The following is a 288,358-nucleotide window of genomic DNA, read 5'->3' as shown; positions in this document are numbered from 1 at the left end:
CCAATTCAACTCTACAAGATGAAGAAGTCATATAGAAAAAGCACCATTTGATGTTGAAGCAATATCAAGATGAAGTCATGAAGGGTTACTAAATCAAAGTATGGGAATAAGCAAGTATAATTAAGAATCCATGTGATAAGTATTCTGAATCATAGAAAAGTTGAAAAAGGAGTAGACAAATGACAAAAGGACTTGATATATATCAAGAAGGCCACATTCCACGAAGGGAGAAATGACATGAAAAATCAGGAAGGAAAGTGATCGATGTTCGATGCCCTACCATGAAGAAGTTTAAACAACGACTTCATGAAATCGAAGGAAAGAAGGAGATCAAGAAACTGAAGGACCCATAAAGAAGAAGTTGTTGATGAATGGACAAGTCCCTATCTAAGAGGGAGTTCTAACAAGTTCCCAACTACAAAGGAGCTTGGGCAAGTTCCTTGTTAGAGTAAGCTTGGGCATGTCTTCCTCAATAAAGAGGAAGAGATAGACACAACATTCTTGTCTTCACTTGGGAAGAAAGAATGTGAGGATTGGGTAATCATCTAGCATCTTATGCTCTTTGAGGATGTGTAGGGCATCCAAGACAAGATTAGGCAAGAGGACTGATATTCTTTGAGGGATGGGAACCCAAGACAAGAATAGTCCTAGAAGGTCATACTCAGTGAACACAGGGTGGGTATGTAGCTTGAGAGACAATGAATAAGGTGTCTATAAGCCATTGGTCTCACCAACATTGTGCTATGATCTTATGAGAGATAGAGTTGTTAGTCAAGGCCTTGCTATGAATAATGTTGGTTAGTATGATGGTATAATAGATGGATTTCCAATTCGGTTTCTCTTATGTGAATTCTTCAAGATTGAAAATAGCCACACACCTTGTAATAATTTATGAATACCTCCCTAGATAAGAGGGAGCGTAACTAGGTTCGGTCGTCATAAATGTGCTTTTTATATTTGTATTTATTCAAGAAAATAAATATTATTTTTGTTATATTTATCAATTAGTTTCTTTCTCATTGAAATATGTATAACACATGTTGAAGTGCTATAGGTAAGTCAAAGAGTCAAAACAAAGTTTGAAGACCCTTAAGGGCATGTTACACCATGTACATATTTGTATAAGAGTCAAAGAATATCCCTCCAAGAAAAGACAAGTCCTCTCCATGCAACGACATCATCAAAGAAGCAAAAATGATGAAGGAAACTCAAGTTGGTCTACATTCATCATGTCAGCCTCAAGTTGGCCTAAAGGAGGGAAAATCCTCTATATATATAGGTTTTCCACTCCCTCAAACGACAAGCAATCCACCTCTAAAATTAGCGAGCAAGGAAGACCAAGAAAAGGGTGAAAAAGGATGAGTATAAGGAGCCTCTAGTGCATCGAAGAAGGAGAAGCCATCACCGAAGGTTGGAGGACTATTTCTAGGGTAGAATACATTCACATGTGAGAGAAAATAGAGGCATCTATGCGGTCATAACAACAACAACGAAACATTTTCATACTTCTCATTGTTTGGGCTTAAAACTTAGGCCTATAAGGCCTCCCACTAGAGAGAATAAGAGACTCTCTCAATCGAAGAAGAAAGGAACCAAATACTTAATGAAACCTCCCACACGTGCAAGAATTTAGGGTTGCAGGACAGTCATATCAAGTTTGCAACTACATCTTGAAGAAGGAGCTCGGTTGGTCAAGAGGAAGGAAGGGATCATCACAAGTAAAGGGTCTTAGTAAATATCACGGATAAGTGTCTCTTCTAGAGAAAGTGCAACAAGGACTATCAAAAATTATAAGAAGAACAAAGTGCCGAAAGAAGGAGGACGAAGTGTTGGGGAACGAAGTGTAGAAAGGAGGAAGGACTTGACTTGTGCTTGGAGGATATTCTTATCAAGGGTCTAGGGTTTGGCATTGATTAATAGAAGCTTTAATAAGAGAAATTTATGAAAGGGTTTCCTCCTCTAAGAGAGAGAGGTTTTTCCCTGGAAAAGAGCCAATATATTGTGTTCTTGTTTCTTGTGTTTTGATAGCAATTTGATGAAGTAAACACACGTACACTAATAAGAAGAGAAGAAGATTAAGTTAACAAGATAAATTGTAAAAGTGATTCACAATTTTTTATCAAGTTTGGAAGAATCCTACTATACCCCATTTCCCTAGATTCTTCAATAGGAAGAACCCATCTTTTCAAATGAAGAAGCTTGAAGGCATGTCAATATTTTGAAACCTACAACCAATTATGAAGAATTTGATGGACCAAGTGAAGTCGTGCAACAATTCGTCATCCCAGAAACTCAAAAAATGCCATCTTGGTTAAGGAAAACTCTGTAGATAGCCAAAGGAAATGTAGCAACTAACGAAACATTCAAAGAAAGCAAGAATCGTAAGAGGTATTCAGGTTATGCAACTTACATGACTAATCTTATTGAAGCAGAACCTACCACTTATGAGAAGGAAGTCAAACATAAAGAATATAAGAATGAAATGCAGGAAGAATACCAACCTATAATGAATAATGATGTTTATGAAATTTTTCCTATACCTAAAGGAAAATATGTTGTAACCTCCAAATGGGTGTACAAGATAAAACATGCAGTTGATGGAAGCATTGACAAGTATAAGGCAAGGTTTGTGACAAGAGTATTTTCTTAGCAAGAAGGAACTGATTATGAAAAAACTTTTCTTCAACAACAAGATATACAACGATTAGATCACTCATTTCTCTCACTACTACTATGGGATGTAACATCCATCAAATGGACGTAAAGACATCGTTTTTGAATAGGAAAATCGATGAAGAAGTTTAGATTGAGAAACCTCGACGATTCAAAGTTCATGATAAGGAAACACATGTTTGTAAGTTGAAGAAGGCTCTATATGGCTTGAAGTAAGAACCTAGAGTTTGGTATGTCAGGATGGATGCATATCTTTTAATACTTGGTTTTATCAAAATTTCTGCAAATCCTGATCTCTACCCAGAAAATGTTTTAGGAGAAAACACCTAGAGATGGCTCAATTAAGTTAATAATCAATAGTTAAATATTTCTTAAGTATAACTTAGGAAGAGTGATTAATTAATAGGAACTAGTTGAGAAAGGTGAGATTGTCTAGAAACTCACATTGATCGACTTAGACTTGATCTTATTCATTGGTGAGGATTTAATCACGGTCGTTGGTGATCCAATGAGAGATTATAAGAGGAGGTCGATGGGGTTGGAGCTATAAACACTTGAGATCAATTTCCTTGGCAGATCGGGTTATCCAGCAACAAAAACTAAGAAATGAAGAGGAATTCAAGACAGAGGGGAAGCAGAGATAGAGAGGCAAAAAAGATAGTGATTCTTGAGGAATATTTCCAATTTTGGAGAGGCAGCAAAAAGTGACAGAAGTATTCCTCAGAGAAGCTGCACAGGTGCTTCAGTCTAGTAGTTCGAATTAGCTAAGAGGGACGTTGATTCAACTTCCATAGGTCAGGAAAGTATTCTAGAGGTCTAAAGAGTTACTTCCAATAATAGAGATAGGTCAGACAACTTGATCAAAGAGGGATTATAGCGAAACGTGTGAGGGGAAGGGCAATGCCTATGCAAAGATCCTACGCAAGGGTTTGGACAACCATATTTTCTGAGGAAAGCAATGTCGGGATTGCTTGAGGAGAGATAATTTTTCTCTCTAATATTTTTATCAGATATTTTTTTATTGGATAACTAGATGGCCATCCATAGATTGTACTCAGATTATTCATTGTTTCATAGTAATAAAATCCTCATTTGCTGCACCAATTTTACCGCATTAGGTTTTTCTGGGGATAATTGTCCAAAAATAAATGTGTCAAATTTTATTTTTTGTGCTAGCATTTTCTTAGTTTCAAGAATTTTATTTTCCACAACGTTTTTATTTGTGAAGAATTACATTGTGATTTATCAATTGTTTGTCCTAGAAAATAAATTACACTTAATATTAATCAATTAGAATAATAATTTCCAGTTGTTGTAATTTAAGGGAATTTCACATGGTATTAGAGAAATTTAGATAGATCAGATGCTTGGAGACAGAGATGGAGAAATTTCGAAGTTTAAAGGGAGTCTGAATGAATTTCTTTTGGGTCTACGTAAAGGTTGGCCAAATAGTGTGAATTGCTAGACAGGGGTTTGATTTTCTAGTTGTAGGTGGTAGGAAGAGATTGATTTGTCCAGTAGAATTTCTAGAAGGAAGTGATGAAGTCGGGAAGCATTTCTGGTGAGAAAATAAACATTTTCATAGAGCAGAATCTTTATATTGGAAAAGTTGTTTTTGTAGAAGTTTTGCAGTAATAGAATCAGCGTCGGGTGAAAGGGAAATATCACACATTAAGGAATTTTTCCTAGAAGGCTTCAATATTAAAGATTTTGAAGGAAGTTCTTGATTTCTAGTTACAAAAGGTCGTGCGAGTTTTCCATACTAGCCACTTCGAGTTGTTGATTTTGAAACTTGTGTGCTAGTTTCTAAAAAAGGACATTTGGAAGGAGCAAGTAGTCTCAGACAACAACCGAAGGGAGAGAAAGGTAATAGTAGTAGTTTTATGCATTCTAGGAGGGAGTGCGAGTAGCATAACAAGTAGTCGAGCAGGAGAGGAGGATATTCCTGTTTATTTCCTAGTTGTGGATTTTGCAGAAAATGGCCTCAACAAGACTTTGAGATCAAGATAGGCTAGATGGAGCCTCAAATTATTGTATGTGGAAATACATGATGTCTTTCTTGCTAGATGAGTACGGTATGAAGATGTACACAGAGACGGTTGTATCCATACCAACAAACCCGCAACATCTAGAGAACTATAATAAGGAAATGGCTAAGGTGAAGCAGTTGATTCTTGATGGAGTTTGATATCATGTAGTCTCACATATTGTGGTCAAGAATATGACCAAAGAGATATGGGATGCTCTCGCACCACTCTACCAGAATTATTCCAAGAATCAGAAGATGTCCATGAAGGAGAAGTTGAGAACCACTAGGATGCAAAAGGGAGGAGTTACCCCCTACCTCACCAAGATTTAGGATGTCTGGAATGAGCTTGTTGTAGTTGGAGAGACAACTAAATATGTTGAGTTGGTGTGTGTAGATATCAAAGGTTTCACCGAGGAGTTGACCACTTTTATCAAAGGTATCACTATACGAGATCAACTACCAAGTTAGGATCGATTGTGGGCATATTTCATGCAGGAGGAGATGTGACTTTCTCTAGTCAAGAGTAGTCTTAGTGGAAGTAGCAAAGGATCGAAGAGTGTGAAAGAGGTGGGTAATATAGCCCTTTCATCAAAGGGAAAGGAAAATAAAGGTCTGAGTCAGGGACAAGGCTCATAGGGAGGAGAAAAGAAGAAGAAGGATCTATCGAAGATCAAGTGCTTTAAGTGTGTTGATTTTAGTCACTATAGTACCCAATGTCCTTAAAGGAAGAAGGACAAGAAGGAGAAGTAGTAGCAGGTAGTGTGAATTTTTCTTCCATATATTGGAGGACGGATTTACATTGTATGCAGTTATACCTCCAAGAGAGAGGTGGGGAGACATTGATCTTTAGATCCTAGGGTTATAGAGTTTTGGGCATGGTCCAAGGAGGACAACATCTAACATATGTTTCTTCTTGGATCAAGACCCTTAGTACAGGGGCCCACAATTTTTAGTAACAAATGGATCAGTGTTAGCATGGCACAGTCAGACCTTGAGGGATAGTTGCAGTGCTAGTTGCAATGAGATGTTGAGGAACACATAGCAGTTGTAGCACATACATTCTTAGTGGAAAATTTAGAGACTAATAGCAGTCATATTCTTAGGATATAGTTGTAGTTCATAGGAAAAAGTTGATTCGGAGTCTTGTTCTCAGTTGTAGTAGTTGCAGTAGCAACAATAACATGATATCAATTGAAACACAGTGCGGAGTTAGCAGTAGTACAAGGTGTACAGTGCAGTGTTAGCAACAATGTAGATATAGAGTGGTTCAACTTAAAGTAGAAAATGAAATAGAGTTGCACAGTGGCTTGGTGGGCAGTAGTAGGTTGCCACAGTCGTCAGACATCAACAACATGTATGGGAGGATGTTATGAGATCGTCTAGAACACCTTCCTCGGTAAGAGGGAGTGTTAGTTTTTTATGGTTGGGTAGCATCAAACATGTGCTCTAGTCTTTACTTTGATTAGAGGGGCTTAGAAACATAAGAAATCCAAAACCCAGAAAAGTTTCAAGAGAAAAAACTTAGAGATGGTTCAATTAATGTAGAATAACCTGTAGATTCACAAGCTAATGTAATTTGCTAAGGAAAGAGACATGAATCTACTTCTACTCTTTACATCAGAAGCCCATAAACATCAAGCAAACAATAATCAATAGAGGAAGAGAATCAAAGGAACATAACACAATAAATATTTGGGGAAAGCCACAATGCAAAACCCCACTATTTGTTTTGTATTAATTTGGAAAATCAAGATGAAATTACAATGCTTGTTCCGTCTAGAACAATCCCAACACTCAGCAAATTCAATATCCAACTCATAAGCAAGCTCAAGGCCAAAGCTTAGCCAATTAAAAATCTCTCCAAGTCTCTATTCCAATGTGTAATTCCTATGAAGGATAACTTGTATTTAAAGGGAAACAAAACCTCTAAAAATAGCGCAATCCCTCAAGGATTAGTTCCTGAATGCATGAATTATCAGTGCAATTCAGAAAAATCTAAAACAAATAGTACATTGACCCTGCACTGTAGTCTCAACTGGGTCTTTCTCAGAATCAACATGCACGAGTTTCTGATGGTGGAACCTTCAGTTAAATAGAGTAGCACTAATTAGGTCAATAGTGTCCTAACTGACTATTTACTCACTATTAGTTCCTGAAACAGTTTGGAACTAATTTAACTAGACTAACTTAATAAACTAAGTTAACTAATTACAACTCATTCATAACTCATCCTTAACTCCTATAAGTTAGGGAGAAAATATACATGTCTTCTAAAAGACTTCCAATTCGATTTTCCTAAATTAATTAAGTTAATTAAACCAAATTAATTATTTTCAAATTGCTATGAAAAAAGAGTTATATTTTAATTCACAGTTTAATTCAAGGACAAATTAAACTGGGATTTCTTGTTGCCATTTATCAACACTCCCTATCAACAAGAAAGGGATTATCCACTACTTCGATCCTATCTCTGTGAAACTCAAATTTACATCTTGGTAATGCATTTGTCAAGATGTCAGCATCTTGCTCCTCCATGGGAATGTAATCTAACAACATGATCTACCTCAATACACAATCTCTGAGATGATGATACCAGATATCTATATGCTTGGATAGATCATGAAAAACCAGATTTTCATAGAGTTTGATACAAGTCTAATTATCACAATAAATAATTCTTAGATCCATCTATTGACCAAACAAACCAACCAGGATCTTCCTTGTCCAAATAGCCTCACATGTTGCTTGACTTGCATCCATGTACTCTGCCTCTGCTGAACTGAGTGGAACTGATCTCTGTTTCCTATTGTACCAAGAAAATGCAGCTGACCCAATACTAAAGATCCCTCCTGATGTGCTCTTCCTATCAGATGGACTCCCCACCCAATTTGCATCGGTGAAGCCTTGAAGCTTCACTCCCTCCATCCATCTGTACCACAACCGAAATTGAGTAGTGCCTCTAAGGTATCTCAATACATGATTTGTCTCCTTCAAATACAACTTGGTAGGCCTAACCATTGCTTGACTAATTTGGTTAACTGCATAGCACATATCCGTTCGTGTGTTCACCAAGTACATGAGTGAACCCACAAGATGCTTGTAAACAATATCTTCCACTACTTCTCTTAAAGTAGCATCCTACTTCCTCCAGTTACCAACTAGAGGAGTCTCCATGGGTTTAATGCTCTCCATGCAGAATCTCCTGAGTATCTCATTGGCATTCTTTCCTTGAGAAACAAACAACTCCCCATATCCTTGCCATACCTCCATGCCAACAAATTAATGCATGAGCCCCATGTCCTTCATCTCAAACTCTCTTGCAAGGTCCTCCTTGCAAGATTTGATGAGCTTCTTATCACCTGTTAGTATGAGATCATCTACATAAAGTACAATGATCAAAATCTTACCTTCTACCACTATGTGATACAGGTTCGTATCTGCTTCACTCTTCAAGAAGCCCAACCCAATGAAGTAGCTATCTATCCTAGTGTACCAAGCATGGGGTGCTTGCTTCAGCCCATACAACACTCTCTTGAGTCGGCACACCTATGACTCACGGTCCAAGGTTTCAAAAACTTCGGGCTACTCTATGTACACCTCTTCTTTAATCATGCCATTAAGGAAGGCAGTCTTCACATCCATCTGATGGATACTCCAACCCATATGTGCAGATAGTGCCAAAATATATCTGATATATGAGTACCTTGCAACAGGAGAAAATGTATCATCATAGTCTATCGCCTTTACCTGTGAAAAGTCACAGACCACAAATCTGGCCTTATACTTCTTGACACTACCATCTGTAGCTTTATTTACCTTGTAAAGACAATGGAAGCTCACAATTGACTTGTCCTCTGGTCTTGAGACCACATCCCAAACACTGTTTCAAACTATGGAGTCATACTCCTCCACCATCGCATCAACCCAAACTGACTGTTGCACTGCTTCCTGAAAGGAAGATGGCTCTGTCACAACACATGTACCCATAAATTCTATGTATCTAGTGTACCTCTCTGGTGACCTCCTATGTCTATGCTGAGAAGCGGGTGCTCCCACATTCTCCCATGCATGATCCAACAATTTGTCAGCCTCTCTAATGCGCTTTCTTCCCTCTTTGGAAGACTCTGCCTGAGTGGATGTATCCACTCCTGGAACCTCTACATGTGGCTGCTCTACATCAATATGAGGCTCCTCAACCTTAGGAAATAAAAGTTCCTCCTCTGCATGTAGCTCAAGCTCCCTCTCAAGGGATACTCGCATGGCCTTCTCCTCATCAAACTTGACATCCCTGCGAACCACTATCATCCGACTAGTTTGCATGTACACCCGATAGTTGTGGGGAGTATCAATGTACCCCACAAAGATCCCCAACTCTATTGTTGGCTCAAGCTTCTTCTGTGCATCTTTGGTCACATGGAAATAAACCGATGACCCAAAAATCTTGAAGTGACCAACATCTGGCCTCTTACCGGAATAAGCTTCCTCTAGTGTTTTACTCTCAAGTATTCGATGTGGACTACAGTTCTGAACATAAACTGTTGTGTTGCATGCCTCAGCCCACAAGTGTAGTGGTAGGCCCTGATCATGCAACATCGCCCTTGCTGCCCCTACTATGCTCTTATTCTTCCTCTCGTCAACCCCATTCCATTGAGGGTTATGAGGTGCCATAAACTCTCATTTAATTCCTTTCGCTGCATAGAAGTTCTTAAACTCAATGTAGAAATATTCTCCATCATTATCACTTTGTATAGATTTAACCTTCTTTCCTGACTCTTTCTTGACCAATGCTTTGAATTCACAAAACTTTGTGAATGTCTGATCCTTTCTCTGCATGAAAAATATCTAGCATTTACGAGAATAATCATCTACAAATATAACATAATACCTATGTTTGGCAGTGGATACAGTTGAGAATGGCCCACACACATCCGAATGGACTCTCTCTAGAATAGACTCTGCTTGACTATCTCTATCTCCAAAGGAAGACTTGGTGTACTTTACCAAAGTACAACCCTTTCATGTATCAATTTTCTTAAGCGTACCTTGGGGAAGACTAGTAGAGATTTTATGCAATATCTTGAAAGCCCCATGATGCAAGTGGCCCAATCGCCTATGCCACAACTTGCTAACATCTTGGTTCAACATCCTTTTTTCTTTTGAACTCAAAGCAACACAATCCTCTACCTCTATCTTATATAGATTCTGAACTCGAATCCCTATCTTCTTTACTTGACCCGTGGCTATATGTCAAAGGAACGCCTTTCCTTTTGAAAATATCACATCATAGCCTCTATCCTCAAGCATGGCAACAGATACCAAGTTCTTCATTAGTCTGGGTACATACATAACATTATTCAAGGTGAGTGGAGCCACATGCTCTCTCTGAAAAGTAGTAGTGCCCACACCAGTAACACTATACTTACCGTCATCACCCATCTCGATATGCATCTTGAGATTTCTCTTCTCTAGTTCATTGAATAACTCTTTGTCGCTAGTCATGTGGAAAGAAGCTCCACTGTCTAAGTTCCAGACACTGCCCATCATTGACGACAACATGGATGCAATGAGGGAAAAGTCCAATTTTAATTGGGAGGCCAAAGCCTCACCCACCGCTCCTCCTGAGGACTTCTCCTTGGACTTCTTCAATAGAAAATTTGTAGCAAAGTGACCCATCTTGTGACAATGAAAGCATTTAAATTTCATCATGTCCTTATTCTTACCTCCATGATAAGAATTTGATTTTGAATGAGAAATTTTACCTTTCCCCTTCCTTTCCTTAATTTCTAAGGCACAGTTCTGTTCATCATCAATATTTAATGAAGAGCCATCCCTGGTGTTCCTCTTGATCTCATCCTACATCAAATCCGAACATAGTCGTTCCCAATCTGACAGCTTCTCCCGACCATTAACAGAGTCCGAATAAATATGCCAACTCTTTGGGAGTCCAAGAAGAGCAAGGCTCACCATATCCTCCTTGGAAACTGTGATTCCAACAATTCCAAGTTCATCCCAACATTGATTGAACTTGGTCAAGTACTTTGGAATCATCTTGCCTTTCTCCATCCTGATTTTACGAAGTTTATCCTTCAGTGCCAACTTCCTTTGATCACTGCTATTCTGATACAAGTCCGTTAATGTTCCACATAGCATGTGGAGTTTCCTTTCCATGGAGACTCGAGACAATGTGGTCTTGAACTCCCTCAAGGATTATCCACCTTACCTTCGCGACACACTTTGATCCAGGTGGATATTGGTGGCCACCTGCCAGGTCCACCTGGACCCCCACCATTGTCTTTCTCAGCATTTTCAGTTTCCTTAATTGTAGCACAGTTTACTATTTTTAGCAGTTTTTCGGGTCCTGAACTTCCGGAGCCGTTTTGAGGCCCTAAACGACGTTTTTTTTTTGGAATTCTGGGGCGACCGAGCCCTATTGTTGCCTCCCAAAGTGGTAGTACTCGGATAGATCTTTCTAACGAGCTATCGTACGCGTCAAACGGAGATCGTATGCCAAAGTTACGACCCCGGGAAATTGATGTACCAATTTACCCAAACGGGGCCCACAATTTGGCGTTTCATCTTCTAGGGTTAGGTTTCGGTATGTGAAGGGTTTTCCATTGTTTCTCAACAATAAATAGGCCTTCGAGCCTCATTGTAATACAATTCAGAACAGTTCAGAGGCATGTAGCCATCACATCTCTTCTCAGAGATAAGCTACCATCGCCCTAGCTAGTTTATTGCCATTTCTGTTTGTAAGCATATGTCAGTATTTTCCATTAATGAAATGAAGTATTATTTCCGCTGCATCTTTGTGTATATGGTTATCTCTGTAATTTGTTGCGTTCCTGCTTAAATCCGGATCAGTGGTATCAGAGCGGTCTGCTTTTTCTCTGTTTTTCTTTGCATGTCCCCAACAAGGTCGGGATATAAGGAGTTAGGGCTTGAACTGGTTGAACCTTTGCAAGACCAGCCTCGCAAATCCCGACGGCCTCCCATGGTGGACGAGAAGAAAGACGAGGGGGCAGGAGATCCCATCAAAATCTTGCTCGAAGAAGCGCTCGAGCGACAACGGAACGCGATGATGGACAGCTTTGCGCAGATCCTTCAGCGGCTACCCAGAAGCGGCGCATCGGCTTCCAGCAGCTCCTCTGGAAACGCCACACCCTTTAAGGTACAAGTTAATTTTGAAATCCCCATATTCGAGGGTCAGATAGACGCCGATGCCGTAGATAAATGGTTAAATCTGCTAGAGGGTTATTTTTCTGTTCATGAATTTTCGAGTCGGGAAAAGATTGTTTTTGCTCTTCTCAAAGCAGCCCCCCACGTCAAGGACTGGTGGGAAACCTACTGCGAGCAGAAGGATGAAAGTACTGGCTCACTATTTTCAGCCGCACCCACCTGGGATTCGTTCCGGGATGCCATCAAGGAGCAGTACTACCCTGTCGGAAGCTATGAGGATGAATACATAAAGTGGACCACGCTGCGGCAGGGAAGGGACCAAGATGTGCCGGAGTTCACCAATCTTTTCCATACCCTTCGCACAAAGTTGGGTATCAAGGATTCGGAGCAACATTTGATACTCAAATACCGTGGCTGCCTGCACAAGTACATCCAGGAAGAAATACAGTTCCTAAACATCCCCTCGCTCGGCGCAGCATACCGGTATGCCGTCAAAGTCGAGCAGAAGTTTAAACAAAAGAAGCGAGACTTTGGATCTGCGAATCCAAAGCAGGGGAAAGGTGCCCCTAAACCACATAACAAAGGACAAAGCCAAGGCGGGACAGCCCAAGACAACCAGCTGAAGCTACAAGCAAAGAGCAACGCCGCGAAGCCGAGAAAGGACACTGGAAAATGGTGCGAGTTCCATAAGAGCTCCACTCACAACACAAGTGAGTGTCGGGCCAAACAGTCACTGGTGGCTGAGCTAAAGGTTTCAGAATCAGATGCATGTTCCGACTCTGAGTCAGAACCCGATAAGGGGTATGAAAAAGGGAAGCAGATCATTGATGCGGATCCCAGCGCCACTGTTGCTACCGCAAAGATCTAGAAAAATGAACCCGAAGATCCAGAGGAGGAGGAGCGTCTCTTCCACTCCCAGATGTGGGTCAAGGGCTCCCCGATACAGTTCATTGTTGATAGCGGGAGTCAAAAGAACCTCATTTCGGCAGAGGTCGTGAAGCGGTTGGGCTTACCGACCACAGCACATCCACAACCATACACCATTGGGTGGCTTTACCAAGGGCGAGATCTTCGCGTGAGCCAGCAGTGTCGCCTTCCATACAACATCAAGCCCTTCACGGATGAGGTATTGTGTGACATTGCTCCCCTTGAAGTTTGTGATGTATTACTAGGACAACCATACTTGTGGAAGCGACATGCTGTGTATGAATCAAGGCCCCGTGCTGTTATTATTACATTGGGAAATAAGTTGTTCAGGATACCAGAGGTACCACCACCTGCCGCCATCTCTTTGATTACTGCAAAACAATGCAGTAAGATCATTTCCAAAACCAGGAAATTTTTTTTCCTGATGATACGCCCTCAAGGGAAGAAGAAGACAATGGCCGCGGCCTCCAAACGAGGTCCCTCTGCACGGCAGCTACAAATGGACAAGATTGTGGAGGAGTACAAAGACATCTTCACCTCCCCGGCAGGGGTTCCTCTGCACTGTCAAGTCAAGCACTCCATTGATCTGACCCCAGGTGCGCCGCTACCCAATGGACCAATTTATCGGCGCTCCGTTCTGGAGAACAATGAAATCAAGAGGCAGATTCAGGAGCTCCTACAGAAAGGTCACATCCGTCCGAGTTCTTCGCCCTGTGGGAGCCCGATAGTGTTGGTACAGAAGAAGGATGGGACGTGGAGACTCTGTATTGACTATCGCGCGCTGAACAAGATCACTGTCCGTAATAGGTACCCGATCCCGCGGATTGATGACCTCCTAGACCAACTAAAGGGGGCAAAATATTTCAGCAAGATCGATCTGAAGTCAGGATATCACCAGGTACCAATTGAACCCTCAGATGTGTGGAAGACTGCCTTCAAATCCAAGGAGGGCCTCTTCGAATGGTTGGTCATGCCTTTCGGATTGACGAATGCTCCTGCAACCTTTATGAGGCTAATGGATGACATCTTGCGGCCATTCACCAACTCCTTTGTAGTAGTATACTTGGATGACATTCTGATCTTCAGCCAAAGTTGGGAAGAGCACCTCCACCACATCCGACAGGTTCTCCAAACACTGCGGCAACACAAGCTATGTGCCAATTTGGAGAAATGCACTTTTGGCATGACCGAGGTCCAGTATCTGGGGTACATCATTGATGAACAGGGGGTGCATGTCGATCCAGCCAAGGTCCAAGTCATTCGGGATTGGCCCTCTCCAACCACTCTAACAGAGCTCCGCAGCTTTCTAGGTCTTGCCAACTTCTACCGCAGGTTTGTGTTGGGATTTTCTCATATTTCTTGGCCCTTGAGTCAAGTCACCAAGGGCGGGGCGAAAGCAAAATTCTTTTGGTCTGAATCTCAACAGAAGGCATTCAGGGAGTTGAAGGATCGCCTCTGCACGGCACCAGTGCTCGCGTTACCAGATTTACAACAACCATTTGAGGTCGAGACAGATGCCTCTGACTATGCTATTGGGGCAGTCCTTACTCAACATGGACATCCAGTGGCATATCACAGTGAAACACTTTCAGACACAGTCCGGAAGTACCCCACTTATGATAAAGAGATGTATTCCATTGTACAGGCCTACCGACAATGGAAGCATTACATTTTGGGGAAGGAAACGGTCATCCACACAGACCACCGACCTCTGCAATTCATACAGACCCAAGGGAAATTGCAGAATGATCGCCATCAGAAGTGGTCTACATACCTGCAACAGTTTCACTTGAATATCAAGTATAAAAAGGGCAGCACCAATAATGTTGCAGATTGCCTCAGTCGACCACCGATCATGGCGCTAACCACCGTGCTCAACTCTTGCGGGCACGAGACTTCTGATTGGCCACTTCTCTACAAAAGCGACCCAGAATTCAGCCACACATACCAGACACTCTTGGAGGGTCGGCAGGTTGCAGATTTTCACCTCCAGGATGCCCTATTATGCCACCTCGGTCACCTTTGTGTTCCTTCAAGCGAGCGTGCCAAGATGATTTGGGAAGCACACTACAGTCGGGCTGCTGGGCATTTCGGGGTCGAGAAAACAGTGGCAGTACTGCAAAACTATTTCTATTGGCCGAATCTTCGACAGGATGTTGGGAAGTACATCCGATCATGTACTGCCTGTGCCATTGCCAAACCGACCATTAAGAAGCAAGGCCTCTATACCCCGTTGCCTACCCCTAGTCGACCTTGGGAATCCATCTCCATGGATTACATGTCAGGCCTTCCTTCCACTAAGCATGGAAATGACTGTGTTTTTGTGGTCGTCGACAGGTTCTCAAAGATGGCCATTATGATGGCCTGCAAGAAGAATATCACAGCAGAAGCCACTGCTAAACTCTTCTTTGAACGAGTGTGGGTGCACTTTGGGATCCCACAGTCTATCATCTCAGATCGGGACAGTCGGTTTCTCAGCACATTTTGGTCCAGTCTCTGGTCAATGCTGGACACCAAACTCACGAAGTCCACAGCCTTCCATCCTCAAACTGATGGCCAGACAGAGGTTGTCAACAGGATGATTGTGCACATTCTGCGCATGTATAACTCAAAGCATCCACGCACATGGGACGAGAGCCTCCCCTATGTTCAGCACAGCTACAACCGAGCTCTTCACAGCTCCACTGGCCATAGCCCCTTTCAGGTGGGTTTAGGATTCCAGCCACTATGCCCCATTGATGTGGCCATGCCACTTGCAGCTACTCACATGAATTCAGCTCATGTCCAGTCCGAAACAGATAAGGCCACCAGCTTCATTGAGCGCATCCAACATATTCGCCAGCAGGTCCATGACATTCTTGAGAAATCAAATGCCAAGTACAAGCAGCGACATGATCAACACCGGGTGCCACACAAGTTTCAGGTGGGCGACAAAGTCTGGTTGCATTTGCAAAAGGAACGCCTTACTGGAGCCTATCGAAAATTGAGACCACTTCGATATGGTCCTTACACCATTACTAAGGCTATGGGAGACAATGCATTTGAGCTCAGCATTCCCCCATTCCTTGGCCTGCACCCAGTGTTCAATGTGGACCGCCTTCGGCCATACTTTCCACCATTGCTAGACACATCCGACATTGCAGAACAACTCAAACCCACAGAATTAAATCCAGATTGCATGGAACAAGCTGCAACTGATCGGATCATGGACACACAGATCAAGAACACTTGCCAACAGCATATCCAACTGTATCGAGTTGTCAAAGCAGGCCAACTCCTTCAGCAGGGCAAGTGGCTCACCAGGGAACAAGTTCAGCAGAGGTTTCCTCATCTCATGGAGGAGCTCAACGCAATGGGGACCATTGCTTCCTAAGGGGGGAGGAATGATCCAGGTGGATATTGGTGGCCACCTGCCAGGTCCACCTGGACCCCCGCCATTGTCTTTCTCAGCATTTTCAGTTTCCTTAATTGTAGCACAGTTTACTATTTTTAGCAGTTTTTCGGGTCCTGAACTTCCGGAGCCGTTTTGAGGCCCTAAACGACGTTTTTTTTTGGAATTCTGGGGCGACCGAGCCCTATTGTTGCCTCCCAAAGTGGTAGTACTCGGATAGATCTTTCTAACGAGCTATCGTACGCGTCAAACGGAGATCGTATGCCAAAGTTACGACCCCGGGAAATTGATGTACCAATTTACCCAAACGGGGCCCACAATTTGGCGTTTCATCTTCTAGGGTTAGGTTTCGGTATGTGAAGGGTTTTCCATTGTTTCTCAACAATAAATAGGCCTTCGAGCCTCATTGTAATACAGTTCAGAGGCATGTAGCCATCACATCTCTTCTCAGAGATAAGCTACCATCGCCCTAGCTAGTTTATTGCCATTTCTGTTTGTAAGCATATGTCAGTATTTTCCATTAATGAAATGAAGTATTATTTCCGCTGCATCTTTGTGTATATGGTTATCTCTGTAATTTGTTGCGTTCCTGCTTAAATCCGGATCACACTTCTTCCACTCGGCCAAGTTCTGTGCATCCGAAGCTGCTGGCTTAGGGAATTATTAATCAATGAATTCCTTCAAGCCATTATATTCTAGCATAGCATCCATCCTGTCCCTCCAGGCTATAAAATTTGAGATTCCTTCTAAGGCATACTCAAGCCTCAACCCATGGAATTCCATATGCTGATCCTAAAGTTTGTATGCAAATTTGACTTTCACCTGTAACCTAGAAACTCAAAACTTCGAAATCTCTTCTAGAGAGCTGATTTTAAGTCAACGATATCTCCCTCATCTGAACTCTGATTCGGCCAATTTTGTTTTGAATTTGGGTGTCTTTTCCCAAGGAATCCAAATAAGCAAATTATTTATTTATTTATTTATTTTATTTATTTTTTATCTTTTTGAAAATATTTCACATAAATTCTCAAAACGTCTCTGCAAAATCTCGGCCCAAAAAATAATCTTTCTCTGATACCATGTAGAATAACCCGTAGATTCACAAGCTAATGCAATTTGCTAAAGAAAGAGACAAGAATCTACTTCTACTCTTTATAGAGGAAGCCCATAAACATCAAGCAAACAATAATCGAAAGAGGAATAAAATCAAAGGCACATAACACAATAAATATCCTGGGAAAGCCACAAATCAAAATACCACTATCTGTTTTGTATTAATCAAAAAAATCAAGATGAAATTACAATGCATGTTCTATTTAGAACAATCCCAGCACTCAACAAATTCAATCTCCAACTCATAAGAAAGCTTAAGGCCAAAGCTTAGCCAATTCACAAGCTCTCCACGTCTCTATTCCAATGTTTAATTCCTATGAAGGATAACTTGTATTTAAAGGGAAAGAAAACCTCTAAAAATAACGCAATCCCTCAAGGACCAGTTCCCGAATGCATGCACTATCAGTGCAAATCAGAAAAATATGAAACAAATAGTATATTGTCCCTATAGTCTAGTCTCAACTCGGTATTTCTCATAGTCAACATGCATGAGTTTCTGACGGTGGAATCTTCAGTTAACTAGAGTAGCACTAATTAGGTCACTAGTGTCCCAACTGACTGTTTACTCACTATTAGTTCCTGAAACTGATTGGAACTAATTTAAGTGGACTTAACTCAATAAACTGAGTTAAATAATTACAACTCATTCATAACTCATCCTTAACTCCTATAAGTTAGGGAGAACATATACATGTCTTATGAAAGACTTGCAACTCGAATTTCCTAAATTAATTAAGTTAATTAAACTTAATTAATTATTTTCAAATTGCTATGAGAAAAGAATTCTATTTTAATTCACAATTTACTTCAAGGACAAATTAAACTGGAATTTCTTGTTGCCATTTCTCAACAATTAAGTTAATTAATCAATATTTAAATATTTCCTAAGTCTAACTTAGGAAAACTGATTAATTAATAGGAATCGATTGAGGAAGGTGAGATTTCTCTAGAAACTCACATGGATCAAATTAGAGATGATCTTAGTTGTTGATGAGGATTTAATCTTGGTTTTTGGCGAGCTGACAAGAAATTATAATACGAGTTTGATCGGATTGGAGCCAGACACACTTGAGATCGATTTCCTTGGCAGTTCGAGTTATCCAACAGTAGTAGTTGAGAAAGGAAGAGGAGTTTGAGCCAGAGGGGAAGCAAAGATAGAAAGGGAGTAGAGAAAATGAGTCTGAAAGAATATTTCTAGTTTCGAGAAGCAACAACAAGTGTTAGAAGTATTCCAAAGAGAATTTTCACGTGTGCTTTAATCTGGCAGTTTGGTTTAGCTGAGAAGGAGGTCAATTCAGATTCCAAAGGCCGAGAAAGTCTTATATAGGTCGGGAGAGTCACTTCTAGAAGCAAAAACAGAAAGGGCAGCTTGATCATAGAGGGATGCTAGCCACACATGCGAGGGGAAGCATAGGGGTTGCACAGAGGGCCTGCTCAAGGGCTTGGATGGATTGATTTTATGAGGAAAACAGTGTCGTGATTGCTTATGGAGAGAGAGAATTTTTCTCTATAATATTTTTGTTATATATTTGCTAATTGGATAGATAGATGGGCATCCATATATTGTACTCAGATTATTCTCTGTTGCATAATAATAAAACCCTCATCTATTGCACCGTTTTTCCCGCATTGGGTTTTTCCAGGGACAATTGTCCAAAAATAGTTATGTCAAATTTTATTGTCTGTGTTAGCATTTTCTCAATTTCCAAAATTTTATTTTCCGCAACATTTTTATGTGTGAAGAATTTTAGTGTGATTTATTCATTGTTTGTCGTAGAAAATAAACAACATTTAATATTAATCAATTAGAAGAATAATATCTCGTTGTTGTAATTTAAGGGAAATTTCACAATGATAAGGGACATTATATTCTCCATGTGTCATGCACTAGGTCAGTCCTAACATCCATAAGTCTAGTGAAAGAATTGGTATGTTGAATGGAGGATTGGATAAGCATATGTGGTTGATACTTCTTGAGAACTAGGAATTCAAGATAGGAGTAATCTTGGGGACCTATACTCTTTGAGGATGAGGTCGGGCATCCAAGATAAGAGTAGTCGAAGAGGACCAATATTCTTTTAGGATTGGGAATCCAAGATAAGAATAGTCTTGTAAGGACATACCTAGTGAACATCCATATGGGGTATGTGCCTTAAGAGGTGATGGTGGTGGTGTCCAAATGTAGGTCTCCCAACATTATGCTCTAATATAGTGGAGAGTCATATCTTGTTAGTCAAGGCCTTACTATGTTGCAAATTAACAATGTTGGTTATGATGATGATGCTTGAAGATGCTTATGAATCTGAACTCTTCTTATGAAAATATTTCAATTTGAGTATCCCTGTATCCCATTATGTAATTATGAATACCTCCTTAGTTAAGATGGAGTGTTGAAAAATGTAGCTAGGTTCAATCTTCATAATTATCTTTGTACTTGTATCAACATGTATTTCATCTAAAAATCAAAAAGAAGAAAAACAAATTGAATTATTATTATTATTTTTTAATCAAAGCATGTTATTCATGCTTCTAGGGTGTATTGAGTAGAGAAGAAAAAATTTCATGTGTCAAATTCCCATTTGGACAATTTGTAACAAAAAGAAAAAAAATTGAGTAAAAAAGAGTTGTTTTGTCCCATAAGACCAAGTCGTCCCTACATTGTCAAGCTGGCATTAAAGGGACCCTATTCGACCTCCTGGACGGTTATAAAAGGAAGAGACTTCAACCTCATTTGCTCACTCATAGACTTAAATTTATCTGCAAGAGAGAAGAAGAAGAAGACGAAGGCCCAAGAGAAAGAGAAGAATCCAAGGAAAGAAGAAAGATTGATTTTTTTCTCTTTTTTTTTCCACACATGCGAAGTTGTTGGGGTTACTGTGAATTATAAGGCTAAATTTATGATTCTACGAAGTTGTTGGGGAAACTCTATTTCTGCGAAGGTACTGGTGCAACTCCCGTAAAGGTGTTGGAGAAACACCTACAAAGGTTCTGGGGAAACTTTGCGAAGTTGCAGGTCCAAATTTTCTATCTTGAAAAGGTTTGACCAACTTTGATTCTTCTTGACATGATTTGGTTGGAGGATATATGAAGGAGGGATGACTTGGTTTGTTGTGGAGGTATTATTCTTTGGTCTTGGATGTCTCACTTTGATTTGATTCTATAATAAGAGAATTTGTTCAGGTTTTCCCCCTTGTGGGGATTTTCCTTGGTTTGGAGCCTATATCTTGTGTGCTCCCTCTCTTGTGATCTTCATGCACTTTATGGTTTTGGTAATTTCTTGATGAAGAATATATAATAAAATAATAAAATGAAAAAAACACTCACAAGTAATTATCAAGTAAGAGGAATACATCCATATCTACAAGCATATTGATGTATCAACACCTTCCTCCTTATAGAGTTGGAGTTCTGGTTGGCCCGCATAAATATGCATGAATGATTTCTATAGGTTTGGATGATGAACATTCCTTTGTCTTGAAGCTAGTCCCTTTTTACTTTCCATGTTGGCATGGTGCACAAACAACCTTTTTAGGTTTTGAAATTATGGGGATATCTCTCACTTCTTGAGTTTTTCAAATCTTCACCAAATTATTGAAGTTTAGATTTTCAAATCGCTTGTGCCATAACCAAATTTCATCTACTTTCCTCATGTAACATTTTTATTCTTAAATTTCATTGAGAATGGTGAGCACCAGTATTGTAGGAATAATGCTGCAACTCCTGGGCAGCCTACTTTACTCTTATCAACCTGGTAGTTCGTAATAAACTTGGAAGAGTCGGTGCTGTATGCACAGGTACTAGTTCTCACTGCAGGTTGTCACTTGGTCAGCCGGCACAAGATCACTAGGAGCTCAAGCCAACTTCTATGGATTCTAGAATAAGCTCTATATGTGATGGAAGGAAAGAAAGATTACTCTACAGATGCTATTCTAATTGCAGGAAGGAGAAAGGCTGAAATGTAAAGCAAACCTAATAAATCCTAAGTAACCAACTAATTCTACTTTTGCAAAAAGCACTATGAAAACCATGAAAGGAATGCCATTACCTATTCAAGGAAGTAAACAACATCTAACTATGTTATTTCTATAAGTAAATAAGCAAAAAACATATTTTTGGATTTTTATGTATTTTTACGTGAAATTGACATGCATGTAATTTATTGTGTGTGAGTGTGGCAGCGAATAGGTGGCATTGGAGGGTGGTTTTGGCACTTGAGAAGATGAAGGATGGTGTGGATGGGTCCTAGGAGGTCTCAGGTGGCCTTTTGGAGTCTTTTACCACACTCGGCCTTCAAAAGAAAGCCTACAAGAAAATCTATAGGAGGAAAAACAATGTTCTACAGGAGGCCTACAGGAGGAGTCCAAGAGAAGTTTTCACTATTTTGAGCTTGTGAGAAGGGTTGAAAATGAAGGTTGGAATGAGGTGTTAGGGCTCCTATGGTCTACCATGAACCACCTAGAGAGAGAAAGATGATTGGATTTGCTCAAGGGGAGAGGAAGAAGTCCTAGGAAAAATGTAGGAAACTAAGGCAGAATTGAGGTGATATTTGGGAGACCAATAGGGCATGGATTAGATGGAGGGTGTGATTTCTGATAAACTAGGATACTACTGGAAGAGATCTGCTGCATAGAAACTGACAGTCAACCAAGGAAATCAATCAATAAGTGAAATGAATGTATTGAGGAAAAACAGAGTTTTGCATAAAAAGTGTCTAAATTATGATCTATGAATGGAAATGCTGATAAATACTATAGGAAAGGAAAGAATGAAAGAAGACTATTGAAAATTAGGAAGTAAGCATGATGAAGAATATCTAAAGCGAAGAGATACTGAACTATTAACCTTCTAAAAACTGCAAACACTAGAAGTCCTATGAAGGAGGAAAATCTGTGTTTTTGGAGCAGCAAGAGGGTCTCTGCCTCAAATCATGGTCCCAAAGAGAGGAAGAGAGGCCAAGGCACTGTTGCTAGCCTTTTGAATCTTTGTTGATCACTATTTAACCTGCTATAGAAAGCACAAATGGAAGCAAACTACTAAATCATCAAAAGCAACCTATTCTTAACCATAAAGGAAATACATCTAACAACAACCTAATCTACAACTGAAACAAAACATAAAAATACAAGTAAAGAGGAGCTTGGTTGCTTGGATTGGGCCCTAACCCAAGAGCTTCAGCCCTCTGAGGTAACTCAGTGCTAGCTCAAAAATAATTCCATCTTTATTTTCAAAACAATAGCAAGATTACATGAAACTGTCACAAGAAGTAAGCTCAAAGTTTGAGCAGAGTTTATATAAGCAAAAATCCAACAAAAATCAGACGAATATCTAACCCTAGTGAGGCCCTAGGCCTCTCTACTTATATAAATGAAGCTACCAATAGCTTCCTTAAAATCAGGGAGTCTTGGCTTTCAAAACTCGAGATAATCATTAGTCATCCTCCACTTGCTCGGTTGCCTTCTAGTGCATGATTCGGTTGCTTGTACTCCGAGCTAAATGAAGGGGAATTCGAAGTGAGGAGTAATAAATGAGGGGGTTTCATTCTATAAGTCCTCTCCTCTGTCCACTTCGAGTTATTTCTTCCATTTTTCCACTGGATCCTTGACTTTGACTTCGAAAATCATCAATAATCTGCATTAAATACACATTAGACCACATGGCACAATAACTATCTCAACTTACTCTATAAGCATAAATATAATCAGAAAATCATGTAATAAGCTAAGAGAATGGTTGATTTGATTAGGTTAGGAGGTAAAATGAGCCCATATAATTACCCATTTACGAGGCTCATCATCACCCCCCTACTAAAGGTGTTGCTCATCCTCTGAGCAACTTAGTCCATCTCCTCATCTTTTATGGCCCTGGTGGCCTCCCTAGCATCCCAAGCTTCTGATGTGGTCTACTATTCCTTGTCATAGAATCCTGCCTTCCTATCTAACTCTTCCCACTACTCCTCTTCTTCTTCTCTTCTTCCTTCCACCATACCTAACAGCAGTGGGGGACTCAGTTTGAGACCAATCTAGTTGACCTTCAGCCTCTGCATGCAGCGCTTGTACACTGGAACTCTTCTTAATGCCTCCTTCATCCTCATGGGGGAATGATATTCCCTAATTTGTAGATTGTGATGTAAGGTGTTCCATCTCCTCATGCATGCATGCACACACTCATCCCCAAATAGACTTTGCATATCCTAAAAGTGTACAATGGCTTGTGCCTGATCACTTATATATATAGGGGAAATCTGAGGATTATTGGCAAGCAGCTTGTGTGTGCTGATGAGTGCCATGGGATCTGATGGCTCAACTCTTATTATTAATGGCTCATTCTTCTCTTTTATCATCAATCTTCTTATTTCTGATGTGCTCAACTCTTCATGGTTCATCCATGAGGCCATGGCCATTAGTTGCATGTCCCCTAGCCTAGCATTGGGATCCCACACATTCATGTCTGTGAGGGCCATGTTATGTAGGTAGAATTCTGCCATTTTTTCCTTATCCTCTGATGTGCTTTGGTCACACAGATCCATAAACTTCTTGTAATCTTGGAAGGGCATTGTGCCTCTTTGTGCCAATGTCTTTATCCTGAATTGTAACCATTGGTCCTTGAGATATAGGCCATAGGATTTTGCTGGTGTTCTACATTGCAATGCCTCCATGGATAAGCTAGCCATGCATGCCAGTTGAGTCTTCTTCTCTTGCAGTTGCCTCCTTAACAATTCATTTTTAATTTCAAGGTGGCTTCTTGTAATTGCTTCCCTATTTCTAATATCACTCAACTCTCTGTCCATTTCTCTGAGTTTGTTTTCCATATGGCCAACATCCTCAACTCCCTTGGATTTAGCTATCTGCATCCACCTATGTGTTCTTATTCTCTCTTTCTCTAATTCAAAGAATAGTGGAATTGCAAATTTTTGTGGGATTATCCTTCCTCCCTCAAGTAGATTGTAATAGGAAGCCAGACTAGGTTGGGGATCAGGTTCTTATATCTTTGGTTCTTCCTTCTTCACCTATGGCTATTCTTCTATCCTTTTCTCAAGCTGTTGGGTCTCCTGTAGTTTTGACAGTGTCTCATGTAGAACTGTCTGAGCCTCTTGTAGGTCTGTTTTTGGGTCCTGTAGTACTACCTTTTCCTTCCATGTGGAAGATCTAGGAGTCCCCCTTTCATATGTGATAGGTGCCTTGGAAGGATATTCTTTCCCTCTGGTAGAGGGTGAATCTTCAATTGTAATTGGAACTTTTGAAGAGGGTTGAGGTTTACCTGTTTTGATTCTTGTGCTCTTCCTAGCCCTGAAATACATGGAGGCCTACCTTTTCCTCTTTTTCTTTGGATTGATTGGTGTACTAAGGGTAGTGAGGGCAGCAGCTACCTCCCTTTCTAGAGTCTCAGGGGACCCTTCTAGTTATTCTACCTTTTCTGGCTCTTTTTCTCCTCCTCCTGTCTCTTTTTCTGTCTCTGTTTACTCTGTATCTTCCTGCTCTGTTTCTTTAGCTTTCTCCTCCTCTATCTTAGTTTCTTCCTCCTTCCTTTCTTGTTATGTTGAGTCACTAGTGGCTTCACCTTCTCCCCCTTGCTGCTCTTCCTCCTCATTGCCAGTAGGACTGACATCATAGGTTAGGGCCTTTATGTCATCCTCAGTTGTCATATTTCGGAAGACTCCCCATGCTATAGGGAGTGTAAATGTATGGAGGGCTTATTCCACTAAGATTTTGATTAACCCATGGTGAACTAGCTACTCTGAATTCCCTGCTTGAACCTTAGTGCTGGATTCAATGAGGGACTGCAGGAGGAAGTAGGGGATGCTGAGCTTTTGAGGTGCTGGAGTGTCCATGCCATACATTAATTCATGAAGGATCCTAAAGTGATAACCATAGAAAATGCTGTACCTCCCCTCACAGGAAATGTATTTGATTATTTGGTAGCTAACCTCATCCCAAGGATATGGTATGCTAGCCCTTCTAATGTCATTTTTATCCTCTATAGGGGTTTCATTGTTTTGGAAAAAGTTTTCTTAGCAACCTGGCCAATTGGTTTCTCATCCTTACTCCAAGGCAGCCCAAGAGGAAGGGTAGTGACCCTACTGATAAATTCAAGGGTTATCTCCATGGAAATACCTCTAAAGGTGACAGTGGCATGTGTTCTTGTGTGAGGGACCAAAGAGTGGGCAAATTCTTGGGCAATCTCCTTATCAAACCCTCAGAATTTCTCAAAAAATTTCATCCAATTTGCTCTTGTGAATATGTTCACTACTCGGGGACATGCATGGAGCCTAGTGGAGTTAGTGGGCTCCTTTCTCATAAACCATCCTGTAGTTTTATTTATACTCTTTTGGGAAACCAAATATGGAGATGGAGACAACAATTTTTGAGAAAAACAGAGAAACATAGGAGACTGTGTTCTTTTTTAAATAAGCAAAAAAAATTCTTATGTATTTTCTCCTCTCCTAAAGAATTTATTTCCTCCTCAATTTGAAATCACTTCTTGCATATATTGATATTCAATGGGGTAATGCATGGAATCTACCTCCTCAGACCGAAAATCATGCTAAAACTCGTGTTTTCTCCCTTCAAAACATCTCACTGCCCCTCCTGTAGAAGCCTGTTGTCCCTCTTGTAGAATTCCTGTAAGTACTCCTGTAGAACCTGTAAGTGCTCCTGTAGAAAACACCGAGAGCCAGAATATGGGAGAGATCGGTGGAGGAAAATGGTTACGAGGCTATGGGGGCACAAGGAGACTGTTGTAGATGAGTGATGAGGAGAGAATGAAGGAAAAGGTGGTGAGAGTGCTCAGGGAGGAGTACTTATTACCCTTTATGGATATTTCTGGTGATGGGGGGTGAGCTGGAAAAGTATTCATTGGCCATATTCAGACCGTTGGTCCCCACCTACCTTGTCATCATGGCCCCTCCTCGTAATCATCCCTCATGATTGCATCAGAGTTCACACTTCCTCCACTACCTGTCCTTGACATCTTTCTTGAGTTGACTGTGCGCACGTGTGGGTGACATCTCGGATGAGTGGAGTCAACTAGATGAAGATGGTCAAGTTAACTACCCACCTTTCCCTCATTCAACCTCAACCATCTAATTGCTTTTGCATGACCTCTAATTACAAAAATTCAAACAGAGGAGCGAGTTAGTTACTTACCTGTGATCCGAATTTATTTCCTGTGAGGTGTTGTGGCTCCCTCTCTACTGCATGCCTTTATTTCTTTTGATGCATGCTGTCTTCTTATTGATGTGTGGTTATGTCTTATGCAAGTTCTCCTCTAGCTAGGTCTAAACTTCAGGTGCCTTCTTCAACCTTCATGTGTGCATTCTTTTGCTACTGGTGCTGGGTTTTGATGGTATCCGCTGCTACAGGAATTCCTACAGGAGCTCCTGTAGCTGTTTCTCCCCTTGAAACTTCAACTTCTTTCTGTGCTTGGAGCTTTGAGGATGATGCCAGAAGTGTAGATAGAGATGGAGAGGTAGTAGGTAGGATTTAGGTGAGGTGGATGGTGTTGCTTCCTTTTTTATTTTTGTTTTTTCTTTTCCTGAAAAATTGTTCTTTTTTGTGTTTTTCTTGGACAAGGAGAAGAATGATGCTTGGGGTGTGATGCAAGCTTGGAAATTATGGCAAGGAGGTTTGAAGGATGTAGGAGGGTTTATAGGTTCTTCATGAATCTTCCTTGCCCCTCAAACTTCCTTTTATATTCATTTCTAGCTCTCTGTAATTTCTACAGGAGCCTCCTGTAGAAAACACAATTTTTGAAAAAGAAGCACAGTGGGGTGAAAGAAATGTCGGAAATGATGGAGGAAAGTGTGGAGAAGGTAGGATAGGTGCTGGTTTGGATGTCAGGGTTCCCTTGGCACCTTATTCTACTTCCTATAGTCCTCCTGCAAACCTTTAATGCAAATGAAAATTCATTTTTCTTTTCCCTTTTTTCCCTTTTTTTTTGAAAACAACTAGGGTGCCTCAGGGAGGTTTTCACCCTAATTACCTACCCTGGACACCTCCAAGGGAGGTTTTCACCCAGGGATCTTATTCTTTTTCTCTCTCTTTTTTTTTACATCACTGGGCCGCCTCAAAAGAGGTTTTCAACCCAATGATGCGACTCAAGCACCTCATGGAGGTTTTCACTTGAGTCCTTATTTTTTATTTCTCTTTTTTATTTTTCTTTAGTGAGTGGGTGAAGTGGAAGCTAAGACATGCTCCACTACCATCACTGTTTTATTCAGACCTTCAATAAAATCTTGCTTGGAGAGGGGTTTCTTTTGGACCTTCAACCGATGTCCATTTACAAGCATGGGGATGGCTTCATCATCAATGGTTCTGATTAGAACCGAACCATTATCATTACATTTCTCCACAGTGTAGGGTCCCAGCCATCTTGTCCTCAGCTTGCCTTTGAAATCTTTGTATCTTGAATCATAGAATAGTGCCCAATCTCCCTCCTAGAATTACTTCTCCTTGATATTTTTGTCATGCCATATCTTTATCTGAAGCTGAACTACCTCTGTATGGAGAAGGGCCTACAATTTGTGTTCATCCAATCCATTGAGCTGAAGTAATCTTTCTTTCTGTGCATGGTTGAGGTCTAGGTCCATCTGAGCTGCCATCCTTAGGGTATTGAATTAAAATTCTATTGACACAAAAGCCTTCTTCCCATAGACCAGTTCATAGGGTGTGAACCCTGTGGTGGTCTTCCATGTTGTGTTGTAGGCCCAAGTGGCCTCAACTAATCTGTCAGCCCAGTCTTTTCTGCTGCTGCTCACTACTTTGGTCAGGATCCCTTCTAATGCTCTATTAGTGACCTCCACTTGCCCATTGGCTTGTGGATGGTAAGGGGTGGAAGTCCTGTGCTTGATCTTATGATGTGTGAGCAGGTCTTCAATCAAATTGGAAGTGAACTGACTGCCTTGATCTGTGACCAACTCTCTTGGATACCCGAACTTGTAGAATATGTTTTCTCTCAAAAACTCAACTACTTTTTCCTCTGTTGCTGCTTTGATTGCTTTTTTCTCTACCCATTTTGTTAGGTAATGGGTGCACACAATGATGTATTGTTTCTTCTTTGAAGGAGGGTTGATAGGACCCACAAAGTGCATGCCCCACTTCTCAAATGGCTCAAAGGTCACTTGAGGTTTCATGGGCATCTCATCCTTTGGAGTAGGTTTCCCCATCCTCTGACACCAATCACACTAGCTGATATATCTCCTCACATCTTGATGAAGAGTGGGCCAGTAGTAGCCTGCTTGCAATATCTTGAAGGTAGTTCTTCTTGCTGCAAAGTGACCTCCACAAGGCCTGTCATGACAAGTTAGGAGGATGTCAAAGACTTCCTCCTCCCTGAAACATCTTCTAAAGATCTCATCTGGGCCAAGTTTGAAGAGATTGCCCCTAATCCAGGTGAAAGGGGTGCTTTTCCTTACTATCTTGCTCTTCTCTTTTGAGGACAGGTGTGGTGGGAATTGTGCTGAAACCAAGTAGTTTGCTATATTAGAAAACCATGGGGAGAGGACTGAAATAGAAAATAGATGTTCATCTGGAATTTGGTCATCCACCATTCCTTCTTCACCTGAAGGCAAATTTAATCTAGACAAAAAGTCAGCAACAACATTTTCCTTACCAGGCTTATCAATAATGGTCAAATCAAACTACTACAGTAAAAGTAACCATCTAGTAATGAGAGCATTTATATTTGGTTTGTTTATTAAATATCTAATTGCAGCATGATCAGTGTGCACAAAGGTTTGATAGCCTGTGATATAATGTCTGAATTTCTTTAAGGAATGCACGACAACTAGGAGTTCCTTCTCAGTCACTGTATAGTTTAACTCTGCCTTTGACAAGTTTTTGCTTATAAAGTATATGGCATAAGGTAAATTTTCATCAATTTGTCCTAAGGTTGCTCCTATTGCTTTGTTTGAGGCATCTGTGTGAATGTGGAAAGGTAGGGCCCAGTTTGGGCCTCTCAGAATTGGGGCAGTCACTAGCTTGCTCTTCAAGGTATCTAAGGCTTCTTGACAGTTTTCCGACCATATGAACTCAACATCTTTGCCTAAGAGGCCAAACAAAGGAGAGGCTAGCTTGGTGAAATCTTTAATGAATCTTCTATAATATCCGGCTAAGCCTAGGAAATTTCTGACATCTCTCACCTTCTAAGGAGGTGGGACCCTTTAGATGATGGTAATTTTGTTGGGGTCCACCTGTAGTCCTTGTTGAGATATTTCATGACCTAACATGGTCCCTTCATTCATAAAAAATTCACATTTTCCTGGACTGAGGGATAGGTTCATCTCAATACACTTGTTTAGAACTTTTCCTACGTTAGATAAAGCTTCCTGAAAGTCAAAGCCATAAGGAGTAAATTCATCCATGTTTATCTCTACTGCATCATGAACTAATTCAGAAAATATACTCAATACCGCTCTTTGGAAAGTGGCTGGAGCATTGCACAAACCAAAAGGAAGGACCTAATATGCAAAGGTACCCCAAGGACAAGTGAAAGTGGTCTTATCTTGGTCTTTCGGGCTAATTTGAATCTGATTGTACCCGCTAAACCCATCTAGGAAAGAGAAAAACCTTTTCCCTACTAGACCGTCTAACACTTGATCTATGAAAGGTAAAGGAAAATGGTCCTTTTTAGTGGCTTTTTTCAATTCCCGATAGTCGACGCAGATTCTCCACTTACCATTTTTCTTTGGCACTAGCTCCAAAGGAGAGACCCATTCACTGTTAGAGATGGGATAGATGAGTCCTGCATCAAACAATTTCTGTATTTCTTCCTTAACAATATCTTTAAGTGCTGGATTCATCCTCCTTTGAGGCTGCCTGACTGGTTTGCACTTTTCCTTGATGTATATATGATGAGTACATACTGAAGGGTGCACTCCCTTCATTTCCTTATAACTCCAGGTGAAGGCATCTAGATGTTTTCTCAACAGGCTGCATAGCTCCTTCTCCTGGGAAGTAGATAGGGATGGATTGATTTTCAATGTTCTTTCTGGGCTGAACTCTATATTTTTGACATGGGGAGGAGTAGGATCGGCCACATAGAGATTAGTTGAGGGGTTGTTTTGGGTTTCTCTTACTATTTCTTCTAATGGTGATATGCTGGGAGGTGGATTCTGAATCAAATTTTCGATCATATCATCCTCATCTTGTGGTTTCCCCCCCATGGTGGTTTCTAATGTACAAAGTGGTGCGGAATAAACTTCATCCTCATCTTCCTCCTCCAACCAAAGAGGTAGATCATGTTCTAGCAAGGGTTGGGCAGGAGGGTATAGGATTAACTGCTTGGACATGTGCCCATTCTTTATGGTCATGTTCCCAACTCGACAGTTGATGTAGGCATCGGCTGTAGCCAACCAGGGTCTTCCCAGAATGAGAGGATACCCAGTGAGCTTTGCCTTTGGTTAGAGAACTAACAAATCAGCAGGGTACTCCCAAGAATCAATGGAGACCATCACATCTTCCAAAATCCCCTCAGGGGTCACTGTGGAGCGGTTTTCTAGCTATAGTACTATCATGGTCCTCCTCAAGGAGCCTTGGAGGTTGAGTTTGAGCATTGTGTCCTTTGTCATCACATTAATGATAGCTCCTAGATCAATCAAGGTATGCGGGATCATTGTGCCATTGATGTGGACATCAACTACTGGGCTTCCAGGGTCCAAATATTTTGGACAGATTACCTACCCCAACATCAGGTCGGACAGTTTTCCTATGACATTGATGGTTGGGGCATCTCTCTTACGCCTTCCTAGATGCCTAAAGAACTTCTCTTTGATCAACCTATTGTAGATAGGTACATCTTTTATGGCTTGGAGAAGTGGTATCTTTACACATAAATGTTTCAATTCTCCCAAGAGTTTAGTTTCTTTTGGGGTAGGTTGGACTGTCACGGATAGTCTCTCAAGAAAGGGTGGATTTGATTTAGGTTTGCTTTCCTCTTTATCTTCCTCAACCTCCCTGGTTGGAGACTGGCTATTTGGGAGAACTTTCCTAGATCTCAAGTTAATTTCCTAAATCTCCACAGCATAAGTTGGGCATGAAGGTTCTCCACTATACACTTGCTCAGCCTGTCTGTTGTTCGGGTTTGGCTGGGCAGGAATTTGGGGTTGCTTTGGTGGAGCAGGAGGTAATGGTTGTGGTTGGGCAGGTGGTGGAGGCAAAAGAGTGGGAAGAGAGTTGTATTGGGGCCTCCACCCCTAATGAGATGCATTTCACTGAGGCTATGGTTGAGCATAGGATTGAAATGAATGGGTGGCTGGTTGGGCATGATATTGAGATGTGAAGGACCAAGGAGGTGGTGTGGACCTGGAAGGATGAGCAAGGGGACCCCAAGAAGGTATGGAGGGCACTTGGTTGGGGTTGTAGTATGCCTGAGATGTCCCTTGCATCCCCTACTAGTGTGGTCTAGGTCCAGACAGTCTTCTTTGGTTTATGTAGTAGAGCTATTCAATGACTCCTTCACCCCTTGATATACAACTTGAAGTCCGGGCAAGGAAGGGAACTTATCTGCAGAATGATTTTCTTCACAGAATGAACAAACATCTATAGAGTTCAATGGGCATTCATTCTTAGGATGCCTCCTAGTGCATCTAGGGCAAAAAATGGCCAAAGTCCTCTCTGCTTCCTCTTGTTTTCTTTTGATATGTAAGGTGTCCATTTTCATGGCAAGAGTCTACAACATCTCACTCTTGAAGTCTTCCAGCATGTTCCCAATTTCTCCTTTAATGGATGAGTTGGAGGAAGAGGTACTGGCTATGGGGTGACTCCCCCTACCTTTCTTTCTGGTTGCCCTAGAATGATTTCTAAAAACAGTCTTTATGTCCTCATAGGGTAGTTGGTAGATGTCTCCCCCAACCAGTAGATGGAGGGTGTCTAGAAGATCTTCCTGGATTCCCCTGAGCAGGACCAACTTTAGAGACTCAGGGTAAAGTGTACACCCGACCCTTTTGTAACTGAGCTAGAACCTCTCTTCATAGTCTTCCAGGGACTCATCACTTCCTATGGTCATTCGGAAGATTTCTTCTTTAGTATCTTTTGACCTACAATAGTCTCGATACTTGTTATTAAAGGCTTACTGCATCTGAGCCCAAGTTGTGATATTATTGCTAGGTAGTCCCATGGACCAGCATATTACTGCATCCTTGAGAGTAGAAGGGAACAATTTCAATTTTTTCTCATCCTCAGCATAGTCATAAGTTCTACAGATGACAACAAACTCGAACAAGAAGGTGTCAGGATCTTATGTAGTCAGACCATGGAAATGAGGTAGGGTGGAAGGGCTTATATTCTTCATTTTGGTGTCCCCATTGGTCTCTCGAATAGGAAAGGTACCCTCTATTCTCTCTCCATTCCCCCTAGCATTTCTGTTTTCAACCATTGGCTCCAAAGGAATGTTTTCTTCTTCTTCTTCCCCTATAGGTTCTTCAAATATTTCTTGTTTTTCACCTAAGGGTTCTTCTTGATCGCAGCCGCCGAAGAAGAGGGGAGGCTGGTTGTGTGAAGCAGTAGGGGTATTGGGCAAAAATTTTCCTGAGTTATCTCTATTCCTATGAGGCATGAAAGGAAATCTTTTTGGTTGGTTTTTGTTTCTTTTTTCCCCACACTAATAGTACCTACAAAACTGAAATTGATTGAACAAAACAAATTGCAACTAACTGAAATGAACTTGCTAAAATGAAATTTGCAGAATTGAAAAGGAAAGCAAGGAAATGCAGAACTTGAAAGAAAAGAAATGACTAGTCTACTTTTTCCGAAATGATATTTGCAGAATTGGAAAGGAAAGCAAAGAAATGCAGAACTTGAAAGAAAAGAAATGACTAGTCTACTTTTGCTGAAATAAACTATTAGCATAATGCTGTAATAGGAAATAGAAGAAAGCAATAATAAATACCTATCCCTTAATGGCAAACCTATCGCTAAAATCATCAAAATAAAATTAGTTTGTCAAAAAGTTCATTTTAACCCAAAATTGACCTAATCAAGAGCTAAATAAAAACCAGAAACCTTTCAATTAGTAATAAATAAAAAACCTAATTGCTTAAATTATAATAATTAAAAGTTTTAATTAATCTTGAAACAATAAAAACATTAATGTTAATACAAAATAAAAAATTAACATTAATATTTCAACGAACTAATCAATACTAAAAATTTTGGTTAATAGATTTATAACGTTATAGCATGTAAAACATTAGAACATTATAGAACATCATAATAATATTAATTAATTTCTAAATGTTAATTAATAAAAGAAATATAACAAACATGAAATTAGTTAATATATAGTATACCTAATTAGGTTATATTATAAAATTATTTGTTTTAATTATCTTGTAACAATGAAAACATTAATGATAAAACAAAATAAATTTAACATTAATAAATCTAGTATTAAATAATAGACTTAATACTAGATTTATAACATTATAGCATGTAAAACATTAGAGCATTATGGAACATCATAATAATATTAATTAATTTCTAAATATTAATTAATAAAAAGAAATATAACAAACATGCAATTAATTAATATAGAAAATACCTTATTAGGTTATTTGTAACAATGAAAACATTAATGTTAAAACAAATAAATTTAACATTAATAAATCTAGTATTAAATAATAAACTAATAATCAACATAAAAATATAAACTAATAATCAATTAATCATCAACATAAAAATATAAAATAGACAAATAACAAATAAAGCAATAATCATCAATAAAAATATAAACATTTAATAATAACATTTAATCAATTAAACCAAATTTATTTTTTGGACATTATCAAACATGTCGACTCCATTCATCTCCATCCCATATTTATTACCCCATTATAATCTGAATTTTTTCACACATCTGATCTTTCTGATCCTGATGATGAACCACAAAGGTTGGTTCGAAATGTTGATACAACAAAATCATGGATGCGATAAATCCAGAAGACAAAACTACACAAAATGAAGATCGTAGAAGCCTCAAATCTATAAATAACAGAATACTTTGACGCTTCCCCAGAAACGATGCAAAAAAGTGGTGAGCACCAGTATTGCAATAATAATGCTGCAACTCCTCGGCTACCTACTTTACTCTTATCAATCTGGTAGTTCGTAACAAACTTGGAAGCGTTGGCGTTGTATGCACAAGTACTAGTTCTTACTGCAGGTTGTCACTTGGTCAGTCGGCGTGAGATCACTAGGAGCTCAAGCCAACTTTTATGGATTCCAGAAGAAGCTCTATATGTGATGGAAGGAAAGAAAGATTACTCTACAGATGTTATTCTAATTGCAAAAAGGAGAAAGGCTGAAATGTAAAGCAAACTTAGTAAATCCTAAGTAACCAACTAATTCTACTTTTATAGAAAGCACTATGAAAACCATGAAAGGAATGCCATTACCTACTCAAGGAAGTAAACAACATCTAACTATTATATTTATATAAGTAAATAAGTAAAAAACATATTTTTGGATTTTATGTATTTTTATGTGAAATTGACATGCATGTAATTTATTGTGTGTGAGTGTGGCAACGAATAGGTGGCCTTGGAGTGCATTTTTGGCACTTGAGAGGATGTAGGATGCTGTGTATGGGTCCTAAGAGGTCTCATGTGGCATTCTAGAGGATTTTCCCACACTCATCCTTCAAAAGAAAGCCTACAGGAAAATCTATAGGAGGACACGGGAAATCTACAGGAGGAAAAACAATGTTCTATAGGGGGCCTAGAGGAGGAGGCCGAGAGCAGTTTTCATTGTTTTTACGGTGTGAGAGGGGTTGAGAAAGGTGGATGAAGGTTGGAATGAGGTGTTAGGGCGCATATGGTCTACCATGAACCACCAGGAGAGGGAAAGATGATTGGATTTGCTCAAGGAGAGAGGAAGAATTCCTAGGAAAAATGCAGGAAACTAAGGTAGAATTGAGGTGAGATTTAGGAGACCAATAGGGCATGGATTAGATGGAGGGTGTGATTGCTGATAAGCTAGGCTACTGTTGGAAGAGATCTGCTACATAGAAACTGATAGTCAACCAAGGAAATCAAGCGACAAGTGAAATAAATGTATTGAGGAAAAACAGAGTTTTGCATAAAAAGTGTCTAAACTATGATCTATGAAAGGAAATGCTGAGAAATACTATAGGAAAGGAAAGCATGAAAGAATACTATTGCAAATCAGGAAGTAAGCACGATGAATAAGATATAAAGTAAAGCAATACTGGACTATTAACCTTCTAAAAATTGCAAACACTAGAAGTCCTATGAAGGAGGAAAATCTGTGTTTTTGGGGTAGCAAGAGGGTCTCTGCCTCAAATCATGGTCCCAAAGGGAGGAAGACAAGCCAAGGCACTATTGATAGCCTTTTGAATCTTTGTTGATCACTATTTAACCTACTACAGAAAGCAAAAATGGAAGCAAACTACTAAATCATCAAAAGCGACCTATTCTTAACCATAAAGGAAATACATCTAACAACAACCTAATCTACAAATGAAATAAAACATACAAATACAAGTAAAGAGTAGCTTGACTACTTGGATTGGGCCCTAACACAATAGCTTCAACCCTCTGAGGTAACTCAGTGCTAGCTCAAAAAGGATTCCATCTTTATTTCAAAACAATAGCAAGATTACATGAAACTCTCAGAAGAAGTAAGCTCAAAGTTTGAGCAGAGTTTACATAAGCAAAAATCCAAAAAAAATCCAAAAAAAATCTAACTCTAGTGAGGCCCTAGGCCTCTCTACTTATACAAATGAAGCTACCAACAACTTCCTTAAAATCAGGGAGGCTTGGATCCCAAAACTCGAGATAATCATCAGTCATCCTCTACTTGCTCGGCTGCCTCCTAGTGCATGATTCAGCTGCTTGTACTCCGAGCTGAATGAAGGGGAATTCGAAGTGAGGAGTAATAAATGAGGGGGATTCCCTCCTATAAATTCTCTCCTCTGTCCACTTCGAGTTATTGCTGCCATTTTTCCACTGGATCCTTGACTTTGACTTCGAAAATCATCAATAATCTGCATTAAATACACATTAGACCACATGGCACAATAACTATCTCAACTCACTCTATAAGCATAAATATAATCATAAAACCATGTAATAAGCTAAGAGAATGGTTGATTTGACTAGGTTAGGAGGTAAAATAAGCCCATATAATTACCCATTTATGAGGCTCATCGGAGAATGTATACATTATTTGTTGATCTTACTCCTCTTCTAACTAATTTTCCTAAAGATGATCTCCTTACCTCATAGTAATTAGAATAGAAGATGATATCTTGACCTTAATCACATATTTGGCTGACATATAGAATATTATGCTTGAGTCCTTCTACATATAGTGCATTTTGTGCTTTTCCCTTTCCATTGACGAGGCTCATTGTGCCTTTACTAGAAATTTTAGCAGATCCACTACCAAAAGTCACATTTCCATCCTTCTTGTTTAGTGAGATGAACTTATTTTGATCACCAGTCATGTGCCTAGAACATCCATTATCTACAAACCATTTGTTTTCCTCATTTTGTGCACACAAATCTAGGCCACACTTTTCAAGGGTGGATTCTCTAGTCTTCCTTCTCCATACCCTTTCTCTTGGTTCTAGTGGACAATTTTGTGCTTCATGACTTGGATTATTGCATTTGGATCATTCTATACTATATTTGAAAGAAGAGTGAATCAATTGTAAGTCTTGACCTGTTTTTTTCTCCTTGAATCAATAGTCTTATTTTGTTAATTGGTCCCATACTTTCTTGAGTCAAAATTATTACCTTCATAAGCCTTGAGATGCTTAGCTTGATGACCAAAAGTTTTACAAAGAAAACAATGACGAAGGAAAATAGTTTGAAACATTTTAGTATAAGATTTACTTGATGTGACATTCCTTTTTGGATAAGACAAATTCTCATTCGTTCGATTATTGCGACAAGGTCCCTTTGGTGTGTCGAATTTCTTCTCACTTCTTGGATCATTGCAAAGAGCATCAACATAGATTCTTGGTTATTCTTCATAGTGGATAATAGTGTTCTCTTTTGAATTAGAGGATTCACATGTATATCCAAGTCCCTATTTGTCATGTTGTGGTCTTTGAGTGTTGAGGATGACATCTAGTGTTTGAGAAATTTTCAAGCTTTTGTTGAACTTATCCAATCCCCTTTTTAGAGAGACAATTTCAACTTCTAATCTCTTACAGGTATCTTCCTTTCCATTAGCTTATTGTTCAATACTTTTTCTATCCTTTTTGCTTCTTCTTTTTCAGTTTTGAGAAAGATGATTTCTTGTGATAACTATCCATTATTTTTCCTTAGTTTTTCATTCTCTTTAATGGCACTAATAAAAAATTCATCCACATTTCCTTGTTCTTCTTCAAGTTTATTTGTGTCATCTATGAAGGCCATGAATAATACTTCTCTTCTTCCTGCATAATCATCATCTTCATCAAAATCATCATTATCTTTCTTGGAGAAGAAATTTCTTTTGTTTGAGACTTTCTTCTTGAATGTTCTTTTCTTAGGTTCATATTTATCATAATCGTCATTATCTTGTTTAGAGAAGTTCTTTTTGTTTGAACCTTTTTTTTGAAAGACATTTTAGGTTCATCTTCATCATCATTATCATCCTTGAAAGGAAACTTTGCAACATAATGTCCTATTTTTCCACATTTAAAACAAATGAGAGGGTACTTACCTTTGATTTTGGATCCTTTCTTCAACTTCTTGACAAATTGCGCCAATTTTGTTTCAGTATTAAAATCATCACTGTTGCAGTCACAACTCTTCCCCTTCCTTGATGTTTTTGATTCTTTCAAAGAAAATTATTTGTGAGTTGAGTTTCATGTTCTCATTTCATATGCAATAAGAATTCCATGAAGCTCATCCATTTTCAAGTCGTCCAAGTCTTTCAATTCTTCTATGGCACTAACTTTGGCATCAAAGTGGTTTGGAAGTGATCTTAGAATTTTTTGGACAATTGTCTTCTCTTTGATGTCTTCACCTAGTCCTTTGAGAGAGTTGACAACTTCATCTATTGAGAGAAAGTAAGCGACAATGTATTTTTCTTCATTCATTTTGAGACTTTCAAACTACCTTCTAAATGTTTGGAGCTTTTCCTTCTTGACTTTATCATCTCCTTCATAGATGCTAATGAGCTTGTCCCACATCTCTTTAGTTGTTTTAATATTCATCACTTTAGTGAATTCTAAATCTGCCAGACCACTTGCTATAGAATTAAAAGCCTTTTCATTTACCACATATGATTTCTTCCCATCGAGACCTATTGGGAGAGGAGACGGGATCTTGTATCCATCTATGACATATTTCCAAAATTTGACTCCAAAATACATTAAGTAGAAATCCATTCTAACTTTCCAAAAGGTAATTTTGTTTCCATCAAATTAGGGGACCATAGAATCCTTATTGGCCATTGTGATTCAAATATTCCTTCTTCCAAATATTACATTGTTCTTTGAAGAATATAACCCTTATTCCAGTTGATTGAAATATCGAGAGGGTGGTTGAATCATTATTTCTTTCAACTGTTATTTTATTCTAGTTAATATGTTTATCAAAAAATAAACCATAACACAAGAGATAGTACAAAAATAATTTTATTGATAAAAACAGAGAACACTCCAATCCCTTTTAGAACATATCAGGCTCCAACCTATATAAAAAATATATATGACATTTTCAAGGCTCCACCCTTGAACAAATCCAAGCTCCTACCTAGCCAAAATGAGGAATCCAATCCTCTCAATAATTCCAAGCTCCAACTTGGTCAAAAATGAGAACACCAATCCTCTCAACAATTCTAAGCTCCAACTTGGTCAAAACAAAACTTTACAAGAGATACTTAAAAAATTCTCAAAAATGTCTCCAATAATGCTCCAATATCGCCCTCAATAATGCTTCAACAAGGCTGCTCCAAAGGATGTGTTCAATAGGATTTAACAATGCTTCAACAAGGTTGCTCCAAATATCTCTTCAATAATCTTCGATAATGCTTCAACACGTGTTCAAGGGTTCTTCAACAAATCTAAAAAAGTGCTTTAGTTATTCTTTAAAAATGCTCCATCAAATACTCAAAGATGTCTTTAGGTCAAAAAAGGGTCCAAAGTCAGTTTCATCAAGGCTGTGAAGATCTCTTTTAAAGAAGGAAAGAGTTTTCTCATCGAAATGCTTTAAGTTTTCCTCAAATATGTTGTGTTTGTGACTCCATGTCTACTCTGAAATATGCTTTGTCAAAGAAGGTCAAAGTCTTAGCTTAACAGTCCAATACCTAACCCAATGGAGGTCTAAACTATGATCTCCAAGTGGCCAAGAAATAGCCCTAATATTCCTCCAAGATCTTAGTTATGTGCTCTGCAAATCCCAAGATATGATCCTGAAAAGAGCTAAGGTTTGACCCTGTAAGGGTCGAATTCTAAGGCCAAAGTTTTACGTTGAAAATAGATAGATTTTGAGACACAAAGGGTTGAAATTTCAGGCCAAAATTTTAGGTCTAAAATAGCCGAAGTTTGAGGCAAAGAGGGGCCGAAAGCATAGATTTTCTTTCATCCTTAGGACCAAAAAAATCGATCCAAACTAAGGGTCGAATTTTGTTTCCAAGAAGGGCCAAAGTGTAGTGTTTGAGGAGGCTTCAAAGAAATGCAACATGAAGAAACTTCAAAAAGACAACTAGAATTCTCAGGGAAAAAACTAATCTAACAAATAAAGTGTTAGGTCCCTATAATACTAGTGATTCCCCCATTACTATTGTCATTGTATCCCTTATTGTTATCGCTGTGCCCCTATTGTCCCCATATTGTTATTTTTGTGCCCCATAGAATCCGTCTATTGTTATTTTTGTTCCTTTATATTATTATTGTAAGGTCGGCTTGGTTATATTGTGACCCCTTAGACTCCTATATATATAAAGGAGGTTTTGTCATTTGAATTGTTGGGCACCAAATTGGCCTATCTTTTCTGTGCATTTCCACTCCTCTTTTCATCCTTTTTGCATTCATTCACATATATTTACTATGTAACATTATGAGGTAATTCCCCTTTATCGTCTCTTGGGATATTTAATTAATGAAGTAGAGTCATGAAGGTTTATACCTACACAAACCACTAAAACTTGTGATGATTGCAGATTATGGAGCACGGGTGTTAACTGAGCAACATATCGCAGCAGTTCCATGATTCACAATAGCTGATCAACCACGACGAAGCAGCAAAACTGATTGCAGCTACTCAAACCATTTTTGACCATTCTTGTTCTTTCTCTCTCAGCGCTAGTGCTGCGATACAACTGATGTATATATTTGGGCATTTACTTGCTAGGTTTTGGGGAGAATTATTCTCCTTTGTATTGTATAAAAGATGGGTCATTCTTGTATCAAGGGGAGACCCCGGTATGGTATTGTAACAACATTATTTAGATTAATAAGATACAAACCCTTTTGCTAATCTATAGCTCATTGTGAATAATGCAACCTTGATCAGAGAGCTGGGCCCGCTCTTCTGATTAGGTGTTGTGTGTTTCCTTGTGTTGTGTGTATTTTCTATTGCTGTGTTTATTTCTTGTTGTTGTTATAGATCTCTTAGATAACTGTGAATACCTTTTTACATTCTGTAGTTAAGTTTTACTTCTGTTTCAACAATGTTTTGATTGCCAATCACGAACCCTTGGTTGAGGGCAGATCATAACCTTGCCCCATCATATGCCTTGTGTGTTGCCTTGAAAAGAATACGCACCCAGATTGATACATTAATGTAGGAAAGGGAGTGGATAATTTGTTCATACCTGGACACTAACATTTTGGCGTCGTTGCCAGAGAGGCTAATGAGGTGCAAGACACAATCTGTGTTAACTAGAGGATCAATCTCTCATCTTGGGGAGGGAACGAGATTTCTCACTCTACTCCAGGTCCTGAGTAGGTATTTCATTTATTTTGATCATTTATTGTTTTTTTTTTTTTAGTAGGGCCGATCTCTTGCCCGGGGGAGGGAGGAGCCTTTTAACACCCTGCTCGAGGCTCTGAGCTTAGATTTTTCCCTAGCATTTTTGTTTTGATTTCAAGAAACCCAATATCTCACCTTGGGGAGGGAAGGGTCCTCTGACGCCCTACTTCATGTCTTGAAGTATTAAGGTTTTCTTGTGTGTGTGTGTTATTTCTTGATTGGGATCTTGTTCCAGGGAGGGAGGAGTGTTTTGACGCCCTGCTCTAGGTCCTGAACCCTAGGTTCTTGTGTTCCTTTTTTTATTTTCTTTTTTTCTTTCATCAACTGCCCTCTCTTCAACGTGATCTCTTGTCCTGGAGAGGGAATGGTATTTTGACACCCTACTCCAAGCCTTGAGCATTGTGGTTTGATTTCTGTCACCACACCAACTTGTATGAACAGAGAGCCAAATAAAGGAGCAGAGTGTTATAGCTCCAAATCTCACTCTTGATATTTGTGATGCTACATTTATGGCCTAGGGCAACCCCTCCTTCCAGACTTGGTCCAAATACTTAAAAAATAGTATTTTACTCCCTGTACATGATATTTCCCTAAGCTAAATGCATGTGTACGTGGGTCTATGTATGCCCAACCCGCGTATATGTCTTAAAACACTTAAAAAAATGAAATCTCCTTAATTTCGGGCGGAGATCACGGGTTTTACCTATTGATTACCTATTAGTGCCCATGGCCCAACTATTCCCAATGAATTCCCAACTAAAAAACTACTTTGGGAGAAGTATAAAAAGACTTCAATGGGAAGGCCTAAGGGAGGAGAGAAGAGAGAGAATTACTCTGTTGAGATTATCCCTGATCAAGTCTGAAGATCCTTGTGCTTCTAGCACTTCCCCCGCTACAGGAAACCCTTGTTTCCTTGAGTTATGATGTCATTTCACTAGTTGAGATATCATTGTGTGAGTCATGGAAGGAGCCTTTTGAAGACTTGGGATTGGACAGACCCGGAGGATGGTTTTGCTTGGAGCCAGCAAGAGCAAGATTCAGGTGATATCATTCCTTGCTTTGTTTTAGTTATTTGCAATAAAGAAACATTTGTCTTGTTCCTGAAATCAATATTCTTTATGCATATGATGTTATTGTTATGGTTTACATATGAATAATTGTTTCAATGTATAATTAACCATCTTTCAATAAGTTATGGAGTTGATTTCTATGTGATACTTTGTCCATATATTGCTATGCTTCTTTGAATTGGCTGTTTTGTAGGGTCAAGGATCGAGAGAAACTCTAAGAGGGTTTGGACCCTGGCAGGATCTACCCGAAAGAAGGAGATTTAAATTTTTTAAGTGTTTTAAGACATATACATGGGTTGGGTATACACAGACCCACATACACACATGTTTAGCTCAGGGAAATGTCACGTACAGGGAGTAAAACACTGTTTTTAAGTATTTGGACCAAGTCTAGAAGGAGGGGTTTCCCTAGGCCATAAATGCAACATCACAAATATCAAGAGTGAAATTTGGAGCTATAACACTCTACCCATTTGATTTGGCTCTCTGTTCATACAAGTTGGTGTGGTGACAGAAATCAAACCACAGTGCTCAAGGCCTAGAGGAGGGTGTCAAAATACCATTCCCTTCGTTCGGGTAGATCCAGCCAGGGTCCAAACCCTCTTGGAGTTCCTCTCGATCCTTGAACCTACAAAATAGCCAATTCAAAGAAGCATAGCAATATATGGACAAAGTATCACATAGAAATCAACTTCATAACTTATTGAAAGATGGTTAATTATACATTGAAACAATTATTCATATGTAAACCATAACAATAACATCATATGCATAAAGAAGATTGATTTCAGGAACAAGACAAATTTTTCTTTATTGCAGATAACTAAAACAAAGAAAGGGATGATATCACTTGAATCTTCCTCTTGTTGGCTCCAAGCGGAACCATCCTCCGGGTCTGTCCAATCCCAAGCCTTCAAAAGGCTCCTTCCATGACTCACACAAGGATATCTCAACTAGTGAAATGATATCATAACTTAAGGAAACAATGGTTTCCTATAGTGGGGGAAGTTCTGGAAGCACAGGGATCTTCAGACTTGATCAGGGATAATCTCAGCAGAGTAATTCTCTCTCTTCTCTCCTCCCTTAGGCCTTCCCATTGAAGCCTTTTTATACTTCTCCCAAAGTAGTTTTTAGTTGGGAATTCGTTGGGAATAGTTGGGCCACAGGCACTAATAGGTAATCAACAGGTAAAACCCATTATCTCCACCCAAAATTAAGGAGATTTAAATTTTTTAAGTGTTTTAAGACATATACGCGGGTTGGGTATACATAGACCCATGTACACACACATTTAGCTCAGGGCAAAGTTGCGTACAGGGAGTAAAACACTGTTTTTTAAGTATTTGGACCAAGTCTGGAAGGAGGAGTTGCCCTAGGCCATAAATGCAGCTTCACAAATATCAAGAGTGAGATTTGGAGCTATAACACAGAGGGAGAGCCCCAAAGAAGGGAAGACAGGATTTGGGAAGGAACACCTACATCCAACAAATCATTGCAAAAGATGAGTTGGAGGCTTCTTCTTGTGCAACCTTCAGGCCAAGTGCATGAAAAAAATCAAAAGGATAATCTGTAGATCAACTAGTGTTGTTCATAGCACCCCCTGCTAGTTCAATACAATAGACCCTTCCAACAGCCAGAGAGACAAGTAACAATACGCCTGCTAAAGGAATCATGTTGCTTGCAACAAAAGAAGAAGAAGTTACAAGTAAAGCATTCGGGGGAACTATCCATCCTAGTAGGGAAGAAGAAATTGCAGAGAGGAGATCTGAAGGGTCCAGCCACGGTGACAGGGAGGAAGAGATTATAGAAACATTTCTATCACCAAAGGATAGAGGAAGCGCTATTAAGGCAACTCGAACCCCTGTGATAAAAGCCCTTCTTGCGGAGCCAACTGAAATCCCTATTGAGTATTGGAGGATATTCATGGCACCTAAAACCTCTACTATTGACTTCCTAATTGGGGAGTTGGGGACTAGTGCACCAACAAAGCCCATCCCTTTAACAGATTTACCCAGTTTCCATGGGCTTACTTCAGAAGACCCTGACATGTTTTTTTTTGAATTTGACATTGTGTGTCGAGGGTATGATTACATAATAGATGCTCAGAAATTGAAAATCTTCCCTGATATGCTAAAAGGGATAACCCTGTGGTGGTTTATGGGTCTTGGGGAAAGGTCTATCACCACATGGGAAGTAATGAGAACTGCTTTCTTGGAGAAATACCAAGACTACTATAAATCCTGGGATATTAAAGAAGAGCTTTTTAAATTTATACAGAAAGAGGATGAAAATATGGAAGACTGTGTGGAATGCTTTAAATACACATTGCAGAGGTCAAGTCACTCTGACCTAGATGAAGACATGAAAATTATCCTTCTCAGGGCCTTCCGAGAAGACTCTTTGGAATTGTTGAATATAGTCATAAAGGGGGATATATCAGAGGAGGACTTTGATACCATCTATGAGTTGTGTATTCAGTTCTCAAGAGGAGTTGCAAGAAATAAACAAGGGATTCGATCAACAAAGGTATTTGGTAGAGGTGTTACAAAAGCAAAAATTGGGAACCTGCTTAACAGCTTGAGGACTGATATCCTGAGTACCTTTTCTAAACAGATAGACACACTGCAGGTAAAACAGAAATAGCTAGAATTGGAAAGAACTATGGCCATATTTTGCCCCACTTGCAGAAAGAAACATCCACAGAGGGAATGTCCATTGAACTCTGTAGAGGAGTGTGCAATTTGTGAACTGAAGCATGCGACGAGTTCGTGCCCATCTTTACCAGGGCTAAAAGCGGTTTTTCAAGGGACAGGAGAAGACATGGAGTAGGTGTAATTTATGGGACCTAAAAAGCCATGGTAACCTCGGCTGTCAAAGGGAAATCAAGGTATGTTTCTAGATCCATCTAAATATTTTAGCAATTTCAATATGGGTCCCTAGACTATGCCTTATTCGCCTGTATGGCCCCAATACTAGTTTCCACCTTGGCAGTAGTGGGCTCCACAAGCTACATCAAGCTCCTCATGGGCTTCGAACTAGCAGGGACCTTCCCCTCCTAGTCAGTTTTCCCAGTCAATGCCACAGCAACAACTTTAGTTTCCCTCTAATGTGCCCCTTGGTAATCAGCCTATTCGTCCTGAACTCCCTATCCAACCCAATCTGATCCTAACAATAAAGGGGCTCAACAAGATAACACCCTCAACCTGCCTTCATACAACATCTCCACTGCAGAATTCTATGAGATGAATTTACGATATGGGTGGCTCGTAGGCGCTCAGGCCTCACCAATTATCATTGAGCAAATTGACAGTGAGGAGAAGGAACCAGAAATGGTCGGAGAGGAACCAAACCGAGTTAACAAAAATCATACACCTCCTCAAACGTTAGCTACTCAGAAACACCAAGCTGAACCGCCCTATCCAAAAAAGTTGGCTGTGAGTAAACCAACCCCTCAACCTGAGTTTGACTTGTTAGGGGAGCTAAAATTTTTTTTTTTGTGAAGATTCCCTTGATGCAAGCCATGAAGGACATACCTATATATGCGAAGAATCTTATGGAATATTGTGCTAAGAAGCCTAAAAAGAAATCAAGAGATCCGATCACCATTCACATAATGGGGAAACTATTAGATTTCATGATGGGAAGGTCCATGCCTGTAAAGTATGGGGATCCCGGGAACCCAATTTTGACCGTGCACATTAATGGGGTAGAAATTCCAAATGTACTGGTAGATTTGGCCACTGCCATAAATGTCATCACTGCTAAAAACATGCATGCATTAGGACTTCGTAACTTGAAACATACACCTACAGTGTTAGAACTGGTAGATCGATCTAAAATAAAACCAGTAGGGAAATCAGAAGATATTGCAATTTCAGTGGATTCATGGCACTGCCATGTGGACTTCCTAGTACTCCGAATGCAATCTCCAGTTGGAGGCCATCCCTTGATTTTGGGAAGACCATGGTTGGCAACTACAGATGCTTATATTGGGTGTTGGTCTGGGCATATGATCATCTCAAATGGACAAAACACTAAGAATCTAGTGTTATATCCTCCCACAGAACCTAACCCATCAGCAAAATCAGAAGGCCAAAAGAAATATATACACAAGAAAGAGTCTGAATCAGAAAATGAGGAGTTAAGACCAGTTCTCACTATTGGGCAGGCCCTCCAGTTGAAAGACGAAACAAAAGATGACACAATTACTACCTTTATCAGTGATCCTTGTTCTATTTCAGATTTGAATCAGCAAATCCTGGAGTCTGTCTTGAGTTGTGAGACTTAGGAAAGTATTGGAGTAGTAGATTGTTATAGACATTTTTGGGCACTGCAACCCCGAGCATAAATGTCCATAAACCACGGGCTCCTAAGTCCCTAAAGGTGTTGTTCCAACCCCTAGAAGAACAAGGTCAACTAATTACAGCATCTCCCAGAAGTTCTCCATGAAAAACTACTCAGAACTGGTCAAAACTAGACCATTTCACCTGCTCCATAGGCAAAGTGCATTGCATCCCACCTAAATACACACAGTAGGTGCGATGCATGTCAAAAAGCCCTTCTATGGGGTGTGATGGGTGAGAAGGGACAAATGGCAGGGTCAATCCGCAAGGTGGAGAAGCATGGAATCTTCCAGAAACTTCTCCTGTGACACTTGCCTCTCTGAATTCGACGAGGGATGAGTAAGAGATCATCAATCTCCAAGTGGAATCAAGAACTATCAAAGGGAAGACACTAATCAAATCTCAAAAGCTGACTCACCTCCCTTGCAGACATCTATATATGGATCCCTCATCCCAGAGATCCTGAGGCTGGAATTTTGTATCTTGTAAGGAAGTGCTGTTGGTTTCTTGGTGCAATATCATAGTGTTGGGTGATCTAAGCTTTTCATGAGGTGAAGAAGGACTTACTTGCTGAGAGGATGATGCTGGGTTAGAACAATCGGTTGTAATTCTCTTTGCTCTTTCTTGATTATCAATAAAGCTATTCAATTTTTCCTCCATATTCTTGTATGATTGATGATTTATGCATTTGTATGGTCAATGTACATCTGATCCTATATTGTTTATGATAGTAGATCTATGTTCTTGGATAGTGTTATGCTGCTTTGATTCTACAGGTACTCTTTGAAGCTGGGTAGACAAGGAAGCGAGTGGCAAAGACCTACCAGAAGAGAGAGGAATTGAGCAAGGAACCAAGCGCAAGACAGAGGTTGGTCTCCTTACTCTTCTCTTATCTATTTCTCATAAAGGAAAACGAAAGTAGTTTTTAGTTTGTTTGTTTCTAAGGTATCTACCAGCCTTAGTGGGATTAGCAGCTCTGCATAGACACTATTCCCGATAACAAAATGGCGACTCTGCTGGGGAGTGAGTAGATTGTTTGTTCATCCACATTTGTTTACCTTATAAACTTACAGACAGAGCCTGAAGTCAAGCCAGCTAGCCTTCGAACTGCATTTGCTATGCAAGTGCAAAGTAGATCAACGTTGCTTCAGTCAATCTCGGTTTTGTTTATGAATTAAACGATTGATTTACAAGCTTTCTAATTTCCCTCGTGGTGGCTCTAGTAACCTCCTCAGATCTACCCCTGTGATTGATTCACTAATTACCACTTGCTTGGCATAAATCCTTGAACTGAACTGCAAACTGTGACCCGGAATCCAATCAAAGTCTCGTCCCTGGTCCAGCGCACTGTCTGTTCTGTGAACTTCAAATGCAGCACACTTCCCGAGTGTAGTAGGTGCGTTGCATTTCAGTTTCACTGTGTTACAGGTGTGCTGATCAGACAAGGCCTTGTTCCTAAATTTTGGTTTCTATGTTCACTCTTTTCAGCTCTATTCAGGAGTTTTGCTGCCTGTAGTCAGTACACCTCTGTTTGAAACCCCTTTCCTTGCTGTTATTCCGCCTCCATTGTGCAAAGAACTGTAAATGTTTTTATGTATTTTTGAGTCATTTTCAGTTCTCCTTTACAAAGAAGTAGCGTAATTGTACTGTCGTTTCTTGATTTGAAAGTGTCGCAAGTGTCATTTTCAGTCATAGAAGAGAATCTGATTGTTCTTGATAGTCGATTACACTGTTACTCTTGTATTTGATCTGAATTAGTAGTTTTTCCTAGTGTCGAAAGCAAGTTTTCAATTCCAAATCGCAAAGTGTTGTCATTGTCCTCATTTTGTTTTGAAAAGAAACTTGTTAGTAATTGTCGCTTTGGAAAATAATTCAGATTTGCGCTTAGCTTTCTTTTTATCATTCACACATTAAGAAGGCTGAAAACAAATACATGCATGTGCATTTGCATTTAGACTGTTTGTTGGTTTGATTTAGGACAGTGCATATAGTGTGTGCTCTTTGCTCTTTGTTGAAAGAACGTTATCTCTCTTTCCTTAGTAGCTAGGATTTTCATTGCGAAAAGAAGATTAAATGACTGTTTATCATCTTAGATTGCATTTTAGGAATTGTACATCTACATCACACGGTGAACCTGAAAGGAAAATTTCTTAAGCAAGATCAAATATAAAATAAATTTAATGAATCTAAAAACGTTTTGGAACCTAACGCACAACATCTAGAAGTCTAGGCTAGAGACGTATTCCGGTGTCGTAAAGCCTGGTAACTGTTGTTTTCACTGTTGGTTGGGTGATTCCTCCACTTTGAGACGATAAGTGCCAGTACGAACTTGTGCTCCCACGTACCGTCGATAATATTTTTGGAGACCACAATAGGCTTTATCCTTTATCCATAGGAAGCCGTGTCTGCTGCCCTATCGATCGCAATGCAGTGAACACAGCATTCGGGAAGATTGATTGCCGTACCATAAAACGTATTCTGCAGTTTTGCGATTGGTTTGGTAATCCCTCTGTCTAGATTTCTAGAGCAGTCCCTTTTGTTCCTTTTCAGACTCCTTAACGGAAAAGGTCCATCTGAGCACTTGTCACTTCAAGCTCATTAAAAATCGAAGGCGACTAGGGTCATCTTTTATTTTTTCTCGACTCTTAAAAATTGAAAAAACAAGTTGTGTCAAAGCGTCTAAAATTTATTTTAAACAGAATAATCATCACCTTTCCTACGTTGATCTTAAGTCTAGAAAAATGGAGTCCACCAGCCAAGGAGTTCCCCTTGGAGGAAATCCTAGTCCCTTCTCCTCTTGGGGAGATGTTGGTGCACCCCATATGGCCACATTATCTCTTCCAAGATTGACAATCGGGTTGCCCGTATGGCTCTTCTCGACTTCTGTCATTCAGAACACCATAATTCCTGAACAATCAAGTCAGCAACTAAACGATATTAGAGTTACCCCCCAACCCTCTACTTCGTCCAATGCTTCCTCTCCTCCTTCCTCTTCGCTTGATGAAGCTGGTAAAGCCCAAAATCAAGTAACTGAGAAGAAGAAAGAGAAGAAGAAGAAGGAGCCAAAGGCGAAAAGGGGCAACCAAGCATTGTCTAGCGAAAATCCACACACTGCACCGACCAGGCCTAAATTGCCATGTGTCATTTGCAAAGGAGACCACTATCATCGAGATTGTCCTTGCATCCCTCAAATCTTAAGGGACTTGTCTCCTCGTTTGCACAATCCGTTGTCATCAACCTCTGACGATCATTTTGAGCATACACCGTCAACTAGTGAAAGTGAAGCCCCTGGACAAAAAGGAAAGTATAAATTTCCTTGTAAATTGTGTGAAGGCGATCACGTCGTCCACCGTTGTCCCTTCTTAGATGAAGCTAAAAGAGTCTTGGACGACTGTCTTGTTTCACCGTTACGGCTTCCTCCTGGATACAACAAACTCTTGTCGAGTCCGTCACTAGTTGAAAATCCAGCTGACATGCCCTTGTGGTCGGCCTAAGCGTCTATCATTGAAGATAAACCATCTGAATCCATACCAGATGAAAGTCAAAAGGTCGAGGCGGCAGTTGACCTGGTCATGCCTTCAGAGGATCAATCTTCAGATGATACAGTCACCGAAGAGAACAAGAACGACACCGTTCAAATTCTCTTCGTAAACACAGACTCCGATGAACATGGGGGCAGTCTACCCATTCCTTTACCGTAGGAAGGAAGTTCGTCAAAGTCATACCCGGCCGTCTATTCGGTCCCACCTCCAAGCAACCTGGTTGTTTCCTTTGACTGGAATCTACTAGGCAGACCCCGTTTACCGACTAGTGTACCATTCCGAATCATCGCTCAAGTATATAGAATGGTTATGGCCGGTACCATCATAGATGAGGGGGCTTCTGTGAGTATCCTTTCCTCAACTGCTTGGAAAGCGCTTGGTTCGCCATCGCTTTTGCCTGAGATGAGAAATCTAACAGGCTTTGACAAAGGAACCAGTCGACTATTAGGGATCCTTCCCGATGTGCCGATAACATTGAGAAGGAAAACTGTTCACATGAACGTAATGGTAGTCCAAGGACCCCTGGATTATAATCTACTCCTTGGACGAGACTATATTTATTGCATGGGAGCCATTGTCTCCTCACTCTTTAGAGTAATGTGTTTTCCGCACGAAGGAAGAGTGGTCAAGCTCATAGACCAACTTTCATTCCCCGGTTCACACATAGCAAATAGTCATATACCAACCCTGAATGGTCTTTTCACGCAAGGAATGTCTCATCAATCCCCAGTCCGTCCTCCTGATGAGCGCAAGTGATTCGGAGGGCATGACTAAAACCCAGGGGGCATGCACCCTAGTCTGTTTCGACAGCAAAACTTCAGGTATAGGGTAGGTTTCCATGAAGGATATCTGACTAGTCTGACACACCCGTCCGTTTAGGAAAAAGGGGATTAGACTAGAACAAGATTCCCTCGTCAAAGTTATGTGAGTGGAGGCGTTTGCGCCACTCACCTTTGTCTATTTTGATAGACATCGCCGAAGAAGTGTTTTGCTTGTGGCACAAATAGAACAATCTTTGGTAACCTGAAAAAGGTAGGCCTTTCCCGATAAAACAAATGTTTTGTCTGCAAATTGAGGGGTAACCTGAAAAGGTAGGCCTTTCCCGATAAAACAAATGTTTTGTCTGCAAATTGAGGGGTAACCTTGAAACTATATTTCACTATACCTGGGGGCATGCAAGCGAAGAGCGACCATTTATTTTTTAAATTTATAGGCCCTCTAACCCTTTAAACTCGTAGGATTGGTCGTTTCCTAACTTGCATAAAGAAAGGATGTGGGGAAAATCTTTGAAATAATGTCGTTTTTATATATGAGACATCCTTATTATGCGACTAGATTAATCGAGCAGTTTTAACGCGGAATTCAAACTCGTTAAAAAATAAACATAAGCAATGAGCAAGTGTTTCCCCCTGCGTTTAAGCTCATTAAAAAATGAACCAATTTCCGGTAAATAACCATCGTGAATGTATTACTTAAGCCTTTGAAGCCTTGGTCGTGTTCTCATCATCACCTCCACTCTATATTGGCCGATCATTCACCTCCACTTGATTGTTTACCCCTTTGGAGGAACAGCTGCGAAGAGTCATCTTGTTAGCCATCCTTGTGACACTGCCATGATTGGAAAATTCCAAAAAACGAGTCTCCTTTAAGCTCTTTTCAAATGACTCGTAAAATATGAAAAGATTGTCAAGCCATTGGCCTCTCCAGCTTGTTAAAGTGACCGGAAGTGCTATCCCTCCTTTAGATTTTAATCTTTTTGGACCTGAGGGATTATTACACAAAAAGATCGAGCGCTTGTCTTGTTCGGCTCGTTAAAATTACCGAAAATTCATCCCTTTCGTATTATTTTATACTTTTTTAGAATTAAGGGATTAGATAACGAAAAAGGATTTTTGAGTTTCCTTTACGTTCCTTTTCAGACTCTCTAAAATTTAAAAGGACCGAGTTATCTTTGTCGTTAAACTCGTTAAAACCTAATAGCGACAAACTTGTCCATAACAGACAAGAACAAGTTTCACTATCGCTAGGCTCGTTAAAACATAGCGATGGGTTTTCCCGAAGGGCAAATTATAGAACAAGCATATGTTATCCTCCTCAAGCTTGACAAAAATAAAGAGGTACTAGTCAGCAATGACTGGGGAAAAAATTGGGAAGAAAACTTGAAGAAACTTTGTTGGTAGCAAGTCACTCTTGAACATGACACTTTCACTCTGCATCCGAGTCGGGTTGGGTTGTTCCATTCACTAGTCACATCACCATGGTTACATCACACCATACACATTCAGGGTTAATGCTACCAATCCATCATGTCAATGTCGCTAATATGTTCAAGAGAAGTCGCTCAGAGAATTCACCTGTGTCTCACCCACTATAATACATTTTCGCTCCATTCTTTCATGACCGCCACCCTGAACCGTATATCACCAGATTGTTTTCACCTCCATTAAAATCATTTGCTCCATTCTGTGTCATTAATGTGGGATTCCCTAAGGCCCTCCTATGACAGATCGCTTCTTGTCGACATCAGCTCATTATCCAAGAAGTCGATCTTGGAACAACCCTTTCAGTACTTTGAAGCTTGCATGCCTCAATGGCAAGTTTCTCACTTCCAGCGACAGGTTTATATCAATGACCTTCGACCGAAAGATTTTGCGTGGTGTTCAACGCCAAGTCCCTTATTCACACCATGTGAATTGTACTGCAGTACCTTGAGGATCATTATCATTATCGGTGATTCCTCTCACGCCTGTTAACAGCTTACATCATTGGCTGGTAATCAGGCGATGTCTTTCCATGTTTGACTCCAGAACATCTCTCACATGGATCTACTTGTACTTTGAGTGAAGATCGAACGAGATTGAAGACCCCGGATCTAGTTTCATCCATCCGGGCTGTGATATATATTCAGGAAAATAAAGACATCAAATGTGCATCATTGCTGCACAGATAATCATCCAATCTAAGGGATGATGGCTCTACCAGAATCATCAGTCTACACTCAGACGATTGTCTGTCCTATGTACGTGAAAATGAATTTATAAAGCTGAGCATGCGAATGCCTGCCTCAGCTAGATCATGAAAATAAAATGAAGATAATGTATTGTATTGTATCTTATTACAGGTCGCCTCCCAGCTCGAAAAAACTTCGGATCCTCATGATAAAGCATTTCACCCGACATCAAAAGATTAACGACCTCATGCTTTAGGGGGCAACTGTTATAGAAATTTTTGGGCACTGCAACCCCGAGCATAAATGTCCATAAACCAAGGGCTCCTAAGTCCCTAAAGGTGTTGTTCCAACCCCTATAAGAACAAGGTCAACTAATTACATCATCTCCCAGAAGTTCTCCATGAAAAACTACTCAGAACTGGTCAAAACTAGACCATTTCACCTGCTCCATAGGAAAAGTGCATTGCATCCCACCTAAATACACACAATAGGTGTGATGCATGTCAAAAAGCCCTTCTATGGGGTGCGATGGGCAAGAAGGGACAAATGGCAGGGTCAATCCGCAAGGTGGAGAAGCATGGAATCTTCCAGAAACTTCTCCTGTGACACTTGCCTCTCTGAATTCGACCAGGGATGAGTAAGAGATCATCAATCTCCAAGTGGAATCAAGAACTATCAGAGGGAAGACACTAATCAAATCTCAAAAGCTGACTCACCTCCCTTGCAGACATCTATATATGGATCCCTCATCCCAGAGATCCTGGGGCTAGAATTTTGTATCTTGTAAGGAAGTGTTGTTGGTTTCTTGGTGCAATATCATAGTGTTGGGTGATCTAAGCTTTTCATGAGGTGAAGAAGGGCTTACTTGCTGAGAGGATGATGTTGGGTCAGAACAATCGGTTGTAATTCTCTTTTCTCTTTCTTGATTATCAATAAAGCTATTCAAGTTTTCCTCCATATTCTTGTATGATTGATTATTTATGCATTTGTATGGTCAATGTACATCTGATCCTATATTATTTATGATAATAGATCAATGTTCTTGGATAGTGTTATGCTGCTTTGATTCTACAGGTACTCTTTGAAGCTGGGTAGACAAGGAAGCGAGTGGCAAAGACCTACCAGAAGAGAGAGGAATCGAGCAAGGAACCAAGTGCAAGACAGAGGTTGGTCTCCTTATTCTTCTCTTATCTATTTTTCATAAAGGAAAACGAAAGTAGTTTTTAGTGTGTTTGTTTCTAAGGTAGCTACCAGCCTTAGTGGGATTAACAGCTCTGCATAGACACTATTCCCGATAACATAGATGGATTCAAGGAGCTACCTATAGCTACACCCCATGACAACGTTTCCATGGAAATAGAACCAGGAAAAACCCTTAATATCAATCCAGAGTTGTTAGATTCCCAGAAAAAACAACTCTGCATGTTCTTCAGAAACACAAAGAAGCCTTCGCCTGGGACCACTCAGATATGAAGGGAATTCTTGCTAATCTATGCACTCATCACAAATGCATTAAGGAGGACTGTCATCTTGTAAGGCAACCCCAGAGAAGAATGAACCCTACCCTGAAAAACATTGTTAAGGAAGAACTCAAAAAGTTGCTAGACTTGGGATTTATCTACCCCATTTTAGACAGCCAATGGGTTTCCCCATTGGTAACGATCCCTAAGAAAAATGGTAAATGGAAAATATGCATGGACTACAGAGAATTAAACAAGGCAACTCAGAAAGGCCATATTCTATTACCATTCATTGACCAAGTATTGGATACATTAGTAGGGAAGAAGTTTTTTTCCTTCCTTGACGGATTTAGTGGGTACAACCAGACCTAAATAGTTCCTAAAGATCATGATAAGACCACATTTACATGCCCCTGGGGAACATTTGCATACAGAGTCCTCCCATTTGGTCTTTGTAATGCACCTGCAATGTTTCAGAGGGAAATTTTGGGGATTTCTCTAATCTGATGGATGATAGTGTTGAAATCTACATGGACGATTTCATTGCATATGGAGATTCATTCAAAGAAGCATTGGGGAAGCTAGAAAAAGTTCTTGAAAGATGTAAGCAGGCACATGTCTCCTTAAGTACAAAAAAATGCCATATGATGATGAATGAAGGAATAGTCTTGCGGAACTTGCTTTCAGCTATTGGAATCCAGATGGATCCAACCAAGATAAAGGTAATACAACATTTTCCAATACCCATAACACCCACTTAGGTACGTAGCTTTATCGGTTGTGCTAGTTATTACAGGCGCTTTATAGAAAATTTTGCTAAAACAACACATCCGCTTTTTCAATTACTGACAAAAGATGCAGACTTTGTGTGGACAGATGACTGTGATGCAGCCTTTGTGAAGATCAAGGAACTGGTCTGTAGTGCTCTAATCCTTAGAGGACCAGACTGGGCATTACCATTCCATATTCATGCTAATGCTTCCCAAATAGTAGTTGGGGCAATTTTAGGGCAGCAGGTGGATAAGGTACCATATGCAGTTTACTATGTTAGCAAGAACTTGGCCTTTGCCGAGTTAAACTACACAGTGACTGAAAAATAATTCCTCACTGTCATCTACGCCATCAACAAGTTCTGGAACTATATCACTGGTTACCCCACCTTTATACACACAGATCATGTAGCCATCAGGTATCTGATGAACAAACCCGTTACTCTTGGTCGTATTACAATATGGATTTTACTACTTCAAGAATTTTATGTTACCATAGTAGATAAACTAGGAAAGGACAACGTAGTTGCGGATTTTCTGTCTAGATTAGAAAACAATATCGAAGGTACACCTATCGAAGATAGCTTTCCAGATGAATTTCTTTTTGCAATTTCCACTAACACTCCGTGGTATGCAGATATTGCTAACTATCTTGTTACAGGAAAGGTACCTCGTCATTTGTCATACAAGGACCAATGGAAAATTATTCATCATAGTAACCGATATTCATGGATGGCAGGATACCTCTTTCATACGGGGGTGGATCAATAAATTTGGAGCTGTGTATCAGAGGATGATATCTATGAGATATCGAAGGCCACCCATAGTGGGCCTTGTGGAGGACATTTTGCAGATAAAAGAACAGGCCACAAGGTGCTGCAAATGGGATACTACTGGCCTTCTATCTTTCGAGATGCTAGAGATTATGTCCGAAGATGTGACAGCTGTCAACGTATGGGACAACCTAGGAAATCAGATGAAATACCATGACAACCCTAGATAGTCTTGGAACCTTTTGAGAAATGGGCCATCGATTTTGTTGGACCCATCAACCCACCTTCCCATCAGAAGGTTCACATCCTGATTTGTACTGATTATGTGACGAAGTGGGTGGAAGCTAGAGCGGTTGCAAAAGCAACATAACAGGTGGTGGCAAACTTCCTTTTTGAAGAAATTTTTTCCTGATATGGTACCTTGAGAGAAATTGTTTCAGATGGAGGAGCACAGTTCACATCCCACATGATAGAGAGGCTTATGCAGAAATATGGGGTCAAACACAGAGTGACAACTCCTTACCATCCCCAAGCGAATGGACAGGTAGAAAGTACAAACAAGGTGTTGGAGAATATCTTGACAAAAACTGTAGCAAGTCATCGCCAGGATTGGTCACAAAAACTCCCAAAAGCTCTTTGGGCGTATAGGACGACATGGCAAAATACAACCGGGTTTTCACCATTTGAGCTAGTCTACAGGAAATCTCCCTTGTTTCCAGTTGAATTCGAGATCAGTACTCTCAGAATAGCTTTGGAAGTGGTATTGAACTTATCAGAGGCCCCGAAACACCGACTGAAACAACTCAATGAGTTAGACAAGATTCGTTCAGAAGCTATCCACAGAACTACTATTGTCCAACAGCAGAGAACGAAATGGCATGATAAATTTATCAAGAATAAAGTGTTTCATAGAGGGGATTGGGCATTGTTATATGATTCCCAGTTCAAAGATTTTAAATGAAAGCTTCACACTCGTTGGATGGGACCCTATGAAGTGGACGCTATATTCACCAATGGCACAGTTAGATTGGTTACAGTAGATGAAAATCGTACTTCCTTCCTAGTGAACGGACACCATCTGAAGTTATACCACCATCCAGCGTCTAAAGATGCCTTCATAAAACATCTTTATGATACATCTGGTTTGATGGTTGTTGGTGTAGAGAATTCTTCCTCTGCCCTTTAATATATATATATATAATATGTTGTTACTACTTACTTGTTTGTCTTTTTGCAGGAATAAGAACTGAATTATGACAAGGAGAAATGGAGAAAATTTTCAAGTAACAGTCGGTGATGTTACTCCACTATTGTTGTTAGTCCGCTGGTGCTGTTACTCCACTATTGTTGTTACTCCGTTACTCTGCCAGTGCTGTTACTCCACTGTTGCTGTTACTCCACTGTTGCTGTTACTCCACTGGTTGCTGTTACTTCATTGGTGTTGTTACTCCACTGGTTGCTGTTACTCCGTCCGTGCTGTTACTCCACCAGTGCTATTACTCCGCCAGTGCTATTACTCCGCTGGTGCTGTTACTCCACTATTGTTGTTACTTCGCTAGTGTTGTTACTCCGCCGTTGTTGTTACTCTGTCGTGTTGTTATTTCGTCGATGTTGTTACTATGCTATTGCCATTACTCTGCCGGTTATCTTTACTGCTACTCCACTGCTAGGTATATTTCCAAGTATGTCTTCATTGACTCTTACAGATTTAATTAAAATATTCCAAAAAGAGACTAGTATGTGCCGCGGACAGCCGCATTTAAGTTGGGGGGGTCCCATCATAAAGAAACGACGACGTACCTAAAATTGTAATCATATCACATCATTACCAAATCCAATGAAAACAGAAACCAAAAAAAAATTGTGCGATTTTGTAATCATGATTCCCACACATTGGAATTTGAAATCATATGCCTAGAACTTTACCAGTCATTTCCCCAATATGTTGCATTCAATTGCCACAATCATTCACTTGTATTGCCACACTCTGCCATTAATTGATATGTTTTTTGAGGCGTACCAGTCATTATTATCATCCTTTCACCCCATGGACACCATGCTAATAATATTTTCATCGTCAATTAGGTTACTGTTACTCTCCCCCTACCAACCAACTGTACCCATCGTGTTGATCCAGTTCTTACAGCGATGGGTGGGTTGGCTATGTGCCATGAGCGAAGGGCACGAAAATGGTCAGAAACAATCTAAAGGTATGGCAGGTCTTCGAAAATGTAGGGTGGAATGTTTATTTTAATAGGTTGCAAGGATTTAACGAGGCAATTGCGATTGAATTCGCACGCAATCTAGAAGAAGAGAGCTCTCGGGTCCGGGGGATAGAAATCCCTATTACAGAAGAAACCATTGCAGAGGTTAGCGGGCTACCCCAGTAGGGGCAGAAATGGTTTTCACGAATAACGCCCTTCTGGAGTTCCCTAAAGCATTCTTACAGGCTGGAGAAAATGTTGTTTAGAAGGGCCAGGGGTATGACCGAAACACATTACCACACCCATGGGGTGAGGTAGCAAGTTTTGTAATGAGATACATAACCTGCGAGGGGAGGTATACCACCATGTTTAAATACCATTTTAGAATATTGGCTCACCTCCGGTTCCCACAAGCAGAAGCCTTCTCATTGAATATGCCTTTCTTCCTATTAAGAAGTCTCCAGCTGATGGCGATCTTTGCTCGACATTCGCGACAAGTGGTAGTAGTCATTACCAACCATGGTCTGGTCTGGCTGCTAGACATGCATGCAATTGGTAAATTTCAAATCCCGTGGGAAACATTCCTAGATTCTACAAAGGAAGAAATAACGGTTGCTAGAGTTGCTAGAGAGGAAGAGCCGGAAGCAATGGAGGAAGGAATCGGAGTAGAGGATGAATACATAGATCAAGAAGAACTAGAGGAAATGGAGATGGAACTTGAAGAGTGGGAACAGAATTAAGAGAATGAACTAGGGAGGATATTTGAGGCAGCTCCATAGGAACTAGCCTCGACCTCAGAACCAATGGAAGAAGAAGTGCTACAGCAAGGGGCCAATATAGAAAGGGCAACTAGCACCACGACCCAGGTTGTCCTTCAAGAATTAACCTCGATTATAGAGCTAATAAAGAAAATTAGCAACACTATAATAAACGAAGAGGGACCACATCAAGCTGAGGTGAAGGAATTCATTAATATTGCGGCCAGGGGTGTCCCACAAGAACCACCCTCGACCGTAGAACCAATGGAGGAAGAACCAGAACGAGAAGGGCCCAAAGCTGAAAGAATTGTGGGGCCAAAAGAAGAAGAGGATAGGGGTTTAATGGATGGGGTCAATGTGATTATGCAAGAATCCATCTGGATCAATGTCGTGCTAGAAGAAATAGTGCCAACATCATCTATTCAAGAAATGTTGGACATGGAAGGTGGTGTCCCACAAGAACCACCATCAACCTGTCCGACTTTGGAGACCATAGAGGAATTAAATGTTGGGATTGACGTTGTTCCACAAGAATCAATGTCAACCTTAGAACAAGGGACTATATAGACAGGGATTTTAACCTGGAGCAAAGATGTTGTAGATATAGGGAAATATCCCGAGACCACAACTAGGGGTAAGATAGATCAGGTAGGAGAATTCTTTCGATTTTCCTCCTACTTCTCCATTACGAAAGGGGCAAGGGTGTCTCGCTCCACCCAACATACAGAAGAGGAGGTGGTCATTCCACTGATTTTGAAATATGATGGGTCGAAGAAGGGACTAGTTACCACAGGCTTGTTGGCCACATATCCCCACAGAGACCTTTCTCAAGAACCCAGAACAAAGGAAGAGGCAGATGTTTTTGAAATGAGGGAACCTGGAAGGGAAAATTTGGCTGAACCACCGATGGAAATTCACCCAGTGAGCCTGCCACCTGTCAAGATAGCTTCACAACAGGGCAAGGTAGGAGACAGTAAGGAAATGGCTGCTCCCCAGGAAGGGAAACCAAGCAAAGAAGCCCCATTGAGTAACCCTATGGATACTCCCTCGGGTAAATCACCACCTATCGAACTAGCTGCAGTACCAAATGAGGTGGTGGTTAAACAAGAATGGGTGGAGTTGTGTGAACAACGAAGGCTGCCTATGAAGCAGAAATATCAGCATTAGTTTAAAGAAACAATGCGACTCAAAACAGAGGTTAAGAGGCTAAGGAAATAGATGTATTGGTTGAAGAACCAAGTGAAGAAATATAAGTGGCTGGCTAAGAAGCCCAAAACCATGATGACCAAAACAAGGATGCAGGTAGATGAAATTGCAACAATTTCTGCTGCCACTCAGACAAACCCGATAGAATATTTGTTTGAAGGTCGTGAGTTTTCTTTGTTGGCTAAGGTACATACCTGGAAATCCACCGTGGCACGATATCGAAATGAAGCTAGGAAATCCCAAGAGCGAGCATCCACGACTATCTTTGGATATGTAGAGTGCATTGATATAATGAGATTGAGGCATGCAAAGCAGCAATTCAAGGTGGAGTAGCTAGAAAGGCAAGTAACAGAGTTAAAAACCAATAAAGAGCAGATGCTCCATTTAGCACAGGAAGTGATGGCATGTCGCCCTCCTGCTTCCTATTACTCTTTATTTTTGCATGAGTGCTTTCCTTTCTTTTGTTTGTAAAGCATCCAAAATAAATTATTCACGAGATTGAGGACGGTGTATAGTTCCTCCGGATATTAAGAGCCCATGATGTGCCAACTCAACACTTGATGTGCGAGCTTTATATGCATGGGTATCTCTTGCGTGTTGAGAAATAATTTAATCTAGTTCCATATGTGGCAGAAATTCATTTAAGAGCCCTCACCTCTTACACTTTTAATCAGATAAGTTGGCAGAAGGATTTTGACACATTCAAGTCAAATCAAGCCATGAAGCCTTTTATGGTAAGAGGAGAACCTGAGAGATCAGTGACTATGTATAATAAGCACACTATATTTTTGGAAATTATGGGAAACAAGGAATGGATGTTGAGGACACAAAAGTGGTGCATCAATCTCTGCGTCAAACAATTGGTCACGTTTCAGGTTGAGGCCCTGGATAGTTGTCAGAAGAGGTGGATGATGTCACCCACATCTGTTCGGAATAGAGAACTGTTTGGAGCACAAAATTTTGCACAGGCACTCAGTAGGGTGCCAAGATATGTGGCGTGCATCCAAACATGTGGGGTCTGATGGATGGGAATTTGATTCCAGTACCCTGTTCTATGGCTGCCAGCAGAACACTACACCCCAACCTATAATGTACCAAATGATTGGTGGAAGGAAGTTCTCCTCTTAGAAGGGTTCAAGGTTCTAGGAATAGAAATGGCTGAGGAATATGATCTTACCCAACTTCAGGAAGCACACAGCCTATCCAACCCAGACCTGTGGAGACAACGAGCTACACGAGGGCGTGGAGAAGGCTAGTTGGGGGGAGATGTTGGGCACCAAATTGGCCTATCTTTTCCCTGCATTTCCACTCCTATTTTCATCCCTTTTTCATTCATTCACATATATTTACTGTGTTAACATTATGAGGTAATTCCCCTTTATCATCTCTTGGGATATTTAATTAATGAAGTAGAGTCGTGAAGGTTTCTACCTACACAAACCACTAAAACTTGTGATGACCGCAGATTATGGAGCACAAGTGTTGACCGTGTTGCATATTGCAGCAATTCCGCAATTCACAATAGCTGATTGACCATGACGAAGCAACATAACTGATTGTTGCTGCTTGACCCGTTTTTTACCATTCTTGTTCTTGCTCTCTCAGCGCTAGTGATGCGATACAACTGATGTATATCTTTGGGCATTTAGTTTCCAGGTTTTGGGGAGAATTATTATCCTTTGTATTGTATAAAAGATGGGTCATTCCTATATCAAGGGGAGACCCCAGTATGGTATTGTAACATCATTATTTAGATTATAAGATATAAACCCTTTTACTGATCTATCGCTTGCTGTGAGTAATGTAGCCCTGATCAGAGAGTTGGGCCCATTTTTCTAATCAGGTGCTGCGTGTTTCCTTGTATTGTGTGTATTTTCTATTGCTGTGTTTATTTCTTGTTGTTGTTACAGATCTCTTAGATAACTATGAATACCTTGTTACGTTCTGTAGTTGAGTTTTACTTCTGTTTCAGCAATGTTTTGATTGCCAATCATGAACCCTTGGTTGAGGGTACACTGTAACCTTGCCCTTACATATGCCTTACATGTTGTCTTGAAAAGAATATGCACCCGGATTGATACATTAATGTAGGAAAGGGAGTGGATAATTTGTTCATACCTGGACACCAACATGAATCACCCAAGAATTGTTCATTTGTGTAATGTAAAGGAGACTGCCCCCTTGAAGAGGCTAAATTCTAAGGCATTGATCTATCTTTTCTATCTTTTTGTGAGTTGCTTTCATAACATTTTGTTTCAGAGCTTTGGATTCTAGGGTTTTGCTGCTCCGAACAGGTCATCGTGGAATTTTCGCTATAGCTCTTTCGCTACAATGTTTCAGAAATTAAAAAAAACCCATTTGAGAAGAAATTGGTCTGAACCTTGGCTTCGAATTTTGGATCTTGTCTCGCTATATTTTCAGATATATAATCTGAGGAAGTTAGGGTTTTTGCAGACTCCCGAATTACATTCCAAACAGGTCACCTTTGGAAAATCGTCATAACTTTCGCTCTGAGCATCAAATTGAATTTTCATAAGAAGTTACAGAAAGAGGACAGACTGTAGTTTTTTTGGGTATCATTTTCAGAACCTAAGGTTGAAACAATGACCTGCGTAACATCGTAAAAGTTCACTCTACTGAACCAATCTATACTCAGGTCATCGTGGGAGATTTGGCATAACTCTTCATTGGAGAATCCAATCTTGATCAGACTTGTGGGGTTAGAAAGATTACTCAGAGGGTTACAACAGGAAGAAATGTTAGACCTGGGAGATCCAAAATTACAGAGATACATCAGATTCAATATAGAGCTCCTACAAAGTGAAAAAAGGTGTATTTTTTTTTAAATTTTTGCATAATCTTGGTTTGAAAAATTAGTTTGAAGGAATTCAAAGGGCATAGTGAAGCATTATTATCGGTAGTTGATGCCTCGAAGAAAGAAAATGGAAACACCTAGTAAGAAACCTAAAAGCTATAGCACGACTCATGAAGAAGAGGAAGAAATGCAACATGATATATCAAAATTACGAGGCCAAGTGCAACAAATTTCACTCACACAAAAATAATAGAAAATAAGATGGATGGTTTAAAGAAAGACGTAGAAGCTAGGATGGATGGTTTAAAGAAAGGCGTGGAAGCTAATATGGATGGTTTAAAGAAAGGCGTAGACGCTAAGATGAATGAAGTGGAAGCTAAGATGGACGGCGTGGAAGCTAAGATGAATGGCGTGGAAGCTATGATGGATGATTTAAAGAAAGGCATGGAAGATTTGAAGACAAATTTGACAAATTTTCTACAAGAGATGCTTACTAATGTTGAAAGGGTAGTAAAGGAAACTCATGATGAGAACAAAATAAATTTTAATCCTGATTTCATAGACTCTAATGTTGGATCGAAGAACCACCATGTTCCAAAGACCGATATGAGGAAGTTTGATGGCAAGGATCCTGGAACATGGATACTACAGATGGAGCAATTTTTCGATCTCCATAATGTGCAAAACACACAAAAGGTATGCATTGCAACTTTATATTTGGAACCAAATCAGTTTGTATGGTATTGATGGCTTTGCTCTCATAAACAAATTGTCACTTGGGCTATTTTTACGGATGAAATGATAGCACATTACGAGGATACAAAAAGCAACACTTTTTTAGCCAATTGATAAATCTCAAACAAAAGGGTTCAATGATGGATCACATTGAGGACTTCCAAAAATTGAATATAAGGGTAAAAGATATTCCAGAGGAGCGTAGGATTGATGTGTTCATAGGGACTTTAAAAGATAACATCCAACATGATGTTTGCCTTTGGGAACCAAATTCATTGGAGAAGGCATTCAGGTTGGTAAGAAAAATGGAAAGCAAAATTATGGCAACAAGGAAGCCTACCACTCACAATCATAAAGATGGAGGTGTTGCTGCCCCTAGCCATCCACAACCTATAAGGTTGACACCATAACAATTGGAAGAAAAAAGAACAAAAGAGCTTTGTTACATTTGTGATAGCAAATACACTAAAGGTCATAAGTGTGCCGAGAAGAAATTATTTTACATAGATTGTGAAGAGGAAGAAAAGGAACAAGAAACGTTAAAAGAAGAGGATATACACTAGGAAAAAACCCTAGAAAAAGAAGAAATGAATCGGACCATATCTTGTAATGCATTGGTTGGAATTACCACTCCTCAAACTATCAATATAGAAGGGCATATCAAGAAGAAAAAGGTAATAGTGTTGATTGATTCAGGAAGTACCCATAATTTTATTCATTGTAAGATAGCCAAGGAATTGAATTGCTTCCTATATCCAGCACCAGAGTGTCAACTGATGGTTTCAAGTGGAGGAACCATAAATTGCTCAGGAAAGTGCCATAATATCAAGTTGTCCATCGGAGAATATGTATTGAATAGCCCAATGCTTTCCATTCCAATGGGTGGTGTTGATGTTGTACTAGGAGTCTAATGGCTACAATCCTTGGGTACAATAGCTTTTAATTTTCAATAACTTTTCATGAAATTCTCTTCAGAAGGAAAGGAAGTTGAATTAAGGGGTATTGCAGGGAAACCAGGAAAGATAATAAACTCTAATGGAACAACAAAGCTTCTAAAGAAAGAATAATGAGGCATAATTGCACAATCATGTTCACTAGAGGTTCCCACATCAAAATCATCCATTTCTCCAGATCTTCAAAAAGTCTTGGACAATCATTCCAAGGTATTTGAGACTCCCAAAGGCCTCCCACCTATTCATGATCATGATCATGCTATTAATTTGATTCCAGGAAGTGTTCCTCGAAACATCATGCCTCACAGATATCCCTATGTCCAAAAGAGTGAAATTGAACGTATGGTTACAGAAATGGTAGAGGCTGGTATAGCTCAACCTAGTAAAAGTTCTTTCTCTATTCTAGTAGTATTGGTTCACAAGAAGGACGGATCATGGTGCATGTGTCCAGATTATAGGGAGCTCAAAAAGCTCACTATTAAAGATAAATTTCCCATTCCTGTCATTGATGAATTATTCGATGAATTGCATGGATCAATTTACTTCACCAAGTTGGATCTTTGTTCAGGATATCATCAAATCAGAATGAAGACTAGAGACATTCCAAAAACAACATTTAGAACTCATGAGGGTCATTATGAATTTTTGGTCATGCCTTTTGGACTTACTAATGCACCTTCTACATTTCAAGGTTTGATGAATTCCATTTTCAAACCCTTCCATAGAGAATTTGTGTTGGTATTTTTTGATGATATACTAATCTATAGCAAGTCTTGGAAGGATCATGTCCAACATGTTGACATGGTTCTCAAACTATTGGAGGAGAAACAATTATATGCAAAAGTATCCAAATGTTTCTTTGGAGTACAAGAGGTGGAATATCTGGGTTATATTGTATCTCATGAAGGTATTAAGGTATACCCTAGAAAAATTGAAAGCATTAAGGAATGGAAAATCCCCACATCCATAAAGCATCTACGAGGATTTCTCTGGTTGACAGGGTATTATCCCAAGTTTGTTAAGAATTATGGTAGAACATCAGCACCCCTAAGAACATTATTGAAGAAAGATACATTTTCATGGACTCCAGAAGAAACAAAGGCCTTTGAACATCTTAAAGAGGCAATGTGCCAAGCACCAGTCTTAGCTACACCAGACTTCACAAAATCCTTTATTATGGAATGTGATGCCTCAGGAAATGGAATTGGTGTTGTTTTAATGCAAGAAGAAAGATCCATTTCTTTCGAAAGTCATCTAATCAAAGGAAAGTATTTACACAAAGCTATTTATGAGAAGGAAATGTTGGCAATACTACATGCACTTAAGAAATGGCGACCCTACCTAATTGGAAGACACTTAAGGGTAAAAACAAATCATGATAGTCTTAAATACATTTTAGAACTGATCTGAAAATGGGGCACTTAGGCTTCTTGTCCAACTTATAAGAACCTCTCCCACTCCCAAAGCTTTAAATATTCCCAAGTCTTATTGATTAACCAATGCGGAATTAATAAGTACTTGATATGAAGGCGTATTCTGGTATTTGTTTAAACTATTCAGGTGTTGTAAATTAATGTGCTGAAACTAATCTATAATTACATACAATAAATACTAATGCAACAGTAAAACAAGCACATAAGACAATAATTTAATCTAGAGTTCACCCAAAACTCTTGGGCTACGTCTCCTTGAGCTCTAGTCAACTTGACTAGGTTCTATGGGATTATGGCAGGCCCTTTTACAAGCTATTGGCTCAAATTCTATTGTTTTAAACCGAAACAGTGGGTTCAGTCACCATGTCATTCCCTGGCTCTTTAAGCTCTGGATCTTGGCTCTGGCTCTTGGCTCTTGGTTCTAGCTCTTGGCTCTGGCTCTTAGCTCTTGGTTCTGGCTCTTGGCTCTAACTCTAGCTCTTTGGCTCTGGCTCTAGCTCTGGCTCTTCGTCTCTAGCTTCTTTGGCCCTCTATCAGTTTACAACTCTCTTGGCTTTTCACTTGACTTCCAAGTGACTCCCTTGGTTGCTCTCTTTGTTTCTGCGCTGCCCCTTTTGCCTTAGCTTCCTGCTTTGGCTTATTCTTATTCTCTGTTTCATGCAACAAAAACCTAACAACCTCCATAGCCAACAACAACTCATGTCTCTGTTGTTATGTGGCTTTTAAGACAAATCAACACTATTGGTTCATTTTCCCTCTCTGGCTCTCTATCTTCCTATTTTTGTCTGCTCAAATCCCCTCTATGAGTGTTAGCAATCATTGCTAAATGCCCTCAGGGATGGATGCCACCTATTTTGTAACGGGAGAGTGCATCGACACGTGAAGTCCCCCAATATAGCCATTCTCGGCTTACACAAGAAAATATACCAAACACGGGAAAAATTCGTAGAAAACACTATTCACAGGACTTCAAATTTTCATAAATGTGCTTTATAACATTATCGGGTCCGCCCTTAGTCGTTGTCGCAAGTCACAATTGCCCGTTCCATGGCTTTCCCTTTGTATTTATAAAATACATTAAAAACATTGAAAATCCCGCTTATCGGACTTGAAATCATATGTAACAGTATTAATAAATCCTTTCGGCTTCATAATATCACATCAATGCATTTTCTTTGTAATTCGTTTAATAAACGAAATACACAAAATACATAGAAATCCATCGTTTGACAGATCTCAAATCATATCAAATAGCGTTTGTATTTGTTATCGGATCTGGCTGATCACATCGCATACATATGTGTGTGTATGACCGCTCCTCTGTGTAACTTCGATTGCGATATCACGATGCAATTGATCCCAATCAGATATCGCTCATGCCCCGGGCCGGTGTAGCGCTCTATTGTGGTCGCCGATTGCGATATTGCTCCGTTGCAATCACCGATTGTGATGTCGCGATCGCAATAATCATATATTATGCTTCGATATCCTCTGATAGCCACCACCGATTGCGATTGTCGATCATATCTAGACCGTTGATCAGCCAAATCCAATGACTCCTGTTCACTGTCCCTTTGACCTCCGATGGGCTTGCTTTTCGTTGTTTTCTCATGTTTTTAAGGCCCGATAGTGTTATCCACCTTTTTGAAAACTTCTCCTTTTGTGATGGTTTTGACCTTTTAGGAGATTGTGAAGACTTAGAGGGTTTTTAGGACCCATTTTCAAGGGATTTTGCCCCTTTTTCCAAAGGATATAGGAAACTTCATTTTATGATAACTTCAACATCCTAAGTTAGTTTTTTCCCATTCAAGTTGCGTTGGATTCAAAATGAAGAGATTGCGTTGGATTCAAAATGAAGAGATCTCTGCAATGAGACTATTTCTGAGAGCAGCCTGCGACTTTCATTTTCCTTTGATTTACAAAGAATTTGTGCCATTTGGCACCTTTTACCTCTTATATGAAGTCTTTTAGACTTAGAGATTTATCAAGGATCCATTTTTGGATCACGACTTCCCACTAAAGAACTTTTTGTCTCCAAAAGACTGATATACTGATCTGAGTAGTAAATGAGAGTGACTCACCCTCTTCTTTCAGCCTCCCTACACTTGCTTTGCATAGTGCCTCTGAACCAAAGTTTCTAATCACTTCCCTTCTTGGATGGGTCGGTCTTCTTGGGAAGAACTGTCTTCCTCCTTGCCTTCCTGTAGAACTTCTGCTGAGATGGTCATAGAAGATAGTTTGAACTTATTTGCCTTGAGCATTGATCCAAGGTGGCTTAAACAAATGTGAATTTCATTTGCTCCACAAAACTTTCATTTGTATCTGTTTGACAAGCTGTCAACAACAACTGCTAACAACAATAGAAATACAGACAACAACTAGAATGGCCTAAACACTTGCTTCAACAAAAGAAATAGATTTTCACATCTTGTGAACACCTCCATGTCTTACATCTGCATACAAATGATGGACTAGATAACAAGCCCACAAAACATGCCTTTAAACAAATGACTCTTCAGGTCAAGCATGTAGAAAAGACCATTAGGACTCTTTTTCAAAAGATGAAACACTTCATCATTATCCCCATCTAGGAGACCAAGTTAACTTCTCTCAAGTCAACATTGCATCACATGCTTGTCAAAGCAATCAACCCTACAAGCTAATCACACATACATGTTCAAATACAAGGAAATCATCAGTATCCCTGTGTTCATGCACATCAAGCTCATGAATGCATTTCATCCTTCAACTTTTTCTTAAGCACACTGTACTTTCGAAGCTGAAATGAAATATAATGTAGATGCATCAATAGAAATGCAATCTTAATCAGATAAGAAATCTACCCATTTCTTACCAATCCCTCTGAGACACATCAGTAATGGAATCTTCCTTTCCATTTCAGCCATCTTCTCTTTCCACTTTCTTCAGCTTTGGTGGAAGCATTGTTGGATTCAAAGTCCAACATTTTGCAGCAACATGCCCTTGCTTATGGCAGTAAGTGCACTGCATGTGCATCCTCTTAACAACATGATTTTCCTTCTCCAATGGACCTTTGGCTTCTTGCTTCCTTTCCTTCAAAAGTTTCCTATGTGTGGCCATTCTCTTCCAACATTTAGAAACATTATGGTTATCCAAACCACAAAAGGAACATGCAATTCTTTTCCCATACATATGTGGAAATTTATCATGCTTTGCAAAATCAAAAGGAAAATGTTTAGAACCAGATTTATACCTGCCTCTTTCACCTTTATTTCCTTCATGAGGAGGTGAAGCAAATGAAGAAGTGGCTCCCTTTGGAACACCATCAATCGCTTCTAGGCTGTTAGAGTCTCCCCAAATCTCTGTTTCAAGTGTGTGCCTCTGAACACCTACATCCTGCAATTCATGTTTCAAGCTATTGCATTCCTCTTGAATACAATCTTCACACTCTGTAATGCAACCCCTCCTTGGAGTTGTTTCAATAGCCTTCATGGCAGCCTTGGAACTTTCTCCATAAGACTTTCCATAGCCAAGACTCAAATACTTAGGCCTTTCTTCAACCATTATTGGCTCAACAATACCTTGTGCATTTCTACCCAAGCATTTTCCTTCATAGCCCATCTTGGACATTAGCTTGGAACCTATGCCTTGGGTATGTTTTTCAAAAGAACCAATATAAGCATTCTCAAAGGAATTTGAAGAAAAACTGGAATGGTTTACCTCTTCTTCAAGTTGATACTTGACTAAGGCTTCTTTGGCAACAAAGAGTTGTGTCTCCAACTCATGCATCCTTTTTAGGTTCATATTTGCAATATGAAGTTTCCTCTCCATGTCGTGCAATTTGCCAGAAAGCAACTACTTCTCTTCCTTCATGGAATTCAACTACTCTCTAAGCATGCTTCTCTTCCTTCCATCCTCATACATTTCTTACACCATATCCATCATGGTGGACAATGCTTGCTTCATGTCTTCATCAAAGAATCTTGTGAAGAACTTAGAATTTGAGGACCCACTTGTAGAAGTTGTCATTATGCCAATGAACAAAAAAACTTGAACAAGATAAATAAAGAGCTTATTCAACAACCTTTTGCAACAAACCTCTTGTGCTTTAAGGACTGCCTTGAGGTCCTTGGGATAGAAGAATGCCTTCAGCCCTTCTTCCTATTTGTCCTTCTCGGATTGAGCCATATATAGATTTATCTTCACCTCTGCAAACTCAGAAAATAGTCAGTCTGCAAAACAAGCAAAGAATCAACATCTTGCTGTTTAAACACCTTTTAGACCAACAGTATTTGCTTTGTCAATCAAGCATTATGATATAACCTTCTTAAAGGTGTGGTTAACCAAACTTAGGCTTCGATACCACCTGATCTGAAAATGGGGCACTTAGGCTTCTTGTCCAACTTACAAGAACCTCTCCCACTCCCAAAGCTTTAAATATTCACAAGTCTTATTGATTAACCAATGTGGAATTAATAAGTGCTTGATATTAAGGTGTATGCTGGTATTTGTTTAAACTATTCAGGTGCTGTAAATTAATGTGCTGAAATTGATCTATAATTACATACAATAAATACTAATGCAGCAGTAAAACAAGCACATAAGACGACAATTTAATCTGGAGTTCATCCAAAACTCTTGGGCTACATCTCCTTGAGCTCTTGTCAACTTGACTAGGCTCTATGGGATTATGGCAAGTCCTTTTACAAGCTCTTGGCTCAACTCCTATTGTTTTACACTGAAACAGTGGGTTCAGTCACCATGTCATTCCCTAGCTCTTGAAGCTCTGGCTCTTGGCTCTGGCTCTTAGCTTTTGCTCTTGGCTCTGGCTCTTAGCTTTTGCTCTTAGCTCTTGGTTATGGCTCTTGGCTCTTACTCTGGCTCTTCGACTTTGGCTCTGGCTCTGGCTCTTTGTCTCTGGCTTCTTTGGCCTTTTATTAGTTTATAGATCTCTTGGCTTTTCACTTGACTTCTAATTGACTCCCTTGGCTACTCTCTTTGTTTATGTGCTGCCCCTTTTGCCTTAGCTTCCTAATTTGGCTTATTCTTATTCTCTATTTCATGCAACAAAACCCCAAAAGCCTTAGCATTGAACAACAACTCCTGTCTCTATCGTTCTGTGGCTTTTAAGCCAAATCAACATTGTTGGTTCATTTTCCCTCTCTGGCTCTCTATCTTCCTATTTTGGTCCACTCAAATCCCCTCCCTGAGCATTAGCAATCATTGCTAAATGCCCTCAGGGATGGATTCAACCTATTCTGTAACGGGAGAGTGCATCGGCGCTTGAAATCTCCCAATATAGCCATTCTCAGCTTACACAAGAAAATATACCAAACACGGGAAAAATCCGTAGAAAACATTGTTCACCAGACTTCAAGTTTTCATAAATTCACTTTATAACATTATCGGGTCTACCCTTAGTTGCTGTCGCAAGTCGCAATTGCTCGTTCCATGGCTTTCCCTTTGTATTTATAAAATACATTTAAAACATTGAAAATCCCGCTTATTGGACTTGAAATCATATGTAACAGTATTAATAAACCCTTTCGGGTCCGTAATATCGCATCAATGCATTTTCTTTGTAATTCATTTAATAAACGAAATACATGAAATACACAGAAATCCGCCATTTGACGGATCTCAAATCATATAAAATAGCGTTTATATTTGTTATCGTGTCCAGCTGATCGCATCGCATATATATATGTGTGTATGATTGCTCCTCTGTATAACTCCAATTGTGATATCACAATGCAATTGATCGCAATCGCATATCGTTCATGCCCCGGGCCGGTGTAGTGATCTATTGTGGTCGCCAATTGTGATATCGCTCCATTGCAATTGCCGATTATGATGTCACGATTGCAATTATCATATATTGCTTTGATATCCTCCAATAGCCACCACCAATTGCGATTTCCAATCGGATCTGGACCGTTGATTGGCCAGATCCGACAACTCCTGTTCACTGTCCCTTTGACCTCTGATGGGCTCAATTTTCATTGTTTTCTCATGTTTTTAAGTCCCGATAGTGTTATCTGCCTTTTCCAAAACTTCTCCTTTTGCGATGGTTTTGACCTTTTAGGAGATTGTGAAGACTTAGAGGTTTTTTAGGACCCATTTTCAAGGGATTTTGCCCCTTTTTCCAAAGGATATAGGTAGCTTCATTTTATGATAACTTCTACATCCTAAGTCAGTTTTTGCCCATTCAAGTTGTGTTGGATTTAGAATGAAGAGATCTCTACAATGAGACTATTTCTCAGAGTATCTTGCGACTTTCTTTTTCTTTTGATTTACAAAGGATTTGTGCCATTTGGCACCTTTTACCTCTTATATGAAATCTTTTAGACTTAGAGGTTTATCCAGGATCCATTTTTGGATCAAGAACAAAGATTACCTTCAGAAGAGCAACAAAAATGGGTCACAAAGATGTTGGGTTATGACTTTGAAATCATCTACAAAAAAGGGAAGCAAAATGTTGTGGCAGATGCACTCTCAAGAAAGGATGAGGATGTGGAAGCATTTATTTGCGCCATTTCTCTTATCCAACCAGATTGGATAAACGAAGCAAGGGTTGAATGGAAGAATGGTGAGGAAGAGTGGGCACTCATTCAAAAGATACAATAATATCCCAGTACATCTGATACATTTAGCTAGAAAAATGATTCATTATAGTACAAGGATCGATTATACCTATGTAAGAATTCCCAACTGAAACAAAAGATTCTTAGGGAATTGCACACCTCTCCCTTAGGAGGGCACTCAGGATTTCTAAAAACCTACCACAGGGTTAAGAAGGATTTTTTTTGGGATCACCTTAAATCGGATATTCAAAAGTTTGTGGCAGAATGTTTCGTTTGCCAACAAAATAAATTTGAAACAATTAAGACCCCAAGACTATTACAACCTTTATCCGTTCCAAGCCAACGTTGGGAGGAGGTTTCAATGGATTTTATCACAGGTTTACCCAAGTCCGAAGGAAAGAGTGTTATCATGGTGGTAGTCGACAGAATTACCAGGTATGCACACTTTTGTGCATTATATCACCCATTTAAAGCGAGTACAATTTCTCCTGCATTTATGGAAACAATTGAAAATCTACATGGAAACCCAAAGATTATTGTAAGTGACAAAGATCCCATTTTCACTGGAAATTTTTGGACATAATTATTTTCTTGTCTTGGTACTTAGTTAGCTCATAGCTCATCTTATCATCCTCAATCTAATGGGAAAACTGAGATAGTAAACAAATGTTTGGAAGGATATCTTCGTTTATTTGTCTCTGATAAATAGACACAATGGGTCAAATGGTTGCCTCTGGCTGAATGGTGGTATAACACTTCCTTCCATACTGCAACAAAAATGACTCCATTTATCACACTTTATGGATATCATCCACCATCCATCACATCATATTTAAGAGAAAATTTCTCTGGTTCAAGCAGTGGAAGATCACATCGAGCATCAATAACAAGTGTTCCAACTCTTAAAGGATAAACTCACCTTGATGCAGAATAGAATGACACAGCAGGTAGATCAACATCGAATCGAAATAAGTTTTGATGTAGGTGATTGGGTATTCCTACGGATACAACCATATAAACAAATTTCCCTCAAGCAAGCTAAGAAGGATAATAAATTACCACCAACGTATTATGGTCCGTACTAGGTGTTGCAAAAGATAGGCATTATGGCATTCAAATTGGAGCTTCCTGCAGCTTCCCGAGTGCACCCAATTTTCCATGTTTCATGCTTAAAGAAGGTTAGAGGTGACAAGCTTCCAATTCAAACAATATTGCCAGAACTTGATGAGGAAGGAAAAATCATATTGTAATTTGAAGTAGTCAAAGAAACAAGAACTCAACAACTACAAAATCGATCAATTTCAGAGTATCTCATCAAGTGGAAGAACTTACTCGTTGAAGATTCCACATGGGAGGATGAGAATTTTATACACAAGCATCGAGAACTACTCAAGCATTGAGGACAACACTTTTTTGAAGGAGAGGGGCATGTTAGGTCCCTATAATACTAGTGATTCCCCCATTACTATTATCGTTGTATCCCTTATTGTTATTGTTGTGCCCTTATTGTCCCCATATTGTTATTATTGTGCCCCATAGAATCCCTCTATTGTTGTTTTTTGCCTTTATATTAGAAAGGAGGTTTTTTCATTTGAATCATCCAAGAATTGTTCATTTGTGTAATGTTAAGAAGGTTGTCCCCTCAAAGAGGTTGAATTCTAAGGCATTGATCTATCTTTTCTATCTTTTTGTGAGATAGTTTCATAACATAAAGTCCAAAAATAAATTCCTCTTTTAGATTGCCACCAATTTCATGAGTTATGAACTTCTTCTCTTCACTTCAAATCGAACTCTTTGTCTTCCTTTCCTTGGCTAAGTTGGATAGATGAAATGGAGGAGCATGGATTCTATTTATACTTTTTTTGATCCTGTTTTGAATGGACACATCTCTTTGAGAGGGTCGACTCGTGTTCAAGTAAGCTCATGTAGGCCGATTTCAAAACCATGATTCTCTAACATGTAAATTCAGTATTTCTTTAATGGGTAGGATTCAGAGGGCAAATAAATACTCATTGGAAAGGAATTGAATTCCTCTACAAGCCTATGCCACAATTTTCGAGATGGTCTCTCCCTTGATATCAATAACAAGAATTATTCCAACATTAACAACCCTCATAAGGAAACTCATACCTCCATATACTCACTACACAAGGAACGCTTCTTCTATTGATTAGATTAGCCTTATTTGTGTCTTCAATTAGATTAAAACACATGAATACAAGACTTTAGTGAAGTCATGTAAAATCCTCATGCAAGGATTGAAACTACTATGGAGGTACACCAGATAAGAGATGAAATAGGTCGGACACAGGCCTACGATTTTCCACAGAAATTGGGTCTGTCTTTGCCTAAAAAAGCCACAGATTTAGGTATTGTTTTGTCCCAAGAAAGCCACAGATTGGGTTTGTCTCTACCTCAATAAAGCCATAGTTTAGGTCTATCTTTGCAAAATAGAGGCTGAAATTTATCTCATAAGTGGTGCCTCAGAGCAAGCCAAAAATGATTCAAGATAGGGTCAAGAGAGGCATATGGAATTGCTCTTAAACCTACCTCAGGGAGGCTAAATTGTGACACATATAAGCCCAATACAAAACAAATTAAAAAATAGTTTTGTTAAAAACATCATGCAGAGAAATACTCCTTAGATTTTTGGCCTTCTTTAACATATCTTCAATGTGCTCAAAGCCTCAATCAATTTCAATGAATTCCTTGATCATACCATTCCACGAATTGATTTTATTTATGCTCCACAACTGGGAAATATATAATGTTTGGAGGGAGCCCTATATTGGGGTCAACTTGAACAAATTATAATATTTTCCCTTTTCAAAAGGCACATCTAAATCAAACCCGACTTGAAGGAGGAAATCCAACCTAAACAAGAAGACTTAGTCAATTTAAAAATTAATTTTTTGCCTTCCATTATCTTATACCAAGGCTGATTTGGAAACATAGATTCAGGTTAATTTAAATTATGGTTTTGACCATCTTCTAGGGAAAACAACAAGTGTTTAAAGGCCATGAATTTTTGGGGCAAGATGTTGCTGCTAAACCCATCCATTAGGACACAAAATTTAAATCAAGATATCTTTGGAATCATGAAGACCCACATGGCATGCCACTTATCAAATGAAACAACATGAGGAGGGCTACCAATATAGAGTGGTCTTATATCCAAATTAAATGTTTTTCACATGCATATCATTCAAAAAATGTGTTGGCATTATGACTAATGTGTTGGCCTTGATGTCAACTTGGTTCATGATCTGGTCACATTATGTCATCATGATCTTGTCACACTATGACACTATTGTTAGGTGTGCAAAATTGATGTTCCTATCTAGGTCATGGATGTATGATGATTCTTAATGATTGAAAATGAGTCGCGGGATTCTTGATGATTTCATATGAGTAACAAAATCTTGCACAAGATCTAGATTAGTTGTAGGAGATTTGTAGTTTCTTGAAAGTGAAGAAAATTGAGATAACATAGGTGACTAATAGAGGATTACTTACTCATGATTAACAGAGGTTGATTATGTTGCTAAGGTGTTATTGAATCCTTTTCAAGGCTTGATAGGACCCACAAGTTTTTAAAAAGGCATGCTAGAATATGGAAGAAGTTTGAGTGCAGTTTGATTGAGGATTGACTGAGTTTTTGGAATGTTGTAAAGGAGGTGAGTTATAGCCAAGGGCACCGTAGGTTCTATGTTCAAAACAAGTGTTACTAACTCTATTCCCAAAAGAACAGACAATGTTGCTTCCTCTAAGTGTTGAAAAATAAAAATCCTTCAGCTAAATCATGGATTTTCCCAAGGTATTTATGTGCAGAAGGTCAAGTAACATCTATTTGATTCCGTCAATGATTATAATCAACAAATCCCTTGGATTTTCCTATGGTATTGGCAAGGAAAATAGGCTATAAAATGAGAAAGATATGGATCAACCATGTATGATTTTTTTATGATTTATTCGTTGTGATTCACTCTAAAATAGGAATGCACTAAGATGCAAGGAGGAGGTCTAGCATTGAGAGATATGAGGGAAAGTAGATCTACTTATCTGATTTGTCTATTGCATGTGTAATGGAGGGAAAATGAGTAGTCTTGTGTTATTTCTAACAAATGTAGGATAAAGGGCATAAGTTCTTGTTTACTTATAAATGCATATTGCTTACTAAATAGTGGTTGAATATGTAGGGCATAAACTTATATGATAGAATGGGAATATGTTTATAGATCAGTTTCTTCCATTGCATTGTTATTTGTCTTGAGAATATATGTTCTTAATGCTTGTGGAAAAGAGTTATTCAGAGACTATTATGAGGGTGTTTGAATAAAAATTCTCTTGCTTCATTGATGCTAGGATCTATAACCTGTATTTGTGACAGGGAATTGTTCATATATGTTGTTTCTTGTTCTCTAATGGTTGATTGCTGACAAAGAGATCCATAATCTAGGGTAGAGATCTATATGTCGAGAATGTAATGAATTTTTTTTTTGCAATGACAATGAGACTTTCATGTTTGATTAATGACATTGTATAATGAATGTAGAGGTTGTATGTCCTGTTGACTAGTATGCTTGATGCAGGAGCATTAGAGCTTCCAAGTCATCAAGCTTTTTGGAGACAAAGCTCCAAAACCGGGTTTCAATATGGAAAAGGAATTTTACTTCCTTATTGTAAATGATTTTAATTTCTTTATTTCTAAAACAACTATTGATAGAGATAAGATATAATAGATAAGAATTTAGTGTGAGAATCTACCTTAAAAAGCATGAGAGATTCAAGGGATAGATTGAGTGATTTTATAATTTAGAAAAATGAATTATGAAGTTAATTATGGATGATTTATGGACTAATTTATGGAGTTATTTTAGAATTTATGAAAATTTGATTTATGGAGTGATTTATGGGTGATTTATGTGTTGATAAATCTAGGGCAACTAGATTATATGATTCCTCTTGCTTTGATAAATGCTTGCGATGTATTTTTTCTTATATTGATTAGATATTTTTCACCTTAATTATTATTGTGTTATTTTCATCAAACAAATACCAAACCATAAAGAACAGAGAGACAAAAGGACACAAGATATAGGTAATCATTCAAGGCCAAAACCTCTCCACTTGAGAGAAAAACCCACAAGAATTCTTCTCTTCTTATACAATCTTTAATTGAAAAATTCCAAGACCTATGACACTTCACCAAGATCCTCCAAGGCGAAGTCCCTTGACGCAATTTCCTTCTAGCAGTTCCTTAGAAACTACTACAGTTTCTACCTCCAGCAAATTCTTTTGCCCAACAAATTTTTCTGCAACTTCAACGAGCAAATTCTATTACAACTTTAACCTCTCCAGCAGATTCATAGTTTCAACCTTTCATAGCTTCAACCTAGCTGCAACTTCACAACTTCGATGCAGCTTCATAACTTCGATGAAACTTCATAGCTTTGATGTAGCTTCACAACTTTGATACAACTTCATAGCATTGATGCATCTTCATAACTTCGATGCAGCTTCACAACTATGATGTAACTTCATAGCTTCGATGCAACTTCAGAATTTCTTCTTGCTCAGTAACTGTAAAAACCCTAACAAGAGAGAGAGAGAGAGAGAGAGCGAGAGCAAAAACTTCGATCTTGTTCTTCTCCTTATTCGTTGTCCTTTGGCAGCTTTTATCTTGAGGAGATCAAACTTGCTTGATAGTGTCTCCAAATGAGGTCAAGTTCCTTCTTATATATAGGCTTTTGAGGGGTATGCATTGTTATCTTTAGGTTGACTTGTCCCTTTATGTAGGTTGACTTGATCTTTGCACCATGACGAGGTCTTGGAGGGTCTTTTGACTATATTTTGACTCAAATAAATTTTCTTTACAATATGTAACATGCCCAAAAAGGCCTTTCATACATGATAATGACTTAATTGACTTGCAGAGTCAATGACAATCCCTGAAAGCACTCAATGGGTGATTGAACTAAAAATAAATCTCCCTTGAGAATGAAACCCATGTTCTTCTTGACAATCCCTCAAGAAGAACAATAATAAATTTAGTTTTCTCTTTTTGTTAAATACATAAAAACATGATTACATATGTCATTATGAAGATCGATCCTAGTTACATATTTCAACGTTATGGAGTGCTTTTAGGATTTATAAAAACTATATTTGCATTTCTTAAATCTAATTATTTTAAGCTTGTAGGCAATGAGAACAAATGGCCAAATGAATGTGCAATTAGGCTCATAGAGAGAAGCAAATGGTTTAAGTATTTTGTATGTACAGGTTTTGTTAAAGAAATGAAGTTTCATATTTTTTGTGTATGAAGAGTGTTTATGTGCACAATCATTGAAGAATTCTCAAAATTTGGAATTGGTAGAATTAAGTGTCTATGTGTGTGAATTGGGCAGATGAAGATGATTATGGGAAGTCATTTGAAGAATTCAAAGGGAAGCCATAGAGATGCAAAAGAAGTTGGCAGAATGAAAATGAGTGATGAGGAATGTGAGATGGAACTCGTTGAGATAAAAGCACAGTTGAATGCTCTTACAAAGTTGCTACAACAAAATGAGGAGAACCAAAGGTATGGGTGGAACCTGAGGAAAACGGTTGTGTCATGTTGAAATAATTTGGGCCAAGAAGTAGAGACAGAAGCTAAGAAATAGGTTGAAGGAAGAACTCAAAGGTATTGAGTATGAGGAGGCAGTTCATACAGGTGAACCTGTGAAGGATACATCCATGGAGAAGATAGAAATGTTGGTGGATATTCGATGTTTGAGACTGAAAATGAGACTGAAAATCCTTATGTTTTTCCTGATGGTTTATTTATGGTTGTAGGTATTATTGACGAACAACCCTTTGAAATCGTCATGAAGAAAAAGGAAGATAGAGGAGAACAAAGTTCAAATTTTGTTCTCAGTAGAGATGAGAAGCAATACTTGAATGGGATACTCATAGGGAATGATGAGTCAAATGCAGAGACAACTTTCAGTGTTCACATTGATTGTGTGCATGCAGGTGCAACAAAAGTGATTATCATTTTTCAAACTGATGCAAGTGAAACAGAAACTGAGTGTTAACAACTTACAAAAGTTATTATGAACGAGGATGTAGCAAAGTCAAAGGAGAAAAAGTTTGATGGCAGCATGGAGACAGAGCACGATTAGCAGGTTGAAGTGAGACAAAGAGTTCAGATAGGAACTTACAAAGCATGGAATGAGGCTAAAATTATGCTTAGATGGTTGTATATTTCGTTTGTTTTCATGGCTAGAAAATTTTCACTTGAAATAGTGAGTAGCAGCATGGTGAAAACAACTAGTTTACAACAAGGAAGGCAAAAGTAGAATTATATTGGAATTCAAGATGTTGCAACAGAAGCAGTACAAAAACATGACAAAGCCAATGACAAGACACAAAACTATGTATGGGATACAGGAGGATGTCAACAACAACAAATCATGGTCAGGGGACCATGAAATTTTTATACCTTGGCAGTCTAATGTAAGAGAAATAGAGCTTCCAAGTCATCAAGCTTTTTGTAGACAAAGCTCCAAAATTGGGTTTCAATATGGAAAAGTAATTTTATTACGTTACTTTAAATAATTTTAATTTAAAATAAAATTAAGTATGGATCACAGAAGTCTAAACTCTCTAAACTAATGATAATCAACCACTAAGTGTAATATATGAATTGGCAACAAGTTGTGGAATTATGGTATGAAATGCGTTAAAAATATAGGAATTTAGGTTATGAATAGTGGTATTGTACGGTCAAAAAATGGGCATATTTGAGGCCCAATAAATCCTCTAATTCTTCCTTGAAGTCCTCTTCAAAAGTATCCTTGATTTTTTTCCATCAACTGTGTGCCTATCTCAATGAACAGCCGAGTGTCTGCATAAACTGGTAAGTTAACTTACATCTGCTCAATTGTTTCCCCAGTACTACTCTAGATAGGTTCCTTTGATGACACTTTCTTGGAGGCCATGTTAATTGAACTGCTAGAGATATGCTCAACAATTTTTTTACCTGGAGATAGAGAGGACACTCATTGCATGCAAATGTTAGCTTAAAACCAAAAGCACTTCAAGACAAGATCCGGCAACAAACTAGGCTCATGATGGGGTAGACTACACAATTCTAGTTCACAAAGGTGACTGGTTACCTTCTAGAACTGCACATTACACAGTCCCAGTAGTCATTGGGGGGGGCTTGCTAACTGAAACTGTGCAATGTGCAATTTAGTCTGGGTACAGGCCAGGAGATACTGTGCATTGCACAGTCTCAGTGGCCAAGACTAGGAGTCTTGCTCCTGGAACTACGTAGTATGCAATTGGATCCAAGCCAAGGCAGCCTCTACGTAGTTCCAGAAGCCAAGGTAGAGGCCTTGAGCTACCAAAATGTGCACTGCATGTAAGAGAAAGAGAGATATGAGCAAGGGGAGCCCAGATCTGTCCAAGGGGAGTGTGAAATCGAGTAGATCTAAAGGATGTTGTGATGTTGAGTGTGGATCTTACTAAGTGATGATACATGCAAGTAAAACAAGTGCAATAATCAATCAAAATGAAGTAAAATGAAGCATGTCTAGAGAATCACCGCAACGACAATTGTTAGTGCAAAACGGGGTAATGCATGCGACACTTAGGTAAGGAAATGAAAAACTTGAAACAACACTTATACAAGCTAAAACAAGTTAAAAAGTGAGCAGTCGTTCAACAAAACAAGTGAAACAACACTCTCAAAAGCTAAACAAGCAAAAGAGACAGAAAAAATGGCAAAATACTAGAAAAGAAAAACTTACTCAGAAAAGCGACGATGATCTAGGTTCCTTGATCTCCTCTGAAATGCTAGAGCTCAAAGATCGAATGTGAAAATGATCTATGGCAGCGTCTATTAAATAGATTTGGTCAATTTAGGGTTTATGACGTGAAGGCAAAAAATCAAGGAAAGAGAGACACTTGGTGGAAGTTTCCAAAATAACTCAAGTGCCTCCTTCAGACTGCTAAAACTAGATCCCTATTTTTTAGGGATGCTTTTTCACTTTTTCTTTTTTATTTTTCAGGAAAAGTTGCAATGCATTGCCCAAAGAGATTCCATAGTTCTGGGAAGGACTGGACAACTCACTGGCTCATGCACTGAGCATATTCTAAGCAAGAGGCTTCTGCACAATTTCTAGGCTAAGTGGCTCTGGGTTGCCTCTCATGCTCTACACAATTTCCTAGCTGGAGGTTGGATTTCAACTAGCGATGCACCATTTTGGAGTTGAAGGCTCATTGTCAACTTAGATTGCGCAATTCTCGAGAGAAAGGTTGGTTTCCCTCAAGGATTGTGAATTATCTAAGGCAAGCCCGAAACTAGGTGGAAACCAAGTCAAGAGATTGGCTTACATGTTAGACAATAAATCAAGTAAGCAAACACAAGCCATGATGCAAACAATGAGGCTCAATCAAAGCACAAGTAGCTGGATCAGTGCCAGATGAGTTGTTGATATTTAGAAGGAAAGCTCCAAAAGGTAGCATAGGTGAAATTTTGGAGGGTGGTTGTAGTCACTACAAAATTAGCGACACACTAGTAGAACTCCAGCTCTCTATATGGACCTTGTCTCCTGTAAAGCAAGTCTAACTCTTCCAGAAGTATTGTTCTATTCTTCGATTGTCATAGCTTCTTCACTAGCTTGAGTTAAAGACGTAATCCCTACCATTCTCTTTATCGGTAGCACACATACTGAGCCAAGGAAAACCAAGTTTTTTCGATTGGGGATGAGGGGCATATAAATGCACAATTAATGTATATTTTCATATTTTTAGTTTCATCTCTAGTGTTGCTCCCCTGCCAGCATGCCTCGATAGTACCCCAACGGAGTCACTTTAGGAACACAAGAATTTCTCTGATGCCAACGAGCTTAGATAGTACCCCGGCAGAGTTACTTTCTTCACCTCTCTGTGAAAGAATCCTTTCTTTTCTTTTGCCCTTATTTTGTTTTTTTCATTTTTCAAAGAATGGTGCATACGCACTTATTTATTTCATAAGGCAGAAGAGGGATCCTGAATTATTGAGAGCAGAAGAGGTTGTCCCTTAAGAGAATGATATTTATATGTACCTTTGACATACTTGTTAAGGTTTTCCCCCTCTCCTTACTCTACTTGACTGAGTTGACAAAGGTTAACCGAATATAGAAAATCGCTTAGAGTAGGCAGTACTAGTTAAGAGTGCGATCATGATGACTTCACCATGACTCTCTCTTAAAGGAATGTATTTTCCATCAGGATATCTCAACTAGAAGAAACGCAATATTCTCATGAAGAGAGGGAATAGACAGATAACCAAGCGTTGATATTTGTACAATTACTCTTGGATTTCACCCTGCTTGTCCAAGAAGCCAAATGCAGTTTCATGCGGAAACTAACCTATGGGTGCAAAAGCAAACAATAAAAGGAGAGAAGAAAGAAAAAGTAAGAAAATCTAGAAACAAAGCAAGAAATAAAACACTACTCCTACTCCTAACCTAAGCAAAGAATGGGCCAACTCACGTGAAGTGATATTTCCAATGCATTCATTGGCGCATTGATTGGCCCATGTATGTGACAGCATCATTGACAAGAAAGATATGCAAGAAAACCAACCAACAAGAGAGATAAAGCAATGCAAACCAATACGTTCGAAGCTTGAATGCATCCACAGAAAATTAAAGACATAAATCACATGAAAGGAACGATGTGGATGTATCATGGTGTCATGTTGCATTGCGTGTGAAAGACAAGCATGTACACACCTTCAAACTTGAAAAATGAACAAACATAAAGAAAGAAGAAAACTTCCATTTCGCAACAGTGCTTGCTAAATATGACTCCTCCAATGCATGAGTAATAAGATCATGTGATATTTCCAATGCATCCACCGGCGCATTGGTTGGCCCATGTAGGCGACAGCATCATTGACAGGAAATATATGAAAGAAAACCAACCAACAAGAGAGATAAAGCAATTTAAACCAATACGTTCGAAGCTTGAATGCATCCATAGAAAAGTAAAGACAGAAATCACATTAAAGGAACTATGCGGACATATCATGGTGTCATGTTGCATTGCACGTGAAAGACAAGCATGAACACACCTTTGAACTTGAAAAATGAGCAAACATAAAGAAACAAGAAAAGTTCCATTTCGAAACAACTCTTGTTACATATGACTCCTCCAATGCATGAGCAATAAGATCGTGTGATTCTGGAGGAGGATGCGAAAACTGCAGAATATATTGATCTTCAATGTGAACAACAGAGTGATGAGGAGCCTAGATAGATTCAATTGATTTCTTATCAGAAGTGCAACTAACCTCAAGGCTATGAGAACCTGACATAACCATCAGCTCAAGTTGAAGTGCCTTGACAGCTTCAGGACTTTCCACTTCATCAGAAGATGGATCATCAAACACCGGTGGCTTAGAAAGATCAACAACAGGCGAATCAGAATCATGATCAGATAAATGAATGAAGATATCATGACATCCACGATCAGAAAATTCAAGATGAATAACGACATCCTCACGATCTAACGAATCATAAAGAGGGGAGGATGAAAAATGTGAAATTTCACCCTCTATGTTTCCATAAAGGTAAGATGAGAGATTGGGAGGATCTGAGAAGATATATTTGTCCTCTCCACAATCAAATGAACAACTGGAATACCACGTGTTATGTGAATGATCAGAAGTGGAAAAATCCAGAAATATATTTTCACAATATGGAATAGAAATGGCAGAACCGTGGAAGATGTTAGGATGAAGTGACTGAGGTGTGGACAGGAGGAGGTTATCCTTCACTACAAATTCTTGTTCAGATGCCCATACATACTTATCAAAAATAATAGCGCAGGTTGGATGTTCAACACCAACTCCATCCAAAACTTGATCCTCGTGAACATCACATGTGAGATCCAAGACAGATGAACACAACACACCAAAATCCGGAGGATCAACGGAACCAGCGGACGAAGGATGATGGGATGAGACCACGTGAAAACCATCATGCTTACAGTCCAAATCCACACAAAAACCCTAAGCAGGTGGGGTAAGAGGATATGGGGATTGTTCAATAGGTGGATTCACAACTTCCCCCGCCTTGTCCTATGGAGCTAGAAATATTTGATGAGAAGGGGACAGAGGGTCACTTGGGACAGCAACCTCATCCCTCTCATATTTTGAATCTCTAACACCGAGGTATGTTGGGAGAGAGTCGGAAGACTCTAACTCGTGTCGATTCTTAGAGATGTAAACAAGATATTGAAATCTTCCTTCTAAAAATTAGCATTCAACTTCATCTTCGAGAAATTCATAACAATAATTGTGAAAATGCTCAAGAGATTCGTCAGGTGCTTTTCACAATTTTAAATTTTTTGATGAAGTTCTTTATGGTCATAAATAATGAAAGCATGGAATAATTCTCTAAACATGTGATTGAAAGAGTGTATAGAGGTTGCGGGCAATATGTGACACCATTGCTTTGTGCGCCCTTCAAACTTGAAAACAAATAACCCACAGGAAATGTCATATGAGGGGAAATCATGCCTGTCACAGAAGCCATCAAAGGAAATTGTGTCCCTGAACAAGGGTGTTCCATTATCACCATTGAACTTATATTTGGACAAGTCATCCATAACATCAGTCGTCACATTGAAATCAGTAGTGTGAGAGAAACATGTCAAGGTTGTGATTAGGACATAAGTCATGGAAGATGTGTAGAAATTCAAAATAGAATTCAAGGGTTCAGTGTTGGCATTATGATACAGGTGTTGTCCTTGATGGCAACTCACACAGATGACAGTTCACAGTGCAACAGGTTAACAACAAAGGATTACAGATCAAACTCCAGAGATTGAAGAAAGAGAGGTATATGTTGGTTCACTTTGTCAAAGTAGCGTATACACGCGAGAACACAAATCAAAAAGAGCATATACGTATACACGCACTTTCACAGAAGGAAAAGCGCGTATGGGATGGAAAATCAAGGTTTTGGTCCAAGGTATTTGGTCCGTGGTATTGACCCTAGGTATTTGGTCCAAGGTATTGGTCCTAAGTGGTTTTGGTCCAAGGTATTGACAAAGGGCCTAAAGCTATATAAAGAGGAGAAGATCATAAGGCCAGGAGTGCAAGCAATAGGATTCTAAGGAATACTTATATCTGAAGTATATTTTATGTTGCAAGGTTATGTTTGGGACTAGATCTAAAATATTCATGTGCACCTTGAGTTCAATATTGGATCAGGATCATGAGACCTGAAATGACTTATTCTTGAATGATCTGATATTGGTTGAGACTAGATATGATGTTTTGTGCCTGTCTTATTCATTATCTATCATGATTTGGGTTTGTATGAAATCTGGAATTATAGCAAAGTTCTGAGTCAATATTTGTAGATCTATACGCAAGTTCGTCTCAGCCAAAGAGTGTATACACGTAGATTCTATTCTTTCAAGTAGCGTATACAAAAAAAAAAAAAGCTTCTTTTTCAGATCTAACTGATCTATCTAATCAAATTATGTTGTTTTACTGTTGTCTTTCAGTGAAGTCTTCTTAGATATAAATGTAAAACTGAATGCATAAGGAGGCTGGCATTTGATTGATTGATTGTATAAGTGAGAAGAAGTGATCTTTGCCCCTGCCTATGTAAAGCTCTGTAAGTTGACAGTAGATATTCAATATATTGCTGGTTGGTACAAACTTGATTCAAAAGTTTATGTTTGCAATAGTTTTGAAGGTATACGCAGGTTTGATTAACGGAAGTATCGTATACTCGCAGTTTGGGTTCAGCCAAGTAGCGTATACACTTTAATGCATGATTTTTGAGGTTACAGCTGGTTCTGAATGATGATGCAGGGTTCTGGGTTCAGCACATTTTTCTAGTGTTAGTGATCTGATTATTAAGATCAACTGAATGTTGGTTGATGCAGTTTAAGTTTAAAAAGTTTTTGATGGGTCCAGTATGAAAATTGGATGAAATGTGGCCTTCAGATTTTGGTGTTGTGATCCAGGAGTATCCAGTCTAAAAATTCATGAAATGTGGTCCCTGGAAGAAGAAAGAAGTTCGTAGCCTTCTGTAGGTCAGCACCTACGTACTAGTAAACATATTGGCTAGTACAAGAGCTAGGGGTTGCATCTCCCTTCTAGTAGAAGCTGGAAAATGAGAGAAGGTTGTAGCCTTCTGCAGGTGGGTGCCTATGTACTGGTATGAGTCTGCACCAATACATGATTGTAAACAGATTTTCTTATTATTAAAAGAAGACAAAGACGACAACAGAAGGTGGTTTTCACCCACATTAGGTTTCCACCTTAAATCTTGGTATTCATGTGTGATGCTTTATTCTGCTTTTACTGCATTGTCTAATAAGTTACTGATGTACTGGTTTAAGATCAACACATGATAAATTTTCTAAATCAAAATTTCTCTGGATATATGCTGGTTTCTTTAATCACAGTTGCGTGCACACGCTAGTTCATTTCATTGAAGTAGCATATATAAATATGTTTGGGAAATAAAATTATTGATCTGATAATACTGATTCACCCCCCTCTCAGTATTATTTCCAACAATTGGTATCAGAGTAGGTCCTTCAAAATAAGCTTGATCGCTTGAAGGGATATCCATCAAGATGAATAATCACGAAAGCATGGGATCCATCAGACTGCCAATCTTCGATGGGAGCAAATTTGTTTATTGGAAAATAAGAACCACAGCCTATCTACAATCCCTTGGAACAGATGTCTGGGAAATTGTGGAAGGAGGATCTACATTTCCAATAGCAATTCCTACAGACACGATAGGTAAAAAGAAATATGAAACCAATGCCAAAGCTATCAATACTTTATTGGGAAGTTTTTCACAATTAGAGTTTGTCAAAGTCATGCAGCTCAAACTAGCCAAAGAGATATGGGACAAAATCGTTTAGAGCTACGAAGGTGACTCTCAGGTAAAACGTGCCAAGATTCGAACTCTCATAATTCAGTATGAAACACTTAAGATGCATAGTGATGAGAGTATAGCTAGTTACTTCTTACATATAGATGAGTTTGTTAATTGTATGAAGAATTTGGGTGAAGAAACAAAGGAAGTTACCTTAGTTGAGAAAATTCTGAGATCCTTGTCTGCTAAATTTGAATCAAAAGTGTTTGCCATAGAAGAAAAACAGGATCTGCAAAATATCACTATGACCCAGCTTCATGGAATCCTAACTGATTTTGACATGAGAAAAGGAGGTCCATCAGATATGAGAGAAGCCGCATTTAAAGCTTCAGCAAAAGGAAAATAAAAGGAAGAACACAATGAATCAGGACACATTTCAGAAGAAGAAGATGAGGTAAATTTTGTCAAGAAGCTTCAATGAGGTTCTGGAAGGTTCAGAGGTAAGCTACCTTTCAAATGCTTTTCTTGTGGCAGAGTCGGTCATTATGCTGCCAGATGTCTTCATAAAGATAAATATGAAAAAGGAAAGGAATATGCAAAAGGGAATAGGAAACAAGTTGTGAATAGAAGGAGTTACTATACTCATGAAGATAGCGATGGTTTATCTAATAGTGATGAAGATGAAACTGGACAAGATTACAGACTTCTCATGGCTTATGATAACGATGATTTTTGGGATAGTTTAGAAGAGGATAGTGATGGTTTATATAATAGTGATGATTATAGACTTCTCATGGCTTATGACGATGATGATTTTTGGGATGCTTTAGAAGAGGAAAACTTTCATGAAGACATCACTTAACTCAAAATCTATTTAGAATAAAATAATATGATCATAGATACCTTGACATACCAACTTGTTGAAAAATAAAAACACAATGAAAAACTAGAATGTGAAATTGTGGGTCTACGAAAACAAAATCTCTCAATCTTATATTTGCTAAAGGATCATAAAATGTAAATGAAATTACCAAATTTTAGCATTCTCCTCTGATAAAGACAGGTCTTGGATATACTAAAGAAGCATTTCAATCACAGAAGTCGTCAACCTCCACCAAAAGCTATCTTCATGCAGCAAAGACAAGTGAACAGTATGACAATCTTCAATAAAGGCATAAAGCTATCACCGGGTAAATCATACTCAATTTTCTCCAAGGATGAATATCAATAGAAGCCACAACCAACCTTAGGAAAATCATACTCAATTTGCTCCAAAGATGAATATCAATAGAAACTACAATCAACAGGTAAATAGATTCGATAGTCGCAGAAACTTATTTAATGGGTAATGTTTTTCATGTCATAATTTTGGGCACAAAGCTGATCAATGCATTGCTTACAAAACCTTCATGACTATAGAAGCACGAAATCAAATGAATATAACAAGGATCAAGATAAGTTCCTATAATAACTTTTCTCCTCTTGAAAATGAAATAGAATGCTCAATCTGTAACAACTTTGGTCATGAAGAATTTAAATGCAAGAGAAAATTTCGGTAAACACCTCAAAAGGAGCAAATGCCATTAAATCCCAAGATATGGAGAAGGAAAGAATATCAAACAGAAATATGTGGTATAGCCTTGTATGCAGAAGGACAAGAAAATTAGCGGTACATCGACAGTGGATGCTCCAAACACATCACTGGTGACAAAGAGAAACTTCACTCATATAGTGCCTTAGAAAAGGAAAAGAATGTCTCATTTGGAAATGACACTCCTGCTACCATAAAAGGTAAAGGTTCTGTTTTCTTGAAAGAAAAGGTTAAAGCTAGAAATGTTATGTATGTAGATGGTTTAAAGCATAACCTGTTGAGTGTCAGTCAAATGTGTGATCAAGGAAATGAAGTGGTGTTTTGATCAAACGGATGTGTTCTTCGTGAGCTTGATACAGGAGAGACCATGATCAAAGGTACAAGAACTCCAAACAACTTATAAATACTCAAAGGAGGACAACAACAGTGCTATCTAAGCAAAAATGATGAAAACTAGCTGTGGCATAGAAGATTGGGACATCTAAGCTTTTTTCAAATAAGAAAAGCATGCAGACTCAAGGTTGTTCGTGATCTTCCAGATATCAACATCCCGGAAAATACAATATGAAAACCATGTCAAATCGGTAAGCAAACCATAGTTCACTTCATGGAAAAATAAGGGTCAGCTAGTGAGCCTCTTGAACTTGTCCATACTAATTTATGTAGACCAACAAGGAAAAAGTCACCTTGTGGAGAAGAATACTTTATTTTGTTCATTGATGATTTTTCCAGAATGTGTTGGATAGGTCTTCTAAAGCTTAAAGATGAAGCCTTTGAAAATTCCAAGCCTTCAAAGCTTTGGTTGAAAATGAATCAAATCGAAAAATCAAATGCCTCAAATCTGATTGAGGAGGGGAATTTATATTAGATGAATTCTTTGACTTTTGTGAACAACATGGAATAAAAAGGCATTTCTCCACCGCAAGAACTCCTCAGCAAAATGGTGTGGTAGAAAGGATGAACAGAACAGTTCAACAAATTTCTCGAGCTATGCTAGATGAATCTGGAACTCCTGCAACCTTCTGGGGTGAAGCTGCATTTGCTGCCATGACTATTCTCAACAAAGCAAATGTTCAGGTAAATAGTACTCAAACTCCACATGAACTTTGGTATGGTAAGAATCCTACTGTAAAATACTTTAAAGTTTTTGGAATAAAATGTTTTATCAAAAGGACTGATGAAAAACTTGGTAAGTTTGAACTCAGAGTAGATGAACGTATTCTTCTTGGTTATTCTTCCAGAAGTAAAGGATATAAATACTATAATAAAAGAATTGGGAAAATTGTTGAGAGCATTGATGTTGTAGTGGATGAAGCATGCAGAAATCCAAAACATATAAAATCAACAGAAGATTATGACAATGAGGAAGATGGGGATTACTTTCCCACATCAAATCAAAATTATATTGAAGAAGAAACAAATGAAGCACCATAAGAAGATATAATGGTAGAAGAAAAGACTTCATCCAGGTATGTTTAGAAAAATCATCCAGAAACTCAAATTTTAGGAGAAAAGGAGGCAGGTGTACAGACAAGAAGAACTATTACAGGGACCTCAAGCTATCTAGCTCTACTATCCTCCACTGAACCTCAAAATGTAAATGAAGCATGCAAATATGAATGTTGGTTCAAGGCCATGGATGAAGAACTTGAGCAAATTGAAAAGAATGATACTTGGGAATTAGTTCCTAGACCTCATGATAAAAATATTATAGGAACTAAATGGATATTCAAGAACAAGCTGAATGAAAATGGAGAAGTCATTAGAAACAAGGCCAGACTTGTTTGTAAAGGGTATGCTCAACAAGAAGGTATAGATTTTGAAGAAACTTTTGCACCTGTTGCCAGACTTGAAGCCATAAGAATGTTTCTTGCTCTTTCCAACTTTCAGAAATTCAAAGTATACCAAATGGATGTAAAATCAGCCTTCCTTAATGGAGATTTAGAAGAAGAAGTTTATATTGAACAACCAGAAGGATTCATTCTTGGAAATTATGAAAGACTTGTATGCAGGCTCAAAAAGGCTCTCTATGGTCTGAAACAGGCTCCAAGGGACTGGTATTACCACCTTGACAAATATCTACACCAACAAGGTTTTACAAAAGTTTCTACAGATAGCAATCTATATACAAATATTGAAACTAATAAATTGCTAATTATTATTGTTTATGTTGATGATATCATTTTTGGTAGCAATGAAGAATCCATGAGTCAGAATTTTTCTTCAATAATGCAGCAAGAATTTGAAATTTCCTTGCTTGGTTAACTTACCTATTTTCTTGGTATACAAGTTCAACAAACTAAAGATGGTATTTTTCTTTCACAAACCAAATATCTCAAACAGATCTTGAAAAGGTACGGAATGGAAGATTCTAAACCTATATGTACCCCAATGGTAACAGGATGCAGTCTCAGCTCAAATGATGAATCAGTAGCAGTACATCAACCAACTTACAGATCCATGATTGGTAATCTGCTTTATCTAACAGGTACCCAATGTTATGAAACCAACTCACAAAAAGATAGAAAAGATAGATCAATGCCTTAGAATTCAGCCTCTTCGAGGGGGAAACCTCCTTTACATTACACAAATGAACAATTCTTCGATGATTCAGATGACAAAACCTCCTTTCTATATATAAGCGATCTTTGTACCATAACGAATCACTTTTCCATCGAAATGTATCAGATGTACTGGAATCTTGTTGTAACTTTCGAATAAGTGCCCCCACTTCTTCGTCATTCTTCCATTCCTCCCTTGCTTCGTTTATCCAATCTGGTTGGATAATAGAAATGGCGCACAACAATGCTTCCACATCCTCATCCTTTCTTGAGAGTGCATCTGCCACAACATTTTTCTTCCCTTTTTTGTAGATGATTTCAAAGTCATAACCCAACATCTTTGTGACCCATTTTTGTTTCTCTTCAGAGGATAATCTTTGTTCTAAAAATTATTTAAGGCTATCATGATCCATTTTTACCTTGAAGTGTCTTTCCATTAAGTAGGGTCGCCATTTCTTAAGTGCATGTAGTATTGCCAACATTTCCTTCTCATAAATAGCTTTTTGTAAATACTTTCCCTTGATTGGACGACTTTGGAAAGCAATGGGTCTTTCATCTTGCATTAAAACAACACCAATTCCATTTCCTGAAGCATCACATTCGATAATAAAGGTTTTTGTGAAGTCCGGTGTAGCTAAGACCGGTGCTTGGCACATTGGCTCTTTAAGATGTTCGAAGGCCTTTGTTGCTTCTGGAGTCCATGAAAATGCATCTTTCTTCAATAATGTTGTTAGAGGTGCTGCTATTCTCCCATAATTCTCAACAAAATTGCGATAATACCCTGTCAACCTGAGAAATCCTCACAGATGCTTTATGGATGTGGGGATTTTCCATTCCTTAATGGCTTTAATTTTGCTAGGGTCTACCTTAACACCTTCATGAGATACAATATGACCCAGATATTCCACCTCTTGTACTCCAAAGAAACATTTGGAGCTTTTTGCTTGGGTACTTTTGCCCTCCCACCACTGTGGCCACTTCCACCAGATTACTTGGTGGCGGGAGGGAAAAAGTACCCATTAAGGAAGGGTCTTTTAGGAGACCCACTCCGACATGTTGAAGCGGTTGAGAATTTCCATGGATCAATGGAATGCTTCCAGCAGCTTGTGAAATGTTAGGGAAAAAGGTTAGTTGGTCGACGATTGTAATTCCACCTTGGAAGGGAAATGCAATCTTTCTAAAATATGTTGACACAACGGTGGCCATAGCATAAATCTAGGGCCTTCCTAGCAAGATATTGTAGTCAAGGTTTCCATCAATGACCTCAACTTCAATTTCTATTGTCTTGCCCCCCAGTTCGACTTGAAAGTTACTTAATATCCCATATGGCGTGTATGTTCTTCCATTGAACGCTTTTAATGTCGTTGATGATCGTGACAAGGGTGGCGAGCCTAAAGTTTTCCAGCAACTCATTGACATAATACAGGTAAATTCCCCCTCATCAATGATTGTTTAATGAACATTTTTGTTGAGGGTTTTTACCTGTACGAGGAAAGTGAGTTGGGCTAGTAACTGAGGTTCGTATCCTTTATGATTAAAGGCCACTAGATTGGAATCCGCTAGATCAATCCCACCTATTGCTGATAACAAAGCTTGCTTTTGGGAGGGGCAATTTTGCAGTACTTCAAGTGTCGACATGGTAGATGGCAATTGGGCCAGATCCTCCAAAACATTATAATTATGTGATGCTCGGGCATGAGGATTAAATGTCGATTTATGTACTACTCCCTTGGGCAGATTTATAGTTAATTCAGGAATGATGGGTGGAACAACTTCTGGTGAAGCTGTTGTCGAACTATTGGTTGACCTGTAGCCTTGTTGTTCGACGACTGTGGATTCCCATAATCTTTATTCCTTGTCGATATCAAAGCATCATTTTGCTGTTTCGAGATGGATAGCATAAGCACTTGGGATTTGGAAGCATAATCTATAGCAACCAAGTTAGTTTCTGGGTTTGGAAATGGATTAGTCAACACCGCTGAGGTAGTTGAAGTTTTTAAAAATTTCTCAACCTCAGCTCGATGTGGACAATCTCTCGTGAAATTTTCATTGTTACATATTAAACATGGATAACGAGGTTTTGTTTCCTAGCAGGGTTTCCAGAAGATTTCTCAGGATTTGAATCTTCCTATTTCTTCTTTTTGTTTTTCCCTTTCTTCTTTTCCCCTAGTTGCTTTGGTTCTTTGCCCTTGTTAGATGACACGGCATTAACCTCCGAGGCAAGAGGTTTATCATTTGCTTTTTGACTAGAACCTACAAGGGCTTTACCAAATGGAGCCTTTGTGGTTTGCGTACTTGAGTTACCAATCACGCCATCACCAGCATGAGAGTCCCTGTTTGATTTAGGAGGGGGAGGAACAGAAAATTCTGGTCTAGGAGCATCAGGAATTTTGTCGTAGAGCGTGCCAGACTAAGTATAGATCAAGTCTAAATATTGTACATGAGCAATGACTTGCTCTTCAGTGACAACTCCTCCCTTAGCCACATCTTCTGTAATAGAAGGTAACAATGACTTAATAAACCATTCAGCTAGAAGCTGCTCAGGAACATATGTCTTTACCATTCGACGATGATGTCGCCTCTCATGAATATGATCAGATATGTGAGTGGTTTTTGTCTGTTTAAAATTGGTAAGGAGTTGTGTTCCTATTTCGTACCTTATGGGTAACTAAAAATGGGTTAAAAAGGTGGTGGTAAGGGCATTGAAGTTATCAAATGAAGCTCTAGGAAATTCGATGTACCATTTCGATGCCGGACCAGTTAGCGTTCGCTGAAAAATGTGAAGCCTAATCGAATCATCATTAAGGGTGTTGGAAAAACACCACAGATGAAATGTCATCACATGATTTGATGGATATTCACCCGGATTTCCATTTAATTTAGGAATATCTGACGGAAGTTTATGAGGAATCGCTGGCCACCAAGGGGCGTAAGCAATTGGATCATTTGTTAGCTGATTCAGATCTCGTAATTCTAAAGTTGCTACGAAGGGAAACTGTTGATTCAGGTTTGGCGAAGCATACCCAGGATAAGATGGGATCGCCTGAGTAGTGGGTCTTTGCATACCAGCATAATGCATTTGATGTTGATAACTTTGATAAGGTTGATGGGCATAACCATTATAATATGATTGTTGGTAACTGTTTTGAATATGCAACTGCCTATTACCTGCAAAGCTTTGTTGCTCAAGTCCTCGGTAAGCTTGCTAGAATTGCGGTTGTTGATATTGCACCAGCCATGGCTATGAGACCATTTGTTGTTGTCCAATACTGGATGTTTGACCAAGATGAGGGGTTATAGTACTTGTTTGAGCCTAATTCGCTTCAGTTAAGGAGCCACTAATCGGCGGTTGTGATTGAGTCGTGGGGACAAGAGGCTATTGTATTACGACCTAAGAGACTTGAGGTTTACATACAACAGGCAGCGCTTGTACTTGCAACACCGTCACAATAGTCGGTGTAGTGGGAATGTTCGACATAGGTTGATTTTGTTGCATTGAATATACAATTCTTGGCTGTTGAGGCAGTATTGGCACCCAACCACTGGATGTAATTCCAGCTTGACCCAAACTTTGTTGTAAACTCTCATATGGTTGCTCCCCCAGAGGGAACAATGAAAAGGCATACTGCCCCCCATATGGCGGCAATCTAGTGTGCAAAGGGTAAATTGGTCTTTGGAGACTGGACTGCCCAAATTGATATTGATGTGAAGGATCAATTTGTTGAGTCTCAACATAAGAAACTCCATATAAGATTCTGGATGAACAAATAGGAACAGACCATGTTGTCGAAACAGTCCCTGGGTGGACTCCATCTAGTGGTTGAGAACTAGTTGGGACAGATGGTATACCAGTGAACATTGTCGGAGTAGCGGTAGGAAGTTCTACTGCTGCTGTATTAGAGGACACAGTCCTAGATGTCGATGGTTGTTCAAACATATTGATTTTTTCCAAAAGATTTCCTTGCGATTCGACAGGAACTTGCGATGAAGGGTGATCAAAAGAACTAACTTCTATGGTAGAAGGATATAGGTGGATCCCAGTTCCAAAATGAAATGGGGTACTGGATGGAAGATCCTCCACGATTTCTTCTATGGAAATTAGTCCGGGTGGAAGAGGTAGACCGTCAGGTCCGTAAAATATTTCTGGTGCTGAAGAAGGTATAGACTCTGCAGCGACAGATGTTGGAGGGGTGACACCTTCCAAATCAGCCCTAGATGGAGCTGGTTCAGGAATAGAAGTGTTTACCATTACACTAGGATCAGTTCTAATGTCCTCTTGTAACTGCAAAACTTCTTCTATAGAGGCAGGGGTACCAGAAATAATTAGAGTAACTGGAGTCTCTGAGGATGTTGAAACACAAGTTTCAAATAAACTAGGAGACTTCGATCCAGTTAAATGAGATCGCTTGGCCCGGAATGGTTTCGTTTTCAGACTCAAAGATGGTTGATTCATTAGTCTCCACGAACGACGGGGTTTTGATTGACTTTCTTCCACGATTACGGATTACTCAATCAACTCAAAATAAAAAGGGGACAATGTTATTCCGAATTAAATGAATTTTATGATGCTTTGACACAACTTGATTTTTCAATTTTTAAGAGTCAAGAAAAAGCTAAAGATGACTCTAGTCACCTTCGATTTTTAATGAGCCTGAAGTGATAAGTGCTCAGATGGACCTTTTCTTTTAAGGAGTCTGAAAAGGAACAAAAGTGACTACTCTAGAAATCTAGACAAAGGGATTACCAAACCAATCACAAAACTGCAATATACACCTCGGTGGTAAATTATAGAGAAATTACCGAGGACTTTACGCATGGCAGTCAATATTCTGAATGTTGTGTTCAGTGCATTGCGATCGATAGGGCGGAAAACATGGCTTCCTAAGGATAAAGGATATCAGCCTATTGTGGTCTCCCAATATATACTCGACGGTACGTGGGAGCACAAGTCCGTACTGGCACTTCTCGTATCAAAGAGGAGGAATCACCCAACCTACGATGAAAACGATAGTTACCAGGCTTTACAACGCCAGAATACGTCTCTGGCCTAGACTTCTAGATGTTGTGTGTTAGGTTCCAAAGCGTTTTTATGTTCATTGAGGTTTATTTTATATTTGATCTTTCTTAAGAAGTTTTCCTTTTAAGGTTCACCTCGTGATGTAGATGTAAAACTCCTAAATATGCAATCTGAAATGATAAATAGTCATTTATTTTCTTTTAGCAATGAAAATCCTAGCTACTAAGGAAAGAAAAATACGATTCTTTCAACATAGAGCAGAGAGCACACACTAAATGCACTTTTCCTAAATCAATTTCTGCATGCAGTCTAAATGCAAATGCACATGCATGTATTTTCTTTTCAGTTCAATTAATGTGAGAATGACAAAAAGAAAACTAAGAACAAATCTGAACTATTTTTCCCCAAAGCGACACTTTAACACTTTAACGAATGGAAAACTATTTTCGACACTTCAAAGAATTCATAATTCAAATCAAATACAATGGCAAAAGTGTAATCAACTATCTAAAAGAGGAAGACTTTACGACACTCTTTTTCTTGACTGAAAACGATAGTTGCGACACTTTCGAATCAAAAGACGACAGTTCGATTAAGCTACTGTTTGCAAAGGAGGACTGTAAATGATGAAAAATACATAAAAAAACATTCACAATTCCTTATCAATGGAGGCTGAATAATGTGAAGGAAGAAGGTTTCAACAGTGATATACTGATCATAGACAGCAAAACCACTGAATAGAGCTGAAAACAATGAAGAAAAAACCAAAATCTGGAGGCAGAAACAGTCTCATTCAATCATCGCACCTGTCCTTAAGGAAAACAGGGATGCATCTCACCTACAGCACATGGGAGGTGCGATGCATCCAGACTGCCAATGAGAGACAGTGCAATGGTCCAGGGACGAGACTGAGCTTGGTTTTCACCCACAGTTTGCAGCTAAGTTCAGGGATTTAGGCTGAGCTTATGATAGACAGTAAACACAAAGTATAGGGGCTGATCTAATGAGGTTATTGAGCTACCACCAGGGCACTTAGGATGTTTGCAAGTCAGATGTTTAGTTCATAAACCAACCCGGAGATTGACTGAAGCAGCATTGATCTACTTTGTAGTTGCATAGAAAAAGCAGTTCGAAGGCTAGATGGCTTAACTTCAGGCTCCGTCTGTATTTTATAAAGCAAACAACAGCAAGAAACAAACAAATTATTCGTTCCCCAGTGGAGTCACCATTTTGTTTCTGGGAAAACTAGTGTCTATTCAGAGCTGCTAGTCCCACTAAGACTGGTAGCTATCTTAGAAACAAACAATTTAAAGTAACTTTTGTTTTCCTTTATGAGAGATAGATGAGAGAGAAGCAGAGAGTACCAACCTCAGTCTTTCGCTTGGCTCCTTGCTTGTTTCCTCTCTCCTTTGATAGAGTTTCGCCACTCCTTTCTCACTTGTCCCGCTTCAAATAACACCTGTAGAGTCAAAGCAGCAAAATACCATCAAAGCATAGAGATCTATAATCATAAACAATGTAGAATCAGATGTACATTAACCATACAAATGCATACACAAATACAAGATTCAAAAATATACAAGTATATGGAGGAAAACTCAAATAGCTTTATTGATAGAAGTAGTAGAAGAGAGGATTACAACCCAGCTGTCTAATCCAGCGCCATCCTCCCAGCATGAAAGCCCTCTTCACCTCATGAAAAGCTAGATCACCCAACAATACAATGTCTCAAAGAGAAACCAACAGCACTTCCTTACAAATTACAAAATTCCAGCCTTTGGATCTCTAGGATGAGGGATCCATATATAGATATTTGCAAGGGGGTGAGTCAACTTCTGGGATTTTGATTAGTGTTATTTCACTGATAGTTCTTGGTTCCACTTGGAGATTTCATGATCTCTTACTCATCCTGAGCGAATTCAGAGAGGCAAGTGTCATATGAGTAGCTTCTAGAAGATTCTCTGAGTTTCCACCTAGCAAACTGCCTCTGCCATTTGTCTGCTCTCACTCATCGCACCCTACAGAAGGGATTTTCAGTATGCATCACACCCTTTGTGTGTAGCAGGTGAGATGCATCGCACCCTCAGCATGGAGCAGTCTGTATGGTCCAGTTTTGACCAATTCTGAGCAGTTTTTCAGGGAGAACTTCTGGGAAATGATGTAATCAGTTGACCTTGATCCTTTAGGGTATGAAACAACACTTTTAGGGAGTTTGAGAGCCCTTGGTTTATCGAATATGTGATTGGGGTTGCAGTGCCCAAATATGTCTATAACACATGGGGATCATACAGATTAAATTCCTTGGTGCCGAAATCGAACTTCAATATATCCTTAGCTTCGGCATCTACATGTTTCAAGCTCTTAATCTCATATAACCCGATCTGCAAAGGAAGATTAGGACATGGTACCTTATTCTTCCTATGCAATCCTAATGATAACCATGTGGAGAGGTCATATGAGACCTCTTGCATGACCAACTCATCTGTGGCATACCTTGGTAGGACATGCAGAGGCTTCTCTTCGCCAAACACTTTTATGAATGTGCCACCAGATGAGACATACCAATGTACAATGTTAAGTATCACCACCATTTCTTCTTGGTACATGCAAGGTGGATCCTACTCATGATCAACTTGTACAACGGGATGATGAAATGATCATTCAGCCTTTCCATTACTCATCGGTAGCTGCAATTGGAAAGAAACTTGCAATAAATGTTTACGGAAGTATCTTTCGATGTCCATGTCCATCTCATGACAGGAAACTGTTGTTGGGCGCAAATTGCATCCAGTAAGTATGTGAACATGTAGAATCTCACTTTCTCGTCCTTGGGTGGATTCTGGGCATTAGTCACATGGACTTTTGACTGATGAGCCAACATTTCCGACCAGTTGAATGGCCTTCCATCACTCACCAACTAGTCCAATACAACTACCCAACCTTCAGGAAAGGTCTTTGTGCTTTCTTGACTGTATATTCGACATGCAAATATGATCAAGAACAGGTAGGCCTTCCTGATAGACTTTGTCTTGTAAAAATGATTGGGTGTTTGTCTGAACATTGACAACTTTTCACCCAACACTTGACTATATATCTTGTGTTCACCTAGTTGTGGGTGGCATAGAAGAGTGTGTCCATGCGCCTCGCTGGCTGAGGTAGATGATACATATTATGAAAATTCTTCAACCTAAAGGTGGCAAGCTCTATCCTGCTAGCACTGCTCAATTTCATAGTATCTGACTCTGTATGTGAGACAATCCAGCTGATAATGCCCACACATGGGAAGGTGGGGTACCTGCATGCAACCTTGTATAAGCCTGACCGTTGGATACTGATATAAACTTGTGGATCATCTAAGTCCTCCTTGAAGTCCTCTACAAAATTATCCTTGATTTTCTGCCATGTCAACTTTTTGCCCTGCTCAATGAACAACTGAGTGTCTGCATAAAATGGTATGTTAACTAGCATCTGCTCAACTGCTTCCCTAGTACTACTCTCGATATTTTCCTTTGATGGATCTCTCTTGGAGGCGATGTTAACTATCACTTCTAGAGAGATGTTCAACAACTGTTGTACTTGGAGACAAAGAGAACACTCATGGCATGCAAATGTTAGCTTAAACCAAAAGAATTTCAAGACAAGATCAAGCAACAAAACAGGCTCATGATGGGGCAGACTACACAATTTTGGTTCACAGAGGTGATTGGATACCTGTTGGAACTGTGCATTGCTAGCAGTCAGTGGGGGAGGCTTGCTGATTGGAACTGCGCAATGTGAAATTTAGTTTGGGTACAGGTCAGGAGAGACTGTGCATTGCACAGTCTCAGTGGCCAAGACTGGGAGGCTGGCTCCTGGAACTATGCAGTGCACAGTTGGATCCAGGCCAGGGCAGCCTCTGCACAATTCCAGAAGCCAAGGTAGAGGCCTTGAGCTCCCAGAATGTGCAGTGCATGCAAGGGAAAGTGAGATCTGGGCAAGGGAAGCCCATATCTACCCAAGGGGAGTGTGAAATCACGCAGATATGAAGGATGGTGTGATTCTTAGTGTAGATATGACTGAGTGATGATACATGTAAGTAAAACAAGTGCAAGAATCAATCAAACTAAAGGAAAATGAATCATGTGGAGAGAGTCGTCGCAACAACGACCGTTAGTGCAAAAATGGGGTAATGCATGCGACACTTAGGAAAGGCAATGAAAAACTGAAACAAGGCTTATACAATATAAAACAAGTTAAAAAAACAATATTTATTCAACAAAATAAGTGAAACAACACTCTCACATCTAAATAAGAAAAAGCAACAGAAAAAGTGACAAAAGACTAGAAAAGCAAAACTTACCCGGAAAAGCGACGACGATCGCACCGAAGGTTCCTTGACCTCATCGGGAATGTCAGAGCTCCAAGATTGAATGTGAAAATGAGCTCTAGCAATTTCAATTAAATAGATTTTGTCAATTTAGGGTTTATGACGCGAAGGCCAAAAATCAAGGAAAAAGCGACACTTGGCGACAGTTTCCAAAATAACTCAAGTGCCTCCTTTAGGCTGCTAAAAATAGATCCCTATTTTATAAGGATGCTTTTTCACATTTTTATTTTTAATTTTTTGGGAAAAGCTTACATGCATTCCCCGAAGAGATTGTGTAATTCTAGGGAGGACTGGGCAACTCACTAGCTCATGCACTGAGCATCTTTTGAACAAGAGGCTTTTGCGCAAATTCTGGGTTGAGTGGCTCTGAGGTGCCTCTCATGATCTATGAAATTTCCCAGCTAGAGGTTGGTTTTCAAATAGCTCTGCGTAATTTTGGAGTTGAAGGCTCACTATCAGCTTGGACTGCGCAATTACCGAGAGAAAGGTTGGTTTCTCTCAAGGATTGCGTAGTTCTCTAAGGCAAGCCCGAAACTGGGTGGAAACTAAGTCAAGAGATCAGCTTGCGGGTTAGAAAATAAATCAAGTAATAAAACACAAGCCATGATGCAAAGGATGAGGCTCAATTAAAGCACAAATACCTGGATCAATACAAGATGAATTATTGTGGTTTAAAAGGGAGGCTCCAAAAGGAAGCACAGGTGAAATTTTAGAGGGTGGTTGTAGCCACTACAACACATGTATAAGAATATATCCAACCATCCAAAATTTTCCATTCAAGAAGCTCCAAGACATGAGAAAATCATTCAAACATAAAAATTCATTCCATGCTCCAAAAATTCGTCCTCCAAGAAGGATAGCGAAAATCTCTAAAGAGATACAAGTTCCAAATCCAAGTGATGATGCTAAAATGAATCTTCATCACTTCTATTTATACACCTCTAATGAGTTTGATTTAGCTAATTAGGCCTAATTAGCCCCTAGAATAAAATAATGTGCAAAATAACTAACTTTTGGTGACAAACCCACTAACAAACCTCTCAAGAGATCGAATGATTAATAATACATGTCGTTGGGCCTTCTAAGAGGCCTGATGAAGTCCATAGGTTCCATAATGAGAAATAGGACTCCCAAAAGTAGTGGAAAATGGATTGGCCCCTTGTTCTCCAAATAATAAACATGTGTTTCTCCCAATGGGTGTGGGGGCACACAATTGTCCTCGTGGGTCTCCAAATAGATCGAAGATTCCTCTAGACCATTTTCAAAGGCTCGAATGATGGTGTAAGTGATGCCAAATTATCATACAGGTCTTGGGTCATATTCCAAGTGCATGATACAATTGTGGGGTCGGATGGGCATGGTGAGCCAGGTGCATCTTCATCATTCAATAGATGAAACTCGAAAAATCTCTAAACATCTCTGGGGATACATGGAATGGTTTCTACTGTTGTGGAGGCTCGTGACTCTCTACACACACCCTACATCTACCAATGTGTCCCTCTGGAGGGTTAGGACCCCGTAAAGGAAGACCAAACCCAAAATGGAGACCATCTGAAATCCTGCATAAGATCCAATGAGTCCCCTCGCCTTCCAGTACAACAAGTCATTTAAATAAATCGAGTTAAAGAGCTTACAAATTATGGACAATAGGTAGGCACTTCATAATGGAATTCCCTTCCATAGTGGGCTTTGGCATGTTCTAATGTCTCGAAGCTCCAAGGGGGTTACCAAGTGCCCTATTAGGTGGTTTCTACTTTTAAAGGGGATGATATGTCCAAGGTACATCCTTCAAAGGGTGGTGTCATGTGATAAAGTGATGGAATGGAGTAAGGGATGGAAGGGGAAATCTTGGGTCACATGCCAAGGTACAAGGGTAGCTAATAAAGGGGAAGACCACACTTGGGTATATAATGTATAGGAGGGAGCAGTTGTGGTACATGAGTCACCCTGGCCTTGACTTTCCCACCCTTCTTCATTTTCATTTTTCCTTTGATGATTTTTCTTTGGTTAACTGCTCGGGGCTCAAGGAGTAAGAAAATGATATGTAAAGTATAACAATGGATATCCCCTTTGAAGTGGGGTGTTCATTTCCCACCAGGGGTTGGGACAATCACGGGTTCCTGAATGATGAAAGAGTCAGGCCTATAGGAACCAGGGTATAGCTCATGCATTGGCTTTCGCCCACATGCTAAATTTATTTGTCCCTGCCATCTTTTGCATTTCGTGGTACATTTTCCTATTGAATGTGACCAATTATGCTTTTACTTTTATTTTCAACTACATCAACCTCCAGGGAATCATTCCAGACCCAACCCAAGGTATGGGACAAGAGCATAGACCTAGCCCACTCTTTCCGCTGAATCCCCCCATTAATTCATGCCCAAAAGCCTCCATGATAAGTAAACTAAAATACTCAATTACCAAATGACAAGGCATACCTTTAGCTTTGGGAGCCCCACCTTCAAACATACGATCACGACATATGGGTGAGGGGCCACGTGGTTGGCTCAGGAGACAGAGAAGTGGCACAACGAGCTAGTTGGTAGTTGCAAGGGGCTACGGTTGCCAGCTGGGGACCATTTTGGAGAAAAAAATTCTCCTAGGGATATCACCCACAAAATGTGGGTAACAAAGGTAACATGGCCAACATCATAACCACCTATGCAAGGTTGTATCACAATTTGGACTCCTTCGTCAAAGCGCACAAGATTCCTTCTATTGGACCATTTGTAGAGACAAAGGGAAAAAATGTTATCAGGAAAGAAATCCATGAATACTTGAACAATTTGAAGCATGTCATTATTAAAGAGGATTTGGAGATCACAAGGCAAAATATGCAGCTATATGTTGCCGAACCTACCAAGGTAAATATGAAGTCTTTCTTATCATGCAATGAAGCTCAATCTGGTTCCAAAACTATCTACCCTGATGCTATGGAGGAAAGGGTCCACTATAAGCCAAATATTCCATCCAAGTTTGAGGACATAGAAGCACAATATAAAGCTTGGTACCAATATGTTACAATAGAGTTACAAGTGGAAGTTGTCGAGCTAGAGTTTCCTCAAACTCAAGCATAATGTATAAAGTTTTGTCTTATTAGGCTCTAGCCACATTTTTTGCCTATGTGGAGAGTTTTGTCTTATTGTATTTAGAAAATAATAAAAGTGTAAATGTAAGTGGAATTCCAAGAGTCAAATGTGGCATATGAAGTCATTAGTTATAATAAATACAAAACAAGTCCAAGAGTCATGATGGAAACTCAAAAGTCACAAGGGGAGATGGAAGGTCATCCCATTTGTTATAAATAAGCCCTCATAACTCAAACAAAGGGCTTGGAACTTGAGATTAGTAGCCTTGCCTTCTCTAGTCTAGTATATGAGTAAGTATCATTCTTTGGAGAAGAAAGTAGTAACTTTATGTTCCATTATTGGGGCTAGTGTCATATCATTGTATTTAATACTTGGAACTTTCACTTAATGATCAAAATCTCTCAAAGCCAACACACCTTCATGCATTCATTGTGGATGATTGTTGACGGTGCTAGACCGGCCAACATGTCAAGGGGATCTCCCCGGTAAGAAGTCCCAATAAGACCTCAGACCATTTGGTGTAGGAGTCCCAGCAGTGGGTCGTAAGGTAATGCCTTGACCGCGATGTTGCATAAAGGAAAGTAAGATAACTCTGTCAGTAGCAAGGGTGTGACTGATGCAGTGAGTCAAGGAAGATGTATGAGAGGTTCCAACACTTCGAAGGGAGAAGAACATGAAGGTGAGTTCCAGGTTGAAAGGGATCAGTCCCAACTCGTCTAGGAACACACAACACAAATGACATGCACAGCTTCCGGCGGAGCAGTCCACTCAAATGCAACAGTCACATCATACAAGGTAAGATAACACGAACAGCACTCACGGATCAGTCTGAGACTAGTGTGACAGTTTTTATAGCAAGGTTCATGTGAAAGGTATGTCTGGTGTCTGGAAAATCAGTCGACACAGACGGTGACAGCATTAACAACATATGCAACACATTAACAACAAAATTCATATAATTGCATACAAATCATTTCATACACAAGTATGTAAGTTAAACAACATATATCATTAAGGCAACCAGAGCAGTCCAACTACAATAACAACATATGCATGAAAATGTGTTGGCTCTTATTATATAAATAAGTGTAAGTCACAATCATACAATACACCATGTAAACCTGCTAGCCCCAACAGTGGAACGTTATAGCCACATTTTCTTGCTCCTCCAAAGAGATGTACTAGCTCCATGCAATGGAGAATCCAAGGCGCGTTACAATATTGTCCAAGCCTTCTTCAAGATAGTATTAGTAGAAGCTTGGCTGACCAAAAGCCTATAAAATGAGTTATGAGGGACTATTTATAGCAAAGGGTGGGGTGACCCTTGACATTCCCCTTTGTGACCATTCAACTACCCTCATGACTCTTCACCTACTCTATGACTGTTACATCCACTATTGACACTTGACCTACACTTGACATGAATCAACATTACTAAGCACATGTACTCATGTGAGACAACATGGCTTGAGCAAGCCTTGCAAGACATCACTAACACTCGGTTCACAGTGGTGAGACCAACTCTTTGACATGCTTGTAATGGTGAAGGTGGTGAGTTGATGCCAAGCTTGGTCATCCATGATGGTGTTAATCCATATTTAAACAGGAATGCAACAAATTATAGAGATAAGCATAAACATAGAGATGCATTGGAAATAATACTTCATTTCATTAATGTAAAATACGGAAATATGCTTACAAACAGAAACGGAAATAAACCAGCTAGGGCGATGGTAGCTTATCTCTGAGAAGAGATGTGGCAGCTACATGCCTCTGAACTGCGTTACAATGAGGCTCAAAGGCCTATTTATTTTTGAGAAATAATGGAAAACCCTAAACATCCAAAAACCTATCCCTAGAAGATGAAACGCCAAACTGTGGGCCCCATTTGGGTAAATTGGTACATCAACTTCCCGAGGTCGTAACTTTGGCATACGATCTTCGTTTGACGCGCAAAATATCTCATTAGAAAGATCTATCCGAGAACTACAACTTTGAAAAGAGCAACATAGGTCCAAGGACCGATGTTTCTCCCAGTTTCCCAAAAAATGTCGTTTAGGGTCTCAAAACGGTTCCGAAAGTTTAGCACCCGAAAAACTGCTAAAAATAGTAAATTGTGCTACAATTAAGGAAACTGAAAAAATGAAAGAAATAATGGTGGGGGTCCAAGTGGACTTGGAGGGTGGCCACCAATACCCACCTGGATCATTCCTCCCCCCTTAGGAAGCAATGATCCCCATTGCGTTGAGTTCCTCCATGGGATGAGGAAACTTCTGCTGAACTTGGTCCCTAGTGAGCTACTTGCCTTGGTTTAGGAGTTGGCCTACTTTGACAAATCAATACAGTTGGATGCTTGATCTGTGTGTCCATGATCCGATCAGTTGCAGCTTGTTCCATGCAATCTGGATTTAACTCTATGGGTTTGAGATGTTCTGCATCGTCGGATGTGTCTAGTAATGGTGGAAAGTATGGCCGAAGGCGGTCCACATTGAACACTCGGTGCAGGCCAAGGAATGGGGGAATGATGAGCTCAAATGCATTATCTCCCATGGCCTTGGTAATAGTGTAAGTACCATATCGGAGTGGTCTGAGTTTCTGATAGGCTCTGGTAAGGCGTTCCTTTTGCAAATGCAACCAAACTTTGTGGCCCACCTGAAACCTGTGTGGCACCCGATGTTGATCATGTCGCTGCTTGTACTTGGCATTTGACTTCTCCATAATGTCATGGACTTGCTGGCAAATATGTTGGATGTGCTCAATGAAGTTGTTTGCCTTATTTGTTTCAGACTGAACATGAGCCGAATCTGCGTGATTAGCTGCAAATGGCATGGACACATCAATGGGACATAGTGGCTGGAATCCCAAGCCCACCTGAAAAGGGTTGTGGCCAGTCGAGCTGTGGAGAGCTCGGTCGTAGCGATGCTGAACATAGGGGAGGCTCTCGTCCCATGTGTGTGGATGATTTGAGTTGTACATGCCCAGAATGTGTACGATCATCATGTTGACAACCTCTGTCTGGCCATCTGTTTGAGGATGGAAGGTTGTGGACTTAGTGAGTTTGGTGTCTAGCATCAACCAGAGACTGGACCAAAATGTACTGAGGAGCTTGATGTTCCAATCTGAGATGATAGATTGTGGGATCCCAAAGTGTACCCACACTCGTTCAAAGAAGAGTTTAGCAGTGGCTTCTCCTGTGATATTCTTCTTGTAGGCCACCATAATGGCCATCTTCGAGAACCTGTCGACGACCACAAAAACACAATCGTTTCCATGCTTAGTGGAAGGAATGCATGACATGTAATCCATGGAGATGGATTCCCAAGGTCAACTAGGGGTAGGCAGCGGAGTATAGAGGCCTTGCTTCTTGATGGTCGGTTTGGCAATGGCGCAGGCAATGCATGATCTAAAGTACTTCTCGACATCCTGTCGAAGATTCGGCCAATAGAAATACTTTTGCAGTATTGCAACTGTTTTCTCGATGCCGAAATGCCCAGCAGCCTGATTGTAGTGTGCTTCCCAAATCATCTTGGCACGCTCTCTTGAAGGAACACAAAGGTGACCCAGGTGGCATAACAGGGCATCCTGGAGGTGAAAATCTGGAACATTCTGACCCTCCAAGAGTGTCTGGTATGTGTGGCCAAATTCTGGGTCGCTTTTGTAGAGAAGTGGCCAATCAGAAGTCTCATGCCCATTAGAGTTGAGCACGATGGTTAATGCCATGATGGTGGTCGAATGAGGCAATCTGAAACATTATTGGTGATGCCCTTCTTATACTCGATATTCAAATGCCACTGTTGCAGGTATATGGACCACTTCTGATGGCAATCATTCTGCAATTTCCCTTGGGTCTGTATGAACTACAGGGGTCAGTGGTCTATGTGGATGATCGTTTCCTTCACCAAAATGTAATGCTTCCATTGTCGGCAGGCCTGCACAATGGAATACATCTCTTTGTCATAAGTGGGATACTTCCAAACTGTGTCTGAAAGTGTCTCACTGTGATATGCCACTGGATGCCCGTGTTGAGTAAGGACTGCCCTAATAGCATAGTCAGAGTCATATGTCTCGACCTCAAATGATTGTTGCAAGTCTGGTAATGCGAGCACTAGTTTCGAGTAGAGGCGATCTTTCGCTCCTCCCTTGGTGACTTGACTCAAGGGCCAAGTGATATCAGAAAATCCCAACATGAACCTGCGTTAGAAGTTGGTAAGACCTAAAAAGCTGCAGAGATTTTTCAAAGTGGTTGGAGATGGCCAATCTCGAATGACTTGGATCTTGGTTGGATCGACATGCACGCCCCAGATACTGAACCTAGGTCATTCCAAAAGTGCATTTCTCCAAATTGGCATATAACTTGTGTTGTTGCAGTGTTTGGAGAACCTGTCGGATGTGGTGGAGGTGCTCTTCCCAAATTTGGCTGAAGATCAGGAATTCATCCAAGTATACCACTACAAATGAGTTGGTGAATGGCCGTAAGATGTCATCCATTAACCTCATGAAGGTTGCAGGAGCATTCGTCAATCCGAAAGGCATAACCAACCATTCGAAAAGACCCTCCTTAGCTTTGAAGGCAGTCTTCCACACATCAGAGGGTTCGATTGGTACCTGGTGATACCCTGACTTCAAATCGATCTTGCTGAAATATTTTGCCCCCTTCATTTGGTTCAGGAGGTCATCAATCCGTGGGATCGAGTACCTATTACGGACAATGATCTTGTTCAGCACCCGATAGTCAATACGGAGTCTCCAAGTCCCATCCTTCTTTTGTACCAACATGATCGGGCTCCCACAGGGTGATGAACTCGGACGAATGTGGCCTTTCTGTAGCAGCTCCTAAATCTGCCTCTTGATTTTATTGTTCTCCATAATAAAGCGTCAATATATTGTTCCATTGGGTAGCGGCGCACCTAGGATCAGATCGATGGAGTGCTTGACTTGAAAGTTCATAGGAACCACCATAGGGGAGGTGAAGATGTCCTCGTACTCCTCCATGACCTTGTTCATCTATAGTTGTCATGCGGAGGGGCCCTGTCTGGAGGTGGTGGCCACCGTCTTCTTCTTTTCTTGTGGGTGTATCATCAGGAAAACAAATTTCCCGGTTTTGGAAATGAGCTTACTGCATTGTTTTGCAGTGACCAAAGAGATGGTGGTAGGCAATGATACCTCCGGTATCCTGTACAACTTATTTCCCAAAGTAACAATAACAACACAGGGCCTTGATTCATACACAGCATGTCGCTTCCACAAGTATGGTTGTCCTAATAATACATCACAAACTTCAAGGGGAGCAATGTCACATAATACCTCATACGTGAAGGGCTTCATGTTATATGGAAGGTGACATTGTTGGCTCACGCGAAGATCCCATCCTTGGTGAATCCACCTGATAATGTATGGTTGTGGATGTGTTGTGGTCGGTAAGCCCATCCGCTTCATGACCTCTGCCGAAATAAGGTTCTTTTGGCTCCCACTGTCAATAGTGAACTGTAACGGGGAGCCCTTTACCCACATCTGGGAGTGGAAGAGACACTCCTCCTCCTCCGGATCTTCGAGTTCCTCCTTCTGGATCTTCATGGTGGTAATAGTGGCGTTGGGTTCCGCATCAATAATCTGCTTCCCTTTGTCATTCCCCTTGTCGGGTTCTAACTCGGAGTCTAAACATGTATTTGATTCTGAAACCTTTAGCTTAGCCACCAGTGACTGCTTGGCCCGACACTCACTTGTGTTGTGAGTGGAGCTCTTATGGAACTCACACCACTTTCCCGTGTCCTTTTTCAGCTTTGTGATGTTGTTCTTTGCTTGCAGCTTTGACGGGTTGTCTTGGATTGCCTCGCCTTGGCTTTGTCCTTTGTTCTACGATTTGGGGGCACCTTTCCCTTGCCTTGGATTCGCAGATCCAAAATCTCGTTTCTTCTGTTTAAACTTTTGCTCAACCTTGATAGCATATCGGTATGTCGTGCTAAGAGAGGAGATGTTCAGGAATTCTATTTCTTCCTGGATGTACTTGTGCAAGCAGTCGTAGTATTTGAGTACCAAATGCTACTCTGAATCCTTGATACCCAACTTTGTGCAAAGGGTATCGAAATTATTGGTAAACTCTGGTACGTCTTGGTCCCTTCCCTGCCACAGCGTGGTCCACTTTATGTATTGATCCTCATAGCTTTCGACAGGGTAGTACTACTCCTTGATGGCATCCCGGAATGAATTCCAAGTGGGTGCGATTGAAAATAGTGAGCCTGTACTTTCATCCTTCTGCTCACAGTAGGTTTCCCACCAGTCTTTGACGTTAGGGGCTGCTTTAAGAAGAGCGAAAATAATCTTTTCCCGACTGGAAAAATCATGAACAGAAAAATAACCCTCTAGCAGATTTAACCATTTATCGACAGAATTTGCATCTATCTGACCCTCAAATATGGGTATTTCAAAATTAACTTCTACCTTAAACAGTGTGGTGTTTCCAGAGTAGCTATTGGAAGTCGATGTGTTGCCCCTGGGTAGCTGCTGAATGATCTAGGCAAAGTTGTCCATCATTGCGTTCCTTTGTCACTTGAGGGCTTCTTCGAGCAAGAATTTGATAGGATCTCCTGCCCCCTCGTCTTTCTTTTCATCCGCCATGGGAGGCCGTCGGGACTTGCGAGGCTGGTCTTGCAAAGGTTCGACCAGTTCAAGCCCTAACTCCTTATATCCCGACCTCGTTGGGGACATGCAAAGAAAAACAGAGAAAAAGTATATTGCTCTGCTACCACTAATCTGGATTTAAACAAGAACGTAACAAATTACATAGATAACCATAAACACAGAGATGCAGCGGAAATAATACTTCATTTCACTAATGTAAAATACGGAAATATACTTACAAACAGAGATGGAAATAAACCAGCTAGGGTGATGGTAGCTTTTCTCTGAGAAGAGATGTGGTAGCTACATGCCTCTGAACTGCGTTACAATGAGGCTCGAAGGCCTATTTATTGTTGAGAAACAATGGAAAACCCTAAACATCCAAAAACCTAACCCTAGAAGATGAAACGCCAAACTATGGGCCCCATTTGGGTAAATTGGTACATCAACTTCATGGGGTCGTAACGTTGGAATACGATCTCCATTTGACGCGCACAATATCTCGTTAAAAATATCTATCCGATAACTACAACTTTAGGAAGAGCAACATTAGTCAATGGAGCCATGTTGCTCCCAATTTTCCCAAAAAAACATCGTTTAGGGCCTCAAAACGGCTCCGGAAGTTCAGGACCCGAAAAACTGCTAAAAATAGTAAATTGTGCTACAATTAAGGAAACTGAAAAGCGGAAAGAAACAATGGTGGGGGTCCAAGTGGACTTGGTGGGTGGCCACCAATATCCACCTAGATCAGGTGTGCAGGCACCTCATGGTGACATCTTGAAGTGAACTCTTGCCTCTGTTGCAACCGGTGCATTGGTTCGACCCCTTCATCCAACTTGTCTGCTAACATGTGCATGGTCTTCTTGGGTATGGCTAAATCGGAAACACACTGATGCATAGTTTCCGTACTGATCTCACTTGCTTCTTGTCTTCGCTTTGGTGAGTGTGCTGAATGGGTTGGGTTGCATGCATGTGCACAATGACATGCATGATGTTGAATCCCTTGCATGTGATCAACAACACTTCTCACCATGTCTGCTCTGTGTTAGCTATTGGGATGGATCTTTCACTTGTACGGGCACAGTTTCATCCTTGAGTGCATGTTGCACCCACTATTGTTCATGATCCTGTTGCAACTCATTCGTCTATCTATGCAGCTTCATGGTCTTCCTTGAGTTGCTTCTTCGACAAATGCAACTCCTCCTTCATTCCATTCTCTGTATTCGTGCAACCTTCATGTCGCGTTGTCACCTCATAGCCTGAGTCTCCAAATTTTCCTTCATTATCAGTGGATCTACTTGATCTTGCAACTTTTTCTGCCTCTGTGTTGTCAGCAACCTTCCTCTTGCATTCACTGCGTTCAGTATTCTTCCTTCAGCTTTTGTTCATGATGTTGCTTGATGTGACGCTGCGGTTTGATGTCCTTGTCTATGAACAACTTGATGTCTTCATGAGTAGGCAAGCTTATACACACTTTATCGATTGCATCCCCAAGCGTGCTCTGAACGGTGCCTTCGTCTCTGCTCTCCTAGAAACCATTTTACCTGTAATGCTGAGAGGCAGATGAACACCTATGATACCTAGAAACATGACAACACTCATAGCAAGAAATTTGTTAGTCGTAAACAAAAATGAACATGAGAACTGACTTGCAACATACCTGGGCAATTGATCATGAAGGCTACACAATTTCGGTCGGGAGGTCGGGAGACCGACTACCAAGACTGATCAAGGCACAGTTTGGGCTGCTTGGAGACTGGCTTACTGCTGGAACTACGCAATGCATAGTCCAGTCTGGCTGTTGACTGTTGGGATTGCGTAGTGTGCAATTCCAACTGGGAAGCACTGCTCGCCCAAGGACAGATTTGCGCAATTTCTTGGGCCAAGCAGCCACTGTCCTCCAGAAATGTGCAAAACAGTCCTAGAGGCCAGTGTTGGGCAAGAATGCGCAAATCTAGAGAGGAAGGTGAGCCTTCCTTCCCCAGATTGCGTAATGTAGCCTTGGTGAAGGCAGAGTCTGGGCCAAGGTTGGCCTGACTCGCCGACGGGCCACTGAAAGCAACTAAGACAGTAAGCAGAAGTGATTGACATTGCATGCAAAATATGAATGAAAGATTCAGCAAATAGATCAACATGCATGTGGGTGAGGCAGTTCGCCGATTGGGCGAACGTTTGTGCAAAACAGTTTCATGCATGTGACAGCAGTGAGATAGCAATGAAAACTAAAACAGAGCTAGGACAAGCTAGTATATATGTAAATGACAGCAAGCATTCAAAGAAATCAAGCAAATAGTACTCCCACAAGTGAAAACACAAAAAGCGACAGAAATGCAGCACAAGGCATGGGAAGCAGGCTTACCCCAAAACAGCTAACCTGAATGTGCCGACTACTCCTAGATGTGATGTGCGATGTCAGAGCTGCAAGGTTGATGTGAGGAATGAGCCCTGCAGCATCCGGTTGCTAAGTTTTGATAACATTGACGTCATGACGCACATGCCACGAATCTAAGGGAAGCGACACTTGGTGAGAGGTTTCAGAATTTCTCCTTGCATGCAACCTACAACTGCTAAACATTGATCCCTGAAACAAGGGATGCCTTTGCATGTTGCCTTGGGAGAAGCAACCCATGCATGCAAGTTTGTTTTGCTCAGTCCCTGAGGGAACCGATCAACTTAGCTGCACATGCAAGAGACTACTCGACTGCTGGAGAAAAATGTGTATTTCTAGCTGGGAGCTAGGTTGGATGCCCAGGAGATTTGCACAATTTCTGGGCAGAGCAGCTCACTACTACCCAGATTTGTGCAAATCCTGGGCTGAACAGCATGCTACTGGGAAAATTTGCGCAAATCCTACTGGGAGGGTTGGCTGGCAAGATTGCGCAATCCTGGAGCCCAACAGGCTGTCAGAGAGGATTACACAATTCCTGGAGGGAAGGTTGGTTCCCTCCAGAAATGCGCAATTTTCAAGGGGAAGTTGCTCAGCCTGTAGCTGGACCAAGTCTGAGTGAGCAGCCTATGAGGGGAATGGATCAACTGTGATCGACAGGTTGCCTTTATGCGAGGAAAACACATGAAGCTTGAGTACTTTATGAAGCAAAACAAAGTGTTGTGTAAGGTTGGTAGGGAGGCTCCAAAATAGCTAAGAAAAAATTTTGGAGGGTGTTGTAGTCGCTCCAACACTTGGCGACACACTGGTAGAACTCCAGCTCTTTGAATGGACCTTGTTCGTGAAAAACAAGTCTAACACCTCCAGAAGTATTGATCAGCCCTCAACTCATCTTGGCTTCACACTAGCTTGATGTAAGATGTAGCATCTGCCAGACTCTTAGTCGATTGACACACATTCCAATCCAAGGCAACATAGTTGCTTTGATTTGGGTTGAGAGGTATATAGGTGCACAAGCAGTATAGTCGTCAGAGTCTTAGTTTCATCTCTAGTGTTTCTCCACTGCTAGCAGGCCTGGACAGTACCCCGATTGAGTCACATAAGAACACAAGCATGGATCCGCTGCTAGCGAGCCTGGTTAGTACCCCGGCGGAGTTACTTGCATCACCTCCCTGCACAGGATGCCTTTCTCTTCTTTCGCCTTATTCATTTTTCTTTTTTCTTTTTTCTTTTTTTAATTTTTTTTCATGTTCACTGTGCATATCACTTATTCATTTCAGAGGCGGAAGAGGGATCCCAACTTATTGAGAGCAGAAGAGGTTTTTCTAGCAGAGAAGTAGTTTATTGTATCTCTGACGTGCTTGTTAAGGTTTTCCCCCTCACCTTACTCTACTTAACTGAGTTGACAAGGGTTAACCCAAAAACAATCGACTAGAGAAGGTGACACTAGTTAGTGCACAAGAAATGTGTTTACACCAAGGTTCACTTCAAACAGTACATATTTTCCTTCGACGTATCATGGAATAAAAGTAACAAGCTCATCGTACAGAGGCAAGATGACAGATAACCAAGTAGTGATAGTTGTATAAGCCCTCTTGTACTTTACCCAGCTCGCTTCAAGAGTCATACATGGTTTCATGCAAAACTAACCTATGAACGAAACAAGTGAACGAACTAGCAATCAACAAAGCAAAGCAAGAGATGAAGCAAAAATGAAATTGAAGCAAGTAAACAAATAAGCAAACAAACAAACAAGCAAACAAAGCTCATAAGAAAACAAGCATGCAAGCAAACAACTGAAATAAAACACTACTCCTACTCCTACACTAACGGTACATGGGTCTAATCACGTGAAGTGATACTTCCAATGTAGCGACCGGTGCATTAGCAGACCCATGTTGGTGAAGGCTTGGTCTGCGAGCAACCCAGTTGTGCGGACCAGCAACCAAGAAAGATATAACAATTAAGAGAACCACACTTCATGTTTCAAAGTGTCCACGAGACATAAGTGAGTGCATGTGCATGACAAGCAGGCCACGGATTTATCGTGGTGTTGTGTGACACTACATGCAACTGTGAAGCATAAGCACACTCTTGATTGAGACATGCAAGCAAACTAAAGAAACAAAGATAACTTGCATCATGCACGAGTGCTCGCAATGTAAGAATTCTCCAATGCATGAGCAATGGGATTGTGCAGCTCGAGTGGAGGAAGTGTGATCTATGTGTGAGATGGTTCTTCAATGCATACAGATGAGTGATGAGGAGCCTTGGGTGATTGAAAAATTTCCTGATCAGGAGTGAAACCAACCTCAGGACAGTGAGGGCCTGACATAACCATCAACTCAGGTTGAAGTGCTTCGATGGTCTATGGGGTTTCGACTTCGTTGACAAATAGATATTCATAAATCAATGGCTTAGACGGATTAACAACGAGTGAATCAACATCGTGATTAGGTGATGAGGTGAAGAGATCATGACAACCAAGATCAGAAAATTCAGGATGTTGGTTGGCATCCTCATGATTTGATGAATCACACAGAGGGGTAGATGATAAGGAAGGATGTTCACCCTCTGTGTTTCGGAAAGAGCAGATAAAGGATCAAGTGGATTTTCAATGAATGATTGGTCCTCTCCCTTGTTGTATGATAGGCTAACATACAGTGTGTCCTAGGAAAGATCAACAATGGTTGCATCCGTAGATGAAGACACACATGCAAAATCATGGATGGCAGGTTCACCAACGAAGTTAGGAAAGAACGGAGGGGGCTCGGACGGAAAGGAGTCATCCTTCGCCGAGTGTTGATGCTCAAGCTCCCACTCATACTCTTCATGAATGACAGCACATGTTGTTTGTGCAACACCAACTCCATCAGTGGGTTGTTCCTCGTTCACAACAAGTGAAGAGTCCGGAATGGAACACAAGACAACATCATTCAGAGGAACACCTTAGTGCGAAGACTAAGGTCGAAGAAAAAAATGCATATGAGAACTCGAAGGACTCACAACAAAATCTATGCTAAAATTGAGTGGAGTGATGTTGGGAGAGTGTGAAGGATGAAAAAGTGTGTGAGCATGATCCTCAACATCATTGGGCAGTGGTGGAGTTGTTGAATGAGAGGGAGGCAGACATTCAGTTGAGACAATGTCCGCTCCCACATGAGATTGCGCAGTTCCATCAATGAAGAATGTTGAGAGAGGCTTGATATCAATCTTCCTCTTAGGATGAGTTGATTTCTTAAGGTAATACTCGAATCAGTCCCAAAGATAAGCAAATTTCATCTGGCTCTTCGGAGCTTGAAACTGCAAGTGACGGAAGCGCTACCAAAAATCAATAACAGATTCATGCGGAGCCCTCCGTTGTTGTAACAGTTTTTGGTCAAGATATTCTGAATCAAAATGATAGAATGTGACTTCAATAGATCACAGAAGTGCTCAAATGAGTGCACGGTGTCAGTTAGTAGGCTGAGCACCCAACGAAATGGAGATTCGTGAAGTGTGTACGCCAGCAACAAACCGGCCTGTTCATCAGAAAACTCATATTCCTCATAAATCATGAAAAGAAATTTATATAAGTGTTCAGGCCATGCCACTTCACCTTCACCATCATACGTGTGAGTGGACAAGAGATCGAACAGCTTCCCCGAGATGGAGACATCTTCATGATTCGAAAAACACCTTGGGGGAAGAAGAGTACAAGACTCCATGAAAGATATGCAAAGGTTCAAAGTTGGATGAGAGGACATGGCTTGTCATCAGGCCCTCCTTCTAGCACCAGAAATGTTGACGGTGTTGGACCCGCCAACATGTCAAGGGGATCTCCCCAGTAAGAATTCCCAATTAGACCTCAGACCATTTGGTGTAGGAGTCCCAGTAGTGGGTCATAAGGTAATGCCTTGACCACAATGTCGCACAGAGGAAAGTAAGATAACTCTGTTAGTAGCAAGGGTGTGACTGATGCAATGAGTCAAGGAAGATGTATGAGAGGTTCAAACACTTCGAAGGGAGAAGAAGGTGAAGATGAATTCCAGGTTGAAAGGGATCGGTCCCAACTCGGCTAGGAACACACAACACAAAGGGAATGCACAGCTTCCAGTGGAGCAGTCCACTCGAATGCGGCAGTCACATCATACAACGTAAGATAACATGAATAACACTCACGAATCAGTTTAAGATGAGTGTGACGGTTTTTATAGAAAGGTTCATGTGAAAGGTTTGTCTGGTGTCCGGTAGAGCAGTCGACAGGTACGGTGATAGCAGTAACAACATATGCAACACATTAACAACAAGATTCATATAAATGCATGCAAATTGGTTCATACACAAGTACGTAAGTTAAACAACATATATCATTAAGGCAACCAAAGTAGTCCAACTACAATAACAACATATGCATGAAGATGTGTGGCTCTTATGATATAAAGAAGTGTAAGTCACAATCCTACAATATAACATGTAAACCAGCTAGCCCCAATAGTGGAACGTTATAGCCACATCTGGCTGCTCCTCCAAAGAGATGTACTAGCTCTCTGCAGTGGAGAAGTCAAGGCACGTTACAATACTGTCCGAGCCTTCTTCAAGATAATCTTAGTAGAAGCTTGGCTGACCAAAAGCCTATACAATGAGTTATGAGGGATTATCTATAGCAAAGGGTGGAGTGACCCTTGACATTCCCCTTTGTGACCATTCAACTACCCTCATGACTCTTCACCTACTCTATGACTGTTACATCCACTATTGACACTTGAACTACACTTGACATGACTCAACATTACAATGCACATGTACTCATGTGAGACAACATGGCTTGAGTAAGCCTTGCAAGACATCATTGACACTCGGTCCACTGTGGTGATATCAACTCTTTGACATGCTTGTGATGGTGAAGGTGGTGAGCTGATGCTAAGCTTGGTCATCCATGATGGTGTGCAGGCACCTCATGGTGACATCTTGCTGAAGCGAACTCTTCCCTCCGTTGCAACCGGTGTATTGGTTCGGCCCCTTAATCCAACTCGTCTGCTAACATGTGCATGGTCTTCTTGGGTACAGCTAAATCGGCAACACACTGATGCATAGTGTTTATGCTGATCTTCAAGGGTGTGTTGGTGGTCATGTGCATCAACTTGCCGAAGAACATGTTCAGCTCCAGTTGGACTTTCTTCTTGTCTTCGCCTTGCTGATTGTGCTAAATGGGTTGGGTTACATGTGTGCACACAATGACATGCATGCCATTGAATCCCTTGCATGCGATCAACAACACTGCTCACCATGTCTGCTTCGTGTTAGCTACTGGGATGGATCTTTAACTTGTATAGGTGCAGTTTCATCTATGAGTGCATGTTGTACCCACTGTTGTTCCTAATCCTGCTGCAACTCATTCCTCTGTTTGTGCAGCTTCATGTTCTTCCTTGAGTTGCTGCTTTAGCACATGCAACTCCTTCTTCGTTCCATTGTCTGTATTCGCGCGACCTTCATGTCGCGCCATCACCTCATAGTCTGAGTCACCACATTTTCCTTCATTGTCATTGGATCTGCTTGATCTTGCAACTTTGTTCCGCCTCTGTGTTGTCAACAACCTTCCTCTTGCATTCATTGCGTTCGGTATGTTCCCTTCAGCTGATGTTCATGATGTTGTTTGCTGAGATGTTTTTGCTTGATGTCCTTGTCTATGAACAACTTGATGTCTTCGTGAGTAGGAAAACTCATAGACACTTGATCGACTGCGTCCCCAAGCATTCTTTGAATGGTGCCTTTGTCTCTACTCTCCTGGAAACCATTGTACCTACACTGTTGAGAGGCAGATGAACACCTGCGATACCTGGAGACAAGACAGAACTCATAGCAAGCAATCTATCGGTTGAAAACCAAAATGAACATGACAACTAACTTGCAACATACCTGGGTAAATGATCATGAAGGCTGCACAATTTCGGCTAGGAGGTTTGGAGACAGACTGCCAAGACTGCTCAAGGCACAATCTGGGCTGCTGGGAGACTGGCTGACTGCTGGAACTACGCAATGCACAGTCCAGTTTGGCTGCTGACTGTTGGGATTACGCAATGCGCAATTCCAGCTGGGAAGGAATGTTGGCCCAGGGACATATTTACGCAATTTCTTGGGCCAAGCAGCCATTGTCCTCCAGAAATGCACAAAACAGTCCTAGAGGCTAGTGCTAGGCAGGAATGCGCAAATCTAGAGAGGAATGTGAGCCTCCCTTCCCCAGATTGCACAATGCAGCCTTGGTGAAGGTAGAGTCTGGGCCAAGGTTGGCTCGACTCGCTGACGGGCCATTGAAAGCAACTAAGACAGTAAATGCATGGAGACACTAAGCGATAGCAGAAGTGATTGACAGTGCATGAAAAATATGAATGAAAGATTCAACAAACAGATCAACATGCATGTGGGTGAGGTAGTTCGTTGGTTGGGCGAACGTCCATGCAAAACATTTTCATGCATCCGACAGCAGTGAGATAGCAATGAAAATTGAAACAAATCTAGAACAAGTTAGTATATACGTAAAAATGACAGCAAGCGTTCCAATAAATCAAGAAAACAGTACTTCCACAAGCGAAAACACAAAAAGCGACAAAAATGCAGCACAAGGCATGGGAAGCGGGATTACACCAAAACAGTTGAGTTGAATGTGTCGGTTACTCCTAGATGTGATGTGGGATTTCAGAGCTGCAAGGTTGATGTGAGGAATTAGCTTTGCAACGTCTGATTGATGAGTTTTGATAACATCGAGGTCATGGCGCATGCCACGAGTCTAGGGGAAGCGACACTTTGTGAGAGGTTTCGGAATTTCTCCTTGCATGCAACCTCGAACTGCTAAACATAGATCCCTGAAACAAGGGATGCCTTTTCATGCTGCCTTGGGAGAAGCAACCCATGCATGGAGGGAACTGGTCAACTCAGCTGCACATGCAAGAGACTGCTCGACTGCTGGAGAAAAATTCGCATTTCTGGCTGGGAGCTATGTTGGTTGCCCAGGAGATTTGCACAATTTCTGGGCAGAGCAGCTCACTATTGCCCAGATTTGCACAAATCCTGGGTTGAGCAGCCTACTGCGGGGAAAATTTGCGCAAATCCTTCTAGGAGGGTTGGTTGGCAAAATTGTGCAATCCTGGAGCCCAGCAAGCTGACAAAGAGGATTGCGCAATTTCTGGAGGGAAGGCTAGTTTCCCTCCAAAAATGTGCAATTTTCAAGGGGAAGCTACTCAGCCTGCAGTTGGACCAAGTCCGGGTGAGCAGCCTATGAAAGGAATGGATCAACTATGATCGACAGGCTGCCTTTTGTGGGAGGAAAACACTTGAAGTTTGAGTACTTGACGAAGCAAGACAAAGCATTTTGTAAGGTTGGTAGGGAGGCTCCAAAACAGCTAAGGAAAAATTTTGGAGGGTGGTTGTAACTGCTACAACAATGGTGTAAGGCTATTCTTTTAATGTTTACAGTATATGTTATTTCATTCATGTTATGTAAATGAACTGTTTTGTTAACTTCATATGTTTCTTTTTCAATGTGAATTGTAGTTCCTTTCATGATCGTTGTTATCTTGTGAATTGTTTTGAATGCTAACTAACCATATTTTATATGTCTATACGTCTCTTTTAATATAGTATTATTACTTTTCTTCTAGAGGCTCACGCTTTTTCCTTTGCATCAAAGAACCTCATTTGCATTACAATTGATATTCCACAAAGTTTGCTTACTTGTTGCCACCAAAGATACATGTATGTCTTCTCATGTGTTTATTGCATCCAAGGCACATCTTTGAGATCACATTTATGGCAACCAACAGTATTTCTAGTTGGGGCTCCTACTCCAAACAGTGTGAGGTCTAATTGGGACTTCATATCAGGGAGATCCCCCCGGTTGAGGAATTTCTAGCACTATCAACATACTCACAAGGTATTTATCCTCTACATTCTCACCCACTCCAGCTAGCTCATTCCAAACCTAGGTGAACTTGAAAAGATACATGAAGATGGGCTCTTCTTTACTCATCCAGATATTTCTTAGCCTGTCCTTGAAAGAAAGCTTCCTAACATCACTATAACCTTGATACAAATCTAATATGGCTTTAAACATCTCATATGTTGTCTTCTTCCTATGGATATGAGGAATAATTTGATCTTTGACCCCCTCAGGAATGATCCTCCTCATTTTGGTGTCATTCTCGTTATGTTGGATCAATTGTTGGGAATCTTGAGGTGGCATTATTTGCTTCTTCACAAACTTGAGCACTGTATTATCCTCGAACACTACTAATATTCGCTCCTTCCATGAGATAAATTTGAGACTTCCTCTAAACTGTGATCTTCCCTTATTCCTAGGAATGCCATACTATTATCCAAAGAACTACTCTTGAAACTCTAGTGCAAGCCTTCTTCTTGATTTGTGTTGTTCACTAACTAGTCAATCTAATTGTTAGCATCGGGTTTTCACCTTTCCCTAAAGGTCCAAAGGCTATTTTTATCAAGTCATTATGTAAATTCATGGTTATGTAAAGGGCCTATAACAAAAATTGTCTAAGTTGCTACATAAACCTAAGGGCATGTCTAAACAAGTATTTTCACCTAACCCTAAGCTTATCCTAAGTTTTTCACAGTACAATTAGCTTATCACAAGCTTACAGTTGGCGCTCTGAAATATTTTAGAGGTGCTCACCAAAAATTTAAAAGTTAGATTTTTGAACTGCCAACCCCATCATTTCAAGTGCCTAAGAATTTTTTAACAAATACCTACCCCTTTTCATCCATGATGTGACAGCTAGTTGTATTGTAAAGCCTAAGAAGGAAGTTTAAAATCAAACCATAAATTTCCTAATTTACCTTAAAACGGTAATTTCCTACAAACCCAGAAATTTGTTTAGAGTGTGCAGGAAAGCTCGAGAACTGTTTTCAACGACTGAACAGGAGAATTCAAAATTGTAGAAGGATTTCCAATGTTAGAGCCTTTACAATATGGGTCGATCAGATCATGTGAAGTGGTTTGACCTCGATTGGATCTATTTTGAGTGTATCCAAAGATGTTGGCTTTGTTCATAAATGCAAGATGGGAAACAGTGTTCCAATGCTTCAATGGGCACAACCTGAGTTGGCGCCATGATTTCATCTATTCTTTTGATGGAAACACAACAAGAATTAGAACCCTACAGTTTCCAGTCACTAAAGAATCCATTGCAGAGGCCATGGGTTTTCCAACTGAGGATGAGAGATGGTTTAAGAAATAGAGATTGCAGAATGTGGACTTGAATTTTTTCTTGAAGGAGGAATGTCAAAACCAAGACTGGAATGTAGTAATCCTCTAGAATATGTTGAAGCCTGAGACTGTGCATCTTTTCTTCACCTATGAAGGTAGGTATTCTAAATTCTATTTGTATCACGTGATGTTTTTATGTCATTTAGCAGGTTTTAATAAGATGAATTTGCCTTATTTTCTTCACCAAAGTTTGCTAAAGATGTCCACCAAAGCAAGAACTAGAACTAAGTTGCAACCTCATGACATTTTTCATCACAACCTAATAAAAATATTGTATACTCATGAGTTAAACAAGAAGGTGGATAAATTGAGACAGAAACATAAGACAACCTGCAACCAAAAGACCAAGGAGAGGCCAAACTAAATCTTTTGTAAAAAACCTAGCTCAAGTAACAAAGGGAGATCCTAGCCACCCTCTTGAAAAACATGTTGAAAACCCTGTAAAGGAAATAGAGGTTAGGGTCTATGGAATGAGGACAAGAAGACAATAGACGCAAATGTTAGAAGAAGAGGCAAAACATAGAACAACACAAAGTGAAAAAGGCAAACAGAAAATGGAAACAAGGGATGAAGAAGTTGAAACAAAGCCTAGGGTTTACTCCAGAAAACCTCATACTCGCCCTACAAACAAATTGAGATTGGGTTTAAAGGAAAAAATAAACCCTAAGTTGAAGGAGACAGTGATTATTGATGAAGAGGAAGAGACTGTGCAAGTTTCAAAGAGCAGAAAGAAGGCCACCAAACAGAGAAAAACAGAGCATGCTAACAGAAAGGGGAAAGAAACCCTAAAGGTTGATAAAATCATACAAAAAGCTACCAGAAGGGTGACAAGAAGCCATGATAAGTTAAACTTCCTTGCTCAGGCTGAAAAAGCTATGGAGAAATGATCAGTTTACTTCATGGGGCAAAGAAATATACAAAACCCTAATTTTGTTGAACAAACCCTAATTAGACCTCAGCATTTTGACCTACTCCATTTTAAAAAAAAAATACAGTAAGTTATTTTCGATATGTTATGGTAATATGTCAAAGGGTTTTTGTGGTTGAGGAAGTGTAGAGAATACAAGTCAACATAAGGAAGAAGGGCCTTAAAGGGAGCAAGCAGTTACAAGGGAAGTTGCATAGTTTTAGCATAATTTACAAGTTCATACACCAATTTTGATACCAAGAGGGAAGACAAGTTGCAATTCCAAATATTAAGCCTATGAAAGAGTGAACAAATCTAGATCCTACAATGCAGCTATGACTCGTCCTTGTTCCAGAAGAATAGTAGGAGATACACACAAAAGTTTCACAAGATACTCTCACCAAATAGAGATCTGAATAGCTGAAAAGATAGGATTTTAATTATTTTTTGTTAATTAAACTTTCCAATATTGTAAATATTATGCAATTATTGCTACTAGACTTTTTGGATCTTATATTTATTGTATTTTTCCTATATATTACATGAGAAATGAGGAAAAAAAGTTGTTTTTTGATGAAAAGATAGTTATTGTCTATGCATTGAAGCATTTATTAATCTACAGTTTTCCAATATCAGTAGATTTTTATCAGTGACATAAAGATTCATGTGATGGTATCTCTTCGTCTATAATTTCTACATGTTTCTGTGTTTCCTTCTTTGTAATATCATTTGAATGTAATGTCTTCTGATATTTGAATGAGAATAAATGTTACAAAATTCATCATTGCTTTTGATGTTCTGTCTCATAGATTCAAATATTTTAACTCCTATCTTCTAAAGCTACTTTAGGATTCATTTCATATGTTGTATTGTAGTGGGTTCTTCTATTTTCCTCTTTCAGCTACAACGATGACAAATGTCTAGGATGTGCCATCTATCTTGCCTTTGTCAATCTTGATCAGACAACAAGTATCTTGGTAAGTTGTCATAAACCCTAGCTTGTTAACTCCATTTCCCAATGGACTATCTCCCTCATGCCCAACCAAACCCCACATCAACACAACTCAATTGGACATCTAGCCACTGTGTGAATGTACAGTCAATTGCTAAATTTAGTGATTACGCTATCAGAGAGAGCCCTCTCTAGATTGAAGGGGCTAGCCTTCAATCTTTAAGATTGGATTGCAAAGGTTACCTTAGGAATTTCTCTCCCACAGCGAAGAGGATATTTTTGAATGATAACACTAATGTTGGTCTTTATACTGATTTTTTCTTTGATACCATGTTAAATTTCCACGAAACTCTCCAACTACTTAATGAATTACTAAAAACTAGGCAACTGAAAACTCAAACCAATTTTACTTTCACCAAGATACAAAGCTCTTAACAAATTAGGAGCGGAATAAAACACCAAAGATAAAAACACATGCACGCAAATTGACACACTTATTTTCTCAAGAAATCCAACAGGGAAAACCTGCTTCCTTGATGTGGTATTTTATTGAGTGTTTTTGAGCAATTGGATCTATTACAATGAAATTTGTCTCTCTGAGAAAATGTTATGCTTCTTCTCACAAATATCATCTAATACAATTGATCTCATCTTACCTTGATCACTACTTGATCTCGAGCCTCTAGAACGTAATTGTTCCCCTATTTCCTCCTTGGCTTGCTCTGCCTCTTGCTTGATCCTACTCCTCCTTCCTTACGCTCTTTGCATCCCTATTTCCTTGTGAAAATCCCTTATTTCCTAGCTCAAATTTGGCTCCTATTTCTTAGCGCAAGTCCTCCTATTTCCTTGTGCACTCCCTACCTCCTATTTCTTAGGACAACAGCACCTGAAAAATGCACATAATCAATCTCCTAAATTCTAGCACACTTGTTATCTCCTATTTCTTAAGACACAAGATTTGCGCTCTCCACAATCAAAGATATTGTCACAAACTCGTGAACTATCTTGTCTCACAAACCTTGTGCACAAAACTTACGCTTTCTTGTGTCTTTGTCCTCCTCTTTATAGACCCAATTTGAACATGCAAGGAGGCCTAGTTCTATTTTGGAAAAACAATCTCAAACTCAAGTGAAAGCAAACATTCATTAGAGACCATAACTATAGATGCATCTAAGTGGACCATAGTTAAGGGCATATTAATACTTTAAATTTGGATCACCTTCAAATATCTAACTAAACCAAGTCTCGTAAAAGTGTTCCCTACCTTTGTAGGGGTGGCTAAGTAGTCAACCTTATTAAGTGCTTCTGAACCCCAGGGGAATGTGACATTTCCAAGGTTAACCCTCCAATCCATAGGTGTTAGTGATAATAAGTGGCAATGGAGGGGAAGGACTTCAAGCCAAGTGTCATGGTTAGGGGACCGGCTAATGGGAGTCCACATCTTGAGCGTATAGATGTAATAGAGGAAGCAATTGTTAAGGCATGAGTTACCCCTCTCTGTTGTTTTTTCCGCCCGTCTAGTGCGCCTTTTACTTCTTTTTTAAAATGCTTTTTTAATGATGCATAGCTTAAGAATCAAATCTTTCTCTTTATGATGTAACATTTTTTTTAATCCTTAATATGAGACAAATTCTCGCTCGATTGGGACATGCAATAGTTCCTTATGATGAGATTGAGCATCAAGTGCTCAGGAATGAGTGATAGCTAATGAGGTGGGTAGAGATCATGCTAAGCTTTTTTCCATGCACTAACTTTTGTCCCAACCATGTTTTGCATTTCTTTTCTTTCATTATGTCCATCTTATGTTTTTTTTTTTTGCATCAACCTCCAAGACAAAGTTTTATGTCCTAAATCAAGGATGTGGATACATGCGTGCTAAATCCAAGTTAACCAATGACAATTAACTCTAAGGATGGAGACGATATCCAAGGAAATGATGTGATATGGAAAATGTTTGAAGTATGGAAAGGATAATGGATGCACTACTTAAATCCAAATTTCCCAATTAATTCCCCTCCAATGACCCTAAGGCCTTAGGGAGGTCCCACTAAACTAGGGCTAATAATTGACCTCCTTGGTAAGGTGAGAGAGAAAGTTTACAATCTAAGATCAATCGATCATCCAAATCACCCCTTTATCCATGTTAAAATGCCCAAAACAAAGTAAAAGCACTTGATTGCAAATTTGTCAAAGTACATGTTGAGTGGTAGCCCAACTTCATCCAAGAGGAATGTCAGATGGTGAGAGGCGCATGACTGGTGGAGATGGAAAATAAAACTAGTATACGATCATCAATGAGCAATGTGTAGGGCTGATGGTTGGCTAGTTGTCCAAGATAGGAGAAAAATCTTTCTCCTATAAGGTTACAGGCACTTCTTTCAATCCCATAATAACATCTCCATGCAAAAAAAGAATCCACGAGAAAGGCACACCACAAAAGATTACATCTTTTCCATAGCAGCAAAAAAGACTAGCTCGCACTCTCTTGGAGAGGAAAAGAATGGAATGTGTGATGAAAAATGAAATTATGGGAGCCTCTATTTATATGAGACTTACCTCCCTCATTTTTGCAGTAATACAAGTAAAGACCCCTAATTACAAGTTTACTTGTGTTCCACAAGAATAGGTTACAATCCCACCTCATGTCTCAAAAACATAACATAAAATTACATAAATGCCCACGCCTATCACAGAAAAGACATCCTCCACTACGACATCATCCTCCAAATCAGCTCTAAATGCCACAAGTTAGTATCAAGTGGGATAATTAATGCATCTAAAGATCATGGGCATGCCTCTAAAGTGCCTCCATACCTAGATGTCATCTCCACGGTGCCCAATGTCACCCTCTAAAGGGCAAGAGGGGTGACGCGGCACTTTCCTATTCAAGCATTGGGGCTAAAAGGTGATTTGCATGCTGTACCCTATCATCTCAAGGAAGACCATCATAATTCAAGCTCTAAAACAAGTAACATCCATCAAACAATATCAAGGCCACCCTGGGGGTGTCCTAGGTCCACTAGGTGCATCATCAATGTCACCAACACCAAGCTTCATGGACCCAGTCTTCCAACATCTAGGGGTACCTCGAATTGTCAAGTACCATGTGTCAAGTAACCAAACACTCTACTATAGATAGGCAACAGTGCATCCACAAGGTCGCATTATTTCTCTGGAATGGGTAAAACAACCTCTACAATGCCACTAACAAGGAGGATAATCATCTCTCAAGAGGCCTATGTTACTGCGATAATACCACCTGACAAAACCCACTCAAGATCAAGAGAAAATCACCAATCATTACGAACAATAACCATAAATGCATCATAGTGGACAATACCTAAAGTTGGACACAATAATATTTCACATAAATCTCACCTTCAAATGTCTAACTAGATCAGGTCCCATAGGCAGATTACCTCATTACGTTAGGGATGGTTAAATGGATAACCCTATTATGTGTTTCCAGTGAAGGGAAAGTGACATGTTCCAGGTGAGCTCATCAATGGTGTGTATGAAAATGATGGAAATGGAATGGGAATGACTTCAAGGCACAGTGTCATAGCCAAGTGACCAACTAATGGAGGTCCAACATCCCGAGTGTATAGATGTAAGAAGGGTGCAACCATGGAGGCATGAGTTATTATTTTCCTCCGCATGCTTTTCCCACCCCTCTAGTGTGCATAGCTCACGAGCCCAAACTTTATATTTGAGATTTTGCATTTCATACCCCTTAGAGTCAGTTTATCGCTCATTAGGTTTGGGACAATACAATAGTTCTTTTTAATAGGTGAAGCATCATGTTCTTAAGGAACTGGATGATGGCTAATGAGGGTAGATCTCATGCTAGGCTTTTGTCCACATGCTAATCAAATTTCCTAACCATATTTTGCATTTTATCTTTTTCTTTCATTGTGGCTTTCTTGTGCTTTTACCTTTCTTTTAGTTGCATCAACCTCTATGGCAAAGCTTTCCATCCCAAACTCAAGGATCAGGATGAAAGGGTGCCAATTCCAATGACCAACAACCACCCGCCTGAAGAATGGAAATGAATGCAGGGAATTTGTAATTATAGAATATCATGGACACACTACTTCATTCAAAGCTCCCCCAGCAGTGCCATTGCTAAAACCCTAAGGCCTCAAAAGAGGTCCCAGTGGAGTAGAGCCAATGACTAACCTTCCAGGTGAAGGGAACAAGAATATAGTCAATATTGGTCAATCAACCAGCTTTCCCCTCGATCCATATTCGTATGCTCATAACATTAAGTGAAAGTGCATGATTACCAAAATGGTTAAAGTATTTGTCGATGGATGACCCACCTTCCAATGTCGAATGGGAGAGAAATTTTTGACTTGAAAAAGAAGTGGACCTTGGCATCATGTTATGTACTGATCATTTAGGGCTATTCACTGGCCAAATAGGAGAAAAATTTCTCTTATGGGTTGCCAACATTTTGGTGGGTAACAATACTGCCAAGTTGAATGAGTTTGGTACTAAACTAGGTGGTTCATTGAAATGAAAAAAGTTCGTATACGCAGCAAACTACTTCAGAATATCTGAAATATATAAGCATCCATGATAGGACAATAATATATTCTTGAAAAATATTTGAATACAAGTGAAATGATTGAGTTACAAATGAGGGTATGCTTTATATACCTAGGCAGGTACCCTTTCATGAATGGTCATGTCCTTAGGGACATGCCTCTTGATTAACTAATTACTATTTAATTAACTATTCTTTATTATTATTATACTTATATTTTATTCATAACATTGTCTTCCTCTTCAAAAAGCTTTGTCCAAAGCTTATTGTTGACAAGGCATATCATTTGTTTATTTTTCTTTTAATTTTTTTGCATCTTTCAGAACTCTTTGAATTTTTGAAGTTGTCATCTTCGTTGATATAGGATGATAGGATCTTTTAAGAGATAAACAAAATTGTCGCACTAATAAGGTATCTAACCATCCTAAATCAATCTACTGTGGAGTCTTGTGGTTACTAAAGAGTTGAGATGGATTTTTATCACAAGATTGAATTATGTTGACCTCGACGTTCTTGGGAACATAAGTCACTTGTTTCTAGGTGAGATATCTGCTTTTATAATTTGGATGGCGATAAGGAGTTCTTGTGATGTGATCTCTCAATTTGTTTGTGGTAATTTCATGGTTTATTGAAGGAATCTTATTTCTTTCAAGTACAAAAGTCGCTTGATTAATTGTGAAATCTTCACTTGAAATTTCCATTGCTTGAACTGCAACTTCTGAGTACATCTTCGCTTCAACTAGTTTATCATCTTCTTGAATTGTGATATTGACTGGATCAATATGTGTTCCCTTATCTTCAACTTGAACTATTACGACTACAGATTTCGATACTTCTTGAGTAAGTTGTTCTAATTTGTCTTTTAGCAACTTTTTGTCACTTTTAAGCTTCTTTATTTGCGTAAGAAGGTTTTGATTATGATTCTTTAGACGTGAAAGTTCTTTTTCTGAATTGTTGACTTTAGCCTTAATATCCTTCTCTTCATCTTTTAAACTTTTGATTTGTTCTAATAAATTTTTATTAAGGTTCTTTAAACGTAAATTTTCCTCTTCTTGTTTGGATAGGTGCTTCTTGAGTTCCTTCTTTGTGACTGTGGTCTTCTTGACTTGTGCAATTAATTTTTCATCGTGGCCCTTGGGGCAAGAAATTTCTTTGTCATTTCCCATTACTTCTTTGTAATGCATATCCGCAAGATCTTCGTATTCTTGTTGTAACAGTTTCTTGTTTTGCCGAAGTTTGGTTATTTTATCTCTCTTGATCTTCCAGCTGCACTTTCTCGTTAAACTAGATTACATTGTTTTGTAGCAGTGATTATAGGCGTTCCACTTGCAATTTGGATTTCATTTTCTTTGTTTCCTTATTAAAATTTGTGTTGTCGCTTAAATATTTCCATTAATTGTTCTATATCTTTTGCGATTGATTGTTTTTGTGCATCACTTAAAGATTCGACTAAGTAAAAGTTTTCTAACATTTTTTGCAAACCACATTTCGATTTCGGAATGACTCTTGACAATTAGAATATCCCTCTAAAGAAAACAAATATTTTGAAAAAAAACTACTTCTTGTGAATGTCATCTTTTTGTTTTTTCTTCACTCTTGACTTATTGTAGACTTTTGAAATAACTTGTAATTTATAAAAACAAATATATATATATAGAATTAATATAAGTTACCATATATATAAAACCTTTATATAATTTAATATTAACCCAACTTAATATGTAACATTTTTTTAATGTTTAACGCGAATCGATATGGTGGGAAAATCGGTACGTCAATAGTGAACCCATATAGTGTTTGACCGAAGATAGAATAGCAGTGATAGTCATCATGGTTTGGGGGACAAAGAACGACATTGGTTTGACAACGAACAGGGAAATAAGACGGCAAGACGATGCAGGGGACAATAAGGACGGTGCATTGGTCAAGAAGTCGAGAGATTAATATATTTGACTGCGGACAGGTGGGGTTGATTTGGAATTTAACAAATGGTACCAATGGTTGGTTCTTAATATAGATATGTCGCGGGCAGTACTAACACAACAACTAAATGACAAGATTGGATGGCAATAGTGGTGGTAAGAGGGTTTTGGAGCAAGAATTGTTGATGGTGATAGGAAGCAAAAGATAGAGTGCAGAAGGTGTGACCAGCAAAGAAGGGGAATGGTGATTGGAGGCGACATAAGCTCTGTTGCTGGAGTGGTCAACAGTGAAAAGAAGCGATGTATGACATGAAATCAGTGGCAGTTGATGGTTGTGCATTTATATTGTGGTTATAGTACAAGTGCAGAGTCGGTTAGTGGCAATCGGGATTGTGTCAGGAGCATGCCAGCGTTGTCTTTAGTTGTGGAACCCTGTAGCATGTATGCGGCGGTAGTAGAATCGAGCAAGAACGACCGTCGGTTTATTGGAGTCGCAGGTTTGTTTCACCACTTCTTGCTCTCTTTTTATATATATATATATATATATATATATATATTTTAACTTTTTCTTCTTTTCTTTTTTAATATATTTGATTTTTTTTCTAATAATTTTTTTTTTATTTCTCCTTTTCTTTATGTAATGTTTTTAATATATATATATATATATATATATTTAACTTTTTTCTTCTTTTCTTTTTTTAGTATATTTGATTTTTTTTTCTAATAATTTTTTTTAATTTCTCCTTTTCTTTATGTAATGTTTTTAATTTTATTTTATTTTTAATAATATTTTTTTTACTAACTCTTTGCAATATATATATTTTGACTTTTTTTTATTTTTATTGTTTTGGTTATATAATTTTTTCTTCTTTTAATTTTAATAGCCAAAGGCCTAGCGAAACGGAGAAGAGGAGAAACTCCAAATTATGAGCGAAACAGTTCAATTATATGGCAACAAGGTTGACGGAATATTGATGGTCAACGGCTTGGATCGGAGAACAGGGCTCTACGCAACGGTTGAGCAGCCAGAGGATCAAACTACTCTGGTACCAAATGAAACGAACAAAAGTTTGTATACACAGCAAACTACTTCAAAAGATCTCAAATATATAAACATCCATGATAGGACAATAATATATTATAAAAGAATATTACTACTTCAAAAGATCTCAAATATATAAACATCCATGATAGGACAATAATATATTATAAAAGAATATTTTAATACAACTGAGATGATTGAGTTACAAATGAGGGTTTGCTTTATATACCTAAGAAAGTGCCCTTTCATGAATAATCTGTCCCTTAAGAACATGCCTCTTGATTAACTGATTACTATTTAATTAACTATTCTTTATTATTATTGTATTTATATTTTATTCACAACATTCATACACCAAACCAGCATATTCAACAACAAACCAATCCCACAGCTTAGTTTGATGGCCAAGACAATGCCCTCAACGGTCAACTCGGCCAAGTACAAGTCCAAGTTGACCAAGTTTTAAAAATATCGAACTACATTTAAATTATCTCATAATGAAAAAGCATGGACCATTGTGACCATAATTTGCAAATGTTTTAATTAACCACTTCAAGTACAAAAATAATAGGAAAAGAGAAAAGAATCCATCAGAGAAAAAGCATGTCATTCCCAATACAGAATATAAAAGCATCTATAATTAACTTAACTTTGCATATAAACCAACCTATTTTAAGGGTTCTGTCACAAGTAGATTTGACTGCAATGTACCTTCTCAAAAAGGCATCACCAGGAATTTAAAACGAATATGTTACTTATGATTGCAACTTCCAAATATACCCAATGTAGACCAGGCATGATAATAGTTCAAACCCAATATAGTTACAAAGGCTGATTTCCCAGCATAATAGCAATTTCAACCTGTGAATACAAAGCCATAACAACAACCCAAAAATATCATATATGCATGGAGGACGAGTGCCAATTAAAATTCATATGAAGATTTACAATGATACACAAAAGATGCCATTACAGGCATGGGGAAAAATAAGCTAGCTATTATAATTAAATGTTTATATACATTTATTTAAATTTACCTTGATATCATCAATGATATCTTAAAAATTTGTGGTGTATGTGCCTGCACTTCAAAACAGATCAACCTTATAGAGGTCTGCAAAAGAATTTCGGAATACAATACACCATCAATCTTTTGATCCTATTATTATTGTCCACTTGGGTATCAGACAGAGCTATAAGTCATAAGTTTACTTGTACAATAACAGGGGAATGCAGCTCCAAATGCTGACATGTATGTATCTACATATTTAAAAATATCAGCACGTGGAGATATATACTAAAAAGTGGCTTGAGGTGAGACGAACAGACAATTAGGGACGAATTGCCTTAAAATGTTAACTTAGTGTCACACCCTCTCAAATTTCATCTTCTCAAACAAATACCATGCAGAAGATAATACTGGGAGCTGGAACATTTGTTTCACTGTGCTCAAAGCAGGAAAATATTAATCTAGAGAAGATATATACTTATGACCAACCCAGTTCTCAGTTACATGAACATCAAATCATGATAGGTTTCATCAATAATGCTTATAATCGACCTGTGGGGGTCATGTCCATAGGGTAGCTGCCAAGAACACGCATAAATGTTGCAAATTCCTGTAAACAAAAAAAAAAAAAATCATGATTACCAATTACTGATAAAAATTTCTATTGATTTGCTGGAAATTTGACAATAATCCAATTCACTCATGTCAAACTAATTCACAAACTTCAAACCATTTTTATTGAAAATAATTGCTCTGCTGAACTCTAGTAACTCCTTGGTTCACAAACATTACAGTAGAAAAAATATATCAGAAAGTATGCATCAATATATACATAAAATATCTGCATGTGTCCGTCTAATATCAATGAAGCTCACAAATATAGGTTTACACAACATGAGAATCAAAAATACAAAGCACATGAAGACAAGTCAAGAACGCCTTGTTAAAATCATAAGCACACATCTATGAGAGAATAATGCTATATCACCTGAAAGCATGATAATCTTCACTATCAAATCATGTTATTTGAAATACACGAACCACTAAAACTCGCGAGCTCTGGTGCAACCAGAAAGGGTGACAATGAAGTTGTGTCTTCTTCTCAAGTTTGAACTCTTAATATGGATCACATACAAAAGTCACAGCCAATTTGAATGAATCTTTACATTAAACTGAAAGAAACGCTGGCACAAACTAAATTAATTCTGTCTAAAGCCTACATAAATCAGTAGTAAAAAAGGGACCAACAATAACATATGGAAAGTACTCTACCTTCTTGATACTATGCTTTCCTCCTAGATGTATAGTATCACTACTGTTGCCTCAAAATCTAGCAGGTCTTGTGAGAGGCCTCACAAGGAAAGAACTAGACTAAGATACAACAATGAGGTGGTTGCCACTGTCACCCTAGCACTCAACCTCCTGCTCTTTAGTGGAATTTCATCACATGGGAGGCTTCTATGTCAACTGGTTCAAGGTGATATATGTGGATGGGTTAAGCAAGGTACTTCTAAGTTGTATTAGGGCATAATTCTTTAATTCAAGGAGCGATGTACCATAACCTAAGCCTTGAAAATATTAATTGAGGCCTAGTGTTTCAAGATATGGTTCAACAAGAGTGTATCTAGGCATACAAGAAAAAGGTTTACTTAAAGGTATGATCAACAATAGGAGATGGTAAACCTTCAACAAGCCCTAAGTTGAAGCCTTGTATAGAACTAGTGTTTACTAGGGCACTAAATTGCCTAGGGTTGATGACGTCAACCCTAATAAGACAATTTTCACCATGGACAAAGCTAGATTTTGAGTTTGTGAGGTTAAGCAAGGTGAAAGAATGTCAAATCAGCTCCAACGTTTCAATGGCTCAAGCCCTAGTCGAATTCAACCCTTGCCCTAGCGGCTTGCCTTGAAGGACTGAAAAAGTAAGAAAGGAGGAAAAGGTAAGAATTTCAAAAGCTTTGATCATCAATAAGATCCGAGTGCCTTTCCCTACTTGTGTGATGGAGTCATACGAATTTAAACTACAGAGATATCAAATTCATGCCCTAGTTTTCACTTCCAAACTCTAGCTATCTTTTTCTGAGGGGAGAAATTAACTAGAAGAATGCCCTCTAGGAGATCTTCTTATAAGGATTTCAACGAAAATAAAATAAACATGCTATAATTCACCAAGACTTTCCAATAAAAATTTGCATTTAGATAAGTAACAAATAGAAAACCGTAGCAATATTTGATTATTTGTAAAACCATAAAAGATATGCAGTAAATACTAAAAAAAAAATCCAAGAAAATGCCTTCTTTCAATACCAAAAAGATGTCTCCAATAGCAAAACTCCACATAAGATCACATCTCCACAAGTAGCGAAGTACAAGAGGCTAAGTTGAGCTCTTTTAAAGAGGTTGAAATCCCCAAGAGTGATGATGAAAAATGAATGGAGTGATCCTCCTTTTATAGTAGTTCTATCAGTTCCATTAATCAACCTAAAAGCCCCTAAAACAAGTTTAATTCTAAGTAGACACAAAGTAAATGGGTTACAAGCCAACCCAATAGCTCAACAAATAAAATATGCCAATAATTACCCACATGTGCGAGCCATAAGCACTCAATAAGCATGACGCCATGCCCTTTTAGGGCTCAGAATGCTCCCAAAGTGTAATGGAAGGGTTGAATGAGTCTCTAAGCACCATGATCAACCTCAATTTGAGAAAGGTTCATCAAATCAAGCCTCAAATCATCTCCATGTGTCCAAAAGCGATCTTTGGGTGCCCTGCATCATCTCCATGGGTGTCATCTAGAAAATGTGGTGTACTCTCTCCCCAACGATGTGGATCCATCAAGCACAACAAGCCCTCCTCAATCATCCTATGGGATAATCCTCCTCATTTGGACTCTAGATCAAAGCAAGATCCTAGGGGATAATCCTCCTCATCTTGGCTATGGATCAAAGCAAGCCCATCAAGTAGTGTTAAGGCTAGCCTAGGGGCATGCTTGTTCCATTATACATCATCAAGAATCCTCAATGCTAAGCAAGATGAGATCAGCATCTAAGGGTGCTCTGGGGTGTCCATACATTGCCAAGATCATCTAAGTGCCCAATGCTTTGTTGTAGAATGGAAACACTACATTTTGCAAGGTCATCATGCTCTCTGGAAGTGTAGCATGGCCTAGAAATCATGTGGAGTAGAAGTGGAATAATGTGCCCTCCAAGCCTCATCTACTTTGTGCAAAACCACCCGGAAAAACCATCTTAAACTCAAGTGAAAGCAACCATTCATTAGAGACAATAATCATAATTGAACTAAAGTGGACCATACTTAATAGTTAAGTGCATAATAATACTTCAAATTGGGATCACCTTCAAATATTTAACTAGATCAAGCCCCGTAAAAGTGTTCCCTACCTTTGTAGGGGTAGCTAGGTAATCAACCCTAATAGGTGCTTCCAAACCCTAAGGGTAGGTGGCATTTCCAAGGTTAACCCTTTAATTCATAAGTGTTAATGAAAATAAGTGGCAAAGGATAGGAATGACTTCATGGCTAAGTGTTATGGTCAAGGGACCAGTTGATGGAGGTCCACATCCCGAGTATAAAGATGTAATGGAGGGATCAATCATAGAGGCATGAGTTACCTCTTTCCTTTGCCTACTTTTTCCACCCCTTTGGTGTGCCTTTTACTTATTTTTGATAATGCTTTTATAATGGTGCATAGATCAAGGATCCAAGCTTTCTCTTTACAATATAGCAGTGTTGCGAACATCTCAATACATCCCTATTTTATCTCGAAATCACGATTTTTTGGCCTAAGCAATGTTTGCCGACTTTTAAAGATATTTTTATGGTATCTTAATTTTGCCGATGTTTGCCGATTTTTACCTATATTTTCCCGATTTTTATGATTTTTTGGTTTTCTGGACCCTTGACAATTTTATCCGAATCCCAATGTTCATAACATTGCAATATAGCATTTATTTTACCCCTTAAGATGAGTCAGTTTCTTGCTCATTAGGGTTGGGACATGCAAGGGTTCCTTATGATGAGATAGGGCATCAAGTGCTCAAGAACCAAGTGATGGCTAATGAGGGGGGTAGAGCTCATGCCAAGCTTTTGCCCATGCGCTAATTATGTCCCGGACATTTTTTGCATTTTAACTTCTCTTGTTCTTTTGTTGTGGCCTGTTACTGCTCAATCTAATAGGGGCCCTAGGAGGAGTACCTAACGGGCAACTACTAGACCAAATGGAAATCTAACAGGGACCCCAGGAGGAGTACCTAACGGACAACTACTAGACCAAATGGAAACAATGGGACAAGGACCCATTGTCACCTCAGTCAATGCCCCTTCTCTTTACGGACTTTCACCGATGGGAGAAGTCTCTGGATAGAGGAAATCACTTGAATGATAGGATCAATGGCAAGGTATAACGTGATTTCCAAGGCCCATTCAAAGGAGAGGCTCAATTAATGGTTCAAATGCTTAAAGAAAAGTTGAAAGGCTCCCCAAGAAAGACCTATGAAGGATGACCTCGGGCTAAGGAATATCCAATATTGATGAATGCCTAAGATCAAAACTTCCAAGATCCCTAACTTGTGATTGATGTGTTTATACTAGGGTTCAAATTGAGACAAGGATGGTTCAGTAAATGGAAAGATTCAATTAAAGCGTGAGCTTTGGGAGAAGCTAAGGTGACTTTCCATGAAAATCCCCTTGAGAGAAATACTATAAGAGACCAAGGGTTGAGAGATATACTGTGGTAAAGGCTCATCCAATGATCACCTATAGTTAAGAGAAAAGGTTTTCAATGTTGAACTACAAAATGCAAACCTTCAAGAAATCCCCAAGCCAAAGCAGCTTCAAGGGTTCCCTCTTGGTGTGATAGCTAGGGCATCAATTCATTTAAAATTCCACCATCGAAATTCGTTCAAAACTAGAGGATGCTTAGAGGAGACATAAATGAAGAAACATGTCCAGACATAATCCTAAAATTTCTCCTCCAAAACATTTTGCATCAAGCCCTAGAAAATCTCCTTATCCTTAGGGGACGAAAAAGAGAGGAAGAAAAGAGGTGAAAGAATCATATTTCGTTAAGTTAATGTGATCACCAAGGATCTTGTACCAATGCCTGGCTATTGGGAAGATTGGAGTCAAAATGATCAAGATTTAGGAACTTTGCTCTTCAAGGAGGCCTAAAGACACAACTATGCTCTCTGTGGAAGCAACTTCACAACAACTTTAAACTTTTATACTTAGATATGCAATATTTGATGGAGCTTCAAGTTAAAAGGTGCACAACCTACCCTTAGGAAAACTCATTCTTTTTGCCAAGATGAATAACATATGCAACGAGCCAAGATTACAAGTGTTTCATAAATTCACATTAATTTTTAGGGCACAAGTAAAATCATGACATAGCATTCCATACATTAGACATGAAACATTATGAAATTCGCATGAAAAGAGCACTTACATGACAAAAAGAGTATATCCATCCATAAACTTGCCAAATAGAAGCTCCAAGAGAGATAGCAAAAATATTCCACACATCAAAATGCATTTAATCATCCAAATCATTCCACAAATTGCAGGTCTGAAATCTTTAGAAAGATATATCCCAAATCCAAGTGATGATGAATGAGAGAGAACACCTTTCTTTTATTTATACAATCCTCTAAGGGATTCGATGGCCTAATTATGCCTAATAATGCCCCTACAATAAAAATAATGTGCAAAATAACATCATTTTGGTGGCAAGCACACCAAATAGCTCCATAATATGAAAGATAAGCTTCTCAAGGGGGGCAAAATGATAATACAATAGTTAGGAGGGTCGTTGGAAGGCCTAGTGAAGTCCCTCATGTGCCAAAAGGAATAGAAGGGCTCCAAAAATAGTGATGAAAGGGGTGGCCCCTTAATCTCCAAGCAAATTACCTGTGGCACCCCCAAGTGACCGTGGGGGCACAAAATCATCCTCATGGGTCTCCAACTGAATCGAACAAGCATGTATCCCATCTGCAAAGGGCTAGAGCAATGATGCAAACCCTCCCTTGTCTCCCATGTTGAGACAAACCCCATCTAGGCCCTAGATCAACTACCAAGTGAGTGGTGCAAATATGTAGTTGGTTGGGCAAGATGACCCAGGTGCAACATCATCATCAAATAAATGGAACACAAGTGAGCAATGAATGGTGCTGAAGGATCCCATGGGCAATCTGCTCTCTGCTATAGTGGAGGCCCATGGCTCTCAACATTCACCCTATAAATGCCATTAAGGCCCTCTAGAGGGCTCGGACCCCGTATAGGGAGACCAAACCCCAAGATGAAGACCCACCTGCAATATTGTATAAGATCCAATGTGTTTCCTCACCTTCCAATACAACAGTTCATTAGTGCAATTGAGTAAATGAGCTTACAAATCATGGAACCAAGTGGGCACTTCATAGTGGCATGCCCTTCCATAATGGGCTTTAGAGTGTATAGGTGTCTCCAAATTCAAGGAGGAGGTAAATCCAGGATCCTATTAGGTGGTTTCAACCTCTAAGGGAGTGGCAAGTCTTTGGTACATCCATCATATGGCTGGTGTCATGTGATATAATGATGGAACGAAGTGGGGCATTAGGGGAAGGCTCCAAGCCACATGCCATGGTACAAGGGTAGTTATAGCAAGGGAAACCCACACATGGGTGTATATATGTAGGAGGGTGCAACCGTGGTACATGAGTTACGTCGGCCTTTGCTTTTCCACCCTTCTTCATATGCCTTTTGCCTTTTATTTATTTTTTCTTTTATAATTGCTCGGGGCTCCAGGGAATGAGAGCATGATGTGAATGATATAGCAGTGAATACCCCCTTAAGGTTGGGTAGTTCATCGCCCACTAGGGGTTGGGACAATCATGGGTTCCTTAATGATGCAAGGGGCTCATATAGGGGCCCTAGGAACCAAGGTGATGGCCATGATAAGGGGTAGAGCTCATGTTTGGATTTTGCCCACGTGCTAAATTTTTATGTCTCGGCCATCTTTTGCATTTTATGGTACATTTCCTGTTGTAAGTGGCCAAATTATGCTTTTAACTTTCTTTTTAGCTGCATCAACCTTCAGGGCAACATTCTAGGCTTGACCCAAAGTGTGGACAAGGGGAGGGGGAGGCTAACTCTTTGTGGACCCTGTTGTCGCACAGATTGTCACGACAACGCTCAGACCGGGGGCTGTCACCCTGTTCCCCAATCTCTCCGTTTAAGCCTGTCTCCTGCGGCTAAGGGGGGTAAACCCTACGAGATGATGAAAACCAACTGTGAACCAGTTGGGTTGGGAGACACGAAAGAGCAAGCACTAAAAAGATTTTATTAAGTTAAAAGACCAGTGCCTTGTGGAGTTAATGTTTAATCGTTTAATTATCAGACGCTGCAGAAATATAAACCATGTAGAGCAATCATTTATCATCAAAGCTTAACTTTAGCAATTAAAATTTTAAAAGGTAAATGCTTTAAACAACCACCAAAATGCTAACCAGAGATCACATTTATGCAGTTAATCTTCAAATGAACATTTAAGCACAATAAACATTAATTCCCACGTCAAAATTTTAGCCTTAGCATAAAAGATGATATCTAAGAAATTCTCTAGCCAAGACTGAAATTGGCAAAAAAGCTCCCCAAAAATATCTTTTTTTATATTCTTTTTAAATGAAAAAGAAACTTAAAAAAAAAAAAAAAAAAAAAAAAAAAAAAAAAAAAAAAAAAACTTTTATCGAAATTTTTTATTTTTTTTTTATGATTTTTTAATTAATGAAATCTAAAAAAAAAATTGAAACTATTTAAAATAAAACTAAAAAAAAAAAAAAAAATTAAATTATTAAGCCAAGCTAAATTAGAAAATTTAATCCCTAAACTAAAGTAAAACTATTGAAATCAAAAATTAAAAATCTATTAAACTTAAACTAAAAGCTAAACTACAAAAAATTACATCTAAACTAAAGAAAAAAGGAGTGAAATTTAAATGAAAACAAACGATTTTAATGACTTATGAATAACACTATGAAAAAAAAAAAAATGGAAATCTACGCTAAACCCTAAACTTACCATACCGCATACCTGAAGTTTCGAAACTAAAACGCAGTCGTGTAAAACCGAGAACGATTCTTCGTGCGCAGGCAGAGGAAGGTTTCACGCGTAACACTTCAGAAACTCACCCAATCTGCAAGTGAAAGATGCGATCACAGGATTTAACCAGCATAGTGCTTCTTCGATGGTGGATGAATGTCTTTTGTCGGTTCGCGGCCTCCAGCAATTATATATAACCACGCTGATCAGACCCACAATGCCTGACTTCACAACGAATTTACCTGGCTCGTGAATGAAGACAGACAGCGGACAGCTTACTGTTGCGGGTTGAAGTGAGCTTGACGGCGATGATGAATACGTTTTCGTGCAGGCAAACGGGTCAAACGTAATACCAAAGCTGCTCTCCCTAGCTTGTACGCAGATGTGCTTGATGAGCAGAGGGAATCGATTTCAACGTGTTTTGCTTTAGATGGATGGATTCGGATTCGTTTTGAAGGGAGCTGCGATAAGATGGGGTAGAAATGGTACGTAGGGGCAGTGATGAGTGTGGAGAGAGATGCGTGAGGACTGTTGCGGATATGATGCAGCCTCAGACCAAGATTGTGGGGAGAAAATGACAGCAGTGAAACTGCAGATGAGGAAATTGTGGATGCAGAAATTTTGGAAAATGATGACGTTTGGAAGGAACTGAAAGAGCAGCAGATATGGAGAGATGGCAGCAGGAGGATGAAGAGGGAACAACCCTGAAAGCTTAAAAAAATTGCACCTGTAACCTGCAAACAAAAAACCTGCAAAATTTGAAACCCCAGATCTGAAAACACTTGATGTTTGGAACCCTTGGATAGCTGAGACAGAGATCCTGCAAGAAAATAAATTTTTCACCAGATTTTATCTCAGACCTGTACCCTGCAAATGGAAAAAAAAAAAAAAAAAACGACAGATATATGCAAAGATTAAAGTAAAACCCTTCAAAACTTGATCTAAAATCGCAAAATTTACAGCTCTAGAACAGCCATATTTATCAATAATCACAGTAATATTATCAAAATTTAATTTAAATGTAAAACGCTTCAGAAAACCCTGCATGCATTCATAAAAAAAAATATTTCGAATGATAAGCCCGGGATCAAGAACTGGCTGGCTCTTTCAGAAAACACAACCCGGGAGTTGGTTGGTTCAGCCGAGAACTTCCCCTAACGCCCGGTAAACTCAAAACTAAGATTTCCTGCACAGCTTACAATCAACCATTAACATAGAGGGAAAAAACAATAGTAAAACACCGATCAAATGGAGATATCTGCCACTATATTTCAGAATCTAAACTATTATTCAAACCCCAAATATCAGACAAGATACCTGTGCCTAGATCAATCTTCATTAAGCTATCATCAATGGCTGAAAATAAAATTATGCAGAAAAAATAGAACAATCTTACAGCATTTTCAGAAGAGTAACACTAGCAAGATTTTTAACCCCAAAGTCTTCTTTATTGCACAAAAAAAAATGAACTACAAGAGAGCTTTCTTTAGCACTAGACTCTCAGATCCAATGATCTCAAATGACCCCTAGCACCCTATTTAAAGGAAAAGATCCCAACGGCTAGTTCGAGTGATCCATGTTGAAATGATCTCGACCGTCGATGAGAATCAAGATATCTCTTAATCTCATCCGTCGAATTAGTTAATTCATTAAAAAATGAAAATTTGCATTTATTTACTCAAAAATATTATTATTTTATTATTTTTAGGGTTTTTGTTTTATTTTATTATTTTATTATTTTTATTTTTTATTTTTATTTTTATTTTTATTTATTTATTTATTTATTTTATTTTATTTTTTTATTTTTTTAATTTTTAATTTATTTTTAAATGGATCCTCGAACTTAGCCTTTGGAAAAATCACCTAGGACCTAGGACTTAAGACTTAAAACTTATGAGGGGACTAAAACATTTTCTATCCCTCAAGACACTTTACATCATGACTTTTACAACTTTACATCTTAAGGGGGAAAACCCATTTAACATAGACCCTCATAAACCACCCAATTCTGCGACACAACTATAATCCAGCAGATTAACACACTAGGATTCTCCTAAAATTCTAATGACAAAATCCATCCCGGCTTTGGGGTTAGGCTGAAGGAAAACTCTGCCGATCATGGATCGGTGAGACGAAAAACCTTCCGGAACGCAGATTATCACTTAGAAAATTAGGTCCACCTAGGCAATTTACAGACATGACTCATATCTGCTAAGATTATTTACAATTTATACATGCAAACTGGGTTTACAACATAAATTGATCAAGCTGTTGATGACTGCAGAATGGCACAGACATGTCGATCAAGCACTACCCTTTTTGCAAAGAAAAGGGGGTGTACTGCTATGGGTAGTTGACCGGTAGTGGTCAACAGACCCAATGGACAAATGTGGACCCGGATGGGAAATGTGTAAAAAGGGGTTATAATGAGCGGAGGGGAGTGATGTATGTGATGTCGGGAAGCAAGACCACGCAACCAAAATCGGGGTTTCCCATGTAGTGCTCCTCCTAAAGCTAGTAGTCAATAGAGGAGATCCCATAGGACTAAGATGCAAGGTTAACCACCAAGTTGGACAAGGGGACAAGAGTACAGACCAAGCCCATTCTTTCCGCCGAATCCCCCTACTAATCCATCCCCAGAAGTGTTTATGATAAGTAAGCAAAAATACCCAATAACGTAATGAAAGCCATAACTTCGGGGTTGGAAGGCCCACTTTCAAACATATGATCATGACAAATGGGCAAGGATGCATAATGGTTGTCTCAAGTGGCATAGATGATGGCACATCGACCTATTTGGTGGCTACAAGGGGTTGCTAGCTGTTGACTGAAGATAATGTAGGATAAAAAATTCTCCTATGGGTGTCACCCACAGGTAGTGGGTAACATGGCCATCATATGCTTTTTCATTCTTGTAGTTGCATCAACATCCAGGGCAAAGTTTTTCAACCCTAATCAAGAATGTGGATGTGTGTGTCAAATCCCAGTGAACCAATCACAGTTAACCTGAAGGATGGATGTGATATCAAGGGAATGATGAAAGATGTCATGTGTGGAATGGTTATGGACAAGCTAATTCAATCCAAGTTTCCCAAGTAGTGCCCCTACTATAACCCTAAGGCCTTAGAGGAGGTGTTGAAATGTGTAACTAGGTTCGGTCTTAATAATGTCTATTGTAATCATGATTTCCTATATTTGATATTAAAGAGAAAATATTTTTCTATTGTCACTCTTAATGCATGGGTTTCATGCTCAAGATAAATTTATTTATAGGTCAAGCACCCATTGAGTGCTTCTAAGTTTGTCATAGAATTATGAAGTCAAAAGAGTCATTGTCATACATGTAAGACCCCTTTGGGCATGTTGTATCTTGTAAAGAAAAATTTTGTAAAGTCAAAAGTGTCATAAAGACCCTCCAAGACCTTGTCAAACAAGTCAGCCTACAAGAAGGATCAAGTCGGCCTCAAGGACAGCAATTCAACCTCCTAAGAAGCCTATATATAGGGAAACCTCGACTTCATTTGGAAGTATAATTTGATCAAGCAAGAAGCAGTTCGATCTCCTCAAGAAAGAAGCTGGAAAAGGACGACAATCAAGGAAAAGAAGAAGAAAAGCAAGATCGAAGTTTTTGGACCTCTTTCTCTCTCTTGTTAGGGTTTCTAAAGTAGCTGCTAGATCGAAATTGCAGAAATTTCTAGGGAAGTCAAAGTTGCAGAAGAAATTGTTGGGAAATCGAAGTTGCAGAAGAAACTACTGGGGAAATCGAAGTTGCAGAAGAAACTGTTGGGGAAGTCGAAGTTGCACAAGAAGTTGTTGGAAGCTGCTAGGTCGAAGTTGCCGAAGAAGTTGTTGGGATCGAAGTTGCTAGAAAAGTTGCTAGAAGCTGTGAAGGTTGACTTGGTCTTGGAGGGGTCTTTGACAAGGATCTTAGGTTTTGGAATTTGTCATTTGGAGTTCTATAAGAAGAGAAGAATTCTTGTGGGTTTTCCTCTTAAGAGAAGAGGCTTTGGCCCTGGCTTACATCCCACATTTTGTGTCCTCTTGTCTCACTGATCTTCATTGTTTGGTAGTTGTTTGATGATAGAGAACACTAATAATAATCAAGTGAAAGAAGAAGCTAATCAAGTTAAGTAAAAAATCATCACAAGCGTTTATCAAAGAAAGAGAAATCACCTAATCTAGTTGCCCTAGATTTCTCAACAGAGGTCCCACCGAACTAGGGCTAAAGACTAACCCCTCTATTAAGGTGAAAGAACAAGTTTAGCATTAAGATTGGTCAATCATCCAAATCACCCCTTTATCCATATTGAAATGCCTAAAATATTAAGCATAAGAACTTGATTGCAAAATGGTTAGTGTTTGTTGAGTGGTAGCCCACCCTCATTCAAGAGGGGAATGTCGGATGGTGAGAGGTGCATGACCGGTGCAAATGGCAGAGGAATGTGGCATATCAATCATCACTAAGCAATGTGTGGGGTTACTGGCTGGCTGGCTATCCAAGATAGGAGAAAAAGTTTTCTCCTATAGGGTTACCCATTTTGATGAGTAACAACAAGGATGAAACATATTTAAATAGTTTCTATATTACATTCTTTTAAAAGCATGATATGTACAAGAAAATCAATTGCTAATATCAAAGCCAAAAATATTGTCATAATTTTTTTTGGAAAAAAACAAATTATCTTGTCCCTATTGAAAGTTAAATGTTGAAACCAGAGGTTCAGTTAATGGCAAGAGATCACATGGTTGGTAATTACTTCTATGGATGCTAAGGTGTAATGTATCTAATTTGTAATCAAATAAAATATGATCTGAGCATCCAGGAGTGGCTTGAGGGACACCCAAGAATCCTCAGACAAATCCATCGTTATGCTTTACGAGACTCAGTCAACAACATAGGTTGTTTCGACTTAATGCAAAACATCCAACACACTCGTGTAGGAAACAACAGAACTTCCAGAAGCACAAAATATTCCTAGCTAACTGTACAGTTTCTCATCATTGATAATTACATAAAATACATCAGCTACATGAGACAATACAGAAACTGTGGCAGCAAAAAGGCACAAAGTCCTATCAAGTCTCTTACAAATAAGCTCAAAGTAAACAAGCTAAGAGAGTTACAACAATTTCAATGCACATTTTTATACAAGGAGAACCAATTATAATGGTTTTCACAAATATGTTACAAGAAAATCATACAGTTCTTTGTTCATATATTTGGTCAAGCAGTTCAACTTCTACTTGACATCGAAACTAGACCGAATCAGGATGTCAAGGCTTGACCTACCAAATGTCAAAAGTCTAGTCAAGATCAATCGTTGATCATTGTGTGCCACACTCAAGCAGCATGGTTGTAGAGGTCAAGTGGAATGGTCAGATTTAGAGCCATCTTCAGCTCTTTCAACATCGCATACATGTATCTTTGTCATCCACCTTGCCCCCTAGAGAGCAATGGTTCTGCAAACCTCAGAATTTTCCCCTTACAAATTTGGACGGTGAAGGACCAGCACATTTCATTCAACTGGAAGTTCACAAATTTATACAGATACACGCTAAGGGAAGGTTCCCATGATGACTAGTCACAAGATTGATTCAGTGATGATTGAGACACATTTTTTGTGAAGTTTTGAGTTTCTATCTTCAACAGGTTCCCTACTTTCTAGGAGAGAGAATTCTAAGGGTAGTACAACAGTATGGATCGCATATTCGGAGTCCTTATGAACTCAAGATTTCAGTGAGACCTTTCCGGGTGACATGCATGCCATTTACTATTTTTAGCAGGTTACGTCCAGAGGCTCACATTCAAAGATAATGATATATTTAGGATCCTTGCAAGATTATGAGTCCCATGTGGCATGAACTACTTATGAGCAACTTGAAAGCACTTTCTATTTGTTGGACACCTAATCCTAATGGGTTAGTGTGGAAGTCGAATGGACAAAAGCAGTCCAAGAGACCTTGGGATCTGAAACCCAATAGTCACAACATTGTATTATAAATGTACATCTCCTGTTAATAAAAAATGTACTCAATGATTTATCTTTCCTATTGTTTTACTGTCCATGTGTGTTTAACATGGTATCAGAGGCAGGTTCGTTCATAATCTGCTCAATCTTTTGTGAGCCACTTGTTTTTGTGTGGCCTGTGTAAACCTACGAATCTATTATACGCTGGTTGTATATGTAAGATGGTGATGGCACATATATTTTGACTGATAACCTATGGTGTAGTGACAACATGTGTGTATGTATTTTTGCGTTGAATGAGTTTTAAAGACCGTAAACTATGCTTTGTCAATGATGTGTTGAATTATTTCGAAGGCCGTAAATGCATTGTGAATTCCATAAATAAATAATAAAAAAATGCGCATCCCTGTGTCTCCAGTTATTTGCATTCATTCGAATTAGGATTGGACGGTGGATACTTATTTTCGGATTTTGAGATTGACAGTTTGGAAGGATATTTTAATTGTAACGTTGTAGAATCTGGTTGCTTTCTGCATTTGGGCAGCGACTAAGGCGGTGTGGTTAATGTTCTGTCCAACCTTCAATAAACGCTCTGTCTTCAGTGTCAGTGTTTCATAAACAGAGCAGAGAGATATATGGTGGTTCCGAATCCCGATTTACAGTGGAGACTTTTGAATTGCATCCGCCGGGCTTCGTCTCTTCTTCCTTTTGTTTTATTCCCGAAAAAAAAAAATACAATTTGGTCTCTGTGCGCTTTGAACTTTGGATTCCTGACAGGTTCGAGCTATGATGGGAGCGGAAGCTACAGTGGCGCTGCATGTTTTGCTGCTGTTATGACAGGCAAGGGAGAAAGTTGGTCGAATGGTGTCAGGAAATAGAAACGCCCCTCTGCCCATCATATCCGCATTATGTCTCTGCCATTCTGCACTGTTCTTCTAAGAAAAACGCCTATGTCCATCATATTCGCATCATAGCAGCGTTTTCTCCATCGAAGCATTCTCCAACGGACGGCAGCTTTCCTTATTCCTCGCATTTCACATGATAAAAAGATATTTCTATTGGCACATATTCCTGTCTCAATAAATGAACACAACACCTCTAAGATTTCATCTTGAAACGCATTTGCATGCTCATGGGCAGTAGATATAATGATACCTAATTGATCTCCATAATCCCCATTCTGCTTTTTCAGGTTCCATTTTCACAACTTCCGCAAAGCCAGCAAGAGCTTCCCAGGTCGTCCTTAATTGTGCCGATGCAGAAAATTTCTGTTGCATCAACACAAGTACCAACAATTTTCAGTCGCACTTCAGTGTCTCTGTATTCTCACAGATCCATCAGAAGTGGTATAACTAGGAGTGTCTCCAGCTTGGAACTCCATATCATCTGGTATCATATGATTAGAAACAAAGATTTGAACAGGTCCCGCTTCAGCAAAGAATCCCATCTTATTCACCATTGTGACCACAGCGTCCAAATCTCCCCTTTAAAAGGTCTGAAAATCACACACTGGTATTTGACTGGGAATGTAACAAATCCAGTCCCCTCTCGAATAAGTCCCTTTCCAATGTTCTCGACACCAGTTATTGCAACTACGAATCCATAGCGGCCACTACAAGTTCCTTCGACATCCTGCATGAGCTTAGAGACGAGCTTGTCGCGCAAGTGAGGCCCGAAGTGGCGGGGATGCAGCTGCATATTCCGCTCTAGCACTACGTGGAAAAACATTTTCTACTTTCCGGGGTTTAAACACCGTTATCTCCTAAAATTGTACCGAATGGAAGTTATTAGCGTGAGGGACGACGGGCTGGAGTTTTGGCTTTAGTAGGCACGCGTAGCTCAGTCCCTGCCTCGAGTCTGGTGAATGAAGGGGTACGCTGCCGCCCTTTTCTGTGCTATGAGATGCGTTGCTAGGGGCACCAGTCTTCCCGTGATATACCTTCTTCACGTTTTTTGAAAGGCATGACAGAGGAGCTGCAAAATTCAGAGTTCTGCGAAGCGGCCATCTGAATTTTTCCGTTTGTTTCTTTGATATTGAAATCCTTGTAGTATTAATCCTTACCTATGCTAACGTTTTGCTATCGGATGTGGATGCCTCTTCCAGCCTTCTCTTCTTTTCTGGTTTCAACATGGAAAATTCTTTTATGTTTCGAGTGACTGTTGGATGATCCTTCTTACATGTGTTACATATATAACAAACGATTACTGCCTGCTGCAAAATATCAAGGTCCTCTTTTTGGCGCCATCTGTGGGAAGCGAACCCACGACCACGCTATCTGGTGTTCATGTCCTCGGATGAGGCTCCTCAACAAAAAAAACCTGCAGGTGAAGAGAGAGACAGTGGATTTAGCTGAAAGAGGCATATTGTGGAAGGTTTCCGCTGCCTCTCGAAGCCTGTTGGTGTTACACAATTTTTTAATGCGCTTCTCTGCATTGCTATTGGCATTGAATGTGTGGGATGAGTTTGGGATTCTTTTAAGAAGGCAATTGATATGCGCAGTAAGCTCATTCATGTTGTTTGGCAGAACATAAAATGAAATGTTTGATATAGAAAGCATGGTGAACGAATTGAGATAGAGATTCAGAACAGTTTGAGTGAATGAATGCCCACACTTTTAAAACTTCAATCCTGCTGTTGTATTATTTTCTTTTCAGATCCATCTCTATTTCCACTCCACTCATTGCTGCGCGATCTTATCTTTATCTCTAGTGACCCATTCGTGTATTGTTCGGTAGAGTGGTCTGGGTTAAACTTTGGCTGCCATGAGAAGAGTTTTGCTGTTGACAGAGAAAACCTATTGATTTTGTAAATTTGAAGGGAAGGAAGAAGCTTTTGTTCTGCTTGGACTAATTTTCAGAGAGAGATTTGCTGAACTTTTTGCATCTAGATATATTTTTTTTCTGTAAAGAAATGACTAAAATTGGTGAAATATTGGAGTTCCTAAAAACTCTGATACATTCCTCTGATCATGGTACAGTAAGAATAAGCAAAGCTTCTCTTGTTGACATTAGAACCTGTTTGCATAATGTACAAGAAGATATTGAGTTTTTGCAGCTTGAGACAAAGCTACAGCAGGAAGAATTACAGCAGTGGAGTCATCATTCTGAACCTGTTTCTGTTCAGAAGATTGAAACAGATTCCCATCAACAGCAAAACAATAATGTTACAGTTCATTCAGATTTAATACCCCATAAAGCAGCAACTGTACATGCAGATGCAGAAACTCAGTCTGCACTTCCCAAGCCCATCATCAGACCTTGGGAACAGCTTGTCCACAACAAGCACAAAACTGGTCTTGGATATGACAAGGACTTGTCCTTTCATATTCCAGACTATGCCAAGCCCATTCAGTTTCAGAGTGCTGGATTCATTCATGACAGTTCACCTGCTCCTTATGACAGTTCAGTTTCAGCTGTTCCAGATTCTACTCCTCTTCTACAGCAACAACAACAACAGATCGTGAAATGCCAACACTGTGACCGAGTTGGCCATCTGAAAGATCACTGTTTTGATCTTCATCCATGTGAGCACTGTCATAAAACTAGCCATTCTTCAAACAGATGCTTCAGAAACAAACACCCTGCAAGAACAAAGATTCATCTTGGATGGATCGCTTCTTGACAATGGGCATCAACAGCCAAGAAGATATTCAAAACACATGTCAGAACTTGTTCCAGAGTATTGAACAGTCTTGCAGTTGAGTTTTCTCCATCTTCTCACCTTGTACCTGACAGGGGGGGAAATGATAGTCATCTACAAGCTTCAAAGTCACATCAAGCGAGCCTGAGCCACAACCTGCCACACCAGTTTCAGAGTTGTAGCCAGAGACAAAGATGCCTGAACATGCCTTCAGTTGGCAATTTGGGACACTTCCTCTAGCAGAAGACTCCAGCTTCTTGCCAGTTTTGGAAGAGTTCCAGGAATTACAGAGTTGTTGGTCATCCTTAAACCATCACAGATTGAGAACACTTCCTCTAGCAGAAGACACCAGCTTCTTGCCAGTTTTGGAAGAGTTCAGGAATTGCATTAAGCATTCCAGAGTTGGTGGTTATCCTTAAACCATCACAGGTTGAGACTTCCCTTTTCAGGTTGAAGTTTTACCTTTTATGCGGGGTGAGACCTCCCTTTTATGGTTGAAGGTTTCCCTCTTTGAAACAATAGGATCACTTCCTCTAGCAGAAAACTTCAGTTTCTTGCCAGTTTTGGAAGAGTTCCGGGAACTGCATTAAGTGTTCCAGTGTTGGTGGTCATCCTTAAACCACCGCCCTTTTTTACCAACATTTCATAGAGCACATTCAGCCTAGTGCTGCCATGCATCTTTTGCACATTTTGTATTACAGCTCTCTTCTTGGACTCATACATAACCCTTCGGATTAAGGGGGGGAATGTTGGACACCTAATCCTAATGGGTTAGTGTGGAAGTCGAATGGACAAAAGCAGTCCAAGAGACCTTGGGATCTGAAACCCAAGAGTCACAACATTGTATTATAAATGTACATCTCCTGTTAATAAAAAATGTACTCAATGATTTATCTTTCCTATTGTTTTACTGTCCATGTGTGTTTAACACTATTTTTAGCAACACTTGCATGTTGATTTTGATCGCGGATTTGAATTTCTTACTGAAAGACAAATCGAATGAGTATACTTACATGTGATTCTGTGCACTTTTTAATTTAGCAGTGGTTGCATGTCAGGTCTAATTACACATCTAGGTTGCCCATTGTTTTCTGAGTCCAATGATGTTGTTCTCATCCAAATCTAAGACTTTTTTCTAATTTTAGCGGTCAGAGCCAGGCACCAGTGATTACATATTTGGACTCCCCACTGAGTTCTGAGTCAGATGGTGGTGGGTTTGTCCAATTATGAAAAAATGGTATTTTTAGCAATCTCGGCATTGCAGTGCTGATAGCATATCCAGGTTCCCCATCAGAATCTGAGACTAATGAGTATAATATTGTGGACATGCAGACATACTACTATTTTTAGCACTACCTACTTTTAGGCATGTCTATTTTTAACAATATGAAGTGGCTGTCTGAGGGTTGGACACATGGAAACAGTTGAAGATGCACATGTGGCTTACTATTGGATGAGTCATGAGTGACATTGCACTTGAGAAAAAATATTTTTCCTCCAAATATTTTCTCTCTCCTCATGTGTTTTCCCTTCCCTAAAAACTCTCCTAATTTCCCTCCACTCATTCCCCTAATTTTTCTCCTCCATTATCTTACATTTTCCTAAAAATTTTCCTTATTTTTCCTCCACAAGTTTGACCTCTTAACTCAAGTTGCCACGCAAGAGAGAAACTAGGCCACTCGAATTTCTTAGCCAAAAAAAGGAGTCGAACTAATAAGGTGGCTCCAATTGCTAACGAGGATGAATTGACTAAAAAAGGAAAAACCACTCAACTTTAAGTGCCAAGTTTATCAAGAGCTAATGTTTATCTCACGTTAACTCTGAGGGAGAGTCAGTTAACTAATTTTTCTCCACTCAAGTGAACTAAGACTCAATAATAGTTGTTCAACCTCTCCTAATCTTAAGGTCAAATTAGTCAAGGAATTATTATTTAAGCAAGTGCAAGGCCATCCTGCCCAGTTGAATTGTCTTCAGCAAGAACAAGCGCCTCACTTGCTTCTCTCCATTATTTCTTCTCTCTCTCTCTAGCTCTTGCTCTTGCCCTTGATACTTTGTTCCTGGTATCATTGTCTCAAGTTCTGTAATAGTCATCTCGGTGCGGATAACTATTGGCCATTGCAGAATAAAACTCCATTTTGATCCACTCTAGTATGTTTTGAGTCAATGTTATCTTGCATAAATTATTAAAAGTTCTTAGTTATTTATTTGGGCAATTTGCCCCTTAGACGCACTTTCTTTCTTACTTTATCTTTCCATAATAGAGGTTCATTTGTGGAGGACTGTTGCACATATTTAATTTACAAATTTTACACATAATTGACCACTAACATGCTGGTCAAGTAGCCTTAACCTTGCTGCTTTTTGAGTTTTTTATTGCAGATTTACACGATAGAACAGCAGGTACAATCATTAATGACACCCCCCTGAGGTTGGCAAGCACCAATCCAAACGAAGAAGAGGATTTGCCAATGACACATAGGCATATTCCCTTATATGTTCGCTGATTTCTGCGGCTGTATTTTAAAGATCATATCAGCTATTAAGGTGTAAAAAATAGTGCTAACAGGTCCCCATTGTTTGATCATATAGTAGCAGAAGCTACTCATTGATCTGTTCCAAGGTAAACCACCTAGCTTGATGCAAGTACTGGCCAATCTTCACAAGTTTTAATAAGGGATCAGAATGTCAGCTTTCCATGTATGTTTGATCTCTCAGTCAATGATGGAGTCCAATGCCACTAGAGTTAAATGTTTCACATCCAAAAAAGTCAGTTGGAAGGCTATCAGACGTTTGAGAACTGTGGAACATATGGCTTTAAAATTTCAACATTAAACACTGTAGGCATTCCAAGATAGGAGGGAAATCAAGAAAAAATGCTTTTGTCCAAGCTGCAGAACGTTAATGGTCCATACCAGTGGGGTTTAAGTTTCCAATATAGTCCGCTGAATCAGTCTTTCTGCATTTGAAAACAAACTCTCTCCAATCTTATATTGACGTACAATGCAACATGTATCAGGTCAGTCTTTTTAACATTTTGTTGTTGAGCAAGCATGTCCTAAACTTGTCAGTGGATCTCTTGGATCAATTAAATGAATGTTCTGCCTCATCCTGTTCTTTGGCCTACTGAGGGGTTGTCGATATCAAAGGAGAATCAAAAGCAATGTCTAGTGTTGCCAAGGGCTAAAATCATAGGCACATTAGAAAAGCACAGTGGCCTTTGGAGGTATGTATAGCCCTGTTATAAGCATATGCCAAATACCTAGGCATGTTTGAAAGGACTGTACCCTTTGGAGCTATGTATAGCCTTGTTATAGGCATGCTGAATAAATTGCATATTCTCCTCCCATTTGCAAAGGAATATAGGGTTATACATGTGCAACAAATGAACAAGAGTTTAATTGACAACTTCAATATGACATATAACTAAAGAGTTTAATTGACAACATCAGTATGAATTAAACTTCAGTAATTTGTTGAATTGGTTGGTGCGCATAGACAAAAGAGTTCCAAAAATGAATATTGAATTTAGGATCTCAGTTGCATAGTCACATATTCCATATTCAACCAGTAGATGTATGTCAGCAGAGCTGCAAGTCTTACTAATGGAAATTTTTCATGCAAGTTTGGAGAAATGTGCCTCCCATGAATCGTCAATATGGTTCTTCCTGGGGAGCAAATACATGCCCAAGTCAACACACCAGCTTGACAGATAGGTAATAATTGATTGTCTGTTGGCCTTATTTTAGGCCTATGTAGATTTACTTTAAATCTGGGTCTATCAAAAACATGTTGATCTGTACATCATATTCATGTCCCCTAGCATCGAGCACTATCATAAGTGTCGCTCAAGATTGGCTGAAACAATTTGAAACCATGTCTTTGCATTGTTTATATCAGATGGTGATGTAGAATTTGCTACAATTAAGTCATCCATTTCATATCTCTATTATTCCCCAAATTCCTTTGTGTGTGTAGAGACTTCAATGTTTTATGGTCATGTGAACAACAGTTTCACTACCAAGGAGATAGCTTCACAATTGTAAGACTATTTGAACAATGGCATAGATCTACTGATCCTAAATTGGCCCAACAACATACGGCAAATGTCCAGCGACGCCATGGGACCGTATCATAAGTGACTTAATAAGTTTATCCCTTATTAGTTTGATACAATGTTGAAAAGTGTAAGTGAATTTACCATTGAATAGTCTCTTTAAAGTCCTTAACCTATAAGGGGCAGCCCAGAGAGTATAGATGTGGATGGGTTCTGGCAAGGTTGAGTCTTTCCATTGTGTCAAAGACTAATTTTTTTTGTCCCCCACTATTAATGATGATGAGGAAAGGTTGTTTATTCAGCCCACATTGCATGTGGAAAAGTCTTTCTTGTTCTTTTGTAGTGTCAATTGATGTCTCAGTTGGTCAGATGTTTGCATCCAAACATGTTGAAGGTTTTGGCTCCACTAGTGTTGATTCCAATAATTTGTTCTAAACAGTTTGAGCAAGAAGAGACTGGACTACCTAATATTAATGAGCATAATGATTTGTAAACCCTATGCTCACACAACTAGTTTATCTAAGGCTTCTAACCTCTAGCCCGAAATAAAAACTCACAAACCACAATTGACAAAGATATAACTTCGAAGGCCCATGGCAAAGGTGAACCAGGTGCATCTTCCTCATCCAATGGGAGTATCTCGAGCATCTCTGACCATCCTCGGGGATCCATGGAGTGTTGTCTACTGTTGTGGAGGCCCATGGCTCTCAACACACACCCTACATGTGCCAATGTAGCCCTCTGGAGGATTAGGACCCCATATAGGGAGACCAAACCCAAGATGGAGACCATCTGCAATCTTGCATAAGATCCAATGCGTCCCCTAGCCTTCCAGTACAACAAGTCATTAGGGAAATCGAGTAAATGAGCTTACCAACCATGGACCACAGGTGAGGACTTCATAATGGCCTACCCTTCCATAATAGGCTTCGGTATGTGCCAATGTCTCCTAAACTCCAAATGGGGTTAACCAAGCACCCTATTAAGTGGTTTCTAATTCTAAAGGGGATAATATGTTCAAGGTACATCCTTCAAAAGGTGGTGGCATGTGACAAATACGTGAATGAAGTAAGGGATGACAAGGGGCGGCCCTGGGCCACATGCTAGGGTACAAGGGTAGCTAATAAAAGGGAAGCCCACACTCGGGTTTATAATTTATAGGAGGGAGCAATTGTGGTACATGAGGTGCCTCGGCCTTGATTTTTCCACCCTTATTTATATGCCTTTTGCCGTGAAATACCATCCCTAAATCCAAATGGTCAGTAAAAGAGATCCCACGGGACTAGAATGCAAGGTTAATATCCAAAAGGGGTCTAGGGGACAAGGGCACAGACCTAACCCATTCTTTCTGCCGAATCCCCCCATTAATCCATGCCCAGAAGTGTCCATGATAAGCAAACTACAATACTCAATTACCAAATGACAAGGCATACCTTTAGGTTTGGGAGGCCCACCTTCAAACATACGATCATGGCAGATGGGCGAGGGACCACATGGTTGGCTGAAGTGGCAAAGAAGTGGCACAATGAGCTAGCTAGTGGTTGCAAGGGGCTGTTGGATGCCGGTTGAGGACCATCTTGTAGAAAAGCTCCTATGGATATCACCCACAAAATGGTGGGTAACATCTGGCTCCAACTGGGATGTGATCTCTCGAACAAGTGGGCGAAGCTACTCGAACGGGAGGTCACGAGAACTCCAACAGTCTTTTGGTTACCATAGACCTGTCACCTACACATATAATATATAGAAAAACACGGGGCAACATGCTTTCGTGGCGTCTCATGATTGCACATGCTATATGTTAAGCCATAAAATTAACAAAAAATAAAGCATGCAGATATGCATCTTGTGAAAATTTCTGAATAAAAATCCAACTGCAGTGACTGATATTATTTCTTCTACTTATTAATTCATAAATAAGTTATTCACAATGTCTCTACAACAAATATTGAAATAAATTCTACTAGAGCCCTCACAATTAAAATACTACGGAAAGTAAATGCAAAAAAAAAAAAATATTAGCACAAATACAATCACAATGACCATTATTTTTGGACAACTGTCCCCGAAAAAACCTAGTGTGGGAAAACCAGTGCAGCAGATGAGGGTTTCTTTACTGATCTTCAGCAAAATCTCATGTACAAGATACAACCAGCAGAAAAGAAGATGAATTTTTGTGAGAAATTTTACAGACAATTTTCTCACGCTTCATAGTGAAATTTTGACTCTGGAGAGGACCTGCTTCCCTCACTGCGTCACCTTTTGCGCAGTCCCAGTGTCATTGCCTCCGTGTTGTCCCTCCTCAGCTCTGCTTCTTCTCTCTGCTTCCTGCACTCCCAACTATTGCTGATGCCCTCTCTCTCCAACCTGCAACTCTCCCTCTGATTCGATTTTCTCTTGCCAAACTTCAGCCAGTGAGAAAATAGATCTGATTGGGCAACTGAGTATCTGCCTAGTTTGTCTTCCAAATGCCCATCAAAGTCCTCCTTATAATCGTCCAGTTGAGTAATCAACGACCCAGATTAGATTCTAATCAATGTCTTAGATCATATTAACTCGATCTTTGTCTTCTTTTAGAATATTTACACCTAGTTTCATTAATACCCTTTAATTATTTTAATTTCCTAAGTTTAGACTTAGGCACTCTTTAAAAATAATTAATTATTTTAATAAAACTATCTCCGAGTGGAATTTCCCAAAACGATTTCTGGGTATTCAAGAATACATGTGTCCTAGCCACCCTGCAAATTTTGAGGCTTAGAGCACATCCAATGCTACCAGAAATCAACACTACCTCTTAGCGAGGAATGTGCTTTAGTAATGCAACCTATTGAAGCATCACCCTAACTCTGTAACATCTCCCTTTGCGTTGCTAATGTCTAACATCACTGCCCACCAACTACTGCGCAAATGTTGCATCTGTACTATTGCTGACCCTGCATACTGCTACCAACTGCATCTATACTGCAACTCCCTCTCATCTGCTGCTACTGCAACTGAGAAACCATTTGTTTTTGCTACTGAAACGGGTTCTCTACCATACCCATCTGCTCCCTGAACTGGATGAACTTAGCTCTTCCTAGAGCTTTTGTGAGTACGTCTGCTACCTGATTTCCTGTGGGGACATACTACAGTTGTACTGCCCCACGTTGAACACAGTCTCTGATAAAGTGACATCTGATATCAATGTGTTTCGATCGATCATGAAATATTGGATTCTCAGAGAGTTTGATACAACTCTGATTATTGCAGTAAACACTGGTCGCTTCCATCCTCTTTCTAAATAGACTCACAAGCAGTTTTCTAAGCCATATGGCTTCGCACGTAGCTGTGTTGGCTGCCATATATTCTGCTTCTGCTGAGCTTAGAGCTACTGACTTCTACTTCCTGTTGCACCAAGAGATCATTCCTGATCCAATGCTGAAGCAATACCCAGAGGTACTTTTTTGGTCTACTGAACTACCTACCCAATCTGCATCTGTGAATCCGCTCAATTTGACGTCATCTCCTTGAGTATATTTCAACCCATATTTGATTGTTCCACGCACATATCTAAGAATGTGCCTAGCTGCTGCCCAATGTACCATTTTCGGTTCCACCATGAACTGACTAAGGGTGTTGACAGCAAAACAAATGTCTGGCCTGGTGTTGACCAAATACATGAGCGACCCAATGAGTTGTCTGTACAAGGTGGGGTCCACTTCCTTGTCTCCTGATGCATCTATTTTCTTCCAGTTGATGATCATAGGCGTCACCATGGGTCGGCAATCCTGCATTCTGAATCTCTTCAAAATCTCTGTAGCATATCGTCCTTTCCTGAGGAAGATCTCACAATTCTTCTACCAAACTTCCAACCCTAAAAAATAATGCATCAACCCCATATTCTTCATGTCGAATTCTACTTCAAGATTCTTCTTGCAGTCTTTTATGAGCCTAGATGACCCTGTTAGAAATAAGTCATCTACATATAATACCAGAATAAGTGGCTCATTCTCCACCATTAGATAGTAGAGATTGGGATCAGCATCACTCTTAATGAATCCCAACTACTGCAAGTAACTATCAATCTGACCATACCAAGCTCTAGGTGCCTGCTTGAGCCCATATAGGGCTTTCTTTAACCTACATACATGACTTCTCTTCTCATGAGTCTCAAAGCCTTCGGGTTGTTCAATATACACCTCCTCTTCGATCTCCCCTTTCAAGAATGTTGTCTTGACATCCATCTAGTGAATCTCCCATCCCATCTGAGTCGCTAGGATATAACAGATCTGATAGAGGTATATTTAGCTACAAGGGCGAAGGTCTCCTCATAGTCTATTCCTTCCTTTTGTAAGTACCCCTTTGCTACGAACTTAGCCTTAGACTTCTCTACATTGCCATCTGCAACGTACTTGATCTTGTAGATCCACCTTGATCCTACAACGGATATATCCACTAGTCTAGGTACCACTTCCCAGGCATCATTCGTCATGATAGAACTATATTCTTCTACCATGGCATCCACCCATATTTGGTGTTGTACGGCTTCCTGAAAACTGGATCGTTCTTCAACCTATGCTACCAAGCCTTGGTATCTGTCAAGCTGTCTACGCTGCCTTTTGTTGGTTCTGGGAGCTGCAACAAACTCCTCTGTGTTCCTCAATATCTGTCGTACTTCCCTACTAGTTCTACCACTGGTGGTAGGAGGCTCAATCAATTCTTCCTCCTATTGTTCCATCTGTTGAGAACTGCCAAGATCTCCTACTCCTGAGGAAATACTAGTACTGGTCACTGTGCTCGATCCTGGTGTCTGTCCTCCTGCTTGTCCTCCTTGTTGCCCCTGCTGTTGTTGGACTAATGGAACATCCGCTGACAAATCTTTTGTTGGCATCTCTCGACATTTCTTGAAAACTCTATCCTCCATGAACTTTGCATCCCATCTTACTACAATCTTCCTGTTGCTAGGAATGTAGATTTTGTATGCCTTCGAGGTCTCACTATATCCTACGAGGTACCCCTTTTCTGTAGTCTGATCCAGTTTACTATGCTTCTCGTCTGGAATGTGACAATATGCCACACTTCCGAATATCCAGAGATGACTCACTTTTGGCTTTCTCCCTGAGAAAACTCCTTCAGGCGTTTTCTTCCCCAATGCTCTGTGAGGAGTTCTATTATGAATATACACCGTTGTGTTGCATGCCTTTGCCCATAAGAATCTAGGCAAGTCTTGGTCATACAACATAGCCTTTGTCGCCCCAACAATAGTTCTATTCTTTCGCTTTGCTACTCCATTCTGCTTTGGATTATATGGAGTTGTCCATTCTCTTTTGATGCCCTCCTTTGCGCAGAAATATATGAAGTCTTTGTCCGTATACTCTCCACCATTATTTGAACACAATACCTTTATCTTTTTCCCTATCATGTTCTCTACGAGAGCCTTAAACTCTCTAAACCGATCAAAGACCTCATCCTTGGTCTTTAAGAAATAGATCCAGGTTTTTCTAGAGTGATCATCAATAAAGGTGACAAAGTATTCGCCACCACTAAGAGCTCTCGTGGACATTGGGCCACAAATATCTGAGTGTATCAATCCCAATATGCCTTTCGCTCTATTGTTACTTCTGGAAAAAGTTGCCTTAGCGTACTTCCCTAGTACGCATCCTCTGCATACATCATCATGCTCAGTACTGAGGACTGGAACTCCTGTAACAGTCTCTCTGAGCATCCTCAGTGCTCCATGGTGTAAGTGTCCCATTCGCCTGTGCCACAGTTCATTCAGTTCCTTTTCACCATTATGATTGTTGCCTATCAGTGCCATTGGAGACTCGAGCTGCAATCTATATAGTTTGTTGCTTCGAGCTCCAATTTGTCTCATCTTCCAGCTTGGATGTTTGATGTATACTTTCCTTCCAATGAAGTATACATCGTATCCTTTATCCTATAATTGGGACATTGAAATCAAATTCATTCCTAACCCGGGCACATGCAGAACATTAGTGGCTCGGATGTTAGTTCCTGCTTCCGTCTGAAATGTTATGGTACCTCTCCCTACAGGAGTACACTTCGTTATGTTTCCCATAGTGATCTGGAAGTCCATTTGCTCTTCTTGATAGCTCAAGAAGTATTCTCGTACTCTAGTCATGTGAGTTGAAGCCCCGCTATCAATACGCCAAAACATCTGTTGACGCTGAACTTGACAAGCATGTGAATTCTCCTTCCAATCTGGAAGATAATTCAAAGACATCTTGATTTTCCATCCTTATTTGTGTTATTTTTCCTATTGATTTTTGACACTTTTCTGCTCAGCAAAATTGCGTCCCACCTGAAGACTGCTCTGCACTGAGACTGTTGCGTTGCTCCCTCTATCACTGGCAAACTTCGATCTGGAAATCTCTCTCTTTGTCGACTCACTCAAAGAGAGATTTTCCCACGAAAATTTTGCCCTCTTGGACTGTGCAATCCCTCTGGGGATTTGATCTACTGCCTATGGAGCTCCCACTTCTGTTCAACACTGGCTCTTCTGGCTCTGTTCTCTTGCTTCTCCTTAGCTCTGATACCATGTGAAAATTTCTAAATAGAAATCCAACTACAGTGACTGATATTATTTCTTCTACTTATTAATTCATAAATAAGTTATTCACAATGTTTCTACAACAAATATCGAAATAAATTCTATTGCAACCCTCACAATTAACATACTGCGGAAAGTAAATGCAAAAAAAAATACTAGTACAAGTACAATCACAATGACAGTTATTTTTGGACAATTGTCCCCGGAAAAACCCAATGTGGGAAAACCGGTGCAACAGATGAGGGTTTCTTTATTGATCTTCAGCAAAATCTCATGTACAAGATACAACCAGCAGAATAGAAGAGGAATTTCTGTGAGAAATTTTACAAACAATTTTCTCATGCTTCACATTGAAATTCTGCCTCTGGGGAGGCCATGCTGCCCTCACTGCATCACCTTTCGCGCAATCCCTGCATCACTGCCTCTGCGTTGTCCCTCTCTGCTCTACTTATTCTCTCTACTTCCTGCATTCTCGACTATTGCTGATGCCCTCTCTCTCCAACCTGCAACTCTCCCTCTGATTCAATTTTCTCTTGTCGAACTTCATCTAGTGAGAAAAACGATTTGCTTGGGCAACTGAGTATCTACCTGGCTTGTGTTCCAAATGCCCATTGAAGTCCTTATAATCTTCCAGTTGAGTAATCAACGGCCCAGATTAGATTATAATCAATGGCTTAGATCATATTGACTCGATCTTTGTCTTCTTCTAGAAGATTCACACCTAGTTTCATTAATACCTTTTAATTATTTTAATTTCCTAAGTTTAGACTTAGGCACTCGTTAAAAATAATTAATTATTTTAATAAAATTGTCTCCAGGTGGAATTTCCCAAAACGATTTATGGGTATTCTGGAATACATGTGTCCTAGCCTCCCTGCAAATTTTGAGGCTTAGAGCACATCTGATGCTACCAGAAATCAACACATCTATCTACCATGAGAAATATTATATGAGGTTAATTCTAATGCGCAAATGAGCATGCAATGCATCCTACCCTAACATGCATAGGACAAAGCTATTATTAAGTGTAATCACTAAGCCAGTGCAACCAGCATATCATCAAGTCAATATAAATATGTCTGCCTATATGATTACTCATGCAGCAAATCCTAAAACGAATGCAAACCCAAACATATGGAGGATGTTGTGGGTGGGAGGTGGGAAAATATGATGCCCACACATGGATGATTATGTGAGAAGAGGTAAGAAAAGGATGTAATCTAGTCCATGAGATCTTCTCTTGCAACCAAAATATAGAGATGTCAACAACCAAGCTCATAAACTTTTGATGGATGGCAACCTCTGGCATATCACTTCCACCATTGTCCTTATTATTTACGTCATGGCTTATGGCCTTCATCGAGTTATGATTAGTAGGAAAGGGAGGCCGACAAGATGGAGAAACACAAGTAGGTTGCACATGATGATTACACTGGAGAGGGGAGACTATGGAGTGATCAAAACCTTGAGGGTGCATCCAAGGAGGAAAAGTATAATCAATGAAGTGTTTTTCCTTGACACTATACTCGGGAGGGGGGAAGGGCTCACGGTTACTCAAAATCATATGACCAAGGGTGAGGGAATCACTTGATGAAGACTCAAGATGATGACCAATAGGAAAAAAGCGAGAAAGAAGTATTGTATTCAACTGGTTTTTCTTTCCCAAAATAATAATCTAAAGGCTCAAGTGACTTGAACATAGAATCATACTCGAGAAAAGTGGGAGCCTTATCAATTTCCTTCGTATCAAATACTGGGTCTCTCCTAAAAGGAAAATTGATCACTTCCAACTGCCCCTCTTTATGCAAAGGAAAATGAAGATTCTCCTTCCCAAGGGTATCAATGGGTATGTCATCATAAATAGTGCCTAAGGGGAAGGGAAGACCAATCTCATCCTCATCCTCCTTGTCGAAGTCGTAAATGAGAGCAAAATCAAATTGAGGGCTAGCAATTTCCCATTTCTCCTTTTCAATGCGGAAATAATCTTCAATGTCATCTTCCAAGGGGCTAATGGGATCATCTCTCTCAAGGTTTTCAAAAGAGGATTCATCGGGAGTAATATCCTTGAGAAAGGTAGGGTTGGTCTCAATTTCACTTTCCATAAATTCATCCTTCCTAGCACATGTGTCCTCAAAATCATCATTTTCATCATGTGGACCCAAGGAGGACTCATCTTCTTGCTCATTACCTAGATTCTTAATGTCTTGATGATGCTCAATGAAGGCTTTCCCTTGGATGCTTAATGCAGGGTGTACTTGAAAATGTCTAAGAAAGCCATCAACAAACTCTTCAATAGATGAGATGCTCTAGGTTTATGAATGTAGCCATGAGTTATGACCACCGAGAGATCCCATTAACAATAACATAAGGACATCTTGGTGGACAACCTTCTCTCTTGAAGCATGTGCATTAAATATTTCTACGTGGTCAATTGCGGAGAGTGGATCACCATCAAACACAAGCACCCACATACCATCCTTCCCACGACATGATTAGGATGCCCAGGGATGCTAGCAATGTCCAAAGCAGGAAATTTATCAAAGAAAGACAACCTATTAGAGGTATACATGAAAAATATGTAGGAGTCGCCAAGGTGAAATTAAAAAAGCCAAGAAAAAAGCTTGCTTCACCCTACAAACATCGACCTTAAAGTTCAACAAAGAACTAGGGCTTCGTTCTTCCAATGGAGTCACCAATAATGATTATGTCAATATGTTGTATGGGGAACAAAACACATGTTTTGCGTCCCTGGCAACGGCGCCAAAATGTTACCGCTCAAACTAGCAAGAGACCTAAAGGGGATCCCTAAAGGGCAAATACTAGACCAAGGGCAACAAATGAAGACTTAGCCCATTGCCACCTCAGCTAGGGATCCCTACTATTTACGAACTTGCACCGATGGGAGGAGACTCGGTATATTATGGAGTCACCGATGAAGGATAAATCAATAAGTGGATATGGTGTGACCCAAATAATCCCTTAAAAGAAGAGTTTGAAGAATAGAGCTTGCTTTTTTTCTAAGCAAGGTACAATGTTTTCTAGGAGAAGGATGGGAGGCTTTGAGGGTTAAGTTTTGGGAATATGACTTGTAAAAGAGTTTCTCAATCCCTAAAATCCTTATTGAAATTGGTATCCTGGATGGTTCTTAAAGAATTGTCTTATCAAAGGAACAGAACCACACGGGACTAAGTGGACCCAGCCTAGGTTAGGAAGAAAAAGTCTAGCAATCAATGATGTTCTTAACCTAGACAAGGTAGGGGAAAGGATCAAGGAAGAATATTCACTTAAAGATGTTGAATTGATCCTATGAGGCACTAGCCCTGGGGATACTAGGGAAAAGTTTGATCTCGGAGCTAAGGCTTGGCTTTTCTCACAACTCCACCGTCGGAATGGCTTCAAAATTGGAGGAGGCCTTGAGGAGAAACCAGCGCAAGAGACGCTAGGAGATCGAACTTTTTGGAGGGGTACTTTGTCGAGAAAATGATGCCCTAGGTGACCCAACTTGGCTAGACCTAGGAAAAGCTAAAAAAGATTTTATTTTAGCTGACCACCTCTTGGTAAATTAGTGCCTTAGTCTTGGGAGAATGGAGTCTATGGTAAATATGAATGAGGACCTTTGGTTCCTAGCCAAGGAGGCCTCAAGACTACTTCACTAGCCTTCTAAGTCAAAGAGAAGCAATCTTGCAGCGTTTATACTTCGATGTGCAAAAGGTGATGGCTTATCAAGATGAATTCGTTGATAGAATTATCCCTAGGAGATTTCATTCAAATTACATGACCCATACATTGAGAGATGCTATATAGAGACAAAATTCCACAATTTAAGCAGTAAATGCATGCACAATTAGCCTTAAAAATAGCGAAAATCCCAATCCGATGTATATGACAAAGTGAAACAAGAATAGCATTAAAAGCATGTACTTACATGTAATAGAACATATCCAACCATCCACAATTTGACAATAGAGAAGCTCCAAGATAAGATAAACCAAATCCACACATCAAAATTCATCCATAAAGCTCCAATTCATCCTCCAAGAAAAAGTGTTAAACTCTCAAGAGAGAGAATAGATCCAATCCAAAGTGATGATGAGCAAATGAACTCATCTCACTTTTATTTATAGATTAATGAGGAATTCGAATTAGCCTCCTTGGCCTACATAAGCCGCAAAAATAAAATAATGTTCTAATAATCTAACTTTTTGTGACAAACCCACCAAACTAGCTCACAAATGAAAGAATAAGCCTCTCAAAAGGTCAAATAATAATCTATGCATGTCGTAGGGCCCTCTAAGAGGCCTAATGATTTCCACGGGTGCCATAATGAGGAGTGGGACCCTCAAAAGTGACGGACAAGGGGTTGGCCCCTTGTTCTCCAAACAATAAACCTGTGGTGCTCCTAATGGGTGTGGGGGCACAATAATAACCTCATGGGTCTCCAAATGAGTCGAAGATGCCTGTAGATCATCTGCAAGGGCTCTGATGATAGTGTAGGGGATGCCACATCGTCCTACAAGTCCTAGGTCAGTTGCCAAGTGCATGGTACATTTGTGGGGGTTCGCTGGGCAAAGGTGAACCAGGTGCATCTTCCTCATCCAATGGGAGTATCTCGAGCATCTCTAACCATCCTCGAGGATCCATGGAGTGTTGTCTACTGCTGTGGAGGCCCATGGCTCTCAACACACATCCTACATTTGCCAATGTAGCCCTCTGGAGGATTAGGACCCCATCTAGGGAGACCAAACCCAAGATGGAGACCATCTCCAATCTTGCATAAGATCCAATGTGTTCCCTAGCCTTCCAGTACAACAAGTCATTAGGGAAATCGAGTAAATGAGCTTACCAACCATGGACCACAAGTGGGGACTTCATAATGGCCTACCCTTCCATAATGGGCTTCGGGATGTACCAATGTCTCCTAAACTCCAAATGAGGTTAACCAAGCACCCTATTAGGTGGTTTCTAATTCTAGAGGGGATAATATGTTCAAGTTACATCCTTCAAAAGGTGGTGGCATGTGACAGATACGTGAATGAATTAGGGGATGAGAAGGGGCAGCCCTGGACCACATGCTAGGGGGGTAGCTAATAATAGGAAGCCCACACTCGGGTTTATAATGTATAGGAGGGAGCAATCGTGGTACATGAAGTGCCTTGGCCTTGATTTTTCCACCCTTATTTATATGTCTTTTTCCCTTTTATGATTTTCTTTGATTAACTGCTTGGGCCTCAAGGGGTAAGAGCATGATGCATAAGATGTAGCAGTGAATACCCCCTTTTAAGGTACGGCGGTTCATTTCCCACTAGGGGTTGGGGCAATCATGGGTTCCTATATGATAAAGGAGGCTCATAGAACCTGTAGGAACCAGGGTGATGGCCACGATGATGGGGTAGAGCTCATTATTGTCTTTTTCCCACATGCTAAATGTGTTTGTCGTGGTAATCTTTTGCATTTTGTGGTACATTTTCTTGTTGAATGTGGCCAAATATGCTTTTGTCCTTTTTTTTAGTTGCATCAACCTTCGAGGCATCAATCCAGGCCTGACCCAAGGTGTGGGCAAGGGGAAGGGGCGAGCTAACCCTATGTGGACCCACTAGAGAAATGTGGACCCAGGTGGGAGAAATGATGAATGGGGTAGTAATGAGTCGAAAGAGGGTAATATAAGTAGATAAGGGAGTGGGACCACACAACCAAAAATAGGGGTTTCCCATGAAATACCATCCCTAAAGCTAAATGGTCAATAAAAGAGATCCCATGGGACTAGAATGAAAGGTTAATATCCAAAAAGGGTCTAGGGAACAAGGGCACAAACCTAACCCATTCTTTCTGCAAAATACCCCCATTAATCCTTGCCCATAAGTGTCCATGATAAGCAAACTACAATACTCAATTACCAAATGACAAGGCATACCTTTAGGTTCAGGAGGCCCACCTTCGAACATACGATCATGGCAGATGGGAGAGGGGCCACATGGCTGGCTCAGGGGGTGGAGAAATGGCACAATGAGCTAGCTAGTGGCTGCAAGGGGCTCTTGACTGCTGGCTGAGGACAATCTTGGAGAAAAAAAATTATCCTAGGGATATCACCCACAAAATGGTAGGTGACACCCCCCACACCCATTAGGAGCACCACAGGTTTATTATTTGGAGAATAAGGGGCAAATCCCTTGTCCACTACTTTTGGGAGTCCTATTTCTCATTATGGCACCTATGGACTTCATCAGGCCTCTTAGAAGGCCCAACGACATATACTATTGATCATTCAACCTTTTGAGAGGGTTATTCTTTTGTTTATGAGCTAGTTTGGTGGGCTTGTCACCAAAAGTTAGTTCTTTTGGACATTATTTTATTTTAGGGGGTCATGTAGGCGTAATTAGCTAAATTGAACTCATTAGAAGTGTATAAATACAAGTGATGTGAATTCATTTTAGTATCATCACTTGGATTTGGAAATAGTATCTCTTTAGAGATATTCGCTATCCTTCTTGGAGGACGAATTTTTGGAGCATGGAATGAATTTTGATGTTTAGATAATTTTCATATGTCTTGGAGCTTCTTGATGGCATGTTTTTGGATGGTTGGATATATTCTTATACATGTAAGTACATTTTAATGCTATTCTTTCTTTCTAATTTTGTCACATACATTTTTGCTAGGATTTCACTGTACTAGAACTTATTTGTTGCATCTCTTATGTGATGTTGTGAAAATTTTGTTTCTGGATAGTGAATGCTTCATGTGTGGGCCATGTATAATGAATGAATGTTCCTAGGGATGTTTCATTACTGAAATTCATCTTGACAAGCCATTTATCTTGCAAAACGAAGTATAAAGTCTTTGATGTTGCTTTTCTTGTTGCCCTAGTGTCGAGCGAAGTTGTCTTTGAGGCCTCCTTGACTAAGAAAAATTAATGGTCCACAATCATAATTCTACCTGACTCGAATCTCCCCAAAGGATTAGCCACTGGTCCATCCAAAGGTGATCACCTTAAACCTATTTTCCTTTCCCCTATCCTCTTCTTTAGGTCTAGTCCTCTAGGTCACCTAGGGCATCAATTATCTCATGATCTAGTCATCCAAATACTTCGATTTTTGGTCCACAACTGCATTGCTGTGTCCTCAAGAAGCCTTCCAAATTTCATGAGATTCCAATGGTGGGATCTTGAGATATCGCAAGCCCTAGCTCGAAGACCAATTCTTGTCTATGGTTTCCCTTAGGCTAGAAACATCATTGGGATCCTTGCATTGTCTTTCATTGAAAATTCATTCCTTGATCCATTTCCCCTCCCTAATTAGGTCAAGCATATCATTGGTTGCTAAATCCTATCCCTTGACCGAACCTCGAGTCCACTTGGTCCCGTGTGGTCCCATGCAATATCAAGGTTAATTCTTCAACGATCACCTGGAACCAAAGTTTCCACAAGAATTCTAGGGCTTAGGAATCTCCTTTATAAGACACATACTCAAAACCTAACCCTAGGAATTTTCGCCAAGCCCTTCCTAGAAAGCCTTCCTTCTTGTCTTCCAAGACAAGCAAGCCACATATTTGAGCCTCTCTTGTGAATAGGCTTCCAGGATCACCCCTCGCCCTATCATTGGTCCATCCATTTTGTGATCCTTATCATAACGGATCTCCTCACATCAGTGAAAGTCCGTAAAGAGTAGGGAGCCTTAGCCGAGGTGACAATGGGCTATCGCTCCATTGTTGTCCTTAGCCTACCTAGTAGTAACCCTTCAAGGATCCCCTTTTAGGATCCCTGCTAGTTTGAGCGGTAACATGTACAAAGGAGTTAAGCCTGTGGCCTGTGGGCTACTACAATGCACAAACACTCCCTATGTGCTCTTTGCCTATCTCTGTCAGCTACTATGCTCATCTATGGAACAAATGCACTCGAAAAGAATGAAACCCCTTTTTCTCCTAGTGGCCCGGTTATAACACAGTCCGATAAAGTATTTGTGGTTAGGTTTGACTCCTTCAAATCTTAACTAGAGTTATAATATGGACTCTTCTAGAGTCTTCATCATCATTATTACGTGGCTAACCCCTTTTTCATGAGTAATAGGTGCTAACGTGGCATTCTCTCAAATTATGGTGGCCAAAACAGGAAGGTCAAATTTCGAGTGGCATAACTTTTACATGCAAAATCTAATTGATGCAATTCTTGCATCGTTGGAAAGGTCTCTGCATGTAGAATAGAAAATATAAGTGCATCGCTAAAGCAGCAAAGTTTTACCCCCAAAAATGTATTTGATGCCTAAAAATGCTCCCAGAAGGTTTCAAACCTTAATTTGCCAAACTAGGTCCCACCGGAAAAAATGGTCATGTGAGTTGATTCCTCCACTTTTTCCACTCTAAAAGCATCGAGATAAATGACAAACAATGTAATGATCCAATTCAGATCACACCTCCCTATTTTGGGAGGTTTTTGGTCCCCAAAATCTTTCGCTAAATGAGGTGAGGAAAATTCCCCTCCACCTTCTCTCGGGTGTGCCATTTAGCCTTGCTTGGAATCCATCCTTTCAACCCAAAAAGACAGAGGTCATGTTGCCCCTGTCTTGTAGTTCTAAACCTCTTCTACAAAAATTGTATCCTCTATCAACTCTACCTGAGCATATAGTGCCAAATCCTTTACAAAAAGTAGGACTTGTTCCTCTTCATGGAAGGCTCATAGAGTTTCAAATTCTCTGCATTCACAACTGAGTAAATATAAATGTAAGGCGGTAGACTGAATCTATAGGCATTATCTCCCACCTTTTCCAATATCTCAAAGGGACCATACCACAAAAGCCCTGATTTTCTTAACATGACCCTAGAGCCTCCCCTTGTTCAATTGTAACCATACGATGTCTCCCACCTTGAACGACTTCTCTATGTTGTGTTGATCACGCCTGACCTTGTATTTTTCATGTGACTTTTGTAGTGTCTCTTGTATCTATATATGGATTTTCCTAATCTTCCCCACAAATGTTTCAGCCCTCAAGGCATCCACTATAAGATCCTCCCTCGCTCTTCCTTGTTGCCCATATGCAATATCCAACGGTGAAGGTGGCAAATATCCAAAACAAGTTTGAAATGGGGATTTACCAATAAAGGTGTGGATTGCTCTATTATAAGAGCGTTGTATATATACCATATTTTCATCCCAGGTCTTCGAATGCCTCTAATTGTAACCCTCAAAAGCTGCACCAAAGTCTCGTTGACTAATTTTGTCTACCCAATTGTCTGTGGATGGAACGTTGTAGACCTCTTTAACTCTGTGCCCATCTTCTCCCACAATGTAGTCCGAAATGCACTGACAAATCCCGCGTCCCTGTCTGAAGCGATGCTCCTTGGTATCCCAAAGTGCACCCAAACCTATCCAAAGAAAAAGTTTGTTGTTTCTTTCCAACTGATGGTGTTTTTATAGGGCATCAAAACACACATCTTGTTGAACCTGTCAACGCCCATGAACAAGTAGGCATGTTCCTTCCTGGTTGTTGGTAAACCTCCCACAGATTCCATGGAAATGCTTTCCCAAGGATGAGTAGGTACAGGTAAGGGATGATATAGACCCTGTTTCCTGTTGCTAGGCTTGTTGGTACAACAGCATGCATCCTCTTATGAACCTAGCTACATGTTCTTGCATCTTGGGCCAATACACATACCTTTGCAACTTGGCCACTGTCTTCCCTACATCAAAATGCCTTGCAACCTTGGAGGTGCGAGCCTCTCTAATAAGTTGTGACCACTCACCATTAGGAACACATAACTTATCCATCTTGTAAAGTAAATCATCATGGAGATGGTAGTCAACGATGTTATCACCATCGTGCAGATGACACCTCAAGAATAAATCAACAAGGGTCCGAAAATTGAAAAGTCATTTTGAAAAAATCGGCAAAAACTCTGCAAAATTTAAAAGTACCAAAATATTGATTTTTTTTTAGCATCTAAAGTATCCGCAACATTAGATAAATGTATTGCCACATAAATATGAAAAGAAAGCTAATATATAATATGTATAAGAAATCTAGTGCTACATCACATATCAATAGTGAATCAAGTCCTGAATCTTGAGTCTTGACTCAGTCTCAAGAGTCAAAATATCAACAAAAAATATAATAAATGTATATCATGATTCATCATCATGAGTCATCTACATGTCATAAACTAATCAATCATTGAGTTCCTCTATCCCTTTTATGGGAATAAGGAATGGCTTTACCTTTTCTTCTAGAGGAAGAAGGCCTTACCTTTGTAGCTACAAATGTACTATGTGGTCCTCTAGAAGCAAAAATAGGAGGTCGCCTCTCTCCTCTGTTGTTGCCCATCCTATATGGTGTCACCTCTTGTTCCTTCTCCTCCTCCTCTTGCTCTACCTTGTGTTCTTAATCCTCCTCCTCTTGCTCCACCTCCTATTCCTGCTCTTCCTCTACCTCTCCCTCCCCTGCAACTGCTACCTTCCTCCAGCTCCAGTTCCTCTGGATCCACCTCTAACCAATTAGGGATTGAATCCATGATAGGCCTCTCAATCTCAACCCTCCATGCAACAATAGGTAAATATGGTCCAATGAGATGGCTTCCATGTCAAGGGTTTTTTGAAGTTGTCTCACCCACAATCAAGTAAATCTACTCCTTTTCGGTGGTGACAAACACCTCCTCTCTCCATAGGAACGAATGACAAGGTTAGAGTGCAAAATGAGTGAAAAAATCGGCCTTTTCCTAACTTATACGCAGCCTGACACCTCACTCACAATTTTTTGGATAACCTCCCAATTTTATCCTGAGTTTTATGATTAAATCCTGATTTTTATCATTTTCAAAAAAATTGTGAAAAACTTGGCCGATAAAATTAGCGAGTTTAAAAAAACGCAAGTTCCCAATGTTATCAGGATTTTATCGGGACTTTTTCCACAAAAGAGACTGAAACACCTCGTTGAAGTCCTCGTCCTCTTTAGCTCTTCAAAGGCCCTCTCTTGACCCTTTTCCCACTGCAAACTCTTGCAACTTGTTATGGCGTGGAATGGTGCTGCTATCATGAAAATGAGGTTATGAATTTCATCAAGTACTGTGTCACCCCAACGAAACTCCTAACCTCAGAAACATTAGTAATTTAGTAGGCATCGTCCATTTCATGATGGCCTCCATCTTGTGCAAACTCACACTTCTTGATATTTGCTAGCAATTGGTGCTTCTTTAATGTCTCCAACACATGCGTTCGATGTGAGGTGCGCTCCTCCCAATTAGGCACTGTACAGTGTATACTAGTATATCATCCAAATAGACAATAATAAGTGAATCTATAAAAGGGCGTAGTATATCATTCATTAACCTCATAAATGTAGTCGGTGCATTACATAGGCCAAATGGCATGATTAAGCACTCATACAAACCTTGCCTAGTTTTGAAGACAGTTTTCCAGGTATCTTCTTCTCTAACTTGAACTTGGTGATATCTAGACTTCAAGTCCAATTTGGTGAAGATATTTTGTTTGCTGCAATTGATCCAACAAAACATCTATCTTAGGCAGGGGGTACTTGTTCTTAAGCATAATTTTATTCAACACCCTATAATCTATACACATTCGCCAAGTCCCATCCTTCTTTGGCACAATGATGATTCGTGACCCACGTGGTGACTTATTCAGTGGAATGTCACCCTGCTCCAATAGTTGCTACAATTGTTTCTTCACCTCACTTGATTCTATGACAGACTTCCTATATAGCCCAATGTTTTGCAATGGGGAGTCTGGCAATAGCTAGATCTTATGCTCCACTTCCCTCTAGGGTGGTAGCCCTTTAGGCTCAACACATCCCTATATGCCTATAGCAACTCTTCCAGTTGTTGTTTTTGTTTCTTAATACACCCCTCCAGGGATGCCTTTGCTCTTATTGACTCTTCTATAGACTGATTTTCTCTTAAAAACAATAAAACATATTTCTTTCTTGAAGTGATCAATTTCTTGGCTTGGTTGGCACTTACTAGCAAAATTCTCCACATGCCTTTATGTGCATTGATGATGAATGATTTCCCATCCTTAACGAGCCGATACTGGTTGGCTCTTCGCATGAAGATTGCATCCCACATGTACATGTAGGGACTTCCAAACACCATTCCACACACACCAAGGGGAACTACATCTAGTACTACTTCATCAATAAAATCAACACTAATAACAGATCTAATTTTGCACTATCTTGTTATCTTTATCTTTGCATCCTTATTTACCCATCCCAATGGATATGGGATTGGATGATTACGAACTTTCAATCACAATTCGTTGACCAGCTCTACTACAATGAGATTCGTCTGTGATACCGAGTCAAACAGAGCATCAATCTTAGTATATTTAACCTGTACCTTTATATGGATGAGCTTGGTCTTTTCGTTCTCTTCATATTGTTGAAGGCTACTCAGATTCACCTCCCTCTGCACTAATGTACAAACCATTTTCTCATCCACATCTGAGTTGCTTTTAACTTGGTTGCTCGAACAAGTGGCCATGAGATTCTTCTTCTTTGCATCTTTCTTTTTGTTCTTCAGGTTAAGTTATGGATGCAACTTCCAACACTTTTCCTCTGTATGTCCGTCAATGTTATTGTTGTTGGGATCTTTGCACTGGTGTAATGTGGCTACCATGTTTTTACCTTTCCCCCTTTCCACTTCTTCTTCCCCTCTTTAGAAGTGTCCTGGTTCCCCTTCTACTTCGATCCACTTCATTGCCCTTTCTTTTGGCCTATGTTTTCCAGGTATTGTGCGTGTACACAAGCCTCGTCCACTAATCTAGACTTGAACAACATCACTTGCTTCCGCATATGGTTGTATAGACCCCCTAGATACCGGAGGAGTACATCCGGGTTCTTTAGGGAGATGCCCAGCATTATGCCCATCTTTTTAAATTTTGTGGTGTACTCTTGTACACTTTGCCCCTGCTCCTTCCTTAAGTAGTGCCACCAGATCCACTGGTCCTCTACATACCTAATAGGGTAAAATTGTGACTTTATGAAGGTTTTAAAGTCCTCCCACATGGTCACTAAAGGATCTCCCTCCAACCTTAAGGTCTCCATGTGGCTTTCCCACCAAGTCAAGGCATGGCCCTCTAATTTCAGCTGCACAAATGAAATTTGTTGTTATTCCTCTAGAGTCTATATGATGAACACTAAAATAGATTTCTAATTGCTACAACCAACGATTTAGCTTCAGAGCGTCGATCTCACCTTAATATGGCTTCATATCGACCTTCGCTTCCATTTTGAACAGGGACTGCGAATGGGCAACACTCAAACTAGGTTGATCCTTTTTGAGGTTCTTTCTTTGACTCCTCTTCCCAGTCTTCTAATCTCCCCTCTTATCAGATCTTTGTGTTAGAACCCCCATATTCTCTAAATAGCCGGAGCTTATTAGTCAAGGCCACCATGAGGAGATTCACGTTACAATTTATATTTGCAAGTTATGCTTCCACTCACGAAAACCTCTCCTCTACAAATCACGAGGGTTATTCACATATTTATCGACCATGATTGGGGTTTTGTTACTTTTGGCTTAGTCAATCTAGATCCCCTGCAAATCTCCACAATATACCCAAAGAAACCTACTTTGATACCAATATGATCAATAAATTTCCATGGATATTCCACTAGACAGTTCATCATAATAGATCTGATGAAATTATACTTAAAAATCCGAAAATCTACACTATGAGGGTTTATTTCTCTTTAGATTTCTAGATCTATAATTTACAGCTTATTACGTATGCATGCAAACTATCATTATGCATAAAATAGAAAACAACGAAATGAAAACTCACAAACCACGATTGACACGTGATATAACCTAGGAAATCCTTTCAGGAGAAAACACAACTAGAAGGTGAGGTTGCTCTGCTCTCTTTCTTTAAATAGAAAATAGCTACGAGTACAAAGAAGTAAGGCTTGTGGCCCGTGGGGTACTACAATCCACTAATCCTCTCTATGTGCCCTCTCCCTGTCCCTCTCGACTACTCTGCTCGTCCATGGAATGAATGCACTCAAAAAGAATGGAACCCCTTTTTCTCCTAGTGACCTAGTTATAACACAACCTAATAGCCTACTAGTGGTTAGGTTTGACTCCTTCAACTCTTAACTACTATTACAATATGGACTCTTCTAGAGTCTTCTTCATCATGATCATGTGGCTAGCCCATTTTCCATGAGTAATGGGGATTGACGTGGCATTCTCTTGAATTATGGTGGCCAAAACAGGAATGTCACCTTCCGAGTGGCATAACTTCAGCATACAGACTCTGATTGAGGCAATTCTTGCACCGCTGGAAAGGTCTCTATGTGTAGAATAGGAAATAGAGGTGTGGTGCTAAAGTGACAAAGTTTAGCCCCTTAAAAATGTCATTTGATGCCTCGAAATGCTCCCGAAAGATTTTAGACCCCAATTTGCCAAACAGGGTCCATTGGTACAAATGGTCCTGTGAGCTAATTCCTCCACTTTTTCCACTCTGAAAGCATCGAGATGGATGACAAACAATATGATCTAAACAATATCAATGCTAGTGTCGATTGAGTCAAATACTATGTCAGCATAGATTCTGAAGAGAATCTTGACTAGTGTCGTGGCAATTGTTAAGTGTTTTTGTATTGTACTTTTCCTCAACCTTTATTGCTAGTTCATGAACGTCTAGTCAAATGAACATGATGTGAAATCCTGACCTACACTCTACCACACACTAACTCTACTTTTGGAATAGTCTCTAAGATTAGATGTGTTGGTCTTCGAGGTCTTTGATGGGATGAAATTTTTGTCAAAGGAATTTTTTGAAATTAGACGAACAAGAACATGCCCTCACAAGCATCATACCTTTGTTGCACATATGCTTTCAACCAACACAAGGAATTAACAATCATCTTAAGTATCACAAACATGTCTTCACTTTGTTAAAAAACTTGTTCACGTAGAAATTGGCTTCTAGTTGCTCCAACCATATTCTTGTAGCTTGCACATTGGTGTCACCCTTATAGTGGAATGTCTAGGTTTACTTCTACCATGAATGGGTTTCAATGACCAAAGAGAAACCATGTAGCTACATATATTCTAGCTATAGACAATGTCAATAAGTTCAACATTAGCACGAAAACTATTAGGAAAACCACATAAGTATGTACACAATAAATGCAAACCATATTAAGAGAGAAATATAACTTAACTCCTTTATCAGTATGATAGATATGTCAATACATACAAAAGTATCTAACATATTAATAACTTAATTTTATATATGACATCAATTACAAAATACAGCTTAAGTTATTTTAACATGTAAAGTACAACATGACTTTATGATATGGCCATTATGATTCACTATCACACACCCTTAATGGTCATATGGAAAATAAACATTTGTTCTAGAATGCAAATTTCTCTGGACCAAACGTGTCCAAGATGTCTACAGCATGCCCATCAAATGCATAGCAAAAATTAAACTTTGAAATTGTCACCAAATGAGCAAGAAAAATTACATGACACATAATCAACAACATTCATGCAACATAACACGACCAATCACATGTTGGAATTATTCATATAAGGTGTACACATGGCCAAAACCCATTCATATGTATCATTATGTAATTATAATTATGATTATTCCATTTATTGTATACTAGGTTTGTCGTTAAGGCCAATCTAATCAAACATGATACATAGGCTCAATAATCCTTTTTGGGCGTGTGTCCTTAATATGTGGGCTCATAATCCTTCTTGTGAGGATGCCTTAGTTGAATTGAGTATAAATACACAACTTAACCCTCATTTGTGTCATCTCAATTTGTGATCTTCTTGATCTACTATACAAAGTGGGATAAGCATAAGGGCACCTCATATTTCGCATTATCCTTATTGTGGGAACACCCCACTTGAATTAAGTATAAATACACAACTCAAGCCTTATTTGTATCATCTCAACTTGTGATCTTCTCGATCTACTACACAAAGTGGGATAAGCCTAAGGGCACCTTATATTTTACAATTTCTCTCTCGTGATTGACAATTGCACTTTGACGCACTTATGCATTTCTATTTTCCACTGGACTTGAATTTTGCACTCTTGAACATACTAGACCTATCTCTCTCTAGTGCACCTGCAAGGAGAAAATTTTAGAATTTGGATGAGAATTGGTTCCACTGATTCTCTTGTTGGCCCTCTTAAATCTCAACATGGTTTGGAAGAGGGTATGAAACTTACTCTCTCAATTCTTTTCATTGATCCAAAAAGTATTGGTTAGTGTCATATTCGTTATAGTGTGAAACTAGGGTTTTTATGGATCATAGCTTCTAGGGTTTCTCTAGAGGTTCTTGAGATATAAACCCTAATCTAAAGTTGAGCCTTCCTTATAGGGTGTTCTTTGGCACTTTTCACCCTCCTTTAAGGTCAATGCCTCCATTTCTAAGGGTTTGTACCCATTTGAATCTACAAAGGTGAATTTTGAACTCTTCATTCCCAAAGGAGCCTCCATCTTGCTATTATAGACCTATGGATTTGAAGTGTTTGTTTCCCTAACTAAATGCGGCCAACTATCATTCTTCGCAAAATCAAATCTTAAAGCAAAGGTCTATGGATATATTTGGTGAAGCCACATCCTATTGAGATGATGATAGTTACGACCTCATATGTTTCATGGAGGACATTTGGCAATACACTTTATGCTTTGGTCCTCCTCTTCTCATCAAGAATGGATTTTTGATTCTAGAGTTACTCAATATATGACAAAACACAAACACTTTCTCTCTCATGATAGCCAATATCATAATGGAGATAATGTCGTTATTGGTGACAATTTAGCTCTACAAGTTCCTGTTGGAAATAATACTGAGAGGGGGGGGTGGTGAATTAGTATTAGCAAATCAATATAACTTTTTCATTTCATACCCTAATTCATATACGCTACTTCAGTCAAGGGAACCAGCGTGTACGCGCAACTGTGTTTAATGCAACTAGCGTATATCCAGTAAACTTGTGATTCAGTTAATCCATCATATGTTGATCTTTAATTAGTGCATCAAAACTTCATTAACCATATAAACAGTAAACAGGTGCAGTGAAACAGAACAAATCATCACACATAAGAAACACACATGAACACCATGATGTAAGGTGGAAACCCAATGTGAGACAAAAACCACCTGCTGCCGTCTTCCTTTAACATAAGAAAAACCTGTTTACAATCTTGTACTGGCGCAGACTTGTACCAGTACGCAGGCACCCACCAGCAGAAGGCTACAACCTTCTCTCGTTCTCCAGCTACTACTCGAAAGGAGCTACAACCCCCTGGCTCTTGTACTAGCCGATATATTTACTAGTACGTAGGCGCTGGCCTACAGAAGGCAACAACCTTCTCTTTTCTTCCAGGGACCACGTTTCATAAATTTTCAGACTAGATCCATCAATAACATCAAAGCACAAAATCAATCACCACTGCAATACAACTATCAACTATATCTGCATCATGAATCTCTGAATCACCCAACAATTGAATCACTGAAACCCTGTTATCAAAACACAGTCACCAAAACACAGAGCAGAACCCAGAACTCTACAACAACCACGTGAACCAACAGCAACCTCAAATATCAAATCTCATAATGTATACGCTACTTGGCTATGTCAAACCAGCATGTATACGCCCTTTCACCAAAAGGAACCAGTGTACAGACCTGAAAATAATTACTTATACCTGCACTGCAATTTACTACTTCAGATATATCAGATGTAAAGGATAAGATATGCGTCAGTATTCAGATCTGAACTAATCATGATCATACCATATAATGATAATGCATTTTAGTCTTCATGATCCCGGTCCATCAACCTTCATTTGCCACATAGGTGCATCCTTAGCAAAGCATCACATACCCATAACCTGCATACTAGATCTCACACTTCATTAGATATTCATCACTTGCATGCCTTGGCCTAATGATCTTCTCCTCCTTTTATAGTCTTAGGCCTTGCTCAATACCATGGACCAAAACCACTTAGGATCAATACCTTGGATCCAATACCTGGGGTCAATACCTCGGACCCGATACCTTGGACCAATACCATGGATCAAATACTTCGGACCAAAAACTTAGTTTTCCAAGGTATACGCGCTTTTCCTCTTGTGAAAGTGCGTGTGTACGTATACGCGACTTTGTATATAGTGAACCTGCATGTATACGCGACTTGGTCAATGGTGAACCTACGTATACCTTTCTTTCTTCATTCCTTGTTGATTACCTGCTATACTGTGATCTTTCATCTGAGAGAGTTGCCATCAAAGACAACACCTGTGTCATAATGCCAACAATCTTCCCCTTTGGACTTGATGGCAACAACCACACCAAGTCACTCTCCCCCTTTGACATCAAAGGCAAAGGGTCATGCTCCCCCTGAGTGCATGCTGAATTCTCTGATATGCTAAGATGTACCAATCCGTCCATGCTCCCCCTGAGCACATGCAAAGTCTGAAAAAATATTTTTCAAAAGAATAACATGACTCTACAACTCAACTAAGTGAGTATGACCTTCCTATCACCAATGACTCATACATACATCAATCTGCCAACCAAGTGGGGATACACCATTTTGACTCATCTACCCAACCAAGTGGGGATATACCAAATGTTTATACATTACTCAAATAGAAATTATTACATCATCCTTCCCATGCATAGTGGGAGTACAAATTACATCATATGAAAGATATACATGACATTTAGAACAAGGATCAGCAATCTAAACAAGACCCTGATAGTCATTAGCAACTATCATACACCATATATGATCTGCACCATAAGCATTTGTCAACAGCACCTGCAAAAACCATTCTCTTAACCAACAATAAGGAGCAAGATGTATCATTTAGCCATATCACCAAAGTCTTCTAACCATAATGCCAACAATGCATTATTCGAAACATATGCTCCCCCTACACCTGTGCCATACCATCATCAACCAGAGCGGATAAGTGACTGAACCATATCAGACTCCTTTTTACATAGTCTGTACCGCTGCTTTTTCTTCAGAACACCATATACGCGATTGTGCAGTGTCTAACTCGCGTATATACGCGACTTCTATTTATAATAGCTACATATGAAAATTTGAATACTGAAGTTTTTCATCTTCAGCTTCCCTTGAGTCTGTTATGTCTGCAGATTGAGCGATGCCACATCTTTCTGACTGTAATTTTGTCTTCTTCAATACCTGGGATTGAGATGATGTATGCTCCTTTTAATTTGGTGCCCGAACTTTGCTCCTGCATTCCTTTGCTATGTGTCCAAATTTGTTACATGCATAACACCTTACATGTTTCATATTCCTTCTGTAGCAGTCAATGGCTTTGTGACCAAACATATTGCAAGAAAAACAATATCCCTTGAAGTACCTGGAACGTGATGATCTTTCTGTGTGACAGTCTTGCACTATTCTACTTCTGCATCTCGCTGCAACATGTCCAAGGTTATGACATACATAACACTCAACATTATTCTTTTGAGAAAATAATCGTCTATCACTTCCATAGTTTGGAGTAAAAGTTTTTCTTTGATGGATTTCTTTCCTTGGTTGTTGATGTGGTTGACCTCTTATCTCCTTGTTGAGCATTTCAGGTTTTGCATTAGAGTTCCTTGCCTCACCCTGAGAGCTAGATTCACCTTCAATAGATTCATGAAACCCAAGACCAGTTTTGATAGCAGGGGATCTTTGACTACTAAGAATATCATCCAAAATCTTAGTATTGTCTTGAAATCGTAGCAGTTTATCTTTTTCTTCTAATTTACCTTTTAAGATAATTACCTCAACCTGATGTTGTTCTTCATTTTCTAAATATTGCTTCTTTATGTTTTCTTCAGCCTTTCTTCCTTTTTCCACTTATTGCCTTAATTCGAGAACTTCATGTTCTTGTTCTTCAAGAGCTTCTTCATTCTGCCTTTTTGATTCTTCAAGATCTTCTTTTAGAGAGAGGATCTTAAATTCAAGTCTCTGGATTGTTGTACTCTGATTATTTATTTCATTTCTTAATGATATCACTACATCTTACAGTCGTTCTCTTACTTTGGTAACTTCTTAATTTTCTACGTCATTATTTTCATATGCCATGAGAAGTATAATTTCTTGATTATCTTCATCACTATTGGACAAGCCACCACTATCATCATGAGTATAATAACTTCTATTACTTTCTTCAGATATCTTTCCCTTGTTATGAGGGCATCTAGCAGCGTAATGACCAACTCTTCCACAAGAAAAACATTTGAAAGGTAGCTTACCTTTGAACCTTCTAGAACCTCGTTGAAGCTTCTTGACAAAATTTACCTCATATTCATCTTCTGAAATGTATCTTGATTCATTGAGTTTTTCTTTTCCCTTTGTTGATGCTTTAAATGCGGCTTCTCTCTTATTTGATGGTCCTCCTTTTCTCATCTCAAAGGCAGTTAAGATTCCGTGAAGCTGCGTCATAGTGATATTCTGCAGATCCTGTTTTTCTTCAATGGCAGACACTTTGGGTTCAAATTTAGCAGACAAGGATCTCAAAACTTTCTCAACCAAGACAACTTCCTTAATTTCTTCACCCAGATTCTTCATACAATTGACAATCTCATCTATACATAGAAAGTAACTAGCTATGCTTTTATCACTATGCATCTTAAGAGTTTCATACTGAATTCTGAGAGTTTGAAGCTTAGCACGTTTTACCTGAGAGTCTCCTTAGTAGCTCAGAACGATTTTGTCCCATATTTATTTGGCTGATTTTGAGCTGCATGACCTTGACAAACTCTGATTTTGACAAACTTCCCAATAAAATAGTAACAGCTTTGGCATTGGTTTCATATTGCTTTCTACCTGCCGTATCTGTAGGAATTGCTGATGGAAATGTATATCCTCCTTCCACGATTTCCCAAACATCCGTCCCAAGCGATTGTAGATAGGTTGTGGTTCTTATCTTCCAGTAAACAAAATTGCTCCCATCGAAGATTGGCGGTCTAATGGCTCCCTCTCTTTCTTGATTACTCATGATGATTGATCTTCCTTCAAGCGATCAAGCTTCTTCTAAAGGACCTGCTTTGAAACCAATTGTTGGAAGTAATACTAAGAGGGGGGGGGGGGTGTTGAATCAGTATTAGCAAATCAATATAACTTTTTCATTTCATACTCTAATTCATATATGCTACTTCAATTAAGGGAACCAACATGTACACGCAATTGTGTTTAATGCAACTAGCATATATCCAATAAACTTGTGATTCAATTAATCCATCATATGTTGATCTTTAATTAGTGCATCAAAACTTCATTAACCATATAAACAGTAAACAGGGGCAGTAAAACAGAACAGATCATCACACATAAGAAACACATATGAGCACCATGATGTAAGGTGGAAACCCAATGCGAGACAAAAACCACCTGCTGCCGTCTTCCTTTAATATAAGAAAAACCTGTTTACAATCTTGTACTGGCGCAAACTCATACCAGTACGCAGGCACCCATCTACAGAAGGCTACAACCTTCTCTCGTTCTCCAGCTACTACTGGAAGGGAACTACAACCCCCTGGCTCTTGTACTAGCCGATATATTTACTAATACGTAGGTGCCGGCCTACAAAAGGCAACAACCTTCTCTTTTCTTCCAGGGACTATGTTTCATAAATTTTCAGACTGGATCCATCAATAACATCAAAGCACAAAATCAATCACCACTGCAATACAACCATCAACTATATCTGCATCATCAATCTCTGAATCACCCAACAACTGAATCACTAAAACCCTGTTATCAAAACACAGTCACAAGAACACAGAGCAGAACCCAGAACTCTACAACAACCACTTGAACCAACAGCAACCTCAAATATCAAATCTCATAATGTATACGCTACTTGGCTGTGTCAAAACAGCGTGTATACGCCCTTTCACCAAAGAGAACCAGCGTACATACCTGAAAATAATTACTTATACCTTCACTGCAATTTACTACTTCAGATATATCAGATATAAAGGATAAGATATGCGTCAGTATTCAAATCTAAACTAATCATGATCATACCATATAATGATAATGCATTTTAGTCTTCATGATCCCAATCCATCAACCTTCATTCGCCACATAAGTGCATCCTTAGCAAAGCATCACATACCCATAACCTGCATACTAGATCTCACACTTCATTAGATATTCATCACTTGCGTGTCTTGGCCTAATGATCTTCTCCTCCTTTTATAGTCTTAGGCCTTGCTCAATACCATGGACCAAAACCACTTAGGATCAATACCTTGGATCCAATACTTGGGGTCAATACCTTGGAACCAATACCTTGGACCAATACCATGGATCAAAGACTTCGGAGCAAAAACTTAGTTTTCCAAGGTATACGCGCTTTTCCTCTTGTGAAAGTGCATAAGTACGTATACGCAACTTTGTATATAGTGAACCTGCGTGTATACGCGACTTGGTCAATGGTGAACCTGCGTATACCTTTCTTTCTTCATTCTTGGTTGATTACCTGCTATACTGTGATCTTTCATCTGAGAGAGTTTCCATCAAGGACAACAACTGTGTCATAATGCCAACAGTTCCAAGTTGCAATGATGTCATCATAGATATAACTAAGTTTGGAGATGTCCATATTCTACATGTTGGACCAAATCTTCCTTTTATTTACCACAACTATGTATACACACCAATTAAAAAGGTGGAAATTTGCCCACATTTGTGAGATGTAAAGAACATAAATGATGGTTTCAAGATGGTTGCCTCCAAATATTACAATGAACCCATTCATATGTACAAGTTGGAGATGACTCCATCAAAGAGAAAAGAGTTTGTTGTCGTGATAGCCAATGTCGATATATGGCATGAGCATCTCAATCACATAAATTATTGAACTTTACAACATATAAGTTGCCTATATATGGCTAATGATCTTCCACATATAGAACCACTCCATGGTGTTTGTGAAGGGTGTGTAAGAAGTAAAAACATTATAATTCATTTCCTAAGGACAAAGAAGGGTGAGCTTCTCGACCTCTAGAACTAATTCATAGTGATATCTATAGCCCTATGCTACATCTTCTATTGAGGGAGCACCTTCAATTAGGATTTTTCCCACTTTCTTTGAGTATACACCATTCAATCTATGGATGAGGTGTTTGGAAAGTTATGAGAATTTGAACCTCTCATGGAGAATTAAAGCAACGGGAAGATCAAGTGTCTCAACATCAATGATGGCAAAGAACCATTTCTTACACTCCACAACAAAATGTAGCAAAAAAGATGAATAGGGCTATCAAGGAGATGGCTCACTACATGGTTCACTCTAAGAAAATGAATCTTTCATTCTGGGGAGAGACAGGTGTTTGGGAAGCCCATATCCTCATCAGAACACTTATTTGTAATGTCATAAGTATGACTCCTTATGAGTAATGATATAGCAACAACCTTCTAGTTTGCATTTCAAAATATTTGGATATAGTGCATGGACCGATGCTCCTAATTCAAAGAGAAACACAGTGACACCTCTAGACCCATGCTACACTTTAGTTGGCTACAATGAGACTTTCAAGAATACCACATTTATGATCCTATCACTGGCATGATGGTCAAATATAGAGAACCTATTTATGACAAGGTTCTGACCCATGGTCCATCAAGACCTCTCCATTACTTCTTTCAACATATTCCTCATATAGATTTCAACATGCTTGCATAGATCATGCTTCCTCTTGTCACCATGAAAATCCTCTTCTAGAGGAGTCTTGTCGTGTTTTAATGGATGCTTCTCCTTCACAATATGACATTGGTCCTCTCTCTACTTTTGTCTCAAGTACTCTTGCAATATCTAAGAAGACTCAATCATTGATGTGGACCCTATTAATCACCCAACTAACCTTCCTATTGCAAAAAAAATTGACTTCTTCAAGATATTATCATTAGGGGCTCATCCAATCCTCACATCAAAAATGATGATTCTCTTGTCAATGACCCATTCAACCATCATGATGCAAATGACTTCTCACCTATTACAAAAGTTGAGAATGTAGCTTGGAAGGTGATTCTGCATGGATCAGGTGCCATGGCATGCAGTGAGTCACCGTAATTGTCTCCTATGGTAGTTAATTAATGAATTTCCTAAGTCAAGACTTTAGATGGCAATTTAATTTAATTGTTGGGTACCTTTTTATAAAAGGGAAAATAAGTCAACGACAGATTATCTCTGAGAGTCAAGATCTAATCTCAACCATTCAGATTAGGGATTTCGCTTGAGATTAGGATTCAATCTTTTTAATATGAGGTTTGAGCCAAAGGAGATGCACATTCGATTTGGCACGAGTTGGGATTCAATGGAGTGCAATATTTGGCCACAACAGCAAGAAAAGGCTATATTGAGCTAGCTAGAGCAACATCAAGGCAAAGCGAGATAAGAAGAGAGGCCAAGTTTTCTCTTTGGCCGATAGGCCGAGTTTCTTTGTATGCAGAAGCTTTCTGCTAGGCCGCGTGTGTGGGTTGTACAAGAGCAAAGTGAGAAAGAGGGAGAGAGAGAGGAGATCTTTTGTTGGGAATTTGCCGAAGCAAATTCTTGTGTAGCTATTGTAAGAAAATACTTCTCCTGAAGTTGAATAAGAAGCCCAACATTTGCTGGTTTTCCCCACACTAGGGTTTCCAAGGTATATTTGTGTTATTCTCTGTTGCATGTGATCACATGTGATTGGTATCGAATATTTGAATAAGAAGCCCAACATTTGTTGGTTTTCCCCACACTAGGGTTTCCAAGGTATATCTGTGTTATTCTCTGTTGCATGTGATCGCATGTGATTGGTTTTGAATCTGTTGTTTATTTGGTTAAAAGCCTAGAAAATTTATTGTTACAGATCAAATTAGAAAGCATTGTTCATTTCAAATCTGTGATTATTTGTTGAGCCTGTGAATTTGTAACTTGGTTTAAAGAAATTAGCATGGTATCAGAGCACTAAACTCTGAATACGAAGCCAAGGATATTTGACACAGGTTTCCAAACAAAAAAAATCATATTTCACTTTTCAATTGACAACTTCATTCTACGATGGCTACCAATGTTCGATATGAGGATAGGCTTAAGAGTTCTTCGAACTATTTGCAATTGAATTCGAATCTTGGTCGTTCTCAAGGAGATCAAGTTGTGGAATTTCATTAATACAACAATGGTTCCACCAGCAATGATCTGGATTGGATCATTATATTGTTTGTCATCCATCTTGATGCATTTGGAATGGAAAAAGTGGAGGAATCAATGCACAAGACCGTTTTATTGACGGGACCCAGTTTGGCAAAACTGGGTCTGAAACCTTCCGGAGCGTTTTGAGGCATCAAACAATGTTTTTTGGGGGTAAAACTTTGTCTCTTTAGCGCCACACCATTTCATGCTATTCTGCACACAAAGATATTTCCAACAACACAAGAAGTGTGTTAATCGGAGTCAGTATGCAAAAGTTATGCCACTCAAAAGTTGACATTCCTATTTTCACACCTATAGTTCAGGAGGATGTCGCATCAACCCCCATTATTCATGGAAAAGGGGCTAGCCATGTGATTTTGATGTAAAATACTCTAGAAGAGTCTATATTATAACTCTAGTTAAGAGTTGATGTAGTCAAAATTAACCACTAGTAGGCTATCGGGTTGTGTTATAACCGAGCCACTAGGAGGAAGAGGCATTCCATTCTTTCGAGAGCATTTTGTTCCATAGTTGAGCAAAGATAGCCAAGAGAGATAGGAGGTAGAGCACACAAAAAGGATATGTGCACTGTAGCAGCCCACGAGCCACAAGCATTACTTTTTTGTACCTGCAACCATACAAAGAAAGAGAGTCAAGTGGCCTCACCTCCCCGCTGCGTTTTCTCCCAAAAGGGTTTCCTGGAGAGCATATCTTGTGTCTTATGTGTGTGTGTGAGCTTATTTTGTTGTTCTCTAATTTTTTGCATAATTTCCATTCGCATGCATGCACTAATTACAATTAAATCTACAGATCTTAAAGTTTAATAAAATTGTAATAGTGTAAAATCTCGGATTCTTAATATAATATTATCAGATCTGTTGTGACGAATTGTCCAGTGGAATATCCATGGCAGTTTACAGATCAAGCGAATGATCCAATTGCTCTTGATCTGCATGAGGTTGAGGAGGCCAAAGTGCAGAGGATTATTCTCAATGGGATCAAAGATCATCTCATACCCCATCTGTCAGAGAAGGATACTGCAAAAATGATGTCGGATGCACTCACAAAAAAAATATTAGAGCAACTATTAGAGTCGAAGGATGATGCTCGATGACAAGTTGCATGGCATAAGAATGTCCAAGGGTGTGAGTGTGACATCTTATTTGTCTGGGCTGACACAAGTCAAGGACAAATTAACAGTTGTTGGAGAGATAATTGTTGAGGAGCTAGTGTGTATAGCCTTAAACGGATTTTCGAACCAATGGGAGGTCTTTGTCAAGTGTGTTATGGGTCGGGATCACCTACCTAATTGGGCAAGGCTTTCGGATGTTTCGTCCAATAGGAGATCCGAGAAAGTGGTCAGCCAGGAGATCAAAGGAAGAGGTTCAAAGAAGAGGAGAGCCTTGTTCTGCCAAGAAAGGGTAAGCAGAAGCTTAAGAAAGGGCCAAACGAGGGATCCTCTTCCAAGGGTGAGAAGAAGAGGGATCCAAGCAAGGTTAAATTCTTTGTGTGCCATCAGCTAGGTCACTACACCAACTAGTGCCCAAATAAGAAGGGAAAGCTGAAAAAGAAGGTTGTTGCTACTGCAAAGGTGGACAAGTTTGCACAATAGTTCAAGAATCTAAGTTGCATTGAAATAGAAACGGATACAGGGTTTGAAACAGATACTGTAAATTTTCAAAAAATACGGATACGATACGGCAAGGTAACGAAACACACACACAGATACATGTGTGTGTGTGTGTGACAATAAAAATTTCATATTACCATTCATCTTTTAGAATCTAGATTCTATATTTAAAAATACATAATCATCATTATGAATTCAACATAAACAAATCATCTTCAATTCAGCATAAACATTGTCATCATCATTAATGATTATTATAACATTCAACATATCATCAAGTTTTTGTTTCCAATTTCAATGATCAACATCATCACCAAAATTAATAATGAAAACTACAAGGTACAAATTAAAAAATGAACTATCACTGACAGTCTAATATCACATGACATATTATGATATGCAATGTTCATTATTCGAAAGTTTAAAACATCATCATAAATTACATTTAGAGACGAAAGGTGGGATTAAGAGGATCAATGACTAGGAATTCATCTCAAAACTGATCTCAGAGGTCTTCAACTTGGTGGGTGAACAACCCAAAAATAAGGTATGTTATAATACAAGTTGTCAATAGTCATGGATCAGATTTTAGAAATGAAGTCCAGGTTTCAATTGATCACCTTCTCCCATAAATCTCAGCATGGCAAAATCCTTATCTAATGTTGGAGTGCAATTAAACGCTGTTATGATTAAGTTTCTGAAAGAGACCTGTTTTCCTTTCTTTAGAGCCACTCGTTATTGTATGCTTTTGTTTCTTGTTAGTGAATGGCTAGTTTTGATGTTTCTTTGAACAATAGGGGAACTACCCTTTTCTTTTTGGTTTTCTTGGGATCAGATTCAAAGTCAGGATACGCAAGGATAATTAATGGCCAATATAAGCTCGGGTTCCTTGTTGTTTGTTTGGTCCTTATTGCCATTCAATATAAACTCAATTCTCATGTACAAGTCCATAGAGATTTCATAGTTATATGCTTCAGCATGAATACTGATCATGGAAGTTCATACTTTTAAATAATAAATTATGCCTTTTTTGTGTGTAAAAAAATTATATACACTTTTCTTTGTCACGGGATCCACACGCGATAACACTTGACATCTACAAAAGATTTCGAATAAAAAGAGATGGAATTTATACCAAAAATTAAATATGTCATGTCCATATCTACTTATACACACGAGTTTAGCATTTCTCCTTCCATGATAATGATCTCTTACTGTCTATGGACTATAACTGCGACGACGAGCAATTCGCGATTTACCTAAGCGAAAAAAGTTTAAAACCAAAATCTATTCCTGACAGTGGATTTTTTGCGTGGATCTATTTACGAAAATCCGGATACGGATCACAAGTTTCTTGGATCCATATCTGGATTTCTAAAATGGATTCAAAAGCGTTTAAAATCCCTGAAATAGCTCACAACTTGGATTCGGCACTTCTAGAAAAAACAAAACGGATTGGAAATGTTTCACTGTTGTTTCAGGTTTGTCTCGTACTTGAATCTGTTTCTGAAATGCTAAACAGTGTTTTTGGAGTTTGGGTGGGGCATTTCTGGTAACTAAGTCAAGAACGAGTTTTTGCTCATTGCATGTCTCTCATGTTTAGTTGCCACCAGTGGGTGGTACGTAGACAATGGGCCTTCTTGCCACATGACAGTGTGTGGTTGTATGTTCCAGGTATGACAAAGAACCTAATTTCAATTTCTACCTTGGAGAACAAAGGTTACATCGTGACCTTTGAGGAAGGTAAAGTATATATTTTGCCCAAGAACTCCAAGACAAGGAAAGTGATAGGGGTCAAGAAGAGCAACTTGTTTTGATTGCAATTTGAGCCAGCACATGCATTGGTAAGTTGTAGCAAAGGGCTGGGAGAATTATGGCACAAGAGGATGGCTCATCTTCATCATGGATCACTTAATGCATTCAAGGAGATAGTGATGGGGCTACCAAAACTAAAGGTCGAGCAGCATGAGGTGTGCAAGGGTTGTGCACTGGGTAAATATGCCAAGACTAGTTTTTCGAGCAGTGACACTAGGTCCAAAGGGATTTCGAATCTAATACACTCAGACGTGTGTGGGCCCATGTCAACAGTATCCTTGAGTGGGTACTAGTATTATGTGACTTTCATTGACAACTTCTCCAGGAAGACCTGGATCTATTTCATGAAAAATAAGGACAAGGTCTTCAATAGATTCAAGGAGTTCAAGGCTCTAGTTGAGAATCAGACAGGGAGGAAGATCAAGACACTAAGGTCGGATAATGGAGGTGAGTACACCTCAAATGCCTTCAAGGACTTCTATGCTCAGAAAGGTATCAAGGAGTTGATTGTTCTGTACAACCCTCAACAAAATGGGGTTGCAGAATGGAAAAAACAGGGCTATAGTTGGAGCAGCCAAGGCCATGCTCCATGACCAAGATCTGCCTTGTTTTTTGTGGCCAAGGGCCTGCAACACTTACATACACTTGTAGAATAGAAGCCCACACAAAGTGTTTGGCAGATTGACAACAGAGGAGGCGTTTGCAGGGAAGAAACTAGATTAGGGACACATTTGCATCTTTGGGTGCTTTGTTTATTGCCAAGTTCCCTAGGGAGAAAAGGGCCAAAGTTGGAGGCTACTATAGAGAAAGGTATCCTTGTGGCATACCACAAGACTTCAAAAGGCTATCGTGTTTACATTTGTGCTCTCAAGAAGATAGTAGGGCACAAGGATGTGAAAATTGAAGAAGAGAGGGCTCTTCGAAAGTTTGGCAACATCAATTGTTCTACAGTTGAGGTTCAAGAGAAGCAGGCACAAAGGTTGAGTCAACGTAGATTCCTTTGACTACAGTCATGCAGGTTAGTGAGCAAAACGAGCAGGCCAAGTAGAGATCAGGATGAGGAACAAGGGATTCCTCACACCCATCCTCAGACTCCAAGCATAGGGAGGAAGCAAGCCAAGTGGGCGGAGCAGACATTGAGAGAGGCCCAAGAGTATGTTGGTGCTCTGAGATATTCAGTCAGACTAAGCAAGGGGTTTGATGTGCATGGGAGGGATTCCCATGTGTGCAAGCTGAATAGAGCACTATATGGGCTCAAGCAATCTCCTTGGGCGTGGTATATGCAGATTGACAATTATTTGCAGAGCATGGGCTTCACCAAGAGTGAAGCAGACCCAAACTTGTACTACATTCAGCTGAAGGGTGAGCCCCTCATACTGGTGTTGTATGTTGATGACCTGTTTCTCATAGGGTTTGAGGAGCTCATCACGCACTGCAAGCAAGATCTTATAGAAGCGTTCAAGACGAAGGTGTTAGAAATACTGAGAGGGGGTTGAATCAGTATCTCGCTCTTTTTAACAAATTAATCATAACATGTAAACACTAACCAGTTAATCAACACCATTCAACAATGCAAAACATCAAAGACAATACACAAGATGTGGCGGATGCCAGGGATAAACCCCAATGTGGGGAAACCCTTTGATCAAATCTTCTTATTATTCTTCAATAGTTCAGCAGAAAGAGAGAGTACAAATATCATAATTACATGCCCAAAACAGTTTTTTCAAATCAGCAGTCAACTGCATCCCTAACTAGAAAGTCAACAGTTGTCAAAGCAGCTCCAAAATGTCCTCCAAGTAGCTCGGTCAACAGCAGAGGAATTCGGCCTTCCAAGAGGGTCAAAGTCAACCCAAAAACAACTCAGTCATCCTAGTCAAATGTTGTTGTAATTTAGGCGGTCAAAGGCTGAAGTCAAACTAATCAAAATGTCCCAATCACCTCGAAAATTGTGTCAATCAATGCAGCCTTCAAAAATCAGAAATTTGCCCTCAAGATCGAAGTCAACACTTGGTCAAAACATCTTGGTCAATGCTGACCTGTTTTCTGAAATTTTCGGCCAGCAGACTAACCCAGAAAATCGTCCTTTTCTCACACGTGCAAAGTAGGAAGAGGTTACCTCCAAGCTGTACGAACCAATCAAGAGAGCAGAGAGAGGTCACTGCCATTTATACACTTCGTTGAGGGTGAGGAGACACATCGATTAGGCTTTCATGAGCCTACATTTGACTGAGGTCAACCTTGACAATTTGTGCATGAGAAAGAATAAATTCAAAATTCCATTTTCGCTTGTCAGAATGAGATGATCTTTATATCAAATTGGACCTCTCGAAAAGAGGAATCCAATGCAATAATCATCTCCATCATATGAGTTGTCCTAAGGTGGAATTTGGCCCTAGTTGCCAATTTTAACACTCCCTTTCAACTAGGGAGAATTCCACCTGCCAATCCAACTGTCATCATGCCATCTTGTCATCCTATACCATCCCTGTCATCATTGCCCTACTCTGCTCTGCTAAACCATGATGTAATAATGAAGAAGAAGTGATCTAGAGTGAATCATAAGATCATACCACTCTCCACTGACTAAAGTCAGTCCTTGATCCTAGATCAAGTTGTTGAACACCATGCATCCTAGTCATAGGGACTACGACAGTACACGATACATCTATCGGTAGTGCTACGGTCCCTAACCATCTTGTCCCAACTCATTGGCTAGATGAGAGGTACTTCCCATGAGTCCCGGACTCTATGGGTAGGATGTGTGTCAAGGCATCAGCAGGAGAAGATGAACCACTCATCTTGCCTATATACCATAGGAGAAGGTGAACAACTCACCCTACATGCATGTGTCCAAGCAAGGAAAGGCGAACCACTCACCATACACACATGTCAACCATAATGGGGTATCACAAGGGAAGGTGAACCACTCACCCTGTATCCAGTGCACCACCAGGGGAAGGTGAACCACTCACCCTGTATCCAGTGCACCACCAGGGGAAGGTGAACCACTCACCCTATGGTCACTCATAGCTCCAAGAAGTACCCCAAGCCCCTAGGAGCTCCCAGAGCTCTATGTCCAACTCATACGGGGCCCTCATAGGAGGGTTGTTCCACGACTCCAAGTCTTTCTCGGAAGGTTAAGAATTTGGCCTTCCCCAAAGGCTTCGTGAGAATGTTTGCGACCTGCTCATTCATCTTGATGTGTTGGAGCTTTATTACTCCCTATTGTATCATATCCCAGATAAAGTGGTACCTGATATCAATGTGCTTGGAGCGATCGTGGAACACAGGATTCTCTGATAGGCGAATCCCACTCTAGTTGTCGCAGAAGATCACAGTGATATCTAGCACGTGCTCAAATAGCTCACTGAAGAGCTTCCTCAACCAAATTGCTTCACAACAGGCCATACTCGCAGTAATGTATTCGGCCTCAGCGGTGCTTAGTGCAACCGATTTCTGCTTCCTGCTCATCCAAGATATTGAAGCAGACCCAAAAGAGACGCAACAACCATACGTGCTCTTACAATCCACCACACTGCCAGCCCAGTCAGCATTTGAATATCCATGTAGCCTCAAGTTCCCGGTAGTGTATCTCAGTCCATAGTGGATTGTGCCCCAAAGATATCTCAAGATATTCTTAGCAACAATCCAATGAATGTGATGAGGCTCGACCATAAACTAACTCAACGTGTTCATAGCGAAGCATATGTCAGGACGGGAGTTGACCAAAAACATTAGGGCCCCCACAAGTTGACGATACTCAGAAGGGTTCGCTAATCCGGGCCCAACAGCACTTCCACATAGCTTCTTAAAGTTGAGTTCCATCGGAGTAGTCACAGACTTGCAATCCACCATCCCACATCTCTCAAGTAGCTTCACAATGTATTTTCCTTGAGAAAGGAAAATCTCACCTGGCTTTTGCCAGACCTCCAGCCCTAGGAAATAATGCATCAGTCCTAGGTCCTTCATCTCGAACTCGGAAGCCAACTCCCTCTTGCATTGATGAATGAGAGGGTCATCACCTGTCAGAAAGAGATCATCCACATAAAGGAACAAAATGAGAGGTTTGTGCTTTTCAACCTTCAAGTATAGGTTCAGGTCAACATCACTCGTTGTAAATCCCAACTTCATAAGATAGCTATCAATCCTCTCATACCAAGCCCCTATGTCACAGGGTTCACCGAACTTGAACCTTGAGGTTCGAAATTCGGCGAATCTCAAAAAAAAATTGAAATTCGTTCAGGTTCGCCGAACCTGAAGGCGAACCCCATTCGAATCGAATCGAATTCGAACCTCAACGCGAACCTGAAGGCGAATTTAATCGAATTTGAAAAAAAAAATTGGGGTTCGATCTTAGGGTTCGTAGGTTTTATTTAACTGTTTAGCAAAAAAACCATGGGCGCACAATGGTTTTCGGCAACCCTGTTCCCGCCAATTTTTTTTGTTTATAAACCATGCCGCTGAAAGGATTTTCCACAAGCTAGCTGCTAAATGGTGAATTTCCACTATCGACTCTCGAGCAGAGTGTGCAGTGTGAATTTCTGAGTGCCATGAGGATCGATCTGAGTGTGACTTGTGCATCTTGCAAACTTGTGCAGCCGAGCGAGTGTGAGTCGTGACTCGTGACTGTGCAATGTGTGTGTCTTGCAAATTGGAAGGCTAGCAGCCTGCGCCCGGCCGGCGGCACCGTGCGACTCTGACTCCCGCATTGTAAAGTTGTAAGTAATGTAACCCTGTTCTTTGTGGCACAATTTCTGTATTCTGAATGATGAATTAAATATAATTTTCAGTAAAAACTAGGCAAAAGAAATCACGGCTCAAGATTTCAGAGTCAAATTCCCTAGTTTTTTTCTAGCATGTAACTGGTAGTTACAAATTTGTAATAAAACCTTGTGCTTTTCCTGCGTGGCATTAGTATGTGCTTTATCGCATCCTCGATATATAACCCTACCGCGATATTTATACATAACCTCCAACACGTGGATTGTGTATAACCTCCACATTGCCCTTTGATATGTAACCTAAGCATGCTTTGAATAAACCCTATCGCATGCATTGCATGTAATCTTTCAATGGTTTCCATATCTCTTTTTTGATATACCTTTCGCAATCCTACGTTGGCATACAACCTTTCAATGTGACTATTATATTTCATAATATCATTCAAAGTGGTTTTTGACTTCCAACGTAGCGTAACTCATAGCTATCATCGCAGTCGTTTGGCACAAGCTTTATCACAGTTTTGATATATTAACTCTGATATATAACCTTCCTCGTTTGCTGGTTGTTCACCTTAAATCAATTTGGTATTCACTCATCGCACTTTTCCATCGCATTAGTCGCAGTTTGATTTTGAGAGGATGCGATGTTATTATACTCTGCGATTGTGCTTTTGCAGAGGCAGTACTTTTAGTAGTAGGGGGAGTCTGGTTTGCTTCTCTACAATGCCTTCCAACGTAGCTTGATATCCTTCAACATAGCTTGTTAAGGTATTACTTTAATGCAATTGTGTTGCCACCTTTGTAACGCATTTAATTTGTAATGTATATGTTTAAATTTTGATTATGTTTTAAATATGTGATTTTCTAAAAGATTACTAGTATTTGACATTATAGACATTCATTTAAATTTTGAAGATTGAAAATTATGTCATTTCATTTTTTCATTTGCAAACTACTATTGTGTATGTTTACATTTAACTAGATGTTAGAATGATTACATTAATCATGTATGTTTACTAATAAGAATTTGTATTCATGTGTTTATGGACCTATTTTGAAATTTTTATAATTTTGTCAGATATATATATATATATATATTGAAAAATATGTATAGTCGAACCTAATGTCGAACCTCATACGAACCTGATCGGAAAATTCGAATTCGTATCAAACTTAATCGTTGTCGAACTCGAATTCGAATCCGAACCGTGTGACATAGCCAAGCCCTAGGGGCTTACTTCAACCCATAGAGGGCTTTCTTCAACCTGCATACATAGTGTCTCACAATCTTGAACATCGAACCCCTCAAGTTCCACACATACTTCCTCCTTAAGCGAACCATGCAAGAAGGCAATTTTGACATCCATCTGGTGTAGGTTCAATCCTTGCAAAGCAGCAAGGGCTATAATCGAACGGGGCCACTGGTGCAAATATCTCATCGTAGTCTACTCCTTCCTTTTGACAGAAGCCTCGAGCAACAAATCTGGCTTTGAACTTTTTAGCACTCTCATCAACTCCATGTTTGATCTTGTGGAGCCATTTTGAAGTGACCACAGACTTGTCCTTGGGTCTAGGAACGACATCCCAGACATCATTCTTCATGATCGACTCATACTCCTCGTTCATTGCATCCTTCCAAACTTGTTTCTTCACAACTTCTTCGAATGTGCAAGGCTCAGATTGTACAATGGTACTCATGGTAGCTAAGTACCCTTGGTACCTTATTCGGCTTCTTGCTTTCATGAAATGTCCCCCTCGGTGCAATATGTTTATCAGCGTCTTCAAGAGTATCTTTGCGCCACAAAGGTCCTTTTCTTGAAGTAGTGGACTCACTAGGAGGTGGATCAATGGGACCCATCAAACCTTCCACAAGGGCATCGGTTCATCAGATGGAGGTTCATCTTGCTTTTCTACATCAACATCATCATTGTCCTTCCAAGGGATAGGAAGATCTTGGATCTTTCTAAGAGCAGAATCTTCATCGAAAGTGACACCATGACTTAATTCCACTTCCCTTTTGACCAAGCACGTAGATTTTATATGCCTTCGAAGTTTCACGGTAGCCCACAAATGTTCCTTTCTTCCCAGATGCATCTAGTATGTTTCTTTTCTCTTTTGGCACATGAAAATATATGGGCTAACCAAAAATTCTAAAATGAGAAACATCAGGGTTCTTACCGGTGAATACTTCTTCGGGTGTCTTGAAGTCCAAAGCTTAATGTGGGCATATGTTTTGAACAGACATAGTGGTGTTGGCAGCTTCTCCCCATAAGAGCTTCGGAAGACCTTGATCATGTACGATTCTTCCTTTCGACAACACCATTTTGATCAGGAGTATATGCAGTAGTGGTCTCCCTCTTAATGCCAGTTTCTCTACAATAGACTTTGAATTCATTTGACTCATATTCGGTCCCATTATCGGTCCTCAATATTTTGATCTTTTTCCCTGTTTGATTTTTGACTAAGGCTTTGAAAGAGCGGAACCATTAGAATACTTCATCCTTCTTCTTTAAGAAATAGATCCATGTTTTGCGAGAGAAGTCATCCACAAAAATAGCATAATACAAATATCCACCCAAAGATTTCACGGGCAACATACCTGATAGATCAAAATAGACCAATTGAAGAATATCGGTGGTTTGAGTTTCACTTGAGGGGAATGCTCCCCCTGTATGTTTTTGTTACGAATAAAACATATATAAATAATGTAAAATAATGTAAACAATAATAATCATAAATAATGATTAGTTAAACTAGTAATTAGGTTGAAGAGGCATGTCTAAATGAGACATGACTCTCCATGAAGAGACGCTTGGTATATAAGTAAGCCTCTCGTTCTCATTGTAAATCATTCTTATTCATACAATTAATATATATTCTCGTATCTCAATGGAGATCTTTATATTCCAAGTCTTCTGGAGTATTTAACCTGAAGAAAGAACTTTGTTCGCTTCATTTGGTATCAGAGGAGTCAATCCTTTGGTTGTTTGACTGCTGCACAGAGCCACGCTCTTCGATCTAGGCCCTTGGCTATCGACTCTTCATCAACTTATTGTTGTTGCAGTTCAAGCATTTCGCTACAATTGGAGTTTCTCCCTCTCGCCATCAGGTTTTTAGCCACATAGAAAGAGTTAAAAAAAAAAATGTTGCAGCCCCCAACTGCTCAATGACCACCCCAGCTGCCATCTGCAATCCGCCGCCAGTTGTCACTATACATTTCCCAACATCTAAAATAGTCGTCCACGTCCTCGCTACAAAAACCTAGTGTACAGTCACCAATTTAATCTCTGCTACTTAAATTGAAAGTCTGTACAAAATTAATAAATTAGCAGGTCATACCAGTTACATCAGCTAACATAAAAATCGAATTGGGTGAGAAAAATAAAACCACCGAAGAAAAAATAAATAAATAACAAAAGTCTACAGTGCTATCATATCATACATTACTGCTGTACACAGTTCAACATTCATAGTTCATCACTGTGCATCCACCAACAGTATCGTACAGCTGCTATTTAACAATTAAACGTGGCCCTGTATAGTACGACAAATTATAGATTGTTGTCAGCCATTGGTTGTGAAGAATTTTCAAGTCCATACATACCATCGAACCGTATTGTCATGACCTTTTTTTTTGGAATCCTACTCCGACGCCACCAAACCCCGTTGCTCCAACCCCGCGTCCCTGCCATTTCTGCCAACCCGTTAACTGTCGTCGTCCCTGTCGCCCCTGTCTCCGCTAAATCCTTCCTCCCTACGACGATGCCACAATAACGTCGACCATTTCAAACAATCTTTTGCGTTCACAATCTTTGCCACCTTCCATCCGTTGGCACCCTTCTTCCCTGTCGCTCAATCGTTGACATCCTCGCCCTTCTTTTTGTGTCATCCTCTTATGCCCATCCCTGCCTCCATTTTACCGATCATGTCTTCCTCCGACAGTCGCGCCCCTTGACTGTCAACGTTCAGCATTCAGTTAGTTTTTTAATTAAAGTATATATATTCATATTTATAACTATATATAATTACTATATATTATAGTTATAAATACTAATTAAAAAAATTTAAAAAATAAAATATAAAATTGGGAAAAAAAAAAAATATATATATATATATATATATACATGAATTCATATATATAAAAAATTGGAAGAAAAAAAAAATGTAAAGGGCCCAATTATTATTAAAAAAAAAAAAAAAAAAAAAGATAAAAGTTAATAAAATTGAAGGTTTAATAACAAAAAAAAGGAAGTTGCATATGAAGTGAAGGAACTTCATATCTATTAATATATATATACAATATCATTAAAAATATTACACTACATAAAGTGTAATAGATTAAGAGAATATATCATATAAATATCTATATATATATATATATAATAGAATAAAAATAAAAAATTTGTTGGAAAAAAAATAAATAAATAAAGGGAGATAAAAGAAGTGAAAAAAAAAATATGGAATCTCTAAGTAATGAACAAAAACAATTCCAAAGAGATGTAGAACAAGTAATCACAATACTTAAGCGGCAACATGCTGAGGAAAGAAAGAGAATGGAATCCCTATTCCATTTTCTACGTCCATCATCACTCCCACAGAATGATGTAATCCATTGTACTGAGAAAGTGCAGCTAAAAGATTAAGAGAATGGCAAAATAGCCAAAATTCAGCAAAACAAGAAGCAATTAGAACACGAACATAAAAATCTTGTGGATATGCATTACAAAGAAATAATGGGAAAGGACGAAGAAATTTCTCGTCTCAAGGACCACGTTGAAAAATTACTGGCGCAAGTGAAGAAGACTAAGGTCACAAAAAAAGAACTCAACAAGCACTTATCAGAACAACAAGAGGAAACTTTGTGTTTAAAAAACCTTAATAAAAATTTATTAGAACAAATCAGAGATCTAAAAGATGAAAAGCTTAAATTTCAAAACACTGAAAATAAAGTTGATAAATCAGAAATCAAAGAACTTTTACAACTGAGAAACCATAATCAAAGTCTACTCACTCAAATTAAGAAACTTAAGGATGATAAGAAATCATTAAAAGAAAAGTTAGAACAATTCACTCACGACGAAGTATTGAAATCTCCAGTCGCAACAGTTCAAGTTGAAAATAAGGGAACGAATACCGATCCAATGAATATGACAACTCAAGAAAACAAGTTAGTTGAAGAAACGACACACTTAGATGTTGCAATTCAGACAATGAACATCCCCAGTGAATGTTTCATAACCAGCTCAACAACATCTTCGCCAGAAGAAAGTATAAAAATTGCCGCATGTCTAATAAGGGAATGTCAAACCAAAAAAGTTCCATATCGGCATCTGAATCATGAGAATAGACAAATCAACCACGCTACGTATCGGGACCATTCAGAACCGAAACAACAAACTGATGTTCCAGAGAATAATGACGTAACATCAATCCTGTCTTATGCTGACAAGTCGTTACAAAATTCCGATGATCAGAATATTCCACAGAAAATTAATCTAGGATGGTCTGATCCCTTCTCGGTGCGACAATTTTGTTTGTCACTTAGAAGATCATATCAGCTTGTATCGATGAAGATGATTGTTCCGAAACAAAAAGACATTTGAAGCCGAAAAAGAGATCAAGCCTTTTTCATTAACAAGTTTTGAGGACAAAGCTTTTTGAGGAAGAAGGCAATGTCACGAATAAAACATATATAAATAATGTAAAATAATGTAAACGATAATAATCATAAATAATGATTAGTTAAACTAGTAATTAGGTTGAAGAGGCATGTCTAAATGAGACATGACTCTCCATGAAGAGACGCCTGGTATATAAGCAAGCCTCTCGTTCTCATTGTAAATCATTCTTATTCACACAATTAATATATATTCTTGTATCTCAATGGAGATCTTTATATTCCAAGTCTTCTGGAGTATTTAGCCTGAAGAACGAACTTTGTTCGCTTCAGTTTTCCAACTTCACATCCTTGACAAACACCTTTCTGATTTAAGTTAAATTCGGGCATACCTATGACCATCTTCCTTACATCAGGTAAGGCTTTGAAATGAAGGTGAAAAAATCTTTGGTGCCATAATTCGGTTTGAAGAGAAGTATCACAAGTCATTGCTCCCAAAGGACTTCCTCCAACTTGATAGAGACTTTCAACCCTGAATCCAAGAGTGAATGCATCTCTTGGGTTCCTTTGCCAAACACAAACCTTCCCATCAATAAATGTCACCTTAAAACCTTTATCTTCCATCGCAAAAATAGAAACCAAGTTCTTTTTCAGATCAGGTACATATAGCACTTCTTGTAAATGAAGAGTTTGACCTTGATTTAAGTGAAGAGTAACAGTCCCAATTCCTTTCACGGGATAAGTGGCATTATCCCCAAGTATAATCTCCATATTCGTCTTCTTTTCAACCAAGTTTGAGAGGGCCTCCTTGTACCCAGTGAAGTGCCTTGAGGCACCACTATCAATCAACCAATGGTCCAATGTATTCGGAGGAGAGGCGGTGGTGAGGGAAGAAATAAGATAAAATTATTTTTGCTTTACAACATTAACTTCTTCATACCTGGAGTTTCTCGACTTCTTGGGAGGACGACCATTTCCATTTCGAGCAGCAGGAGCATTCCTCTTTCCTTTGTTGTTGAACCTGTTGTTCCTTTGATTGTCATTGCCTTTGTAGTTCTTGTTATTGTTATCATCATCTCTTGGTGTGTCCTTCTTGTGAGAACACTCTCTAGCAAAGTGGCCAAACCTGTTACAATTGAAGCATCTTCCTTTTCTTCCTTCTTTGAATCCCGACTTGAACCCTTGTCCTTGATTCCTTGGACCAACATTGTTCCTCCTCTTAGAATGAGCAAAGAAGGTGGTAGGATTGTTTCCATTTGAGGGCTTGTCTCTTTCCATCATCCTTATTTCTTCTTGAGTGCATCTAGCCAATAATTCATCAAATCCTGGAATCTTGTCATTGTTGAGGATGGTAGTGTTGAACACATCCCATTCTCTTGTAAGGCCTCCAAGTGCAATAAGTGTGAGCTCCCTGTCACCAATGACTTCTCCAATAGATAGGAGATCATTCTTGATCTCGGTAATCCTCATGAAGTAGGATTGGATGGATTCTCCTCTATCCATCTTGATGTCTTTCAACTTGTTCTTGAGAAAGAGAACTTGATTTGCATTATTTACTTTGAACATCCCAACCAGCTTGTCATACATCTCCTTAGATGTTTCCAAATCAGAAATATAGGCAACCAAAGGCTTGTGAATAGAATCAACAATAATTTTCTTAGCTTTAACCTCACCTTTCTTGTATTTTGTTTGTGCAGCAGCGAATGCATTTGAAGGAGGCTCTGCTATTCTTCCTTTGATGTAGTCCATGGCATCATTTTCTTCCAATGTCAAATCTAGAGTCATCTTCATGCATGATAGCCGATTTGTCCTTGAGCTTGTCCTCAAATTTGAAGAAAGATGTAGTCGTCATTGGGACTAGTTCCAAGTCCTTGTCCAACAGCTTCTCTTAGTGATTGTTTTGCTTCACTCTTGCTTGGCCTTTGTATTCACCAGAGCTCCGAGACCATGTTAGTTTTAGATAACAATCGTATGTTCTATGCTTTAGCACAATTTACTTCAATATTCCTTAGCAGCCAAAGACAATTTCCAGTTATATCCAGTAGTAATCACATTAACTTAAATGCATTGACAATAAATGCAGATAGAACATTAAAACATGTGCAGAAGACAAGCCAAGACAAGAGGACACAAAATGTGGCGGATGCCAGGGACAAACCCCAATGTGGGGAAACCCTTTGACCAAATCTTCTTATTATTCTTCAATAGTTCAGCAAAGAGAGAGAGAGAGAGAGAGTACAAATATCATAATTACACGCCCAAAACAGTCCTGTCAAATCAGCAATCAACTATAGCCCTAACCAGAAAGTCAACAGTGGTCAAAGCAACTCCAAAATGTCCTCCAAGTAGCTTGGTCAACAGCAGAAGAATTCGGCCTTCCAAGAGGGTCAAAGTCAGCCCAAAAACAGCTCGGTCAACCAATTCAAATGCTGCTGTAATTTCTGCAGTCAAAGGCTGAAGTCAATGTTGAATTCAAACCAATCAAATTGTCCCAATCACCTCGAAAATTGTGCCAATCAATGCGGCCTTCAAAAATCGGAATTATGCCCTCAAGATCGAAGTCAACGCTTGGTCAACACTAACCTGTTTTCTGAAATTTTCGGCCAGCAGACTAACCCAGAAAATCGTCCTTCTCTCACACGTGCAAAGTAGGAAGACGCTGCCTCCAAGTTGTACAAACCAATCAAGAGAGGAGAGAGAGATATGTGATGAGATGAGTGATGTCCAAATGAGAGAGAGGTCACTCCTATTTATACACTTCATTGAGGGTGAGGAGACACATCCATTGGGCTTCATGAGCCTACATTTCACTGAGGCCAACCTTGACAATTTGTGCATGAGAAAGAATAAATTCAAAATTCCATTTCTGCTTGTCAGAATGAGATGATCTTTATATCAAAATTGGACCTCTCAAAAAGAGGAATCTAATGCAATAATCATCTCCATCATATGAGTTGTCCTAAGGTGGAATTTGGCCCTAGTTGCCAATTTTAACAAGGGTCCAACCCCCTGATTTATTATCTCCAATTGAAAGGATGCTCCAACACTTGATTTACCAACTCTAGCCGGAAGGAGGCTCCAACCCCCTAGTTTTATCAGCTCCAACTAAAAGGATGCCCCAGCACCTTGATTTACCAACGCCAACCCCCCAGATTTATCAGCTTCAACTAAAAGGATGCCCCAACACCTTGATTTACCAGCTCCAACTGGAAGGAGGCTCCAACCCCCTGGATTTATCAGCTTCAACTAAAAGGATGCTCCAACGCCCTACAAGCTCCAACTTTCCCTAGCACCACCCTGCCACCCTGAAGTGCTCTCAGGGTCCAACCTGAAAGAGACTTCATTCTCCGCCTTGCACCACCCCACCACCCTAAAGATAGAAGAATAAGATATATTGCACTAAATACGCTGCTCAGCCACTGCTATTAATAACACTGTCATACTGCCTCTGCTCGTCATAAGACTGCTGTCACCGAGATAAATCTCCTCAACACTGCTCTTTTCACAGAATCAAAATCACGTCACTGCTAGCTCTTGCCCACATGCACAATCCGATGTGCCACAGGTCTGTCCAGTGCCCAACCTTAAGTTGTCTCAACTGCTGCCTTAGGAAACAAGAAATCATAAGACACCAAGCCAATTACTGCTCTGCAATGCAATTCTCAGCTCAACAATTTGCTCAATGCATTCTACTGTTAAAACCCCAATGGCTTCAGCATACAAATGAAAACCCTATCAGCTGCTTCAACCATATCAACGTTAAGACAACAATCAGTTATTGCAACAAAGTGTTAAACCCTGGTACATGTAACTGCATTAGCAACTTAGTGCAAGGTCAACATCATTCAAAGGGTCTTCTGTATATAAACAGATCCACTTGACAGTTCATTAATTCCCAGCCTTGCCTAACACAATCATCTGCTTCAGTCAAACCCTAGCAACTTTGAACAGCAGTGACATTCAGTTTCTACTGGGAGTCTTTATGCTGTAGCCTGTATGTGTCCAGATATGAAATGGAATTCTTCTCAAACAGTAAGGATGATATCAACCTTTAAGACTGCTTCACCATTCAATTCTATATAAACTGAACCAAAACTTCAGAACTTAGTTTGCAGAGAGTATGAAAAAACTCAACCTCTGATTTGACCCTTCTTCTCAATTACTTGCCTCAGTCTTGATCTTTTATCTGTTCGGGAACTTAGGCTCAGGTCTGTCTTTGAAGGAGGACTGAAACTCAAGTCTTCTTCTTGTAGCAACCATCCCCTTATAGCCCTTTGAATAAGCCCTTACTGTTGCTTTAAGATAACTTCTATGCAACTTGAGTTCTACCTTTGAGATAGCTTCAGATTTAGTCAAAAAATCGGCCCGTGAGTTGCTCCTAATAGCTGTTCACTGTGATCTTCAACAATGGCCAAAACCTCTTGCAGCTGCTTCAGATAAAACTGTGAATCTTAGAGATGTCAAACTGCTGTCAAGAATGGACCTATAATATCATTGCCCTGAACTGTATCCTAACAGATTTTCTTGCTTGATTAACTCTGATCTGATGTTGCTCTTGTCTTGACCTAAACAGGTCTTGTAGTAGATCGGAAATGAGGCTTAAGTCTGTCCTCTTTTTTGCCCAAAGGAAATTCTGTGTTATACCTCCAAATATTAATGCATACTTCATCAGACTTCAAGGATGTACAAGAGCCTTGATTCTTCCACGTATCTGCTTCTAATTTGGTCTCCTGACCCTTCTAAAAAGTAAAAACTCAACCTCTGCTACAATAACTCAGATTATTCTGCTTCAATATGAACCTCAGGAAGAGGCCTTTAGACAGGCCTCAGGACCAGCCTTTAAGTCCTCCATGAACAGTTCAAAAGGGTTATCCAAAGAGCTACTCAACAAGTGCAAAACAGTACAACAGTGATCTGCCAAGAGGAAGCCAAATAAGTAAGCCTCAGAACAGAGCTGCTGAAATACTCCACAAAAATGTCTCAGAACAACCTACAGATCCACCAAAACCTGCCTCAAACGCAACTCGGATATTGCACAGAAGTGGTCTCAAAAAGGATACCACCATCTGCTTTAGGACAGGCCTTAGAAGAGGGCTAGGAACAGCCTCAGACTGCACTAGAAAGATTGTGATACAACCTCAGGAAAGGGCCTGAACCAGTGTCTTAAATTAGCCCTAGAAACCAGCCACAAAAGAGTGCAAGTGAAGTAAAAAAACTTCCGAATAAACCGAATTAAGTAAATATTTATTAATAATTGAATGATGACTGTTTACAGTGAGGGTCCCTGGCTTATATACTGCCATGAGCACCTTTTTGGGAAAGGGCACGATCTTATAATCGTGCCCTTTCGTCTAATTAACCTAAAATTAAATAATTAACCTAAAATTAAATCATTTTTACATAACATTGCCTTCCTCTCGAAAGAATGCTTTGTCCTCAAAGCATACGTAACGACGGATGTTGTTGACAAAATGATTCATTCTCCCAAGTAGCTTCTTCTTCGGGTCAGTCCTTCCACTTGATCAGGTATTCCTTGATTGTACGATGTCGAAGCTTTCTTTCTCTAGTAAATAAAATACCTTATGGTTCTAGAATGACCCTTCCCTCATCATCCAGGGATGGAAGCGTTGTTTGCGTTGATTGATGGTCGCCTAGTGCCCTTTTAAGGCAGGAGACATGGAAGACGTTGTGAACACGACTTTTTTCTGGAAGGCTTAAACCATATGCAACTTCGCTTCTCTTTTTGTTGATTTGATAAGGTCCGTAGAACTTTGGTGCCAATTTGTTTTTTCCTTTCTGTTTTAAGGACAATTGTTTGTATGGTTGGAACTTGACAAACACCCATTCTTCGACTTCAAACTCTCTTTCAATTCTGTTTCGGTTTGCTTGTTGCTTCATACGATTCCTCGCATTATTCAAGTTTTCTTTTAGTTTGTTTCGGTTTGCTTGTTGCTTCATACGATTCCTCGCATTATTCAAGTTTTCTTTTAGTATTTGGATGATTTTTTGGGTTTCTTCTAGTTGATCTTTAACAGCAGGTAGATTTGTCTAGACAATAGCTAGATCCTTCCATTTTGGGGGCTCATATCCATACAAGGCTTGAAATGGCATCATTTTTGCTAACGTATGATAAGTAGAATTATACCACCATTCAGCGAGATGCAACCATTGAGCCCACTTATTTTGTTTTTCTGTAGCGTAGCAACGTAGGTAGGCCTCCAAACATTTATTGACAACCTCTGTTTGTCCATCTGTTTGAGGGTGATAAGCGGAACTCATATTTAGGTAGGTTCCTATGTGGTTGAACAACTCTTTCCAGAAATTACCCTTGAATTTGGCATCTCTATCACTCACAATGACTTTCGGAAAACCGTGTAATTTATATATATTTTTGCAAAATATTTCAGCGATTTGTTTAGTTGAGTATGACTTCTTTATTGCCATAAAGTGAGCATGTTTGGTGAGTCTATCGACCACTACAAAAATCTTGTCCTTGCCTTCAAATACGGGTAATCCCTCAATAAAGTCCATCGAAATTTCTTCCCATTTCTGATTTGGAATGTTTAAAGGGTAAAGTAATCCCGGTGCCGTAATATTTTCACTTTTATTCCTTTGACATGTGTCACACTCTGCTACATACTTCTGAATATTGCGACTCATTCCTTTCCAACAGAAGGATTGACATGCATTGAAGTAAGTCTTAAAGAATCCTACATGTCCAGCTGATGGTGAATCATGTGATTCCTTGAGTATCTTAAATTTAAACTTGGAATTTGCATTTAGATAGATTCTTCCCTTGTACCATAGAATATCATTCTTCCATTCAAATTTTGAGTTGTTGGGAAGGTTATTGATTATCGTCGTTATTTTTGGATCCTTGGCATACTCACTTCGAATCTCGTTAAGCCATTCAGGAACAACAACCGAGATTGCAAGTAGTGTTGGTTCTTCGTCTTTCCTGGATAGGGCATCTGCTACTACATTGTCTTTTCCCCTTTTATGTAGTATTTCCATGTCAAAGGCGGCAATTTTTTCAATCCATTTTTGTTGTTCTTCGGAAAGTGTTTTTTGTTAGAGGAGGTGTTGGAGACTATTATGGCATGTTCGAATGGAGAACTTACTTCCCAAAAGATATTGCCTCCACTTAACTAGTGCGTGCATAATAGCGAGCATTTCTTTGTTGTATGTGGACTTGAGGCGTTCTCTTTTATTGAGCTTCCTACTTTCAAAAGCTATTGGATGCCCTTATTGCATTAACACTGCACCTATACCGAATCCGGAAGCATCACACTCAATGATAAATGGTTTAGAAAAATCTGGTGTTGCCAATACAGGGGTATTAGACATAACTTCCTTTAATTTTTCAAAACACCTTCCTACTTCCTCATCCCATAGAAATGAATTCTTCTTTAAAAGGTTTGTCAGAGGCAAAGTGATATGTGCATAGTTTTTAATAAACCTTCGGTAATATCTTGTCAAACCTAAGAACCCTCTTAGCTTGGATACATTAACAGGTTTGGTCCATTCTTTTATAGCTTTGATTTTATTAGGGTCCACCTTTACGCCTTCATGGGATATAATGTGTCCAAGGTATTCTACTTCTTCCTTTCCAAAGGTGCATTTGGATTTTTCTGCATAAAACTGATGCTCTTTTAGTAGTGTAAGAACTTTATCCAGATGTTGTAAGTGCTCCTTCCAAGTTTTACTGTAAATTAAAATATCATCAAGGAATACTAATACAAACTTCCTAAGATGTGGACGAAATAATTCGTTCATAGTTGCTTGAAACGTTGTTGGTGCATTGGTTAACCCAAACGGCATTACTTTAAATTCATAGTGACCTTCATGTGTTCGGAATGCCATTTTTGGTATGTCTTCTAATCTGATTCTGATTTGATAGTAGCCTAACCTTAAGTCCAATTTTGAGAAGTATTTTGCGCCATGTAGCTCATCCAACATTTTGTCGATAAAGGGAATTGGGAACTTGTTTTTAATTGTTATTTTGTCCAATCCTCTATAATCAATGCATAGCCTGAATGAACCATCCTTCTTCCTTACCAATACCACAGGAGCAGCATACGGACTTTTACTTTTCGAGATGATCCCACACTTTAAAAGGTCTTGGATTAATCTCTCAATTTCCGTTTTTTGGTGATGTTGATATCGGTATGGCTTGATGTTGATAGGGTCTGATCCTGCTTTGACTTCTATTGTATGCTCAATTTCCCTGTTAGGAGGCATTTTCATAGGCAAGTCTTGAAATACTTTTTCATGCTTCTGAATTAGATCTTGGATCTCTGGTGACTCTTCACTGATCATATTTGCAGATAAAATTTCTAATTGGTGACATTGTACTACATAAGTGGGTGCTCCTTTTCGAATCATCTTCATCATCTGAGATGATGATACAATTTGATGATCTGGTGCTTGAAATCCGTGTAATTTATACCTCTAGCCTCCCCATTTAAATCTTATGAATTGTACTTGATGGTTGCCAGCATAAGTGCCTAGAGTTTGTAGCCATTGGATACCTAAGACTACATCTACTCCACCTAATGGTACCATGAAGAACGAAGACTCTAAATTAAAGTCTTGAATCTGCAATTTGACCTTATGGCATTTCCCTACTTTTTCAATCTTCTTATCGTCAACTACCATCACCTTCATGTTTGGTAAAGGAAATGAAAAAATATTGAGTCTCTTTGCCACTGTTGCATCTAAAAAATTGTGTGTGCTACCAGAGTCGATGAGAACCACTACGTTGTTCTTCTTTATGTGTCCTTTTAACTTTAAGGTCTGAGGTTGTGATATACCTGTCATAGCTGATAGTGACACTTGCGGAATACTTCCGTCATCTAATTCTGGTGAGAATTCTGGGGCATCTTCTGCTTCTTCTATGTCAGAATCTTCACTGTTTGAATCATTAGTTTCCTCACAATTATATAGGTTTTTTGGTTCTTTTTCCTTAACACACCTATGTTTGTTGTCCCACTTCTCACCACAGCGTTTGCATTTGCCTTCTTTTATCCTTTGTATTTCCACATTAGATTTTTCACCTTCACGATGATGTGGTGGAACATATCTTGTATTATTTGAATCCACAGACTGGGGCACTCTTCGTCTTGAATATACTTTTTCCGGTTTTGACCACAGTATTTGTTCAAATTTCTTTTCAGCAGTTTTTGCTTTTCGTCTTGCTACTTCTATTGTCTTAATGTCATGAAGGTCAAGTTCTACTTGTAAATGAGTTTTAAGTCCGGAGATGTATGATTGAACTAGACGAGACTCTGATAACCCAGGTACTCGTGTCACTAAGGTTTCCCATTCTTGAGTGTACTCATCCACACTTCCTTTTTGTCGTAATTTGATAAGTGATGAAAAAAACTCTTCTTCCCTTACACCTTGGAATCTTTTAAGGAATGCATCTTTAAATTTCCTCCAACTGATGGCGATTGTCGTCTTCTTCCACCACATATACTAATTATATGCTTCTCCTTCCATTTTCATGGATGCGTGCCTAAGCCTTTCATCATCATCGTTGATGTCATAAATCTCGAAGTATTCTTCTGCTTTATTTATCCATGCAACATTGTACTTTTCGTTTCCATCGAATTTAGGCATCTCAACTTTTGCCCTTCACTGATAAGTCACTAATGGTTGAGCGAAAAAAGGATGTTGATTGGTAAATGTATCCCAGAGTTGCTTATTTGAGAAAATCGCGTTACTATTTTCTTAGTGGGGCGTTGCTGTTTTTTTGGAGATTCAACGTTTTGAGAATCTGTTGATTTTGTTGAGTTTGATGAATTGTGCTCTAGATTTTCTCCATCTTCTTGGAGTAGTTGTTCGGGTGTAATAACATGCTTTCTACACAAGTGGTTCAGCAATGCCAAGGTCCGTTTTTGATTTATTTCAATTTGGATATGGTTCTGCCCCATCTATAGTTCTATTCGATTTGTTGTATCCTGAAGCCTCTTAATATCGTCAGGGTGCCCATTAAACTTATTCTGGAAATCAACTAATTTTTTATTGACATCATCGGCGTGGCTAGTAACCTTATTCTCCACTTCAATCAATCTTTTATTGAAATTGGCCATTGACATTGTCGACATTGAACGAGTTTGTGGGGGTGTATATTTATCTGCCAGCATAAAATAATTAGAAAAAAAAAAAAAAAAAAAAAAATTTAAAAAAAAAAATTTAAATTAATTAATTTAATTATATATTGAAATTGTTTTATAACATAAAGTTTTTTTTTTAATAAATTATATAAACTATATAGTAGTCGTATAATATACGGTTGACCCGAATCAAATCGGTGTCACTGTGGTCACGCTGCTCCACGACGAGGAGAAGGGACCCTTCAGACGCGTTGACAGCGTTTCTCTTTTTTTTCTTTATGTAGGCTGGTGGACGGATGGACGAGATAGTTGACAAGAGGGCAAAGCTCGATGGGGAATCGACAGACAGTGCACAGGCGGAGTGATGGGGGTTTGTGACAGAAAACGCAGTGAAGGACACCGTGACCTGTTTGCGTTGGGGTGGATTGAGTTAGAACACAGGTGACAAAGGTTTGGATAATGGCAGGGATAACACAGGTGGGAAAACAACGAGAGTGTGGTCAGTGGGTACGGCAGACGGTGGGCACCAAGGCAGAGAGGGACGGTGGAATGCAACAAGGGACAGCGAATTTTACAAGCAACGTATACAGTTGAGATAGTAAGCGCAATAGTGCCTCTGATAACAAATGAAGTAAAAAACTTCCGAATAAACAGAATTAAGTAAATATTTATTAATAATTGAATGATGATTGTTTACAGTGAGGGTCCCTGGCTTATATACTGCCATGGGCACCCTTTTGGGAAGGGGAATGATCTTATGATTGTGCCCTATCGTCTAATTAACCTAAAATTAATTAATTTTAATTTTTTACATAACAGCAAGACAGATATGAAATAGCCTTAGAATATGTCTCACAGAAATCTGCCAAAAAGGAGGGCCGAATAGCACACTGCCACGGGAGGTCCGAAAATAGGCCTCAGATAGAGCCTCAAGACATATGAAAAAGAGCCTCGGGAGGTGAGAAAATGGACCTCAAGAAGGCCAAGAAGGACCTCAAGAAAGATCTAATCCGTGCCTCAGAACAGGTCCTTAAGAAAGTCAAATTAAGCTTCAGGATTAGTGCAAGGTCAGCCTTGATTAAGCCTTAGAAAAAAACAATGAAAATCCTCGCTACAACTTTCGCTACAACTTTCAGATTAGCAAGATGATTTTTGATACCAATGAATGGAATGAGCCTCCCTTATTTATACTAGCCAGAAGGCCTAAAAAGAGGGCCGGCTAGCCCAACAGGCCATGGAGCTGACCTGAACAATATTGAACTTTAAAAAGATAAATTTATTTTTTTCATAAGTCGACCTGAACTCCAATGAGAGAGTTTCTACAAATAAAATTTATTTTTAGAGAGCTGACTTGATCCCTTTCCCAGCTGATTTTGGACAAGAAAAATCCTCATTCAAAGGGATGATTTGTCAACCCAAGAACCACAAAATTTCCTTGAATATAACAGTCAATATTTAACAAAACATCAAGCCGTCTTATAACTTTTAACTCGGGGCTCCTTGACCTCATAATGGGGCTCCAACTTTGACGAGGCATATCTCCTCAAACGTGAGGAGTTATGTGGTGTGGCACCTACTGTTAGAATCAGCACAACAAGGACAATCAACTGACAATGTCCTTTCTTGCAATTCCATTGAACTTATCCAAATTCTTCATCAAAAGTGGGGCATCATGACCACACCACAGGGGCTTGCTTCCTTCTCTTCCATGGTTTCTTGACTATTAGAGCTTCCAATCAATGCAATCCATAGATGTATATTAAAATTGTTCAAAGACTGATGTTGGCATCAATGAAAACACCATTCAACAAAAGGATGTGAGGCTGATGCACTACTTTCTAGGGTTGGAGGTGTGGCAAAGAGGGAGAGATTTTCCTTGGACAAGGGAAAATACACAATTGCGATCTTGAAGTGTTTCAAGATGGACTGCAGACCCATGGCTATGCCACTTGTGACTAACTGGAAGAAGATTGACACTTCCAGATTAGAGGCAATGGACAGTACCTTGCATAGACAGTTGATTGGCTCTCTCATGTATCTAGTCAACACGTAGCCAAACATTTGTTTTGCAGTGACCACACTCAGTTAGTTTATGGTAGAGCCTAAGCGAGTGCACTAGGTAGCTACAAAGAATGTTCTAAGATATCTCCAAGCCACAGTTGAGTGTGCGCTGAGGTACACTCAGCAGGATGGAGTGAAGTTGGACGAGTACACCGATGCAGATTAGGAAGGCAATACGGCTAATAGGAAGAGCACTTCTAGGTGCAATTTCAGTCTAGGATCAGGAGCAATCTCTTGGTATAGCAGGAAACAAAGGTCAATTAAAGTTGAGTTCTGCAAAGGCCAAGTACATAGCTGTCAGTATGGCGGCATGCAAGGCTTCGCTTCAGAAACTCCTTGTCTAGCTATTTGATCAGGAGATGGATTCGACTATCATTCGATGTGATAATCAAAGTTGTATTAAACTAGATATCATTTTTGGGATTCAACTGCGTTAAGTAAATCCCCCATACTTAAATTCAAAAAGAGTCAAGGGATCTCTACTTGAATGGTTCATGAGGCACAATACTTGCTAAGGTTTTGCAAATGGGGTAGCAAGCTAAGTGGGCTTGATTGTGGGGAAAACTCCACAGTTAAGCGCGCTTGAGCCAGAGGAGTTCTGGGATGGGTGACCTCCTGGGAAGTCCTGGTTACCGGGTGCAAGCCCCGGAAGTGATGATTGATGCTATGTGATTCGTTATCCACATTTCACTAGTTTCAATCCCACTTCTTCACCCCTGTGAGCATCACCCGATGCAATGAGTGCTAAGTGAACTATTCAAAAATTATGAGAAAATAGTCAGTTACGACTACCTCTCATGGAAATGGTCATGCGTTTGAATGACTTACTTAACGCAGTTGAATCCCAAAAATGATATCTAATATAATGCACTGCGTAAATCCCCCATACTTAAATTCAAAAAGAGTCAAGGGATCTCTACTTGAATGGTTCATGAGGCACAATACTTGCTAAGGTTTTGCAAATGGGGTAGCAAGCTAAGTGGGCTTGATTGTGGGGAAAACTCCACAGTTAAGCGCGCTTGAGCCAGAGGAGTTCTGGGATGGGTGACCTCCTGGGAAGTCCTGGTTACCGGGTGCAAGCCCCGAAAGTGATGATTGATGCTATGTGATTCGTTCTCCACATTTCACTAGTTTCAATCCCACTTCTTCACCCCTGTGAGCATCACCCGATGCAATGAGTGCTAAGTGAACTATTCAAAAATCATGAGAAATTAGTCAGTTACGACTACCTCTCATGGAAATGGTCATACGTTTGAATGACTTACTTAACGCAGTTGAATCCCAAAAATGATATCTAATATAATGCACTGCGTAAATCCCCCATACTTAAATTCAAAAAGAGTCAAGGGATCTCTACTTGAATGGTTCATGAGGCACAATACTTGCTAAGGTTTTGCAAATGGGGTAGCAAGCTAAGTGGGCTTGATTGTGGGGAAAACTCCACAGTTAAGCGCGCTTGAGCCAGAGGAGTTCTGGGATGGGTGACCTCCTGGGAAGTCCTGGTTACCGGGTGCAAGCCCCGGAAGTGATGATTGATGCTATGTGATTCGTTCTCCACATTTCACTAGTTTCAATCCCACTTCTTCACCCCTGTGAGCATCACCCGATGCAATGAGTGCTAAGTGAACTATTCAAAAATCATGAGAAATTAGTCAGTTACGACTACCTCTCATGGAAATGGTCATACGTTTGAATGACTTACTTAACGCAGTTGAATCCCAAAAATGATATCTAATATAATGCACTGCGTAAATCCCCCATACTTGTATTAAACTCTTTGAGAATCGAGTATTCCATGACAAATCGAAGCATATTGAGATCAAGTATCACTTCATCTGAGATTGTGTGCAGAAGGGGACAGTAAAGGTGCAGTACATTCCCACAGATGAGTAGGTAGCAGACATCTTGACAAGAGCCTTGATGAAGGGAAACCTTGTATTCTTTAAGGATAAGTCAAGTGTTGTGGAAAACAACTTCCTCACTAAGAGAGGGAGTTGAGATTGTGGATTGGAAGGTGGTTCTGCATGGATCGGGTGCCATGACATGCAGCGAGTCACCTTAATTATCTCCTACGACAATTAATTAATGAATTTCCTAAGTCAAGATTTTAGAAATCAAATTTAATTTAATTGTTCGGTACCTTTTTATAAAAGGAAAAATAAGTCAACAACAGATTAAGTCGTAGTCATTGATCTTAGTGAGTCAAGATCTAATCTCAACCGTTGAGATTAGGGGTTCGCTTGAGATTAGGTTTTGATCTTTTTAATAGGAGGTTCAAGCCAAAGGAGATGCATATTTGATTTGGCACAAGTTGGGATTCAGTGGAGCGTAGTGTTTGGCAGCAAGAGCGAGAAAAGGCTAGATCAAGCTAGCTAGAGTGCGATTAGGGCAAAGCAACATCAGCAAAGAGGTTGAGTTTTCTCTTTCGCCAAGAGGTTGAGTTTCTTTGTACGCAGAAGTTTCTATTGGGCTACGCATGTGGGTCGTGTTGTCGCTCAAATTGTACAGGCCAGATGCGACAACGATCAGGTCAGGCGCTGTCACTTTGATCCCCGGCCTCGTCGTTCTAGTTGTCTCCCTACAGCAGGTTATGGGGGGTAGTCCCTATGAAATGTGAAGATGGAAAGACCCGTCGGCCACTAACAAGTCTGGGAGACACAATTGAATGGCCTAGCAACTTGGTTGATTTAGCAAGTTCAATGATTAGATTAGATATCTTGAAAGACTAGTGCCTTAATGGAGTCAAATACTTGCTTAATATAAATTAAATACTTGCTTAATGGGATGCAAAACCTAAAATCTAAGTGATATGCAGAATCTTGATTGATTTTAAGTTAGATGCCTAACTAGATGAATCCTTTCCTTTAGCTATTTTGAAACTAGTCTCTAGAGTAGGTTGTGGAGAGAAGCCCAGGGAAAGATAGTTGTGGCTATATTAACGATACCTCCCCTAAGAATCTAACTACTTGATGCCTCTGACGCTGCAGAGACTGTGGCTCTGACGACTGCAAGGTCACCATGTTAACCATTAAAGAGGTTCTAGACTTCGCAAGCTAGATGAGAGAGGTGGTCCTAAGAGTCTTTCAACCAAGCTTATGCTTGGAGGTAAATTAATTAATGCAAGACTAAAACCTAGGATGTAAATGCAGGATGAGAGATTACTTTTAGTGAGATTGTTAAATGTCTTAAGCACTTAGAGACAAAATACAATGATATTAGAACAATGAAGTACTTAAATCAATATATAATGACAATCTTCACTAAAAGAGGAGATGCTCAATGAAACAAGATAGAAAGCGCCAAAATGTGTTAAGATCAATACAATTTCTCATGAAACAACCATAAACACAATGCTTCTTTCAACAATGCCAATTAGAATGCCAAGATAGAGAGCTTAAACACGATTAGCAATTTTTGGAATACCACAAGAATAATCTTATTAGGATTAAGATTATCAATTGACTTGATTAGCAGGAATAAAAACTAGGATATAGAGCTCACTTGCAATACACAATATTAGTTACACTTGTCACAAGAGGAATTTCCACAATCACCATAAGAAACAATGTCACGATGAGAGAAAAGAGCATTAATCCACAATGTGATTTCTTGGAGCAATTAGCCAATCTTATTACCAATCCAATTTAACCTTTAGAGCACTTATGTTTGTTAATGCAATTAGAGATATGCTTATGCAAGAATGCAAATGGATGCAAGAGCAAGCAATGGTATGCCAATGATGCAAAAAATGCAATGAAATGCAAGATGGGGCAGCCAAGAGACCAATGATTGCAGCAGTAAGGAAAACACCAAATCTCAGTAGAAAACACACAAGGATGCAGAGGAACAAATGTCTAATGAAAAGAGATGATCTCCAACACCCTTTTGTTACCACTGTTATATTTATATCAGACCTCAATATGCATATATCAGACCTCTGATTTCTATGATAGCCTTCAAGAAATTATAAGATATTTCAAGGAATGCAAGCCTAAAGAATGCCAATGATTTACCAATGATGAAATATGCTTGCAAATGAGTTATTGTGCCACTGTTAGGTGATTTTAACACCGTTGTAGGTGATTTCAAATGGCTGTATCAAACATATCAGATCTGGAATATGCCCAATAATCCATTCTTAATGCCTTAGGTGATTAATTGATGAATTTAGGATTATCTTATATGTGTTTAGGCCCTAAATACACTGTTGTCATAAAGTGCTTCAGAATTATAAATGAAGACAGTGATGATGAAGAGGGATTAGAGAGCAAACCAAGAGGCCTAATGGCCTTGTTGAGGGCTAGAAGGCTTGAAGATGGCTTCCACTTCCTGCAACCACAAAGTTAGTAAGAAAATCGCTGCAAACACAAGATGTTAGTCCACTACAACAATCAGAGATGATTGAAAATAGGGCTAGGGCAAGGCTTCAAGGCTAGGGAAACCCCAACACTAGGGCTAGAAGAGGCAAAGGATGAGGCTAGGGGCTAAAGAAGGGCAATGATAGGCCAAGAGGGGCTAGAAAGGGCCACAGCGAAGGGAAACAACCCCAATAGGGCTGATGTCAAGGTGAAAGAGGCCAATGAGGGGTGTCGAGAGGGTTAGAGACCTTCTTAGTGCCACGAAAAGGCCAAAGATGACCTGCAGCTAGGGGAAAAAACCCTCTAAAGGTTGCGGCAAAGGCAAAGAGGGGACCAAGAGCATTAAAAAGAGCTGCCGCTAAGCCTAAAAGGCTAGTGGCCCATGGGAAAGCCCCTTGAGGAGCTGCAACCAAGGGAAAAAGGCCTGGAAAGGCCACGACCAACCCTTTGGGTCTTGCGGCCAAGCAAAGGAGGGGGCCTAGGGTCTAAAAAGGCCTCTAAGGCTCACGGCTAGGCCAAAAAAGGGGGGTCGAAGGCTTAAGAAGGCCCTCTAAGGGCACGGCCAGCCATAAAAGGGTTAAGGCCCAAGGTTAAAGCCCTAAAAAGGGTTGCGGGTCACCCAAAGGAGTCGCTAGGGCTCATGGCTAGCCCTAAAAGGCTAGCAACTAGGTTGAAGGAGGCAAAAGGAGAAGACGGCTAGGCCCTGGAAGCCTTAAACAAATTCCAGCAAGCTGCAATCACAAAAATTCTCCAAAAAAATTGCTCAAAAATCACTTCAAAATGCTTGACAATTTCCTTTCTTCAACCAAACATTGAGTTGTTGGGAGTCGGGGGGGCTAGATGTTACCCTCAAGGGCCTAGATCAACCTTCCTTGCTTGGATGAATAGCCCAGAAATATTTTGTTGCTTCAATCCTTGGGCTATCACCTGCACAAATGAATGAAAGAATTCCAAACCCCAAATATATATACACAAAAGAAATAAAACCCCAAATACCCAAGCGCTGCAAAATAACAGGGTTAAAAAAAATAAAAATATTTACAAAATAAAATTGCAAGCTCTCATTAGCATATTAATTCTTTTTAGCCCAAGATCAAATAATAATTTTGAAAATATTTTTAAATAAATGACAATGGATGAATAATTTCGAAAGATAGATTGGCCAAAACCCTTCTGCAAAATTAATTACCACAACGAAATCTTAGAGCCCAAACAAGGTCAGCTCTTCCCCACAGTCTATGAACTTGGAGCCCAAGGGTTAGCATACCTGTAAATCTCTATAATTTTCTCAAGATAAAATTGTTAAATCATATGGTGAATTAGATCACCTAAGATAACTTGTACCAATAGAATGTTCTTATCACCAACAAATGAAATAACAATTTATAAAAAAAAATATTCAGCACAATATAGGATAACACATAGCTAACACATACCACAGATCAGCAGAAGAAGAACACCATGAACTGAACCCCAAAGTCTTTCTATTATGATAAAAAATGTTCCCAACAGAGCAGCAACTCAATACCAGCGTTACAATTTTTTTCTCATGTAGAGATCATCATGACAATAGAAGTTAAATGGTTTCTTTATATAGAGAAACCTCTCCAAGTGGAAAATAACGGCTAGTTGGTTTGATCATTGTCAAAATAATCTCAACCATTGAAAATAACTTGATCATCTTTTAATCTCCACTGTCAAATTTTTAATTTTGTGGAACACTTCGAATTTCACTTAAAAACCATTTTTTATTTATCCAAAAATTAATATTTTGGATTAATTTCCTCAAAAATTTGACTTTGACTTAACCACCAAGGTCCAAGGGCTCAAATTTTCTTAAAATATCCATTTTTCCCTTGGTGGGGGACCTCCAAAAATTGACTTCTTTTTGACCCACGAATTTTTTTATTATTTTCCACTTGGAGAGAAATTAATTTCTCTATAATTAATTTTTTACTCAAAATTAATTAATTTTCTGGCTTAGGATTTTTATTTAATTTTGCTAAAAAAATAATTAATTAACTCTAGAGGGGATTAAAAAAATTTCCACCCTCAAATATTTTAGAAATGGTGTCTAACTGCGAGGAACCATGCACTAAAATATTTTTACATCAAAATATATTACAAATTCAACCATTAGAAGGGGAAATACACATTTAGACTAGACCCTCAATAACTTATCCAATTCTGCGACACAATATGATCTAGTATAAAACCAAGTGTGCTTGTAATAAAATAATTTAGCCATGGTGTCTGATTGCGAGAGACCATGCACTAGAATTATTCCTAAACATACTTTTACAATAGACTCGATAAAACACTGGGACTCACCTATGACTTTGTCAACAAATTCCACCCTAGCTTTGGGGTTTAAGTTGGAAAAAAAACTCTGTCGATTAGGCGTGTTTACAAAAACACATAATTTGGGGAGGTTAAAACACTTCCTAAGATGAAATTCTTTGCCAAAATCAGAGGCTTACCTAGGTGTTGTTACATAATTAAATGGTCATACTAGCATCATTTACAATAAAACTTGCAGAAATTGGGTTTACAATGATATATTTATGTTGCCATATGACTTTGATTCTTGAAAGAATTTGTACACTACTCCCTGGACTATTGACAAAATTGTGGATAACAAGGCGTACAAGAGCAGAGTGAGAGAGAGGGATGCGATCTTTTGTTGGGTATTTGGCAGAGCAAATTCTTGTGTAATTGTTCTAAGAAAATAATTCTCCTAATGTTGAAAAAGGAGCCCAATGTTTGCTAGTTTTCCCTACACTAGAGTTTCCAAGGTATATTTGTGTTATTCTATGTTGCATGTGATTGGTTGTGAGTATTTTTGCTTCTATTATTTATTTGGTCAAAAGCCCAGAATATTTATTGTTACAAATCAGATTAGAAAGCATTGTTTATTTCAAATCTATGACTATTTGTTGAGATAGTAAATTTGTAACTAGTTTTAAAGAAATTAACAACGGATACTCCTAACAATTCGCCTCCACATTCAATTATGAAACTAAGACACCTTGCATGATTCACCTACACTAGTGACTCTTCCTCTAGATAAGAAAGACCTATGTCTAAGTCAGTGTTCAATTATGAAACTAAAACACCTTGCATGATTCACCTACACTAGTGACTCTTCCTCTAGATAAGTGAAGGCCTGTGTCTAAGTTGGTTATCTCCACTCTTGTTGATGCAGTAAAGTTTCTTGTTGGTCCATATGTGTGTTATGGAGTATAATCTCCTCCATCTCAAACACTTCTTACTCAAACTCCTGGTTGTTTTCAAGACAAATTTGATGCAATTGAGTTTATTTCTTACCAATTTGAGCACTATTTTTGGAGAAGCCTTCTCCAAAACATGCCATTACTCAATTCTCTAATGTATCTGTCAAACTACAGCGTCTCTCAACTAAATCTCTCGAAACTCCGTTTTGATCATTAGTGATCTTGACGGCTTTAAGAAGATGTGATGGGTCAAGGGGTGTGATTCAGCCATGTGCTCAACATTAAGTGGGGTAATTCTTGTACGATAATATCTTCTCTCTGTGGCCTCTTATTCAACTAAAGGGGGTGTGTTCGAATTATTGGTGAAATATATATATGTGACCACAATGCATTCATATGTATCATAATGTACTTGTAATTATGGTTAAGGCCATATTTTATTTCATTCAATATATACTAGCTTTGTGGTTAAGGCCAACCTAGTCAAACTTGAAATGTAGGCTCAATAACCCTCTTGGGGTATGTGCCTTCATTATGTGGGCAAATAAGCCCTCCTAAGAGAATGCCACACTTGCGTTGTGTATAAATACACAATTCAAGCTCTCAATTGTATCATCTCATCTTGTGATCTTCTTGATCTACCATACAAAGTGTGGTAAGGTTAAGAGCACTTATATTTAGAGTTTTTCCTCTTGTGATTGTATTTTCTCTAGGATTCCCTTGTGCATTTAAATTTTTTAGTAGACTTGTGCTTCGCTTTTTTAATCTTTGTCTAGCACACAAGGACCATATCCTTTTAGCACACCTTGTAAAGAGACTATCATAGAATTTGGATGAGATTCAGTTCTATCAATTCACTTGTTGATCCTTATAAATACAAACATCTTGGCAATTTACAGCAGAAAACTAATCAAGTCTTCCCATCCATTATGATTACTTTTTCGCCAAAATATTTACATATGATCATAAATTTTTCAACTTGTGGCATCCCACCTGCCCATTCATTGTGAACACTTTTCATGTCAAGGCTTCCCACCAATTCTCATGACTTTTTGGCCAAAATATTTACATATAATCATAAATCCAGCATCCCATCTTTCAATTCATACCCTCCCACCTGTGCATTCATTCTAAACACTTTTCCTACTCTACCTTTCCTTTTCCCAATGCACCTAACATTATTTTTGGAAGGAATGCTTTGATCCAAGAACTTTATTCTAGGTTAGCTATCAATCTTGTTTAAACTTGTGTCAACTTCTTGATAACTTCTCATCTCCTATCACATTTATACATCATTTTAAGAAATCATGTATCTTTTGTTAAAGAAATCATATACATATTGTTCTTGAATTATCTATTTGCTTTTGTCACCACTTGGTGCTATAATAAAATTCATTGAAATCTAGGTGCATCTTGCATTGCCTCCACTACCGTGCATAAGAATGCATCTAATTCAATGCATCAAATATTGGTACTCATGTCTAGGCTTTTCCGATTTTTCTTGCCAAAATAGATTATGCATCAATTCTTGTCCACCATTGGTAATAAAGTTTAAAGCAGGTGCATCACCACGCATGTGTTTTCTAAGCTTTGCTATAACCATGTTCATTCTTCTCACTTTTCTCTTCCCACTTTTATATCAAGTATAGGCAATATCCAATAGCATGATCAATGTTGTAGCAATGTCCACACACCACCTTGGACTTAGGGCAATTTTCAACAATGTCCCTAACCTATCCTCTGCTAGAACAAGTAAGAGGTAATCTTGGTGATCTTCTACCTACATACCCTCTTCCTATAGTTGTATGTCATCTTCTTTAGGTCCTCTATCTCTAGCTCTTCCTCTATGCATGTTAACTTCATTTTATCTTTGTAAAAAAGACTTTTTTTTTGTCCGCTACTCATGCAAGACTTGCAATGATCTAAAAATGTTTAAATTGTGGTGTACAAACTTGCAAATCTCACAAAATGGTGCATTAGCAAAACTTCGGTATTTTTGTAATAGATGACAATGATATGCTTCATCTCCCCATTATTTGTAGATTTCACAAAATTCAATTTTACTACTAAAGATATGGAATGGGTGTACCAATTGTAGCTATACAATTCAATATCTATGGGCACTCATTTCTATGATGTCCTTCAAGTATGCAAATATTGCACCATACATTGTCCTACCAACTTTACTTTTGATAACTCCTAGAGTTGATATAATAAAGTGGTCAATTGACTCTATACCTACTACCCATCCAAACAAGGATTCTAGAAATCTTCTTATCGGTTGCAATCTCCATGGCGTCTACTTGTTTTGTGATCTTCTACTGCAAAAATGGAATTCTAATGTGAAGCAGCACTCCTCCAATAAAACATTCTCAATGCTAGACATCTTGAATCCGAAAAGATAATCTACCTTATAAATCTTAACCATTCATCATAGTCCCAATTTATTCTCTAGGTTATTGCTTAATCTCTTTCAATTCACCTCAACTTTGTTGTTTTGAATTTGGCTTCTAAAAGTCCACATATTAAAGTCCATTAAATATCCACATATTATCTAATGTTCTAGAGGTTCCATGAGGTGTGATGTTCTTATATTTCATATACCATTACAATACACATTCTCTAAATGTAGTCTCCAATGGTACAATTTTATTTGCTTCATTTATTATCTTGTTCGTAGCTCATATTGCTTTGCAACATAACTAATGTTGCTCTAAATCATCTTTTTGTGTCCCATAGTATAGCAAAACTCTAATGTTCGAACTTGTACTTGTTGTCATATTCAACAAAATTAAGGTATTTGGTCTAATCCATATTGAGATAAAGCTTAGTGGGTTCACTTTGACCCTAACATTTCAATCTTCTCACTCTTTCCCTACATCTCTATTAATTGATAATGCAATTGGAATTACTTCAATAACAAAGAGCACAAGGTAGGGTCCAATGGAGAGGTTTTCTTCTTCTGCCAAGAGTCTCAACCTATTGTATGTCTCTTCCTCAACTTCTTTTGAGGACTGGGTTCATTGCTCAAATTCTAACAATGAATTCATTGCTACTTGTACATCCTCATTGTCTAACTTGTCTATCGCATCCTCATTAGGTTGATCGTCATCATCTTCATCATTATTCTCCAACTAATTCTTTCAACATGAACTTCCACCAAATCAACATCTCTTGTTTCTCAATGAATATCCCCTTCATTTGCAATATCTTCAAAAAATTCTACTACATTAGTTCATTCAATATCTTCTTCAACCATCTCCCCAGGATGGACATCCTCTACTATAATTTTGCAAATACTTCATGTTGATCCTCCAATGCCTTCATTGTGTGCGTGCCAAACTCACTTTTTGCACTTCTTTCATGCCAAACATGAATTGACTCAAGGTGTTCACTACAAAATAAATAACTAGTCTATTGTTAACCAAATACATCAAGGAACCTATCAACTACATGAACAACGGGGTATCCACAAACTCTGAATCTAAAGTTGTCACCTTCTTTAGACTAGTGATCATAGGTGCGGCCAGAGGTTTATAGTTCTCCAAAATCTTATTAGGATATCAACTACATACTTATCCTACTCAAGGAATATCTCCCTCGGTCTCTGCCAAATCTCCAACCTGAAGAAGTAATGCATCATGCCAATGTTCTTCATCTCAAACTTAGAAGCCATATTTGCTTTGCACCCTACAATGAGCATCTCCACACCTGTAGGAAACAAATCATCTACATACAACACCAAAATGAATAGACCAATCCCAACAAATATACAATACAAGTTAAGATCTAGTTCACTTTCAGTGAAGCCCATACCCTACAAATAACCATATGTCTTGGAATACCATGTTCTCAGTGCCCAATTGAATCTATACAAGACTTTCTTAAAAATGCAAGCATGAAAATCCTTGTCATTTACCTCAAAATCCTAAGGTTGCTCTATGTAGACCTTCCTCAATGATCCCTTTAAGGAAAGTTGCCTTCACATCCATATAATGTATCCTCCATCCCATAAATGAAACTACAAGCATAATTGCTCTAATGGAAGTGTACCTAGCGACTAGAGAAAATGTCTCTCATAGTCCATTCCCTATTTCTAAGATAATCATCTTGCCATGAACCTTGCTTTGAGCTTCTCAATGCCACCATCTGCTACATGCTTAATCTTGTACAACAACTTATAACTCATTACCAACTTCCTGTTCAGTCCTAGCACCATGTGTTGAACATCATTCTACGCGATGGAGGTGTACTCCTCCACCATGGTTGTTGCCTCCTTCAAGTTTGAAGGCTCGAAATCTATGATGTTGCTTATTAACGCCAAGTAGTTTGGAAACTTCTTCAAAGGTCTCCTCTCTCTCAATATTCCTAAGAATCCCTTAGTGTCTGAGTGAACCATCGAGGTGTCCTAACAAAACTAGGAGGACTCAATGTCTCCTACTCTTCACCTAATGGCTATTGCCCTAAAGTGGAAGTCACTCATAACCTTGGCGCAACCTTCATAGTTTCCTTCTCCTCATCTTTTGTCACTAGAATAGGCTCAACAGACTTCCTAGATGCAAAGTCTTCCTCAAACTTTACATCCCTACTCACTATTGTCCTCTGCTCTAAAATATAGGCCATGTGGTCCTTTGAAATCTCACTATAACCTACAAATAAACTCTTCTTGCTGGAGAGCTCCAACTTGGTCCTTTTCTCCACCAATACATGGATATAAACTAGACACCAAAGATGCAGAAAATGGCTCACATTTAGCTTCGCACTAGTGAATGCCTCCTCTAGTGTCTTGTCCTCCAAGGTCCTGTGAGCAACCCTGTTTTAGATGTAGACTAATATGTTGCATGCCTCTTCCAAAAAAAACATCGACAAGTTCTGGTCATGAATCATGGCCTTGGTAGCCCCTATGATGGATCAATTAACTTGCTCTGCAACCCCATTTTGAAATGGGTTGTATGAAACAGTTAGCTCTCACTTGATCCCTACCTCTTTCCAAAACCCTCAAACTCCTTGGAGGTATACTAAACCCTATTGTTCTATCTCAAGACTTTGATCTTCTTCTTTGTTTAGTTTTCAACTAGCTTTGTATCTCTTAAAAGAGGCACTTAATTTTCTAATCTAAAACTGAAAATCACAGCAAGAAATATCAAACAAACATATTTAGGATTTGATTTGTGGATTCTAGAAGCAAATCTAACTTTTAAGTGCTAAAATCTTAGTTGATTTGCTATTTCTTAGCCTTTGTTTGTTGCTGATTTCTACATCTATAAGAGGCTAATTGCAATCTGATTTAAATCTGAAAATCACGTTAAGAATCATAAACGTTAAACTTGAAATAAAACTAAGTTCATTTATTCTCCAAATCTACAATGATCCAAGCTAAGTTAACCATAGGGAAGCCCCTCTAGGCTAGAGCTCATATAGTCTAAAGTAAGAGAGGTAAAGCTACCGAGATTACAATGGTAGCTTGCCTAACTTGCCCTTGGAGTCTCATAGCTTGTGCTTAGGGGACTTTTGCACCAAGTGAGAACCTAAGAGGTAACAAGGTCCTTTACCTTTGCTTTTATTTGTCTAGCCAAATAAGGATAGGTTCTTGTCACCACCCTTCTTGTTGGCTTTTACCTCCATCTGAGTCTCCTAAATATAGTAATCTGACAACCTTTCAGGGTCATGAGGGTTCTCACAAGCACAAATACCATTAACAAATGGTTCCTAATAAGCTGAGAATCCATTCAATGCCATGTTCACAAGTTCTGCATCTGCAATCTTCTCCCCAACTGCAAGTTGATCACGAATATATGCAAACTTTATAAGGTAACTAGTAACTAAATTTGATCCAGTCATCTCCATGGCTTGGAGTTTGTTCCACAAAACCATCTTCATGTTTATATTCTCTCTATGGTAGAGGTTAATTGGGGCAATGAACATTTCTTTTTTCATCTTCTTCTTACAAAGGTGAGAAATCAAATGATCCTTAACTACATCCATAATCACCAACATCACCTTCACTTCATCTTGTGAGTTGCCAACTACTATGGATGTGTAGATGAAGGCACAACATCCTTGACAATATCCCAAAGATCATTCGCTTCCAATAAGAGTGTAACCGTTACTTTCCAAGATAGAAAATTTGAAACGCCATCCAATCCGTCTTCAAATCTATGACTAGCTAATGCCATCCAGATCGAAACTCTACCCTCTAAATCAAATCTAAATAGAAACCCTCTAAATGTTGGTTCTTGTTTGTTGCAATTGATTTTCTACTACAAACCCTTGAGAATCTCAATCAAAGAAATAGCTACGATACCATGTAAAAATTTCCAACCCTAGGTGACAATTGTCCATATGATCTCAATTATAGAAATAAATTTCTGAATTTAATTAATGCAAAAAATAATTTTAGACCACAACATCAATCACACAATAGCAAGAAAAGTAAATAGCAAAAGCATAATACAATTTCCCAGATACAAAAGTAATTTATCCTTCTAAATCAACGTTTCATTCCTTACTCAAAGCTTACCACAATCTTTCAAACTAGTAGTTGCATGATTAATCAAAATTACCTCAAAAAAAAATTACACAAAAACCAAGAAGAAACAACCTACAAACAAGATTGTGCAACCTACTATACAAATCCAAATGACTATATAGATCCATTGTGTAGCTCAGTACGAATATTTGGATCTATTACACATATTCATACAACTATACAATTCTATTGTACAACTCCATATGGACGGTTGTTGTACGGCCTCCTCCTCCCTTCTGCTCTCGCTCCTCTCTTGTTCTTCAAGTCTAGTCAATTGGTTGTTGTCCCTATCTCTCTATCTTGACCTATCTTTATACTTTTAGCTAAAACCCTAGTCTACGAAAACCCTACAATCTCAATGAGATGTATGGTCAAGATTAATCTTAGCATAAGTCACTAATGAATGAAATACACTTTATTAGACTCAACAACAAAATATAAGGCTTTTATGTTTTCCTACATAAATTACAAAATAGAGTTATTCTTAGAAATATCTCAAGCTACTTCCAACACGTTCACACTGAACCTATGTGTGAGTTCTTGTCTAAGCTATATTTCTCAACAAGTATGCAATGGAGATTCTAAATAGATTTCAAATCCTAATTTGTAAACCCATATCCACTCTTATGGTTCTAAATCTTTGATGAGTACTATGAACTTGGGCTTCACCAAGACTATTACAAATCCTAATCTTTATTATTTATTTGATAAATCCAATATGTTCATCTTGGTCCTTTAAGTAGACAATCTAACTCTTACAAGTAATTTTAGAAGCTCACTGCTTGGTGCAAGAAAAAGTTGTTGATGTTTGTAGCTTGGGTAGGTACTTTCGCATAGGCCTAAGTGTCTAGGCAGTCTTCTTAAGACACTTGCTCAAGTGTGAGTAAGTTGTTATTGTTTACCTCAAGGCTAACTTAGAAAAAGTACATAAATAATTATGTTGACTATTGAACTAAAGACACTTAGGAAAAGTAAAGTATTTACTTAAGTGATTAAGTTTTAACCTCAACCATTGACCTCATTTGAGGCTAAATCTAATCTCGATCATCAATCACTTTGGACATTAGGGTTATGGATTAGCTCAACGAAAAGTTATAAAAGAAATGTTAAGGAGAGGTTAGTAGCAAAGGACATTAAGAGAGGCATCTCACTGGTGAGTGGAGAAGGACATCCATTCTAGTGTGTCAAGTTCGAAGAATGTGCAAAAGTGCAACATAGGAGATTCAGATCAGCCGAGGAGATCAAGGACAGATCTACGGCCTAATCATCTAGATTAGATCCAAGGTATGTTGTAACCCTAGATTTCTCAATTGGGCCATTATCCCAGGGTGAGAGACCGAGTAGGTTTTGATTAAGATTTAATGAATAACTAATTTGATTGCGCAAAATCTATATGTATCACATGTGATTAAGATTGGTTGTGAAATTGTGCCTTCGTTGAATAATTATGTTCAGAACCTAGTTGTGCATTTATTCAGTGGATCTATAGTATACTAGGTTAATTAAGTGCCTAGTGCTAGGTTCAAGAAAATTGAACATGGTATCAAAGCTAAAGCTTCGAGAGTCGATCTCCAGGTGTCAGGTTCATACAAGTGTTGCAAGGGCCAGGTTCAACCATAACGATATGTGGCAAAAAAGAACTTCTATTTGCAGGTTCATACGAATCAGGTTGTATCGCAGCGAAGTTGAGTAACAGCTTCGTACGAACATGATTGCAGATTAAAGTTTAAATAAAATAAAAAAGGGAAAGGTGGCTGATAACTTGTAGGCTGTCAAAGTTGTTAACAGGTCATAGAGGGTTGAACCAGGCGTAGAGACAATTGACAAGCCATGAGGTCGTGGCAACCAGCCATTGGTTGGTCGAAGGGCACTAGCCAGAGGGGGCTACAGCGCACACATCGAAAGATGCAAGTTGAGTTGAGGGAGCACACCAACATGGTTGCAACTTTAGCAAACAAGCAATGGGGCCCTTGTGAGCAAGCGAACAACCTCCAAACTAAGTCAAGGGAGCACACCAACAAGGTTTCAATGGGCCGTGGACAAAGCAGTCTTGCGCAGCGTACAAGACATGGGGGCATTGCAACACCATGAGCAAGCGAAAGTTTGAGTGATGGCAAGACAATGGCTGGCGTTAGAGCCAACACAAGATGGCATGGGTAGAGATGCAAGACAAATCGAGATAGAGGAACATCGTGGACCGAGTCGCAACGTCGTCAGGCCAAGGCACAGTCAGCCCAGTTGTGCACAAACTGCAGCTCAAGTTTAAGTGTGGTTGCATGGATGCTAGGCAAAGGAGATAACATGTCTACACAAGCTCAAGACAAAGAACGTGGTCATAAAGTTGTGGGCAAGTTGGCAACAAGCCCTCTATGAATGATAACAATAGAACAACTACAATTTGGTAGCATATTTGGGTGCCTAAAGGACCATTAAATTATTAATTATTAATCATTAATTATATCTAAGTCATTTAAATAATTAATCTATTAAATTATTGTGGACTTGTTGCACACTTTTTGTCAAAGTTCTAAGGAAGCAGATATGCCAAAATATTTTCAAAAGATCGAATCATCAATCAGCAATTCATTGAATCTTTGTAAACCCATTTTGCAAATTTATAATGTAAATGATGCGAGTAAGACTGTATATGTATGTAACAACCTAGGTAAGCTGATTATTTTGGCAAGAGTTTCATCGTAGGTAGTTTTTCGTCTCACTGACTCATATGTGTTTCTAAACACGGATGGTCGACAGAATTTTTCCCTTCGACCTCACCCCAAAGCTAGGGTGGAATTCTTCGTCAGAGTCTTAAGTGAGTCCTAGTGTTTTAGTCAAGTCTTATGTAAAGGTGATTTGGGAATAATTCAAGCTAATTGGCTAAATTATTTTATTACAAATCACTTGGTCTACTAGATCATATTGTGTCGCAAAATTGGATATATAATTTGAAGGTCTATACCAAATGGGCATTCCCACTTTGAGAGTTGAATTGTAATTATCTTATGTAAAAAATATTTTAGTGCATAGTCCCTCATACTTAGACACCATGGCTAAAATATTAGAGGGTGGAAAAAATATTTAATCCCCTCAAGTATCAATTAATTAATTTTTATGGCAAAAATTAAATTAATCCAAATCCAAAAAATTATTTAATTAGAGTCAAAATTAAAGTCCTAGAGAAATTGAATTCTCCAAGTGGAAAATTTCGTGGGTATCAAAGAAATCAATTTTTTGAGGCCCCCCCACCAAAGTAATATTGGAAATTTCAAGAAAAATTGGACCCTTGGACCTTGGTGGTTAAGTCAAAGTCAATTTTTTGAAGAAATTCGCTCAAAATAATCACTTTTGAGCTAATAAAAAATAGGTTAAATGAGAAATTCGAAAATTCCCAAAAATAAATATTTTCAATGGTGGAGATTAAAATATGATCAAATATTTTTCGACGGCCAAGATTATTTTGACAGGGATCAAGCCAACTAGTCGTTATTTTTCCACTTGGAGGATTTATCTATAAATTAGGAGTCATTTGTGTCTCAAGCCATCTGATGTGTGGCTAAGAAAACCCTGCAAAAAAACTGAGGTAACGCTACTATCCTGTTGGGAACGTTTTTTGAATCATAATAAAGACTTTGGGTTGCAGTTCATGGTGTCTATTGTCTACTGATTTGTGATATGTGTTGAGTATGGGCATTCCTATATTGTGTTTAAATTTTAATTAAATTGTTATTTCATTGTAGATGGTAGGAACACTCTATTGATAAGTTTTGGGCTTATCTTAGATGATCTAATTCATTGTTGTTCTAACAGTTTATATGTGAAGAAATATATAGTTTTTTTAGGTTCCCCAGTCTTTGGGCTCCAAGTTCACAAATTGTGGATGTAAGCTGACATTGTTTGGACATCAAATATTTGTATGGTTTATCTAACTTCGCTAAGGCTGTAGGTTGTATTTATTTTCCAAGGTATACTTAGCCATTTATCAACAACAACAAAAATCTCTAAAAAAAATATTTCTCAAAATTCCTTTTAAAAGCATTGTATATTTGTACATTTGTAAATAAATATGTATAACATTATTTTGTAAATTGTTCTTTCTAATTGGAGTTTTGGGGTTTTGAGATTTTTGTATATATTGGGGTTTTGGGTATTTGTAAATTCATTTGTATTGGTTAGATCAAGTGAAAAGAGCTGGATTAAAGCTAGATCTAAGCCCTTGATAGTAACATCTAGTCTCCAAAATTTTTGCAGGGCCAGCTATTGAAGAAAATCTAAAGCAAATTGCAGCTCTGAGGCAAATTAATGTTTTGGAGCAAGGATTTCAAGGTTTTAGGCTTCCCCGGCCCGAATCTACCCCCTCCTAGGCCAGGGTCTTCCTCCTAACCCTTTGCGTCACCCTTTGGAGGCCCAACGTCATCGTTTCTAGCCTCATTGAGGCAGGCCGCAAGCCATAAGGGGCCTCGGCCTCCTCCCTTGGCCTTGTGTTGAGAATTTAAGGCTATTTTAGCCATGGTTGTGAGCCCAGAGGGCCTCGGCCCCCCTCCTTTACCCTAGATGGCTGCCCTAAGGGGCTTGTCGTGGGCTTTCAAGCTGTCTCCAACCCTCGGTCTCCTCCACCCTCCTCTCGACCTCCCTCCCAAGCCTTCACACTCCCTTTTGGCCCTCCTTTTGACCCTTTTCAGCCCGTCCTCAATCTCAATCCCTAGTCATTGGACCTCCTAGGCTTTCTCTAGCCCAACGCTGGCCCTATTGAACCTAGCGCTAGGCCTCCTTGGCCCCAATTTTCTCTCTACTCATCTTTGAATATTTTGGACTGAAGCTTGGTGTGTTTTGTAGAGAAAATTGGCTCAAATTTTGTATTTTCAGGTGGCATAATCATTGGAGAAAATTTTGGCATCATGGGCAAGTGTGCTACAAGGCCTTGAGCCTAGGGTTTGCTCTTTAAACCCTTTATCAACGTTTTGCTTCAGAAGTCATATTCATTTTATAATTGTGAATTAAAAGCCCTAAAATCATATCTAAGTGGTCTAAACAACTTAATAATTTCATAGTAGAATTTTGCTAGTGTTTTGGCTACTTGGGCATTGAATATCTAGCTTAGATCTAGTCATTTGCTTGTTGGGATATCTTTGCATAACTGAATAGATCAGATCTAATACAGATCTGAAAAGAGCATTCTAAAGAGCATAAAATTGATTGGTGTGGCTTGTAGCATATTATCATAGCTTCTAAACATCTAGGGCATTAATCTTTTGGCATTGATCTCTAATTTCTAATGGTTGTGATATCTTTGCGTAAAAGGCATAATCAGATCTTATATTTTCTGAATATAACATCTTAAGAATGCTAAAAGTTCATCAATTTACATTGGCAAAGTTGTTTTATCAATTGTCAAGTCATTAGGCTATTCATTGGTCATTTTCAGTTTTATATGTTTGTTAATTCCTTGATTTCAAGTGACGTACTCACTGTTGTCCTATTCTTCATCATAAGTAGCTCTTTAATGGTTAAATTGGCTCATGGTGGTTTATGTTGTTGAGCTCTAACAATTGCTTGTCTTATGTAAGATCAAAATCTTGTTAACTTGGCACCAAACTCACTCAAACATATAAGCTTTAAATCCTCTAATCTCATTAATGGTCTAAGTTAATTTGGTCATTAAGATCTAGTTGGTATTTTGGTTGAAGCATTGTTGAGAAATTATTTGATGATTGCTCTAAGATAAGCTCATAACCTTGTGCTCTTTCACAATCTTAAGAAGCTTTGGTAATTTTATTGTTTAACTTAAGCAATTGGCATCTTAAGTTTCATTGGTTATCTTTCTAAGTGAGCATCTCTTAACATTGGTCATTGGCATATCTTAAATGGTCTCAAGTAAACATTGTTGAATTTGATATTTGTTATAAGCATCTTGTGTATTGATCCAATGTTTAATATTTACACTTGTATCATTAAGCACTTGTCTTGTTTTAAGATTGTCTTTCAATTCATTATTAAGTACTCTTGCTATAAGGTAACTGTTGGGAGCGGGATCCTCCAAGGGCAGTTTTGGGGCTAAAAGCCCATATTTGAGTCAAATTTTGTAATAAAAATGTAAAGACTCTACATTTTGTGGTCGGGGAGCGCGAAGGTGTCATATGTTATAAAGGGTAGTCCACCCTTAGTTTTGTAAAGTAAAGTCGGATGTAAGAGATCTACCCATGGTCCGCGGACCATGGGATTGTATCAAAAGAGCTAAGCTCTAAGTAGTTTGAGAAACACACGATGTAATGGAGTCTTAGCTTTGAAGCAAGAAGTCTAAGTCTTGGGTTGTAGCGTAGGTAGAGGCTCTGTAGCTGAGTGCGTAGAGGCCTAGGGTAGAAGTCCGCAGCTGAGTGCGCGGACCCCTGCAGCGGTGTGCGCAGGGTGGACCGAAGTTGTAAACACTTGGAAGATATTAATAAAGAGAGATATTCTACAATTTCTGTGTCTTTGTTCTATTGATGCATCTTGATATGTTATGTATGAATTTCCTTTATTATGCTTATATGGTGGGCGAATGAATGCAATTACATAGAATAATTGAACGCATTTACAAATATATGTTTACGCGGTGTTAACTATAATTATTCGATAAAGATAAGTAAGACACTTATAGTAATAGGGAAATATGCATGGCACGCTGCCATAGCAGCGCGAAAGTACCTGAGCAGCAGGCTAGGGCTGCGCGAAGGACGATCGTATCCTTTTGCGGAGGTATTAAAGGCTGGAATAGAAGGTTTGTCCTCCAAGCCCTAGAGCGAAGTGACCTGCGCGAAAGCAGGGATAGAGGGAATCAAACGACATCACAACCATCTCAGGGTGCGGAAACTTGGTTCCAGCATCCCCCCATACTGCTTCAGGTGAAACTTCGGTCTGCACTCCGCAAGCAGATGCCGAAAGGGCCAGTAGTGTAGGGATTTGTTTGGCTAATTAACGTTGAACCTGAGTCAGGCCCCCTCAAGCCAACAAATGGTTCCATTGCCAGGACTGGAATCTGTATAAGAGATGTGTGATGTCGTATCACTCAAATCCAAATAAGAAAGAGATCGGAGACTGGTTGGATAGAAAGATCCACGAATTCGTGGTGCAGGAGAACAGAAACCCACGACTGACAAAGGAACAGTGGTTGGACAGATACTTGTATACAGAGATCCACGAGATCTTTTTCTGCTCCTTCCCAATTGAGCTATATGAGTGGATCGCGAAGCTAACAGATAGCCAAGGAAGGTGGAAACTTGACAGTCCTATTGTTTGGACCCCGGAGCTAATACAAAAATTGGAAGCATCTGAGGACAAGATCGGCCGCACTGTACATCATTGGCTCGATCGCATCATAAGAGGATTTGTGACTGAATTCGCGGTTGACACCTCAGTCAACTACAGCGAGGCAGAGCGGCGCTTTTTCAAAGGACCGCGAGGTAAGTACGTGAAATCTTTGAATACCTGGATTAAAATGCTATTGTGCGAAAAACGGGTTATGCAGCTACCTTGATGTTCGGAACTACACGAAGCAGAAAAACTTACAGGAACGAAGAGAAAAAGGGTCCGAAGTATAGTCCATTGATTTCACCTCCACGAGGTGATGAGGAAGGGATAGCGAAGGTTTCTCCGCGAAGTGCTATTCAGTTAATAAGACAAGGATTCCCGCGAATACCACCTCCGCCCACACCACCTCCAACTTCACCACCATCACCTCCAACTTCACCCATACCACCTCCACCTCCACCGTAGTTTAGTATGGCAAATGTAGTGAAGTTTCCTTTGTTCAAAGGCTTGGGAAATGAGGACCCGGACCAATTCTGGTTCGTTGTGAAAGCTGTATGGGAAGCTCAAGGTGTTACAAATGACCATATAAAGAAGGCGACACTGGTTAGTGCTCTGCAAGATCGCGCGCTAACCTGTTGGAAATACTGAGAGGGGGGGTGAACCAGTGTCTCTTTTCCCGACTAGTGTTTTACCAGTTAAACCATTTATATTCAAAACACAAGGTGAACAACAAGAATAAATGCTTTTATTAATATAATCTTTGTAGTAAAATAGATACAATATATAGATGGTTGCAATCAGTTGCCAAGCACCAACTTGGACTTTTGTGAGGCTCCAACCTCTAGAGCTCCAACTCCATTTCACCAAGGCATTAGTCTTGGACTTAGGAGCACCAACTCCCAAGGACTTCTATCCTTCCAGTTTTTGAGACACCAGTCCCAAGGACTCCTATCCTTCCTATCTCTGAAGCACTAATCCCAAAGACTCCAATCCCTCTTACTTCTGAGGCATCAACCCCAAGGACTCCTATCCTACTTACTTCTAAGGTATCAACCCCAAGGACTCCAATCCTACTTACTTCTAAGGCACCAGCCCCAAGGGTTCTGACCCAATCTTGTCAAGGCACATTTGATAGTAATGTTCTACTCTCAGAACTCTTCTCTACTGAGTTCTACCTGTTTATAGCTTCACTGTAGTCTCCATGCTACAACATCAATGACAACTAATCCTCTTATGAAGGAGTCTTTACAACTCTCCATACTGTCCACACAGAGTCTCCAATAGCCTTTGTGCTCTCTGATAATGTCTTCACACAGCTTTAGTCAGTCTACTGTTAGCTGCACTAAGCTTTGTATAAAGAACAACTTTCTATTCAAGCTTATGTTCTCATTGAAACAGTGAATGCTTCAACATGACTGTTTCTCTGCTGGCTGATTCTCCCCTTCCACTGTCTACTGTCCTGTTGGTCCTTAGGACCTCTTTCTGTTCTGCTGGACCCCTTTTCTGTTCTGCTGGACCCTCACACGGCCTTTGTTTCCTCCAGCTTGTTTCACCAACCTTCAACCACAGACGGTTCTCTGTTTTTCATGTTTTTTTTGTATTTCAGATGCCTCTGACTCCTCGTTTCCGCTTTCCACCGCCTCTTTGGCTTCCTCCTCGATCGCTGTGGCTTCCTCTACGCTGGCTTTCCATTCCGCTTCCTAGCTTTACGGTCGAGTGTTAAAACTATAACACAGGCCCATTTCTTCAATGATAACAGGCATCCACCGAGACTGTTTCGTTTAACGGACATGCCACATCCTATCGCAATCGCAATCGGCTTGATTCTAGCCTTCTGAGCTATCATTCAACCTTCCTGAACCATCCGGAGCATCCCTTAGTGTATTTCTACCTCCAAACACCGCGAAAGCCAAATATTCAATTACACAGGAAATAGGAGTAAAACAGGCAAAAAAGACTAAAGGGCGGACTTCAAAAATATTACACCCTCATTTATACTATATCGGGTCCACGGTATAATCGCAATTGGCACTCAAGACTTCCGAGGGTCCTTTATACATCGAGACCATAGCATAGCCAATGGCCGACGGTCGATCCTCCACTGGATGCGATATTGTATTAAGCCCATCTATAATGTTGCATCGGGTCCGGTCTGGCAATCACAATCGGTGCTTCGGGGGTGACAACCCTTTATACATTGCGATATGAGAGTCCCGATGGGCGGACGCAATGTTATATAGGGTTGTTGCTATAACCCGTTCGGGTCCATGTATATTCCTCTGCTCTTTAACTTAACCCATAACTTGATTTCCGCCAATATTATGTTATATTCACATTGTAATGGTCCGTAGGTCCCCATATATATATATATATATATCGCAATCGCTTAAGGCCCGCATACATCGCAATCGGGGGTTTGGGGTGATGGCGCATAGCCGAATCGCCGATTAGCACTATCGTCGATATACATATATATGCCGATATATATATAAACTTCTCCGCTCCGATAGTGTATTCCACTATATATATATATATATGTTTTTGGCCCACGATAGTGTAAAAAGCTCCACTCCTTTAACTCTGTTTATATATTGCTCCGCTATTTCCTTTCTATCGGTTCTATGTGGCTCCTCCAATATTATATACTGCTCCACTGTAATATTCCTCCGATAACTGCTCTTCCGTTGTGTCCTCCGCTCTTCCTCTATGCTCCTCTGATATGTCATCCTTTGGATTCCGAACCTTTGGCATATATTACTTCTCTTGTAGCTCCGATGGGCTCTGTTTATGCTCTGATCGTTGTTTGCGTCCTCTGTTGCTCGGTTCTTCTTTGGCATATATATGGCATATATATATGCTCTGTTCTGCTTGCTCTGTTTGCTCCTATAGCTTTGATAACTTTGTTTTGGCATATATAAATTATATATATATATATATATATATATATATGGCTCCTCCTGTAGCTCCTCCTGGTTCTTCTTGGGCATGTATTATATGCAGTGCTCCTTCGATATGGCTCCTCTTGCTCCAACGCGGGTCCTCTGGCTTGGCAGTGTCTTTCAAAGACCTCCTTTCGTAACTCCTCTTGCTTATGGCTTGGCTATCTTGATGGCCTTGCTCCTGTCTCTTCATGGATCTGCTCGGCTTCCCCTTGGCTTCATGTCATCCTTTAGTATCTAGAATATTGCCATATTGACATCAATGACAACCTAGGTCAACATAACCTGGTATATCAAGTACTCTAATGATAACCCGAATGTTGGATTGGAAGACATCCAGACAGCACTGAATAAAGAGTTCAATAGGCCTAAATCTAAGGCACAGTCAATCGTGGGATTCAAGGAAATCGCAATGCAACCAGGCGAGACGCCTTGGGAACTAGATCAGAGGTTGAAGTGTACAATCCGCGAAGCCAACATGAATTTGACAGATGGACAGTATCGCGAATGGTTTGTGGCTTCGCTACTACCACACTTAAGGGTTGCACTGTTGCAACAGAAGATAACAACTCAGGCAAAGCCCTTGGAGATTGCCATGAGATTACATGAAACCCCGATGCAAAATCCAAATTTGGGGGTTCAGCAGATCCATACACAATTAAAGAATCTATGCCTTGAGATGCAAAGTCTAAAGCAGGACAGGACAGTTCGATTAGAGTTGACAAGGAGCTATGGTGCTTGAAATGCAAAAGTCAGGGGCATGACAAGAACCATTGCCCGATCTTTGCAAACTACATTACAGGGGGGGGACCGATGCCTTTAAGGCCGGAAGCTCAAGCAAAACCAAGCGCGGGGCCTGCACTTTGGTGTGCTATCTGTCAGGTAGCAGGAAAACATGCCACAGATAACTGTCATTTGTTGCAGAAGTATGTACAGACACCGCAACAACTGTTCTGCAACTTTTGTAGGTCGGTAGGGCATGATGAGCGTAATTGCAGGAGTTATGAATTGATGATGGATAGAACTCCCGCCTATAGGGTTCAGACTGAAACGCGGCCCCCTGACCAGAGCACAGGGATGGCGCAGATAGGATTTCAGGGGCGTAGACGAGGCCGAGGCGGAGGAGGACCTGGCAGAGGTCGAGGACAGTTGATTTGCTACAATTGCGGAGGACCAAGACATTATGCCCACGATTGCACTAACCCAACACGTCCGTCATGCAAGTATTGCACGTTGTTTGATCATGAAACAGAAGACTGTCCTACGCTGATAGCTAGGATACGTGACAAAGGGGCGCTACCACCTTCGCCGACTCAGAACCTGCAAATGATGAGGTCTGAGCCGCGCGAAGAGGATCCAAATGTAAATATAGTGCTCAGAAGTGGAATTGCGACGGGAGATGACAAGGGGAAATAGCCAAAAGACAATACATGGGTCCGCAAAGCTCCGGCGAAGGAGACTAAGTTCGATCTGGAGCACACACGTGAAACCTTCATGGAAGCTAAGAAGAGCTTCGCTGAGGCCTCCACCTCAGGAAGCAAGGATAAGCCTAAACAAGAGATGGACCCCTCTATGCTCACAACTTTCCTGGAGACCTGTATGAAGTTACTGCGCGATAGTAAGGTTGTGAAAGTGTTACAAGAGCTCATCAATAGACGCGTTGGAACCGCGTCGGGTGAGCCGCGCGTAGTATGAAAGATTGGCAAGCATAAAACAAGGACAAGACGGAAGATGAGACTGACCGCGCAGATAGGAGATTATGAGATGGATCAGGTTATTTTGGACCTAGCGTCAGACGCGAATGTCCTGCCAAAGCAAACTTGGGAACGAATGGGGAGACCTACGCTGCAATGGTCTCCGATTCAGCTAAGGATAGCCAATCAGTAGAAGATCATCCCCATGGGACGGCTACAGGGGGTGACTGTGGATATTGAGGGTGCAAGCGCGCTGGCTGATTTTGAAGTAATAGAGATAGTGGATGACAGCAATCCCTATCATGTGCTCCTAGTAATTGACTGGGCTACTGATATGGACGGGGTAATCAACCTAAAGAAGCGAAAGATGATATTTGAGAAGAAATCGTTGTGCGTAATAATACCCCTAGATCCGACTGAAGGATCGCGCTATACTGAAACAGTCCGCGATTATGAGTGATGACGATTTGGACTGTATCTATAAGATAACAGCGCGAAACCAAGATTGGATGAACCCCACCGCGAATGGACGAATTACTTGGGATCATGAGAGTTCCCCTACTTCGGACTCTGATGAAGAGATAAAGCGCTAGCAGAATCGGTTACATGAAGTAACTATGCTGAATTGCAATATGATGACCCAATCATTGCACTGTGTATCCTCGAAGGTAAGAAATCTACCTACTTATGATGGCTTGAATGAGGTAGATATCTTTTTGGATGCATTTGAAAGGGAGGTACCAAAAAAAAGCGCTTCCAGGCGTTGGACTAGGCACTACGCGCTACGCCTGCAAAATGGTGGAGTACGCATAAAGGAAGCTTTGATGATTGGCGCGAATGTAGGAGGATGATGAGAGCACGATTTGGGAAGCCTAAGATGTGAATGACAAACAAGTATGATGGGCAGGATGATCCGCGTGTGTGCATTTGGCCAAATGGACCCAGGCTTATAGAGAAAAGCCCCAACCTGAGTGGGTGCACTTGTTTTGTCATACCCTGGATGTTGTCCCAATGAATTGGTACGTAAAAACAGAGCTCCACCATGGTACAGGTGAATGGGATGTTCTACGCAAGGGCTTTGTGATGACGTTCAGTGTTGAAGACGAATTCATTGTATTAATGAGGCGCTACAAGAAGTGAAAGGAGCTATCTTTCGGATATTACAGAATCCTTTGGACCTGATTCAGCCTGAGTGGGCTACTCAGCTAAGTCACGCGCTGGAATGCTATAACGTGACCGCTGAAGAAGAAGATGAGAATTCGCGGAAGATTAACATTCCGGAAACAGAAGGTCGCCGCAAGGTTAAAGGACCGCAGATTGAAAACCCTGATATAACCATGTCGTTGAAAACGAAACAAGTAAACATTGGTACAAAGGCAGAACCAGAGTTGCAGGAATCGCCCCCCCCCCCCCCCCGGATCCTAAGCCGAAATCGCAACCCGTACGGAATCGTTCCGGAATCTCCAGGCGAAGCGCGATTCCGAATTTTAGGTGGCGCGATTCCTATTTTTAAAAACGATTCCTGCCATTTAGGTTGCGTTGCCCCCGGAATCGCGCTTCGGAAGGCGATTCGGGCAAGAGGTTGCGCCACGCAACCTGCCCGGAAGCGCACGCCACCCGCACGCCACCCGGGCGCAACCCGCACGCAACCCGGGCGCAACCCGCGGGGTAGCAAAATAAACATAATTTTTTTTTAATTTCTTTTAAAATTTAACTTAACTAAGCATGAGGGGGTGGGTTAGGGTGACTTTAGGGTGACTTTAGGGTGACTTTAGAAAAGAATAAAGCCCCCATTCTCTTCTCATTTTCTCACTTTGAGTTTATGAGAGTTGGAGAAGAGAAGAGAGGAGAGGAGAAGAGAAGAGAGGAAAGGAGAGGAGAAGAGAGGAGAGCTTGGAGGAGTGAAGAAGGAGGAGCTAGGAGAAGGAGGAGGAGCTTGGAGCAAGAGCTTGGAGGACTTCATCTACAAGAGCTAAAGAGGTAAGTTCAAAGCCCAAACTCCCTTGTTTTTTTGAAAAAAAAATTGTATTTTTCTCCTCCCTCTCCTACTCTTTCCCATTGTTTCTACTTGCTCCTTTATTTACAGGTTGTCCACCACCTATATCCATATTCCAAGATGGTGTTCTTTTGGCTTCTATGTATCATTCCACTCTTGGTTTTAATGATGGCAAGGGTGAGGAATAGAGGGGAAGAGGAAGGGGATGAACTTGGTCCTAATAGTAGTGACCCAATGTATGATGAGGAGGAAGGGTTTGAAGAGGAAGGGGATGAACTTGAAGGGGACACTGAAGCACAAGATGGGAAAGGTACATCAAATCCCTTGTGGAACTATGTGACCAAACTTGATGGGGGAAAGGGTGGTGGATCTTACAAATTTGTGTGCCCTCATGGTTGTCATGGAGGAAAACCATATACGGGTTCATATACCCGTCTGAGGAGGCATCTTTGTGGGGTGCTGGACAGTGATGAAAAAAAGGGTTCTGTGGGGGTACAAATTTGCCCAAACATTTCAACTGAACAAAGAAGAAAATACATCCAAATAGAGATGGCTGCACAACAAAAAAACAAGAAACAAAAAACTCATTCTGAATCAAGTGCAACCTCTAAATTTGGTAGTTGCCCATCTCCTCATGGTACTTCTGCAACCTCTGGAGGTAGAAAAACAATAGGGGATTTCCTTAATGTTGCTGGGAGGGATGATGTGGATGGAAAGATAGTCCGTTTTCTTTGTGCTTGCGGTGTACCATTCAATGTGCTTCGCTCTCCCTATTGGCATGAAATGGTAAAGGCTATCAATGAAGCCCCAAAAGGATACAAGGCCCCCAACTATGAGAAAGCTAGAACAGTGTTATTAGAAAGAGAAAAATCTAAGGTTCAAAGAGCTTTGACACGTTTTACACATGAGTGGGTGGATTATGGGGTATCCATTGTATCAGATGGGTGGACAAATATTAGAAACCAACATTTGATAAATGTTCTTGGTGTTTCTTCTAGTGGTGCAGTATTTATTGCATGTCATGACTCCTCCTCCATCAGTGCAACTGCACAAAACATTGCAGATCTCCTATTGAAATCAATCAAAGATGTTGGTCCGAATAATGTGGTTCAAGTGATCACAGATAATGCAGCAAATTGTAAGGCAGCAGGAAAAATTATTGAGCGTACTCATCCACACATCTTTTGGTCTGGGTGCCTGGTTCACACATTGAACCTTTTGATGCATGATATTGTGAAACACAAAGATTGTGGGTGGATTGCTGATGTTTACAGGAAAGGGAAGCAGCTCATTAAATTCATCACAGGGCATACAAGGGTAAACTACTTCTATGGCACTTACTCCAAGTTGCAATTGCTTAAAATTGCAAAGACAAGATTTGCTAGTTATTACCTCACCTTTAGGCGGCTAGTGAGGGTGAGACAAGCTTTAACTAATCTAGTGTGTGCTGAAACATGGGATGAAATTAACAATGACACAGATGGTGCTAATGTAGTCAAGGACACTGTTCTTGACACTTACTTTTGGTCACAGGTTAAATATGTTTTGCAATTCACCAAACCAATTTATTACATGATCAAGTTTGCAGATTCAGATCGACCAGTAATTGGGGAGGTGTATGAGCAAATGGATAGCATGTTGGGGCAGATTAAAGACATTGTTGAGCCTAGAGATACCACCTTGTACAATTATATTCGTGTAGAGGTGCAAAACCGATGGGAAATGCTAAATATTCCATTGCATGCATTAGCATATGTTTTGACACCTAAATACTATCATCCATCATGGCTTTCAAAACCAGCACCTGGGGGGGGAAGCAGGAAAAAACCACACCAAGATAGAGAGGTTCACGAAAAATATATGGCTGCATTGAGTAGATTAATCCCTGATGATGAGGAGGCTGCATTGGTACGGAGACAGGTGAGCAACTATACGCTCAACACTGGTCCATTTGGGAGCATGCATGCAATTCAAGATCGAGAGCATTTTTCTGCTCTTGAGTGGTGGAACATGCATGGAGGGGGTACTCCACTTCTACAGAGTTTGGCATTGCGGGTGCTATCACAGGTGGTAAACACTTCTTCTGCAAAGAGGTGTTGGAGCTCTTATTCTTTCATCCATAGTGTTAAAAGGAACAGGTTGAGTTTAGACCGGGCAGAGAGCTTGGTTTATGTTCATTACAACTTGCGATTGTTGTCCCATTACTGTGAAGATGCAAAGTCTAATAAAGACTTGTTGATTTGGGACAAGAATCCAGAGGAGCCCAATTTGGAGGATGGAGTGTTGCGACTAGAGCAATTAGAGGATGCTCTTATCCAGGTATGTCCATTGTGGTATGAATTTTCCAATTTTCCCTTATAAAGCATTTCTCTAATTCATGTTTTTAATTTTTTTGTTAACTAGTGTTTTTTTTTTTGCATGAATTTTTTGAGCGATTCTAGGATGATGATGACCGTGTTGATATTCCACCACCCCCATCTGGTCCCTTGGTTCCTAGGTTCCATGGTTCAACACCAACAGCAGGGGGTTCTTCTTCATCAGTTCCAGTTCCACGACTTCCACAGGCACCATCTTCTTCATTGCCACCACGTGGAGGCCCGCCATCACGTTCTATTCGTGGTGGAAGGAGGAGAGATTAGTAGATATATTCACAATCTACTACTTTTTGTCATAGATTACTCATTAGACTTGTAGACTTGTGAATTTGAATTTTGAACCTTTTTGGCTTGGCGGTGACCAAGTGACATATTTTGTAAACATTATTATTTGAATTTTGGACATGACAAATGTTGACAGTTGCTCACTTGCTAGATAAATCATAATATGCTCTATGTTTTATGTTTTATAATATGCTTAAATGTTTTATGTTTTATAATATGCTTAAAAATTTGATGTATGTTTGTAATAGCTAGAATATAGATGATTGTTGTACATACTAGTAACTACAATGGAATCATGGATGCCATATCTATCTTGATTTATGCAAAAATATGCATGTTTTCATGTCTTCTACAATTAATTTGGTATTTGGGATGTTTGTTTTGAGTATAAATGCAAAAAAATATAAAAAAATATATATATATAGTAGACGCTTCCGCGGACGCTTCGCTTCCTAAATTTTTGGAAAATGACGCTTCCGCGCTTCCGCTTCGCTCCCGCTTCGTGCAACATTGGGCAGAACCCAAAGTCGCGAAGATTTGAGACTATTGGGACGATGCAATGGTGGATAAGATCGCTGAATTGCTCCGCGAATACCAGGATCTATTCCCTACCAAGTTTACAGATCTGAAGGGAATAATCGGGGACCTAGGTATGATGAAGATTACATTGAAACCCGATGCAAAGCCGGTTAAGCAAAGACCTTACCATCTCAATCCGAAATATAAGGAGAAGGTCTGCTTAGAGCTAGACAAGATGCTCGCGGCAAGCATCATTGAGCCTGTGGAAGAATCTGACTGGGTAAGCCCAATGGTGATATAGGAGAAAAAGCAAAAGGATGAAATAAGGATATGCGTGGATCTCAGAAAGTTGAATGACGCTTGCATACATGATCCTTTCCCGACTCCATTCACTGATGAAGTGTTGGACAATGTAGGTAGCCAGGAAGCATATTCCTTCACTAATGGGTTCTCGGGATACCACTAAATCAAAATCGCGCCGAAGGATAGGCGCAAAACAACCTTCGCAACTGAGTGGGGTTGTTTTCAGTACATTGTAATGCCGTTTGGATTGAAGAATGCGCCTGCGATCTTCTCACGCGTAGTTGTTGCTGCGTTCAAGGAATTTATTCATAAGTTCCTGGAGGTATATTTTGATGACTGGACTATGTTTGGGCTGGTTAAGCGCCATGTAGCAAGCTTGCACCTGATGCTGGATACCTGTCAAAGATACCAGATCGCGTTCAATCTCAAGAAGTGTCTGTTTTGTGTTCCTTTTGGGAACCTGTTGGGGCATGTGGTTTGCAGACAAGGACTAATGGTAGACCCCGCAAACATAGCAGTAATATTGAACTTGGAAGCACCGAGGAGTGTGAAGCAATTGCGCGCTACCCTGGGACATACGGGATATCGCAGAAAGTTTATCAAAGGCTGTGCCTAGATCACCGCGCCTATGGAGAAATTGTTGAAGAAGGAAGTTACATTCCGCTAGGACAATGACTGTAAGAAGAGCTTGGATATACTGAAAGAAAAGATGATTACAGCGCCGATTCTAGTCTTCCCAGATTGGAAGGAGTTTCATGTACATGTCGACGCGTCAAGTATGGCGCTGGGAGCAGTGCTAACACAGGCTGGCAGAGAAGGCTTGGACCATCCTATCGCTTTCGCAAGCCTACGATTATCAAAAGCGGAGAAGAACTATTCAATCACTGAGCGCGAAGGGCTAGCCATGGTGTATGCGATCTAGAAGTATAGGCACTACTTACTGGGAGACCATTTTAAGATGTATACGGATCACTCCACGCTAAAGTACTTGGTCAATAAGCCTATGTTGGGGGGGAGAATCTACAGGTGGCTCTTATTGTTCCAGGAATATGATTTTGAAGTTGTTGTGAAGCCTAGCCGACTGAACGCGGGACCAGACCATTTGTCGCGCATCGAAACAGGGGAAGAGCCCACTAATTTGGAAGAAGGATTGCTTGACGCGCAGCTATTTATAGTGCACGTCGCGGATGGTCATTTTGAGGATATAATACATTTCCTAATGACATGAATAGCTCCAGAAGGCTACACTGTCCAACAAAAGAAGGAATTAGTGGTGCGCGTGGAAGATTTCTCTGTCATTGCTGGGCATCTGTACAAAATGGGGACTGATGAGATATTGCGACGGTATGTACCTGAGTTCGAAAGAAGCAGCATCCTCGCAGACGCTCATGGGGGCGTTGCGGGAGGACATTATGCAGGAAGAGCAACCGCGCAGAAGATTCTACGCGTAGGGTTGTGGTGGCCAACCCTCCATCAAGATTCAAAAGCGTATTGCAAGGCGTGTGATGTGTGTCAAAGGACTGGCAGGCCATCACAAAGGGATGAGATGCCTTTGAATCCACAGATGACGTTGCAACCCTTCGAGAAGTGGGTGATAGATTTTGTGGGACCCATTCAGCCACAAGGAAAGACAAGAGCAAGGTATATTATCACCGTGACAGAGTATTTGACTCGTTGGGCGGAGGCACAACCTATGAAGGTTTGCAATGCTCAACGAAGTGATTGGGACCTACACATACCTGCAGTACTATGGGCTTATCGAACGACATGCAAGAAGTTGACTGGACAAACCCCCTTTAGGCTCGTCTATGGGGTTGAAGCGGTAATGCTTATGGAGTATATTGTGCCTAGTCTGCGCATAATAGTGCTCATAGGTATGACAAATCGCGGAGCCCTAGAGGAGAGGCTCGCACGGCTAGATGAACTGGAGGAAGAAAGATTTATAGTTGGATTTCACCAACAAGTCCAAAAGCAGTGTGAAAAGGCATGGCATGATCAACATATTAAGTTGCGCACATTCAAGGTAAATGACCTAGTTTTGCTATATGACAGTAAGTTTGATAAATTTCCAGGAAAATTCAGAATGCACTGGTTAGGGCCCTATGTCATTAAGGAAATTATCGATGGAGGAGCGGTACAGCTGGTCAAATTGAATGGAGAACCCTTCCCAGGAAAGGTGAATGGCAGCCGCTTGAAGCCATACACCGACGGTCCGACCATGTGACTAAATGAAGATAGCAAAGTCTTAGCGCTCCAGGCAGCTGAGGAGGCGCAAGACTATAAACTACTATGCTCGGGTTGGGGAGCTGTGTGATTGGAGAAGCAAGTGTCACAGGGTCTGCGGCAACGCAGAGGGAGCTACGCTACCCAGGGAAAAATCGCGCAGGTCAACTGGAAAGTGACGTCAAAGTCATTGTTCGTGAAAATAAGGCAGAAGTGAGGCCAAATGGAGCGGGCGACGGACATTTAAGACGAAATTTATGGCTCAAATCCTTGAAAATTTGCCGCCAATCCGGCATTAATGAACCAATTTTGGGGGGAACGGTCGGATTTGAATTCAAAATGCCCTATAAATTACACGTGGTTGTCCAACAAGAAACACTTGGCATTTTGAGAATTAAGTTGTTGAGCTCTCAGGGGCCTATGAATCGCAAGCAATACGAGCATCTGATAGCTTCTGGAGTCTTTGGGACTTTGCTGACGAACACACAGGAATTCTTGCAGAAGATCATGTCAGCACCCCCGAAGTTATAAATACCGAACAAGTAGTCGAGGAGTCAGCACAGGAAATGGAAAGAGAGGCAGAAGTAACTGCTTCGGAAGTGGCCGAAGTATTAGTAGAAGTCCCTAAATCGCCAAGAACGCCGAGACCAAAGCCAACCCCAACCAAGGAGACCGTAAAGGACAAAAAGGGCAAGCAGCCTGCCATACTAGTGCGCGCATCACCAAGGAGAATCCCACCAAAGCCCACTGCACAGGAGAAAGGCAAGGCTATAAACCTAGAAGCAGAGGAGGAAGATATCGGAGACATCCCGATGGACGACAAGGATGTGGGAATGGAAGTACAGGAGGTTGAAGCCCAGGGTGCGGACCCTATTACACGGTTGTGGGAGTATGTCCCTTTGCGCAAACCTAAGTCCAAGGTCCCAAAAGACATTGATGAGAGTAAGACTCCCCTGCAAACCCCTCTGCTACCAGATGAAATTTCTTTCCACGGTCTGCGTTTGGCACGGGTACCAATACTGAAGCTTGAAGAATGGACTTGATGGACCACAAGAAGTTCCCACACCTAGTGACCGAGCAGTTGATGTGCCGCATCATAGACACAAATACGGGGATCACTGCATTGGAGCCGCGGAAGTGGCTCAGGGGAGTAGAGAAGGCAGGGTTACTCAACCTGCTTTGGGTGCCGCAATATAACCGCACCCTGGTGACAATTTTGGTCATCAAGAAGCTGTTGTGCTTGGTGCATGATGGCCCACTGTCAGCACCTTGAAGGGAGTTGGGTTGAACCTGGCAGCACTTCCACGCGAAGCACTCCACATCTTGCAGGATGGAGTAATTGAAGAACTGAGGGCCCGAGAGCACCGCGCCCTCCAAGTAATCAGCGAACAGCAGATTAACAATGAACAGATGGCCCTACAAAGAAATGCTACCATCGCCGCTGAGGCTGAGGCAACCAACCAAAGCAAGAAGATTATGCAGGTCATGGAGGAGGCATGCAGAATGGTCCCAGAGTTGGCCATTCCAGAGGAGGAGCCAATTGAGGTACGCATCCGCAAGTTGGCCACAAGGGTGCGCGACACTCCAGAGATGGCGCGGGTTCAGTTGGAGCTGAACCTGCAGATTACAGAGCTCCAATTGAGGGCCCAGCCTTCAACACCGCCAGAGGTAAAAGAACAACGGGCAACAGTTGTCACAGAGGCAGTAGAGGCAGTGGAAAGTGCAGTAGCAGACTGCACGCAGTTGTTCGAGCAATCATTTGAGGTCCTGACAAGCTTGCAGGAGGACCCAAACATACAGAGGCTAGAGACGGAAGCACGTGAGCTACAACAGTGCTACAATGAAGTTAAGGGCACAATGCGAACTGTCGCACTGACACAAAGGCTAGCCAAGCAACTGAAGGAACAGGTGGACGCAACGCTACATAAGGAAGTAGTGTTGAAGACGCGACTAAAGCCCTAGCTGGAGGAAGCTTACGCAGTCATAGGAAATATTGAAGGCAAGCTTGCGACTCTGCAAGCAATGCAACAAAAGCTTCAGGCTGACAGCGCAGGAGCAGTGACCGAGAAGACAATGGAAGATGCGAAGCAGGCGGCAGCTCAGTGCACGGCCGAAGTTGCGGTCATGCAGGTCGAGCTAGATGAGCTTCGTGCAAAGATCTTTGCGCCTACCGAGTGACTCGAGGGCAAGTCGCTATGTTTGTGTTGGAGCCCTGTTGGGAGCGGGATCACCCAAGGGAAGTTTTGGGGCTAAAAGCCCATATTTGAGTCAAATTTTGTAATAAAAATGTAAAGACTCTGCATTTTGTGGTCACGCAGCGCGAAGGTGTCATATGTCATAAAGGATAGTCCGCCCTTAGTTTTGTAATGTAAAGTCGGCTGTAAGAGATCTACCCATGGTCCGCGGACCATGGGATTGTATAAAAAGAGTTAAGATCTAAGTAGTTTGAAAGACACGATGTAATGGAGTCATAACTTTGAAGCAAGAAGTCTAAGTCTTGGGTTGTAGCGTAGTTAGAGGCTCTGCAGCTGAGTGCGTAGAGGCCTAGGGTAGAAGTCCGCAGCTGAGTGCGTGGACTCCTGTAGTTGTGTGTGCAGGGTGGACAGAAGTTGTAAACACTTAGAAGATATTAATAAAGAGAGATATTCTGCAATTTTTGTGTCTTTGTTCTGTTAATGCATCTTGATATGTTATGTATGAATTTCCTTTATTATGCTTATATGGTGCGCGAATGAATGCAATTACATAGAATAATTGAACGCATTTACGAATATCTATTTACGCGGTGTTAACTATAATTGTTCGATAAAGATAAGTAAGACACTTAGAGTAATTGGGAAATCTATACGGCACACTGCCATAGCAGCGCGAAAGTACCTGAGCGATAGGCTAGGGTTGCGCGAAGGACAATCGTATCCTTTCGCGGAGGTATTAAAGGCTGGAATAGAGGGTTTGTCCTGCAAGCCCTAGAGCGAAGCGACCTGCGCGAAGGCAGGGATAGAGGGAATCAAACAACATCACAACCATCTCAGGGTGCGGAAACTTGGTTCCAGCATCCCCCCTTATGCTTCAAGTGAGACTTCACTCTGCGCTCCGCAGACTAATGCCAAAAGGACCAGTACTGTAGGGATTTGTTTGGCTAATTAACATTGAACCTGGGTCAGGCCCCCTCAAGCCAACAGTAACTAACATCAAATACTTGAAGAACATAAGCAATCTTAACTCAAGACCCACTCATAACCATTGCATAAGCATTCTAGGCTTATCTTGCACTAATAATTTAGCTCCAAGCATAAGCTTGGTTGATAGACCTCTAGGGCCACCCTTTCTCATCTAGCTTGAGGGATTCAACACCTTTCTAGTGGTTAACACAGTGACCTTGCAGTCGTCAGAGCCACAATCTCTGCAGCGTCGGAGGCACTAGGTGATTGGAACACAGGGTGAGATATCGTTAATCAAGCATTTGCTTGTTTCCCGTTGGCATCCATCCCACAACCTACTCTAAAGACTAGTCTCAAAATAGTTAAGAGGAAGGTTCCATTTAGACTAGGCATATAATCTAAAAGTAACCCAGATCCTTGCATTACACCTAAATCCTAGGATCTACATAGCATATAGGTTAGTCAATCATTTAAGCAATAGTTGTCCCTCTGGTTACTTGGTCTTAATTTGTAATAAGCAATAATTTTGAATCCGTAAGGCATTGGTCTCATTTCTAAATCTAATTAAATCTTTAAGTCTTGCTAAATTTAACCAAGTAGTTAGGCCACTCAGATGTGTCTCTCGGAAAAGTTGATTCCCAACTTGTCTTTTATCGTCTCATTTCCATAGGGACTACCCCCCATAGCCTACTGCTAGGAGACGGCTAAAACAGAGTGGGCAGGGATTAGAGTGACAGCCCCCACCCTGATTCGTTGTCGCAGTGCCTCTACAATCTGGGCAACAACAAGACTATTAGGCCAAAGCTCTAAGGATAAATAATAAAATTATTTAACTAACTTAGCTATAATCTCAATTGTTGATATCAAGTGAGGCTTAGGATTTAATCCTAGCCATTAATCGCTAAGGATAAATAATAAAATTATTTAACTGACTTAGCAATAATCTCAATTGTTGATATCAAGTGAGGCTTAGGATTTAATCCTCGCCATTAATCACTTAGGAGATTAGGGTTAGGGAGTTTGGGCTTAATGAAATTATAAAATAAACCTAACGAAGAGATGAAGACATACAAATGTGGACAAAGTGATTTTCTCTAGAGCAGAGGCTTGAATAGACTGAAGCGAAGTAAGGATAAGTGCAGCAAGAAATCTTGGGAGAAATTAAAGGAGGCCAAGTTTATGAAAGAGGGAGAACGGGTTATTGAAGAAGAGGGCCGAATTGCGGAGGCCAATTTCTCTAGTGCACAAGGGTCGTATGGGACAGGGAGAGAGGGAGGCCAACTTGCTAATGGGACATATTAATTCTCCATAGCATATTTGCTTCAGGTGGTTCAATTTCCAGAGATTGAATTCTTTGAGGCCAATTAACCAAGTGGGCCCGAGCTTCCAGGTGCCTATCAATTATATTTTTCTATGTATTCTCTATGGGTCTAACCAAAAAAAATTCCCAACAAATTTAATGAAGGAAGATTGTGTTGGGTGTAAATTTGTTGTTGTGGTGCGATTTATCTCTTCATTTTATTTTCGATGCATTTTTTAAGTTAATATACCAGCATATTTATTTCTCAACAAATTCAAAATATTTGAGATAAATATTTTTTGGGGTTTGAGATAAATTGTTGAAGTAAAATAAATCAAATTTAGTATGAGAAAAATTAGCATGGTATCAGAGCAAATATCACAAGGGTTTTACGGCAACAAAGTATTTTACGGCACCAAAATTTTTATTTTGCATCAAGGGTTTTGTGGCTAAATTCGATCTAGTAACATGGCATCATCAAGTCTAAGATATCAATACAAGTTGAAGGGGGTTGTAAAATTTAGTCCATGGAAGGAGCCAATCAACCTTGTCTTAATGGCAAATGGTTTGTGGGAAATTGCAAAGTGATTCAAGTTCCACAGGATGTTCCCAAGCAATAGAATATAAGTTGAAAGATATAAGAGCCAGAAGCATAATTTTGGATGATGTGAAGGATCACATGACCCTTCACATAACGAAGAAAGATACAGCCTATCAAATGTGGTTGGCCTTGACTATGTTGTGTTGAGAAATCTAGGGCAGCATAGTTAGGGCTTCTTATTGAAACTGATTTCTCTTTTACTTGACAATTTCTTGTGATTAGTTCTTACTTCTTCTTAATTATATGTTTATCATCAAGACAATTGCCAAAACTTCAAAGACAACAAGAGAACACAATATGTAGGCCCTCAGTCAGCGGAAAACCGAGTCCAAGTCTTCCACTAGTAGATTCAAATCAAGATGAGACAATCCAAGACCCTTTAGACCTAGACAAAGACTTCCTCCAATCACCAAGTCATCCCTTCCTTCCAGTAGATGATCCCTGCCAAAGTCTCTAAGTGTCAACTTTGCAAATGCAGCTTCAACCCAAAATTTCGAACTCAGCTTCAGAATTTCGGACCTACAATAAGTTTAGAAATTTTGGCCCCAGCTTCAGCACAGAAACTTCACACGAGTGAGAGAGAGATGCCCAAGAACTCGATTTTAATCTTCCCAGCTTCTTTCTTCCTTCTCCTGCAACTTTGCTCATTTTTCTACCTCTTTCTCTTGTAGATCGAACTTGTTGAGTGTATGCTTCAAATGAGTCGAGTTGTCTTTATATATAGCCTTTCTACTGGGTTGAATAGCCCTAATCCAGGCTAACTTCATGAGGACAAGGCCGACTTGGTGTGGATGTGACAAATGACTCTTTTGACTCAAAAATTATTCTTTTTACATGATACAAAAGCCCAAGAAGGGTCTAATAAAAATGACAATGACTCTATTGACTCAAGACAAAACCTAGAAGCCTTTAATGGAGGCTTTGACCTAAAAATCATTGACCCAAGCATGAAACCCATGCTTTAATAAGTCAATTTCTTTTACAATAAAATTTCTCTTTCTTTCTTTTCATCAAATACAATTATGAACACTGACACTAGTTACATTATTCAACATGTTGTACCAGCGTAACAACTAGAACAAAAAGATGGTGATAAGGGAGAAGCTTAATAGCATCAAGATGAGCAAATTTGAGACTGTGGCCTCATACTTCACAAGGATTCAACAAGTTCCTGATGAACTTTCAACTACTTGGGGAAGAGGTGGCTGAGGTGGATCTTGTCAAAGTAGCACTGAAAGGTTGTACCAAGCAATGGGCTACATTTGTGATAGGTATCCTAGCCAAAGATAAGCTTCCTGATTGGGCCAGATTATGGGATAATTTCACCCAAAAGGAGATTTGGGAGGAATCTATAATTGGGGGAAAATGAAAGGGTGGGCATGAGGAAAACCTTACTCTTGTTGGGCAAGCAAAGAAGGGCAGGGGTAAAGCCAAGCAAAACTAGAGTGGAGCATCTTCACACGGGAAGAAAGACATGAGCAAAGTCAAGTGATTTGCATATCACAAATTTTGTCACTATGTCAGAGACCAAGTCTAAGGGTACGTTGGATTTAGTGAATTCTGACATTTGCGATCCTATGTCAATGGAGTCTATCTTAGGGAGTAGTTATTTAGTAACATTCATATATGACTATTCTAGGAAAACATGGATTTACTACCTGAAGACCAAGGATGAGGTCTTTAGTCGGTTTCAAGAGTTTAAAGCTCTTGTGGAGAACCAGACTGGGAAGAAGATCAAGGTCCGTAGATCAGATAATGGGAGCGAGTATACTTCAAAAAGTTTAAGGATTTTTGCAAGGAAGGGGGAATCAAGAAATAGTTAGCAGCGCCCTACAATCCACAATAGAATGGAGTGGCAAAGAGAAAGAACGGGGGTATAGTTGGAGTAGTCAAGGCCATGATCTATGATCAGGACCTACCTATGTTCTCATGGGCGAAGGCATGTAATACAGTTGTATACCAGCAGAATAGGAGTCCTCATAAGGTAGTGCAGGACATGACTCCTGAGGAGGCTTTTACAATAGTGAAACCAGAGGTGAGTCATCTACACATCTTCGATAGTCCAATATATGTCCACATTCCTTTAGAGAATTTGGGCCCTCATCAAAGGGGCATTTTTTTTAAATACAGTGAGACTTCAAACGCCTACAAGGCCTACATTCCAGAACAAAGGAAGATAGTTGTCAAGAGGGATGTCAGATTTGAGGAGTGTGGGACCTTTAGGAGGTCGGATGGGACAGATCCAAGCGCGACAAACAATCGAGAGAGAAAGGCTCCAAAGGCTAAGGAGGGACCAGCAACACCAACAGCAAGGACAGTCTTTAGATCAGGAGGAGCAAGATGTTCCTTTGAGCTCTAACACGAGAAGGCCAAGATGGGCTGAACACACCTTAAAAGATGTTAAGGAGCATGTGGAGGCTCGAACCTTTAGGGAGAGTAGACAACCAGCGAAATTTTCCAAATATTTGGCCCTCATGAGGAGCATCAGTGAGTCTAAGCCTTCTACTTTTGAGGAGCCATGGTGGAAGAGTATAGTTTCATCATGAAGAACGATGTTTGGGACATAGTATTGAGGCTTGAGGGGAAGTCAATGGTCACCTCTCGATGGATCTATAAGATCAAGCATGCAGCTAATGGATGTGTCAAGAAGTATAAGGCGAGATTCGTCGCAGGAGGGTTCTCCCAAAAGGAGGGAGTATCTACTTGGTTTGGGCTACTCCAAGAGTGAGGAGGATGCCAACTTGTACTATGTACTTGTTGAGGGTGGATCGCTCATCTTGGTACTCTATCTTGAAGATCTCTTCTTGACATGATTGAAGAAGCTCGTAGAGATGTGCAAGGAGGACCTTGCTTGGAAGTTTGAGATGAAGGACCATGGATTCATGCACTACTTTTTGGGATTGGAGGTGTGGCAGCAGCCAAGAGAGATTTTCCTAGGGCAAGGAAAGTATGAAATTGAGATCTTGAAGAGTTTCAAGATGGAGGATTACAAGCCGATCTCTACACTTATGATCACCAACATGAGGAAGCTAAGTGCTTCTAGGATGAGTTATTGGATCCCACTTTGTACAGGTAATTTATTGGGTCCTTGATGTATTTGGTCAACATTAGACTAGATATTTGCTTTGCAGATTCATTGGGTGGCAACGAAGCATGTGTTGAGGTACCTTTGAGGTACAATGGACTTTGGACTAAGATATGTCAAAGTTGGTGGAGTGGGGTTTTAGGGGTGCACAAATTTTGATTAGGTAGGGAGTGCAATGGGCAAGAAATCTACTTCTTGATATTGTTTCCACTTGGGATCATCTATGATCTTGTGATATAGCAAGAAGCAACGCTCAATGGCACTTAAGCTCAGCAAAGGCAATGTACATGGCAGCATGTCTAGCAAGTTGTGAAGCCATATGGCTTCATAAGATGCTCACGGGATTTTTTGGTCTTAAGATGGGGCCAACTGTGATTCACTGTGACAATCAAAGTTGCATTAAGCTCTCTGAAAATTTAGAGTTTCATGATAGGTCCAAGCATATAGAAATCAGATACCACTTCATCAAAGACATGGTCTAGAGAGGTGTTATGAGATTACAGTACATCTCCACAAAGGAGCAAGTCATAGATATATTAACCAAGCCTCTAGTGAAAGAGAAGTTTGTGTTTTACATAGTCAAGCTGGGGGTGGTGGAGAATCCCTCCCTTGCTAGGACGGAGTGTTGAATCTTTTGTAACTTCGGAAGGTCTTCTACATAGACTTCGTGTCTTAGCATGTTGAAGATAATTGATTGCCTCTTTGGGTGCTTGCTTAGTGGCATAAGTGATATTACGATTTTTTTCCTAAGATTAACTTGGGAAAGTACAATAATTAATCTAATTAATTATTGTGGACTTGTTGCCACACAATCTAGTAGGGGTCCTAGGAGGGGTACCTAAGGGACAACTACTAGACCAAATGACAACAATGGGACAAAGACCCACTGTCACCTTAGTCAGTGTCCCCTACTCTTTACGGACTTTCATCGATGGGAGGAGTCTCGGTATGGAGGAAATCACTTGTAATGATGGGATCAATGATAAAATATGAAGTGATTCCCAAGGCCCATTCAAAGGAGAGGCTCAATTATGGCTTGATGAAGGAAAGGCTCTCCAAGAAAGACCTAAGAGGAGAGTCAAGACCTAGGGTTATGAATATTCAATGATGATGAGTATGTCTAGGATCAAGACTTCCAAGGTGAGGCAAGACTTCTCTAGGAGCTTTGCAAGATGATTCTTCTTCAAAATAGGGTTTTCACTCCACTAGAGAGGCCTGGAGAGAAACCTATACAAGATCCATCTTAACTTTGGATCTACTGAGCGCCAAGTGGGATCAAATCTCTTTTCACTTTAAAAGAAGTTTGTATCTCAAGAGATTTGATCCCTCTCAATGCTTGGTAGATTCGAAGTTAATATGGATCTAGGTTGGTTTTAAAAATAATATAATTTATAGTTTATATTTCATGTCTCAAATATACTTAAGTATTAAAGTTTTGTTTGGTAAATATTATTTTTATAAATATCATATAATTTATAATATATTAATACTAATTTATGTTAAAATTTTGGGAAAAAAAATTATAATATATATATTTATTTATTATTTTTTAATTTGTTTACTTTTAATTGTTAATAAAAATCGATTACTATCTTAAACTTAATTCAACGTGGGCTATTTGGTCGAAATCTAGCAATGCAATATCTAGCAAGTTTGTGATTTCTTGTTGTTTAAAATACACTTTTGAATACATAAATGGATTTTGCACCCTGAAAACCCCACAAGGCACTTGATCTTTGCAAATTAAACAACTTAAACATATGATTTTTAAAAAATTTGTACGAGATTTTGAATAAAATTGACCAAAAATAAAAATGCTTTGAGTAGAACCATTTCATCTATTAGTTAGACCACCCGAACTTAATTCATAATTTTGATTAAAAAAAATGTCATAACCTTTAATTATTAATCCATTTATAAATTATAGTGTTTAATTCTTGATTTATTTATTTATAATTTTTGAATTTCACTTATAAATTGAGATAGACATTTTCATATATATTATTTATTATAATTATTGTTAAAGTGTTCAATGGACATTTTCATTAATATATATGGTTATATTTTATGTTAATTATTTTAATGGACCATGCAAGTAATTTGTATAATAAATATAGTAAAATTAAATCATTAAAATATATATTTATAATTTATATTAATTGTTTTAATATACCACACACATAATTTGTTTAATAATTTTATTACTATATTAATTTTTGATGGTCAAAATCAACTACCCTACATTAATATTAGTTATTTTTTATTAATCTTAATTGATTTTTAAAATATTATTAAATTATTAATTTTTTTAATTTCTATTAAAATAAATATTATATATAAATATCACTTAAGTCTATAACTTACTAAACCATTCATTTTTAGTGCGTTGGATTTGATTGTGCTAAATTAGCTTTTGAGAAAAGTGTTATTGCCCATGGTTTAGTTATAGCTAATAGTTTTGTACTTTATATTTATTTAATATGTTACTTTTTTCCCATGGGTTTGTACTTTATATTAATCCAAAATTTTAATTTTTGTTTGTTAAATTTTCTTTTATATATTAAGATGAAATTATTTGACATTCATTTACATTTTACATTTTATATTTATAGGTTTTAGCTTGAATGTTAATTAAAACACATGAAGCCAATATTTAATTCTTTCCCCAACATTTAAAAATGTTGTTCCCCAACATTTAAAAATGTTGACAAACTTTCTTACGTTACACCTACACATCTATTCTATACTAGGTTATACTAGGTTGTACAGTGCCTCTCGGCACAAAGACCTAGGGTTTATGAGTAAGTGTGGGAGGATTCCATCCAATGTGCTCACTAGGCCAATATAGGTAAGGAAAAGGGTCTAAAATGATCAATTCCTTAAATACCATGTGCAAGAGACCCTTAAGAAGACCACCAATCAAAGACGCTCAAGATGGTTTCCAAAGATGCAACTAGGGCTTGAGTTTCTCACAAACCAACCTTGGGAATTGCTCCAAACTTGGAGGATCACTAGAGGAGACACCAGCGCAGATTCTTGTCCAAGTGGTTTTGCAAAATACCTCCTCTAATGCAATTCGTAAGGAGCCCTAGTTGGACGTCTAGGAAAGGGGCTGAAAAATTTTGGAAAGAGAAAAAGAAAAGGAAGGAGAAGGTGACCACCAAATTTGCTTGGATCAGTGCCTAATCCTTGGGCTATGGAGTCTATGTGATTCGAAATTTGGCCAAAATTGTCTTCAAGGAGGCTAAAAAGTGATGCCCTAGCAACCACTCTTTAACATTTACCCACCTAAGATCTATGGACTTTCATGGAAGAAAAACAAATTTCAATCCACTAGGAACATTCATCTACTTGTTATGCAATGAGTACAATCAACAATCTAACCTTCTTTACAATGATTTTCAATAAATTAGGGCACAAAAGAACTAGCTAGTTGCAATAATTCCACACATTAGACATTATTTCATGAAAAATCTTCAACAAAATCACTTACAAGATAACAAGAGATATATCCAATCATAGATCAAGAAGATGGCTCCAAGAAAGAACGAAATTTCAGCTCCCAAATATATCGAAATGCATCAAGAGATCTCCAATAGACATCCAAGAAAAAAGTTTGAAATTCTTCAAGAGAAATAGATACAAGTGTGGTGATGATGCTCTCACAAATGAGAGTCTCAACTATTTATATGATCCTCTAATAGTTTAAATTAGCCTAAAATGCCCCTAATATTATTTTAATGTGCAAAATAACATATCATTGGTAACAAGCCCACCAAGTAGCCATAATGTAATGAATAAGCCATCCAAAGTGAGCCGAAAATGATGAAAGTGGTGTGGAAGGGTTGTTTGAAGGCCTAAATGAGTCCTCAAGGTGCCATAATGAAGAAGAGGGCTCCATGAATTATGGTCAAGGGGGTGGCCCCTTGATCTCTAAGCAAAACATCATGTGATGCTCCAAAGTGGGGCTCTGGGGCACAAATAGTGTTCTCATGGGTCTCTTGATGAAAAATAAGACTGTAGACTACTCCAAATGAGGGTACGGAAGATGGTGCTTGCACTCCCCTGTCTCTAGGATGAGACAAACCTCCTCTGGGCCTCGAATCAGCTGCCCTGTATACTGCAAATCCAACTGGGGGCACTACTGGTCCAAGTGCATCATCTCTCATATAATGTGGGGCAATGAACAAGCAGTTGAAAGTGTTGAGGTTGCCCATGGCATGAGATAATGCTCTATCACATGATGGAAACCCATGGCTCTCAACGCATCCCCTACAAATGTCAATATGATCCACTAAGGGGTTGGGCCCCAGTTAAGTTACCTAGCCCATGATGAAACCACCTGTCAATCCTGTATAAGATCTAATGCGTCTCCTCACCTTCAGGTACAATAATTCATTAGTGCATCTAAGTGAATCAACCTTGTTAGTCAAGGGCACAAATGAAACTTCATAGTGGGTTTCCCTTCCAAATTTGGGGCTTTGAGCATGTAATGGTGTTATCTCCCTAGGTAAGAGTGGTTAATAAACAACCCTATTAGGTGTTCCCAACCCCTAATGGGAAAGGCATGTCTAAGGTACATTCTTCAAGTGGTAGGTGTCATGTGGAAAATGATGAGCTGGATTGGGACACAGGGGTCTCAAGGCCAAATGCCATGGGCTCAAAGGTCGTAATGATGAGGGATGTCCACATATTTGGATATATGAATGTAGGAGGGAGCAATCGTGGTACATGAGTTACCCGGTCTTCGTTTTTCCACCATTCTTCATTTGCCTTTTGCCTTTTATTGATTTTTCTTTTATTTTACTACCTGGGGCTCCAAGGGATGGGAGCACGATGTGTATGATATAACAGAGATTACCCCCTTAAAGTGGGGCAGTACCGCAGTTCATCGCCCACCAGGAGTTAGGACATGCACGGGTTCCTTAATGATGCAGGGGGCACTCATAGGGGCCATAGGAACCAAGGTGATGGCCATAATGATAAGGAGTAGAGCTCATGTTTGGTTTTTGCCCATGCGCTAAATTTTATTTTCTTGATCATCTTTTGCAATTTGTAGTATCATTTCCTTTTGTATGTGGCCATATTATACTTTTATCTTTTTTTTTAGCTACATCAACCTCTAGGGCATCACTCCAGGCATGTGGACAAGGGGAGGGGTAGTACCAGAGCCTTATGGACCTAGAGGGGGAAGATGATGAAATAGGGCATGTAATGTGCAGAGGGGATTGAAAAATGTGGAACGAGAAAAACGAGACTGCAATCCAAAAAACAAGGTTTCCCAAGTAGTGCCCATCTTGAAGCCATAAGCCAGTAGGAGAGATCCCACAGGACTAGGGTTGAGGATTAACCCCCTATTAAGGTGACGGAACAAGACTATAGTTGAAACCCTTCCTCCTTCCAAGTCACTCAATAATCCATACCCAAGTGTACCCAAGAAAAACAAGCATAAGCACTTGATTGCATAATGAAAAACCATACCTTTAGGATTGGATGACCCACCTTCAAACATATGATCTTGACAGATGGGTGAGGGGACATATGACTACCTTGGGGAGTGGAGATCAACTAGCACAACATCGGCTACACTGGTGGCTATTAGGGGATGTTGGCTACCGGCAAAAGATAAATTTAGGAGAAAAAATTCTCCTATGGGATCACCCACTGGTGGTGGGTAACAGGACTATTAGGCCAAACTCAAAGTTCTAAGGATAAAGTTATAAACAATAAAATTATTTAAATGACTTAGATATAATCTCAACCGTTGATCTCAAATGAGGCTTAGGATTTAATCCTAGCCATTGATCACTTAAGGAGATTAGGATTAGGGATTTCGGCTTAATGAAATTATAAAATAAGCCTAAGGGAGAGGTGAAGAGACACAATCGTGGAGGAAGTGATTTTCTGAAGAGCGAAAGGCTTGACTAGACTAAAGATAAGTGAGGGGAAGTGAAGCAGGGAATTTTGGGATAAATTCATGAAGGTCAAGTGTTCTTGAAGAAGAGGGTTGAATTGTGGACGAAGCCGAATTATCCACGGAGGCTGATTTCTCTAGTGTGCAGGGGCCACACAAGACAGGGAGAAAGGGAGGCCAATTTGCTAGTGAGACAGGTTAATTCTCCAGAGCCAATTTGCTTCACATGGTTTGATTTCCAGATGCAGAATTTTTTGAGGCTGATTTTCCCTATGGGACCAAGTTTCCAGGTGCCCAACAACTGTATTTTTCTATGTATTCTCTGTGGGTCTAACCAAAAAAAATCTTGAGAATATTAAAGAAGATTGTGTTGGGTGTAAATTTGTTGCTGTGGAGTGATTGATCTCTTCATTTTATTGCCACTACATTTTTTAAATTAATATACCAGTGTATTTATTTTTCAGCAAATTCAGAAATATTTAAGATAAATATTTTTTGGGTTTTAATTAAAATGTTGAAGTAAAATAAATCAGATCTAGTATGAGAAAAATTAACACTTGCCTCAACCTGAACCTAGGCCCTAAAAACCAAACCCAAAGAGGTGTATGTAGTCATAATCTCAAGTTCTCAACTTCTTCCTCCCTAAGGTACAAGTGGAAACTTAAATGGGTCTTCATCGAAAAGGATGAACATCACCACCTTCGTTTTCCCAAGTTAAACGTCAACTATTGAAGGTCACAAAACATCGTTGCAGAATCCAACTGCCTTTGCAAACCCTCAAGTGTGGAAGCCAAGATGACCACATCATCAACAAAGAGGAGCATGGAGATTAGGAAAGATAGAGACAATCATTGCCTGGCTAGACGTGCTCATGCACAATAATAGAAAAATTAAAAAAGTAGATGTTAATTTGATGACTGCTAATTACTTTCTTAAGATCAGTACTCCTTAAGTTCTAAATGTTCAAATTTTGAAATTGAGATTGCGAATGTTTTAAGCTATTTTCATGTAATTCAAAAAAAGGTAATTATCAAATAATATGGGTGGCTCATGATTAATCCAAAAGGGTTAGTTCAACCAGTCGTTGCCAATGTTGTTGGGCATTTGGCTAGCTTTGTTTCAAGAGGTGCCGAGGTGGAATCCCCTAGGTGAGGGGTACTAGTCTACACTGATGGGTTTACTAGGGATACCATCCACAAATCTGTGGAAGAATTCCTTGGGTTCCCCACAAGATTTTCCTTGATTAATTATATGTGCCTCATGAATAAAGTTTTTCCAATAGAAATTCCTTCAGATTTATTAGTAATAACCAACATCCAAAGACAAAATCAAGAAAAAGGATGAAGTAGATCTCAAACATGATGTAAGGACTTTGTCCATATGCATCATATGTCTTTTGATTAAAAACAATAATAAGCTTGAACAAATACTCGAGCTTCAAGAAATGTAAAAATAAATTATGATAAACCTTCAAAAGATAACAGATATAAAAACACATGATACCTGCAGGTGACCTAAGGCATTTTGTGCTCGTGGATCAGCCATAGAAGCTTCAAAGTCAATGTAGAAGAGATAGTCAAAGTACCTGCAACATATCTTAATCATCAAGCCCACAACTTGTCCTGAAAACATGCAAATATTTACATAATCCTTTGCTTTCCCTACAGCAGCCAGGAAAAACTGGAGAATGGGAAAGTGAACTTATTTTTCCAAACGAGGGAAAACAACTCTACATTTCAAGCGTAAACAATGAGCATAGAACAACTAGATTAAGCTTTCCTTCACGATCTCTTGCAAAGAAAATACCTAATACTCATTAAAGGAGTTCAAATGGACAATAATACATTAACCTGAACAGAGAAGGATTCATTACTCACTTTGCTGCACCAGTATTACTATCATCAACTACCCGCAATGGCCGCTTCCTCTGAGGTCTACTTTCTATCTGTCATAATTGAGCAGACAGTTAATTCCAGGCCAAAGTGGCAATGATTTAAAGCCTAAAACAGATCAACAGCAAAAGTCAAAAAGAATAACAGACTTGCAGGGAATTTCAAACTTTGAAAATCAGAAAGTAGCTTTGGTTAACTAAAATAATCTAGATTCATGTTCTCATTTCAAGAACATTATGTAGTGGGATTTGAGTAAGCATGGAGAAAATGAAGTGTAACCAGAAGGCCATTGAACTCAAGACTGCCAGTTAGCACCAAAATTCCCTGGTTTGTGTTCATGTTTAAATTTGAGGACAATGACCATTCAAAAAATATCCACCGGTGCAAAAAAATGATAAATCCAAAATTAAGTTTGATAAAGACAATTAAAAGAATTCAATGATTATTTCATAAACCTAAATAAAAACAAATACAAAAAATTTTAAACTTGAAATTTGACCCAAAAATATGTTAAATTAAATCTCAAGACTGAATGAATGCACACACACACACACAGTTATGGTTTCATATTTTTTATGTTTAATAAAAAAAATGTTGAATCTAAACATTCATTTTTTAAACTTATAAAAAGTTCACCATTGCAGATTCAATTGCCCACTGCTCAAGATTTGACAAAATTCATTTTTTATAAATTGCCATACACAGTAACTAAGGTTAGCACATGCACATTCTAGCCATCACATCAATGAATAAATAGTATAATCAATCAACAAGTTGTTTCAAAACGTTTCCTGTGAAGATACATTACCTTCATTAGATTGATATCTCTTAAGGCAAACACTGCAAGGGCCTTAAAAAGAACGCCAGGACCCTCTTCAAGAGTGAAAACAATGCTCGTCTATGAACACAAGAAAACGAGCATATTAAAGGGATGTTCAAACTAAGAAAAATCAAACACTGGCAAAATTAATTGGATAAACAATATAAAATTGTTTAATCCATAACTAGTAAAACTTCTGTAACATAGCAGAAAGCTTGACAAATAATGAGAAATTACCTTGAATGGTCTGTCAATTCTTGGAATGATAGGCTCTCTTGCCAACATTAAGAACCGAGTTACATTGTCTGAATCATCCTGCAAGAACAATGAAACTGTCAGATCAGATCAAGCCTACCCAAATTCAACATAATAGCATTTTCTAGATAATAAACATATAGACTTGTCAATGGGGTTGTTCAGCAGTGAAGATGGTATCATGTCAGGTCACCCAAGGTTCAATTCACCCTTGACATGAATAAGCAGTTTGACAGAAGAGTACCCACCAGTCATGGCAACTTAGCCATGTGGGAGTGCCTGTGTTTATGGTTTGCCCCTCCAGGGCCATTCACTCGTGGAAATGAGCCACTTGTGGTGCCCAACCTCTTCAGGGTTTCTAACTGAGTTTAAAGGAAGCACTTTCAAAAAATAAAATATAAATAAATAAAAATATCGATTTGACAACATGTGCCTAGGAGTTTGCTAAGAGAAGTAAACCAAAGGAAAGAGCAGAGACACCTGTCTCCCTCACCCAAGCAGCTCCAAACCCTAGCAGGGTTTCCCTGTCCTTTAGAGAATGGCATGCTGACAGCCAGAAAAAGCAAGGAGGAAGCAGTATAGAGGTTGAGGGACAAGCCCAGCCACTTTTGCACATCACTTAGAGACGTTTCAACAGAGAAGAGTGCCGTGGCAGCTGTTTCAATGGACCAACGCTGGCTTGATGCAGCAGTAGACCACCTGCAGTTGAACAGTTCCTGTCAAAGCACAGCAGTGAAACTTGTTTGCAGGCCACTCTAAATGGCACACAGCACTGCCAGCAAAAGGAGAACGTGAGGCAGATGTAGTAGGCTTTTAGAGGAAGTGGGGTAAAATGCTGCTGTATGGCCATTTCAGTAGGGAAGATCTGCCCGTGGGTACACAGCTTGATGCCGAGTTACCAACTGTAGGAAGGACTGCTTATCCCATTCAAAGGCATGGCTGCCCTGCACAGAAAGCCACTACCAGATTGGGTCTTGGCCATTGGTTGTTTGGCAGTATGTGCTCCCTGGCACAGCTCTGTAGTGCTGTGGATGCGAGTTCTACTTTGGTGGGAGTAGCAAACTATGAGTAGACTTGTGAATGCATTTAGCAGCTTAAACCTTAGCTACCCCATCTTCTGCTGTCTGGGTTATGCTGCTCCCTTCTATGACACTATAAATTTGTAAAAGAAAGAATAGTATGGTTGGTTACAAAATCCTGATTGGCATGACACCCCACCTTTTAGCTGTAGGCTTTGTAATATGCTTTGTACATCGTTGTTTCATTCATAGATTGATGGAAGAATGTTTCACAAAAAGAAATAAAAATAAATAAAACTTGTGCCTGAATTCCATCCGCAAGAATCTGTAGACCATAAATCTCAGCAGCTCGAGCACTTGCAACAGCCCCCGTGTCTCGAAGATTATTAGCAGCTATAAACTGCAACATTTAAAACATCACAAAACATAAAAAGACATGGACAAAATACATTATTCATTGGGATCTGAGCATTTAATGAAATCAAACATTGTATCACAAAACACATTATTTACCGGGATCTGATCATTTAATCAAATCAAACATTGATGGAAGCATAATGGCATACAATTCAACAAACAACTATATCATTTTGTTTGTAAACAAGCTTCTATTAACCATAGAAAATGACAAATGGGTTTCTCTTCCTATATTTTTAAGGACTTTTCACATCAGAAAACTTACCTGGGCAGCCCCAGCTGTATCATCTACTGCTTCTCGTATAACCCCCAGAGTGCTCAATGTGTGCTCACATTGAGAGAGAGCCTGTCAAGAAATTTTGCTCTGAAGTTGAAACAATTACGGACAAAAGATTTCGGAGAAGAGCAACTATATGTGGAAAGCACCAAAAACACTCACCTGGGGATGGCTTACAACACGCTTGAGCTCTTCCTTCTTCACACCAGGAAGACCCAAAAGGCAGTGATGAACTGCAAGCTTCACTTCCCCGACTATATGTAATCGGTGGCGAAGAAGTAAATCATAATTACGGTGAATGCTGCCACCAAGTGAATTTTCAATAGGCAAGACTGCTTTGTCAACAAGCCACAGTTCAACTGCCTGCCAGAAAAGAGGACTAGCATAGGTAAGGGGAATAAAAAATTCCCTCTCCATCCTCAAAAGATTTACAAGCAGCATAGAGCATTAAAGGCAGAGTCCATTCACATCCCAAAGCGAATAGTTCAAATGGGAAAAAGGTTAATCGAATTCAAGCTTCTGTGATCCATAACATGTTAATTTATGAAGATTTTCGGAAAAAATCTTGTTTACCGTGCAAAGCATTTTAGAATAAGAAAACAATAGGAAATGGACTTTGACCATACATATTTTAATCAGAAATAGTAAGCACTTAACGTCTATTGAAAATGTTTTTGATCAGAAACAGTAAGCACTTAATATCTATTGAAAATGCATAAACATGCATTGCACTCGATTGGACTGATTGGCAGAATCCAACCGCACCGACAATCGTTAGAACAAACTTATTTCACTATCTTTCAGGCACAATTTGTAAGATATGTTCTAATGTGTTGTGCATTTATGGGATAATGGGTGGAACTGCTTGTACTATGCTAGAATACAAATGTGAAAAATGCTCCCATACCTGGAATGCCGCTTCAAATTGTTCACAAGGAACAGCATCGCAGTGTGAGTAAGCTTTCAATGCTGCAGTCTCGCTGTATGCCCCAGGAACTCCCTAGATACCAACCGAAAACGAAGTTTTAATGATTTGAAAAACGTGAACGTGAACACCAAAATTGCTTTGAATTGACCTATATTCATCGAAGTGTCCAAAACGGGTCAAAACAAATAAACAAATGTGTTCTGAAACATCAAGAAGCCTGATCATCTTTCAATTCCCAGGCTATGGCTCCCTATTGCAAAATCACATCACGGTTGCAAAAGCCCTCCACAATTTAGTAACCAAGCATTCAATCACATTTTAACTTTTCTGAGAAAATGTGGAAAATCCTGGACTCCCCAGATCAATAATTACTATTTGCAGTAAAGCTGGTTTCCCTTAAAGCGTTTGAGTCCGATCAGAATTTGGTTATTTATTGTTAGTCCGATCAGAATTTGGTTATTTATTGTTATATGTTTAAAAAGGTACGTTTTGCATGGTTTAGGATTTTGAACATGAGGCTACCTCTGCTTTTTTTCTAGAGTTTGCACGCCCCTCAGGATTGAGGGAAATGATTATGTCTTTGTAAAATGCCAATATTATGATTAATCAAGGCATTATTTTATGAATAAATGGAAGTAATCCAAATGATAAAGGATATTATTTAAGCACAACCGGTCTCCGATTACGTGAATCAATTTTTGATTACCTATTGTTATATGGTTTTTAAAAGGGCACATTTTATATAATTTAGGATTTTTTTTAGCCTGAGGCTGTGTTTTTTTGGCAGGGTTTGCATCTCCCTCAGGGTTTTGAGGATGATTATTTTTTAGAGTTAATATTTTTGATTAATGGAAGCATTATTTTCAAAGAATAATAATAATATTTCAAATTAAAAACAGTAAATCTCCCATCACAAAAATATGCAATTTGGAATTCAATCATACTCAATGTTTATTCCGCAAACATGTAATTCATGTATGACTCAATGTTTATTAGGCATTCATGTTCTCATTGTGACTTGACAAGTCTACAATGACCACTTATGAAACGTTGATCATTAGGGTTTACTCGCTGGGAATTTTGCTCAGTCATACTTTAACTCTTTTATATTTTGGTTCATTTTAAAGTATATTTTCTTGTCAATTTTACCCAGTATTTAACAGAGATTTGTTGGAATGACAAGTTTAAGTTGTGAAATCTACATAATCTGAGTGCTCCATGAATTTTTCAGAATCCTAAATATATTTATTCATTTGAAAACACGTTTTAGATACCAAAAAACCATGATCTTGACCAAAAAAAAATTATATAACAAAATTCTGACAAAATAAACCAAAGGATAGAATAGTTAAACTGGACCATTTTACTATCACTATAATCTTATCATCCTCTAATGACCCAGGGCACCTTCCCAATCACGAAAACCCCAGCAAAGGGAGTGATCAGTAACAGCTAAGGCAAGCCCTACCCATACCAGCATCAACCAACCCAATAACAATTTATTTTGTTTTATTGTATGCTTCTAGCCACAGGTGGGATTTTCACCGGTAAAATTGTGGAATTAGCTATTGGTTAAGTCACAGAGATTGGAGGAATCTCACCTGTCAAAGTGAACCAGAGATTGCACCCAATCCATTGACATGAAATAGTCATTGGATAGGCAAATCAGCTTCCAATGAACCAGAATGTGACAAAAAGGAAATCAAATGTAATTGAAAAGGATGACAACGCCTATTTTAACCACCCTGACAGAGACTTATTCTAACTACCCAAACTAGAACCCATTGGCAAATCCAATAAGAACTGATTCAAGGTGTAATGAATTTGCATTAGTCGGCCTACAAACTAACTAAATCAATTGACTGAAACAATAAGAATTGATTCAAGATGCAATGAATTTGCATTAGTCGGCCAACAAACTAACTGAATCAATTCACTGAAACAATAAGAATTGATTCAAGATCCAATGAATTTGCATTAGCCGACCAACAAACTAACTGAAACAATTACGTCAGGCTATATTCCAATACCAGCGACAAAATACGCCCTTACAGAGGAAAAATTAAAAGCACCCAATATCATTCATGCATTTCTGATGTCTGCGAACTCGATTGAAAATATCTGAGAGCAATTAAGCAAAGGAGCTTGTTTCTTACCTGGTAAGCCACACGAACCTGAGAACCATGGCTCGGCGGTGTAGCAAGATCCGTTACAGACAGAGGCCCTGCATGATAAACCCATAATTTCTGTGACTTGACGGAAAAAATGGAAGACAGAAATGACACAGTATCTCGGACGAATTACAAACTGGGAATAATTTTTTTTGGATGGAGACATGAAAACACGAACTGGGCAGAGAAACTAAGTCCTTGGGAACTGTCCCCGCCTCCAGGTTAACACTCCCATTCTGATTCTCGTCCTGTTTCTGGGTCGCGGATTGGGCCGATGACATCACACGGGGAATTCGCCTTTGGGCTCTTGATTGATGAACTGATGCCGAATTTCTCCATGGCTTCGTGGTGGGCTTGGGAAATGCTGTTTCGGTTAATTGATGCGATCTAGGCGGCAATGAGGAGTTATAGAAACCCAGAGCAGGAGATGCTGGACAGAGTTTGGAGGCCATTCTTGGTCCCAAATTCGATACCTGCGACGCTCCCTGATTCCTGAACACCTCGGTTATGACAGAGTCTTATTCATTTAAGTAAATGAGTGTTTCCTGTTAATTGATGGCCTTTATTATACATTCTCTTCGCGTTTTCTTGAGCTAACACGAAATTTATGATGTATAATTCAGTTACACTGCATTAAAAATTCAAATAGAGATATGACGTAAGCAAAGGTTCTTAATCTATGGGATAAGGTAACTATTTTAATAGCATATTTATGTTTTCAAGATTATATTACTAGCAATTGTCCCAAAAGTACAAAGAGAGGCCGATAGGATTATTAAATTAGAATTGTTGAATTTCTCTAGAAGAGATGTTGGTTCAAGCCTAATGGATGAGCAATTTGAGCTAGCTAAAGGCCTTCTAATTACACTATTGTTTGGGTCTTGAAGTCTGGATGAGCAATAAAAATGCTTAAAACATAAGATGAAGTTTGTAAAGTAAACACAAGATTTGAGATCTTAAGTCATTGCTAGAATTAAGACGACATATAATTCACAATATTAAAACAATCAAAATGCATCCACCTCAAATACAAATAAAACATCACCTTTGCAAAATAATACCACCAGTAAACAATTCAGGCAGGATTGCTTAAATGTTTAAAAATGTATTAATTTGTGTATTAAGGATTAAAAGCAAATCACAGTTACCAATATGATTATAACAATTAGAGGAAAAATTATTAAATCCCAACAATGAATAACTATTATCTCTTACCACATTTAGGCTTTTCAGTTCTATTAAATACTATGGAAACATATTAATTAATTTAATAGTTTCCACTGTGTGATGGTATACTAACGACAAGGTAATTCCATCATAGAATATAAGACATAGGATCTTCCAAACAAATTTAAAAAGGTCGGTAATACCATTTATGAACCAATTGATAACTTGTGTTTTTTACAATTACCTTAACCAGTGGTCTGTCCATGGTCACAATTACAAAATATTCAAGTCAATATCATCCCCTTTGTTAAGATCACTTTCTTTCTCATATAGTACTCCCTTTGTGAGGATACAGTGTCCATCTTCATTCTAAACCATTACTAATTTTTTGTAAGTAAGATAGGTATCAGATTCAGTTGCAAATCAAAAACTTTCTGGGTAGATTACATGATGCTCACAATTTTAGGAGTATGGGAATAAAATATATACAGAGTTGATGGATGAAAGATAGATTTTGGAATGATAGGGCTTGGAATAAGTGAGAAAGAATCCTTCCAAGGGCTTCATCGCGATAATGGGAAGACGGTTTATAAACATACATTTCCGTTTTCTTGACATAACATCTATAAAGGATGTGACAGGAAACTTCTCCCTCATTCCCCTATGTCAACATAGTTGCAAGCAGTGAGATATTCGACAGACAATTACACTTCATGATCCGCCTTTGCTGCTTAACAATAGAATAACTCTTAGTGAGACCATTTCATTAATTTATCTTAAGACCATGGGGATATTTGAATAATAAATCAGGGAATTTGCAGATATTGTTTAACAAGTTTCGGAATCCAATTTAATACAAAATTTAAATAGCAAACTTGAACTACTTTTGTAATTGGAAGCCAGGCTTTTCGGAAGATATAGCAGAAATTCATTACAATTGCTAATAGTAACTTAATAGAAATATTTGCATTTAAGCAAATAACGAGAATATCTTGTGCGGACTAAAAAGCAGGAAGGAATTCTGGTTACACATATATTATCATAGAAATCTCAAGTTGTTTAAGTGTTCATGTATGAGTTTACCATGCCCTGTTCTTAATAAATTGAATTGGATATTCACGCTTTCTGTGTCATGAGGCATAAAAAGAACCCATAAACTCAACCTGAGTAAATGTGAGATATATGAAACTGGATTTAGGCTTTTAAGTTGTATTAAATACTATGGAAGCATATTAATTAATTTAACAGTTTCCACTGTGTGATGGTATATGAACGACAAGGTAATTCCATCATAGAATATAAGACATAGGATCTTCCAAACAAATTTAAAAAGGTCGGTAATACCATTTATGGACCAATTGATAACTTGTGTTTTTTACAATTACCTTAACCAGTGGTCTGTCAATGGTCACAATTACAAAATATTCAAGTCAGTATCATTCCCTTTGTTAAGATCACTTCTTTCTCAGATAGTACTCCCTTTGTGAGGATACAGTCTCCATATTCATTCTAAACCATTACTAATTTTTTGTAAGTAAGATAGGTATCAGATTCAATTGCAAATCAAAAACTTTCTGGGTAGATTACATGATGCTCACAATTTTAGGAGTATGGGAGTAAAATATATACAGAGCTGATGGATGAAAGATAGATTTTGGAATGATAGGGCTTGGAATAAGTGAGAAGGAATCCTTCCAATGGCTTCATCGCGATGATGGGAAGACGGTTTATAAACATACATTTCCCTTTTCTTGACATAACATATGTAAAGGATGTGACAGGAAACTTCTCCCTCATTCCCCTATGTCAACATAGTTGCAAGCAGCGAGATATGTCAACTGTGTTATGATGTTAACAGCCGTAGAGTAGTGCCGCAAAAACTCAGCGGTTACAATGAATTCTTACAGTATGCCACTGCATAGCAATTTGCAGTACAATTGTTTTTCATGCCACATAATCAGTGCTAAGGCAACCTTACAAGTGGTAAAGAGGGATACATGAATCTGAACATTTGAGAATATAAAAGATGAGATCTACATGAACTTGCAGAAGGACCTCCCCTGGTCTGCCGGGTGTTATAAGAATTGCAACTTTGACACTTGTGTGCAACAATGTGAATAATTACTTCAGAAGTTACTCCACAGTCATTGCATAAGATCCAAACCTGCTCAAATGACCGACGAGAAAGTGGTGAGGTATTTTCTCCCACGCCACTAATGGGCTCTAAAATATGCCTCCAAATTATACCACATTAACATCAGACAACTTACCATTTTGTTCTGGTAAGCTTCAGGCATTGGAGTCAAAGAAACCTACATGACAAAAAAAAATATCAGAATCCACTCAAGAAACTTAAAAAATCAATTGCCATTGGACGAAAGAAAATTTCAAATATGAGAAATCAAAATTAGCAAAAACACATATAATAAGCTACTCTTTATACAACCCATTGCAAGTTGACTTCAAGATGTTCATCTTGTCGACAATATCTACCTCTCGATCAAGTTTCCCCCACAATTTAGACATATCACAGACAAATTTGGAGCACACTGGACAAGCAAATCTGCAAAGGACAAACAAACATGTTAGAATGGCAAGAAATTTGAAATAAAATTAAAGCTGCTACAAGCTGTGACCACAGATTGCTGAAGAAGGTACCATCAATGGGCATATCAGTGCAAGTATATCTAGTATTGTGTAATAGTATAGGTAGACTGGAAACAAGAGGTTGTGAGCCAGGGCACAAAACAGGCCACATATGAAACTTACTGAAGTGTACCTACAGGATAACGCTTTAGGACAGTATTGCGTGTAAAGCCATAGGTGGACAAGAAGGGGATTATTGATCATGTGGAATAAAATCTCAATACAGGGATATGACTATTCCAGAATTCTGATAGACATGAGCAAAGTCAACTATTTAACTTTTATCATATCAAGCATATCAGGTATTCTACTATAATAAGATATCTTGCCATCACATATATAACAACTACAAGTCAGACATGGTACACAAGGCAGGACACTGAAACCACTGATGTTGTTTGTATCAGAGCAAGAGAAAAATAACATAAATGCACCCAGTATAGCTAGGTAATCCGAAGCTAGCTCTAGAAGTGGGTACGGATATCAACTGATGAGAAACAAAATCTTGTGAGTAAGAATGCTTATCATAGCAGAAATCATTGTAATCTGGTAAGGGTTCTCATTTCTTTATGGGGTAATGTAAAAGAGTAGTTCTTATGGAAGAGTTCAGATATTTCTTAGGTCAATTTATAAAATTTCATAAGACCAACGAGGAGAGTAAAATCTTCAATTGCACCTGAACATGCGTAGAACAGTCAGTAAAGCCAGGTTAAGGTTGGGGTGATCCATGTGTGCGTGTCTTTGTGGTACATTGAATCACGAGGGTTCAGATATCTAAATAACTTTAGTCTAAATTATGCTATAAAAAGAAAACTACAATTACTACGCTAAACAGATAAGTGTGACCTACCTCAAAACACACAGGGCAGTTGTGGTGCATTGCTTTTTCCACACAAGGGTGGCAATCCTTCAAGCGGATAGAGTGGCAACATCCTAGAAAAAGGTACATGAGCAAATAAATCATTCTCGCACTACAATGAAACAAGGGAAGAAGCGGTGATAATTTGAGAAGTCATAAAGAACATACCACATTTATAACAGTGGAAGAAATTATCGTTGCCGCCAGTTCTGAAAACCAGCACAAGTAGCTAAAGTCAAAGGCAAGAAATACATCTAATACATTTCACAATAGCATGAAAGATTACTTTACAAGAGAGCAAGAAACATCAAAGGAAAAAGAGAAAAGCATACCTGCAAATTCCACATCCGTCACAGTGGTATTGCTGTTTTGAGTCCTGGAAACCAAAGTGGCAAGTACAATTAGAACCAAAAGCGTATACATCCAAACCATCTTTTTATAATTTTGTAAGAGTGAAACTCTCTGTTTTCCTAAACCAGAACTATTAAACCTGAAAAGGCATTAAAAACGTACCTCATCATCAAAGAAATTGCATTTTTCACAGAAGTACTTTCCCATACAAACACCACAAGTAACGCAGGTTTGCTGAACCTACAAAATGACAGTGCATAATCATTTTTAAAATAACTCAAGAAGCATTATAGTGTTTACCTCTAAATTTTCTGCACATTATTAAAATTAAAAAGGCTCAGCTCTTACATCTTGTTCAGTTCTACAATGTGAACAGATAACCTGCATACATACAAGAATAACTATAAATAACAAGAGCAATATACTGCAAACATACGAGAATAACTATAAATAAACAAAAGCAATATAGTAATCCAGCAAGTTAGATAAAATTTGCTAGATAATTGACCATTTATCTTTTGAGAAGAATAAAAGTTAAACCTTTACATCTTTCAAATCTACCTTCAGAAAATTACAAAGAATACATATTGTTCAGAGCATTAAGACAAACATCATAATGAATAACATCTAACTGGAAAACAAGATAGAACCTTACCTTTCGAACTTCATGGCGCGGTACATTATGTCTGTCATGTGGATGGACATCCATTGAATTCTGTTCAGATATGAGATCAGACCATACTATACCCTCACAAATGAAATTAGAAGAGACGTAATTTTATAGTTCTATTTTAACAAGTATATAAACCAAACACAACCGTTGAACTTGAAATAGCTACGAATGAAGTAAAGAAAAAGAAGCATACTTTGGCCTCATTATGACAATTCCTACAGTCAAAGACTTCATTACAAGACGGAGCCCTTATTTGGCATCTCCGGCGGTAGTGTGAACATCTGCCATCAATTATCAGTATCAAGAAAAGACACATCAGTAAAATCATCCCTGTAAGACACATTTTTCACCACTTTGTAAGATGCATGGAGATACCAATAAGAAAATATCAAAATTATATATAATAAATAAAAGGCATAAATGTTACATTAAACAATAGTGTATTGAACATCTCCATTCTATTTCAAGGAAGAAATACCAAATACAGTATGGGTATGCATGTCAAACAATGTAGATGCTCACTACCTTAAATATTTATGTTAAGGACAACAAATGACTAGGATGAATTCCTTGACAGTTAAAAACAGAAATTTCATAGCCCCACGTTAATGAATGCTATTTTTGCACACTTCAATTCCCTGAGATTCATTGTCTTAGTAGAAAGTAAATTAAGCTGAAGAAAATAGAGAGACACACAGAAATACTCTTCTCATGTTAGCAATACAAAGAGGTCACTTTAGCACAACCTCTTTTCTTGTTCTATGAGATGAGATAGGTTTGCTTATGGCCAAAGGGATAAATAGAACAAATATGTGGGATACCATAGCCCCGCATAATATGTAATGGTTTTTCAGCTCTAAAGAAGATAAAGTTAAGAATTGAAATTAGTTCCACATAAAGAACACATGCACCAACTATAGGTTTCCAACGTTAGCAATAGAGAGAATCCACTCCATTTTTTTTTACCAATTAAGGAGAATGCCCAAAGTTTCTCCTCCTTCAATTAAGGAGAATGCCCAAGTTTCTCGACCTTCAATTAAGGAGAATGCCCAAAGTTTCTCCTCCTTAAATAGAGAACTATACTTGGTATAATGAAAGAACTAAATCATAAAGAAAGGTAGTTGATAGCCAGGACAACTTCATTTTGACACAAGTGCTGTTCTATAGACCTCCCTGTCAGAGAGAAATTTGAAATAAAACTGACTGCATTAAAGGGTGCCAACAGAAATTTATTGTTGGGTCATGGACACAAGAGGCTACCCCACGAATTCTACTGGATTACAGTAGCACATAATTACTCATTGTTCACAGAATTACTTGGAGTCTTTCCTCTTTTAAATAGGTTGAATACCATGGACAAAGCATGGTTACTCATAAACTTGGAACCTGAAAACAACCAGTAACTTGACCGAATCAAATTTATTTGAATTACATTAACACAATTAAAATTATTAAAAAAAATTGAAAAAAATATCTCAGACAAATTGATTTTCTTCATCGTATTTTAGAAAAATAAATACAATTAGCAATTTAATTAAAATAAAAAAAAAACAATTAAATTATGGAATAAAATAATTTTAATAAATTAAAGTTTAAAAAAAAAAATTAATTTAAAATTAACTTTTACAAATTTTATATCTAATTTATTTTTTAAAAACTATTTTAAAAATTACAAACTCAAAATTATATTTTATCTCAAAATTATATAATAAAATATAAATTATTGTAAAAATATATTCAATATCAACTCAATATATTACATAATCATTTTTCCTTGACAACAATTCATTTAACAAATCAATTTTTCTTTATAAAAGTAATTCTTTTATATGCATTTATCAAGTTTGAGCTTCCTACCTTGCCACCCACACTTATTGTTCTTGAAAATGCAAAGATTTGCTCTATCCAGTGTACCTCCACTGTTATAAGAACTCCGGAAATTGTATCATCCCCATGATTTGGAACCAGATGATCTGCATCTATTGGTAGTTCCTTTCATTAATACATAAGTTTCATTCGTGGGTGGTTCTTTTACTAAAAAGTTAAAGACAAAAAGATTTAAAATAGAATGCATTTGTACAAAAATAGATCAGTTTTTTTGACGTTATCTAACACAGCATAGTTCATTACATATGAATGCCTCTTCTTATACCATCCTCTCACTTTGCCTTCTCATGTAAACGAACAAAACTGAACACTGCCTGCTCACTGAGAATGCAAGGAGAGAAGGAAGTGTCTGTATCGATATACATATTATTATACAATATGTTGTAGACATTTCATTTCCTCTCAGACTCTTCCAAGCAGAGAAATGCAAAGCATTAAGCTCTTGTGAACATCAAGATATTCAGCGTTTCCAGGCAAAAATAGATGAAAGTGCCTTCAGCATGTGAGAAAAAACAGCCGAAGTTCGTCCCCACTACGCACTGCCATCCAACGCCATAAAAGCCATCGAATTCCTGAGGGAAAAAATGAAAATGAGTAATTTTTTTGAGGGCTGGTAGTTTGTAGAGGTGTATGTTAAGATGGTTTTTTTTTTTTTTCCGAAGGTGGTAAAACCTATCAACTCAGGTGTCAAACCAACAGTGAGGACAGCCATCTCTGGCTGCTATCCGCGAATGCTGGGTTTGACTCATCACTGTTAAATAGGGAAACCACGCCACCTGGCATAACCCTGCTGGTGGTCCGTAATCGGGAGCAGGCTCTCACTCCTGCCAGATGCCTCTGGGTCTTGGGCCGTTAACCTGTTTTCTTACGTCCGAGGAAGACGAGCTCTTAGCCAAGCAGAAGCAATTTTACGGCATACTCCAGGCCGAGTGTATGTTAAGATGGTTATCTTTTAGTTTTGATTGCAAATTGGGAGAATATTTCATAATCTAAATTAGAAATAAATTAATTGTTTGATTTCCAGGAATTAAGTTCAGAGTGTTGGAATAGATTCAGTTTGGAAATTATAAATACCAGGAGATATCAAATTTTGAACATTTCTTGAATTTCTAACCATAATAAAATATTTTATGAAAAGTAAGAAAAGTTTTAATAAAAATCATACTATAAATAAGTACCATGAAAATGTCGGGGTTCAATTTATTTCATTCACCATATATTTTCATGATATGGGCATATTGACTTCCATATATTATGATGGAAATCTCAAGTTGTTTAAGTGTTCATGTATGAGTTTACCATACCCTGTTCTTAATAAATTGAATCGGATATTCAGACTTTCTGTGTCATGAGGCATAAAAAGAACCCATAAACTCGACCTGAGGAAATGCGAGATATATGAAACTGCATTTACCACAAGGTTCTCTTGTGCAAGACTAATGGAAGAAACAAAAATATGGAGCAGCTTTCATAGACAACTGCAGAGTCCAAACCTAAACAATTATGCAAACAATATAATCTATAATTACTATTATCACTTACTTTATCAAGCTTCTCGAAGGTCTCTGCACGGCGTGGAATCCACCCTTTGATAGCTTCTCCAGCAACAACTAAAATCGAGGCGGGCCATCCCGCAGCAACTTGCTCTCCATGTACGTGCTTGGGAGGATTGCTCAGCCTGGGATTGGGCTTCTCCCTCCGCCTCTCCCGTGCCGGCTCTGCCAAATCTGCGGCAAGATCAGCATTGCGTTTACTCCTCACCTTGGCTACCTCTTTCCTCTTGGAGACTTGAACATTCTCGAGCTTCTGGACAGAAGCATTTGACCTTCTTCCAGATGTAATCTGAACAGGCCTTTCCCTAGGGCTTGCAGGATCTTCCACGGGGGCTGGAGCTAGCTGCTTGGCAAAACATACACCCCATCCCTCATTCACCGCAGCTCACAAGACCTGTTCACAGCTATCCATAGCTCAATTCGAACATCGTAGTATAGAATACGGAATCCAATCCACTATTTCAAACCCTAATCGACAAAACCTCGAAGTCTAGAGCTCGATTCCCTGTTATTTACACGAAGGCAGCTCACATGAATTTTTCACTGGTATCCCCGACTCAATTTGCAGAAATTCATAAAGAAACGGAATCTGTTCCACTGCTTCAAACCCTAATAAACCAAGCCTCAAATTCTAGAGCTCGATGCACTGTTCTTTACACAACGACAGCTCATGAGACCTGTTCACCGCTATCCACAGCTCAATACGCAGAACATCATAAATAATAGGCAATCTGATCCACTGTCGTGAACCCTAATCCACAATACCTCAAACTCTACAGCCCGAGTCAATGCTCGTTTTCAAAAACACAAAAACATTATTGCAGAGGGCGTGGAAGAGAACCTGCAGAGCACAAAACAGACAAATATGGTCGAAGAAAGCAGGAGTAATTTGTAACGATTTGTTCAGGAATTACAGGAATTTGTAACAAATTTGCGGATATTTCTGCCGGCTTCATGCAGTGGGTGAAGATTCGAGCCCACCATCATTATGGAGAGAGGCGTTGGCATAACAGTTTTCCGTTGAGGTTTAGAACTCGCACCAGCGGCAAAATTCTCGGTTAAGACCATGACAATTAATTGAAGAAGATGCTGAATGCCTGCTAAATGTACACGCCAGGTGTCAACATCTGAAAGAAAAGGACGACTGTCCACGTGTCAGCACGAGAGCCAAAGGAACGACGAAAGTCTATTCCAAAGGAAGGCCTATCGGCGTAATAATCAAAAAATTTAAATCTATGTATAAAATTTGTTTCATGAATTTTTTTTACCAATTGTGTTTTCTTTGGTGAGTGATTTTCAGAATAAATATGAGTGATTTTCAGAATAAAGATGGGAATAAAAATGTGGGGTTTTGAATGTGAAGTTATGAATTTAATTTTTTGTTTTAATTTTGATGATATATTGGAGATGATGAAGATATAATTTTGTCAAACTTATAAAAAAACTATAAATTATGAATAAAGTTAAATTTGAATAGATAAATTTATTTTCTAAATAAATAAATTTTTATAATTAAACTTGTTCTGACAATGAACCAGTGTGGTTCGAAACGACAAACCAAATATTATGTGATTCACTGGGAAAATCTCTCATAAATTTATATGGATCACAGAAGCCTCAATTCAACAATATAAATTTCTTTTATAATTAAAATTCAAATTGAATATATAAATTTTTCAAATTTTTTTTAATATTATTTAATATTTATCGAAGAAATGTGTCATAACTCTCATATTGTCAAATTATAAATTTGTTTATATCTAAAAGTATGAACTTTCCAAAATCTCTATGTTCAATTATATCTAAAAGTATAAACTTTAAACAAAGTCTTTTGGTAGAAATCACATGCTAGAATTTTCAAACCAAAAAGTGTGGTTCATCATCAAGACCAGATGAAGAGGCAGACCATGGCAAAGGCTTAAATAGAGAGCAATATAGAGACATAATTTCAAGTAACAGTTGTATCTAAACAATAGTGTTTAAATTATAATACTAATTTATTAATATATTAAAAACAAATATTATTAAATAACGTCTAGTTTTTGAAAAAAAAATATTTAAATAATGATATTATTTCACTAATTTATTAAAAATATTAATAGCTAACGGCTAGTTTTTGATAAATAATATTTAAATTAATTTATTAAAACCAAATATTACTAGTTCTTGAAAAATAATATTTAAATAGTGATGTTAGTTTATTAATTTATTAAAATATTAATATGTAACCGCTATATTAAACGGCTAGTTTTTGAAAAAATATTTAAATAATGATATTATTTCATTAATTTATTAAAAATATTAATAAGTAACAGGTATATTAAACGGCTAGTTTGAAAAATAATATTTAAATTAATTTAAAACCAAATATTACTAGTTCTTTAAAAATAATATTTAAATAATGATATTAGTTTATTAATTTATTAAAATATTAATATGTAATAGCTATATTAAATCGCTAGTTTTTGAAAAATAATATTTAAACTGTGATATTAGTTTATTAATTTATTAAAAACAAATATTAATAAGTATGAACTTTGTTTTTATTATACAATAAACGGTCAAAATGTTATCAATAAAATATATGATGCGAAAAATCATCTTTATATAAATTCATGTTGAGAAATATTTAAAAGAATTATTAAAATTTGGACTTTAAAATTATTTAGTTCAAAATTAATTTAAGATAATTCAACATATAATTTAATCAATTTTTAATAACATTTTAGATTTTAAAATTTGACATTTTTTATTTTTTATTTTTAATATTTTTAAATTTTAATAATTTTATATTAGATTAAAATATATTTTATATCTTTAAAATTTTATTTTTTAATAATTTTATATTATAAATAAAATATATTATATATTTTCAAAAATAAATATGTATGTTTGGGTCGGAGATAGTCAAGCTTTATAGTGCTTAGTATCTCATAATTTGCAACGGTCTAAAGAAGTGTCCCAATGCTAGCGAGATGACCTACATCCATGGGCTTGGTAGCAGCGTGGTAGACTATGTTATCTCCGATCTCCCTCTATACAACGAAATAACAAATTTTGACGTCTTAAACGGCCACGAGCCTGACTCTGATCATAGGCCTTTACTTATAACTCTCAATTTTGTCATGCATAGAGATCCCATAAAAGATAATCCTTATAGCCAAAAGAAGTTAATATTTGATAGAAAAAAAAAAAAAAAAGATCTCTTTATAAATGAATTAAAAACTAATTTGCTTCATTTATCTAATATAGATAACATAGAAGATCTCTATCATAATTTTACTACAACCCTCTCATATTCTATTAACAAGTTATCAATTGAAGTTTCAAGTAATAAAAGAAATAGCAAAACCAACCCATGGTATGACAAAAATTGTAAAAGTGCGAGGAGAGCAATTAAGGAAGTTGTTGATGAATCTCTTAAAATTGGCATGATAAAGATATACAAAGCCCTAACTAAAAGGAAAAAAAGGCAGTATATTCGTAAAAGACAAGAGAATCTCTTACACCTCTCTAAGGTAGCTCCTAAGAAATTCTGGAGGCAGATTCTAACTAGGAAAACCAAAGATAATAATAAAATTGCTTTACACGACTAGAATTCCTATCTTAAAAAGCTTTATGAATCTCCAAATGTCATGGATAACTTTGAAACCCTGCTCACAACAAAATAAGTGTTCTCATTAGAAGACATTGATTTTGGGGTTAATCGCTTGGCTAATGGGAAAGCTAAGGACATTGAAGGTTACCAAGCAGAAATCTTAAAAATTGAAGGTCTTGTCCTCATCCCCCACATTCACAAGCTTTTCAATCAAGCGGTCAAGCAAGGGTTCCATAAACCATGGACTCAAAGCCTCATTATCCCTATTTTTAAAAGTGGGGATACAAATAACCCCTCTAATTATCGGACAATTATGATCAGCCCTCTCCTAGCCAAGTTATATGGTATTATTTTGGAAAGGAAGTTGAGCATATGGCTTGAAAGTGAAGGTAAGTGAGCTAAAGGCCAAGCGGGTTTTAGAAAGCAGCACTCAACAACAGACCACCTCGTTACGCTTAGGATCATTGTGGAGGAATGCTGCAATGATAAATCCAATCTCTTTTGTTGCTTTGTGGACTTTAGAAAGGCTTTCGATATGGTTCCTAGAAACAACCTTTGGAACAGATTAGAAGAGCTAAAGGTTCCTTTTGAGTTGAGAGCTACCGCTATAAGGTTATACGAGAATGTAATTGCCAAGTTAAAGAGAAATGAGGGGTGGTTGAAAGATATTAAGTGTAATATCAGAGTTAAACAAGGTTTCCCCCTCTCCCCTACCTTGTTTGGCATTTAGATCGACAAACTAGAAGGTTGTTTAGAGGAAGCAAGATGTGCTAGCACGATCTTAGCTGGGACAGTCATCATCCTTCTTCTCTACGCTGATGATATTGTTCTTCTCGCTAGGTGCCCATCTAATCTTGATAAGCAACTTATACTTCTTAAGAATTTCTGCTCTACTATGGGTATGATTATTAACACTGGCAAAACAAAAGTTATGATTATCAAATCCAAGAAGGACACTTACGCTAATTTTATGTATGACAATAGTAACTTGGAGGAAGTGTCTTCCCACAAGTACCTAGGAATTGATATTCATCACAAGCTCAATCAGAACTATAGCATTGAGAAAAGGATTAATGGGGGATGGAAAGCTTATTTTGGTCTTGAAAATAATTGTAAAATGGCAAACCTCGTAATGTGGGATAAAAGGAAGTTCCTCTTTGAAACTTTAGTTACTCTGGTTATCTTATATGGATGTGAGGTTTAGGGTTGTAGCATCTCTAGAGGATCCTGGAGAAAGATTGAGCAAATCCATAAGCGTTTTATAACGTGTAATAGAAAAAATTTAAAGACCATCTGGGAATCCAAACATCATGCCTGGAACCCGTTTACTAAACAATGGTTCATAGCTAAAAATGTCATTCCCCAAACAAAATTGAGGCGGGAAATGGAAGACTACATTAAACTTGAGAAATTCTCTAAAAAAATGGTCATTATTATTGCTTAGTTTTCTAACTATATGATAGCTTCCTCTTTATTTTGTAATAACATTTGACGCTATTGCTTTGTTTTTTTATTGTATGGCAGCGTCTTCTTTATTTTGTAAAAACATTTGATGATATTTTTTAATTTATATTATTTATATCGTAATTTTAATGGTGCTTTTATTTGACATGTTGAATTTGAATGCACCATAAATTATATGATGTGATGTAGTTGAAAGAAATATCTCATCGGAATCTTAGTGGCTGAGGCAAAAAAATAAAAAACATTGAATTTGACTTAGAAGTGATTAATATTAAAAAACTCAAAATCAGTATATTTCAGTTAAAAACATTATATAATGAAATAGGTTGGAGGTTATGGTCGACTCTGTAGTGTTTTGGTCTCCACAAGTTCATAAATCAATTCTGAGAAAGAACTATGTACTAACTCTTTTTTATTCCTACAAATCACCGGAAATTTTGAATAATTAATTTATTATAATTATAATGTAAAATATACTATTATTATTATTGTTTTTAAATTCTAATATAAATTATATTAATATAAAATAATTATTATAATTAATTATTATTTTAATATAATACTTATTAAAATAAAAAGCCCCAAGGGATAGCTCAATTGGTCGAGTTCTCGTTGCTAAGTACTTTCCCAGTTGGGAGGTCACGGGGTCAAATCTCCTCGACGCCCTCGGGGTTAGGCCTGTTAAGATTGGCCGACAGGCAGATCCCTTCGGGTGGATCTGCCCCGATATTTACCGTGGATGTAGCAACCACTCAGTGATCGTGAACCACAGCTTAAAAAAAATACTTATTAAAATAATATAAAATTATTCATTTTAGATATATAAAAAATGGTATGTAGAGATGTTGTAATGTAATGTAATCTCTTGTAAACATTTAACTAGGTCAAAATAAAATTAAAATAACTTTATTAAAATAGAAATAATAAAATTCTATGCTATTAGTTTTAATTTTTATTATTTTTTGTTAGGTAGTTAAAGTAAACTTGTCTTGTGGTGGTTTTTTAGCTCTAGTTCTACGAGAATTCATGGTATTGACCCATGACATTCATGTGGAATATAACAAATTTAAAGGGGGAATTAAACCAACCTAGATCCATCTTAACTCTAGATTTACCAAGTGCTAAGAAGAATCAAATCTCTAGATTTACCAAGTGCTAAGAGGAATCAAATCTCTTTACATCTGCAAAAATTTTCATCTCAAGAAATTTGATCTCTCTAGATGCTTGATAGATCCAAAATTAAAATGAATGTAAAATTAATTTGTAATTGCTAAATAAAATATAACAAAAACTTAAAATCTCACCATAATTTTAAATAAAATTATAACAAGCAAATAAAAAAACTTTAAAAAATGACGTCATATCTATCCAAATATTTTGCTTTCCATCCCAAAAAAATTTACACTTTGGAAAATGGTGGTTTTAGGATTTAATTAGTGTTTTATTTTAAAAATTAATAAAATAAAATTTTATTACTATATATGGGCTCATGAGAATGAGCGTTTAATCCTTAACCCAATAACTTAGTGTAGCCGAGAGTTCTCGAAGGATTGTCATCGCCTAAGTAATTGACATTGGGTTTTAGGATTTCAAGTTGACATAATGAAATTAAATGAGCATAAATAATCTATTAATTTTTTTGTGATTTAGTGTTAAATGGATCATTGTTGGTTTTTGTTTTTTTGGTTTAATATTAAACAAGGCCATATAGCTAGCGTTTCCTGCTCCTTAGTTTAATTTAGCTACTAATTGATTTTGTATTGCTATGATGTAATTAGTTTTGGTTAAATGTACTTAGAGAACTAGGACCCTCCCATGTCGATCAACCTAAGCAATAAGGAATCGTTCTAACACGGTGCATAGAAATCGAAACCTCCATGTTAAATGCATATCTAAGAATCGTACTAACACGTTGCATAGAAATCGAAGCCTCCATGTTAAATGCATATCCAGGAATACTTACGTTTGGTAAGCAGAGTTTGCCTTCCCGATGCGAAAAACTATGTATTTATCAACCATATGAATACAAAATATATTTAATTAAGTTAGCATATGTTTGATAATTTTATTTTTCCTTAATATGAGTTGTAGGTAAAGGACAGAAGGAAAATGGGTAATTTGCAGCTACATTTTTTCCTTCAAATGTTAGATAATCCATGAGATCGTAATTGTATGTATTATATGTTCTAATTTCAATGTTTTTTTTTTGGAACACATCTCATCTCTACTAATGTTGGTGACCAAAATCATGGACCATTGATTCATAGATTGCATTAGATGGTCATTCAATTATGTCCCTTGTAGTCAAGGATATGCTCATTTTTTTAGCTAGGATTTTCATGTTCTACACATGACTAATGAATTCTAAGTTGTTAAATATATGTATACATTGCATGTTAAGGCCTAATATTAATTTTTAATGGTTGAACATATGTAGAATGAGTAGAACCACTAATATCAAAGAAAACAAAGGCATAGCTTCCCTTCTATTTTGCTACCCGAAGGGTACCATTACCACTTAAAAGAGCATTGAAAATTTTCCTTAAACTCACCAACATAACCCATTTCACGCTGAAAGGTTAGTATCTCATCCTTGATTTCAAAGTAAGGCTTGTAATTTTTTTCTACATTTATTGGTTTTCCTTTTCCTACTTCCATTATAAATTGCTTATCCTAATTCAAATGAAAATTCTAATTATTTATAATAAAATATTATAAAGGTAGCCAGTCACCTAAATGTGATTGGACACACCAAGGTAAAATCATTTTCGAGGGTTGAATTGTGAGAATTTTATAGTAAAGGGAGAATGTGAAAGAAGCTTCCCACAAGCTTTCAACAAAGTGCATGCCTTGAAAAATCTAGACCTTCAAAAACAACCAACTACACCACAAATGTTGAATAATGGTAAAGCCACAACCATGTAGCATCGTGTCTAGAGAAACGTCATAGCAAGAATATAAAGGCAACATGCAAAGGGTAGCGAAGAAGATCAAGAAGCCTCGGGAAGGCGTCGACACAGTTTTGATGAGCATTAATATATATATTTAAAGATGAAATATTAATAGTTTGGTATTAATCGTGACTTGAAGTACAACATTAATCAAATTCGTTGTGAAATATACTACATTTGTACTTTGTTTCGTAAGTTTAATTACAACTTACCTTGAAATGAAGTCCTAGAAAAAGAACCATTGAATTGAATCGAATCGAAAAGTAAACATATTTATGTGAGAGGAGACGAGCCAACTGTTCTTCTTTGAAGACCAGGTGTACAGTTTCAAGTTTGTGTTTTGCATGAACAACACAAGTGCCCCAAATTCGTTGCAAAATATACTACATTTGTACTTTGTTTCATAAATTTAATTACCACTTGCCTCGAATGAAGTCCTAGAAAAAGAATTGTTGAAGGGAATCGAAAAGTAAACATATTTATGTGAGTGGAGACGAGCTAGCTGTTCTTCTTTGAAAACAAGGTGTACAGTTTCAAGTTTGTGTTTTGCATGAACAACACACGTGTTCTGGGTTATCCACAACCCTGATCAATAGTAGCTACGTCGATTGATTTGAATGCTTTGCTATATTGATGAAATCTGGAAAATTTTTTTATCTAGGAGCTCAGACTTGCTGCCAGTGATTATTAAGCAACAGTAGTAGATACATCTAGAATGCATTAGCAGTCGAGCTCATCTTCATCAATATTTCTTAAATCAATGGAGAGACAGAGCTTGAACACTTAAACCATGCGGCTATTCTGTTGAGGAAGTTGAAAGTCTCCTGTTATCAGGTTGGTGAGCCTGCTCATCTTGTCTGGCTTTTTCTACATCCAGCGCTGCCCACTCTAATCTTTATACCAGATGTAAGATCTAGTACTGCAAATTATTTGACAGGAGAGTTACCTTCGTGTCTAATGCCCAAGTCCAGTTAGAGGACTGTTAAGTTCGTAGGAAATTGTTTAGTGACCAATGTGCAACCTCAACGGGATTCTTACTATTGCCAAGCTGCAGAGGTCGCTGATGTGTCCAAGGAGGATCCTAGAACCGAGAAAAAGAAAAACTTTTTAATTGGGATTGTGGGGGCAACTGTTGGAGGGGTGGAAGCTTTAGTACTTTGTGTTGTTTTGGTGTTGCTTAGAAAGTCACGATATAAGAAGGCAATTAAGTAGAATCAATCAAGAAAACTAGTGCCAGAATGTGCTTCGAATGGCATATCATCAGAATTGCTTGTCAATGCAAGTGAGTTGTTTTATTTAAAGTTTTTATATGCGTCTGTTTTTGTTTTTACTTTTTGGTGATTAAATTTTCAAAACTGGTTTTGATCTGGTATTTCTGTTCGCCACTGGTATGTACTTTGTGTGTCAAGTAATTCAGCTCACTTATACTTCACAGTGTAAAATATATGCAAAACAAATTTGTTTTAATGTGGGAAAATTATTGACCAGTATGGCGAGTATTGACTTGAGATACTCTGCATACTCTGGAATATTTGACACCACCATTATGTAAAAGCTGGGGACACTAAAAAAATCATGTCTCTCTAGGTCCTCACTAAATGCCTAAATCAAAATCAAACATTGGTCGTAAAACCGGTTGATATCATAAATACCAGAAAGTTTGAAATTAAATGTTGCCCTAAGGAGTGAGCTAAAGCTGCATATCATCTTAAAAATGTAAAAAAAATAATTTTGCAATAACTATCTGCCATATAGTGCCCACGGTACCACTGTTGCAACTCATTTGTGATTTGTTTTCATTAAAAAAACTTGCACCAATATTGCAGTAGAGACGTGGAATGAATGTATTTCATATTAGGTTTAGTGCACTCTTCTTTTTCATGAAATTTTAAATTTGTTTTGCGTCATCCATAGTTGTTGCTTATTGTAAAAAAATTGGATATCCATAAAATTAAGGGACTTGATGTTAGAAAACAAAACTGATTTCCTCAAATTTATGACTAAGAGTTCAATAAATCGAATCGAGTCAAAGAATGTGCATTGTCAATTGTTGTTTTGAGCCTGTCAAAGGTTCTGGATCACTATCCTCTTTTCTTATGTGCTACCCAGCCAAAAACTATGTGATGGTAAATGAATCACTAAACTTTCTTCTTATTTTCTATTCAACAAAAAGCTCTCTGATGGTAAACACCTAAAACCTTTTTTTTTTTCTGCTTCTAGTTTTTTACAATCCGTGACCATGTTTCTCTGTTTTTGTCTTTGATATGTCACATATTTTATAGAGCTACAATATAAAACAAAAGAAGCTTCATAAATGAACCCACAATGCAAAAGACTCTGAGTCACTTTTGAATTTTCTGTTAAATAAAATGAGTGCTTACTTTTGAATTTTTCTATTAAATAAAATGAGTGATTACTAGATTCTTGCTCACCCACAATGCAGAACACTCAATGTTACTTTCAAATTTTATGTTCAAATACATAGCCAAAGAGGGATGGGATATAAAACCAAAAAGACTTCATAAATAACCCACAATGGAAGAGGCCATGTGTCTCTTTTTTCTGTTAAATAAAATGAATGCTTACTAGATTTTTTTTCGGCCGCTGCTAAATAAAATTAACGCTTATCGGATTCTTTTGGCTTGGAATCGAATGTTCACCAATTCCTTCTGAGCATTGTTTTCTCTCAGCCAACAATACATATACCTGAACGGGAGGAACCATAAATAGTGATTCAGAGGCAACAAAGGGCAAAGAAGCGCATTTATGAGTAATGTAATTCAATTAATTGGCATTATGTGTGTTTGGACAGAATATTAACATGGCCATACGATTAAGTTAATAATTGTTCCCTCCAATGCTCTGAAATACATTGGGAGAATCACTTCATTAAAGCCGGAAATCTTCTAAGGATATTGCATCATTAGATTTCGAACTCTTTGTACCAAATTTGTTTAGGAGAATCATTTCATTAAAGCCTGAAATCTTTATGATACTGTAGGTTTCAAACTCTTTTTTCGTGCTAATTTCGTAGCTAGTGGATTTCATTGATTTGCTTCATTTGCTGCTAAGGAGGCGCAGCTATTTAATCGGGTAGCTTTCGAACTCTTTTTTCGTGCTAATTTCGTAGCTAGCAGATTTCATTGATTTGCTTCATTTCCTGCTAAGGAGGCGCAACAATTGAAGAT

At 39.2% G+C, this 288,358-nt stretch overlaps 2 protein-coding genes and 1 pseudogene across 10 annotated transcripts; all 3 read right to left on the bottom strand.

Annotated features, from left to right (window-relative positions):
• Positions 1 to 133,085: 133,085 nt before the first annotated feature.
• On the bottom strand, positions 133,086 to 268,585 carry LOC149186926 (arogenate dehydratase 1-like). The gene is made up of 11 exons (XM_089411230.1): positions 268,200 to 268,585; positions 268,007 to 268,074; positions 265,830 to 265,922; positions 265,085 to 265,285; positions 264,911 to 264,991; positions 264,533 to 264,628; positions 263,192 to 263,269; positions 262,943 to 263,032; positions 262,120 to 262,187; positions 261,746 to 261,827; positions 133,086 to 133,579 (listed from the first exon to the last, which is right to left on the bottom strand). The coding sequence occupies exons 1-11, from the start codon at positions 268,471 to 268,473 to the stop codon at positions 133,511 to 133,513; spliced, it is 1,200 nt and encodes a 399-aa protein (XP_089267356.1). The 5' UTR covers positions 268,474 to 268,585; the 3' UTR covers positions 133,086 to 133,510.
• On the bottom strand, positions 148,221 to 148,949 carry LOC149186927 (DNA-directed RNA polymerase II subunit RPB7 pseudogene; annotated as a pseudogene).
• A 2,272-nt stretch (positions 268,586 to 270,857) lies between the features above and the next one.
• LOC149186925 (E3 ubiquitin-protein ligase RZFP34-like) lies at positions 270,858 to 278,192 on the bottom strand. 9 transcript variants are annotated; one of them, XM_089411238.1, is made up of 10 exons: positions 277,147 to 278,192; positions 273,911 to 273,998; positions 273,700 to 273,785; positions 273,393 to 273,425; positions 273,207 to 273,284; positions 273,026 to 273,069; positions 272,862 to 272,902; positions 272,685 to 272,767; positions 271,459 to 271,500; positions 270,858 to 271,352 (listed from the first exon to the last, which is right to left on the bottom strand). In XM_089411238.1, exons 3-10 carry the CDS (start codon positions 273,751 to 273,753, stop codon positions 271,152 to 271,154), a joined length of 576 nt encoding a protein of 191 aa, XP_089267364.1. In that variant the 5' UTR covers positions 273,754 to 273,785; positions 273,911 to 273,998; positions 277,147 to 278,192; the 3' UTR covers positions 270,858 to 271,151. The 9 variants fall into 9 exon arrangements, with proteins under 9 accessions (XP_089267364.1, XP_089267358.1, XP_089267361.1 ...); XM_089411232.1 differs by having other exon boundaries at positions 273,700 to 273,759; positions 273,911 to 274,047; positions 277,147 to 278,191; XM_089411235.1 differs by having other exon boundaries at positions 273,700 to 273,759; positions 277,147 to 278,191.
• Positions 278,193 to 288,358: the final 10,166 nt, after the last annotated feature.

The sequence above is a fragment of the Pinus tabuliformis genome, chromosome 3_1 (genome assembly GCF_031772625.1).
Source record: "Pinus tabuliformis cultivar Carrire ecotype Pingquan chromosome 3_1, CPIR1, whole genome shotgun sequence".
NCBI classification, from domain to species: Eukaryota; Viridiplantae; Streptophyta; class Pinopsida; order Pinales; family Pinaceae; genus Pinus; species Pinus tabuliformis.
The sequence above is the reverse complement of the archived record's forward strand: the minus strand, read 5'-3'. Positions and strand labels throughout refer to the sequence as shown.

Excerpts from the sequence above, each read along its gene's own strand:
- LOC149186926 (XM_089411230.1), bottom strand. The coding sequence starts at position 268,473 with ATGGCCTCCAAACTCTGTCCAGCATCTCCTGCTCTGGGTTTCTATAAC. Across the intron at positions 268,075-268,199 it reads GGACTTAGTTTCTCTGCCCA|GGCCTCTGTCTGTAACGGAT; the intron begins GTTCGTGTTTTC and ends TTTATCATGCAG. Across the intron at positions 263,270-264,532 it reads TTCTTGCGGATGGAATTCAG|GATGATTCAGACAATGTAAC; the intron begins GCACAAGTTTTA and ends TTGTTCTTGCAG.
- LOC149186925 (XM_089411231.1), bottom strand. The coding sequence starts at position 274,060 with ATGTGTCTTACAGGGATGATTTTACTGATGTGTCTTTTCTTGATACTG. Across the intron at positions 273,426-273,699 it reads CGCGCCATGAAGTTCGAAAG|GTTATCTGTTCACATTGTAG; the intron begins GTAAGGTTCTAT and ends GTATGTATGCAG. Across the intron at positions 273,285-273,392 it reads ATTGTAGAACTGAACAAGAT|GTTCAGCAAACCTGCGTTAC; the intron begins GTAAGAGCTGAG and ends GTCATTTTGTAG.